Source organism: Oryza glaberrima, chromosome 2, assembly GCF_000147395.1.
Source record: "Oryza glaberrima chromosome 2, OglaRS2, whole genome shotgun sequence".
In the NCBI taxonomy this organism is placed as follows: Eukaryota; Viridiplantae; Streptophyta; class Magnoliopsida; order Poales; family Poaceae; genus Oryza; species Oryza glaberrima.
The window spans coordinates 31,329,173-31,542,358 of NC_068327.1; the positions used below are offsets into that span (position 1 = coordinate 31,329,173).

General features: G+C 44.0%; 26 protein-coding genes, 1 long non-coding RNA gene, 1 other non-coding gene and 2 pseudogenes across 39 annotated transcripts; 10 read left to right on the forward strand and 20 right to left on the reverse strand.

Moving 5' to 3' along the window:
* Positions 1–3,130: 3,130 nt before the first annotated feature.
* Positions 3,131–8,508, reverse strand: LOC127763460 (uncharacterized). Of its 4 annotated transcripts, none has more exons than XM_052288169.1 (10): positions 8,173–8,508; positions 7,982–8,055; positions 6,696–6,837; positions 6,260–6,547; positions 6,028–6,181; positions 5,013–5,957; positions 4,652–4,890; positions 4,498–4,571; positions 4,120–4,209; positions 3,131–3,530 (listed from the first exon to the last, which is right to left on the reverse strand). In XM_052288169.1, the coding sequence occupies exons 1-10, from the start codon at positions 8,191–8,193 to the stop codon at positions 3,527–3,529; spliced, it is 2,031 nt and encodes a 676-aa protein (XP_052144129.1). In that variant the 5' UTR covers positions 8,194–8,508; the 3' UTR covers positions 3,131–3,526. The 4 variants fall into 4 exon arrangements, with proteins under 4 accessions (XP_052144129.1, XP_052144126.1, XP_052144127.1 ...); XM_052288166.1 differs by having other exon boundaries at positions 3,131–3,582; XM_052288167.1 differs by having other exon boundaries at positions 4,098–4,209.
* A 3,705-nt stretch (positions 8,509–12,213) lies between these two features.
* On the forward strand, positions 12,214–19,354 carry LOC127761853 (putative transcription elongation factor SPT5 homolog 1; annotated as a pseudogene).
* Positions 19,355–25,329: 5,975 nt separating this feature from the next.
* Positions 25,330–28,291, forward strand: LOC127761869 (uncharacterized). 4 transcript variants are annotated; one of them, XM_052286201.1, is made up of 8 exons: positions 25,330–25,521; positions 25,979–26,081; positions 26,311–26,390; positions 26,504–26,833; positions 27,009–27,121; positions 27,247–27,289; positions 27,354–27,431; positions 27,714–28,291. In XM_052286201.1, exons 1-8 carry the CDS (start codon positions 25,435–25,437, stop codon positions 27,723–27,725), a joined length of 846 nt encoding a protein of 281 aa, XP_052142161.1. In that variant the 5' UTR covers positions 25,330–25,434; the 3' UTR covers positions 27,726–28,291. The 4 variants fall into 4 exon arrangements, with proteins under 4 accessions (XP_052142161.1, XP_052142163.1, XP_052142164.1 ...); XM_052286203.1 differs by having other exon boundaries at positions 27,363–27,431; XM_052286204.1 differs by having other exon boundaries at positions 27,048–27,121.
* A 97-nt stretch (positions 28,292–28,388) lies between these two features.
* LOC127761809 (uncharacterized) lies at positions 28,389–28,745 on the reverse strand. Its single transcript, XM_052286140.1, has one exon. It carries the CDS (start codon positions 28,743–28,745, stop codon positions 28,389–28,391), a length of 357 nt encoding a protein of 118 aa, XP_052142100.1.
* A 1,236-nt stretch (positions 28,746–29,981) lies between these two features.
* On the forward strand, positions 29,982–38,583 carry LOC127762391 (uncharacterized). Its single transcript, XM_052286891.1, has 11 exons — positions 29,982–30,575; positions 31,215–31,626; positions 31,839–32,174; positions 32,313–32,925; positions 33,020–33,188; positions 33,755–34,112; positions 34,589–34,699; positions 35,557–35,911; positions 36,612–36,834; positions 37,187–37,408; positions 37,978–38,583. Exons 1-11 carry the CDS (start codon positions 30,034–30,036, stop codon positions 38,129–38,131), a joined length of 3,495 nt encoding a protein of 1,164 aa, XP_052142851.1. The 5' UTR covers positions 29,982–30,033; the 3' UTR covers positions 38,132–38,583.
* A 619-nt stretch (positions 38,584–39,202) lies between these two features.
* On the reverse strand, positions 39,203–42,274 carry LOC127762392 (uncharacterized). Of its 2 annotated transcripts, none has more exons than XM_052286894.1 (5): positions 42,015–42,274; positions 41,672–41,844; positions 41,079–41,169; positions 40,433–40,822; positions 39,203–39,811 (listed from the first exon to the last, which is right to left on the reverse strand). In XM_052286894.1, exons 1-5 carry the CDS (start codon positions 42,184–42,186, stop codon positions 39,540–39,542), a joined length of 1,098 nt encoding a protein of 365 aa, XP_052142854.1. In that variant the 5' UTR covers positions 42,187–42,274; the 3' UTR covers positions 39,203–39,539. The 2 variants fall into 2 exon arrangements, with proteins under 2 accessions (XP_052142854.1, XP_052142853.1); XM_052286893.1 differs by having other exon boundaries at positions 39,204–39,811; positions 41,672–41,847; positions 42,015–42,273.
* A 27,618-nt stretch (positions 42,275–69,892) lies between these two features.
* LOC127761153 (universal stress protein PHOS32) lies at positions 69,893–71,135 on the forward strand. The gene is made up of 4 exons (XM_052285395.1): positions 69,893–70,178; positions 70,307–70,416; positions 70,577–70,695; positions 70,783–71,135. The coding sequence occupies exons 1-4, from the start codon at positions 70,001–70,003 to the stop codon at positions 70,871–70,873; spliced, it is 498 nt and encodes a 165-aa protein (XP_052141355.1). The 5' UTR covers positions 69,893–70,000; the 3' UTR covers positions 70,874–71,135.
* On the reverse strand, positions 70,432–74,792 carry LOC127761152 (putative D-cysteine desulfhydrase 1, mitochondrial). 2 transcript variants are annotated; one of them, XM_052285394.1, is made up of 11 exons: positions 74,526–74,792; positions 74,313–74,378; positions 73,921–74,115; positions 73,699–73,809; positions 73,215–73,306; positions 72,579–72,668; positions 72,390–72,447; positions 72,207–72,320; positions 71,866–71,963; positions 71,474–71,664; positions 70,432–70,457 (listed from the first exon to the last, which is right to left on the reverse strand). In XM_052285394.1, the coding sequence occupies exons 1-11, from the start codon at positions 74,775–74,777 to the stop codon at positions 70,447–70,449; spliced, it is 1,278 nt and encodes a 425-aa protein (XP_052141354.1). In that variant the 5' UTR covers positions 74,778–74,792; the 3' UTR covers positions 70,432–70,446. The 2 variants fall into 2 exon arrangements, with proteins under 2 accessions (XP_052141354.1, XP_052141353.1); XM_052285393.1 differs by lacking the exon at positions 70,432–70,457 and having other exon boundaries at positions 71,300–71,664.
* Positions 74,793–74,898: 106 nt separating this feature from the next.
* LOC127761151 (probable cyclic nucleotide-gated ion channel 20, chloroplastic) lies at positions 74,899–86,130 on the forward strand. 2 transcript variants are annotated; one of them, XM_052285392.1, is made up of 14 exons: positions 74,899–75,083; positions 76,018–76,081; positions 76,500–76,943; positions 77,580–77,765; positions 78,124–78,222; positions 78,795–78,932; positions 80,151–80,318; positions 82,782–83,045; positions 83,199–83,344; positions 83,535–83,612; positions 84,519–84,648; positions 84,813–85,059; positions 85,147–85,309; positions 85,639–86,130. In XM_052285392.1, the coding sequence occupies exons 3-14, from the start codon at positions 76,509–76,511 to the stop codon at positions 85,811–85,813; spliced, it is 2,229 nt and encodes a 742-aa protein (XP_052141352.1). In that variant the 5' UTR covers positions 74,899–75,083; positions 76,018–76,081; positions 76,500–76,508; the 3' UTR covers positions 85,814–86,130. The 2 variants fall into 2 exon arrangements, with proteins under 2 accessions (XP_052141352.1, XP_052141351.1); XM_052285391.1 differs by having other exon boundaries at positions 74,900–75,083; positions 80,061–80,318; positions 85,639–86,118.
* A 3,572-nt stretch (positions 86,131–89,702) lies between these two features.
* On the reverse strand, positions 89,703–90,511 carry LOC127763673 (uncharacterized). The gene has a single exon (XM_052288448.1). It carries the CDS (start codon positions 90,405–90,407, stop codon positions 89,814–89,816), a length of 594 nt encoding a protein of 197 aa, XP_052144408.1. The 5' UTR covers positions 90,408–90,511; the 3' UTR covers positions 89,703–89,813.
* A 1,443-nt stretch (positions 90,512–91,954) lies between these two features.
* LOC127761916 (uncharacterized) lies at positions 91,955–94,477 on the reverse strand. Its single transcript, XM_052286247.1, has 3 exons — positions 93,953–94,477; positions 93,693–93,769; positions 91,955–93,041 (listed from the first exon to the last, which is right to left on the reverse strand). Exons 1-3 carry the CDS (start codon positions 94,352–94,354, stop codon positions 92,618–92,620), a joined length of 903 nt encoding a protein of 300 aa, XP_052142207.1. The 5' UTR covers positions 94,355–94,477; the 3' UTR covers positions 91,955–92,617.
* A 2,230-nt stretch (positions 94,478–96,707) lies between these two features.
* Positions 96,708–100,154, reverse strand: LOC127761782 (protein trichome birefringence-like 1). The gene is made up of 5 exons (XM_052286110.1): positions 98,698–100,154; positions 98,411–98,603; positions 98,122–98,315; positions 97,859–98,017; positions 96,708–97,749 (listed from the first exon to the last, which is right to left on the reverse strand). Exons 1-5 carry the CDS (start codon positions 99,909–99,911, stop codon positions 97,407–97,409), a joined length of 2,103 nt encoding a protein of 700 aa, XP_052142070.1. The 5' UTR covers positions 99,912–100,154; the 3' UTR covers positions 96,708–97,406.
* Positions 100,155–104,881: 4,727 nt separating this feature from the next.
* On the forward strand, positions 104,882–106,746 carry LOC127761467 (uncharacterized). Of its 3 annotated transcripts, none has more exons than XR_008015251.1 (6): positions 104,882–104,937; positions 105,033–105,125; positions 105,215–105,283; positions 105,367–105,430; positions 105,791–105,833; positions 106,564–106,746. It is a non-coding gene; the product is annotated as an uncharacterized LOC127761467 (long non-coding RNA). The 3 variants fall into 3 exon arrangements; XR_008015252.1 differs by having other exon boundaries at positions 104,887–104,937; positions 105,046–105,125; XR_008015253.1 differs by having other exon boundaries at positions 104,909–104,937; positions 105,041–105,125.
* A 5,925-nt stretch (positions 106,747–112,671) lies between these two features.
* Positions 112,672–114,675, forward strand: LOC127761437 (thioredoxin-like 3-1, chloroplastic). The gene is made up of 5 exons (XM_052285729.1): positions 112,672–113,175; positions 113,804–113,875; positions 114,031–114,097; positions 114,228–114,245; positions 114,401–114,675. Exons 1-5 carry the CDS (start codon positions 112,850–112,852, stop codon positions 114,497–114,499), a joined length of 582 nt encoding a protein of 193 aa, XP_052141689.1. The 5' UTR covers positions 112,672–112,849; the 3' UTR covers positions 114,500–114,675.
* A 129-nt stretch (positions 114,676–114,804) lies between these two features.
* On the reverse strand, positions 114,805–115,435 carry LOC127761438 (uncharacterized). The gene has a single exon (XM_052285730.1). The coding sequence runs from the start codon at positions 115,329–115,331 to the stop codon at positions 115,026–115,028; it is 306 nt and encodes a 101-aa protein (XP_052141690.1). The 5' UTR covers positions 115,332–115,435; the 3' UTR covers positions 114,805–115,025.
* A 1,540-nt stretch (positions 115,436–116,975) lies between these two features.
* On the reverse strand, positions 116,976–121,254 carry LOC127762751 (heat shock 70 kDa protein, mitochondrial-like). Its single transcript, XM_052287233.1, has 6 exons — positions 121,123–121,254; positions 119,789–119,862; positions 119,627–119,705; positions 118,970–119,539; positions 118,237–118,857; positions 116,976–117,890 (listed from the first exon to the last, which is right to left on the reverse strand). The coding sequence occupies exons 1-6, from the start codon at positions 121,183–121,185 to the stop codon at positions 117,258–117,260; spliced, it is 2,040 nt and encodes a 679-aa protein (XP_052143193.1). The 5' UTR covers positions 121,186–121,254; the 3' UTR covers positions 116,976–117,257.
* Positions 121,255–122,644: 1,390 nt separating this feature from the next.
* Positions 122,645–122,732, forward strand: TRNAS-GCU (transfer RNA serine (anticodon GCU)). The gene has a single exon. It is a non-coding gene; the product is annotated as a tRNA-Ser (tRNA).
* An 876-nt stretch (positions 122,733–123,608) lies between these two features.
* Positions 123,609–125,781, reverse strand: LOC127763605 (DNA-3-methyladenine glycosylase). Its single transcript, XM_052288367.1, has 6 exons — positions 125,404–125,781; positions 125,240–125,311; positions 125,011–125,134; positions 124,279–124,349; positions 124,131–124,188; positions 123,609–124,050 (listed from the first exon to the last, which is right to left on the reverse strand). The coding sequence occupies exons 1-6, from the start codon at positions 125,773–125,775 to the stop codon at positions 123,887–123,889; spliced, it is 861 nt and encodes a 286-aa protein (XP_052144327.1). The 5' UTR covers positions 125,776–125,781; the 3' UTR covers positions 123,609–123,886.
* A 7,534-nt stretch (positions 125,782–133,315) lies between these two features.
* Positions 133,316–135,962, reverse strand: LOC127761716 (uncharacterized). Its single transcript, XM_052286045.1, has one exon. It carries the CDS (start codon positions 135,803–135,805, stop codon positions 133,679–133,681), a length of 2,127 nt encoding a protein of 708 aa, XP_052142005.1. The 5' UTR covers positions 135,806–135,962; the 3' UTR covers positions 133,316–133,678.
* Positions 135,963–136,037: 75 nt separating this feature from the next.
* LOC127762659 (uncharacterized) lies at positions 136,038–136,833 on the reverse strand. The gene is made up of 2 exons (XM_052287131.1): positions 136,387–136,833; positions 136,038–136,274 (listed from the first exon to the last, which is right to left on the reverse strand). The coding sequence occupies exons 1-2, from the start codon at positions 136,831–136,833 to the stop codon at positions 136,038–136,040; spliced, it is 684 nt and encodes a 227-aa protein (XP_052143091.1).
* A 2,067-nt stretch (positions 136,834–138,900) lies between these two features.
* LOC127761717 (uncharacterized) lies at positions 138,901–139,714 on the forward strand. The gene has a single exon (XM_052286046.1). The coding sequence runs from the start codon at positions 138,946–138,948 to the stop codon at positions 139,363–139,365; it is 420 nt and encodes a 139-aa protein (XP_052142006.1). The 5' UTR covers positions 138,901–138,945; the 3' UTR covers positions 139,366–139,714.
* Positions 139,715–140,001: 287 nt separating this feature from the next.
* LOC127762042 (uncharacterized) lies at positions 140,002–141,119 on the reverse strand. The gene is made up of 2 exons (XM_052286392.1): positions 141,042–141,119; positions 140,002–140,358 (listed from the first exon to the last, which is right to left on the reverse strand). Exons 1-2 carry the CDS (start codon positions 141,117–141,119, stop codon positions 140,002–140,004), a joined length of 435 nt encoding a protein of 144 aa, XP_052142352.1.
* A 9,711-nt stretch (positions 141,120–150,830) lies between these two features.
* On the forward strand, positions 150,831–153,193 carry LOC127763391 (metal tolerance protein 3). The gene is made up of 7 exons (XM_052288078.1): positions 150,831–151,050; positions 151,169–151,356; positions 151,486–151,684; positions 151,780–151,958; positions 152,115–152,265; positions 152,522–152,655; positions 152,794–153,193. Exons 1-7 carry the CDS (start codon positions 150,846–150,848, stop codon positions 152,971–152,973), a joined length of 1,236 nt encoding a protein of 411 aa, XP_052144038.1. The 5' UTR covers positions 150,831–150,845; the 3' UTR covers positions 152,974–153,193.
* A 231-nt stretch (positions 153,194–153,424) lies between these two features.
* Positions 153,425–157,408, reverse strand: LOC127763392 (replication factor C subunit 3). The gene is made up of 9 exons (XM_052288079.1): positions 157,128–157,408; positions 156,161–156,377; positions 155,682–155,761; positions 155,430–155,589; positions 155,160–155,241; positions 154,614–154,743; positions 154,434–154,497; positions 154,272–154,340; positions 153,425–153,639 (listed from the first exon to the last, which is right to left on the reverse strand). Exons 1-9 carry the CDS (start codon positions 157,309–157,311, stop codon positions 153,540–153,542), a joined length of 1,086 nt encoding a protein of 361 aa, XP_052144039.1. The 5' UTR covers positions 157,312–157,408; the 3' UTR covers positions 153,425–153,539.
* An 897-nt stretch (positions 157,409–158,305) lies between these two features.
* On the reverse strand, positions 158,306–159,354 carry LOC127763823 (uncharacterized). The gene has a single exon (XM_052288619.1). It carries the CDS (start codon positions 159,158–159,160, stop codon positions 158,693–158,695), a length of 468 nt encoding a protein of 155 aa, XP_052144579.1. The 5' UTR covers positions 159,161–159,354; the 3' UTR covers positions 158,306–158,692.
* A 943-nt stretch (positions 159,355–160,297) lies between these two features.
* Positions 160,298–169,571, reverse strand: LOC127762451 (kinesin-like protein KIN-7D, chloroplastic). Its single transcript, XM_052286973.1, has 23 exons — positions 169,202–169,571; positions 169,002–169,099; positions 167,807–167,896; positions 167,467–167,519; positions 166,934–166,999; positions 166,789–166,842; positions 166,642–166,701; positions 166,268–166,346; positions 166,013–166,080; positions 165,782–165,844; positions 165,595–165,699; positions 165,197–165,301; positions 164,983–165,090; positions 164,735–164,881; positions 164,307–164,489; positions 163,937–164,089; positions 163,527–163,748; positions 162,894–163,034; positions 162,684–162,809; positions 162,546–162,596; positions 161,839–161,886; positions 161,533–161,736; positions 160,298–160,977 (listed from the first exon to the last, which is right to left on the reverse strand). Exons 1-23 carry the CDS (start codon positions 169,480–169,482, stop codon positions 160,459–160,461), a joined length of 3,024 nt encoding a protein of 1,007 aa, XP_052142933.1. The 5' UTR covers positions 169,483–169,571; the 3' UTR covers positions 160,298–160,458.
* A 9,269-nt stretch (positions 169,572–178,840) lies between these two features.
* On the reverse strand, positions 178,841–180,571 carry LOC127761696 (zinc finger protein 8-like). Its single transcript, XM_052286021.1, has one exon. It carries the CDS (start codon positions 180,157–180,159, stop codon positions 179,329–179,331), a length of 831 nt encoding a protein of 276 aa, XP_052141981.1. The 5' UTR covers positions 180,160–180,571; the 3' UTR covers positions 178,841–179,328.
* A 13,582-nt stretch (positions 180,572–194,153) lies between these two features.
* LOC127764606 (uncharacterized) lies at positions 194,154–194,778 on the reverse strand (annotated as a pseudogene).
* Positions 194,779–195,921: 1,143 nt separating this feature from the next.
* Positions 195,922–196,674, reverse strand: LOC127764627 (putative defensin-like protein 154). The gene is made up of 2 exons (XM_052289530.1): positions 196,462–196,674; positions 195,922–196,304 (listed from the first exon to the last, which is right to left on the reverse strand). The coding sequence occupies exons 1-2, from the start codon at positions 196,544–196,546 to the stop codon at positions 196,102–196,104; spliced, it is 288 nt and encodes a 95-aa protein (XP_052145490.1). The 5' UTR covers positions 196,547–196,674; the 3' UTR covers positions 195,922–196,101.
* Positions 196,675–206,318: 9,644 nt separating this feature from the next.
* Positions 206,319–210,524, reverse strand: LOC127763595 (nuclear transcription factor Y subunit A-4-like). Its single transcript, XM_052288344.1, has 5 exons — positions 210,319–210,524; positions 208,106–208,212; positions 207,936–208,004; positions 207,140–207,313; positions 206,319–207,006 (listed from the first exon to the last, which is right to left on the reverse strand). The coding sequence occupies exons 1-5, from the start codon at positions 210,359–210,361 to the stop codon at positions 206,587–206,589; spliced, it is 813 nt and encodes a 270-aa protein (XP_052144304.1). The 5' UTR covers positions 210,362–210,524; the 3' UTR covers positions 206,319–206,586.
* Positions 210,525–213,186: the final 2,662 nt, after the last annotated feature.

Consider the following 213,186-nt stretch of genomic DNA (forward strand, 5'->3'; position numbering starts at 1 on the left):
GGAAGCAGCATGTCCTCGCTAGGTCCAAACTACAGTGTTTGCCCCAGCTCACATTGCAGCAGAAGACGAGAAGACCAGTAATAACAGTAGTCAGTAGATGTGCTGCGGCACAGCTATTGTTGAGCTCGACACGATTAGGAAAATTCCTCAGGGTGTGTACTCACGGTCTTCTCCGTGATCGTCGTAGATCGGTCAGTACATCTGTCACGCATGGTGTCGTCGACTCGTCGTTCTTGCTCGCTCAGCTGTTCCACACTTCACATGTAGCGTTCTCCCCTAGATAGCCAGCCAGTTTCAGGCAAACAACCAATTCGATCGTGCAGGCACAGTTGCAGATGAAGTGGACGTGGTGGTGAACAGAGGAGAGCAGATCGAGCGAGCGAGCGATCAAGTGGTAAACGGATAGAAATCCAGCAGGAAAACGCATCAGGGCCCGCGCGGCGAGAAATGATGGGGGAAGACTGGTGGTAAAGGGGACGTACATCCCAGCTGTGCAACGGGGGGGAAAGCGGCCTATGCTGCGTCCGGCTTGTCCTCCACCGGGGCGCGCCATGTGCGCCGTAACGCCCGTTGCTCCCCGGCCGCGGCGCGCGGCGTCCACCGCTCGTCTCCACCCGTCTCACTGCCTCACCCTCTCGTCGGTGGCCACAGTAGTAAACACACAGGCTTGACTCACTGGCTGCCAAAGTGCCAATGCTCCCGAATGTGGCCCAAGAGACAGAGGATTAATTAATTATTTGCCACTTTTACGGATGATGATAAATAATCTACCCCTAGACCCACATGTCATAGACACATAAGGGCTCATATGTTATAGACAGTAAGTAACAAATAATTAATTGCCACATCTTAAACGTGGCCCAATGCTAAATGTCCTAGAGACAGAGGCCTGGTTTAGTTATCAACCTTTTCTTCAAACTCTTTATTTTTTTCTCATATCAAAACTTTCCTACACACATAAACTTCTAACTTTTTCATCACATTATTTCAATTTCAATCAAACTTCTAATTTTACGTAAACTGAACACACCCAGATAAGACAGGATTTTTCTGCTTCCGATACCTGACATAAGAGATCGTGCCATCGCGATAATGCAAAGGAGAGGAGAGGCAGTAGTAGGCCTTTGGATCTGCACTAGTACCATTTTCAGGTTAGTTTTTTTATTTTTTGTCAAGAATTTTCAGGTTAGTTGTGTTCATGTTCCCTACTAGCAGCTTCGTTCTCGCTTCGACCATGTGGCAAGGGTGGCACTGCAATCTTCTCTCCTATAATAGCAGTAGTAGATTCCAGACCGGCAGAAGCTTGCATTCAAAGCAGGCTGATTAATCTGGTTCAGATAGAGAATTATCGCTCCTGCGCATGCATGGGATCCTGCATCATTGCACGAAGGTTTTTATCATTAGCATTAATATTTTTCTCTCTGCCTCTTGAGAACCACTGAGTGGCCATTGCTGCAGACGAGAGTAGCATGGTGATCTGATGAACTCCCACGCTATGATCAGTGTCAGCCATGTGGATCTTGGAGCATCATGCATCCGAGTCCCAGAGGCATTTCTGTCGGTGTGGCTGGGGAATTCACTCATCGCACGAAAGATTAGGCCGGGAAGGGCAGAATGATGAACATGCTTGGCTACCCTACGTCACTGGACGTCATCCCTGGACCACCATGAACCGGTTCATGATTGGGGCTTGGATTTGTACTGCACCTGCAGCTCGGGCAGCAGTAGACACTAGACAGTAGTGCGGCGACAACAGCCAAAGGCCAAGACTGGGAAACCACAGAGTGCGCTCATGTGAACCAAACGTTTATTTTCACACTGATTGCAGTGAGCCAGTGAGCTATAGCTCACTCATGGACCATTCATATCACGTACTCCTAAAAAAAAGACAAACCCTGATTTTCGTGCTCAACATTTGACCGTCCGTCTTATTTAAAAAATTATGAAAAAAATTAAAAAGATAAGTCACGCATAAAATATTAATCATGTTTTATCATCTAACAACAATGAAAATACGAACTATAAAAAATTTTATATAAGACAAACAGTCAATGTTAGACATGGAAACCTAGTGTTTGTCTTTTTTTTTTTTTTTTGGACGAGGGAGTAATCTCTGAGCTGCCTACTTTAGATCACCGCGCTTCAAAAGAGTCAATAGATTCAGACGGAAGAGGACATCAAATACATCCGATATGATACTATTGATACTGCTGCTGATTCAGTGCCCACCTTCAGAGTTCAGAACAATTTCACGGCCACAAATGGCAGTAACGTTTATTTCAAGTTAAAACTGAAGTTTGGTTAAAATTAGAATGATGTACTGGAAAAGTTAGAAATTTGTGTATATAGAAAAGTTTTAATGTGATGGAAAAGTTGAAAGTTGGAAGAAAAAATTTGGAACTAAACTCGGCCTTAGTATTATCCGTCTTAGGCCGAGTTTAGTTCCAAACTATTTCTTCAAACTTCTAACTTTTCCATCACATTAAAACTTTCCTACATATATAAACTTTTAACTTTTTCATCACATCGTTTTAATTTTAACCAAATTGCTGATTTTGGCGTAAACTAAACACACCCACAGTGGTGACACTGGTTCTGCAATTTGTTTTCCTTATCTTCTTTTTTTGCTCCATTTCACCGTTCGGCTAGGATGGGGAATCAAGCCTGGATCTTGCACTATTGCACACATGGACCGGTTCACCAACCCCACGTGCCGTTGGTGACACGGCAGGGTGAATTGCATGCTACTAGTATGCTACACCACCTCCATGTGCAGCAGCAGGAAATGACAACGGCGAAGAATAGATGAGATCTGATGAAAGAGAGGTGAATATAAAAAGGTGACCCTGGCTGAAGAATTCGGTTTTAAAACGTCTTGCTACATCAGATTATTCTCTCCCTTCCAACTGATGAGGATTGATCTAAGTTTGGAATGATAAAACTGGAGGACCCAACAAACACATATGAGGACCCACCAAACGTATATATGCTGAATTTACTGTGTAGAGGCCCATTAGTATTGACTTTCGATTCCTTTGTGATGCTGGATGGGAAACCGATTATCAACGATGTTTTTAAAATGTGAAACTGAGTACCACACACAGTTAAGACAAAAGATTGAACAACCGTGTTATGGAAATTGATGCTTAGCTATTTAGCTAATACTCGGATGTAATTACAAAATTGTTGTTCAGAGGAACATTTCGGGAGGATATGCACAAACCTACTAGGCTGCTATACAAGCCATTAGAATGAACAAACAACAGATTCTGCGTATGTACAATTGCGGCGTTTTGTTTCACTACTTGCCCGATGGTACAGATAGGATACATGATTAAAGCTATGTGATGAAACATTCGGTATAAACCTGTACATGACTCTTCCAATTCCAAGCAAGTTGTTTTGAAGGTCTGTCCAGTCGACCGGGTATGCTTCTGTGTTAGTAAATGTTTCCTGTTCACACTTTTTTCAGCTTACGACTGGCTATCTCTATTTATCCCGCGCATAGGCTCCCTGAATGAGGTTGTTACCTGGCAAGTCAAGTTGCCAGGCCCACTGTTATCTCGTGTGAGTTTTCCTTTGCTACAGAAGTACATACACCAGACATGTTTATGTAAGGAGTTGAAACTATAATATAGACAAGTTAGTTGAAACTATAATATAGAAAAGTTAGTTTTGAACTGTTACTTCATGTTGGACTCTCTGTAGAATATATGTGGAATGCAAAAGATGATATAAGCATGATTTTGATAATCCAAGTTACAGCAGTTCGTGCAGTGAAAAGAAAAGCAGCCATATTCACAGTTATCACCACTTGTGGGTTAAAATGCATTCATAGTTTCATACTTGATTCTGTAGACATTTCGTAGTTCAACATAGCTTAACATCTAGGAAAAACAACCAAGATTGTAAAGACTACTTTGCACTTTTTTAGTGGGAAAAGCATAGGCACAAACAGCAATGAGGCATAACTCAGATTGTCATAACAGACTGTTATATGAACTAGTGATTTCAATTCCAAGGGTCAATTTTACCCCTAAACTTCATGAAAAAAAATCATGATAGACTGTAACTTTTTTAAAAAAGTAAGGACTTACAGGATGATTTTGACTAGAATACCTCCGTGTGCCTTCACAAGAGGTGGTATGCTGTGCACCAGTTAAAACACGAGATAGGCGTCGGAGAAATACTTGAATGTGGTTGTAAATGCTGCAGCATGAAGTAGTAGTTAACACACACCACACATGAAGTGATAATGTAAACTTTGAAACACTATATAATCCTGTTATTTATTTTGAACCACTCGACCATGTTACTAAATCACTACCAGAGTACCAGTGAAGTTCACAACAGAATGACATGTTAGATGAGGCATTAATCAGGTAAAATTCTAATTCGACAGTCAATACGAGATGTTTTCTGTATACACCTGATTTCATATTTAATGTTCATGTGACCTTGAAAATACTACCACATACGGATGAGAAGGAAGGTTACCTAAGCCGATGCCTGTTGCATGTTGAAAAGAAGGCAACAAAACCATACAGAATGCTTCGAATCGCACGGAAAATCTGAAAAAGAAAGTCAAAGTAAGTTCCATATATCCTAATTCCTAATATAATTACTGGCCGCATCAACATATTTTTGTTACCTGGTACAGAAGATCTTTCCATAGTGACCCCCAGATGGTAGTTTCAGATGCAAGTCCGGTCGATCCGGATGCAGAACCAACTTGATATAAGGAACTCAATGTAGACCAGGTCTCCCTCAGAACTCCAACAATGTCCACAAAAGAGTCTGCCACAAAACTTGCTATCGCAACAACAAGCCGGAAAGGTGCAGCTAGAATTTCTCCAAGAAGCCAAACGAAAGGGTACAGGACTGAATTTGCTGAAGTTAATACAAAAGAGAAAGATATCAGAATCAACACAAAAAATTTATCATAGTGAGGTCAATACAAATTGAAGAGCAGAGTAGCAGTCATATCGTCTCAGAGGTTGCAGAAAACATACCAATGTTAAGCACAACACTGAAGACCAGCCAAAAAGGCCATATAATCATCTGCATTGTACTGATAACTACACTGCATGAAGTCTCCATCGCCAACATGATAACTGAGCTCAGATGTCCTACTGTTTCAGCACAAAGGTTCCATAGCGGCAGGGTAAATTCAAGAACCTCCAAAATTGGTCCCATGATTGGCTTTGTCAAAACACTTAGAGCAGATTTAGTAGCAGTTACAATCTTAAGAGACCATGTAAAAGCCTGCTGGAAGTTATGTAGAAAAAGCATGGTTCCAAGATACTTCAGTCGTGAAATCATTTCCCACGTCTCTATCCAGTCAAAGAAAGGGCCAAACAATCTTGATGCAGTTGCCTTCAACATGGGGACATTCTTGTAGAGGTCATAAAATCCTATGAGAACAGTAACTATTGACATCAAGACATACAATGCCCTGGCAAGAGGACACATCCATGGGCGATATGTCTTGCAGAACACTGGATATGACTGGAGAAAAATGACCCATGAAGGAAGGCCATACTCTAGCAATGTTAACAGCCTCACATCAGAAAGTATTACTTCTTTTAGTCTGAAAGGGAGATCGTGGTCATCGAACCGGAATAAGATCAACACATCCTTATATGTGCTAGGCTCGAGCAGAGTCTTGCCACAATCATCATCACTGCAGCACGAGGAAGATGGAGATGATGAATGTGTTGGTGAGGTCACAACTTCAGAATATGATTCTTCAGACATATTATTTCCAGCATCAGATCTTATTATCTTTCTTCTCTTGTAAGGTCCAGAGCAAGGAGGTGGTGTGTATGAGGAGCTTGTAAAACTTGACGACTCTCTCATGCATTGACTAGGTCCAGAATCGTCATCATCACTCTGTACATTCTCACTGTCCCCTTCAGGTGTTGAGAAATAATTCTGAGCGTCATAAAACACATTTCCTGTACAGCAAGCATATAAGTGGTCTGCACATGCAGCAGAGAAGAATGGAGAGCACATTCATGCCTTTACCTTTAGGAGAGATGCTGTTCAAATAATCCTGTAGGAGCTGGCATTCAGAGTAATTTCCAGAAAACCATGAAGTGATTAATGATGAAGCTTGGTTGACACTCTCAAATTCCCATCTCTTCATTGTTTTAGCTTCCACTGCCATAGAAGTATCAGTCTACAACAACATAAAAACAAAATAAGCATGTACCATCCATTAATAGCTATGAATATCATGTTCAGTCTAAAACAATACCTGAAGTTCATTGAAATAGTTCATGCCGCGCACATCAGCCCAGTCTACCTCAAAAATTATAAAGCCATATAAGGTTCGGTGCAGTTCCTTGTTCAGCAGGCGAGAATCCTTCAGCCTATTCACATGAAGCTTTTTATTCCGCATGGCATCATCAATTAAGGTATACCATCTGGATGATGGATTCCACAAATGAGAACCATGTCTAGGATCTTTAGAGAATACAAGTTTCTTCCCAGTTTCATCTCCCTTTCTCCTAGTTCTAGTGTTTGCAAAAGGTGAAAGTCTTGACTGGAGCAAAAAATGACAAGAAGTCAACAAGTAAGACGAGCCAGAATCGATGTAACAAGGGCAATACATGAAAGTGTAAGCAATGAACAAATATTCATAAGTACTCGTTTGTGTGCTTACAAGTGGCTCGTAAAACAGTAAAGCATACCTTTGTGACCATCAATTGCCACAGGTGAGCAGGTTTTGTGTCCTGGTCTTGCAGCCATGGCCGGTTATCAAGCAATATGAGAAACTTCTTCGTATGAGGGCACAAAAATATAGTAAGTTCAGCAAGATATGATTGTAAATCCCTGCATATAATAATTATATCAGACTAACTAACTGTAATATAGATGAAAATCCAAATTTACATTGCACTTTAAGATCATGAGGTTAGTAAATGCAAGCAAAACTGTGAGGAGTAAAACAAAACTTGCAGTTTGCAAGAATTCTTAACACAATTGCCCACCTCAGAAATTAAGATAATTGCAATACAACTTAAGGTCATACGACTTTGCACAACAAATGCAGTCCAATGGATGTACAGAAAAAGGATAAAATAACCACCACATTGTTCACTGTTTGATATCATATGATCCAGGTGGACAATAGCAGATCAAAATAAAATTAATCAGGAACACAGTATTTAACATTTTCTTTCCTCCAGTGTACGGACGGAGTCATGTATTGCAGCCTACTGAATCTAGAAGTAAAGTAAAGCCACAATTCCAGATTTCCAGTCGATAAGGTATGATGAATGTGCACAAAACACAAAATTATCAACCTACGATAGGCAACTAAACCTAGGAATAAAACCTAGATTGTTTTGCAAACAACAACGTGATGGTATAGTAAGTTTGTTTTATCATCTCTGCATGAATATGTAGGGAGAAATGACAAACCCTGAATTATTGAACCGTTCCAGTATAGTATCGATCCTGTGCCTTTACACTGGAAACATCTACTACCTTAAATTGGAAAGATTTCCAAGAACAGCTTTCCTTTCTACTCCTACTAACTTTAGTCATATCTCTCATCAAGATATACAGTATTCTGTAACAAAATAAATGCTACTAGAATGAAGCAATACAAGACAATTCAGCTACCCACTCCCACAAGTGAGCTTTCCTGTCTTTTTCTCATAAACAGTATGCTGGAACTTCCTCCACCAAGTAACACAAACGAATAAACGACTGTTGTAGTTTTGATCAATTTCCACTGCCCTTTGGGAAACAAGCGTAACTAACTTCAACCGTGTTCATCGAAGTTATCCAGTTAACTTTCGCGTAACTTCTCGTTTTTTTCACTTATATCACAACGGGACTACATTGCATTGTGGACCACACAAATCAGCACCCAAATTATACGAGACTGGAACATTCCACCAAAAGCAATGAAAAGAACGTTTCCACCGCGAGATCAAAACAGAGCCCCCGCACACAGAAGGAGACTTACCCGATTTGCAAGCTCGTAAGGGGGAAGAAATGCCGCTTCCCGCTGCTCTCCATCACGCCGACTCCACCACCTCCCTGAACCACATACGCGAAAACACGCAAAAAATTCCACATCAAACGGGAGATCAGAGGCCACCACAAAATCCAGGCAAAGGCGCAGGCAAAAATTTGCAGAGGTATCTCGTCGAATACCTGCGCAGAGGTCAGAGGCATCCCATGGTGATGCCTATCCGCATGCCAAGGTGGCCAGAGTTAATGGCCACCCCCGGTGGGGTAAATACGCCGCCTACCTCCCCCTCTCCACCACCACGCGGCGCCCAATCACCAATGGCTCCTCCTCAAATACCACCACCACGAGCCTCCCCCCCCCCCCACCCCGCCTCGCGCTGCTCCGGCGAGAGGCGCGGCTAGCTCTCCGCCGCTCCGCCGCCGGTGACGCGGCGTGGTGGTGGAGGCGGCGACCGGATCGCGGCGGGGCCCCGCGCCACAAGCCAACCAACCATCCGAACGGCCGGTACGGGGGCTTTGCTTCCGAGGTGAGATGAGACGGTTCGGATATTTATATCCCGATGACATGTGGAGCCCGAGCACGAGCAGGGCCCACCTGTCAGCGTGCCCGGATTTGTTCTCCGGAGGCGGGTGCGGTCGGCGTGGGGGTGACGTTGATGGCGCGGACTTTCACGAAAACCGGGGGGTAGCTGACAGGTGGGCCCGGAGATTGTGTGCTCCCACAAGCCAGCGTGCCGCGTCATCCGCTTCGGGCATTTCTGGTTTCCCCGCGTCGAAGCAAAGAGGAGACAAATACTACGTGCCGGCCTACCCGACGCCACTGGTATGCAAGTGACGTGTGGGGCCCACTAAGATTGGACCCATATGTCGGTGAGATCTGCAGCATCCGACGTGGAGTAAGGCGAGTGACCCATATACGTAATTATCGAAATCCAGAGTGGGGCACGCAGGGGATCAACTGCGGCTGTTCGGTCACGCGGCGATGGTGTGCGACCGATGATATGGTGACACGTGGACCGTGCTGCAATGATGCCGTTTACTGCAGCGATGACGTGTGGTGTTTCGTGTTCGGACAGGTGCACGGAGGGCTCTAGGTTCTAGGCGCCACATGCAAAGGAGGAACGGCGTCCGCGTGACGCCTCGAGCACCGTGTAACGGGTTTATTGCATGTGAAATTATTGGCCTGTACGCCCAGATTGATCATAGATAATCAATGATCGTGGCCTCCTGGAGAAAACAAGCTGGAGCTACTCCGTTCAGACAAGATCCAAGGAACTAACCGTGGAAACATGAACGGTCTAATTAAAAGTACTCCCTTTGTTTCACAATGTAAGTTATTCTAGCATTTTTCTTATATTGATGTTAATAAATCTAAACATATATATCTATCTAGATTCATTAACATTATTATGAATGTGGAAAATGTTAGAATGACTTACATTATGAAACGAAGAAAGTAGTTTAGAGCAAGTTTAATAGTATAGTCCACTACTAACTCCAATTCATCTATAATCAATCTAATAGCCAATTCATATAATAGTTGCTTTCTATACTATTAATATATGGTCCCACATGTCATATATACATTGTGTCTTGGAGTCCGTGCTGTAGCTGGCTACACATATGTAGCACGCTGCTCTTCTCTCTCATCGTTTATCTCATTAAAATATGTTTATAGCTGGCTAATATCCTGCTATTGTACCTGCTCTTATGGGAAAAATATAATTTTGTATGAACCAAATCTAAAAAACAGACCATGATAAAAAGAAAAGGATTTGATTTATCTCCTCGATTATCATAAAAGTATTATCTATCCCCTTAAACTAGAGTATCGGAAATTTGGCAATCCCCGAGCTATTAAATCAACACGAACCAAAACCGTACCCCTTCCCATGCGTAAAAAAAGTGGTAGTTTTAATATTACGTTGCAAACATATGACATCAATTTCATTACATGGCAACCTAATCACGCATTTTATTAGTTTTCTTACCCTCTTATCTATCTTTCTTACTCGCTCGATCAAATCTAGGGCCGTCGCTGTCTACGACCTCCTTCCCTGTTGTCCTCTTTCTGTTTCCTGCCACCACCTTGGCCTTTCCACTTACTTTTTTCGATCAATGAAAGAAAGGTAATTCGAGCGACGAGAGGGCCAAAAGGGAGAAAGGGAAAACCTCCTAATGTTGTTTGAAGGAGGGGAGCAACAAAGAACAACACGACCTTGTGGAGGACCACGTTCCGAGCTGGCTAGGAGGGAATGAAGGGGAAGCCCATCTACCATTTATGGGGATGGGAGTGACAGAGGATGCATAGTGGCGCAAATTAGTGGAGGACGGTGGCGGACATGCTTGTCTAGGAGGGGATGAAAGGGAAGTTCGTTGGTGCTATTTTAAAGGAGGGGAGGGCGAGTGAGAGGATGACTCGTAAGCTCAGGCGGGCAAGCTCATATGGGAGGACACCGACAGCTCAAGCTCAAGGAGATCAAATCGCGTCCGCTCACCTATGCATCAAGTATGTTAACCTTCTCATTCACCGAATCAAGTGCTTCAATGCCAACCTCACCATCCCATCCATAAGACACATCCCCTCCATCATTGTACGGGGACCCAATGAGGTGAAACTCGAGCGGGTGGTATAGATCTAGAGGGCAAAACATTGAACCGTCCTCACACCACAACTTCACATGCTATTATCAAGGTCCCTCCATGGCTTCATGCTACCAAGGAGGGAGGCTGGAGCGTTGAGAACTAGGGCATTGCCTAGGAAAGTAGGTTGGGGCGTCGAGAACTAGGACATCACCAAGGAGGGGTTGGTGCGTCATGGAAGGAAAAGAATAACGAGATAGGCTGGTAGGTAGGCATAATGAGCTGATATTTTTGTTGCCATGATTCATCCAGATTTAATAGTTCGGGGTTTAAAATATTTAAGAGGGTAAATCATACTTGTAGGGGTAAACAAAAATGCCCTAAAATCAACAATGAAATCAAGCTTTAACATTCTATGAAATTTGGCAATAATCGATATATTAATGCTTATAATTCATCAACACATTAGTACGTTGACTTGTCTGGTTGTAGTATGTAAATTGAACTGCATATTTCATATTTTCGTTCCGTATTGGACCTTAGGATGGTCATGATCGATGTACCAACGTTGCCGTGATAAAATTATCTATCAACCAATTAATGTATTGGGTCTTTTTGTCAACTCACCATATTGTAGTTCATATAATAACAACTATATATATAAATTGCTCACCGGGTGTATTGACGTGTTGTGCACCAGATAGCTGACTAGCTGTGCGCCTGCTTCCGTTGTTTGTTCGAAAGGCATATCCGGCGTGCCGCTTGCGACAGCATCTTCCATCTCCACATCGGCAACGACCAGACGATGGGTTTGCTTTGGAATCGCCATCGCGTTGCAGCATGCAGGCCACATGGGCCAAGGCTCGAAGCCCAATCACATCTTTTCGTTCTTTACTTTCCGAGAAGGCCCAAAATAATTTTAGCCCGTTGCGGTCTTTACTCTTTACGCATCTGTTCTCGTGCGATCGTGCCCAATCCCTCGATACTGTCCACCCAGAATATGTCAATTTGACTTCTCTAAGATCTTGCTCGTGATTAAATAGCCTCCCTCAACCTAAAACTGCATATAACATCTCCCTCATTTTTAAAACTAGTGTAAATCGACTTATTCAATGGTTTGGAAAACGATTTCTGCCGATGTGGCTGGTTGACCCTAGGGCTCTGCAGTTGCGTCGCCACCAACGGGGCGTGTAACATCGATTACTTATGGTCTCCTTGGCGGGATATGTGCTGCCGACCTCAGGAGATAGATGGAAAGGAGAGGAGAGAGGAAAATAAAGAGAGGAGAGTGGCTGATAGGTGGGTTTAACCAGCTGATTCAGCGAGTCAACTATAATTAACATATCACGTCTACAGGAACCACTTCCTAAATCATCGAAAGAGTTTGATTTGTATCGGTTTTTCAAGATGGGGAAGACATTATATTCAGTTTTGCTGTTGAGAGGCGATTCAATCAAGAAGAGAGATAAAGAGAGTCATAATAGACTTATTCCTCCCCCGTTTTGCGCACCGACTTCGGCCCGGCCCAACCCAGCCAGCACCTCTGCCCTCCTCGAGCCTACGGCTACGAGGCGGTTGCTCGCCGCCCCAATAAATACCCCCCGCCTCCCCTTCCGAGTTCCGAGCAATCGATCGAAACGCTCCCCCCTCACTCTCGCACAGCATCACACACGCGGAGTCCGCGCAGGGAGACCACGCGCGACTAGGCGCTCGACTCTCGGCGGTTGCTCCGCGGCATCGCGCACCCACGCCGCCACGACTCGCGAGAGTAGGGTGCGGAACCCTAGCCTCCGCAATGTCGCGCGGCAGCCGCGAGGAGGAGGATGAAGAGGAGGTGTACGACTCGGAGGAAGAGGAGGAGGAGGGGGAGGTGGAGGAGAGGGGCGGAAAGCGGTCACGCGGGGGCGGCGGCGGCGGGAAGTGGTCCGGCGTAGAGAGCTTCATCGACGACGCGGCCAGTGAGGATGAGGATGAGGATGAGGAGGAGGAGGAGGAGGAGGAGGAGGAGGAGGAGGATGACGACGAGGACTACGTGGGTGGCGGCGGCGGCCGTGCCCGCAAGAGGAAGAGGGCGTCCATCCTGATCGACGATATGGCTCAGGTCGACGATGAAGAGGAGGAGGAGGAGGATGGCGAGTTCGAGGACGGTGAGTGCTTCCTGGTGGTCTCACTGGTGTTTGAACTGTGAATCCGTGATAGAATCGTTAGATTGATTTCCCAAATCCGAAATTACGAAGCACAGCGAAATCAGCAATTTCGTTTCGGTTTCTGCTAGCTGAGTCATTGGACGTAGAATTTGTGTTTGTTAATTAAGCGCTAAGTTGAGCGAACCAACAATTTCAATGCTAGTTCCTTCCCGGTTACCCTGGATAATCAACTCTGTTCGAAATGGTCCAGGTGTAGATTCATTAAATTTGGTGGTCAATTTCGTATTGATTCCATGTTGTTGCAGTTCTATGGTTGTTTGTGGTGGTTTAGTCTCATCTAATGGCAATAAGAATCGAGATTTCTGTTTAGCGATATGTGAAAACTTCAGTTGGAGGCAAAAGTTTATATTCATTCCGGGATTTTTGTCATAAATTGGGCAGATTTGCTAGGACAAAAGTAGTTCCGTCAAACTAACTCGACACCAATTAGGCCTTCACCAACCAAGAAGTTAACTGGGCGAGTGGGCGTAGTTCATTCAATCATCTCTGTTTAAAGCCACGTTGCCTTGAATGGCAGGACTCTGCGACATGCCAATATGATGGACTGAATTTGCTGCTACTACCTATTATCAATGTTCAAAGTTGTCTGAATACGCTGATGGCCTGATGACTGTTCTATGTTATTGTGATAGATCTGTTAAAAAATCTTCGTTTCAAATGTGAAACCTAATTGGAAGATGCTCCTACTCTTTGTTTCGAATGCGGCACAGGGAAGATGCTCCAATTAATTCATAAACTAACTAAGCTGTTTACTTGTGCTGACTACTAACATGTGTTACCTTCCTTTTGGTATTATCAGATTCACATTGTCAAAATATATCTTGTGTTGAATTATATAATATCCAAAAGCAAGTTCAAGTGTTTTAATGCTGTCAGCTATGGTCCTTCATGTTTTGGTAGGCTTTATTGATGATACTCGAGCTGACGACCCTGACCAAGATGTGGGAAGAAGCTCTAGACGGCATCCATCTTCTATGCTGGATGAAGAGGAGGACGTGGATGCACTTGTGAAGCTAATACACGACAGGTATATAATTCCGTCATCACATTTTGTGGATGATGACGATGGTGTGACTGAGGTTGAACAGCAAGCTCTTCTGCCATCGGTGAAGGATCCAAAGCTTTGGATGGTGAAATGTGCGGTATGTTGCAGGTTCTATCGAATAATGTTCTGCTCCACAATTTGTTTTCTGTATAATTTGATGCTCACTGATATCCAATTATGATTTTCAGATTGGGCATGAACGGGAGACAGCCATTTGTTTGATGCAGAAGTCCATTGATACGCCAGATCTCCAGATTAAATCTGTTCTTGCATTAGATCACCTGAAGAATTACATTTATGTGGAAGCATATAAAGAAGCCCATGTCAAAGAGGTACGGTGCTTGACCTGACATTGTAATATTCCTGCTATGTGATGGGAACTAAAATTTATTACAGGCTTGCAAAGGTGTGCGCAATATCTTCGCTTCAAGAAAAGTAACTCTGGTGCCTATAAGAGAGATGGCTGATGTACTCTCTGTTCAGAGCAAGTCTACTGATATTTCAATTAACACATGGGTCCGAATGAAGCTTGGTGCATATAAAGGGGATCTTGCCAAGGTATGGCCATCACCACGGCAGTACAGTTTCTTCATGCTAACATTTTCTGCTACTATTTGATTTTATGACCTCCATCAGGTTGTTGACGTTGATGATGTGCATCAAAAGGTTACTGTGAAACTCATTCCAAGAATAGATTTACAAGCCTTGGCAAACAAATTTGTAAGTTGTTACTTGGTATAAATTGCCACGTTTTATGTTCACCTTTCAGCCTAACATGCCCTGTTATATTTGTGGTGATGCATCTGCTGTTAATACATTACCTTTTTAGGTTGTTGCTGCCATCATTTGGTATGATGTTAGGATTTCCTATCTGATGTGATTCACTGAATGCCAGATGTATTAATTTATAGTGGAACAAGTGACCATTTGAGTAAATTGAAAATTAAAAATCTGTACGTAGTCCGTGGTCATCTGCATGCTATTATCCTTTGCCAGTGCCGATGGGCTAGCATGATCAGTATTTCCCATTTTCAGGATGGACTTAAGGTTGTGAAGGAGAAGAAATCATTTGTTCCACCACCAAAGTTATTTAGCGCCAATGAGGCAAGGTACTTTTTCCTCCGTTTGTAATCAGTATGTATTCATATATATTTGTATTGCTGCAATCTGCTAACTCGACTGTAAATAGGGAGATGAACATTCGTGTTGACCGGAGGAGGAATAGAGACTCTGGGGAATACTATGAAATGGTTGATGGTTTAAAATTCAAAGATGGTTTCTTGCACAAAACGTTTTCAATAAAGTCAATAAGCGCACACAATATTCAGCCATCATTTGGTGAACTGGAGAAATTCAGGGAACCTGATAATGACATAAATGAGGATGCGGCCAGCTTGTCCACCCTATTTACAAATAGGAAAAAAGGGCACTTCATGAAAGGTGATTCTGTTATTGTTATTAAAGGTGATCTTAAGAACTTAGAGGGCTATGTTGAGAAAGCAGAGGATGCCACTGTTCATATCCGACCAAAATTACCTGGTCTTCTGGTAATTACTTGCAAAAGGAATTTTCATGTCATTTTCAATGTAGCCATTACGAATTTATACATCTCTTTGTGTACCTGCAGGACACACTTGTCTTCAATGAGGGGGATCTCTGCAAATGTTTCAATCCTGGAGACCATGTAAAAGTGGTGTCTGGTGTTCAAGAAGGTGCAACGGGCTTGGTAGTTAAAGTTGAAGGCCATGTTTTGATCATTTTGTCGGACACAACTAAAGAGCATGTGAGGGAATTTTCATGGACATAAGTATAAGAAACTATTTGGATAAACTTCCATTATGCTTTTGACTTTCTGATGTGTTTATATGATTACAGATCCGTGTGTTCGCTGATCATGTTGTGGAGAGTTCTGAGGTAACCACTGGGCTTACCAGAATTGGTGATTATGAATTGCACGATCTTGTACTTCTTGGGTAAGCTCAGAATTTCTAATGAGCCATTGTTGTTGCTTACAACATTGAACGGCTATGTAATAACAATGTTCCTCCCATTCAATTTTCAGAAACTTATCTTTTGGTGTTATTATAAAGGTGGAAAAAGAAGCACTTCAGGCAAGAAAATTTGTATAGAACATTTCACGTATGCCTAATGATCTTTTGTTCCCATATTTTTTGTGTACTAACCCCCAAAATGCATTTAGATTCTCAAGGGAGAGCCTGACAAACCTGAACTAGTTCTTGTGAAACTCAGAGAAATAAAAAGCAAGATTTTTCGGCGAACATCTGCAAAAGATCGGTCCAGTAATATCGTGTCAACAAAGAATGTCGTTAGGGTCATTGAAGGAGCTTGTAAAGTGTGTACAGTTTATTTTATTTGTTTTTAGCTTTTCATATTATATTCTGTTTTAGTTTTTTTTCTGTCAGAATATATGTTTATTACATTATCCCATTATACTATATGTCTAATACACTTTGTCACAACAGGGAAAGCAAGGATCTGTGGAACATATACACAGAGGAGTACTTTTTATTTATGATCGTCACCACCTTGAACATTCAGGCTTTATCTGTGCAAGAGCACAATCATGCCTCCTTGTTGGGGTAGCCGCCGCGGAAATGTATGTTTGAAGCTATTTACCTCTGTTGGTTGTCTTAGAAGATTTTCCTAACCATTTTGCTTCTCTGATACAGGGTATGGGTACAGTTGATCCACGATTTGGTGCTTTTAGATCTTCAGCAAGGATTTTGCAATCTCCAGGAAGGCTCCCCCCTAAAGCACCTCATACTAATTGTATGAATATTATCTGCACAGCTCCTTGTTTTTTTTTATTTAGGCTGCATTGCTCTGCTAAATGCAATAGCAATACCAATTCATAATTGTCCTTCCTATCTAATGCAGATGGCAGACGGTTTGGAGGCAGAGATCATGGTGGCAAAGGGCATGATACCCTGGTGAATAGATGTATCAAGATTAAATCTGGCCCCTACAAAGGATATCGTGGTCGTGTTAAAGAAATGACGGGAGCACTTGTACGCGTGGAGCTTGATTCACTTATGAAGGTTGTTGCAGGTGAATCTTTGTTGTCATTTGTTCTATTTTTGGTGGGAACTTTGCGCGCATTTGTATTAAGAAGGGAAGCAAAAACCAATAAAAGGAGATCAACGAGTACACCTCTGCATGCAGCAATCGCTGCGGACACACTACAACTTTCATTCCTGAATTGCATTCCTTCCAAATCCCCACTATTTCTTCTGATTTTTAAAACTATCTTGCTTCAAATATGTAGTTAAGAGAGAAGATATTGCTGACACAGCTACTGTTGCAACTCCATTCGGGTAAATTTCTTCCTCCTTGTCCGTATATTTGGAAAGCTGTTTGATTTCATTTAATGACTACTTGTATCAACAGTGAATCTCGTAATTCATGGGGCAACGAAACACCTGTGCACCCATCTAGAACGCCACTGCGTCCTTTTCAGACTCCATTGCGGGACCCTGGAGGTGTGTCCATCTTACATGCATTATGGTTATTATAAAAATTAAGACAGCTAAGATCACTTATTTGTTCCTTCCGTTTACAAATATGTAGTTTTGGACATAACCGAAGCAACTTTGACTGCTAAATATCAGAATATGTTTACTAAGAAGTAACAAAAATGTTGTATTATGATCCCAATGTAGCTATTTTGGGTCCTAAGAGACTGGGAGGTTTATCTATAATGTCATAAATGTAAAGTGGAGAGAAGTACTAATTCCATGGCACTACTTTGTAGTTTTGTTTTCTTTATGTCATCTACTCAATATGTAAAAAATTAATGCGGATAGACTTTGCTACTTAGTACTTGAGTACTCAGATGGTGATGGAAGATTTATATGGAGGCTAGTGCATCTGTACTGTTTAGCAGCATAATCAATGGCTATCATTTCTCTACTGTTTAATCAACTTAAACTATATGAGTAGTCACCTCTTTGTATCTTGATTGGTGTTGTTTTTTGGAGGGAGCCTTTCCTCTCCTGAATGCTTATCAGGAAGCACTTCGAAATGGGTGTGATAGATGTAATTCAGATGAACGATGTAAAATTTGACTGGCGTTGTGTCGTTGGCCAAACGAAAATATTATGCAGTTCATGCTATAAATGGTATTTACTTTCTCTCTCTCTCTTGCACACACACATATTAACAAGGTGTTCGTCTTTTACAGCAACACCAGTTCCTAATGGAATGCGAACTCCTATGCCTAGTCGAGCATGGGCACCAATGAGTCCACCAAGGTTTGTATGCTGACATTATGTGCAATTTAGTTTTATAATGAAAATGAATTATGTTGTGCAAGCGAGCTAATTCTAGTATAAGTTTATTTTATATAGATTTGTTGTTGACTAATTCAATTATTACAGGAATAGCTGGGAAGATGCTGTCACTTGGGAAAGCAGCCCAACTTACCAAGTTCGTCATGCACTCATGCTATTTCTTGACTGCTCTTTATTTTCTGTAGATTAGCTTTGGGTTGGCAATCAATGGTAAGTTTTTGAGCCTCTACATTTCACTTTTGCAGCCAGGAACTCCAGTTCCCCAGCCACACGAAGCCCCCACCCCTGGGTCAGGATGGGCTGTTACACCTGGAGTTAGTTTCGGTGATGCCTCCGGAAAAAATCCAAGCTCATATGCAACTCCAACACCTAGTGGGCAACCAATGACCCCAAATCCTGCATCATATCTCCCGAGCACACCTGGTGTTCAGCCCATGACTCTGGGTTATATTGAAATGGATATAATGTCTCCTGCCATAGGTAATATTTTTATCCTTCGAATTCGTTGCTTCTCCAGCAAAATGCATTCTACAGTCAATCTGGATGGTGATCGAAACTATCTAGAGCTCTGGATGCACTTATTTGGGTACTAATTCCCAAACTGCTTTCAGGTGAGGAGGGCGGTAGGAACTGGCTTTTACCAGATGTTTTGGTCAATGTGCTCAGGGAAGGTTATGATACCACCTGCGGTGTGGTTAAGGAAGTCCTCCCGGTGCGTACTATTTTTACATCTACAAGATGACCCCCCTAATTCTTCTTTCACTTTCCTACACTGACACATCCTTGAATTTAAACTCTAGGATGGATCTTGCCGCGTCGCACTTGGGTCGTCAGGCAGCGGGGATGAAATAACTGCTTTTCCAAACGAGTTTGAGGTTGTCAAGCCTAAGAAGAACGACAAGCTAAAGATAATGTCTGGGTCTTGGCGTGGACTCACGGGGAAATTGCTGGGAGTCGACGGATCTGATGGCATTGTGAAGGTGGATGGTCTAGAGACGACGGATCAGACGAAAATTCTAGACACGGCGATTTTGGGCAAGCTAGCAGCCTGAGGCAGGCCGATCCTACAAGCCAGACAAATTCTTGTTCATATCTTAGTGTAGCGAGTAGTCAGAGGTGTACATGTATTTTAAGGTGTGTCCTATTTGTCCCTGGATATTGATACCAGGATACGCTCTCGTCTCAAATGACAAATGATACTGAACAAGTTGCGAATGCCAGCTGCATCGTTGACAATTGATGTTGTCTGCCCTTGGCCATCAGGTCGTCGATACATAGATTGCTGTACCAGTCATTACTCTAGAAAGAAACGGAAGAACTTTTTGCAAAGAGATTTCACATAAATTGAGAAGATGACATCAAGACTCAATAGCGACCAAACAAAAGTACAATAGGCTGTATTTTATAATACTAAGTATCCAAGTCATTACCGAGAGATGCAACACTAATTTATGCTTTCAGAAAATCTACTACACGGTGTCCTGTCACAACGGGATAAACTGGATAAGATCTCTGCCTTATCTCCTTCCCTTCCCCTCCACAAACTCACTCACTCTCTCTCTCTGGATAAGGCCGAGAAGGCTGAGAAGAAGCCAGCCAGGAGGAAGGGATCGTCGTCGTCGTCTTCGGCGGCCGAGGAGGACGACGACGGCACGGCGTCGGTGAGGTCAGGGGGCGTCGGGGGTGATCTCGCCGCACTTGACGCCGTCCTCCGCCCGCTGCGGCGCCGCCTCCGCGCGCACGCTCCCCGTCACTGCCGGCGCCGGGGCTGCTGCCCTCCTCCCTCGCGCTCCTAGCCAAGGTCTCCATCGCCTGCTTCTCGTGAGCCACTTGTGCCGCCGTCCTTGCCCGCTGCTCCTGCCGCCTCCTTGCCAGTGAGCGCAGGTGGATCCTCCGCTGCCACTGTAGAAGCAGAAGAAGCCGGCGGTCCCGGTGCCTCGGCTGCCGCAACGCCGGCGACAACCTGCTCTGGAACCTCTACCTCCTCTTCTTCGCCATCAACTTGAAGATGAAGTTGGTGCAGCGCGTGTTCTTGGAGATGGTCACCGTTGACTTTCGGCCGGACCTCACCACCTTCAGCGTCTGCGCCACAGCCTTCTCCATCAGGCATCAGTCGTCGTGATACCTCAGTATTAGGCCTGGTATCCACAAGTATCAGGCCTGGTACAAGATTACTCAGTGTCAAGCGCTCTTCGTCGATGTCGTCGCTATCCTCCTCTCATCAGTGTTATGTGCAGGTACGTTATGACTGATACCTAGGTATCAAGCTTGGTACCAAGTACTAGGGGTATGGTACCTCGAGGGTATCATGCCTGGTACCTAAGTACCATCCAGTAGGGGTATGGTACCTCGAGGGTATCATGCCTGGTACCTAAGTACCATCCAGTATCCATGGGTACCATGTGCATGGTATCAGGTACCAGATACCTATAATTATCAAGTACCACATGGTACCTGATACCTATTGTACCTGATACCTCGAGGGTATCATGCATGGTACCTAGGTACCATCCATGGGTATCTGTTAACAGTGAAATTTGGTAAGCCCAGAGTAGTCATCGGCTTAAAGTCAGCATCGGCTTCGAAGTCCTGAGATTAGCCGATGAGAGTTGTCAAGTCGTCAGTTGTCGGATTCTTGCTATATTCGGTTAAGTAAATTGATCTACTAAAGGAAGCTTATCCAGAAGAGACCGAGTTCAAAGAGAATGCGGCATGGCAAGTTATCTATTAATTAGGAATAGTTTGTTAGTTTCCTTTTATCTTTAGGAAAGTGTGTTTAGTGTCCTACAAGGACTTTATCTTTTCCTTTTATCTTTAGGAAAGTTTCTTTCTTGTCCGACAAGGACTTGTATCAACCCATGGGTATAAATATGTACACCCGGGGTCTATGTAATCTATCTTCACGATCAATACAATTCGGCGCATCGCCACCCTTTTTACTTCTACTTTTGTTTTACGTTCCGGCGGAACTTGGCACCCGACGCGGGGCTACATCGTCTTCGATCTCCGGCGAAGGGATAAGTCTAATGTTCCGCCGGTCCAGGCAATTGTATCGTCTACGTCGGCGTCGTTCAAGGCTGCATCAGTACATTCGACCTCTTGGATTGCTCTGGTTTGGATGATATATTTGCCTACCTATTTATCATATGTCTCTGTTAATCTAGTCTTAGCATATCAATTTAGCTCTATCGGCTGCTTCTCGTTTTAGGGTTTCTGCCGGTATCGGCTAAATCGCGTTGCTAGATTAGATTAGCTTAGACATCTACTACCCTGAAAACTCGGTCAACGGCTTGATTGTCTAGATATTATGTTTCTTTTTATACTTAGTGCTACATCAGTTAAGTTTGATCTATTAAGTTGTGCTTAGAACCATAATCTCTAGCCTGCTTTTGATTGCCACTAAGGGTTTCATCGGGGTTTCAGCCGGTGAGTTATCTGGACGTTGCATCGGCTCATAAGGATTGCATATACATATAAGTTGGATTTAGCCGATGATAACATAGGTTTCACTGTTTAATCTAATCTTGTGGATGACATCGGACCTCCAGCCGATGTGTGCTTTAACCTTCGGATCGATGCTTATTTATCATATCATTATCTGCCGATTGGTTTATACTGGACTATATTATTGTTATATTTTATTATCAACAGCCGATTGCCTTTATATCATCATCTACATTGGACATATAGCCGATTGCTTACACCCTATCGCTATCGGCTGGTATCGGCATCGGCTATTATCGGCTATCGGCTGGAACTATTCCATCGGCTTGTCAGCCGATCGACTGTTTTGATCTACTATTTGCATATCTTGTCAGTTGCAGGATCAAACTGACTAGCACGCTCGCATCTAATCAAGATTTGGACCTGCACAGGTGCTAAGCAAATCTCTCAGGCCGATGTGTTCAATTTTCTCGTCAACAGTACCATATGCATGGTATCAGGTACCAGATGCCTAGTACCTAGGTACCATCCATGGGTACCATGTGCATGGCATCAGGTACTAGATACCTATAGTTATCAAGTACCACCTGGCACCTGATACCTATTGTACCTGGTACCACAGGTACCAGGTCAAAGGTGGGGGAAGGGGGAGCACGCCGTCGCCGCCTGGCTGACCGGTGGCCACACGTTCGTTGCCTCCTCTTCTGTTCTCCCTTCCTCAGTTCCTCTCCTCAACGTTTCTCTTCTCCTTCTATTGTTGTTGCTGTCGGTGGGGGCAAAGAGGAGGATTTAGCGGGGGAGTTGTCTGCTGCTCCCGCTGCTTAGGGGCGACGACGCTGACGAGGAGGTGTGTGCTTCTCCAGCTGCAAAGGCAACACGACGCCGGCAAGGGAAGCGCGCGATATCAGGAAGAGCCAGCTAGGTATCGTGCCTCTTCACGTGGACAACAGGGACACGGGACGCCATTTTTTTATTTTGTCGTGTGTTTTAATTATCCCGTGACATCACTTTTCCACGGTATCCCGTGGGCTAGCTGCCCTCTTATGCTTTACTCCTTCCGTTTCAAATTCTAGGTGGAGTAGTAGTACTTAGTCCAAAGAAACGAACATAACTGTTTGACCACTGGGCACTTCTCAGCTCGACGTGATGGGACTAGTTCATCAAGGACTCGAACTCGTTATATCCACAGTTAAATCTGCGGGACTTGCACGGAATTGACTGTGCCTTCGGGTCAATAATCTTGATCGCCTACAGTGTAATCCGACAATATCTATCCTATACTATTGTTCAGGTTGGAAAAGCAGCAGCAGCCGCTAGCTTGGTGTGTCAAGGCGGCTGTCAACAGGCAAGCTCGAGCGAGCTCGCCTGTCTAGGCTTGAGCTCGATACAAGCTCGAGCCGAGTCTATAAAATGTTCGACCTTTCAAACAAGCTTGGTTCAAGCTCATCAATTAGAACAATATATATTTTAAAGGATAATCTTTTTAAAAATAATTAATTTATGATCTATCGTAGAAGAGGAAAAAGAATAAAATAAATATATGATGCCAATACAAGGTATATAAATAACATATTTGATCTATAAATTTATTAAATAACAATAAAAAAATCTAGAAGCTAAAGCTCGGCTCGATAAAGCTCGTGAACTTTAAGACAGGCTTTAGCTCAGTTCGTTAGGAGCTTGAGCCGAGCTCGAATTGAGCTTAGGACGAGTCAAGCTCGAGCAGCTCATAAGCTTTGAGCTTTTTTTTTTTTTTTTTTTTTTTGACAGTCCTACGTCAATCCCGTGCCATGATTCCCATGAACAGCGCCAGGTACCCGACGAGCCAAATCACAAGCGCCAGGAACAGGCGCGGCAATGACGACACCGGCTCGGCGTACGCGCCAATGATGGCCGTCGCTCCAAGCAGCATGAACTGGAACGCGTAGACCCGCTGCATCGGCGGCCTGCGGCGGGCGCGTTCCGTCCTTGGTCCTGGCGCCTCCTTGGCGACACCGCCCGCGTCGTTCGGAGCCATGGGATTAGGACGGATCAATGCACCACGAGTCCACGACGGCCGACGCCGCCGTGGGATGTGTGAGTAATCTGAGTGAGCGCCGCGAGACGAGGTGTTTTCTTTCCGAATATGGCTTCTGTTCTGGGCACGAACTCTGATTACCTTATTTATATCTGTCGGCCGGTATGGCAGTTCGGGTGTGTGTGCCCGTACATTTCGTGCGATGGATATTGGCTGCTGTTTGTCTGCATCCTAGCCCTTGGGCACCTGCACCTGCAGCTTCGGCGCAGCTTCCTTCGCGGGATCACGGCGTCCGCCCGTTGCTTTCACGAGCGAACAGGTGACAGTGACCTGACCTGGCTGGCTTCAATCCGAGGTGTCTCCACGTCTGTACATGCACACATGGCGCATGAGCATTCGTCACCTGCTCATGATTTCTCGCGGCAAAAGACATGGGGGTGGCTTCAGTCAAGATGCAGGGTCATTAGATCAGGTCGTGACCGGCTAATCATTCTGAAACTTGTTACCATTAGTCGGTGGCGCCGAAATTTCCCTGTAATCTCGTTCATTTCTCGTTCGCTGGTTTCGGCCTAACAAGACAAACCAGCGGTTGGTGGAGCCCAAGGGTTTGGGAATTCTGCTGTACGTCACTCGAGAACAAATATTCATTGCCGACCCATTTAAACGACTCAAATTTGAGTATTCTTACAGATTAGACAGAAACAAATAAAGATAGTGTTATTTTTTGTCTGCCTGTTCCTATTCTAGAACTTTGACCCTTGTATGAATAGCCGTACTTTATTTAGTTTTATCATAAGAAAACAAAATGCTACCAGCCCATCAATTAAAATATATGTTTGGCTTCTTTGGAGCGAAGGAAAAGTAGAGGAATTTTGGAGGACTAAAATTCAACAGAAAAATTTCCCACATGGTCCTTTGGAGAATTGGAGTAAATGAATGGCTTCTCCGAAATCATTTGATTATTTCATATGAATTTTGGAGAAAAACTCTTTGAATTATAGAAATGAAAAAAAATGGAGGAATAGGAAAAATACTTGATTCAGATAATAATACAAGTATAAAACATAGGATTGCAAAACATAGAATGATCATTTGATTGGACCATATAGATTTGAGAAAAGATAAAGATACAAAGGAAACTTTCCATGAGATTCTACCTCATGTTAATTTTCGTCCAGAACTTGCATGGAATGAGACATTCCATAGGAATTTCATAGAATTCTATAGAAATTAAATCCTTCAAAATTGATATGATTTTCCTTTGAATTAAGGGGGCCTAAGTCCACTTGCTTTTCTATAATGTTACCAGACAACACTTTTTGCAAAAACCTCGTGGATTTAGTCCCTTTGAGTTCCTCTGAATTTAGGATTATGGCACGGCATCCTAATCCTGAGATTTTCATGCATCCCAGGGTTTACATTACCGGTTGACCACTAAATTTCGAGCCTCATCGGTATCACGGTTTTCGATAAATTTCAATCGGTTATCGATAAATTTCGACTGAATTTTGACCAAATCTACTGTTTAACCTTTGAAATTTCAATCGAAACTTAATTCCGAGTCATGTCGAAACGTCGAAATATCATGGAATTTGACTTGTTTTTGTCGAAAATGTGAACCCTATTCTCAAGTTCTCAACCAATCTGGAATCGGCCCAACCCACCTAAAACAATCCCTCTCCGAGTTGGGCCAAAAGTTAGCAAACCCATCTGTAGAGCACGGCGCCCCTTTCTTCCCCAGGGATCACCCCCTCCATCCGGCGGCCGGGCGACGGTGCGAGAGAGTAGAGAGAGAGACCCGAGCGAGAGTCCGACACGGGGCCAGCAAGCGCTGGGATAATGGCGACGGCGGAGAAAAAGAGGCCTCGGAGCAGCAGCGGCGGCGGCGGCGGCGGCGGCGTGGAGAAGAGGCCGAGCAGGAAGCAGGTCTTTATATTTCTCTCCTCTCCTCTTGTTGATGGGGCCAGTATCGATAGCTCGTTCGTTTCACCCTACCCGTAGTCGATTACTCATGGCTGATACGATTTGTTTTATATTCCGCGAAACCGAATAGCTGATAAGATTTTGTGTATTTTTTTAGTAGATGGTGTTTGGCACTTGGTTATGCCAGAGTTCAATTAGCGCGCACTTCAAACCCTACAAGTGTGTCGAATTCCTTTATTTTCATAAACTGCGAAAGCTGCAGTGTCAACTTTATTAGACCCATGTGTTCTTCTGTTGAATACGTATGTTGCAACCTCTAGATTTTTGTCAAAAGTTCTTTTTTTAAACTTATTTGGTGGGTGGTTTGTCACTCCTGTCACCGAGGTAGCATTTGAGGAGTAATAGCGGAGATGTATCTAATATCAGGGTCTCATTCAGATAATCTTCTGCCTTTGCCTAGATATTGGGGAGAAAGAAGGCTGTTGAAGAACTTATCAGGAAAGCTGTAGCCGTGAAGGATCATCTAGCGCAATTTCCTGATTTTCATAAGTATCAGAGAAATGGTAACCTACATTGTCTGTTGGTGAACAAAATTCACTACCTTAGGACTAGTAATGTTCCATCATGATGTAGAAACTACTAATATTCCCAGCGAAAGGAAAAAAAACTCCTAATGTCAAATTTACCTCTATAATTCCAACACTAGGCCCTAACAAGTCCTATTCAGTACAATGCAATTTTCTTATATGTGTGTTGTGGGCATTATATCAATCTCACCTTTTTTATGCTTAGGTCTTTTGGTCTACTTGGAGTCTGGACATGGAAATCAACTTCCATTATCAACAAGGAAGTACATCCAAAATCTTCTCAAGGTCACATATATTCCTCTTTCATTTTGCTCTTAGTGCTGCTGGATATTTTGCATATCTTCCTTTTACAGTTTCCCCATAAATATTGAATGTAATGCTAGAAAGCAATAATATAGGTTAACATGGAGGGACAATATGGGCCAGAATGGCCTTCAGAAGAGAAAATTAAGCGCCGGGAAATGGTTGCCCCAGAAGCACGATATATCTTTGTCCGGCAATCTTCAAATGCCATTACCACCCAAAATATTATGAAGCAAGATTCCGGGCTAGAATTTACACATGAAGCATGTAATGAAGATCGCTTGATTGGTTTTGTACACTACAGATTTGTTTTGGAAGAAGATGTTCCTGTTGTTTATGTCTATGAGTTACAGATGGTGCCTTCTGCACAGGGGAAGGGGCTGGGAAAATTTCTAATGGAATTGATTGAACTTATAGCTTGTAAGGTAATGTGACTTGTTTAACAATTACTGATGATTTACTAAAATGACCTGCTCAATTTTGTGTGTACATATTTCCAGAAATATTATGCGTACTTATATTCTGCTATGATACCTGTTATTCCTTCATCTGTCTTATCATGTACATTTTTTAGCATAAAATTGCTATCTGAAATCTCAGCATGAAGGATCAGCTGATTTTGATGGCGTGTACATGCAGAGCCAAATGGGAGCAGTGATGCTAACTGTTCAGAAAGCTAACAACCTTGCTATGGCTTTCTACAAGAAGTTGAGGTGAAGTGCTAGGCTTGAATATTTCCTCCACAGTTTATTTATGCTAAATTTATACCTTATCGTTGGTTTGTTAATATTGCGGTGACTGCTGGTTGAAACATTTCAATGTAACTCTTATCCTGCAGATATGTAATATCCAGTACTTCGCCATCACGAGTAGATCCACTGGTATTGTTTTGCCTATAAACTATAGTTTTTATTGATTAAGATGTTCATATCGTGATCCTTCCAGTGTCTACAGATTGGGCTTGAAAAAAACTATGAGATTTTGTGCAAGGCATGTGAATCTGAAGCTAAGTCCAAATTAGAGGTATGCAGCATGTTGTTCAGTGTTGCATAAATTTACTGCTACCTTCTTGCAACTTCTAAGATGGTTGAGTCTGATGAATAGAAAAAATATTCGCCAGACAGGCATATTAATCATTCACTAAATTCTTTATGAGTTGGCTGTGTTGATCCTTTTTCTTAGTAACAAATCTTCTTTGTTTAGTATTGGCTATATGCCAATTACTCACTAATGCATAATGTGGTGAATTTGCATTAATATGATGTAAAAGAAGTCCTTGATATGTATTTTTGTTAATATTTGCAGGAAGGCAACTGAAAACTCCCTGCGCAATGACCAATCTTGTTAAAATGTGATGTGATGATGGATGTTGTTCTCCACTACAGTTTTGACACCTTACAGGGTACAGCACTACAGCTCATGCTTGAGCGGCCGCATATCGTCAGGACACCATGTTATCGCAATGCATTCAGATGTATTGCACATTTGCACTGTTCTTGTCTGAATGAAGCTGATCCTGCTAATCCATCCTGGGAAACAAACACGATTGGCTGGCCCATATTCTTTCCTTGCAAAACGCAAATGTACATCTGCACGATGGAGAGCATATGAAGGTTGCATGTCGTAGGCTTGAGACGACAGTTATGCAACTTTTTGTAAACTATGGATGGAGATTCACAAATAGACTTGAATAAATGTGTACTCCTTATCTTGGTTTGGTCTTTTATTTTGTTGGTGTGTTTAATTTCATTTTGAACTGCACTCTTTGTTAGAGTGATACTTTGTAATAATTGGCTGTAGCTCTGATGAGCAAAGGCCGGAATGTTTCATTCCATTATCTAAAAAAAACATCTGCACGTTTCTCAATTTTACTTGGAGGAAACATGCTGTTGCTGTATGGTCGTCAATATTACTTCAGGTAGGATGGCAGATGGCAAATTCGCAGGCACGCATAGATACGACCCCGAGAGCTCAAGCCGCTCAAGGCGCGTTGTCGCGCTTCTTCCGCGGGGCTCTCTTCCCCCTTGTGACGATGATCGCGTCGCCGCTCCAGGTCTCCACCTCCTCCTCCGGCTCCGGCTGCGGCTCCTCCTCTTTTGCACATCCGCGCCTGAGCAGGAGACGCTTGCGCGGCGGCAGGTGGTGCTCGTCCCCGACGCCGGCGTCGGCGCGGTGCTCCGTGCGGCGCAGCCCGCAGCTCGCGCATATGCGCCGCCTCATCTTGATGGGATACTTGCGCTGTTTCTCCGTGAACGCGCCGTCCTCCTCGCCACCGGCGAACGTCGTGCACACAGGGGTCAAAGGAAGCGAGAGCGACCTGTTGCTCGTGCTCAACATCGTCCCGCTCCACTGTAGATTAATCTAAGTTCGATGTGGATCGTATTGCCTCTCGATCCATGTTTTTGTAGGTCTAAAAGAGCTCGGGTTTTTCTGGGATGAAGAATGCTTGAGCATGCATGGGGCGGCACAGCACCATGGGAACCGTCTTATGATTGTTGCGTGTGAATCAAAGCATGAGTTTGCCCTGTGTGCGGGCGTTTTGCTTTCGTTTCCTGACGATGAAGACAAACCATATGTCTCGGTTCCTCGTGCGAGAAACGAGAGCCACATCGTTCGGGTTCTCCGGTTGCTGCCCATTGGTGCCGTGCGTCCGTGCGTGCGCCTTTCGTGTTTTTAACATCTCGCAATGGACAGTGCCAGAACGCAGCAACAGAAAGTAAGCGTGGGACGAGGATCAAGTTAAACCAGACGTTAAAACCGTCGTCCGAGCCACCTTTAAATCTTGCTTATACTAGTTTTAAAAGTTGAGTAACGCATGCTTATACTTATTTTAAAAGTTGAGCAATATCTAGTACTTCCTCCGCCCCAAAAAAAGCCAACCTAAAAGGTTGGTTTTTTTTTAGATAGAGGGAGTACCGATTAAGGAAACGATTTAAACCCAACCTCAACCGAAAACCATCATCCGAACCGTCTTGAGATATTGTTTTCACTGATTTTAGGAGTTGAGGGACGCGTCATACAGTCATATCTGATACTCCCTCCGTCCCATAATATAACAACCTAGGACCGGATAAAATATTTCATAGTACAATGAATCTAGACATAAGGCCTGTCCAGATTCGTTGTACTATGAAATGTCACATCCTATACTAGATTGCTATATTATGGGACGGAGGGAGTAGAGGTTTAGGGCCTGTTTATTTTGATGCCATTTTCAACCTTACCAAATTTTGATAAAGTTGCCAAAAATATGGCTACGTTTAGTTTCCTGCTAAATTTTGGTAACTATATAAGAAATCCTGCCAAAATTTTGGCAAGTTACCAAAATTTTGGCATAGTTGCCAAGGTAAAGTTTTTTTAGCATCAAAGTGAATAGGCCCTTAGACATGAATTTTAGATTTGGCGACAAATTAAGGGATCTGAAGTGAACTTATGCCCCCAATTATCTGTCGATCTCTCACACTCATGGAGGCCCAATAAACTTATGGGCTGAATTTAGTTAGCCCAACAAGCCAGAGTCCATTATCACCGTGGGCCCGACCTCGTCAGTAGCCAGAAGCCCGGTGAACCTTCCCTCTCTTCGTCCCCCTCGGCTCTCTCTCCTCCCCCTCGGCTCGCAACCGCCATGGAGCCATCGCCGGAGATTCCGCCGCCGCCACCCGCCTTCGCCGCCGGCGGAGAAGGCGATCCGCATGCTCACACCACAGCCGCCGCCCGCTCCTCCTCCTCCTCCTCTCTATTTCCTCTCTTCCCCCTCTCGGCGCCCGAGGAATCCTCCGCCCCCGCGGCGGGGTCCCAGTGGCTCTCAAACCCTAGCTTCTCCTTCGACGCCTCCTCCCTCAACATCCCCGCCACTGCCTCCTCATCCGTACCGCCGCCGCTAAGCGCCTCGTCGGACGAAGAGGAGGCGCCACGGCCCGCACCTGCTAAGTATGACCTGCTGCCCTACTCGCCGTCGCCTCCGGCCTCCGACGAGGAGAGGAGGGACAGACGGAAGGATAGGAAGAGGAGGAAGCGGAGGCGGGAGAAGGAGCGGTACAATAGCGCGGAAGCCTCGCGAAAGCCGGGGGTTCGCGCTTGGGCTGGGTCGGAGACGAAGTTGGCTAAGGATTACTACTTCGACGCCAAGGGCGACCAGGATAACTTGGCGTTTGGATCGATATACAGGTCAGGTTTTTGCATATGAAATGTGTAGCAAAGCTGAACTTGCATTGTCATCTGAAGTTAATAATCAGGCATACGCACTGGGTTTGTTCCATTTTTGCGGTATCAGGTTCCATTTGAAAACCATGGGCGTTTATGTTAATTGCGCAATTCCATGAAGGTGTGCTAGACTAGCTACTAAAGTGGCATGTTAGATGTTGTGCAGGCTTGCTTCTGTTTAGGGCATCATCAGAATTCTCAGTATCAAGTTTGTTTTCCTAGATTCATAGCTACTTGTTTAAACATATTTGTTGTGATCTCTGAGGGAAATAAATAAAAGCCTCTGGGCTAATTGAGTTGCAAGAAACTGTTAGGCAAATTTACTGAACTCGAAGCTCATTAATGTTTAGTCCCCTTTGAAGTTAAGTGGGCTGATTTGATTTCGTCTTGAGAAAAGCGAGATCTGATTTAAATAGAATGAATCAGCTTACATCATGCTTCGGCCAGAATATTAATGCTTAGTGTGATTTTGTGACTTTCCATTTTTTTTTCCTTGGTTCATGAGTTGATTCTTTATTTTTCTGCTTTCTTCATTTTTGTTTAGTTTGACTGTAGATGTATTTTTCATTTTACTGAAATTTGACACACAAGAAAATTATGCAGAATGGATATTGCACGCTACAAGTCTCAAAACATGCCAGAGGCACGTGGTCTAAAACGGCTTTTGTTTCATAACTTGGGTGTCTCGGTACATATGGGTCATGAGTCAGATTTAGATGGACTGGATAGCAAAGCAAGAGCTGGAGGTCGCTACTACTCGGCGAAATATGCAGTTGTAGAAAGAAATAAGGGTTTCAAACACCTAAAAGTATTGAAAAAGGATAACTCTGCAATTCTCCCAGAAGATTTTATCCCCCTAGGGATACCATCTCTTCCTGAAAATAACACTACTGGGGAACAGGAACTTGAAGAATCTTGGGAAGATGAAATACTTCGGAGGACACGAGAATTCAACAAGATGTCTCGGGAGTTCCCTCACAATGAGAAAATTTGGTTGGACTTTGCCCGATTCCAGGTATTACCAATTTGTCTGATGTTATAATATTTCTATTGTGAAACAGTGCATAGTGTGATCCACATTGTTGTTACTTTTATGGGATATCATTAGTAGTTACATAGAGAGTTCTAAGATATCAACCTTATTAATATAATGTTTCTTCATTCAACCTTTTCCTTGTCCGCTCTTTATAAATCCACTGAAGAAATTTTCTCTGCTACTTTTTACAGGATAAAGTTGCCAGTACTCAACCTCAGAAAGCAGCCCGTTTGCAAACAACTGAAAGAAAAATTAGTATATTGGAAAAAGCTGTAGAGCTTAATCCAGATAATGAAGAATTATTGCTTTGTCTTCTGAAGGCATATGGTGAGAGGGATAGCACCCAGAATCTCCTGGATAAATGGGAGCAGATACTCATGAAACACCCGGATAGTTGTAAGTTATGGAAACAGTATCTACTTCTGTGTCAAGGGGAATTCTCCAGATTCAAAGTATCTGACCTACGGAAGTCTTACGCTTATGCAGCACAGGCTTTATCTGCAGCTTGTACTAAGCTATGTAGGCAGGTTCAACTTCAGTGTTTCTTTGTATATAGTTCAGCTTATCTGCTCCCCCTCCCCTTTTTCTATCCCTCTCTCGGCATGTATGCACTGTTAGCGAGTTAAAATTTTCTGATGTTTATTCTTTCTTTCTTTTTTTCACAGGATACACAATATGATCGTCTCGAACCTAAGTATTCTTCCTTAATTCATCTTGAACTCGGTCTAGTGGATATATTTGTGAATTTGTGTCGGTTCGAATGGCATACTGGACATCGGGAATTAGCAACTGCACTATTTCAGGCTCAAATAGAATTTAGTTTATTCTCCCCTCCCCTTCATCTGACCACAAGCAGTAAGCAAAGACTCTTTGAGCACTTCTGGAACAATGGTGGTGCTAGAATCGGAGAAGATGGGGCTCTTGGATGGTCCAGATGGTTGGCAAAAGATGAGGAGAGTAGACAAAATATAGATATACAAGAAAATACCCAAGAAACTGAAAGGGGTGGTTGGAGTGGTTGGTTTGATCCTTCTCTAAGGACTAATAGTGAAACAAGCAAAGTGGAACCATCGACATCTGATGGAAATGATGCAGAAAATCCAGATGATGAGGACCCATCTGCACAAGAAGATGTTGAATCTTTGCTGAAAAAGCTTGGGATTGATGGAGATGCTGATTACAATAGTGAAGTTAAAGATCCAAAAACGTGGAATAGATGGTCATTTATGGAGTTATCAAGGGATAATGAACAATGGATGCCTCTTCATGAAAAACTTGGTACGTTATTTTCTCCTTGTGTTTGTAGATTGACAAATCACATTGTTTTTTTAGCTAACCCAGTACTTACACTGGATGCCATTTTCATGGACAGGATCACTTTATTCTGATGATGCTCCAACTGGAGAAGACAATGATCAGCTTTCCAGAGTAATTTTGTTTGAGGATATAACTGAGTTCCTGTTCTCTCTATCTTCTGAAGAGGCTCGCTTTTCTTTGATATGCCAATTCATTGATTTCTATGGTGGAAAAATTTCTAGATGGTAATTTCATCTACTTCTTTTCAGATAAGCTGTTGTCATTCGCGCAAAGTCTACTAGCACTTGTACAATAAAAATGGCATTTCGACCTCAGTGAAACAGCAAATATTATTGCTCATTTTTTAAAGATGTGAACATATTCCTTAAGATCATCACTATATGGGCCTTTGAAAGAACATACTAATGATAGCTGTAACTGTATAATGAGGTGTATGATTCAACATGGCAAGTGCATCTTAATTTTAGACTTGTGCTGATCATGTTGATAGTTTTACTTGAATCCAGAAATTAAGGAAAATAGATGGTAATGGTATTACTGCCCAGGAGTTTATAGTCCTTGCAAGCAAACATTTGGACATGTAGGATGAAAACAGAGACGATGGCAGTGAGATGTGAAATGTGTTATATCAGCCTTGTCCTCATTTTATGTGCCTTAAAAATCTGTATTAATTATGAGCAGTTCATTGGGTTGCACTATGAATAAGTTGTTACTTTTCACAATTTGTTTCTTGCCATTTTCATATTGTCGTGTACCAATGAGTTAACTACAGGATATTCTTACATTCCAGGACATCCACCAACAGTTCAAGTTGGATTGATAGGATTTTGAGCCTAGAGATGATTACAGATGACATTCAGGAAGATCTTAGTACGGTGTCTAACCTTATAGACAAGAACCAAACTTCAGTTCATAATAAAATGGTGTCATTGTTAGGAACTATGCATGAATTTTCTCAAAGGCCTGGCACTGCGAAATTTCTGAAAAATGCAATATTGCTTTTCCTTGATGTATTCCCTCGTAATCATATCCTGGAGGAAGCTGTTCTTGTTACCCCCCAAATTCATACAGCTCAAGAAAAATCTCTGGCTACTCCAGCCACCGCATCCCGGGCTTTGGCCAAAAATCTATTGAAGAAAGACAGACAGGTATGCCTTGTTCCGTATTTTTGGCATCACTTGGCTGAGTAGCATAACAGGTGAAAACTAGGTCGTTAGTTGTGCAATGAGCACACAGAAACCGGTAGTTTTTTCATGTGTTTTAAGCTAGCTAGTTGTGCATTTTATGTTTTCTTGAATACGTGCATTGTATTTAATCTGCGTCTCTTGGTAGACTGGATGCATCATGCAGTTTGGGAACCAAAATCAAACTGAGTTCTTCAGAGATTGAGACATGTCTCTTCAATTCAATAACATCCATTTCATTTAACTAGCTCAAAGTATTTCAACGTTCATCTTATTTTGGATCTTGCTTTTCCAACAGTTCCATGTGTGCATTTTTTTAATATTTATATACCTGCACTACATGTATCAGTAAATATTCTTAACAGTGATACTTGGAGCACGACGCTCTTTTCTTTTGAAATAAGAAAAAAAAACTGAACCATGTCACCTTTTTCGGGTAGGACCTTTTGCTTTGTGGAATATATGGACGAATTGAGGCTATGAATGGGGACTTTGTCAAAGCAAGGCATATATTCGACTTGGCACTATCAACTTCTCAAGGAGCTTCAGAGGTAAAACCATAAAGTAAATGAATCAGTATGTTCAGATCCAAAAATACAATCAATGTTGTCATTATGTCTTTGTAATGTGCCAATGCTGCTAGAAATATAGATCAGTATGTCAAATGGGTCTCACTCACTACCTCCCTTCCAAATTCCAATATAGATGTAGTTCTGTATATTGCAATGGTTCTCTGACACACACTGCTAGCAATTATACCCTTCTTTTACATTATACATTGATAAGCATTATAAAATGTACTGCCTGGAATTAGTTACTGTGAGAAACAATAACATGATATCTATTAGTGCTTAAGGTTTGAAAAGTTTTTTTTGAAAGTGTTGAAAGTTTGACTGCGCACCTCCTATGGCAAGTAGGGAACCTCTATTTTGGAATAGAGGTACTCACTCGTTTTCACAATATTATTTTCAATTCCACCATGGACACAAACCAATGGTCACCAACTTAGATCACATGCTATAACTACTCAACCTATTCGCAATATTATGTTAGGGGTAGCTACATTGTGACACTTGGTTTTCTCAATAGACAATCATTTTGATGTGGCCTGTTGCAAGAAAATTGGCTAACATATTTTTGCCATTCAGGTTTCTCACATTGTTCTAGCAGCAATCTCGTGGTTGAGTTAGAATAGGTTTCAAGCAACTTTATGAAAGCATATACTACGTAGTTAATTGTCTTGAGCAGTTTATGTTATTGGAAAGGAAACACCACATCGGTACTTGGTCAGCTATGTCAAACATAGTTTTATTGATTTCAGGGCTCTATTCCCAGCACAACAATGTGCCTTATATAGTCTTCTATTCTAGCACATTTATTTATGCTCGCTTCTGCTTTCGTTGGGCAGGATCTCAGGAAGAAGGTTCCTATTCTTTATTTTTGGTATGCTGAGATGGAGCTAGCAATATATGCTTCAAGAAACAATTCTGACTCTGTGGATCGTGCAATCCACATTCTGTCCTGCTTAGGGGACAAGGCGAAGTATGCTTCTTTTGATGGGTCTATATCACGACCTCAGGTGTTAAAGGCTCGTCAAGGATTTAAAGAGCAGATTAGAAGCTTGCGATCTTCATTTGCAAGTGATGGTATGAAAGAAGAGTCTGTTGCTCTAATCTGCTCAGCATCTTTGTTTGAGAGTATGACATCTGGTTTTGCTTCTGGTCTTGAAGTTATAGAAGAGACCTTTTATATGACACCTTCAGGTATTTCATCCTTCAGCACCTTTTTCTTGATAATCTGAATGATAATTACTCATGCCTTTACTTTTAGCTCATGTGTATGTTTATTTATCTATAAGCGGGGCGAGTTGACTTTTGTACAAATTGTAGCCATTGTTTGTCCTCCCATACTTTTTTCTCAAGTACTAGTGATAGTCTGATAGATACTGATGATAAAAGCAACCACATGCTAAGCCATTACATTTTCTGTTCCTTTAATTGTTATATATTGGCTATCTACCATCTGCTAACTATTGAATTATAACCTGTCTTTAGGGCTCTGTTAGACGTATTTTTTAGTTTGACATTTGAAATTGTTTTCATGTATCTTGCTAAACTCTTAGATATTTTACAATCTTCAATAAACATACCTATTTTCTGACTGGAAGTGACAAGCTCCTTTCTAGTACTCCCAAGGCTGCTCAGGTGTCAACTACAGCTTTTGATACCAAGATTTTGCATGAAGTATCAAGCTTATTTGGATCACAAGTCTCCACCCATAGTCCAAATTAACTAGCATTTCACTGTAGATCTTACATTTATTTTATTTCTGCAGTGCTTGATAGTTCATGATTTTATTTATCCTTTTCATTTACTTTGCTTTTCTATGTCTGTAAATATGTATTATTATTCTCATCTGTCAAATTCGCAATCTATTAAGCATACTCTTATCATGATTTTTCAGAGAACAACCATAGCTTAGAATTCGAAGAATTGTGGATGCACTACATCAAGCAGCTTCAGAAAAATCTTAATCAGTTGAGTCTCTCAAGGGTTTGGCCAAAAATATCGCAAGGAATACAAACATATCCGTACAACCCAAAATCATATGCAGCCATGTTAACTCTAGGTTGCCTTTACAGTGTTTCCAATAATCTACGTCTCACACTCGACAAATTTAATCAAAGGTAAGTTCTCTTCCCTACAAAATCCATAACGCACTGCTTTTATTACATGCTATGGTGTTCTTCTCTGACAAAAATATGGAATATATTGTGTAATAAGGTAGAAATGTAATTGATCCTGCTAATGATTCTCTTGGTCTCCTTTAGCAATACATTTTTTTGTGATGCTTTTCACAGTATATAGAGATACATTTGTAACCTGCGAACTTCCTGACACAGTAAACAGTATATATCAAGTATTTTTTTTTCCTTTAAGTAGCCAGTTTGGGTGCATGCACTCTTCTAAAAATATCTTCTGAAGTGCGAATGGTGTTGCATTGCATATTTACTGCTCTTTGTCTTTTGATTTTATCAGGGATCCTTCCATAATTGGCTTGCTCTTTGCTTTGTCCTTTGAATTGTGCAAAGCTGGATCAGACAATAGAATACACAATCTGTTTGAGAGAGCTCTGACTGATGATAAGTTACAGAAATCCGTTCTGTTGTGGCGCTGTTATCTAGCTTATGAGGCAGAGATAGCTTGCAATGCTTCTGCAGCTCGGCGTGTGTTCTTCAGAGCTATACATGCCTGTCCATGGTATGGTACTGAAATATGTTGTCGCAATTTGATGTTTCTCTGGTTATACTTACATGATTGCTTATTCTATCATCCATCTATATCCAGCTATTTTTATGTAGCCAATTTGGAACAAAGATCATTTATATGTTTTTTGTTACATTTGTATCTTATACTTACACTATATTACTAGAGTACAGAAGAGATCTCATCAGAGGATAATGGGCACCTGAACTTTGTTGTGCTATTGCCCTTACAGATAGCTAAATGTACAATAGAGTATAAAGTTTAAATAACCACACTTTTTTGGAAGAAAGTGCTTTGACAGTAAATTGGTGTTCTTGCAAATATGGTTGCTCTATGAACTTGTTACTTGGAACTCGGAACTTGTAGCTTCTGCCTTTTCTTTTTTATTTTTTTATCAAAAAGTTCCATCTTTAATTGTGGGTTTGGGAAACACAAGTTCTATTTTCATGTTATTTTAGCTGCTATTGTTTTCTAATATTAAACATTTAAACTGTAACTTGAGTGATGGCCAAACTAATGACAATTGGAACTTGGCACTCATAACAAGACATCCCACTTTGCAGGTCTAAACGATTATGGCTTGATGGATTTGAAAAACTGAGTTCAATTTTGACACTGAAAGAGTTGTCAGATCTCCAAGAAGTAATGCGTGACAAGGAATTGCACATTCGAACTGACATTTATGAGATACTCCTGCAAGATGAAACAGATACGTGATGCAGCTATCCCTGTTTTTGTCCATAATTCGAGATCTCCATATTATCTCAAGGTTCCATCTTGCAACTGAAGATCGGTTGCATGTGATCTTTTAACTCATAATTGTTGGACTCTCAAGATCGGTTGCTCAGGAACCTTTATGTCGCATGGAATGTGATCTGGACACGATGTACATCCAAAGCATCTTTAGATTGGCAATCTCGTGACATATTAATGTGATTTATTTTCTGTTCCTGGAGACATATGTTCGGCTTGTGTCTGGTCACTCCAATCCTTGTATTTGGTTGGCTCATGCTTCTTGGAAGGGCACAACTGCAGGAAGAGGTCAATATGAAGTAATGATGGAGGAAAGCATAGAGCGGCAGCATAAAGTTGAAATTGTCTTGCCAAAATGGAACATCAAAAGCTGGCAGAGAATCGAGTTGATAAATAAAAAATTACTGCGTCTTCAGGCAAGTGATGCTGTATTTTACAGCAAATATGTTTTTTTAGTTTCTTCGTCATTTTCTTACTGCACTTGCTCATGGTACTCCTTGTGAAAGCAGGTTGGGGGTATTTATGCAGTACCCTAGCGTCAATCAAAAGCCTGGAGTATGTCTTCATTTGTCATCTTTCTGCGATTAAACGATGCTTGTCCTTTTTAAAACGGAAAGAAGGAAAGCTTAGTTCTGAACATAATATACTAATATTGTGGTATATATGTGTACAATGCTTGAAGTGACACATTTTTTTTTGAAAAAAAAAAGAAACTACCGTAAAAGTATGACTCAGTAATTACAAAAGAGGGTTGCTAGATGAGGGGTGCATACTACCTCTTGTTAGCTGAGTCTGCTGCAGCAAATGATGTTAGTAGGTATAGTTGTATACCGTGTTCTCGTAGGATACTGTTTACTCTTTATTTGTTATGCTCCGCTCCTGTGATGCCTGCGTCCTATACTCCTAGCCAAACGCCCACGCGATACGGCGATGGTGGAGAGAGGCCGATAGGCTATAGCGCTTTCGAGTATTCTTGTATTCGACGGTCCATTTGCAGTTACACGTAGCAGGTTTATTGATTGTTATGCGCTGATACTCGCTAGTTCATTGCCGATCTTCCTCATGAGAATCCGGGATAAGGGACTTCCTACGCAGGCACCTAAAGGCTGTGCCAATATACATCTTGGTTTATGCTTGGCATGATAAGAGGGTTGAATTGAATACAGTACTGAGGCCCCGACAAGGTAACGATACAATGCAGTCTTCCATATGTACCATACCTTGATGCATCCTGGTGAATTTGAACCCTCCTCACCCACAGGATGTGGCTATGTATTTACAAGGGTGGGTAAACTAACTCCCCAATTATTATCCTAACTTCCTGACCAAGACATTTGTCCGTTCAGTTCTCCATATAATTGGTTCCTTCACTTCACCCTCTCGTTCTGATGATGGTTATGGTGCCCTTTCCTGCCGTCCTGATCCTTGTCAGGCTAACAACTGCTTTGCCGGACAGGCCTAGTCCATGAGCGTACACAGCAGGGCTGCACGCGAACTGGCCGACTGGGTGCCGGACCGGCCTGGCTGGCCGCTTCAGGATCCTCTGGTTGACGTCGTTCAGCGTCGCCGCGCCGCCGCCTTCTAACCCCAGCGGCTTGACAACTGCAAACGGGTACAGCACGCCCGTGTCCCTCTTCTCCTTCCCTGTGAATGAATGACCAAGAAATTTCTTTTACACTTCTATAAACATCAACAAATGCAATTCTTATTATTAAGGGGGGTTGAACAGTAACAACATGACTATTTACTTCGTCTGTCCCAAAATACTTGTCATTCTAGATAGTTTAGTAGGGACTAAGGTTTTAGAAAAAAGACTATAATACCCACATTAAATGGTATATATGGTTAGGAGTGGAGTAGTAGTTTAGGGGTAGAAAAGGAAGAAATTTGAATATAAAGGAATGGATGTAACAACTAGTACTTTGTAGTGATAAATATATTAGGACAAATTTTGAATCCTAGAAAGACAACTATTATGGGATAGATGTAGCATTTTACTTAAAAACCCTCTTCATTTATAGAAGCTATACTATGAAGGAGTAAATAACAACTGAGGGGGGCAATCAATAGATGCGGCCTGCCATGCATCCATGCATGCATATGAAACTGTTTAACAAGGCAAATACGTTCGAAACCACATCTGCAAGACTGCAAGCACTGATGCTCCCCGCCCCAATCCCTGCCACCGCCTCAGTTGCCACACATGCGCGGCGAGTGATAATTGCCCACCGGTCACCCACCCACCCCCACCCCACCTCACCTCACCTGTCAGCGACGAGGAGCGACGAGGCGACGACGCGGAGGCGGCACGAGAGGACGGCGATGGCTGCTGCTGCTGTTTGCCCACGAAGACGTGCTCCTCGCAGGAGTAATTGCCGCGGCGCCCTGGCCGCCCTGCCGCTGCCGCTGCGTGGTCCGCGCCTGCTGCACTAGTTGCCTTTTGCAGCTGCAGTTGCTGCGCAGCGCCTTGCCCGGTGGTGGTGCGAGAGGTGGCGGGCGAGGAGTTGTGGTTGTGGAGGATGGGATCAGCTGCCTCTCCTCCTCCTCCTCCCTGCGCCGCTGGCACCTGCACTGCTGATGTTGCTGCTGCTGCTGCTGCTGCGCTGATCGGGCCCCTCTGCTCCTGCTCCCAACCCGATGCGTTGTCCTCATCTCCTGCCCAATAAACAGGGTCCTAAGTTGTTTTAATGCAACTACTTTGACACTAAGATCAGATGTACTAAGTTCGCTGATAATTGACTGTGATGAGAAGCCGACAGCTATTTTGTCTCTAGCTGTTGTTGCTTAGCCTGAAGAAATTCAGCCATGCAGTGATGAGGAAGAACTCGATCGGAGATATGATTAATCTGGTGTTTAGATGTGGTAGTAAAAGCTGTCCGATTGAAAAGGACGTGTCGATATTCATAATCACCTGAGACAAAACTGCCGCTCTCCGGGATCATGATATTCAAATCATGCATGAGACCCCCCTCGCCGCCGCTGCTGCTGGAATCCCAGAAGCTCTGTGTGTGGCAAGAGCAAGCAACAAAACAACAGCAGCTACGAGTTAGCTAGAGCAAAAGGCGAGGAAGAAGACAATCAGGCACAGCTTGCTTTCTGCGAGGAGACACGACGACGCTGCACTGCTCTTTTGTACGTAAGTATATGTTACTGCATATATGCGACATTGCGACAATGGAGTTGTGCCTTTCCACTTTGCTGTGATCTCTGTTATGTTCTTAGCACTTTCGTTCTACTCGAGATTAATTACTACTGCTACTTGGAAGTTTTACAGGCAACAAAAAAGTTTCAGTGATCTCATGATCTTTCATCTTTTTTAAAAAAGCTCCAGTAATAAGTAACCACTACTAAAGAATGAATATATTGTCTAGGCGCCGAGCTAGCTACCCACTATAGCTACCTGAAAACGCAACAAGTTCTTGCATCAATGAATCTACGATGAACCATGCATCATATATCTTCGATGACGGGTACATTGTCCATGAATGTGTTGATGGCATTTACCTGAAGAAGGCAGTGCAGGTCCTCGTTCGCCGCCGCCGCCGCTGGCCGTCGAGGCGGCGCCGCCGCCTCCGCCATCCTCTGCCGCTTATTGCAACGGTCGCTCCAGTGCGCGACGGCGTCTTGCAGGTAGCCACTGGACGCCTCCGACGACGACGACTCCGGCGACTCCAAACCTACTACACACACCAACGAACCTAAGCTCAACGACACTATCTCACTAGTTCACTACACAAACATGCCCTAGCTAGCTAGCTTGCAAGCAAAAGAGGAAAGCAAGCGTATGCATGAGTCTACGTATATACTGTGTGTGAGGTGGTAGCTAGTAGCAGTGGGTGTATCTTACGCATGGCCGGAAGAAAGGCGCCATGAATGCCATCTTGGGCGGCGTCTCCTCCTCCTCCTCCAAGTGTGTGCAGCTGTAGCTGATCCCAATCCCAATCCAGCTGAGGAGGAGGAGGAGGAGGCAGCACGAAGTGGTCGTCGACGTAGTAGGAGTGGTAGTTGTCTAGGGCCATGGCCTTACTCTCCTTTGCCCTGTTACGTCCTTTCGTGTGTGTTTATGTGTGTGAGAGAGCTAGCTATTATGGCTGTGCAGCTGAATGCTGATGAGGCTGGGGCTTAAATAGGAGGCAACTTTCGTGGCAACAAAAGCTGTGTCGAATTGGGCGGATGGGAATGGACGGAATTGATCAATAGGAGGAGCCAGGCAGCCAGCAACCGGTCAATGGGAAAAGAACGAATAAACAAGAGCAAAAGAGCAAAGGGGAAAAAGTTGCGGTTGCTGGATGGATAGCTCCATGCATCTAGGCCTTTCTCGTGATTCGTTATGTTTGATTGCCCTCTCCCCCTTTCTATCATCATCGGAGAATGTTGCCAGCAGTGCATTCAATACATTGTGAAATTGATCAACAGTGTCCATCCATATACTCGCCGAGATACAAAAGATCTAAAATAGATAGATATGGATAGTACATTAGTACTTAAAAGCAATGTAGACAGTTTGTTAATAATGTGGTCTAGTTTAGTTTGTGTGACATGTATACAACCTTAGAACAAAAAATATTATACGTACTATTTTTTTTAATTAAACTCTTACTAATATTGATGTGCTATGTCATATATCTAGATTTCTTATAACTGTCATCTAGTTAATTCAAAAGATTTGGATCAATGTTTATAAGAGCTCTGTTAAAAAAAGTTTAAGTACGTGTAACATTGCTCTTTTAGGGCTAATTAGCTAAAACATGAATTTTTACGGAATTTTCACGTGACTTAACTCAATTATCCTACAAAAATCTGGTAAAATCATTTAATCCAAAAGGAGGAGGCTTTCTATATGTTATATTCATGATCATAAGCTAGTTCTATGTATTCACAAAACATTTCACGCCAATGCCATCACATTCAATATTTGACATTTGCAGTAGAGGAATTAATGCCATCAAGTGTGACCGAGGGGTGGTAAAGTAAAATTGTTGGGTGGGGAGAGTAAAAAGGAGTTGCAAGTACTACGTGACTGTTGATGTTTTTGTTCGTATCGCTGCTGCACCAGACGGGGACAGCACCAGTAGCTTTAGCATTCTTTCATGAAAATCTTTGGACGAGGCCAAGAAAATGTGTTTGCTATATTTCTCCTTTTTACTGTACCATAAGTTTTGAGCTTCTGCCATTACTGCCATCCTTGGACAACTGCGAGCTTATCATAGCTCTGTGTACTTGTTACAGAAACTCCTTTGCCCAACCCAAGTGTGGGGCTTCACATATCACCAATAATGACCAAAAGGGTCCACACAACAATATCACTATTTAAGATACTACCAGTACTTAAAAGCTACTAGTAGTATTGGATGATGTGAAACATCGAATTTCAGAGGATGATATGAAATGTCAATAATTAATATGAAATTTACCATGCATGCATGGTTGGTAAACCTAAAGAAACAGACAGAGAAAATATATATGTGGTGTGATCATTGACAGATTAATCTGCTGGTGTGGTTTGTTCATCAATCGTCTATATGCACAACGGCACAAGGAAATGACCAATTAAAGAATGTAACTAATCTGAAGTTCTGAACCAGCTAATGAAGCAAAGAAACGTACATATTGATCAATAAAAGGCATGGTCCAAAAGGGAGATCAATCAGGCCTGGAACAGAAATGAGTTCCCCAAAGGGGGTCAAGAAAGGGTACGAGTACTTAGCCCTGACATGAATCCATAAGCTGATTCGACTTTTGGTGTAAACCCATGAGTTAATTTTACAGAGAAACTATCGACTTGGAAGTGGAAGTGGCCTCTTTTGCAGGTGCGTGCTCTGCTACTTCTCTTCTTTACTTGCTCTCTCACTCACTCTTTCTGCTAATGGTCAATGCAAAAGCAAATGAATTAATGCTAGCTTCCAACAGTTTTACTACTCCATCATGCTCACTCACCAATGGTTAAGCCATTCCTCTGAAGAAGAAAATAAAAATGGTTAAGCCAATTGGACCATATCTACTTGCCTGTGTGCTTACTGCAACTATGGCTAGCTCGACTGCCGTGTCTCTACCCAAAGCTGCACGTCCATCTTGAGAAAAACGTAGCCTTGTTTTTTTTTTCTCTGTACTTTTGCTAGGGTGTGTTTAGTTCACGTTAAAATTGAAAGTTTGGTTGAAATTGAAATGATGTGTGTAGGAAAGTTTGTATGTGATGAAAAAGTTGAAAGTTTGAAGAAAAAGTTTAAAACTAAACAAGGCCCTAATATAGTTTGATTTGCATATTTAACCGTGGCCTTTACCTACTCGGTTAATGATTGGGTGACAAACATTCATGCTTGCAGGGCTTGGAGCTAGTAGAGTGCATGCATGCCGTACGTCCTACTATCGTGTAGAAGGGACTCAGTAGCGCGGCTAGGAAAGATTTTTATTGCGCCCTGTGCTAATTGCTTGATGATCTATGTAGTGCATTCTGCGGCTCTGCCTAAACGTGTTAATTTGCTTGGTTGGTGACGCATTTACCATGTCTAATTTGATAGCTACAATCAGAAAAAGATTACCACTATAGTTTATTTGGTGGTCACTAGTCACAAATCCCGACTCAAAAGGATGCCGGCGAAATTGAAGCAACAATGATACTGTACTACGTACACTGAACAAGTTAATTAAGAATTGCCTTAGTACTACAAGAGTAGGAACAGATGATATGGCCTAGGACACCAATAGATTAGAGCTGCTAATTTTTTTTTTACCGCTTTGCCGAGTTGTCTGTTGTAGGGTAGAATCTTGTACTAAGATGTAATTATTGGCGACTATCACCTCCCAAAGCTTTTCTGTCCTGGATCGGAAACTGTACGCGCGAGACTTTGTGATTATGCAGCGCAAGGCGCCTGTTGCTAGCTGCGACTGCGAGAGTGGCAAAACTGGCGAAGCATGTGCGAGACACCCACACCAAATCAGCCGAAAGAAACAGTGCGCCTAACGACCTAAGCGGAGCCTCTGCCTCTAGTTTTCACCATCTCCACTGACCAGTGCTATCAGGTACAGTACTAGGTAATTTAGACACATGGATTATCCTACTAGCTACTGATCACTAGTCTTGTCCACTGTGGTACAATGATGAACTTGCTTGGTGTCTTGTGACAGCTATTTCAATTCCTCTCTCCTCTTCGATCTAGGAGTATATGCATGTTGTTCAGAGCTGCGGCTAATCCGATCCTCCACTAAAATTTACATCCCTTCGAGTAGTAGTTATATACTGCCTTGATTCGAAGAGATGGAACGAATTGAAGGTTTGAACCTCATTGGCATGTTTCACATTCCCCGCTGATATAAAACAATGTAATCGGTAAGGACATTGTTCTGTCCACAGCCATAGTTTATCACGTCGAATGTCGACATGTCAATGTTTGTTAGGCAAGCATTTAGATTGATACAGTTGTGGCAAACCACTTAATTGTTTGAGCTAAACTTCACTTGTGATCAACGATTTATTGGTCCCAGTTTATATAATTTGCCACACCTTTAACAAATTAGCTATAAAACTACTTCTTAAAACACAATTTAAAATGCCATAATCCGGTAAATACTTTGTTCCAAATGGCCCTAGGCCTTTGTTCTTTTATTTTTCAGATTATTGAAAATGAATTATCTGCCCCATACTTTAAAAGATATTTTTTTCTTAAAAAACACTTTTCCCTACTATATTGTTTAGACCATTTTGTTTTAAATTATTTGTTAAGTTTATTTTTATATATTAATTATTTTTATAATGAAGGCCATGTTTAGTTCGTGTGCCAAAATTTTTTTGAAGTACACGGATACACATTTAAAGTATTAACCATAGACTAATAACAAAACAAATTACAGATTCCACTTGTAAACTGCGAGACGAATTTATTAAGCCTAATTAATTCATCATTAGTAAATGTTTACTATAGCATCATATTGTCAAATCATGACGTAATTAGGCTCAAAAGATTCGTCTCGCAATTTACCTGCAAACTGTGTAATTGGTTTTTCCATCCATATTTAATGCTTCATGTATGTGTCTAAATATTTAATGGGATGGAAAAGTTAAAAGTTTAAAGTAACTAAACACTGTCTAAATAGATAATCCTCTAAATCTAACATGACCCTAACTTATTTGTATGAAAATCGCTAGCTAAGGAGTATCAGAGCCGAGCATGTGCAGTGGCAAAATTGAATGGTGGGCAAACACATGTACTAAGATTGTCAGCTAGTCAGTTATTGCATGGCAACCCCAAGTCAACTGTTGCGAATCTTGAACCATCTGCAAGGATTTAAAACGGCCACCTACCCATAACCAAAGCAGCTCGTGATGATTTGTTGCTGTTCTTCACCATTGATATCCTTTACAAACACAACTGGCCCAGCAGCTCAGCTATATATGCAGCCTCCACATTCCACAGTTGCACACATCCGAGCGAGGACACCGGCTGGCGATCGAGCATATATATGCATGCACTTGATTCTTTACAACGACTCGCGTACTTACCAGTACCATCCTTTTTATTACTGAATTTTGCTCAACAATCGGCGCCCGTTTTGGTTACGTCTCAGGATCTGTTTCCAGCTGCACATGGGTAAACTGCTTCAATCTGCGGCGCCACATTATTGAAGCCATTGGTGAATTGGTGAGGTGAAATGCGCGAAATTTCACGAGCGGCCGGTCGATCTCTTGGTGAGGTGAAAGCGGTGAAAATCTGAAATCTCGCGTCAGATTTGTTCACTGGAGCTGGTGGTGATGACAACGTACTGCAAACGTCTGAACCTGCAATTTAACGTTTATGACGGCCCTGCCTGAGTGGCTGACACGACGATGAAAAATGAATTTAATCATGCATGCATGGCTTGCATGTACGTACGTACTACGTACGTAGCAAATCTGTATTAACATGCATGCATTCATGGAAGCCAATAAAGGATCGATCGATAAGAAAACATCGAGGGCCAGGGATGCTACGTGAAGGCCCGACCGTTGTTTGTTGTAGCGATTAATTCGAACTTAGAAGTGTGGACATGGGGCCGAGACAAGATCAGAAGCCGAGTTAATGATTACACAAAGGCTTTGAATTACATTTTTGTTATTTTACTTACAATGGTGTCGACGGGTGATACCCGTAGATCGGATATAAAAGGTATTGGAGTACGTTGGTACAAGGATCTACGTAGTACGACATCAAGCAAACAAAAAACAAGAATTATACTGGTTCAGGCCCCTTGATAGGTAATAGCCCTAATCCAGTTGATGTGGGATTATATGGTAGAAAACATAGGTTACAAAGAGAACAAGGGAACTTGTCGGATCCGGCGAGATTGTAGTCGAGTTGATTCGACTAGCTCTCGGTGACTTGGCTCCTCGTAAGCTCCGGCTTCATAGGCTATGGAGGTTGTGTTGGCTCTGAGATTCGATGCCTAAACCCTCCCCGGGGGGCTCCTTTTATATCGCAGATCTGGAGGTCTCCACATAGAACTCGGAGGTATCAGACCCTATACGATATGCCAACGACCCAGTTCTGCCCGAGTAGGATTCTTCCCATCTATAGATTCCGTGAAAGGTTTCCTTAGAATATACAGGAAATGTCCGCATGCGCGTGGGTATGCTATATCGATATGTAACGTATATCGAAGGGTAAAGGGTATGCCTAACCCGTAACCCTGACAAATGGATTTTTAGGTTTCTATCTTTCAACTTTCGTTCGTAGGATTTTTGTATCAAAATTCATGTTCATGTATATCAAGCTTACATATATACTTTGTTACATAGCATTTATATCCAGTTAGCATATATTTATACTCAGTTACAGTGCACCAAAATTAGATCTTACACTATTTTTTTCTAGATTTACGATTATTTATTTTTGTTATTTCATTTAAAATGGGATATATCATTGGTTAAACTTTTTGCAAGATAGTCCCTTGAAAAAATTCTGCAAGATTTAAAGTTATAAATCCATTAAAAGATCAATAGATATCCCTTTAATTATATTATTGAGCTGATGGTTATCGTGAATTATATATTTATTGCAGGGTAAATTAAATATTATGAAAAGTAACTTACCAAAGAACTTAAAATAAGTGGTCTAAATAATACTACAGTAGAAGATTTTTTTTTTGAGAAAACATTTTTTTTTCAAATCGTGAAGCAAGTAACCAGTTTTAATAATTTTATGAATGAGGCCTTGTTTAGTTCCCAAAACAAAAACTTTTCACCCATCACATCGAAGATGTTTGGACACATGCATGGAGTATTAAATGTGGAAAAAAATCAATTACACAGTTTGCGTGTAAATTGCGAGACGAATATTTTAAGTATAATTGCGCCATGATTTGGTAATGTGGTGCTACAGTAAATATTTGCCAATGACGGATTAATTAGGCTTAATAAATTCATCTCACTGTTTCCTAGCGGAATCTGTAGTTTGTTTTGTTATTATACTACGTTTAATACTTCAAATGTGTGTCCGTATATCCGATGTGATAACCAAACCTAAAATTTTTCCCCAAGTGGTTGTGTTTGGATGTAGGGACTAAACTTTAGTCTTTGTCACATCGGATGTTTGACACTAATTTAGAGTATTAAACATAGACTAATAATAAAAATAATTGCATAAATGAGAGCTAATTCACGAGACGAATTCTTTAGGTCTAGTTAATCCATAATTAGCAAATGTTTACTGTAGCATCACATGGACTAATCATGTATTAATTAGGCTCAATAGATTCGTCTTGCGAATTAGTCCAAGGTTTATGGAATAGGTTTTATAATTAATCTATGTTTTATACTCTAAATTAGTGTTCAAACATCCCATGTGATAGAGACTTATAAAAAATTTAGTCCCCTGAGCTGAAAAGAACGGAGCCGAAGTATCCAAGCTGATCAACTTTGGACTGGACCCGAGATCTCCTCTCTGACACGGCGTGCCAACTTCTTTTGGTAAAGAGTTGGGGGATGGAAATGACGAGTGTATGATCCCTAGAAATTCTTGGCGAAGACTAAAGTTGGGAAAAGCGGCCGGCTTCATGAGGAAGTCACCACCCCCCGGCCCGCTGCGATGGGCCCCGAAAGCCTCTTTTGGATCCGGACTCCGGAGACGTTGTGTGCTCCGCTTGCCGCGCCGCGAATCCGCGATCTCCATCCCCGGCAAGGCGAACGTACGTGTGCACGATCGGGTCGCTCGCGCCACACATCTCGCCGTGCAACGCACGGCGGCAGTCACCCCGGCACGGTTTGGGCTTGTGCCGTTGTACGCGCGCGCCCCGCGCGCGGAGGAAAGATTCAGCCCAACGCACCAACCAGGCAACCAACTCGGCTCGGTGGCGCCGAACAGCCGAACTGCGGGGGCTCGTGCAGTCCGCCCGATCGAAACGCGGCCGCGATGCGATCCGTTATTCCGTGGTGCTGTGCCGAGACGAGAGGGACGGTATTTTCACGTGGGCTCGTGCCATAGATATCAACACGCGCGGTTGGGCTTTACGCTGCGTTTCGCGCGCGGTTTGGCCGGGCCGTCTCGCTTAGCCGCGATGCATGCAGAGCTTCCGCCTCCGAGACGAGGAACGGAGGAAGGGGTGGCTCGCGTCGCAGTTTACCATCAACAAATAACGCAAACGTTAAAGAACAGGGTGTGCCAGGTAAAACGTGTGTGAATTGCAGTTGCAGGGTAAACGTGCTATATGTATTGCCAAAAAAAAAAGAAATAGTACGAATTATCCCTTGAACTATTAAGGCCGATCGAATTATCCTCTTAAACTCATATACAAGATATTTTACACCCTCGATTATTCATACCGGACGAATTACCCCATAACACTGTTTTGAGCTGTTTTGACTGGGAGTTTGCACACGTGGCATCAACGTATCAATCCAGTCAGCAATAATAATAATAAATTTGTGGGGTCCACCTATCATCTATTTCTTCTCTCTCTTAATCTTTCCTCTCCCCCGTCTCTTTCCCATTCTCTTCAGCTCGGGGTAGGCGTCGGCTGGACGGAGGAAGCGGGAGAGGTGGGGCTCGAGATGGGGGTGGCAGACTGGCATAGGCGGGAGAGGCGTTGCTCGGGATAGGGGTGGCAGAGGCGGCTGGAGGCAGGGCCCGGGATGGGGTGGTGGCCGGTGGCGGAGGCAGGAGAAGCGTCGCTCGGGATAAGGGTGGCGGAGGCGGCTCGAGGCGGGGTCCGGGATGGGGACGACGACTGGTGGCAGAGGCATGCAACTGGAGGCGGGACTCGGGAAGGGGGCTTGTCGGCTGACGATGGAGACGTTTGGAGGCTCGGTTCGACCCCCTCTCTTCAGCGTTTGGAATGGCGGCGATGGCTGGTGGCGGAGGCGGTGTTCGGGATGAGAGCGGCGGCTGGGTCGAGGCTAGGAATGGGGGCGGCAGCCAGTGGCGGAGGTGAGGGAGGAGAGGTGGTAGATCCTGTCGCCGCCGTATCTTTTGCCCGCCTCTCCTGCCGCTGCCACTACCACCCGCCTCTTCCACTTAGGGTGCTGCGATGTGGGGGAGGGGGTGGGTGGCTTCGAGTTCGCTGTGGAGGCGGCGAGGTCAACAGCGAACTCCACGACCTGAGCACCGCTGCCACTACTGACCCCGTCTTGTCACGCCGAGCAACGCTTGGCGCGAGTAAGAAGAGGAGAGAGAGGACATCCACCACTAGCCATGCAGGCGTGCTCCGCTCGCCTCCGCACCGCCGCCGCAGGGTGCTAAAAGCAATGTCCTCCCAGCGATGCCGCTGCCTCTAGGCTCCAGGCCTCCAGCGCCCTCCTCGGCGTACCCTTCCGCTAACCGTAGCGCGCTCTCCCCGCGACGCCGCCGCTAGCCGGCCGTCCCTAGCTTTCTCCCACCTTTGCTGTCGGCCGCTCAAGCGAGCGAGCGAGAGAGAGAGAGAGAGAGAGAGAGAGAGAGAGAAGGGGGATTGGGACTTGGGAGAGATTTGGTCGAGGGAGGGAGATGACAAGTGGGTCCAGGGAGTTTTTTTAATTTTCTTTGCTGACTGGATTGCCACGTTGGCGCCACGTGTGCAAACTCAAGTCAAAAACCGCTCAGAACAGTGCTCATGGGGGTTATTTGTCGGGTTTGCATAGTTGGGGGTGGAGGATGTCTGGTTTTTGTTGTTCAAGGGGTAATTCGATCGACTGTGATAGTTCGCGGCCGTGTGGGGGGGGGGGGGGTAATTCGTACTTTTTTAAAGAAAAAATGAAAATGCTATTTGGATTACACGCGCATGTATGTAGTAGGCCGTTACTAATAAAGCCTTAATTATAGCTTTCGTTTCGGCTCCGGCTTAGTTTCTGTTTCTGTTTTACCATTTTTTTTTTGTTATAAAAATGGTAAAGGAAATGGTTTAGGTTATTTTACGACTTTTTTTTTTCAAACAGAACATATATGTATATGTTCTTTTTAAGAGAGTGGAGGTAAATACTCACTACATTTCAACATATAATATTTTTAGGTTGTTTAGCAAGTACTAAGGTTAATTAGTTCTCTTAAGTTACTTCAGTTTTCTATTTTAAAAATTTGAATGGATTAGATTCTCTTTGAAGTCATTGGCTCTGGATTTATGGAAGTGATGTGAATCGTGGGAATCAATGTAGAAATCCTCATATTGTGGTATAAAATTTAAATAATAGAAATATATATATTTTAGAACAGAGGAAGTAATACATTAGTAATTCTTCTATCACTCACATTCCTTGCAAACACATAGCCATTATTTACAAAAGAATAAAAGATGATCGATGGACAACCCTACATGGCACGTTACATGTATGAAAGAACTAGCACACAATATCATACTACTCCACAACATTACAGATCAAATAAAGGACCACGACCTGATGGACTATCTGGACTGCCACCACGCCGGCCTTGTTGCGGCACTACATATCGATATGACATAAAACAAGAACAAAAACATCGACATTTCTACCCAACATAATTTATATATACTATCAGACATAAGCATCATCATTTCGACCCAACATAATGTGTATATGGATTCTCTACTGTACATGTACATGTAGTAGTAATCACTAAACATTAGGACCTAGGTCCACATGCTCGTGACTATAGCTACCACTGCATGAGCACTATTGTAGATAATCCCCGTCAATCCCGATCGTGTACTAACCCGTGCAGACTGCAGAAAGCTATGTCGCGCCGCGGCACCCTGCGCCGATCTCAATCTTTTGTCTTGGGTGGTGAAAAACAGCTGCAGATTGCTCTGAGCATGCTCTTCTTCACTCTGTTGGGATGACGCTGCATCGTCGGCTACTGTTAGAAGAGCTCTGATACCGATTACTGAATATGATGAACCCAAAACTAAACTGGAAATTAATTAATGCTTCAGATGGCCAAAGAAACTAAGCGAGAGAACAAGAGTTGGATGATTGATGCCTCCAGGCAGCATCTCCAATGTCGTCCTCTTTATAGGCCTCGCTAGTGTAACACGACCAGAAGCTTTCCAAACATGATGTATATAAACTAGGAAAAGTACATGAAGAACCATGCATAGAAAATTAACTTCAGTGACAATAATATATGTAGAATAGGTCGCACCAACCATCACTCCCCGGTGGTGGAAAGGATAAAATTGGATTAATATTTTAAAATTCCAAATATCGATTTTATATATTAAAATAACTTTACAAAGTCTAATAGTTTTATAATATTAGGATAATATGATAGTATTTTCTGAGACAAATTTACATATATTATTTCTCTTATTTTTAAACTAAATATTTGAAAATTTTGTTGATGATCGAAATTTTAGAAATTTGACATAATCTTGTCTTAACGCTAAGGCTCTCGTTTGAAACGTATGACCGAAAAACGCAAGAATCGAAATTTCATGTTTTTCAATTCAATCCTATAAGAAAATGCACCACAAGAAAAATTGATCCAAATAAAAGTTTTCTAAGAAATATTATCTTTTTACTTATTTTTCTATGGAATTGACCATGTCTTTTAGTTATTTTCCTATGAAATTGATCATAGGAATGAAATTCTATATATGGTAGGGAATAATTGGCTTCAATCCAAACAAGCTTTATACTTGTGACCGGGACTGAGAGCTTGAAGCGAGGGAAGCGAATGGAGGAGCATGTTAGTGTGATGAGCACTTCAATAATTAATAGTACTCTAATTACTTATCTTAATTAATTTGGAGGAATGCCGGGGTCCGGCTAGCTGCATTATATTCCTTAATTTATTGTCTTCCATGGTATGGTATGTAACACGTCGTCGAATATGTTGTGTGAGTACACTTTAGGAGTATTTCGCAAAAGAACACTTTGTGATATAAATACGCATAAACTAAACTAGGACCTGGCGGTGAATATATACTCCTGCTCCTACGTACTCGGATTGGTTGACTTAAGCACCGTTTACTTTTGAACACTGTAAGGTGGCTAGTTTAAAATAGACAAAATTAGTTCTAGAGCATCGAAAGTTGTCGATTTTGGTTTTATAGCATCAAAAGTTCACGGCTCATTTTGATAGCACCTGAAGTTACCTCCGTTACTTCTGTTTAGCATTCCATCCAAACTCCAGTTAGTTTTCTTTTCTTATTATTATTTTTCAACAAAAAATTAGATCAAACACCAATGGTGGCCCTCTTCCACTTCCTTCTCATCTCGAAACAGCAGTCATACAGGAGCTCAGGCCGGTCAGCCATGGTGCGAACACAGTATGCTGGCTCCACGAGCTCGTCATGTAATACGTGAGCCCTCACGAGCTCATCCGCAAGCCGCTGTGTTCATCCGCGCTTGCTAGGTGTGATCTATCCACGTTCTAGCTTTGCCCGGACAGCGCAATCGTCGATCGATCTCGTCTGCCGCGCCGCCATGGCCATGCTAGAGCTTGTTCAAATCTTGCGTGCTCAACCAGGTCCATTTCCTCCGCGGCCGTGCCGCTTCCGAGTTCGTCCGCGTGCACTGCCCTCGGTCTCCCCTAGATGTGTCATCCTCAAGCTCATCCAATCCATGAACGCCCGAAGTGTCATTGTCCAGCTCGTCACCGGCATTGTCGGGTCCGCACGGAAGCAAAGCCCTCCAGATTATTGTCGGCGCCCTTGAGCTCTCTCCGACATGCTGCCCTCGATCGAGCTCATCCATCGGCCCTCAAATTCGCCCCGAAGCACCACCCTCGCGCTCGTTGCGGGCTCGCCTGAGTGCCGACCCGCTCCTCCTTGCCCTGGATCCGTTGTCTACCGACCCAAGAGCCGCCGCCTCTAGCATGCCAGAACCAGCTGCCACCATCCAAGGCTCCAACTCGCTCAGCGCTATACTGTCATGGTCGAGCTCGCCTGATGCCTTGAAGAGTGGTCAACCATAGGAGGGAGAGCGCAGGAGGAAGAAGATAGAGGTAGGATGGGGTGAGCCGACGAAACTGCTGACGGAATGCTAAAAATAGTAACGGATGTAGTTTTCAGTGCTATTAGAGTATTTTTACGGTCCAACAGCCTGGGTAGTTACCAAATCTACACCATTCATTTAACTTGATCGGATGGCCGAGACAGATTCAGTATCGGACAGTACCACCGATCGATTCCATGTGGTACCACCGCCTGAAGGGCATTTTCGTAATTTCGCATAGCCTCAGTTCAGATCAGATCGGCTCAGCCAGCCGCCTGCCCGTTCTCCATCCCAGGTTCTGAGCTTTTTTTGCAGCGGCATCAACGGCGTCAGCCTACAGGATTTGGGGCGACGACGAGCTACAGGATTTGGGTCGGTGGTAGGCTGCGGGATCCGAGTCAACGGAGTGCACGAAGTCGACAGTGGCGGTGATGGGTAGTAGGATGCGAAGCGGCAGCGGGCTGCAGGATCCGTCTGAGGGTGTGCGCGAGGCCGGCGTCGATGGCGGATGGGGGAACCTAGCTGGCGTCGACGGGCTGGCAGGGATCTGGCCGCCGGCCTCTGTGGTGCGCGGCGGCCGGCGGGGCCAGCGTCGAGGGCGACGGCGGCCTGAATGTTAAGTCGACCTGACAATGTTTCCAATCATGCCCACGGTAATTGAACGGTTGGATTTCATTTGGTACCTGGAGGTACCATCTGCTGGACCGTAACAAATCTCGTGCTATTAAAGTGAACCATAAACTTTTAATGCTATAGAATTAAAATCGAGAACTTTCGATGTCATAGAACCAATTTTGCCTTTAAAATATCATATTCCTTTTTACTCAACTGTATAGTCATTTACTTAACCGTATCATCTTGATATAATTGTCCATGTCAATATAAGCTTTACTACGAAAAGAACGTGAAAAAACACAAGAAAATTTTAGCGAATAATTAACGAGTCATGTACCCTCGATTCACGCGACGAAATTGAGGAAACTTGGTTTGCAAGTAGCTAGTACATGCGCAATCGCCAAAAGGCGCAACCTGGACCAGGTCATTGTTTCAGTTAAATGCACTTGAACTTGGCATAGGGTGTGTTTAGTTCACGCTAGAATTAGAAGTTTGGTTAAAATTGGAACGATGTGATGAAAAAGTTGAAAGTTTATGTGTGTAGAAAAATTTTGATGTGATGAAAAAGTTAGAAATTTAAAGAAAAAGTTTGAAACTAAACAAGGCCTTAACCAGTTTCTACTATGGTCGGCATGCATGCAACAAAACACGACGCTGCAAATAATACGCGTAAACTGGGATTCTGACTAGCTATGGAGTATGGGCAGTCTTAATTTAGAAGAAAAATAAAACAAAGGAAGGCAAGCCAAGTTCGTTCCCTTCACAAGCGCACCTAGCTTGGGACGGTTAAAGGTAGCAACTCGCTTGGAACGGTTCAACTATTTTTGCTGCAAACTAGTACTGCAATGATAGATGGCAATGATTAAGGTAATAAGATGCTTCAGAACGCACAGGCGCAGATGCTCCGTATTAGTTGGAAAAAAATTTATTTCGAGGTGTTACATGGGATATACGGACATATATTTGAAGTATTAAACGTTGTCTAATAACAAAACAAATTATAGATTCCGCCAGAAAACTGCGGGACGAATTTATTAAGCCTAGTTAATTCGTCATTAGCAAATATTTACTGTAGCGCCACATTGTTAAATCATGACACAATTAGGCTTAAAAGATTCGTCTTGCAATTTAACGCAAACTGTGTAATTAGTTTTTATTTTTATTTACATTTAGGCCTCGTTTAGTTACCAACTTTTTCTTCAAACTTCCAACTTTTTTATCACATCAAAACTTTCCTACACACATAAATTTCCAACTTTTTTCTTCAAACTTCTAATTTTAGCGTGGAACTAAACACAGTTAATACTCCACGCATGTGTCCACACATTTAATGTGATGGGTGAAAAGTTTTTGTTTTGTGAACTAAATATGGCCATATACTAGTAGAGTTCAAAGTCATGAAATAAATCAATTAATACTATCTTCTTACCTACTCCCTCTATCCCACAAAAAACGAATCTAGGACTGGACGTGGCATATTTTAGTATAACTCTGGACAGAGGTATGTCTGGATTCATAGTACTAGATTGATTTTTAATATAACAGAGGGATTAGACTTACAAATGAATCAAAAAGTTTTATAGTTTCAATTCCCTTAACATACCCACCCACAAATACTACTTTCCTCACCACTAAAATTATCTTGGGATGCAAGAGTTTAATTTATTTTAGGATGGAGGAACTGCATATTAAAGCACCACTAAAATTACCTTAGGCTACGAGAGTTTAATTTATTTCAGGACAAACTAAATATTAAAAACAAGAAAATATATTGCGAGGACTATTATACTGTAACATTTTTACTACAGTATATAACCAGAGCTACCGAAGTTTGATCGAACAACGATGAGTTGCTCATACTATAGCCTTCGCTTCATCAGCCTAGAGTAGGGCGGAGTTCAAGCAAGTTCATCTGCCTAGACTCAAGCTTAATTAAAGCTCAAGCCGAGCCTACGAAATCTTTAAGCTAACAGACAGTCTTAGTTCGAGCCATATATATATTTGATTTGTAAGTCTTAGTTAACAGACAGTCTTAGTTCGAGCCTACTGAACTTTGATTGGTAAGTAGAACTATATATATTTCAAGTATAATCTTTAACTAATTTTTAGTTCACCACGTTGAGCGGAGCGAGCCGAGGGGCGCCCAAATGATCATATGCTCGCCGGGGCTGCACACAGGGGCGGAGCTAGAGTACATTAGGGGGGTGCCCAGGAACCCGGTTAAGAAAATTTTTTAAGCTATAACTAATCTATTTTCACCATATATGTATCCCCTCAATACAAACTTAGACACCACACGCATCAGCTTAAACTTAATCTAAAGTAAAATTAAGCAAGTAGCATCATCCCCTATTTTGTGCGTGCTTGCTGCACGACGATTTCTATTCCCCCGTAACCGTAAGGCACAATCGCTCTCGGTCGGTGCAACTGTGCAAGTCCGCAAGATTCGGCCGCCCCGCCCCGCCGCGCAACGCAACGCAAATCGGCACGGTTGCCGCGGTGCGCGCAGCGCGCGGCTGGTTCGCAACCAAGACGCCAACCGCGTCGCGGATTCGCGGGCGCGGAACAATGGCGCGCGTGCATCCGTGCTAGTGACCAAGTCTCGCCGTCTCAGCCCACCCGCGAGGATCCATGGTTGGGCTGTGCCGAGCGGGCCGTTTTTCTTTCTCACGCGGGCTCGTCTTAGCGATACCGCCACCCTCGCTGTTTGTGCTTTCGTCTCCAAGCCGTGTAGGTATATAACAACTTAAATGAGGAGAATATATATATATATATATATATATATATATATATATATATATATGAGTATTTGGATTACATGCGTTCAAATGAATGTAACTAAGACCAAATTATACATAGACAGACATGACTCATCCACACTGACCAACACCAGCGTACCTAATTTACAACACTAACATTAGTTTCACAAGCACGGAAAGAACAAACCCATACTTAATTAGGGAACCAGTGACATATACCAAACGTACTCCTTATCGTGTTGAGCGGCCCAGATTCAGCTACGTGCTTTACGCCCGTGTATGGATCATCATAATTCATAACTATGCTTCCGCAGGAGCACCGCAGAAGCAGAGTAATCTGAGGATGCTCTTCAGGGCTCCGCCGCGCTTTGGCGCCGGCTTGCTTCGCCGATTCGTCGTGTCGTCGCCGCCGCCGCCGCGTCCGTTCTCCATCAGCAGCTAACAAGGAACAACTTCTACGAACTAACACGGGTGCTCTCTGTCAAGAGGAGTATTGGAACTGTAACTCTGCAAGCAACAACCGCTGCCAATAAGCAGAGCCCTGAATGCGTGGAGTATAAATAGATAGCACGGTCGCTTTCTGTCCGTACCCCTGAGAGCTTATACTCCAAAATGGAGGGACATTTCAGGCCTATTTCGGGGGTAAAAACCAGGGAAATTCGCACTAGTGTAAAGTGTGACTCGGATGCAGCCGTATCGAACGGACGGACGGTTCTTTTTTTGGGAAGGAAATGCACTTCCATTTTCATCTCTCAATGAACATTTGTTTTTTCACCACAATCACAACGGCTAAATCCACAAAAGGCGGCGCACTATCGATCTTGCGTGTGTTGGCTGATTGTCGCGCGGAGAAAAATAGGGCCACGATTCGCTAGCGACATTGACGAGATTGTACGACGTTCTGCATGTAGGATGCGTCTAATTTCGTCGTCCCAGGAAGCGCGTGTATGTTTAGGGTGGGTTTAGTTCACGCTAAAATTAAAAGTTTGGTTAAAATTAGAACGATGTTATGTAAAAGTTAAAAATTTGTATGTGTAGAAAAGTTTTGATGTGATGAAAAAGTTGAAAGTTGAAGCAAAAGTTAAGAACTAAACCAGAACTTAGCAGAGTTTCACGTCTCATGTTGGAATCTTCGAAAATCCAACGCATCTACGAGCCTTCGACGTAATTTACATGGAATATATATGTATGTGCCTTTGCGGCCGACAGGGTTTGCCCCCACCAAATCTTAGCTTGGGCGGTTGTTTTTGTCTCTTCAGGTAAGCGTACTGCGTACGTCGTCCAAGGCTTCAGGGTCAGCGTCACCTCATCATTTCTCATCAGCTCGATCACGACCAGATCACCAGGTACGTGTATGGAAATGTTTCTTCTTGGATGCAAAGCCGGCCGGCCATGACGCCGAAAGTACAGTAGCTTGCAAGTGTTTTTCTTGATTGACTGAAACTGAATCATACTGCATGTACACCCTGAAATTAACAGCTCTGCTGAAAGTTTAAGAACAGACTCTACCACGGTCATCTTGCATGCAATGGAATATTTTTGTATTTCGTGTGATGTTTATTGTCCTGTTTAGTTGATCACGTTGTTTCGCGTTAACAAGTTTCCAACCTTGCAAAAAAATAGAGCAATAATTTCCGCCTCCACCCACCCACCCCTAACCCCACCCCGAAAGATAGAACATAGTATGTTTCCTAAGCAATACAAGTTATTTAAAAACTATCCCTATTACAATAGTTAAGACAAATATATGCTCTAATCATTAATCTATAAAAGTTTTTTTTTAATTATCATTCCTTCCTTTCCTCACCCTTATGCAGCAAAAATTACTTTTTATCATGTATTCCGTACAAGCTAAGGGTTGATGTAAAATTTAACATCAGCGTTTCTCTCTCCTCTCCTCTTTCTCTCTTACATGTCAGTAAATTTGCTTGCAACTAAAAGCTACTTCCTCCGTTTTAGGTTATAAGATGTTTTAACTTTGGTTAAAGTCAAATTGTTTTAAGTTTGACCAAGTTTATAGAAAAAATATAGTAATATTTTCAACCCAAGACAAATTTATTATGAAAATATATTCAATTATTGATTTGATGAAACTAATTTAGTATTTAAATATTACTATATTTATCTATAAACTTAGTTAAACTTGAAATAGTTTGACTTTGACCAAAGTCAAAACATCTTATAACCTGAAACGGAGGGAGTATTAATTGCACACGCTCTTCTACCATTTACATTATTACATCTTCGACTAATTAGAGGTATGATGGTAAAGGGAGAGATCTTAGATAATTTCTTTTTAATTGGTGATTATGGTGGAGGTCACAAGATGATCGCCAAGAATAATAGGGAAACTTTTAGTGCAGGAGTCATCTTGGTAACATGGATGGTTTAGAAGGAACACATCCATGGATTCTTCTTTTTCTTTTCTTTTGTTTCAGCTTGTTTGAAACTTTGATTGTTTGGAATTGGCTGGAGCCCAAGCTCGGGTAGGCAGACCCTAACCAAGGAAAATATGTAGTAAAAAACTGAAAACTGTTATTGGATGTAAAACTGCATGCTTGAAATTTGTCCATGTCACCAATTGTAAAAATTCTACTCTCAGTTTCAATCATGAAATCATGAGTAAAAATTTTACTCGGACTCTCGGTGACGTGGATAAATCTCATGCATCCATTTTTACATCCAACAATAATTTTTAGATTTCCATCGTATATATGGTTTATACTATATTTTCCCTATAACCACCTATAAGCATTGACTCGGTCATAGTAATAGTATACAGACATATTCAGGGGACAGTGGAGCGAGTTGCGAGTATAGTGAAAACGTTCAGAAACAAGCTGGTAATTCTTTATCACTCAAGACTCATACAAAACACACAACCACACATACGTATGGAACAATACAATCGACGTAAACAACTATAACCTACAAGAGTACAAATCAAATCAATGGAAAACTACCTGATGGACTGGGACGCACGGCCACTACACCGGCCTCTTATTACCTCTCATGTACACAGAACAATTCTGAACAAGATGAATAACAGTACAGATCGATGTACATGAAGCCATGATCTCATCTCAACCTTTCGTCTTTGGTGGAGAAAAGCAGCCGCACAGTACGCTCAGTATGCTCTTCTTCACCCCGTTGTGGTCAGGCATCCTCGATTACTCTGAAAAGAGCTCGCCCTCTGCTGCTACTGAACCTGAACTTAACTGGAATAACACTTCAGATGAACAATGCTAGCTTAGCTCAGCGAGAGATCAAAGAGAGCTCGATGTCTCTGGATGTTTGGTGCCTCCAACAAGCCACCCATTTCGTCCTTTTATAGTGCTGCGGGTAAGACGATCAGGGAAGCTTACCGAGCACATACTAGGAAAAGTACATGAAGAACCATGGAGAACTTCAGTGATGACAATGTAGAACAGGTCGGCCTAGCTAGCAAGTGACAGTTGAAGTTGGGCTTGGATTTTTCACTTTGTGCAACAACTTGGTTTCATTTTGTATAATTAACTCTGTTTTCTTAGAATGTTCTGTGAAAATGGTACGTTTAATTCTCCTAGCTTAGCCTGTGTTCCGTACTTTTCACCGTGTAGAATATTGCCTTGTTCCCCAAGAACCGTACCGGCGAACGACTTGTAACGTACTTATGATGAATTGATCACGGTCAAGACGTCAAGTTAATCCTTGAGAGTGTCTATCAGTGTGAGCACTTTGAATATTGTTATATTAGCTGCACACATAGTACCTTAATTTGTTGCATCCCATGGTATGTATGCTAGTACGCAACAAGCAACAAGTGGTCGAATACGGTGTGACACCGTGACAACCCCGTGAAACTATGACTTGGTTTCTGCATGAGTAATTGTGAACAGCACTAGCAAGCTTTACTCGGATTGTTTGACTGAATCATGTACAGTTCACTTTTGAACGACTCTTCTCGATCTCATGCTAGCTGAGGGTGACCAGTTGATATGAGAACTTCTACTACAGTAAATTGTAAGTTTGCACTAGTAGATGTGTTCGGATACCCCTTTTTCCCAGCTCATCTCCATCGTTTTTCGTCGCACGTTTTTCAAACTGTTAAACGATGTATTTTTTAAAAAAAGTTTTTATATGGAAGTTGCTTAAAAAAATTAAATTAATCCATTTTTTTAAAAAAATAGTAAATACTTAATTAATCACGTGCTAATAGACCACTCTGTTTTCCGTGCCGGAGAGCAAACACACCGTAGTTATCAAGCGTTACTAGGAAAACAACATGAGAAAAAACCACATGAAAATTCAGCGAATAACGAGTCCTGTACGTTCACCCTCGAGTAACACGACGAAGGAAGCTTGGTCCGCACGAAGCAGGAAAAGTACATACGGAATCAGCAAAAGATGCAGCCTGGACCAGGTCATTGGTTATAGTTAACACGTACTCCTACACTTTGAACTCCCGCTTAACTAGTTTGCACTTGACATGGAGTGTTCACTGAAATATACTATAATTTTCTAGTCAAGTAGTACTAGTTTTTAAAGAACAAAAGGTTGCTTATATTTCAAGCTTCATGTAGTAGCTAGTAGCTCGTTTTATGTGTATATTGTGCTTGAGTAAAATTGACTTAGGTTGTGTTCAGTTCCACACCAAAATTAAAAGTTTAAAAAAATTAGAACAATTTAACGGAAAAGTTGGAAGTTTGTTTGTGTAGAAAAGTTCGATGTGACGGAAAAGTTGAAAGTTTGAAGAAAAAAAAGTTAAAACCTAAACAGGGCCTTACAAATTGTCTTTGATACGATACATCGATGGTCGATTTGGTTCCTGCGTGACAGCAACTTAAACAGTTGTTAGGGCTGTAGGATGTAAATTCAAATGCCCAAATTTCAACAGGACACCGTTAGGGCTGTAGCAAGACTACTGTAGCATTTAATCTGGACCTTCAACGGAAAAATTGGATGACTGGATTGCGTGCAATCACTAACGTGCAGTTATAGTTGGGACTGCACGTCAGCAGATGTTCCCAATCCATCGAGTGTGGGTGTATGACCTGACCTGAAACTGACCTGTCAGCAGGTTTGATGCGTTCACCGGTCGGCATGTATGCAGCAACACGGTAGTGCAAAAAGAGTACGCGTAAACCTGGATTTCTTTCGGTCTCAAAAAAGCCCAAATGCGACCTTAAAAAAGAAGGCCAAATCAGCCAAGCTCGATCCCTTGACTGAAGCATGGACGACCGTTTACCTTGGTTAGCTTGGAACGGTTCAATAATTGCTGCTGCTGCTGCTGCTAAATATGGCAAATGATTTACTCTTAAAAATTACTGCAGATGATTAAAGCAATCAGATGCTTACTGCAAATGATTAAAACAATAAGATGCTTCAGAAGTTCACGCATGTTAACTTGCGTTTCGAACGTCAGGCGTGCGATGTGCAAGCGTACAATCGTGAGATGTGGAGTAGTAGCGATGCAGTAGTACCATGGAAGAAAAAGAGTAAACAGAGTATGGGTCGGAACTCAGAAAGGGGTGCTTGAAAACGGGAATGCTACGCACCGGAATTCCATCCGGACGGGATCCCTTTTATCCCCTTGCTTATTCAAAGAGCAGCGATACCAGACCATGCACGTCCTGAGCAGCAGCAGCAGCCTCTGCAGGACACGGTGCCGCTCCGGGGCGCGCGCATGGCTGACATGGGCAGCGGCGCCCACGCCCGCACTGTCGACGCATTGCCCCGCGACCGTGAGCTCCTCGCCGGCGGCGCCGGCACCGGCGCAGGGGAGGAGGAGGACAACACGGACGCGGCAACAGATGAGGAAGTAGAACGCGAAGGTGTTGCCCTCGCCGCCGCCGTCGGCGCGGAGCACGACGAGCACGTACTTGGCTAGCTCGTCGAGGCGGGGGAGGACGCGGCCGCCGGCGACAAGCTCCGACGCGGCGTGGACGGTGGAGGATGCGGCCGTCTGCGACGAGCTCCGACGTGGGACATAGATGACGAAGGACGCGGCCGTCAGCGACGAGCTCCATCGTGGGACGTGGATGACGAAGGAAGCGTCCGCCGGTGATGAGCTCCGACGTGGCATGGACGGTGGAGGATGCGGCCGTCTGCGACGAGCTCCGGCGTGGGACATGGATGACGAAGGACGTGGCTGTCGGCGACGAGCTCCATCGTGGGACGTGGATGACGAAGGAAGCGGCTGCCGGTGATGAGCTCCGACGTGGCGTAGACAGTGGAGGATGCGGCCGTCGACGACGAGCTCCGGCATAGGGCGTGGATGACGGAGGACACGGCCGCCGGCGACAAGCTCTAACATGGCGTGGACGGTGGAGGATGTGGCTGCCGGCAACGAGCTCTAGAGTGGGATATGGACGGTTGGACCACCGGCGACGACGCTTTGGTGCCCGGCTCCTGATATCTGGTAGGTATCGTCTGATACCTCGCAAGTATCACCTTCTACGTGGTAAGAATCGCATGATATTTGATAGGTATCATCTGATACCTCATAAATATCACCTAATACGTGGTAGAATCGCATGATACCTGATAGGTATCACTTGATACCGGTTAGGTATCAGGATATGATACCTCGCAAGTATCACCCTCTATATGGTAAAAATCGCATGATACCTGATAGGTACCATCTGATACCTCACAAGTATCATCTGATACGTGGTAGAATCGCATGATACCTGATAGGTATCACCTGATACCGGTTAGGTATCAGGATCTGATACTTCGCAAGTATCACCCTCTATGTGGTAAAAACCGCATGATACCTGATAGGTACCATCTGATACCTCACAAGTATCATCTGATACGTGGTAGAATCGCATGATACCTGGTAGGTATCACCCGATACCGGTTAGGTATCAGGACCTGATACCTCACAAGTATCACCCTCTATGTGATAAGAATCGCATGATACATGATAGATATCATCTGATACCTCGCAAGTATCACCTGATACGTATGTAATAGAAACGCATGATATAGGTTATGTATCAAGACCTGATACCTAACCGGTATCATCCCGTTCGAAAACGGGATTCCGTTATATAGCAGCCCCCGCTTAAAAACTAACCCCTCTTAGGACAAAAACACATTGTTTGAATATATTTGAAGTCACAATATTTTTAACATATGAATTGCATGTATGAAAATCATATATTTTGATTTGTTGGATTTTTAGTTATCTTTTATGAAAAAAGCTTCAATTGAAGACTATATCGATGTTGAAATGATATTTTTTCCACCAAAAGTGAGTACTATTTAGGGGTCCTTGGAAGTAAATTTAGAGGTTTTATCTATTATATAATTAAAGGAATAGAAAAAGGAGCCTCCACGTTCGCTCTCATGGCCTAGAAATTCTCACATTAATCGGAGAAAAAGAAAAACAAAGTCGGTATAGAAATATAATTTAGAAATAGCTAAAATTCAGAATTAAAAAATAAGGAATATTAAAAGAGGAGACTAGAGTCCATATAGAAATACACTTTAGAAATAGTTGAAATTCGGAATTAAAAAATAAGAAATATTAGAAGAGGAGTATAGAGTCCATATAGAAATACAATTAGGAAATAATAGAAATTCGGAATTAAAAATAAAGAATATTAGAAGTAGAGTATAGAGTCCATATAGAAATATAATTAGGAAATAATAGAAATTATGAATTAAAAATAAGGAATATTAGAAGTAGAGTATAGAGTCCATATAGAAATACAAAATACAATTAAGAAAAAAATAGAAATTTGGAATTAAAAAATAAGAAATATTATAAGTAGAGTATAGAGTCCATATAGGAATTTAAAACTAACTAAAATTCGGAAAAAAAAGGAGCCTCCACGTTCGCTCTCATGACCTAGAAATTCTCACATTAATCGGAGAAAAGGATAAAGCATAGTACATATAGAAATACAATTTAGAAATAGCTGAAATTCGAAATTAAAAAATAAGGAATATTAAAAGAGGAGACTAGAGTCCATATAGAAATACAATTTAGAAATAGCTGAAATTCGGAATTAAAAAATAAGAAATATTAGAAGAGGAGACTAGAGTCCATATAGAAATACAATTTAGAAATAGTTGAAATTTGGAATTAAAAAATAAGGAATATTAGAAGAGGAGACTAGAGTCTATATAGAAATACAATTAGGAAATAACTGAAATTCGGAATTAAAAATAAGGAATATTAGAGGTAGAGTATAGAGTCCATATAGAAATACAATTAGGAAATAACCGAAATTCGGAATTAAAAATAAGAAATATTAGAAGTAGACTATAGAGTCCATATAGAAATACAATTAAGAAAAAAATAGAAATTTGGAATTAAAAAATAAGGAATATTAGAAGTAGAGTATAGAGTTCATATTGGAATTTAAAACCAACTAAAATTCGGAATAAAAAGGAGCCTCCACGTTCGCTCTCATGGCCTATAAATTCTCACATTAATCCGAGAAAAAAAAAGCAGAGTCCATATAAAAATACAATTTAGAAATAGCTGAAATTCAGAATTAAAAAATAAGGAATATTAGAAGAGGAGACTAGAGTAGTTATTACACATTAGTAGTTTTGAAAAGTTATTGCAAAATTTAAAATTATGTTGTCATTGTAATATATTTTAATAATATAATGAGAAAACATATATGCTATTATATGAGAGAAAATATAATGATGCTAGCCGCGCAATCTGCGCGGGCCACCATGCTAGGTTTTTTAAGATAAAGGAAACTTTCTTGATGGATGTTAAACAATTATACCAAAGTGATACAATTAATCTAAGATCACTCTTGGCACCAGCATAGTAGGTTGTCCACAACCTATAATTATTTTTTTAGAAAGAAGAACGACATGATAACAAATATCATGCCATAGTGAGCTACAACCACAAGCTTTATACTCTATACACGCATCACTTAGAAAACCTTAAAAACAACACCTCCAAAATAAAAATTGCATTGTCATTGCCATGATCCGATCAACAAAACCCAAATCATAGGTTTTCATACTAGAGACCAAATTCTTCGAATTCTAGACAATGCCTTCAACCAGCTAATGCCATATGTAGGGAGGAACCGATTTTCGATGAGCACAGCCTGACCGAAGTTCCACATTCATGTTGTCCTCTCATTTCTTGTTTTGTTTGAGAAATTATCTTATTCTTGTGAAAAATCTATAAAACTTCTACCTATATTAAGGGAAAAAAAAATTCATGCCTTACCAGTCTACCTACCAATTAGTACCAATTTGAGCAATACAGTAAATATATCGTCGGAGAGTAGATTTTGAACTCTCGAGTGAATGACCCATCGTTATTTACATGTCACTCAAATGGTTATGAAACTTTTTTAAGAAGATGTATTAACATGTGATATATTACTCCACAAACATACAAGTTAAATCAACTTTTACAAGTTGTAAAAAAACAAATTAAACTACAGATAATTAATGTATATTCATAGTCAAATTTATTTTTTCGTTACGATACGTAGAAGTTAAATTTGACTTTGTATGTTTGTGAAGTGATATATCACATATTAATATATTTTCTTAAATTTTTTCATAACCATTTGATTAACATACAAACAACGAGGGGACATCCCCTCAAGAGTTTAAAATAGTTTCCCCGTATTACCCAGTTTGGAGGAAACCAGAAATATTTTAGGCCATAGCCATGATACAAGGTGAAACAGTTTTATTTCAGAATCTGGTTACAAGAGACTTGAATTTCCTTTTACTACAACGGAACTAAATTCAACACGAATAAATCTACAGACAATTTAATGAAACAATCAATAACTTCCCGACACCTTGTAATCACATCAACCCCTGAGCCCAACGTCCATCAGCATGAGCAACTTTATTCTCCTTAATATCGTGTGTTGCAGTCTCAGTTAATCGCTCGTCTGAGGTGATGAGCAGCCGCAGAGGAGCTGCCAGATGCTCTTCTTGACGTTGTTACGCTTGGACTTCCCCATTCTTGCTCCAGGAATATCCGAGCTGCACAAGCTCTAATGCTCCAAATGAAATGCTCCTGTAAACAAAGGAACCAATTGAAAATCTCCTACAAAATTACGCGAAGATGAAAGAAATATACACAGCTAAATAGCAAAAAGGAACCAGCAGAGTAAAAATAGAATGCTATTGTAACCTCCAGTTAACTTCTTCGGGAATCAGGGGATGTCAAGCTTGGTGCATTTGGTGAATGAGAGAAGCTACTCCTATTTATAAGTGTTGCAAGACTCAACTGTACACTGCATACCTTGGCTTCCGAATATTGTCGGACTTTGCAAGTAAAAGTTCGCGAGAATCCACAAGAATATTCAATGAAGAAGGACTGAATGAGTCCAGAACTTGAATTCTGTCCACTTGCACAAACTTAATTCGGTGGTATTTGCCCGGGATTAGCTTATTCAACCCTTGTTTAATTGCACCTCACCTCTGCTTGTTAGAACGAGTCCTAGACGTCCCAAACTGCTTTAATCACTATATTAGATGCAAGCGATTAGAATGCGCGTAATTAATCGGATTAAGTGAATGGTTTGGAACTTCATCGATCTTTGCCATGTAAAAAGAAAAGCATTGCGTATTCCCTGGGTTGCTTCTACTGTTACATAAAGTGTGCTGTTCGTCGTCCTGTTGATTGAATCTTTCAGCTAAGAAGAATTCAGACACAGCCACGGGTTGCGAAATGGCCCGGATAGACTCTGATGATTTGATGGGCTGCGCGGGCCCAAAACCATGAAGGTCGCCATCCCTTGGGCCTAGTGGTAGGGCTTTGTCTCTCGCGGCCCAGCTCGTCGGTCGCTGTTGGTCTGCTACGCCACCGATCAAAGAAGTTCACAAGCACAGTTGATTTGCAGTAGCGTACTCTCGATAAAATAAACAAATCTATTACAGTATATGATATATCTTAATATTATAAATAAGATATAATATATCTTAATACTATAAATCTGTTCTATCAAATATTATGTTTTTGTTTATTTTAATATGAAGAAAAGTAGGAAACTAGGAATGTACGTAGGGGCTTTGCAACTGAAGTTGACCGAAGCATATGTGCATAATAATTTGTTGGGATTATTGTATTGAGAGGCATTGAGCGTTTCCATCCAGGGCCTATAGCTGTGAAGAAGAATAAAATTTGAGCATACGATTCCGCTCCCGTTTTGTAAACCGCCAACATGCCCATGGTTTTGGACCTTTTTTTGTGCCAACCTTGCAATCTTCAACTACAAATAAACTTGGATGGACCAGTTCTCAATACGAATGAACAAAACATAGTACTAGTAAATTACGGCCTGTTTAGTTCACTAACAAAAATTTTACACCCTATTATATTGAACGTTTGAACACCTGCATGAAGTATTAAATATAGAAAAAAAACTAATTACACAGATTGCGACTAATTTGCGAGACGAATCTTTTAAGCCTAATCGCACCATGATTTGATAATGTGGTGCTACAGTAAACATTTACTAATAATAGATTAATTAGGGTTAATAAATTCATCTCGCTGTTTACTGACGGATTCTGTAATTAGTTTTTTTATTAGTGCCTGAACACTACATGTGACACCCTATATAACACCCGATGTGACATGCTAAAACTTTACACCCCTCATCTAAACACCCCCTACAGCTGCTACGCAAGTGAAATATCTCTATGTTCTGGAACCGTACCTGTTTCCATGTCATTGGCCAGGAAAACAAGAAACTGCGTCAGAATTGAGACCTCGAAACATTATTGGCTCCTAATTAACGCAATTGACACTGGGCCACAGATCAAAGCCATACTTGTACTGAGCTTGGACGAAAATATTCTTCGTCTTTCCAGATGATTAAAGAGCCTTCTGGAGAGAGAAGCACCATCATGGCTGCCTATCTGGCGAACGGCCGATCGGCCATGTAAAGGAGAAAAGGCAGTTTGCACAAGGAATAAAGGCAACCTAGTCTACAAGTTCGCTATCAACAGGCGATATGTCACCCTATTTCTGTTGCTGTTCAACGACGTCCTTAAATAGGAGTACTTGTGCTACAAGCCTAACCCAGAGATAGCACCACAAATACCTCTCTTTTCTTTAGGTGTTTACTTCGACAGCTTCACCACCTTCGTTTACCCATTGCCATGGCGGCTGAGAAGCGAACCATTGGGCTCGGCATGGACTACTCGCCGTCGAGCAAGGCCGCGGCGAAGTGGGCGGTGGATAACCTGGTGAAGGCCGGCGACCGGATCATCCTCGTCCATGTCCTTCCCAAAGGAGCAGATGCCAGCCACAAGGAGCTCTGGAAGAGCACCGGCTCACGTATGTAGGGGCATTGCATTTTTTTTTCTTTTGCCTTTTCAGTTTCTTCTCTTGTTCAGCAAATTCTGGTTCAGAAAAGATTGACAGGTTTTGCATCTGATTTACCGTTGGTTTTTGACTTTGTGTAGCTTTGATTCCTCTGCTGGAGTTTATGGAGATGAACGTGCAGGCGAGGTATGGGATCAACCCCGATAAGGAGGTACTGGAGATCCTGCAAGCTGAATCCAAGTCCAAGCAGGTAATGATTCTGCATCCTTCTCTGAATTCTTCATGAATTACCTGTGATGGGACTGTAAAAACTAGAAGGGAAGGTTGATTCAAATGTAATCAAACTAAAAAGAAACATTGATCCAAATGTAATTCAAAGCAAAACACTGATTCCATATTGGCTGGATCAGGTTGAAGTACTGGCAAAAGTTTACTGGGGTGATGCAAGGGAGAAACTCTGTGAGGCAGTAGACGATCTCAAGGTGAATACCTTTGTTCTTGGTTGCAGGGGACTAGGACCCTTGAAAAGGTTAGCATTTAAACCTTTTTCATTCTTTGATCTAAACCTCTTCTCAGTTAAATTGCGTGTGAATCAATGGTTTTTACCTCAATGCAGGGCCCTACTTGGAAGTGTTAGCAACTATGTTGTCAACAATGCAACCTGCCCGGTTACTGTGGTGCGTGCACCAACCGGGTCAAATGCCTGATTCTATGCTACATGGGACTGCTGGAAATTGGAATGCTGGGCTTGTTTTGCTGTTCATCCATCTTTTAGCAGAGAACCTTCATCTGAATTGGTGCCATTGCAAGGATTGGTCTCTGGCTCCTGCACTTAGCTTTTCCATGCTATTGGAATGTTATTAAGTTGAATCTTCGGTGTATTTCCTTCTGTTACTTCCTATGTATAGTTCATTACTACTGTTTAATGGTGAATGTTAAAGATTGCCAATGGTGTGCTTGCTTTATGTATACGACAGGGGCCCTAAGAACAGTTTTTTGCTTAGGCAGGTCTTTGTAACAGAAATGGCATATCTGATTTTCTTTTTTATAAAATAAAACAATCTTACATAAGCAAAGATAATAGAAAAGGTGCCTGGCAGTACATCAAATGTATATAAACCTTTATTTCCAAATGGCAGAAATATATGCTTTATTCTTTAAATATAACAAACAGTGTTTTACATTAACCATCTGCTTTGAATTTTGTCGTACAAATTGAGGCGAATACTCTTTTTAGACAATGAGATGTCTGAAACCTCTAACAACAATGGAAGCAATTTTGGAGCATAGCAATCAGAACATCTTACCAGTTCCATCTTTGCGTGGAACAGATTCTTCAAGATCCATTCTGCGCCAACTCCCACTCAAAGATGATAACTCATCAACCTTATCATACAAACCAAGAAGACCACCTGTATGTACAAAAAGAATTTTTCGCCCTTCCCACTTAGCTGGATTAGCACCCATGTCTTTCAGCATTCCATATGCTGCCTTTCCACTGCAGAAATATGAAGCATATATCTTTAGGCAATGATATGGCCAGTCTATCATGAACTTGTGATGACCTTCAATATTAGTCTAACAGAACAAAACTTTTTATACTTTTCGACAAATGGCAAGTATACTGGTTGTAAAATTAGAGTTACATGCAAAAGGTGTTTCTTGGGATTAATGTTTCAACAAAAGGAATATATTGTACCTGTAGACTGGATCAAGGACAATGCCTGTTGCTGTAGCTATATCTTTAACAAACTTAAGCTCCTCAGCTGTGTTCATGGCATAACCTAAGCCCTTAGCCTGTGAAGCGGCAGTTGCAGGTAATCAAGTCAAATGTTCACAAAATTCTACCAATGCACATTAGCAGGAAATATCATCAATTAGAGTTGCACCATAAAATTGGAACAATGAAATGAATAAACTAGTTTCAGAACAATTATGTTATATACTGATACGCGCATAACAATGTCATAATTAGAGGATGTAAGTCCACTCTTCAATACCATTTAAATATCAAATATAGAACTTTAAAAATGTACTTACATTTTCAATGTTGACTAAATCATGTGAACGCAAATCAGAATGAAGTCCATCAATCAGGTCTTGAACATAGGAATGGAAATATCCAGGATCATCACAAACAGAGAAAGCATGGACCTATCCTAAAAATGGATAATTAGTCGAACAATTTCAGCAGGATAGAAAACAATCAAAGAAAGTGCATACTTTTGCCTTTAAGCTACTCAATTTTGATCCTAAAGCAAGACCAGCAATGGTTCCACCGCTGCATAAATTTAAAAATCATTCAAGTCATAAAGCAGCAATTGCTACTTTCAGGAACTAGGCATGACGCAATAACAAGTGAGTACATAAGTACCCCTTAAAAGTAAAGAATGGTGCGTATTGACAAAATACCTGCCACATGCAACAACAATGTCGTCAAACTGAACATCACCTGATATCTGAATTTGATGTTCAATCTCCCTTATTGCTTCTATATATCCCCTATCAAGAAACAAAACAAGTTCTGATTTCCAAAAAGAAAAAGGAAACAATACAAGTTACAAAGATAGGTCAAGTTTCAACAATCGGGTATCACTTTCACAAATTCTGAGACCTGTTTGAACTTTGAAGTGCAAACCTTCTCTTTACAGTAATCTTATATTCTATTCAATGTTGTTGATTAAATGTGGATAGAATACACTACATTTGTCCTTCAGCTATGCTCCGCTTGTTAGCCACCACACAAGATAGAACCGGATCTTCTAGTGTTGCATGAGATCCACTAGATTCAGAGCCTAGGGCCTTAGACAATTCCAACATTCCAGGTCCAACATAGTATATTGACCAATAGAAATTTGCCAAAAAAAAGTGATGCCCTAATGTTTATTCAAATACAAACTAATCTCTTCTTTTCTGATAGACTGATGGCAAACACCAATCCATGAATAATAATAGTCCCTGAGGAATATTCAAAGTATGCTATAAACGCACAAAGAAATTGAAAATGCAAAAATGGTTCAATAGTTAGGATTGAACAGAAAACAATACCAAGTTCCTAGAGAGTTTGATCCACCAACAGGAATAACATATGGTTTTCGGCCTTCTTCCAAAAGCTTCTTTTTCAGCAAGTCCGCTAAAGCCTGAACCAAATAAATCCATACTAGGCTTAGGGACTTTTAAGCAATATCAATATGAATAAAGAAGTTCTAACAAGAAAAAGATCACTCAGATATTTTAATAGGCAATGCCACTTTACCAGTTTATCTACATACATATTCAAAGAATAGGCAATATAATCATGATCTTTCCTCAGAATAGGGAAAAAATGACCATGCTAATTGTATGATGCAGACATATACTGCAGGACGCATTACTTGATTGGACCTTTAGCCCCTTTAATAACTACTTGAGTATGGATATCAAGTATCAGTATAACACCAAAATATAAAAAGTTCCTTTGCTACACATGGCCCGATGGAATTATGAAAATAATAATAAAAGCAAGAATAGCACATCATCGAAAAGAGCATACCACACTGCCAATTTTTCCATATTCTTCTTTTGAAACAAGATCAATATGCGCTCCCACCAATCTCTCAACAAGGAGATTCCCAACCAAACCAGGGTCCTTATCCACAAGAAGCTGAATGTGAACATGCCCCACCAAAACTAGGTTAGCCCAAATATGCTACCACACGATATCATATCAATTTAATGATTTAATAACCTCATAAGTCATAAGTACAAAGATCACCTTGGATGTGCGCAGTATCAGATAACAATCAAGATTTATATACTTTGCAGCCACTGCGGTGGCACGGCAGTGATTGCTCTGGATGCCACCTACAGTTATAACGCAGTCAGCACCCTGCGCGACGGCATCCGCCATCAGGAACTCGAGCTTCCGGACCTTGTTCCCGCTCAACTGCATGCCTGAGATGTCGTCTCGCTGCAATTTCCCCCAAACTCTCGTGTCAGAAGCCAAACTCCATAAACAAACTACTCTACCCTGAATCATATATCTATTCATTGATAGAGTAAATGGAACATATTCCCTGAATCATATCAATTCTTTTCTTCTTTCTTTTTTTGCGGGGCTGAATCATATCTATTCATTGATACAGCAAACTGTTGCTTATCTCTAACCTTGATCCACACCTCCGTGCCATTCGGCAAATTGGGCAGATTCCACTTGTGGATCGGCGTCGGGAACTGTTTCAATTAGAAATTAAACCGTGAGTTTCCCGGAATCGATCCTCCTAATCAATTCAAAACTACTTCGAATCGAATCCACCGATAAGAACAAGTGCGGCCGTTAGGATCAACGATCAAGCGGTGGACTTAGGGAAACAAACTCACATGGCCGAGCGAGAAGGTCTGCGAGGGGGCGGGGGACAGGTGCGAGGCCCAGGACGGCGGCGCGTACGGCCTCTTGGAGAGGAAGCTCCCGATCTTCCCGGCGGCGGAGGCGGCGGAAACTCCGGCCATCCACGCGGCGGCGGCGGCGGCGGCGAGGAGGGGAATGGGGAGAGAGTGGGGCAGCGAGCAGCGCGTCGGGGCAGCAGCTACAGTCCAAAACCCACCTGGTGCCTGGTGGGCCCCACGCGCCATCTACTGAGCAGCGGGCCCCACCTCACGTGCCCCGTGTCAGTGAGAGAAAAGGAGACGTCGTTTTGACTCTTTGCCCCCGTGTCCACTCGCTTTCTCTCCTCCTGGTCCTTGGCGTGGAAGCCACAAGAGGAAGGGATTAAAAATCAAAAAGAAAAGAAAAAGGAAAGGAGAAGTGGAAAAAAAAATAGTTCGCTATCTCGCTCCAGTGTCCAAATCGCGCACAAGTTCTGAAAGCGATTGTGGTTGGCCGCTGTTGATCGGTGCAATCTCCCGACGTCTCGAGGAGGAAGAAGAAGAACACGTCGGGTTAGTTCGATTTCTCTTCATTTTTTTGTTCATTTTTTTCTGCGCTTTTCCGCGGCGATGTGGTAGAGTGGGGGAGTAGGGGTTTGATGCTTCCAGAGGAGTCGGAGAGGCGATTTTTATGGGATTTTTTTTTGTTGGCGGCGGTGCGTGCCCTCGCGTTCAGCCAGGGTAGCCACCTCCCGCCGCCGTCTTTGTCTTCCCTGAGGTCGCCGCCTCGTTGCTTCGAGTCCTACTTTGATTTGGAAGCCGATGAGTTCGTGGTTTTCCTGGAAGTAATTGAATTGTTTTTTTTGTATGCGAATCTGGGTGTTAGATTTGGTGAAGTGCAATGTTTTGCTGGTGTTTGGTGATTTTGATGATAAGATAGATGATTCCACTGAAGCAATGGGGGTGTAGCAAATGAGTGGCGGCGGCGAGGATGAATGAACCAATGTTTTGCCCTTGATTAGATGACTCCACCGCCAACCTAGTGTAGCTTGCTCGCTGCAGCCAGGTGCCGCCATTGCTCAAGCTGCTTAAGGAGGGCACTGACGATGCCCTGGAGGCTACCACACGCCTGCCCTGGCTGCTTGGCTTCAATCTTCAAGGGTCAATCGAACCTCCATCAGAGGAGAACGGTAGATTCAGATTGAGGAAGAGCACACTATTTCAGTGGTATTTTGAGAGAACCAAAGGCTTTCTATTGGTATATATCACAATGTGCAAGTTCAAGTGATATATACCCCTTTTTATATTAAACTATTTATTAGTTATTTTCTCTCTTCGTTCATCTCATACATTGGAGTATTGGACACAACTAGTCTTAAAGTTGTTGCAGCTGTATTTGCTGTCTTCATTGGTTTGCACTTCTTAGTTCCAATTCAGCAGTCCGTATTCAGTAATGCTATAGGTTTCCCTTCTATAACAAGTGCAAAATGTCTTTATCTCATTTCAGGTTCTCTGTTCTTTGGGGGACTCCTACAGATGTAATTGGTTCTGTAAGTTGGGGACCTAATCAGGTGAACACTTGATTGTGATAGGCTTGTCACCATTGTTAGATATGCAGCAGGTTACTGACACAACAGGGGCTGATTTTGTTTGGCCAATCTACATGTGGATTCTCTACCGCAGAGTGTATTTTCATGCTGTATCATTCTAGTGGCCATTATAGGTTAATAACTTTATATTTCCATCTAAGGTGGTTGTTTCAAACACTGGCATTCAGTAATGTGTTTTTACATTCCTGAAAATGTTCTGAAAATTTTCGTTATTGTTATGCTGACATTGTGCTACAAATATAATTCCAACATGAGTATTGATATTGATTGGAGTCGTTACTCTCTGAAGATAGATAATGTTTTTTTATACAAAAGTATGCAAACTTTCTTGCTTGTGTCATTGAACTTGATTTTCTATTACAATGGATGTTGATTTCAGGGTTAAGAAATGTCTGACCAGGAGAGAGATGATATTCCTATGCTACTAAGAAATGTTGAGCTACCAACGTTTCCTCCTAGAAGTACATCAATGTGCATACCAGTTAGGGATGATGAATACGAAGAAGACACATTTGTACCCCATACTGGTCCTCTGTTTGTTCAGCCACCAACACAAACTGCAGCAGCGGGCATTCCATTTACAAATACACCAGATATGCCTCCTCGACCTCCACAAGGAAAACAAGTCAACAAGCCACATGCGATAATGCCAGAAGAAATTGGAGGAAACAGGTGGTCTTATAGTGGGAATGTTCCAAAGAATGAACATTTGATGATGTCTGGACCTTTGGGACAATGTGACGATCCTGATTGTGTCAACTGCCCTCCTGCTTGTAAAAACAAAAGGCATTTTCACAGAGGATCAAGTACATTGGACAGTAAGGTGGTCTTACTTCCCTCTTTTTGTAGGAATGAACAAAACATTAAAACTATATGATTTTATCTGAACCTGATAGTTGTGGCTGGATTGCGCAACATTTTTCTAGTAAAATAGCATAGTATTGATACATACTTCACAATCATCATAAGTGATCTGGATTCGAGAAGCCTAATACTTCTGAATTATAAAGTAGAGAACACAAGTCTAAAAGAAACATAAAAGATAAAAGGCAAAAAAAAAAAAAAACAGAGTATAGAATGCACCTCTACATAGATGAGAGGTAATATTAGTTGATATTTATCTTCTTCTTATATAAAAATCTCCTAGTAAGCAATCAACATTTGGCTACAGATAACTCAATTTTAAGCATCAAAATTTCTATTTCAATCTTCAATGGAAAATAACAGCCAATATTGCTGGAGGTAGCGCTGTAGCGGAAGTACCCCGCTATTGTTATTGCGGCTGCAATTGTGGCCATTGTGAATGCAATTTAGTACCTTGGTTCTTAGTTTTTTTTTTTTTGTCTAGTTAGATTTCTTCAACATAATGATCAAAGCACTTCTTAAGAGCGCTTAAAGTTACTGACTGTGGTATTGTTGTATTGAATAATCTAATCTGTTTTCTTTTGCTCTCTTGAAGTTCCATAATTTTCTTTGTGAGCATGGTGGTGGATGGAAGAAGGAAATTGAGCGTTTCCTTTCACGCATTCCAGTTATGAACCCACATGCAAAAGTTGTTCAGCAATGGAATCAGTTCTTTGTGATATCATGCCTGGTTGCCATATTCATTGACCCACTATTTTTCTTCCTATTATCAGTTCAAAAGGTAACTAGTTCACTTGAAGATGCTATTTCATATCCATCTGTCAAAAGCCTACAACTTTCTTGTACACTTCATTTGTTGTTGCACCTTGTTTGTGAGTTTGTGAGCTAATCTTGTGTAATTTTTCTTACTCCTGTTGCAGCATTCTATTCTCCTATCGGTTAACTGTTCTAAGTGTTGATATCTTGTGTAATGGATTGAAAGGGTCAAATAAGCCTAAAAGGGGAGGGGGGAAGGAATAGGCGATTAAAACTTTTAAGTAGATGCGGAAGCAGTGCTTTTTGGAAATTCCGAAAATCTCAGATACTCCGAAGATCAAAGCTGACCTGCACTTACTTTTGTTCCCTTTTTTTTTATGCAGGATAACAAGTGCATTGTGTTGAACTGGCATTTTGCTACAGCACTTGCAGTTGTGAGAAGCGTGACTGATGCTATTTATTTTCTACACATGCTTCTTCAGGTCAGTACATCATTGCTTTTGCTATTCTATAGAAGGTTCTATAATTCATGTTCCATGATAGGGTATGGTTCCACATTTTATAAAATTCTTTCATAAATAACATGGTCACTAAGGCATCAGATGGAAGGCAGTTTGATTATATTTTGGTTCTTTGGTATGCATATTAGGACAAGTATATTTGTTGAGTGATCAGTAGTTTTCTTCTAAAAATGCCAAATTAGATACTGGTTTTTTGTGAGTATAACTTGCACTTTTTATCTGTTGACAATATGTGAGAAAAGGCTCAGCCGCTCAGGTTCAATATTCTTGTGTCCTGGTATCATGTTTTAGTAACTAACAGTAATGCATTGTGTGATCTCCATGATCAAATAGTTGTGATATCTTTTTACCCTTTGTTTGTTAATTGTAATGGTTTGTCATGCTTTGACTCCATTCTGGTATCATGTTTTAGTTTGATTTATCATATCTTGTATTTTATTTTATTTTGCATCTATTTGTTCCTGTCCAGTTTTAACCCCAAGAAAACATATTATCAACTTTTGACCGTCTTATTTTTTGCATTTCTCTTTCAGTTCAGACTGGCTTATGTAGCTCCAGAATCGCGAGTAGTGGGAGCTGGAGATTTAGTAGACGAGCCAAAGAAAATTGCTGTCCATTATCTTCGTGGATATTTTTTACTCGACTTCTTCGTTGTGCTTCCACTCCCTCAGGTAACTTGTTTTATCCTTCTGAGTTGATGTGGCTAAATTTTGACATTAAGCTTCATTTTTCTTCTTTATCCCTGATGGATGACTTATTATCTAGGCTGAAGTTTTCCTTTATCATTCTATTTATATTTTTATATTGCTTTGGTACTCCTCTTCAAGTCGGTAGCAGAAGGCAAACTTGTTCTTAGGGTTATGATAATTATTTTTTAGGGTAGGTCAAACAAATAAAAGAGTTAGCTACTGGGAACGCACTATACATCCTGGAGAGTATGTTGGAGACCTGGCACAAGCAGCATAGGAGTTAGGAGGTCCCAGCTATCCATCCAGCTGTTGAAAATTGCTTTTCTTGTTTGCTTGGCTTATTACTTTGCATCTGCCATGGCTTTGTGGACCGGTGGCCACAGCTGAATGCTTGCGATTGGCAAGTGCTAGTGATCCATGTTCATCTTTTTCATGCACACAGCAAATTCATTGCCCTATGTAGCTAGTGTTATGGACCTATCATGAACAGATCAAGAGCATTTCTTTCAGTTCTCTTCACGTGCACAATAGACCACATTATCCTTTTAAGCTATAAACTTGTGATCTCCACTATTGATGTACTTTAAAATACATAAGCTTCATCTAAGGAGTATTGGTTCAAGTCCCCGTTGAAAATATATGCTATTGAACCTTTCAGGTTTATTTTGGTAGTTTCTTGTTGGTCTCAGAGTATTTGCCAATGTATTTAAGCCAACTAGAAATTGACAAGAAGTCAAAAAGAAGTTGCTGTTTAGCATTGAAAATACTATGGATCTTGGGCATGATAATGACTAATTGATTATTCCATACTTGTGACCTTAGCAGATTGAGGATGAGTCTCATGAAATTGATCATGCAGAGGAACACCTTAGCTAGGCTGGCAGTTCTTTGTTACTTTCTGTTCTGTTTGCCATCAATATTGTCAGTATGAGCATCATTTGATCTGATTGCACTGATGCCCTTTATCTATTTATTGCCCCAGTTGCTTATGTAAATCAGAATTGCATTTTTTTCTAACCCTATTAATAAAGGATATTCATCGAAACAATTTACACCTTTTTATATCTTATTGGCTAATACTTTTTTTTTGTCTTCTGTTCCTTGATAAAGGTGATGATATTGCTGGTCATCCCTAAATATGTTGGGTTATCAACTGCAAACTATGCTAAGAATTTATTGCGTATCACTGTTCTTCTTCAGTATGTTCCCCGCATCATCAGATTTGTACCATTGCTTGGTGGTCAGTCTGACTCATCTGCCAATGGATTCATATTCGAGTCAGCGTGGGCTAACTTTGTGATTAACCTTCTAATGTTTGTTTTGGCGGGACATGTTGTTGGTTCATGTTGGTACCTATTTGGATTGCAGGTTAGTTCAGCTTCTATTTCAGTTTTCTGCACAAAAATATTGTGTTTATTCATGTTGAACCAGTAGTTTTTCATCTGGGGAAATTGATAGTGTCACTTAAATGTTGAAATAGGGAAACCACTCAAATCAACCTTTGCATCCACTCAAATATTGAAACTTACCAGTATGCCCTCCCGTTGCCTTCTTATTTCTCCATTCTCCTTTACCCCCTCACAAAGAGCAGCAGTACGACTGTTCCCTCTCCCTCATCATTGTTGCCACCTGCTCAAGCTTCATCGTCATCACACACATTGCAATGGTTGACTTGTAGTGCTATCTCAACCTGCTCAAGCTTCATCGTCATCACTCGCCTGGATTTTTCACATTTTGGTCCTTTTGAAAAACTTATTTCGCAAATAGACCCCTGAAAAAACTTATCCCAGAAATGGTCCTTTTTGGGGCGTCAGAGTGGCTGGCGCCGTCATCCAACGGGACGGCGCCAGCCTCTCTGGCGCCGTCCTCCTGCCACCGTGGCACACGCGAACCGACGTGGCAGGAGCGCCCGAGGGAGTGGCCCACCCCTCACCTCCATTCCTATTTCTCTGTATGGAGTTGCAACGGTGTCATTTTTGTTTTATTTTTTCAGATGTTTTTTCACACTTAGGATCACGATACAACCAAATTTAAACTCGAACTACCACTTAGCTAAGTCTGAAAATAGCTAGCATACCACTTAGTCTACTTTGCACCTTCACTAAAATTAGACCATAACTCCTTTAGTAAAACCCTTTGATTAGCATGTTATACATAATGCACTCTATCACTATATGAAATTACTTAATCTAATTCAAAATATAACCACATGAAATGATAGCCATAAGTTAAACAGTACAGAGAGATGCAATTTTTTTATTTTTATTTCATTTTTTTGATATTCTTTTCACACTTAGGAGAACATAGGAACCAACCATATAAAAAATAAACTCAAACGGACAAAATGTGACTTGTAGAATTTTCCAAAACTCTACCGAAACGGACAAAATGTCATTTATTAAAATAGGCGTAATTTTCTCATACGGACTCGGAATCAGGCAAATAATATATCCACGGACATCTACAGAAAATGTTACATCCGATTCTCCCCCGCTTCGCCGGGTTCGGCGATATTAAAACCTCCAAATTCTGCTTGCAAGATTGTGTTTTCGAGGAGAGAAGTTTCTCGGTAGAGCTTTGGAAAATTCCACAGGCCACATATTTTGTCCGTTTGAGTTTATTTTTTATATGGTTGGTTCTTGTGAGTTCCTAAGTGTGAAAAAAATATCAAAAAAATAAAATAAAAATAAAAAGTTGCACATCTCTCTCCTCTGCACTAGTTCGGAGAGAGAGGAGAGGAGAGGAAAAATTCTACGGGTCACATATTACGTCCATTTGAGTTCATTTTTTCTATGGTGGGTTCTTATGTGTCCCTAAGCGTGAAAAAAAATATCAAAAAAATAAAAGAAAAATAAAAAATTTCGGGGGGGGGGGGGGGGGGGGGCCGCCAGCCACTCTGGCGCGCTCCCCCTAGCTACCTCAGCATCGCCCCGCCACGTCGGCAGGGGGACGGCGCCAGCCACTCTGGCGCCCCAAAAAGGACCATTTCTGGGATAAGTTTTTCCAAGGGTCTATTTGCGAAATAAGTTTTTCAAAAGGACCAAAATCTGAAAAATTCACCTCGCTACTGTTGTGGCCAGCCATGTCAGAGGTCTCAGAATTGGTTGCAGACTAGAGGGGTTTTATAACTCAATGGCTGATGGAGCCTGTCAGAGTCTAGGCCACCAGAGGTGGAGAGCAATTGTTTGGAAACTGTTGGAATTTTGGGATGAAGAGAAATGGTGATAGACAGTGGGGTAGGCATGCTTTTCTTTTCATATGGCTCGTAATCAGCAAAGAACAAGGAATTAAATTAAGAAATGCATTTTATGGATGCAACACTGACTCGAGTGGCATTTTACAAATTCCAACAAATTGAATGTCATATTATTAACTGTTTCCTTATATTTGGAGAACTATGCCATGACAATGTGTGCTTTATTATTGCTTTATTATTGATACGGAGAAAACATATCTTCTGTTTAATTTGTTGTTTTCATTTAGATTGCATTTTATTGTATACATGCTGATTTCCTTGTGTTTTTCGCCGGGCCGGCGTAAGATACGCGGCCGAAGTTTATTAAGATTGAGAAGAGGTTCAAACTAGTACAACAGATACAGCTGCCATGGAGGCTAAGAGCTGTACAACCTCTATTGTTACAACGATGCACATTTGATTTCCTTGTGTTAAAAGGGGTGATTGTAAATTGCTATATTCACCTGCTCCTTTTAAGTTGTTCACGACTCCTTTGGTATTTTTAATAGAGGACTTGATCATATCAAGCTACTCAGGAGATGTTAACTAAAGTAGAGGTTCATGATGTTATTATTCCTTTTATTTTCATTTGACAGAGGGTCAACCAATGCCTACGGAATGCTTGTTCTGCATCAAAAATTCCATCTTGTGATGGTTTTATAGATTGTGGACGTGGCATTAATATTGGGAAGCAGAATCAACTAAGCAGACAGCAGTGGTTTAATGATTCAGCCTCAACAGCTTGTTTCGACACTGGAGACAACGGTTTCCACTATGGGATTTATGAACAGGCTGTTTTGCTAACTACAGAGGACAATGCTGTTAAACGTTATATATATTCATTATTTTGGGGTTTCCAGGTATTTGACTTTTGTTCCTTATATTCTTGTACTTAAGTTGTGTCTCATTTGTTCCATTTGATGTATAAGGTTTCTATACGTGATTACAGCATCCATGCTAACACTGTACAATTTTGACTACCCTTTACTGATGTTATTTTGGTTTGACGTCAGCAAATAAGTACGCTAGCTGGTAATCTTGTCCCAAGTTATTTTGCATGGGAAGTCCTGTTTACTATGGCTATTATTGGTTTGGGGCTGTTGCTTTTCGCATTACTTATTGGGAACATGCAAAATTTTCTCCAAGCTCTTGGAAGACGGTACGTGGTTATACATGCAAAATTTGCTAGTGTTTATTGTGCAATATTGTCTACCTTACAATCCTGAGATGGACCTCTAATTGTTGTGTTAATACACATCAGGAATTGACACCTCTATATAGATATAAGCTGTACCAGCTAACAGAAAAAATATCTAGTCCTGATTCTCTCTTCTTCTTTTTTTGGATAGGAGACTAGAAATGCAACTTAGGAGGCGTGATGTTGAACAGTGGATGAGCCATAGACGCCTGCCAGAAGATTTAAGAAGGTTAATCTACATAACTTCTAAACAAAATTTTACTAATCTTTTCTTTAAAAAATAACATCATATATTCCTTAATCTTGTTGCAAATCGCAACCATTTATTAATTCAGACTATTAATATGTTGTTGTTTTTTTTGCTTTGTCTTACTTTTTATTGTTTATGTGGCTCCTATTATTCAGAAGAAGAAAAACGTGTACATATTCAACAGTTATCAGGCTGCTTTTCTTGATAAATCATCTTATAAGTGGAATCTCATGCAAGCTATGATCTGTGTTACAGATCTCATTTTGTTTTGTGGGTAAAACGAATGTATGATATATTTTGAGGAAACAGATTTAGTGGAAACATCATTTGTTTGATATTGAAAATTGTCAATTTAGTTACCAAGTTTCCATATGCAGAAGATGCACAACAGTCTCATGGCAATGTCAATGAGATACCTGAATTTTGGTTTGCTACATTCTTTTAGGATCATTATTTCGAACTAGTTTATTTGTGAGGAAATCAATTTTTAACTCGCCCAAAAGGGTGCAATTTTATCTTTTCTTTGACACCAAGGATTGATATTGAGTATTTGCCACTCTAAATGTGCAACTAACCAACAATCGCTACTCAGTGTATTCTGTCGTCTTTAAGAAAAATGAGTGTCAGTTTGTGAAATGTTCGAAATAGGCTTTTCCTCTTTGCATTCTCTTCTTCATCTCCACAATCTTAATCATACCAGAAGTTAAAGATTTGTTGGAGAGGGAGGGAATGGTAAATCTGGAGTATTCCTATAATGGGCAAAGAACACAAACTTCCCCAGGCAGAACATGAACTTTTACATTTGTTGGAGTTGGCAAGCAAATGATTTCCTCTTTATTTTTGGACTGGAAGATTGTAATACTTAATAGTTTTATGAATGTCCAGGAGGGTTAGACGCGCAGAAAGGTTCACCTGGGCAGCTACCCAAGGGGTGAATGAAGAGGAGCTTTTAAGTAATTTACCAGAAGATATTCAAAGGGACATACGCCGTCATTTCTTTAGATTTCTTAACAAGGTTTGTTTATATGAGGACTCTGACTGTTCTGGGAGAGCAAGCACTGCAACTAGTTACTCTATCACATTTTTACTTTCCATGCTCATGATGCATTTAAAATTTGAGGTTGCTGATGATTTACCCCTACAATTTTCAAGGAAATGCTGACTACAATTATTTTGTAGGTCCGATTATTCACATTGATGGATTGGCCTATCTTGGATGCTATATGTGACAAACTAAGACAAAACTTGTATATTAGCGGCAGTGACATCCTTTATCAAGGTGGTCCAGTTGAAAAAATGGTCTTCATAGTGAGGGGAAAGCTAGAAAGCATCAGTGCAGATGGAAGCAAAGCTCCGTTACATGAAGGTGATGTATGTGGAGAGGAGCTCCTGACATGGTACTTGGAACACTCTTCAGCTAACAGAGGTCTGCAGTTTTTGCATTTTGTGTTTTTATTGTTTTCTCTTTTCTGTGATTTATATTTGGTAAGTCTCCATATTTCTATTGTTTCAGATGGTGGGAGAATGAGATTCCATGGTATGCGTTTGGTTGCTATTCGTACTGTAAGATGTTTAACAAATGTTGAAGCTTTTGTACTAAGGGCAAGCGATCTCGAAGAAGTAACTTCACAATTTTCACGATTCTTGCGCAATCCACGAGTGCAGGGTGCAATCAGGTGGAGACTTTTTTCTTTAGTGTCACATGATCATATATGCTCACCAGAGTAATTCTCTGATTCAACTAGAATTGTGTAGGCTTATGAATGGTTTATCTGTTGATTTAAATTAATTTTACCATAAGTTAGTTGGGAAAAAACTGAGTTCATCATGCATCACAGTAATTGTTATTAGCTGGGATATTTGGGATAATTAGAAACTACTACGGTACTCTGCTCCATGCAGGTCATGCATTCAGTTGTGTCAGTTGCCGAATATCTATCTTCTATGATATGTATGACAATGTTCACTAAGGCTGGTGCGCTACTGTTGCAACTGCATCCAACAGGTATGAGTCACCCTACTGGAGAACCATTGCTGCAACGCGTATTCAAGTCGCATGGAGGTATCGGAATAGGCGATTGAAGCGAGCTGGGATGTCGAAGTTGAACGATCAATCTTATAATTCTGCATTGGAACGTGGCGCGCGTGAATGTGATGCTCGTCAGCATGGGCGGGTATGATTTGGATCGACAAGGTGCTAACGTTTGGTCACATTTTTATGCGCTAGAGCCCTGACATCCTTGTGGCTATCTTACTTGGCAGAATGTATTCTATGTGAGCTACATAATATTTTTTTTTTTGCCCCACAATTAGATCTGGTAGCTAGAGTACCAAACTGGAGGAACTACATCTCATGTATATAATGACGGCTAGTTTTTCACTAATAACTGTTTCATTCTTGGCCTGAAATCTTGCCTGCGTATCTGCTAAGCAATTGTGTTAGTTTGTTGGTTGCCTGCAACTGGATCAGGGCTCGGCAAGCTGTTGCGTTAAAGACGCTTGTCTCATGGATAAGCTCTCGTCGCGGCGGGGTGGGAGGCCGTCGGTTCGCCGTTCCCGTCGTCGGTGGAGCAGATTAACGGTACGATATGCCCTGCTGCATACTGATCGTAGGGTCATTTTTAGTTTTGCTTCCCTACCAAAATTGTGCATTTGCTTTTCTCTTTCTTTTTTTTTCACGCGTACGTTTGGCTTTTGAAACGACCTCAAACCGCTGTGTTCTAGGGTAAGGATTAGGAACCAATTAGTGCACGATTAATTAAGTATTAACTTAAAAAAACTTTAAAAATAAGTTAGTATGATTTTTTAAAACATTTTTTCTATAGAATGTTTATGTAAAAAATATATACCGTTTTAGCAGTTTGGGAAAGCTTGCCCGCGAAAAAGAAGAAGAGCCGAAGACAGCCTAAACTCATCCGAGCACAACCCTCTCAATAAAAAAAGGAAAAAGAAACAGTAAAAAGTGTGCAAGCAAACGGGCCGGGGACGGATGCTGCGGTTGGGCCTGCCTGGGAGCCCGAAGTTTCTTCTTCAACGACACCAGACGCCGGGGGTCCCGCTCACACTGTCGCTTGGCACGCCGCATCTCTTCCCTCCTCGCAATCACAAGCCGAGCGGGCGGGCGCGCGGCGGAGAAAAAAAGCCGCTGGCGCTGCAGCTACTCACGCGCAGCCAACAACTCCACCTTGCCGTGCATTGTACTCGTCCCAAGCAAACAGCCCGTGCTGCTCTATCAGCGCCTCCAAATTTCTGGTTCAGGATCGAGAGATCGCCCCGCCGAGCCTGGCGAACTTGAGGTACCCCTGGTGTCGCGGTGACCACACGCCGAACCGGTTGTAAACCATGATTCTGCACGCGTACATGGTGTCCCGTGTACATGTCCCGCTTCATCTCCAACACCCTTCTCCCTTTACGCAACGTGCCGCACGGGCGCGGGCACTGCCCAACGGGAGCTGAAGGGGCGGATCCAAAGTAGAAGGGCTGGTATCAGGTGACACCGATGACTTTCGACAAAACATATAGCGAAATTGTTTATCCATATGTTATAACACTATAATCTAAGCATAATTAGCATCCTATGATACCGATAGACACGTTATGACACCAACAAAACGACTATCTGAATCCACCACCGGAGCTTCCAGTACCTGTGTCGCCTCCATATATATGCTCACATTAAGGTGGTGTTTGAATCTACTTAAGATGAAGTGAACATAAATATTAATTGTTTCACGCAAAACGATGTGGTAATAACATATGATTAATTGAATTTTAATTATTATAAACTTAAAAAATGGATTAATTTCATGTTTTAGAACAACTTTCGTATAGAAAGTTTTCGCACGAAACGAACCGTTTAGCAGTTTAAAAAGTATATCACTTTTATCAAAAAGTTTATCTAGTTTTTATTGGAAAAAAGAACAGGGCCTTACAGTTAAGCTTGGTGTGGCCCTCGTGTATGTATATTCCCTCCATCCAAAATATAAGATACTTTGATTAATGTGATATATCCTAGTACATATTATATGTTGAAACAAATGGAGTATACGGGAACTAGGATAAAGTTTGTATTGGATCGGAGGTAGGAACGTTTTGGAAACGCTAACGTATTCGTATTCAACTATTCAAGTATATTCATGAATTGATGCATGCGCGGCAAACCCTTCATGTATAGTACTAGCTAAATACCCATACATTGCAAGGAGGTTGAATATATTCTTTTGTTCTTTTTCATAGCTTGGGAATGAATATTCTGCGTGCTTCACTGTTTAGTGGCATCGACATGTCAGCTGATAGTGGAAGTAAGTGATGACAGATTCATCAATTTCTAGTCCCCACATGTCAGTTGTGCGTGGTGACGAATTCACCCCTCACCACTACGACTAGAGTTTTAGAAGGAGTATAATATGCAACTGGTCGTATTCAGACGGTTGTATATACACAATGCCATGCCATGCCATTACGCAACGGGTCGCGCATGGTACATCTCTAACTAGCTCCCTCGCATACGGATTTTTCACTAGCTGCATATTTTCCCTTCTATTAATCTCGTAGCGACAGAGACTAGACTGGATGAACTAAATCAGATACTACCTTCTTTTCAAAATGTATGATACATTGACTTTGCATACAACGTTTAACCATTTGTCTCATTAAAAAATTTAATATAAGTATGTAAAAGTATAAGTTAAGATTATGTTTTATTTGATGCTAAAATAAGTTACAACAAAATAAATAATATTTATATATATTTTTAATTAGATGAATGGTCAAACGTTATATGAAAAATCAATAATATCATATATTTTGAAATAAAGGAGTACTGTATTTTCATGAACCACTGTTTCATTCTTGGCTTGAAGCATTGCCTGCATCCCTGCTCGCCTACATGCTGGTAGCTGTGCAAACTGGTGACCCTGCACCTCAGCACCTGGATCAGGTTAGAGACGCTTGTCCGTTGCTACACAAGTTACTCAGCTTATGAGATAACAGTGTATACCCTATGGCACGCTAGCACTAGTGCATTTTTTTTTTCTCAGCATTGCAGCTCTCAATTAACAACAAGGGTCATGATTCATGGACACCCGAAAAGCAACCAAAAACCCTACTAATTTTCACAAAAAGAACATCACTATCGAGTCACAACTCACTACAGCTCATCAACTGATGATACCACTAAACAGTTAGGCTGAGCAATCACAGATTCACAGTTTGCTGGATTGGAATACGTATGTAGTAACAATCTTTCTACTTGTCGCGGTGATCGTAGCCATGGCCGTCGCCGGCGGCGGCGGCGCGGAGCACGACGTGGCGAATGTTGTGTGCACGAACTCCTCCCAGCCGGGCCACGATCGATCCCTCCACCGCCGGATCGAAGCTCGCCGAGAACACGCCGTAGGACGCCGAGGAGGAGGCCGAAGAGCAGGAACGCCACCCAGAGCGGAGGCTGCAGGTCGAGTCCGGTCACCGCGGCCGCCGCGCGCAGCGCCGCCTCGCCGGCACCCGCGCCGCGCCGTCCACCGCCACAGCACCTCCTCCTCCGACTCGAGGAACGCGAGCTCCCCGTCGCGCTCCCGCCGCCCGACCCACGCCTCGTCGCTGATCGACGCGTCCGCCACCAGCAGCGTCCCGACCAGGAACGACGCGTGTCCGCGTCGATGAGTGCCCGCAGGAACTCGCCCTCACGCGTCGATGAGTGCCCGCAGGAACTCGCCCTCCTCGCCGCCGAACACGGTCGCCTCATCGGCGACGCCGGCGTCGACGAGGTTCTTGAATGATTAGGCGGGGGCTCACCGCTCACAAGTGCAGCACGCCACGGGTCACCAGACGTGCACGATCTTAATTAGGAGTACCATGTAAGTATGTTTGTCATGTTCTTCGGTCCAGTTGATTAACACTTAGAGTCGTGTGGTGATGTTAAGATAGTATCCGAAATGACCTATGGGAAAGAGGAATTTTACGAACATTTTAGAAACGAACTAACTCGTGTGAAGATTTTTGTAACGTTTCAGCGTTCCAAAGGAGCCCTCAGCTGCGAGTTGAATGTTCTTTTAGCATAAAACGGTCATGTACAACTACAATCTCTATTAATCTGAATATATATATCTGACTACAAGTCTTAAACCACTTTACTGAGTATTTCATGGTTTAATCGAACAAAGTGCTGTGAAATCGAGTTAATTAGTCAGTGTCTTCATCTTCTACTTCTTCCTCATCTTCGTCTTCCTCCTCCTCGTCCTCGTCGTCGTCCACTTCGTCGTCTATGGAGGAATGCTTGGCCATGGACAGTTCGCTCCAGTGGCTAGCGGCGAGCTCCCACCCCACCAGCGAGCCCCTCTCCGCGGCGTTCCACCTCGACGACAGGAACCCGTAGTGGAAACCGAGCAGCCCCACGGCGAACAGCACGGCGGAGCCCGCGGCGCCGGCCCAGGCCGGCGCCGCGTCGCTCGCCGCGCCGTCGAGCACCCTCAGGAACGCGGCCTCCGCCGCGACCGCCGCCGCGGGTGGCGCCAGCATCCGCCACATCATCCCGCGCCTCATGTCCTCCGACAGGTTGAGCCCGAGCCCGAGCCCGCCCGCCGCGCGCCATTCTTGGCGGTTCTTGGCGACGTCCCCCCTCGCCGCCGCCGCAGCGGTGGTGTCGATGACCTCGACGTTGCTGGAGCTTGCCGCCGCCGCCGGCCGGGCGGTGAACACGCCGGCGACGCGTCGCCGGCTCGGTTGGTGAAGCGGGCGTGTGGCGGCGCCTCGAGAAGGGAGGAGCAGCAACTCCATGGCCGCGGCAGGTGAGGTCCGGTGGTGCGAGTGAGTGAGTGAGACCGTACGTACGTTTGTGAAGACGAGAAATGAGTTATCCTATCCTAAAAGGGCCTTTCTGGGATAGCAATGTGGAGATATTTTTTTGCTTAGCTTTGCAGTGACCTAACCATGTGTCAGTTGGCTGTGGTCACTGGGTGAGCTTCACAGTCAGGCCTTCTTTGACTTTGAAACAAAATTGTGCCTATAAGAAAATTTCCTGTTTGGCTCTTTAAAACAGATATTTGAAGCTTTTGAAATCCTATAAAAGTCATTTGGAATGGCTCATGTAGACTTCTAGAGAAATTTTCTTTCAGTCTTTCTCTCTTATCTAACTCTATTTTTATTTGCATCGTCTGTCCATCTATTTAAAAGACCGTTTCTATGTTTCTTATGTGTTTTTTAGTATTTTATTGTGTATTATTCCTACTAAAATCCCTTATTTTACCATTTCTATGTTCCATAGGGGTCTCAATTTTATTTCATCAAGTTGAATTGTCATTTGAACAAGTAGTACACACTATATGATAGCTGGCAAGCTCAAAAAAAAATTAAATGAATGATTTACTGGATGTTGCCTCACAATCATAACAATCTAATGATGCTTTCCTGAAAATTTTGGAGTCAAGACAAATCTATCTCTACTACGTTTGCTATAAAATGTTACACTTTCAATCTCTAAATTAATGCTATATTTTTACTGTTCACTCCCAGACGAGCCCAGTCGACCCACCAGTGCCTGACCATATTGTCCTATCTAGGGATTGACCCTTGAAATCAACGGCACAGATAATTCCCCTGCAAAATCGAACGGATCAGAGTGCATTTCCTTCCATTAAGACATAATCACCGATTAATCACATGCATGAAGCTAAGATAATAAGGTAGGTTCCCCACACTCCAAGTCCATTCTGACACGGTTTTTTGTCCCAAGCAACGATCTCATGCACTCTCTCTGGCTAGTTGTTCCATTGCTGCCTCCAGCTAGAAGCCATGCAAGAAGAGGCAACTGGGCGATCGAGCTCTACTACAGTGGCTAGCTAGCTTCCCCTCCACATGCAGCTTTGAGATCTGCTAGCTCATCCGGATCTCCTCTACGTGCTACCATCCAAAAGCATCTAACAGACACATCATTTTTTTGCCCTGGCTAATTTTTTAAATTTTCTTTTTTCTTCTTCTTGATCTCCTGTGTTCTTTTTGTGCCTCTCGTGATCATGCACAAGCTGCCCTACACTGTGTCTGTGTGTGTGAGCGTTAATGTGAAGACGGTTTGTACGAATCCTATGCTATGGCGAGCGTGCTTTGATGAGCCTAGAAACATTGGTAGACTAGAGCATGTTGTTAGTTACTCCATCCCTCCCAAAATAAGTGCAGTCATGGTTTTTCGTGTCCAACTTTGACCGCTCGTTTTATTTGAAATTTTTTTTAAAAAAAACGTAAGTCACGAGTAAAGTACCATTTATGTTGTATCATCTCATAACAATAAAAATATTAATTATAAAAAAAAATTCAAATAAGACGGACAATCAAAGTTAGACGCGGAAACTTATGGCTGCACTTATTTTGGGACGGAGGTAGTAGTAGTAGTAGAAGAGGTTATGATCAATGTACTGTGAGTACTTAAGTGGCTAAGTGCTGCCTTGACACTGACATCCTTCCCCTGTCTGTCCCGGACAGGCAGCCTTGCGTCGCCTCAGGCTTTATCCGGAATGTTGCTTCCGCTTTCCAGGTGATAATTTTGACGCAAGTAATTGCTCGATCGATCCGTGTGGCTGTAGTACGTCCATGGATGTCGGATCGGAGACGATTGCACGACGCAAACTAAATGCATTCTGACTTCACGAATTTTTTTTGTGGCTTTTTTGCGTGTGGGTGATCGATGATAAGCAGTGAGATCAATGCGGTTGCATTGCACCCGGCGAGAGTGCACAACTGTTTTGCATGGTTTTGGATCCTGGGAATGCAAGGGGATCAATGGAATCTATCACGGGAAACTCTGGTCAAGAGCAGATCATCTGCAGTGTGATCTTCCAGTTCTTCCACGAAGACGCCATGGAATTTGCAATTCACAGAAAACGGAACATGGAATTCACATTCATGATTCACCACCACCACCACCTGATATGCACCACCATCACCATAGAACAAAAGAATCTTGCAGTTGAACCGATCGATCGATCCCGCGTCGTCTAGCATGGCCGCACGACCGGCGGCTCAGCCACCGCCGCCGCCGCCTTGGGCGCCGCGGCGACAGCGGCGGCGGCGGTGTTCTTCCTCGGCTCGGTGCGGCCGAGCTGGCCGGCGCCGCCGCGGCCGCCGGTGACGCTTCGCATCCGGCCCTTGCCGAGGTGGTGCTCGCAGAGGGAGTAGCCGACCAGCGTCGGCTGGCTGCAGCGCCACCCGCGCCCGTTCACGCGGCTGCAACGTGACCCCTCCATCAGCACCGCCGGGCCACGCCGCTTCTTGGCTCCGCCGCCGCCGCCGCCGTCGTTCTTGGTCTCTTCCTTCGCGTTCGCGGCCACTGGCATTGCCCGGACGACGCCGTTGACGAGACGCTCTCCTGTAGTACTCCTGATCGCCGGATCAGGCTTGCTGTAATGGCCATTCTCTAGGCTGCAAAATGCAAGAACATCATCGAGTCATCTGTCAACCATCTGACGAACAAGCAGCTACAGCAATGAATCCAACCCAATGCAATCAGAGATGCAGCAACTTATGATGCCAAACACAAGGGAATAGTTCACGACGCTCGCGACGCACATGGTCCATGTCTGCCGATCGATCAGCATGGCTTGCACGGTTGCACCAATGCGATCATGGAAGAGGACAAGCAAAAAACAGGCTGTAAGAGAGGCGATCACACAATCAGCCATAGAACAGCCATGGAAGTGGCCGATCGAAGATGCCAAGATCGAGGGTGCAAGAGCAGTAGTGCGCTGGATGGATTAGCAGTAAAGAAGCCAAGAACACTAGTAGCAGTAGTACATGCCTACATGAGCAGGGCCGTGTATTAAATTGGTTGGATTGATGTGTGTCATGTGTCAAGCTGGCATTACCCAGTATAAAACAGTAAAAACCAAGCCCAGAAGATAGAAAAAGTCCCTTGGATGCTTTCCCTTTCCATTTATTACTACCCCCCATTACCGCTACCACCACTACTACTGTCACTCACACCCACACAAATGACACAAATGACACAAGCTAGCATAGCAGAGGCACTTTCTTGTTTTGTTCCTGTTCCAGTTTCAGTTGTTCTTCACATACCTCCTGTGACCATCTGCTGCTCCCTGCTGTGCACCACCACGGGGCCTGATCTTGCTGCATTCCACAACCGCATTGTCCTGGCAAAATGGCATTAATCCAAGAACATGGGGGGGTTAGTTAGATAGATCTGGGCATCCGCCATAAACGGGTGTGGTGCAACCTATGATGATAGTAACTAGTAACAAGAATCATTCATAATGGCAAGTTTCTTGTTTTCTCTGTCGTTGGAGCAGATTGGGATCAAAGGGGGTAGTGTATACCTGCGGGAACAACGGCAATGCCGCGGCCGCGCGCATCGCCGCCGACGAGTCGTCGTCGGCAAGATCCGCATTTGGGTGCAAGTGCAACCGCTCCGACTTCTTCTCCTCCTCATCCACCTTGTCTACCGAGAGCCAGTAACGTCCATGGTTTCTTGGTGGAGGCTGGGGAGCAGTGGATGGATCTGAGGAGGGATGCAGGGAGGAGAGAGCCTGCAGGGACTGAGGCCGCCTCCTGATCCTCATGGATGGATGAGAGAGAAAGAGAGAGAGAGAGAGAGAGAGAGAGAGAGAGAGAGAGAGAGGGAGCAATGGAGATTTGGGGAGGGTGCAAATTAAAGGAGGGGGGCTTTGGGGTGTTGGTTCCTTGGTTTTGGTTGGCCTTTTATGCCTCATGGATGGCATTTATTTATGGGAACCAGTAAGCACAATAGGAGTAGATTGGTGGTGCAGTTTTTACACTGCATATTTGCGCATTGTTGCCTTGCTTGGCTTTTGGCCTTTTGGGTTTGGGTTGGTTTGGCTTTGGCCTAGTAGGAGATGAGATGAGATGGGTGCACATATCAAGACTCCAGAGGTGGATGGATGGATGGATGGATGGCGTGAGTGGTGGGATGGGTTTGTTTTTGCATGCAATACGCCATGTGCATTAGAACTGTTGTATAGGAGATGGGATGGAGAGGCAGGTGAGATTTGTCTAGTGGACAGTATTGCTATGCGTACAAATGAACAATACATGTGGGGGGGGGGAAAAGAAGGTAGGTGTACATTTCTAGATCTATGGTTTGTGGTTTTCAGTTGGCATGTCTTCGTTTGAGGTTCCAAATGGGGGAGGTAAAGACTGAAAGAAGACTTGTGTGTGAATTGGTGTCATGGATGTCTTACAAATAAATGTTTGCATAAAATGATTTTGTGCATGCGTTTTTTATATCCACATGGTTAGCCTTAACTCGTGTCCGTATTTACGTTTAATTATCTTTCTTAAATAACACTTTATCCTAGCACACTTATTATGATTATGAGGGTAACTCTAGTATTGGTTCGACATGTGTGGTCCATCCAAGCAAACAAATTTTCGGTTAGATCGTGGCAGCGTGAAAATTGATTTGTGGGACCCACATAAAGTCAATCTCAATCTTACCTACATTTGCCCTCCCTCTTGTGTGACCCGACAAAAAATATTTTTAATTGGTTACGGTCACTTCTCTTTTGAAGTCAATTTTTTTAATGATATACTATAGATTCTCATAATATGCGCGGTTTGAACTTTTGGTGCAAGGTTCAATTTCAGTCTTACATTGGAGTTACTTTGATGTGTATACACAGTTAGTATATTATTTTTTGAAAAGAAAATGTTCCATAATAGTCCAATAGCCATTAGGATTTAAGAGAAACCAAAACACGCAAAGAAAAGGATGGCAATAGCAACTTTTCTCTCTCTTTATTTTTTTACACTGATTTCTCTCTCTGTATAAAGGGATCGAAAACATCGTTTTCAATGGGATTTTTTTTACTATCTAATAGTTTGCTAATGTTATTTTCTTTTCTTTCCAGGTAGGCGGTTTATCGCCTAATCTTGTTAGAGGATCCTGGTGCATGAAGCGGGGTTGCCCATAATCGTGGAATTATCCATGATGTGGAATAAATGATACTCACCCCCCTCTCTGAAATACATGCTATTCAACACAACGGTCGAACTCCACTAACTTCTATTTTATGAGTTATTTGTGATACACAACAAAATTATGCTATCACGACCATACTCATTTCTATAGGAATAACATTCGTATATGATATTTCCAAATGTCTAACCTAAATATTGAATTCTTGTTTTTTTTTAAAAAAAGTCAAATATAACGATGTATTCATAATCAGAGCATATAGATCTAGACCACACACATCATGCACCAGAAAGTATAAACACACAGGCGTCTACGAGGCAGGTCGGCATGGCCTTCAGACATGGACCATCAGATGGTTCGGTTCTGTGAATCGATATGCAGCTGATGGGCAACCATCTGATGGGCATTTGGGACAGAATGCGCACATCTAGATCCTGGGCGCACGTCCTCTGTCGGCATGCATGTACAGGCTAGTACAGGCAGCACATAATGCTCCAAAAACCCAGCTAGCTAAATGGACTCACCAACAGCAGACTGCTAATTAATCAGACACCACGTCGATCACATGCTTGCAAGGTAGTACTAGCAGTATACCCATATATATAGTCCATACCAAACAAAAGCTTCAGTAAATTATCGGCATTAATTCATTGTCCAATCAGCCAGAAAAAGGTATGTTTCGTCCTCATGATCCATGTATAAACCCAAATAAAATGCGTATTTAATTTCATACCATCTATTTAAAGAGGCGAGAAATTAAACGATGCCATACGACAAGGGAAAGGACCAGCAAGAATGCCAGATGCATGGTCCATGCAAAATCAAGGTAAAACACCACTAGCAGACAATAGCCTGCTTTCTGATTTATGTCCCCAACCAAAGCGTAAACAACGTTTGTTACAGACTACAGTGTAGCAACTAGTACGTTCACATCAACTGCAAGCATTTTTCCCCCCAAAGGCGAAAAAAATTTCAGACGGCAAATGTTGTTTACGATAGCAACTTCTGAGGCTTCTACCTGAATTTGCAACTCGTCTAGTAGCAATGTGCAGAAGCGCATTCTGAAGCTTCTACCTGAATCTGTGACTCGTCTAGCAGCAATGTGCAGAAGCTCATATAGTCATATTGCTACAGCCTACAGGCCTAAATTGGAATATGAATTAATGATGAGCTGTTTAACAGGGGGTACTTCTCAATATTCAAGAGAGATAACAGCTGAGTTGAAACCAGAACAGAACCATGCAGCAAAATAGTACCTATGCAGGATCTCATCAAAGTTGAAACTGCTATCATATTCAGGTATAACAGCTGCCGTACTTGCATCTGACAGATTTAACCGAAACTTCAGTAGTACTGAAAAATCTGTTGTACAATCATATTACCTGACAAACTTACTTACAAAGAACTTAAGTACGAATATACACAGAACGAAACACCAATCATTCAGGATTCAAGAGATTGAGGTGTCAATACAACTATTTCTCTATACTTTAATATATCCAAGAAGAACTCAAATGATACTACATCACCATGCTAAGAATGTAAAAGGTAGTGGTCAGATAACAAAAAGGGCAGGGATTCTTGGAAGAGGATCCTATATATACCATCTCATGTATGCTATATTGCTGTTCTCTGTTTCTGATTAATTCTAGCTAGACATGAACTTTACATCATAAAATCCTATGAGCCTATACAGAATACGTGTTGGTCGTATATCGGCTGTCAGACTGTGACTAACTGACTACTTCTCTCTATGAAAGGATACCAAAATCCTTAACCTCACTCATACAAACAACAGCTCATGTACAGGAACAAGTAATTCAACACACTTGCCTTTATTGGTGCAACATTTGATGCTGTTTAACCATAATCTGTGCGTAGAGAAGCTCATTCCAGGAGTCGGGTACTCCAGGGAGGCACCAGTGGCTGCAGTCCTGATATATCTGAGGCGATTTCTTCTCCTCCTCAGTCAACTTCTGCTTGCGGTAGACAGAAGGGTGTGCCTCCTTCCTGTAGTCAGTCATCCTTGTGATATTCAGGTAAACAACAGGTGTTTTCATCCCACTGAGCACGTCCTCCAGGATGCTCATCTTCCGTGGGTATGGTGTGAGGAACTTCTCATTTGTTATTGGCTCGGTTTCCTTGTCGCAACTGCCTCCTGAATTCCATTGGCCCCCACTGCACAATCGAAACACACAATAAACATGATGTCAGCAGCTACTCCGATAACATGATATTGCGCATGATCAAACTAAACTTGCCAGAATTCAGAAAAGGTTTTGCCAACCTGAAATGGGATGATGAGTAGCCTCTGAAGAACACAGTTGTTTTCTTGGGATTTACACTGGAATCAACCCACTTGGCCCAGGTAATAAGAGCTTTCTGGAAGGCATCATCAACATTCAGCTCACTGTATACACGGTTACCCTCTTGGTAGTAATCTTTCCTGTGACAGGTTCAACATACTAACAGTAGTAAGCAACACTTGAAATGCAGAACGCATGGCATGCAGATCTTCAGCAAAATCAGAAAGCACCAATTCCAACTTACCCTAGAGAAGTTTTTTCATGAGTCCACCAGTGCCCGGTATTGAAGATGATGATATCCGCATCCTTGTACCTCGGGAAAGAGTTGCTGATCATGTCAAGCCTAAGAGTTTCCTTGGTTAAACCCTTCCTGACGGGGAACTCCCATTCCTGAACAAGGAAAGGGGAGCGGAAGAACTCCACGCTGCAGTTGTAGTCCTAGACAACAGGAAATTTGCAAATGAGCATTCATTCCTTATGCTGAAATTAGCGCAGATGCAAAGCATGAGACATGATTGAAATGCACAATATACCTGAAACAAGAAAGAATAGGAGCCCTCGGCTCTGAATTGTTGCCTGCCTGACACCTCAAAGACCTTTCTCTTGTCCTTGACAGAATTCCTCAAGATGCAAACCAGGGATTCCCACATGTTCCTGTTGAGCGAATCACCGACAAACACCAGCCTCTTCCCCCTCAGCCTCTCCAACATGTCACTGGGGTTCAATCTGTTATGAACATCATGGAACTGAATTTTCAGCTGTGTCACATGAAACACCAAGAACTGAATAAAACAGAGTTGCTCAAGTAGTCTCAACTCACCTTGGAATGCTGCATCCGCTGGGCTGCCACCGGAGCCTCTGGTAAGCATTATCAGGGCGGCCATTGAGCGGGCAGTTGAAGGACTCATCGATGTGAGGACATGATCCCTCGGGATAGAGAGGGTATGAGTCATCTCGGACCCAATTTCCATAGAACATATCGCAGCTCGCCATTGCTTCAATCCAATGGGTTTTCTTCTTCTTACCACCGGCATCGACAGCAGCCTCTGTGGTGTTACTAGCAATCCCCTGTGGTGTAGCATCCATTGTACTATTGCTTCCACCTGAAGCAGCAGCTCTGCTTCCACTCTTGTTCTGATCGTGTGCAGCCGGCGGATTTGGGACAGTCTGGTTCTTGCCTGGGGCTCCTCCTCTCTGAGGCGCAGCGCCATTGCCGTCCGTGGCCACTGCTGCATTCCCAGTCTTATTGATGGATGGAGCAGCAGTTCCATTGCTTGAATCTACGATCGCACTTGCACCACCTAGCTGGTGAGTAGACCCGGCAGCATTTCTTGCATTAGCTTTCACTGCGGTGACATCTCCAGATGAACTCGCGATCACGTCGGTGCCATTGATCCGATCAGGGGCACCATCTTTGGTCATCGTGCCGTTTCTGGCTGAACTGCGGCTTGGAACTGCAGCCTCGCCGGCGGAACCCGTGGTGGAGTTATTGGCTGCGGCACCGCCTCCCGCTTGATCATTGGGCGGTGGGTTGCTCTGCATCGCCGCGGTAGCGTTGCCGGATGGGGAGTTGCCGCTCGGAACACCTCCCGCATTGCTGCTTGATACTTCAACTCCTCTTCCCTGCTCACCGGCAACAACTGTACTGGAGCCATTGGTTCCCGCTTGCCCACCCGTCGCGGAGAACCCACCACCACCGCTCGATCCTCGCCGATTCGTCGCTGCTCCTCCAGGAGGCTCCGGGGAGGTGGAGTTGGCGGGGAACAGCGAGGAGAAGTAGCCCGAGACCTGCGCGCGGTAGGGCGACGCGGAGGCGAGGAGGCCGTCGAACCACGCTGCCGCCGGCGAGGAGGGCGATGGCGCCGGAAACGAGGGCGCGAAGGCGAGGAACGCCGCGAACGCGCCGAAGGCGAGCGCGAGGCCGTAGAGGCACAGCCTCGCCCGTCGCGCGCGGCCGACCAGCGCCCCGCCTCCGCCGCCGAGGTAGCCAACGTGATCGGCCACGCCGCTCTGCTTCCACGCGCCGCCCTTCATCTGATACTGCTCGCACTCGCGCGCGGCGGCCGCGGCGAGAGCTCCCGAGGGTTTCGATCGAAGCGGGAGAAGGAGTAGGCGGTGGCGGTGGCGATGGGGGAGGAGAGGAGGCGCTCCGCGGGTGGAGAGAGTGATCTGCGGCGGAGGATTTTGTAGGGGAGGAGACGGCGGCGGCGGCGGCGCGGCGCGCGGTGGCGGCGAGCGCGAGGTGGTGCGGCGGGTTGGGAGCGAAACTAACTTTCGCGATCTTTTTGGGTTTGGGGGGATTTAAATTCCGTCGCGTTTTTCGGGTTTAGTAGGAACGTGGACGACATGCGCTTGAGAATCGCTCGGGGAATTTGAATTTGGCTGCGCTGTCAACAGTCAATAGACGGCGAATCTAGAGGAGGATTATGGCAATTTTGTAAATAATCATCACTGCGATAATTCACATTGCTAGTATACGTATTTTAAAAGAATCTTACAAACAAATATCTCAACCATTAAATCTAATCAATTGCTGGTTATAAAAAAATTTTGTAAGGATTTCTTTTAGTTCGTGTATCATTTTCCTAAATAACCCCCGTGCAATTTAGGCTATGTGAAAAATTCTAGCTTAATTTTACAGGGAATTAAACAGCGGGATATCAAATTTCTGCTAAAAATGTTGGTTAAATAGGCTTTTAATGGAACTGGTTAGTTAAATAGTGTTCACTATATGGCAAATACCGTTGATATTTCGAGATATCCATACTTACTTAAAAAAATTAAAAATATTTAACAGGTCAGATTAATATGTGATATATCATATATCATTTCACAAACATGTAATATCAAATTCGACATTCATATATTATAAAAAAAAGGCAAATTAACTATGAATGTGCCAATCCATCTCTGGCCCCCTACAGTTTCATGGTTTTAGATGTTCTAGTCCTCCATTTGTTCTATTCATTATATTTTTTTTTTGGCTAAATTAACGTAAATGTATAATCCCTTATATTCATAGACAGAGGGAGAAACTACTACACGTATATTCACAATATTTTTTTACAACATATAATTTAACTTGCATATTTGTGAAATCATATATTGTAATATTCCTTACCAATTTTTTCATAATATGATTTTTTCATAACTTTTTAGAAGACATGTAAAGAATAAGTAGATATCTCTCCATGGGTTAAAATGGTTCCCACTACAGTGGCGTTGCAGGCTTGCGAGTTGCAATTTCAGTCAAACTAAAACTCAACAGACTTCTTCAAAGTTTAAATCATGGTTTCCTTACATAAATCATGGTGAAGTACAGCAAGCAGCACTATGTTTGCATGGTTGACTTCCTCAAAAGGGAAGAAAAGAAACAGAACCGAAGATAAGAGTGGTACGTTTGAATGCAGCATTATCGCGTGATCTGCCTCCACTTGGACAATCCGGGGACTGAAGTGCTATTTGACTGTTCATTGTTTGGCACCGCCACGTCATCTGCCGTAGTAGCACTAGTGCGACCCTGTCCGTACACACTTGTACATCATCTTCTTTGGCGGCCTAACTAGTAACCACCCAACTCAACCGGGTGCAACTCTGATCTGGGCCGTCCATGCCAAATCTGACGCATGGGACGTGATCTATTGAAATCAATTTTTTTGCCATACCAAAATGTTGGCGGCTTTAATAGTGTCAAACGACTGTTAGGTCTTGTTTGGTTTATTTGTGCCAAAACTAATTCAAATTCTATACCATCAAATTTGGTTATGCCAAAACTTGTTGGCACAAATTGGCTTCAAACCAAATAGGCTCTTTATGATCACCATGACTACAAACTGAAGAAGGTTTGAGCCATTCACAACAGGTGCAGGCGTGCAGCTTCAGAAATAAATCAGTTAGATTGGATCGTGTTGAATGCGCCGGTTAAATGTGAAACTCCAGGTGATCTGATCTGAAGTGATCTACTTGTGTTGTTTAATTAGCGTGCCTAATTCCAATGGGCTATTAGCTATGTAAGTGCAAAGGTTAGCCATGTCGATACATGTATCTGTGCACTTGGACCATCCGCACACGCCTGAAACCTATCAACAGATTGCCGATTTCTGATAGGAGAGGGACAAGTCTGCTACACTGCCTAACTTCCAAGATAAGATTCATAAAATAAAACCGACGATTGCATGCAGATCAAGTTGGATTCTTTTCAATTTTTAATAAGTTTGAAATTTTCATTGCTTCGCAAACCTGAAAGGCTGCAAGGTGCCAACTGCCAAGGTGTCCATTTTCAGGTGAGTGTCTACCCAATGACACTGGGGAACAGCCTAAGCTCCTTGACTGATCAGATGCCAACTCCATGATCCAGAGATTAATTAATTGATAATTATACTATTACAACACTGTAAAGAACGCTGCAAAGAAAGAAAGAAAAAGATTCCGGCAAAAAGTACACGGCCTGCGAAATAGTGAAGTCGAGCCTAACACCACGAGACGTGTAAGTGTGCAACTGAAGAAGTTGCATGATACATAGTCGCCCGAAAAAGAAGTGAAATGAACTATGACAAATATCGATATTTGGAGAGGGTTAGGTACTGGTTCACTCGCAGTTGTAGTAGGCTATCTCAAGAGGATTCGATCGTGTCAACAAGACATTTGCACGTCGCGTTGTAGCGTTGGTAACCAGCTACTTCAGAGGCAGTTTTTTTCCTCTCCCTTTTGACCAACTCCTTGTCATGCACTTGTGAACTGCCGTGCAGGTCACATGCCTGCGAAAAAGAGCTCCACTAGAGACTAAAGACTACAGAGGCTGGTCGCCACTCACCAATGCCTGTTTTTATGTGAAAGCAATGAGCATAAACCTTAAGATTTGGCAATGGAATTGCATGAAGAAGTCATTTGAATCATTCTTTCGGTGCATGGGGCCCAATCGTCATCTTCTTCCGTTTCTTTTGAGTGATCAGATTATTGTTCACCGTAGTATCATCATAAGCACCACGAACTAATCGATCATGGCCAATTGACGACGACGAGCAACATTACGCCGGGAGTTCCTTTCCAACCCAAAAAAAGCTTTTACGAATTTCGGCTTTTCGTAATGCCCATTTTTTTCCGAACGGTCAAACAGGTTACTTGGCGTTATATTAATAGAAGGAGATTAAGCTCATTGAGCTCTAGCATAAATCCTTGATGAGAATTGAGGCCGGCTTAAGTGGATCCCAGCATAGTAGACTAGTACTAGAACAGGAGGAGAAACAGTAACATTGGAAAGGGAAGATCCATGGAGTACGGGTTAAGCAAGGGTCCGTGCCTTTTTTATGGCTTTTAATTTCTGCTGCTGCTTACTGCGGGACCAATCAAAGGCGTAACAAGCATGCCGGTGAAAGCCACGCATCCTGCATCCTGCATGCAGCTATGCGAGGACGTCAGTTCGTACACAAAAGCAGCAGCAGCAACGGATTGAAAGTGTTCCGTCGTGTAAAGGAGTAAAGAAGCATGATTCGTACGTATACAGCAGTAGAGTACGTACCTGTACGATTAGATTAGATTACTGAAGCGTCGCAACTCGCAAGTGGTGTACGAGGATCTTGAATTCTTGATGAGATCTTTTAGTTTTAGGTGCGGCTACTCCTAACTCAACGGTGCAGAGTCATGGCTGTTCGGTTCGAGCATGGCTGGCTATCCAGCAGTTTAGGCAGCTTTGGCTGGGCGAAGTGTGTGATGTGTCGACCGATCGATGAACTGAGTTCGCATCATGTCAGCTGTCGATCGAGTGTCCATCTGCCATTGATGAACTGCAGCAAGGAGTTGAGTGAATGCGTGTCTAGATAGATGGTCATCAGGCCAGAAACATGTAAATTCGATGGTCAGGCCAGCAACATGTGAATTCTGAACACTGAATCTGAACTCCCATCCGTTTCAGAAAAATCAGAAGTACGCTTTCAGAAAAATCAGAACTACGCGACGTGAGGAACGCAGGCATTAATTCCTTTAGAGCCCATTGCCTACTTTTGGGCCTCCGGAACTAAGATTGGGCCGTCGGGGAGACTTGCGCCGCATGTGACGCAGCTCGAAGGAATAAGTCCATTTTCCCCATATCATTACATCAAGTTTAATTCGCATCCCTAGACCATAACACCAACCACAACTTACAAAACCGGGTTAAATTTTATCCTCCGATATTACATATAGCTGGTTTTTACTGGATTGGAAAGTGACCTAGTCCACTAGTGTTGACTAGGCGTTTAGCAAAAATAAAAATGAGTCCACATGTCGTTCACTCGCCTCCCCTCTTCTCTCTTTCCACCCTCTTTTCTCAATACCTCATATTAAACTATCCAAACACAGTAGGAATGGCGAAAGATTAGCGTGCCATGTCATCATTTTTTCCAAAAAAACACCCCGTTCTTCTGGTTAATCATGTTTGAGTTCCACCTACCCTAGCGCTGTTCGATTCTGTGTTGGGATCGATCCAGCCATCCACCTGGGCTACGGTGCCGGCTCTTCCATCACCATCAGATCGATGAGAGGACAACAGACGGTCAAGATCTTCCCAACATATCCCCACACAGCCAAAACCCTAGCAACACTCACGGCCCGCACGCATATGGCTCATCCGCCGCGGCGCCGCCACACTGCCGTAGCCCTCACGCACGTGGAGGGCGACACATCGGCACACACCGCCGGCTCTCCGCCTTGCACAACGGAGCGAGGGCGTGGTGTGCGTGCCCGCCGGCCGCCGCTAGCTCCCCACTTCACGCCCCTCTCTTTGCCTCGCCTTCTCTTCTTCCCACTCTTCTCGTGCCCTCGCCGGCTTTTCTCCTCCGTCGTCGTTGGCCCATCGATGGTAGTTCGTCCCCAATCAAGTGCCATTGTAGCAACGTCTATACAAAGCATCATCTCGACGGTCTGCGAGCTTGAGCTCGAGATGCGGTGTTTCCCCATCTCATGCGAATCATTTGGGCCTTGTGAATCTCAGCTCCCGAAGTGTCCAGGGTGAATGAGCGTATCCGTCTCCATCGTCAGCCTGCTGATACTCAGACAATGCTGATCTACCATCCCTCCTTTCAAGGTGAACACCTATGCCCACCTTCCTTTCCAGTCCCGTTTCTTCTACTTTATCCTCACTCTGTCATTCCCTATTTACATGAATATCATTTTGTTCAGTTTCGTAGTTCAGGTCAACATTCATGACTTCGACAAACAGTCTGCCACCTTCATCAGCTCAGCCACTGGGGCCATCACCATCTCCTACATCATGTAGCTACTGATCTGTACCATCTTTATCCATCATTAAAATTTGGCTACAGGAGGATCGATCTCTGAATATTTTCTAAACTTGGCTGCAGGAGGATATGCACAATGTGCTTTGTACAGAGGGATCGTGATCTAGGTGTTTGCAAAGAGCATGCGTGAGGGTAACATATGTTTTCATAACAAAAATATGTTGCAATTGTACATAAATAGTCATATCATTCAAATGAGACATTTCAAATCGCAGGCTATATACCATTAGAGGAGCTCTTACAGACAATGCACAGACAATATAGTATTTCAAGCATCAGGTAGGCTTTCAGTCACTTACGAATTAGCATTTTTCTTTGTGTGTTTTCTCTCAGTACCCACTTGGTTCTTCATGTAGATTCTAGACGATTTAGGTTTGGCACTAATAGAACTAGACTTTCAGTTAAATGGATGATTTATATGCAGGAAGATCCGATTTGCTTGATACCCTATTATCTGTGTACCATTTTCAGTACTTTTGTTGTACGACTGTTATACCTATCCTGACAATGTTATAGATCATTGGATCAAATGGACTAGATCCTTCTTTACACTTTTAATTCTCTTAGCTGGTAGATCATTGAATGGTTAATATGGTCAATTATAGGTTGTATGTTAACATGGTGTATATTTGTCTGCAGGATTTTTTTTCTTCCCTTTACCCATCTCATTCTCTGCGGTGAGGTATTGTTTTTTATTTCTATTTTACTCATCCAGGCCTTCTGCAATAACTATTTTGATGAAACAATTGTAGTTTCCACAATTATATTCAGCTCTTTGTCTTTTAAAACTGAATTACTAGCTGTGAGCTCAGAATAGCAAAGTATTTGCTGTCGAAAATAGAGATGATTTCCTACAGCCCACTAAGGAGTGATGGCAGGATAGATGTGGCTCTTATGTATTATGGTGATTCACCTTGAACTAAAAAAAAATATTTGTCTAGACAATTAATGCCTCCTATTTGCATCAATGAATAGTCAGTTTAAATGCATTGGGTATATTCGCCCAGTTCATTGTATTGCCAGTTGTTTCTGAATGTTACTTATTTAGTTTTTCGAAATATGTAGAGTAAATGACACCATAGTGAAAATTTTCCAATTCAACCATATGCTCATCCATTTTCTTCCCTTAAACATGGAAAACACTTTTACTGGCAGTTGCACTTCAAAGTTTTAGCGAGAAAAGTTATTTCAGTATCTCAACTTGGCCGTTCCTTTTCACCGTATAGTTGATAGCTTGATATTATAGAGAGATAACAGAACTCGCCAAAAGCGTTATAATTTTGATTGAATGCAAGATAACTGTAGTATACTTCCCTATGGGATTGTAAAATTCATCATTGCTTAATCTGTCAACCTTCAAATCATTGTCATCGGCAAGCATAGACTAATCTTCTTTTGTTTTACTGTTATAGGACTACTAGGGAGGGAGTTTCTGCGGTAATATATGCAACACCAAGCATATCCGATATACTTCCGTCAGTGCAGGAGAGTAGTTTAGAGGTTGCATAAGTGCATGTCATTGCTGGAGTGTACCAGTATAAAATGTGCTGAAATTATTTCGTAGCTAATAAAGTAAATTTACAACCTTTTGTTTATACGGGTTACTCTGGTAATTAGTAAGTCTCTCTGACGTGTTCCGGCTGTTATGCTTAATTCCATGTCCAGTTTGTAGTTCTGTTGGACCTTCAAGCAATTATATATTGGTTGTTCGGTGACATCTTCAACCGGCGCAGCGTAGCGCGCCACTATTTCTAGTTTCTCTGAAACACGATGCATTGAGCACACCGATAGAGAGCAGTGATCGGGAGGTGTGACTGATGCCGGCGTGGTGATCAGGAGGTGTGACTGACAAGGAAGTAGCTCAGGGTAAGGAGGTTCGGTGCGGCGCGTGGCCTGCTTAACGGCATACAAGGACAAACCTGAGCAAGAACAACCTATTGGAGCAAGGGCACCCTACTCGGAGCGGGGGCTGCCGAATCAGAGAAGCCATGGTTGTCATCCAGGCTGGGCCCTCCCTTCTCGCCTTCTCCCCCGAGCTACCAAGGAGCGACAAAGAGGTGTCGGGCCAGGTCGCCACCGCATACGTGATGCGGAGCGCATCTTGCTCATGGAGGAAGATCAGGAATTTGCGGGCAAGCCGGGCAGCGTGAAACAGCTTGATACGGAAACTAGGATATGGCGATGGCACCACTGCTTGAGCTTGAGTTCCGCCGCTACCATCGTAGCACCCCTTCCTCATCTCTGCCCTCCTCCGCCATCACTGATAGCCGCGACCCCATCCTTTCCAGCCCGCTCACCATCACCGTCGTCTTCTTGTGGATGGCAAGTGAGCTCGAGCTTGCTGGCTCCTTCTTCTCCTTCACCATCGTGGACTACTCGAACCCCCTCCGCCACCACCGTTGCCGCTTCCCGTGGATGGGCTGGCCAACCGCTGCCCCTCTCCCTGCTAATGAGCTCCTGAAAAAGAGAGGGGATATGTGAAGAGATGGGGAAGGGAGGGGATAGGTGAGGAGATCCGGAAGTTCACTTACATATAGGTTCCACATGTTTTCAAATTTTCTTTTTACTGATTAGGATGCCACGTTAGTCAAAACAGTCATTCATATTGTCCTACGACATGACTCGGGCAGCTTTTGTTAGGATGGGAGTGAATATTTTTAATATTGCGATATACTCCCTCCGTTTCAGATTATAAGACTTTCTAGCATTGTCCATATTCATATAGATATTAATGAATTTAGACACACATATATATCTAGTTTCTTTAACATATATATGAAGGTGGGTAATGCTAGAAAGTCTTATAATATGAAACGGAGGAAGTAGTGATACCAACTAAACTCGAAAAGATGAGGGGCGACAAGTAGACTTATTTCCGCTGGAATATGCTACCGGATGGTGCTAAGCCCATGCAGAGAAACTTGACCGAGTCGCACTAAAAAGGAATAAGTTCACTTCATGACCCTCAAAAGAGACCCGAATCTAATCCATAACCCTAAACCGCAAAACCGGATATCTTCACCCCCAAACTATTGAAACCGGTGCAATTTGACTCTCTTGGTGGTTTTGGATGGCGGTTTCGCTGACGTGGCGCTGACGTGGCAGTGTTGACCTAGTCTGTGTGCTGACGTGGCGCTGATGTGGCATTTCAATTAAAAACATATATGTGGGACCCATTTGTCATTCACACACACAAGATTGTGGGGCCCACTAACATGTAGTGGGCCCCACCTGTCATCTCTTCCCTTTCTTCTTCCTCTCGAACCTCCCCTCCTCCTCCCTTCTCTCTTTTTGTTCTACCTCTCCACTTCGGGCGTTTGCGGGAAGCGAGCGGCGGTGGGCGGGGTCTGAAGCGACGCGACCAGTGGGAGCTGAAGCGGCGGTGGCGGCGGCGTCGAGAGCTAGCTGGAGCGCCGGTGGCCGGAGCTAGCTGGAGCGGCAGCGGCGGCGGCGGTGGGCTGGAGCTGGCAGCGTGGGGCGTGGGCCGGATTGGTGGCGGTCGGCGAGAGCTGAAGCGGCGGCGAGCTAGAGCTACGCGAGAGAGGACGACAGCACCGACGCCGACGAGATCGAGCGGGGGGACGGTGGTCTATGGGCCGGCTACAGCTTCGGATCCATCCGCATCGCCGGGATCAGAGCTCTTCGTCGCCGTCTTCCAACACCTCCCCGCATCCATCCTCGCATCGCGCGGGATGTCGACGGCGGCGGCGGGCGCGGGACGTCGACGGCGGAGGCATCGAGCGGGTCGAGCGGCGGCTCCGGTGGCGTGCGGGCGAGCGCGAGTGCGGGAGGAGGCACCGGCGGCGGCAGGCGCGGGACGTTGACGGCGGAGGCATCGAGCGGGTCGAGCGGCAGGGCTCCGGCGGTGTGCGGGCGAGCACGAGTGCGGGAGGAGGCACCGGCAGTGACAACATGAGCTCGGCGGCTCTGCTTCTCCCCTCTCCCTTCCGGCCCTCACGCGCCACCGCCACCTCTCGTGTAACCCACCACCTCCGTTCCTCCCTCACCTGCTCTCCTCTCCTCTCCTCTCTCCACTTGGCAAGGCTGATGGCGAGGCTACCGCCGCCGCCGCCGTGTAGCGCCCGTTCCGTCGTGGCGCCTAGCGGGAAAACTATCTCTTAAAAACCCTAGTTGCGAAATTCGTTTCTTTGCTTGTTGTCTAGTGTCCGTGCCATCTCAGATCTCAAATCCCCGATCTATCGTCAAGTTCAATCCCGAATCCAAATCCTTCCCATATCAATCCCTTCGCAAAAGTCTATTTCGCCTCCCTAGGGTTCGATGGGCCGAATCCTTCTCGGCCCATCTCCCCCTCCTTCCCCGGGCTCTCTCTCTCTCTCTCTCTCTCTCCCTCTCCCCCGCTCTGCCCGAGCGCTGCACGCGCGTGCGCGCGAGCCGCGCCGAGCCGAGCCCTTCCTTCCGCATCCCGCTGCCGTTCCCGCCGACGCCGCCAAATCATCGCCGCGCACCGTTGCTTCCCGCGCGCGCGCGCCGTGGTGGCCGACCGGCCAGTCGTCGCCGCCGTCACCCTCTGCCGCGCCTGCCGCCCGTGTCGCCGCTCCGCTCCAAGCCACCTCCGCCGTCATCGCCGTCGTCATCGCCTCGGCCCCGCCACTCCCCGCGCGTGCCCCCAAGGGACGGAGGCAGAGCCCTCCGCTCCTGCTGCCGCGTCGCCTTCTCTCCCTCCTCCTTTTCCCGAAACGGCAAGGAGGCAAGCCCCCTTTTCCTCTCCTCCTTTTCCCCTTTTCTCTTCACCGCCGGCGTCATCCTCCTCTGTCGCCGTTTTGGCCGCGAGCGCCGAGCGCCCGCTCGCGCCTTGACCGCCCAAGGTCGGTTTCCAAACCGACATTGCCGCCCTTTAAAGCCCAGGTGCCCTCTCTCCCTTCTCCTCTCGTTTTGTCCCATCGTCTCCACTCCATTGTCGTCCCTCCATCTCTCTCGCCGACCGCCGCCGTCGCGTGTGCCGGAGGAGCCGGTGCGCGCTAGGACGCGGAAGGGGACTCCGGGCGCTCGTCTTCTTCCTCCTCCCCGGCCCGAGGCCGGAGAGATCGCTCCCGCGCCGTCGGTTCTCGTCACTGCGCCCCCCTTCCCCGCATGGTAGTGTCTTCCTCCGTTCTCCCTTCTCATTCCATCTCCTCCTCTTAGACTCGGATAGTAGCACGAGTAGCCTCCCCGTAGCTAGCTGGCGCCGCCCCGACCGTTGCCGCCGCCCGCTGTGTGCTCACCGCCGTGGCTGCCCGTGCTCCGTAGCACCCGCTCGTCGCCGGCCTCGCTCGGCGTAACTCCGCCCAATCCGACGCTAGCAACGGATTCCCATAGCCGCGTAGATGCTCTCACCACCGGGAATCGACCCCTCGTGACCTCGTCGCCGTTTCCCCCTTCCCTCGCCGCCGGTTACCGCCGCCGCAATCCGCCGCCGTCGAGCATTCCCCGGCGAATCCGAGCCGTTGGCTCGTCTCCTCTCGTCCCGTGCAACCTCCCGGAGTGCTCGCTTTCGCCTGTATCGCCGTGGTTCGCTCCGCCGCTCGCCGCCGTCGTCCGCCGTCCGTTTCGGCCGACGTCATCGTCTACCTCCTGCCGGCCCACGTGGCAGCCACGTAGGCGCCACGTCGGCGCCAGCTCGGCCAAGACCAGGTCGAGCCGACCCCAGTCAGCCGCTCCCTCCGACCCCGGTCAGCCGCTCCCTCCGGCCCCGCTCGCGCGCGCGGTCCACCGTGAGCCGTGAGGCTGCGCGTGGGCCCGCCGCATCCGCGTCCGCCGCGAACCACGCGCGTGCACCGCGTCTCCCTCCCAAAACCCTAGCACGTCCCGCGTGCGCCTCGCTCACGGTGAGCCGAGTCGCTGACAAGCGGGCCCCACTCGGGACCACGCGGGATGGACCCGGCCCACCGGCTCTCTCTCTCCACCCCCCTCGCGCGCGCGCCTTGGGCCGCCCTCTTGGGCCGGCCGGCCCATTAAGCTCGGCCGAGCCGCCCTATTCTCTCGGGCCGCGCCCTAGCCGCCCGAGGGAAGTCTAATTTCCGTCCTTCTTTCTTTTCTTTTCTTTTCTTTTTCAAAAAGGGTTTAAATAAATCCTTTTCCTTTAGATCAAAAATCCAATAATCTTAGAAATTCAATATCTTCCCAACCGTAAGTCCGATTGACTCCGTTCAACTTCCAAAATTCCTCAAATCTCGAGATCTATCTAATGGCATGCTTAGAGGTCAATAATAGGGCTTTATTTTCGCCGTTTGTTGAGTTGTCCCGTTTCGCGTGTAGTTTCGGAGCCCGAAGACCCGCTTTGCGAGGATTCCTAGCGTAGTTTTGTTTGACTACTGCCTTGTGAAATTTGCTGATGTGGTTTGGGAATGATGTTTGGAAAATCCGCGGCTGATGGGATCAGCCAGGCCCGGGTGGCCGTTTGAAAGCTGTTGGCCGGGTGCCAATCTTGATCAATTCAAAAGACTGATACATTGCACATACTCCGACCGGACGAGACGCACTGTCCCATCCGTGTCGTTTGAGAAGCACTCACTTAGTTGTTTCAAAAAGGAGTTCAAATAAAACGAATTGCAAAAAAAAACAACAGCCTTTCCTTGAAGCCTGCATTAAACACTTATTTCCCATGGCTTGCTGAGTACTCCCGTACTCACCCTTGCTCTATACAAATAATCTCCCCCCCAGTTGCTGAAGAAGATGAAGCGGATCCTGCTGACGAGGAGTTCTTCCAGGAGCAAGCCGGCTACGATGAGTTTTCGGGTTTCGGCCTAGTTCCCAAGTCGCGCCTGTGATGTTTGGTCAAGTCTTGGCTTTCGCTTCCCTTTTGTAATGCAGTTGTGAGCTCGGGATCTGTCCGCAGCCCAACATGACTGTACTCCTACTCTATAATAAAGAGACCGCTGTTGCTGTGATATTCTGTCTTCCTGTGATACCAGCACTGTTTCCTGGGACTGGTATCGATTAACAGATTAATTTGGAGCGTCACGGGCTAGTTCCGCCTGGGACTAGTTCGGGGCGTGACACGCCGCTGCCGCTGCTCTGGCCCACCCGCCGCCGCTCCAGCTCCAGCCGCCCATGCTCCCTCGCGGCCAGCCAAAGGGGAGAAAAGAGAAAGAGAAAGAAAGAGAGAAGGGAGGAGGAAGAAAGGGAGAAAGAGGATGACATGTGGGGCCCATATGTTAGTGGGCCCCACAATTTTTTATTTTGTGTGTGAATGACTAATGGGTCCCACGCATATTTTTTTTCTAATGCCACCTAAGCGCCACGTCAACGCCACGTGGAAAGAAGACCGAGTCAATACTGCCACGTCAGCGCCACGTCAGCGAAACCGTCATCCAAAACCACCAAGGGAGTCAAATTGCACCGGTTTCAATAGTTTGGGGGTGAAGATATCCGGTTTTACGGTTTAGGGTCATGAATTAGATTCGGGTCACTTTTGAGGGTCATGAAGTGAATTTATTCCCACTAAAAACTCTCGAGATATTTCCGCGATCCGGTAGGGCCCAGTCGCCCAGACGCCAACGCTTTTGTCCCTTCCTACCCCACCTCGCCGTCGCCGCGCGCTCCACCCCTCCTCTCCTCTCCTCTCCTCTCTACGCAAGCGCAGCAATACGGATAAGCTCAGGCTTCCCGCCGCCGCCACTGCCACGAACAGTTCGCTCACCGCCTCACCGGATCGCCGCCGCCGACCAACGCGCAGCGCGGGCGCCGCGTCCCCGAACAATGGCGCTCATAGCGCCGAGCCCCCGGGTGCTGCGCGCGCGCGAGGCGCCCGCCGCAGGCGCCCTGCAGCCACCCGCGGCTGCATGCTCGACCATCGCTGGCGGTGGTGGGGCGGCGGGGAGGCCGCTCGGGATGTGGAGCGGTGGCGGGGGCGGGGGCGGGGGGAAGGGGAGGAGGAGGGAGAGAGGGGATGGGATGTTGAGGGCGGAGGCCTACTTCTGGGACGTGTCGAAGCCGGTGGAGATGGAGGAGATCGACTCCATGGAGAAGCTCGACGACGCGCTCCGGTGGTCCGTCGAGAACAAGCAGCCCATCATCATCGACTGGTACGATCCGCTTTTGCCTTTCCCTGTTTCATTTTTCTGATTTACTACGTGAGCATCCCTGATTTTGCCAGCCCATGAATTCTCTCTGAATTCAGCAATTAGAACTGCGCTTGAGTGTTACAGAGTTCTTAGATTCGCTAGGAATCGACCTGGGATTCTGCGACCAATGTAGCATCGTGTTAGTTTCTGAAAGTTATCATTCTCTTCAGAAAGTTTCTGAAGATACCATGAAGTGAAAAAGTTTTGTTGGAATACCCCGTTTGTCAGGTTCAAATTGCAACGGGAGTGTCACAAGTTTAACTAAAAGACATGTGATTCCTTTCGAATTGAAGCTTTTTGTTAAAAATTTGTATCGGTGGAAGTTCCATGATGAATGTTGATTTCGAAATGGGTGACTGGCTGGAATGGCCCACTTGGCCCACTTAGTCTTAAGAAATGTGCTAAAATAATTCATTTGGACCCACCTGAACGACTTGTGATTGTTCCATGGACTTGTGAGGAGTGTGATCAATAATTGAGATGTTGTTGAGATGAATGTCTATTTTCTTTATCAGAATGCTGGTCTTCAACCATTCCCTAAAGAAATGCTTCCGCAGATGCTGAGGTTCTCTTAAATTGTTCTTGCCAGGATGGCTAGTTGGTGTCGGAAATGCATATATCTGAAGCCCAGACTGGAGAAGATAGCAGGAGAATTTCCAGGGTTGGTTTAAATTTCATCAAATGTTTGTATGTAGGGCTGACACAATTGACAATATGAATTCAATCAAGTTATAGAGGACAGCCTTGCGGGGTATGGACTGTGAGTGTCCCATTGCTTCACTCGAATTAAAATGGTATTTCTCATTTCTTTTGTAGAGTCAGGTTCTACTTTGTCGATGTCAACAAAGTTCCACAGACTGTGGTGAAAAGAGGGAATATAACTGTGAGTCAGCAAATTTTGAGCTTGTCTTTTTTTTTCTGTATTAACTGTTGATTCAGAGTGACTCCAATACTTATCTTATTCATTCTCAATTTCTGTCTTTCCACGTGTTTGGATGCACTTCTATCTTCAGAAAATGCCCACTATCCAGGTAACTCCACACTTCCTTCACAGTTCATTGTCCATATACCAAAATTTGTAAATATCTCTCATTCTGCTTAATATAACACCAGCAATTGCTGGCTTTGGTTTCAAAAAAAAAAAAAAAAACCAAAATTTGATCTTAGAGTTCTCGTTCATGTTCAGTTATGGAAGGATGGAGAATGGGCAGCGGAAGTGATAGGAGGCCATAAAGCATGGCTTGTGATGGATGAGGTTAGGGAAATGATCCAGAAGCACAAGTGACTAACTACCTAAATCAAGCAATTGATATATACTGTAAATAGAGATTTGAGATGATCTCTTCAGATATTAAGTTGTAACGAGATCAATAATTAAAGCAATATTCTGTAATATATTGACGTGCAATTCTTTTGTGCGTTCGCGAAAAAAAATAAAGCAATATTCCAGCTCCTACTAGTGCAAACTCTCAATCCAATACTTCGTACTGTATAGTATAATACTCCTGTATTAGCATGTACATAAGAACTTCAGATTTACGCCATCTGAATAGTATACTTCCAATTTACAGATTGAGGAAAGCAGACAAATTGTAAAGAATCAAATAATCCACCATTCAGTATTAACTTAATTCAATCCACATATCTACAAGATCCACTCTAATAATCTGCCTCTTTCAGAGCCCAGTTCCCAAATTTTCCATTTCCATTAATCACAAACCAAACCAACCCATGATAATTCAGGTTTCTTCAGAGTAACCAAACTAGCACCTAGCTGGCCAGAGCCCAGAAGCTAGCACTAACCGCTTCAATTAATCCTCGCGGCGGCTAGCCCAGCGGCGCGACAAGGTCGGCGACGGCGAGGACGACGGCGACGGCGAGGGCTCGTCGGTGCCGACGGGGACGTCGGAGAGCGGCGCGAGGAAGCGCCTGACGCTCATGGACCGCATCGACCGGAAGCTCATGGACGACCTCAGCTTGCCGTCCTTGGAGAAGACGCTCGACGAGCTGCGGAGGATGAGGTAGACCAGCGCCTGCACCAGCACGAACACGGCAACCTTCGTCACCGCGTCGCGGATCTCCGGCGAGATCATCAAGCTCGTCGCCTCGCCGTCCATGGCGAACAGAAGGATCAAAGCTTGTGTGTTTACGTGTATGCGCGTTTGAGCCGTGTGGGAGAGATCGATCAAAGCTTGTGTGTTTGGTCATCTCGGTCTCCGCTTTGCTCGCTTTATATAGACTCGAGCCGGACTGCATGTTGTTTCGGATTTTCTTGGTCGTGTACGCAAGCGGTGAAGTGTAGTTTTTTTGTTTTTGTTTTTTGTTTTTCTTGGTGGGGGATAGCTTCGTTCATTTGATTGGTTGGATTTGCTTTGCAAGGAAGGAGGTGGCGAGCTGCCTGCGAGCCTGAAACTGTGGAAAATTTGTGTGTCTGCGATTTGGTCGATTTTTTTTATTGTCGCGTTTAGTTTGTCTGATGCGGCGTCGTTTATGCTTTGGTGTTTGATTATTGGGCTTGATGACATCGGTTGTGTCTGGAGATGCGGCTGCTAAGAGTGCTTGGATGGCTTGGATAAGTTGTCATCTGAAGAAAGGGGAAGCAAAGGTGACATGCACGCTGACATGGCGTCCTGAATCTAGATAATGACCTATCGCGTCTACTTGTTTTAAAGTAATCACTTTCTTGGGATCAAAGCAGTGGTTTACTGGTTTATAATATACAGACGTAATTACCAAATTAGATCGAGCACGTTTCGTTTGCTGCAAGCCTTGGTCGATTAACCAATCCTGGAGACACAGATAAGATGAACACGTAGTAGCACTTGTGTTTGACCCTGTCACTGTACCTAATTTTCGCCGCGGAAGATCCCACCCAGAATATTTTGGAACAAACATCAACCGCTGAAATTGACCCAAATCATCCAGAAAACAACAGTTGGAAGAGAAAAGTGATGAACTTTTGGTCGAGGCGTTTCATACTTTCATCTAATCAAAATTTATCTTCTCTTCTAGATGCATACTTGGACTGTCCAGAATGCAACCGAATTCCAAGCCAGATGTCACAATCTTCTAGCCGTTTTACCTTTTTTTTTTTCGCCAGAAACTTCTCTGGACTCGGCATTCCATGTGCCAATTCGATTGGGTTCGATTTCTCAGGAGGAAATAGCAGGAGGAACCGAGGAACGTGCATGCATATAATTCATTTAATTTCATTCCTGCCGAATTATCATCACCGGCATGAAGTCCGGCACCGACCAGTAGCCAGTTGACAGCTTAATTAGAATCAGAGACAGCTAGCTCAGGAGTTCCAGCTAGCTTTGAACCTTGACTCGGTTTGCAATGGCGAGGTTAGCCAGGCAAATGTGCGATGGCCGGAGTGGGTCAAGGCCTCTCTCAATAATGGTCAGCCAGCCTCGGCGCAGCTTGACTTGTGGGAAGAGATGCGCTAGATGCTATAAACGCTTGAGCCGTGCACACGTGCAGAACGTTTGTGTCCGGTGTTTACATACACGGTGCCGGTGCCCATGTTAACAATCAGCAAGGTTCTACACTTCTACCGTAGAAGAATAACTAAAGAAATCAGTATTATGCATTGCATGAGATAAAGAGAGTTCATGAAACAGAGCAAAATAATATTTACTAGTAGGCGTGCAAAACGGAACCGTGATTACCAAAAATGACTTGTTTTAGAGTCGAGATCCTCGACTTGTAGTCCAAAACAGCACCAGGCTCAGCACAAGCAAGCAAGCGGAAGCCAGAGAAGCAGCATCACTTCCATGCAGGATTCATTGTACTCATGAGTGAACAGGGTGAAAAAAAATATCACAATATCACGTCCAGTTTGCGCGATGTATCGCAAGCAAAAGGAGCCAATGCAGCAACCAAGTCATGCATTACAACCCAACTAGACAGGCCTACGAGCTTAGGTGTGTTTTCGTATGACAAAACTTATTACAACGCGCAAGGTCCTAGTATCCCGGTCTCTTCCAAAAAACTACTAGCTGCTATCTCTAAAAGCAGGGCAACTGTTAGCACATGCGGTTTCACTTCTTGACCTCCTCGTACTCAGCCTCTGGAGCCTGCTCGCCTCCGCCCTGAGATCCTCCTGTCTCTGAACCGCCTGCGCCACCACCACCACCAGACATATGCTGCCCAATCTTTGAAACAGCCTTGTTGGCCGCTTCGATATTGGCCTTGATCTTCTCGATGTCATCTGAGGTCATCACAGAGCGGAGATCGGCGATTGCTGTCTCAATCTCAGTGGCAACCTCTGCAGGAATCTTGTCCCTGTACTCTCCCAGACTTTTCTCAACGCTGTAAATGGTAGTGTCAGCGTTGTTTCTGATGTCAATGAGGGCTTTCCGCTCCTGATCCTTCTGAGAGTGAAGCTCAGCCTCCTGGACCATCTTCTGAATCTCAGCTTCTGAAAGGCCACCGGAGGATCGGATGGTGATTTGCTGCTCCTTCCCGGTAGACTTGTCTTTTGCAGAGACCGTCACAATTCCATTGGCATCGATGTCAAATGTGACCTCGATCTGTGGCATACCTCTCGGCGCTGGTGGAATGCCAACAAGATCAAACTCACCAAGAAGCTTGTTGTCTGTCGCCATCTCACGCTCACCTTGCAAGACACGAATGCCCACTTGTGTCTGGTTGTCAGCAGCAGTGGAGAACACCTGCAGAATGCATGGAGTAAATTAAGGAGGTCAAACATATGAAATGGAAACCCCTTGAAAAAGGTGGCAAGCAATCTATCACTACAGATAGAAGAACAAGGTCCTGGCAGATAAAATCAAACAGCAAGGTCAAGAATAAGTACGTAGCTAAAAAGCAGGAAGTTAGTATATCATGTAATGCATGATATAAGAGTATTCATGGATCAATCACAAAATAATCCATGATAAAGAACAGAGCAACACTATGTAATCTACTACTATACCACAATATGAAAATACAAACAAAATTTAATCACGTGACAATGAACTAGATGCTAGGTCATTAACCATTGGGATGCTTGCTAACCTGACTTTTCTTCGTGGGGATTGTAGTGTTACGGTTAATCAGTCTGGTGAAGATACCACCAAGAGTCTCGATACCAAGTGAAAGGGGGGTCACATCAAGGAGAAGCAGCTCCTTTACATCTCCACGGAGAATACCACCCTGTATGGCTGCACCCATGGCTACAGCTTCATCTGGGTTGACCCCTTTGCTTGGGGACTTGCCAAAAATCTCTGAAACAATTTCCTGCACTTTTGGAACTCTTGTCATTCCACCAACAAGAAGGACCTCATCAACCTCCTTGGTAGTTATACCAGCATCCTTCAAGCAATTCTTGCATGGCTCTCTGGTCCTCTCAATGAGGCTATTCACCAAAGATTCAAACTTTGATCTTGTAAGTGTAATGTTCAAATGTTTAGCTCCAGAAGCATCAGCTGTGATGAATGGAAGGTTAATCTCGGTCTGGGCAGTCGATGAGAGTTCAATTTTAGCCTTCTCAGCAGCTTCACGTAACCTCTGCAGAGCCAGCCTGTCCTTTGCCAGATCAATAGCTTCACTCCTCTTGAATTCACTCACCAAGAACTCCAAAAGAGTGTTATCAAAGTCTTCTCCTCCCAGAAAAGTGTCACCATTTGTTGCTTTGACCTGACAAGAAGATAATCAGTGAATCAGCAGGAAAAAGGAATATTATGTAACTACATTTTCTTTGTACATAAAGTTACTAGTTAGCATCAGTGTGTAGTTCATAAATACTGACCTCGAACACCCCATTGGAGATTTCAAGAATTGAGACATCAAAGGTACCTCCTCCCAGGTCAAACACAGCTATCAAACCCTCCTTGTTGTTTGTTCCATAAGACAGAGCAGCAGCAGTTGGTTCATTGATGATCCTCTGGACATCAAGTCCAGCAATGCGACCAGCATCCTTGGTTGCCTGACGCTGAGCATCATTAAAATAAGCTGGAACTGTAATCACGGCCTTTGAAACAGTTTTACCAAGGTAAGATTCAGCAGTCTCCTTCATCTTGGTCAAAACAAATGCACCAATCTGACTTGGTGAGTACTGCTTGCCATCTGTTGTTTCCACCCAAGCATCACCATTTGGAGCCTTCACAATTTTGTATGGTACCATTTTCATCTCTTTCTGTGTTTGTGGATCCTCAAAGCGTCTCCCAATCAGACGTTTTGTGCCAAAGAAAGTGTTTTGTGGGTTGGTCACTGCTTGACGCTTGGCTGGAGTTCCAACAAGTCGCTCTCCCTTCTGATTAAAGGCCACAACTGATGGTGTTGTCCTGGTGCCTTCTGAATTCTCTATCACTTTGGGGTTCTGCAATCATTAACTTGTTAAATCAAATAAACTGACAAGCAAAGCTGGAAGTGAAGCGATGAACGAAGAATCTACAGGATCACCCACCTTTCCCTCCATAACAGAAACACAAGAATTAGTTGTTCCCAAATCAATTCCAATAACCTCGTTTCCAGTTGGTTTTACACTGGGCAAAAAAACCATGAAGATGTTAGAGCATGCTGCATACATATTAGCTAGATTGTGTGTAAACTGAGATTAGACCATTACCTGAAAGCTCTTGCAAAACTACCCCATCGTGAACAAATATTCGCAGAATATGCCGATTGAGCATTGGCGGTCAACTGAAAGGTGTACAAGTTTCATAAATATCGAGAAGGTAAAATGTAAAATGCTAAACATAGCTTAAGATTGAATCTGCAATCCTTCGTATAGTCTATGTGTACAGATCTAGAGTAATCTTGAAACAAGAAGGGGAATTATTAATCTAGGTGACACTGGGAGTGTAAAACAAAATAGTACTCTTGAAACAGCAAGAGAAAATAAAACTACTTGTATGCATGAGCAAGACAAAAGAGGCAGACCTATATGTTTCAGTTTCAGGGTTAACTTAACCCAGGTCCCAGAGTGGTTCAGGTTTATCACTGAAAGATATTACAGGCCATCCTTTTTTGGGGCCATCCCTTTTTGGGGAGAAGACCCACCAAACACAATGTGTAAACACAATATGTTGACAGAGATAAGAAACCGCATGTTGAACAAACTAAATTGACAGGATAGAAGATGATATAGAAATACTAACACAGAGCTCCACGTAGGTTCGGATAGAAGATGAAATAGAAATACTAACACAGAGCTCCACGTAGGTTCGGTTCAATTCATACTACGGAAACAAACAGAACGCTATCTGGCCAAGTGGCCATAAGCTTTAGACAAACAAAGCTCCAGTTCTCCCATTAGTGTATTGGCATGATTGCATGAAGCTCCAACTGAATCGTAGTACTTACAAAAGTGTCTTATGTAAGTATGCAAGAAGTGCAGCAATCACACCCGGACACTCAGGACGTTACAATCTTGTGCCTCCTAGCTTAAGGAACATGAAGAGAGGCGATCCCCTTCTTGACGAATGACCAAGAAAATCAACTACCTTACCCCACCCTCCCATCGTCCTCTACTCACCATGCTAAATTATACACGATCTAACATTTCAAAAGGAGAATGGCACACAGATCCAATCCATACCACCGGCAGTAAGGAAAAAAAATCATAATTTGAATTTGCACCTAGATAACATATCCCTCATCTAATCTAAAACAACATAGCGAAAAGGTCAACCAGTATGACATATCAGATAGGTAGCTGCAAGCCAGCAAGAGATAGCAAGACGTCAACAGCTAGTAGAGGAATCCACCGTGAAAAAAAGTAACCACAGCCACATGAGAACCCAACCAAGGACACTAATCAGCCACCCATGGCTCGATCCGGGCAGATCCAAGCAAAAGAAACCGCAGTCGAGGACCAAATCGCGCTATCACAGATCGCCGCATCAAATCAAACGCGCGAGGGAGGCAGATTAGGGAACGGGAGGCGGAGAGGGGGCGTACCGTTCCGAGGGGCGAGGCGAGGTCTCGCCGGCGGGCGGCTCGGAGAAGCAGCGACGCCGCCATGGCCGGACGGGGAGGGAGGGGAGGGGGGGGGAGGCGAGGAGGGGTTTAGGGTTTTGGTTTTGGCGTGTGGAGGCGTGAACTTATTGGGGATTGGGGGAACTTTGGGGAGAGGCGTGGCTTGCGGAGGAGGGGGGGGATTGGTTGTTGGGCTGCTGCCTGCTGGGATGGATGTATGGCTGGGCGGTGGGGCGCCACGTCGTCGCGGCTTGCGGGTGGTGCGGATGCGGGTGGCCGTGTGTGTGTGTGGAACCTTCTCGAATCGCATGGGATAGCGTGGCCTGCGCACGAATGGGCCGGCCTGGTAGGGGGTGGATCGGTTGGGATAAGTCCATCTATCGTTCCTTATCTGTACGTCGAGTCTTTACTTGTAATCCTTAAACCACAATATCGAAAATCTTTACCCTTCATTTTAATAAAACTTTTCAAATCATGTTTTATGGCAGTATATGGATGGTTTGGCTGTTGTGACATCCTAGTCAACAAAGCAGCAGCACAAGCTCAACGGTTGAGACTAGGAGGAGGCAAACGCTGATGGGGGAATCGGACACCAGCCTGCCGATCTAGCGCGGAGAGCACCTCGGAGGGGGGTGCTACTGCGCGCGTACGCGCCAGCTAGAGCGCGGCCCCCCGCCCCGTTTATTTTTTCATGTTCGCATTTTTTTCCCGATTTTGACGTTCTCTTTTTTTTCGCCGTTTCTTTCCGATTTTTTTTTCAATCACCTCTTTACAAATGTAGAATTGAAAGTTTTTAATTTTGAGTTGAAAGATTTCAAATCTTGACCTGAAAGTTTTCAAATCTGTGTTGAAAGTTTTAATTATGGGTTGAAAATTTTCAAATCTAGGTTGAAAGTTTTTCAAATTTGAAATGAAAAGTTGGAAGTTTTTGAATTAGAGTTGAAAGTCTTAATTTAGAATATAGTCTTAAATTATATTTGGAAAGTCAAATAAAACAACCGAACGCTAATACAGAGGGGAAAAAATCTAAACTAATCACGATACTAATCACGTTTCCTAGTACAACCTAATTACCTAAACTAGCGCTAATCACAACGTTAATTATTTTTTAATTCTGATTTTAACCCTATGCGTAACGACGCGTGGTCTTCCCAGGCGAAAAAAAGCAAAAAAAAAAAAGGAAACGATGGACTGTCGTGTGAGGGTTTGGGCCGCGTGCAAGGGATGGGCCAGAAACACGCGCAACATAAGCTTACGCGTGCGTACGCGCGAATTAGGAAAACCGCTCGTTGGATCTCTTCTCTAGGCAAGGATCCTATCGAGCTCGCAACGGCGGCGGCCAACCTCGCTAGTCTCCATGTCTGTCTTGTACCTCTGCGCCCAGAGCATGGCTAACGATGAGAGCAACGAAACGAGGCATACGATCCAGGAACGCAGCACGGATTTTTTGCAATCGTTATTTCTTGCCTCTGTCATATCACGGAAACCTTTCGATTTGGAACGGGGAGAGATGGCTGAGTGGACTAAAGCGGCGGATTGCTAATCCGTTGTACAATTTTTTTGTACCGAGGGTTCGAATCCCTCTCTTTCCGCCCCACCGCCTCCTTAGACGTGAATGCGGAGAGGAAGAGGACGAGGGGTGAAGGCATGGAAGGCCAAGAAGGTGTAGTAGAGGAACGCATGTCCTTGCAAGTGCCATCGAGGCAGGCCTCCCACAGCACAGTGTGGCAGGCGAGTAGGTCCTCCTTGAGCCACTTCAAGATATGCTAAGCGGCGTCGAAAACGCCAAGGTACACGGCGCCCTTGGTCGCGCGGTCCCTCCCTGCATTCCCCCCCCCCCCCCCTCCATTTCACTGAACCTGAACACCAGGAGCGTTCCCATGGCAGAGTTGTTCAGGCCGGAGCGACACCCCTTGCATGATGATAACGATTGAAACTTGAGGTCTAGCCCAGAGAGGGCCTAGAGGGCATGTTCTCCCCATCGTTGGCATGCTCTGTTGACCTCGCGTGCGTGATTGAGGAAAAAGAGTAGAGAAAGAAGTGGGAGCTGATACGTGGGCTCAACATATTTTTTTCTTCTCACTTACATGTGAGCTCCGTATGTTATTTCTTAAAAAAATTCTTTTTATCAACTAGAATGCCACATCAGCGGAACCAGTTGTCTGTACTGCCCTGGACCTGTCTTGGACGGTTCTGGCAATACAAGAAGATTTATAATATCGATTTTTGGGATGCCAATTAAACTCAACGTGAAGATGAGGGACAGCTGGACTTATTCCGCTTTGGTTTTTTGCTGGCCTTATGCTTTGGCCCAGCTCAGCCCGAGAAGGCACCTAGAACGCTAGACGTCTGGTTGTTCCCCTATAAGCCGCTGGATCAAGATGGACGATCCAGATTGAGGCTTGAAAGCAGGCAATTCTCGATATGCACACTAGGCTCTCTAATGTTTCATTACTATACTTGCACAATGGACTGCTGATTTTGCCTTTTCTTTTTGGCCGGACAATGTGGCCTACCAAAGCAAAAGTCATGTACACAGGTGGATTTGACTTCATAGTTGCATCTCTATCCGACACTGCCGTGTCGATGAAACTAAGAGTTTCTGAACATCAAACATGGCGCACTATAATGTGGACAAGCAGCAGCTACCCTTCACCTCTAGCAAAAGACAAAAACATCAAACATCCATTTACTTTGGTACTAAGCTCCAGCCTCCAAGGCCTCCAGCAGTCCAGCCTCCAAGCCCTCACCTTGGTCTGAGAGTGTTTTTGGGGGCACTAATCCATGGCGTCCCTGCGACGGCGAACCTCCATGGTGCAGCAACATGCTCCGGCGATGCGTATTCGATGCCTACACGGGGGCCAACCAAAATGTTCTCCGGTTCTGGCCCGTCTAGTACCTCCAACCCACCTAAGACATGTAATGTCAGGCGAAAACATGTTGATACGATCTGGCAGTTTTGAACGATGTTGGAGATCACTGAATCATACCAGGTGTGTACAGAGGATGGTTGGACCAGTCAGTGGAAAGCCCCAGAGCTTGACCAACCTGAATAACACATTCAGAGACAGTTATAATTCAGTTGTGTGGGAACAGTGATGATGCAGAATACAAAACTTGGTATTGAAAGGCATAAACCTTTCCTGGTCCAGTGAGTAGAAGTGGCTTATCAGTCTGCTGGCCTCGACGCTGCTGAATAGTTGCCAGCCCTACAGTATTTTGCAAGACAATGAGAAAAGATGCCATCAAGCTCAAACTAGATGTTACACAATAGAATTTACAGGAGGAACAGACATTTGGCAGTAACTAGTAACCTGACTGGGTTTTTCTTACATGACCAAATGCAGATGATTTATATAAGCTCTATGGTCTAAGCATATAGTTGCTTTTGTAAAATTGGAACTCCAGTAGTCCAAACAAAGAAACAGATTTTACTTTCTGAAGTTAGGAGGGACAGACGGAAGAAAAACAATTGCCGAAACATGTGAGGAAAGATTATCGCATATCCTCTTCCTCTTGCTCACACAGCAACCTCCTCGTAAACTTCCCTTGTGTTCTTTAAGTAAAACATATTCTCTAATGCATACTTCATATCACATTAAGTCTGAAGTGAAACATACATTTCAGAAGTGAAAATTATTGCGATTACAGTATATATCTTCCGATCTAAACTAAACAAGCACCAAACGAAACTGCAGCCGAGGTTTATAAACTGTAAGTCACCCAAATAACTTGGTCATGTTCACTTGTTGTTACTTCAGGAAAAAAGCTGATCAGATCATACATGATACTCCATAATGCTCAAAATACTTGAGAGAAATCAGAAATGCATACTGCTCAAAATACTTGAGAGAAATCGGAAATGCATACCACTAACGGGAGCACATGACCGAATCAGAACAGCAGCTCCAACTCCCTCCTTGTCAGCGACGACATTGAGCATCATGTGCAGTCCATAGCACAGGTAAACATACGCATGCCCTCCTGATCCAAACTACACCGGATGAAGGAAAACTTCAGCCCACATTGAAGTTCAAGAGACTCCCCCCAAATTTGCTAAGCTTATCGAAGAATTTAAGGCAAGAAGCATCGGCCTTACCACAGGAGCAGTCCTCGCCGTGATGCCGAACCGGCCGTGGCACGCGGAGTCATTTGGCCTGTAAGCCTCCACCTGGAGGAACACGCAGGAACAAATCCACAGTAATCGCACTTGGCCGCAGTGATTACTGATTAGTAGGAGTGGTAAGGTGAAAGAACAAGCACCTCGGTGATGCGGAGGACGACTTCGTCGCGGCGCAGCAGCTTGCCGAGGAGGCGTGGGGCGAGGTCAAGCGCGTCCACCTCGAAGAAATCGCGCGGCAATGCGGGCCCAAACGGCGACTGCAACGACACCGCCGTACACGCCGGGTGCGGTGGTTTCCCCGCGGCGATGGTCTCTCCGGCGGCGACGCGGCGGGTACGGGGCTGCCGCTTCTTCCTGTGGGGGGATCGCTTGAAGCGTGGGGGCGTGGGCGCCCCGGAGGTGGTGGTGGTGGTCATCGGAGATGGCCGGCTCCCTCCGGCTACCGGCGGCGGCGGTGGCGTGGGGGTGTGTGCGTGGGGATGGACGGTGCAGATGGAAGGAAGGGATTTCATCGATGGATTGGCAATACACTAGAGTACTACTGAACTCACCGGCCCACGCGATTAGTATTTACAAAAAAAAAAAAGTCAACGATTAGACTATGGCTGTGTTCGGATTCATATTATGGGAACTAATCACTTCCGCACGGAAAACGGAACGATTCATTAGCACGTGATTAATTAAGTATTATCAAAAACAGATTAATTGATTTTTTAAGCAACTTTCGTATAGAAATTTTTTTAAAAAAACGTATTGTTTAGCAGTTTGAAAAGCGTGCGCGCGGAAAACGCCGAACACATCCATATGTGTTTTTTTAAAAAAACAAATGGTTGACAGTTTGGAAATAAACATTACACTTCACCATTTTATTGTACTCTATCTGTCCTAAAATATAAGAATCTAGAATTGGATAGGATATTTCCTAATACTACGAATCTAGACAGGCCTTATCTGATCCTATGTTTTTATATTTTGGGGCTGATCAGGTATTGTATTTGAGTTCATATTTATTAGAGGCATCCATATCGGTTGCATATGTAAGGTTTACATTTTTAAAGGGTACGTCAAGAAAAAAGCATTCGAGATTAGTCTCTAACAAAAGTTAGAATGGTCACCCTTTTTTTTTCCATTGCTGATCTCTACCGATTAGGCATGAATAATGTATCACGGTGACAAGTGACCATGGTAATCTATGTGGGAGAATCTACATCATAAAATATGGTGAAACCTTGGAATCTCAGAGAGATACGTAGGGATGTCACTAGGGTTATTGCACTGTCATGCACACCTCTATAAGCATCTATCTTTCTTCCTCCTTCGTTTAGGTTAGAAAAAAAATATGTTAGTAGAAAAACGTATTGACTTATGTTAGCCATTTATGTCTGATACCCATGAGTTGTCACGTGTGATGTGGCTATTTCGCAGTTAGCAAGAAAAACATTGAAGAATATAGATGTTGGATAATGTTTGACTATCAAAGGGGATACCATTGCCTTTACAATAAACTAGCAATACCAGTGCTAAATGAGACATCTATATGTTGTTGACCCAATAAAATTTCTACTAGAGTTAGATTACTTGATGAAATTTGAAACTACTTTACCACTCGTAACAAATAATTAAATATTTCTTTGAACTTTGATGGTCTAACAAATAATCCCTAGCTAATACTACCTCCGTCAAAAAAAAAGTGCAGTTATGGTTTCCCGTGTCCAACGTTTGGCCGTCCGTATTACTTGAAAAAAATATGGTCAATATTTTTATTGTTATTAGATGTTAAAACATGAATAATATTTTATATGTGACTATTTTTTTAAAAAAAAACCAAATAAAATAGACGGTCACAACTGTAATTATATTGGGTCGGAGTTAGTATTTGCCACCATCTTCATTGGCTCCGAGATCGCCATCCAATAATTTGGTGGAGACAATTGAACAACTCGTACGGATGCTCCATCGATTTCTGTGTACCCTGTATAGCGAGTGATAGTGCCTCCATCCATCCACAGGTGACCGTCCGTTCCTAGCCTCGGCCCGTAGAGTGTCGACTTGGTGGACAGCACAAACTCGGTGTCAATAATGGTCTTGGGTGATGGCCCTTGACCTCCATCTCCATGGCGAGTGGTCGTCGTCGTAGGAGGACTCAGCAGGTTCAGGTTCTCGTTGGACACAATCACATGCCTCGGCCGCATCCACAACGGCATTGATATTGTGCAGAGCCCGATGTTTAGCTCCACCATTGCTCTTGCCGCGCTAGCTTCTGCGTCATATGTTGGCCCTATGGTTCCTTCGCTTGATGGGGGTGATGGATATAGAGCGACCTAATTGATTCGAGCGATAGTTAGCATAGTTAGTGTCTGTTCATAAGCAATTCATTATTTAGATAAAAATATCATTCTCATAATTTACTTGTTTAATGTGGTAGGTGTTAACACTCTTCTCTACAAAACATAGCGAAACTAATCTTTTATATTTTAGAACGGAGTTTTTCTTCTTAAAAATATATATGGGAGTTTAATTCTTTTTTATTTACAGAACTTTTAGAGAGATTCATATATATATATATATATATACACACACAAAAATAAATTAATACATACCTCGATAACTTCGGGTTTGATGAAACATATTGGGAGAGCGAGGTGGAGAGGCGGAACCGCAAAGTAGAGCCCGTGTTTTGCCTCTTCCTGCCTGTGGACCGCGATCGCGACGCTGTCTTCGTCCCTGAAGACAATCACCGTGTTGTCTAGTATCACGCACAAGGTGATCGCCTCGATGGCGCCGAACGCCACCATGTCCGCCTGCAGGTCATCGAGTTTCTGGAAAATAAAATCGAGACCTTGGGCCAGAACGCATCGACGATGGAGGCTGTGCATATCCCCACCCTCGGAGATCAGCTGGCTCGTGATGGGTACCAAGAGATCTCGCGCCAGTGTTGCCCTCTCGACGATGTCACCGTGCAGATCGCGTAGGTTTCCCAAAGAGAACATGATTGTTACTATTTGGCTTGGAATTTTCGAGGCTGGAGCTGAATTATACGTATGAATTTTGGGCGAATACGAATATCTCTCGCTAGCCTAGACGCAATAATACGGCGGCTGAAGTACGATTGAGATTTGAGAGAGGCTCTGATGAATATATAAGATTTTGTGGCCGAATACGAATACCTCTCGGCCTGTCGCTGGCCTAGTCGATGGTAGCAGTCGGGCTGGGCCCGCTCAGGAAGAGGAAAACGAGTCAGAATCAGACACGGGGTTGGGGGCTCCATTTAGCCCACGTGAAATTGTTTGGCCCATGCTGGCGAACATAATTGGGCCTCGGGCTCGGGCTGCTCGCACGTGCAGCGCGCGTGCGCTGCGGAGTGCTTCGTCGTGCCATCTCGCATCGCACCCCAGACCAGACCATGGCGGCGGCGGCGCTCTGCTCCGCCTCCCCGGCCATCTCCACGGCGGCAGCTCTCGGCGACGGCGTGGCCACGCTCCGCCTCGCGGTCCTACTGCGCCTTCGCCTCTCCACCGCGGGCTGTGGGCTGTGGCTGCGGTGGGGACCCCATCCTGGCAGGCGCGTCGGCGGCTTCCACGACTACGGAGGAAGAGGGATCAGGTGTTAGAGATGATGATCCCGACGGCTTCCTCCGCTCCGAGAAGTTCAGGCTTAAAAATCGGCTTTAGGTGAAAGGAGCCCGTGAATTTGCACAGTAGAGATGTTTGTACACTCTCCCACACTGATGTATGTACATTTTTTGCTGGACTAGTGCTGTGTGTTTGCCTATTTACTCTGATACGGTGCATAAGTGCATCCGTCTACAATAAGATAATACTATCCTTTTAGATGATTACGTGCCCTATAAGTGTCCAGTTACCCCCCTCGATGGCAGGAAGGGAAGATAAAAACACAACAGAGTTTGAATGTGCTGAGCATTTCAAATAGAATGAAATGACAGGTTGCTAGAAGCTTAGAAGTGAAAATATATATCACTGTATGTCTGTATCAGGCATATGGTTTCTGCTAGTAATCTTCTAGCATTGAAAAATCAAATCTGTTTAGTGCTCAATGGTAGCTCTTGGACGAGATGATCTTAGCTGTTCAAGCACAATGAAATCTACAATGTTAATTGCTAAATGAACTAGTAGTAGACACCGTATATTCTGAATGACGGCATTGAGAGATTAAAACTATTTACTGCTACTGTTGTCCTTAGACAAAACACTTTATGAACTGCAATATAACCTCAAGTACTATGGTTGAATATGATAAAGTTGGTCTTAAATTGTGCTAGTAATAAATTACACATACATTCGAGTCTCTATTGTTTTTCAAGTTTAGCTCTGGTTACCTGTTTCAGGTAAACGTTGAGCATAAAAGATTCGATTTTGTTTCTGTTCCAGGATCGAGAGTGCGGTATCTGAAGAGTCACATGATGACCGCACAGAGAATGAACATATTATACATGACCATGAACACCGTAATCACCATCATCATCATGAGTTCATGACCATGAACACAAACATGGTAAGTATAAATGTTGAGACATGATCATAATCACTGTCATGATCCTCACCAATTATCATTTTGAGAACTCCTGCTAAACTGAAAAGTAGTCGACGACAACTACTGAAGACAGGCTAACCTTAGTAGCAATATATCCATGCCTGAACTGTGTAGGCATTCTTATCTGTTTATATATATATATTTTTTTTGGGAATACGCAAGGAGCGCATTTTTTCTATTAAGAGAAATAAAAGTTATTTACAAGGATAAAAGGAAAACAAGCAGGGGACCGATACAGGACGCTATGGAAAACTATAGGAATATCTCGCGCTAAATTTGGCTACCACGACCTTGTAAAGGCCAAACAGCGGGGATCCCGTGATTAGCCGACTTCCAAAGCATGGCCTCCTCCGCCATTGCTTTCGCCACTTTGGTCCAAGACCTTTGTTGTTGATTGAAGATTCGGTTGTTCCGTTCCTTCCAAATTGTCCAAGCCACCAGTGTCACGATAGTGTCGAAGCCTCGACGATGCCGGTCCCCAATCTTCATTCGGCTCTCACAGAGCCAATTGTGGAAGGATGGCTCGTTGACAGGTAAGCAGTTCGGACTCTTTATTGCCTGAAGCGTCCACCACCATAATTGTCTCGATTCAGGGCATGCTATCAAGATGTGATCAATGCTTTCCTCCTGCTGATCGCAAAGAACACAGCGATCCGGGTGTGGCAACCCCCGACTGCGCAGACGGTCAGCGGTCCAGCATCTGTTCATTGCGACCAACCACAAGAAGAAGCGGCATCGAGGCGGAGCGAGTGACTTCCAAATTGGGGTGGAAAGGAAGGCGACACGACCAAAAAACAAGGCCTTATAGGCCGATTTTGAGCTGTATTGGCCCGAACTCTCCCATTTCCAGATGATTGAATCAGGAGTAGTAGGATCAAGATCCACCATTTGGACAAGCGACCAAAGCTTTAGATATTCTAGAATAGGTTGGATCCCAAGTGCTCCTCGGATGTCTTTGATCCATTGGCGACCTGTTAGTGCCTCAGCCACTGTTCGATGCCGGCGCACGCGTGGTGGAATTTTATCATAGATGTTCGGAGCAAAGGACCGAATGCAACCCTCTTGCAACCAGCTATCTTCCCAGAAGAGGATAGTTTGTCCGTCTCTTAATTGACAGACGGTAGAGGCTGCAACGAAGTTCCTTTCCTTTTGCGACCCCGGAATGGCTAGCCCCTGCCAAGGTTTGCTTGAGGAGGTCCGTTGCAACCATGTCCACCTGGAACGAAGAGCTATACCCATAAGCTCCAGATTCGGTACACCCAAACCGCCGTAGTTTTTAGGGGCGCAAACTCTGGGCCAAGCGACCCTGCAACACCCTCCATTAGCTTGCGCTTTGCCTGCCCAAAGGAACCCGCGACGGATCTTGTCGATGCCCTTGATCACCCACTTGGGTGCATCAATCGCAACCAGCAGATAAATCGGGATAGCGCTGAGAACAGCGTTAACCATGGTAACACGACCAATTGAAGACATTTGGTTGGACTTCCAAGTGGGGAGGCGGCGAGCTACCTTATCAACGAGAGGCTGCAGATCCTCCTTCTTTAGACGGAAGATGGTAAGGGGCAAGCCTAGGTACTTGCAGGGGAAGGACGCCATGGGACAGGGAAGTTCTGGTTGTATCATGGCAAGAAGCTCTTCCGTGCACTGAATCGGCAAAGCCGAGCATTTTGCAAAATTCGTCCGGAGTCCAGATGTCTCACCGAAAATGTTCAGGATCTCAGAGGCGACCTTGATTTCCTCAATCACTGGTTGGATGAAAACGACCGCATCATCGGCGTAAAGAGAAATTCGGTGGGGTATTCCCAGCCCTTGCAACAGCCCTTCATTTTCTGCCTTTTGGAAAAGCAAGCTCAGAAAGTCCATCGCAAGGATGAAGATCATTGGGGAGATCGGGTCACCTTGACGAACTCCCCGGCGGTGCTGTATAACTTCCCCCTGACTGCCATTAATTAATACACGTGTTGTTGCAGTCCTATAGAGCATGGCGACCCACGCACGCCACCGATTTCCAAAACCTTTATGCTCCAAGGCTTCGAGGATGAATTGCCAGGAGATGGAGTCAAAAGCCTGAGCTATATCAAGCTTAAGAAGCAAGGTCGGCTGCTTTCTTTGGTGGAGCTTCTTGGCAGACTGTCGAACCAACATGAAATTATCGTGAATGCATCTCTTCTTGATGAATGCGCTTTGGTTCGGTGCGACCAGAGAGTCTAGCAGTGGAGCAAGGCGCCGTGAAAGAATTTTGGTGAATAGCTTGGTAAAGCTATGGAGGAGGCTGATGGGACGGAACTCCCGCAACTTGCGCGCGTCTTGTGTTTTGGGGAGAAGTGTGAGAAGGGCCCTGTTCACCTTGCCCAAACTGGAGCCATCCATGTGGTGGAGTTGTAGCAGGGCTTCCAACACATCATGCCGTATAATCTGCCAGCATGTGTGATAAAATTGCCCAGTGAATCCATCCGGGCCCGGCGCCTTGTCCCGTGGCATGTCCTTGATTGCAGCCCACACCTCCTCTTCAGTGAACGGAGCCTCAAGGTGGAGCAGCGAGTTACCCTTTTGTTCCAGGAAATCCATATCTAGAGAGAAAGATCTCTGGTGAGTTGAGCCTAGTAGGTCCGAGAAGTAATCATATGCCAATTCATCCTTCTCGTCCGGCGAGGTTGCGACCACATCATTGTGTTCCAGCTGTTGGATAAAGTTGCGGCGTCGCCGGGCGGCGGCTTGTTGATGAAAGAATCGCGTATTAGCGTCCCCTTCTTGCAGCCAGGTGATGCGCGACCGCTGCCGGGCCATCGTTCGTTCCAACGACGCAAGAGCGAGGTACTTTAGTTTGAGGTTTCTGTGGAGAAATCTTTCTTGAAAGGATAAGGTGCGAGATTCCTCTGCCTTGTCAAAGCGGCCCAGAAGCTCCCTTGCCATTTCCATTTGAAGCTTCACATTCCCTACTTTTTTGTCGCTCCAGCTGCGAAGCTTCTGGGCAGTTTTCTTGAGCTTGCGATCAAGGCGGGCAATGGGGTCTACTGTGGGGCAAGGCGCCGACCAAGCTTCACGCACCACCTCTTCAAAGCCATCTAGTTTACACCAGAAACTCTCAAACCGAAAACGACCTCCTCGAGAGTGCACATGATAGGTGGAGAGAAGAAGAGGGCAATGATCGGAAACCGTGGAGGGCAAGGCTTTAAGGAAACATTGGGGGAATTGTTCCTCCCAATCCGACGTGTAGAACACTCTGTCGAGTCGTTCAAGCGTCGGGTTGGTCCAACCATTAGACCAGGTGAACGAGCGACCATTGAGGTGTAGTTCGTGGAGAGCTAAGTCGTTGATTGCTCGGCGAAAGCGACCCATCATTCGTCTGTTTAGATTAGCATTGTTCTTGTCTTGATCTTGGTAGATCAAATTGAAATCGCCAGCCACGACCCACGGACCCGAATGAGTACTTCTAATGTCACGCAACTCCTGAAGGAAACGCAGCTTGTCACCCTCAGGTTGTGGACCATAGACGACCGTTATCCATTGTGAGCTCCCATCTATGAAGCGAAGCCGAGCAGTTAGGGAGAAATCTCCTAGCGAAAGACTATCACAAGAAGCGACCGATTGATCCCACGCTAGTAGGATACCCCCCTAGTATCAACAGCCGGCAAGTAAAAGAAGTCCGATAGATTAGTGCTTAGGAATTGTGCAGCCAATGTTACAGGGACATCATCAAGCTTAGTTTCTTGGAGACAAATGACCGAACAACGAGCATCAGCTACTACCGACCGAACGGCGTCCCGGTGTGTGCGGTCGTTCAAACCACGCACATTCCAGACGAGGAAGTTGAAGTTGTAGCTCGTCATGGGACCACCTTGTTGCGACCCCGCGACCCAGCGCTCAAGCCACTTCCACAGCTAGCGCCGCCACGACTTCAGCCTGTGGCAGACTGATGTCGAAGAGGTCCACTAACGCCTGGAGATGGTCTGTACTTAGCTCATTGTCGAAGATCTCAGTATATTGCTGCAAGGCGACCTGGTTCTGCTGCTGCGAAGGAGCATCTTCCTCCACACCAAGCCTCTTCGACAGCACGACCTGGCAATGCGACATTGTTGGTGCCCCATAGTTAGCTTGCGCAGCCTGTCTCGCGCTCCGGCGAGGAGTGAAGGGTACCGCAGTCGGCGGCGCCGGCGTCGGCGGTAGCGGAAGCAGCGCTGCCGATAGCTCTTTCTTGGCCCTTCTTGAGAAGGTGATCAAAGGCCGCGGGGAGCCCAGCCTCGGCGACCCTGGAAGGGAGAGCGCAGCGCCCGGCCTTGGCGATCCTGGGAAGAGCGCAGCATCAGGCGGCGTCTCGATCTCCTGTTCGTGAACACTGCCATGAAGGGCTGGGCCCCCATCAAGAGGCTGGAGGCCCAGAGGATTGACGACCGAGGCAGGGTCCACGACCAGAGGAGTCTGGGCCTCACTCTGGTAGGCTGTGTCAGCTAACTGGTTAACCGAGCATACGGGCTCTAGCTGTGGCGGACAGCTCTGGCCCAGGTGCCCGGGATCTTGTCCAGCAGCAAGCGCTGTAGTGGGCCTTGTTGGGCTGCTCTCCTCCAACACCAGGCCGGCCCGGTCCGTTGCTGGATCAGCAGTGCATCCTCCACACGAGTAGGGCCCCACCCTGTCTTCTGCCGCCTCCACTACCAAGTCACTGGCGATCGGCGTAGGCCCCACTTTTCTTGCTGCTTCCTCCAACATTGGATCGTGAGCGCCGTCTTGGACCACGCGCTCCAACTGCCAGCACAGTACGACGGAATCATCTCGAACAGGGCTCGGTGGCTGGCGCTGGGCCATAGAGCCGTTCGGAGATAGGTGTTGGAGCAGAGGCCCCATGGAGGAGGACGCCGAATCTTCTTCGATGACTGGGTCGACGGATGGGACAAGCTCACTGTCCCTCTGGCCCATCGCTTTGTCAGGGGATGGGGCAGCAGAGGAAGCAGTGGGTACGACCAGGACCAGCTCAGGAGAATTTTGTCTTCTACGCGGCTGCCATCTGCAAAGGCTGCGCACGGGGCTGAGCAACACTTTTGCTTTTGTGGAAGTTGTCGCCTTGCGCCGTCGCAACTTCGGCGCTCGGCGAGGACGTCGCCGCCGCCCCATGGCCGGCGGTCTCGCCGGTGCCGTCGACGAGCGCGAGAGGAGGCGCCCCTGCCTGCCCTCAAGACGCTCCAGGCCAGCAGAGACTCGAAGGCCTGCCGCCTGACGACCACCGTCTCGTCTGCGCTCCTGCGCCGACGGAGGCGACGGCGGCGGGGAGCCATCTCGGCAACCTCTCATGGTGCGGAAGAAGTGTCGACGAGGCGGCCCTCCATCGGAGTCCGAGTCCGGCCTTGGCAACCCCCCATGACCTGAATCATCGCTCGACGGCGCGAATGACAGGTACGGCTCCGGCGGAGTTGCGTTATCCTCCACGGCCGTGAGGTGGATGAACACCGTATAGTCGAGGTAGCGCTCGCCGGTGCCTTGCGGGGAGACGACCAGCCCCTCGTCCTCCACTATACGCAGGATCTTCTCCTTAGGGATGGCGGAGGGGTCGAAGGTCCAAGCATGAAGCTTGAACACTGCCATGTCGCCGGCGGTGACCGAGACGGGGTCGCACGACGAGATGCGGCAAGAGGTCCCCAGGATGGCGGCTGCCGTCGCCTCGCCCCAGGCATGCCCTGGGATCCCCTCAAGGTGGAGGCGGACGCGGAAGAGCATCGAGCTGGCCTCCGCATGGAGATGACGCGACCAAGGAGCGACCAGAATCCGAAAACCTCCCAACCGGATGGAACGCCGGTGAGCGACCCGCCGGCAATCCTCGAAGGACCGGAAGTGGAGGAGGAAGTTTTCCGGGTAGAAGGGGCGTACCGAGAAGCTGTCCGGCGCCAGATCCAGCTCCGTGCACAGCGCTTCATGTACCTGGGCGACCGGAGGAGGCGCGGCGGAGCCGACGACCGCCGCCACGAGAGCCCGCTGCAGCAGCGCCTCGCGCTCCCGCATGGCCGCGGAGAAGGGGATGACGCAGATTTCCCGGCTCACCCGTCGGTCTGGTTCACCCGGGATGACGCGGTCGTAGTCTTCAGGAGGATTCGGCCGCACCGGAGACAGGGAGGCGTCGCCAGGCAGGGACCGCGGCGACGACGGCGATGGCGACGCCGACGGGGAGGAGTAGGGGACGGGGGGGGGGGGGGGTCCGTGGAGGGGCTGCGAGGTGGCGTAGGGCCCCGGAACCCTACCGGCGTGGGCGGACTGGCCGGCGCCAGGATGCGCCTCCGCTGAGCTGGGGGAGAGGTGCTGACGACCGGCGAACGACGGCGTTGGGGCTGACGAAGGCCATCAGCGCAGCCGTGGCCACCCGCAGCCGGCGAGCGGCCGCCACAAGGATGAGGCCGCAGGCGACGCTCCCTGCATTCCTCCAGCCGGTGGCCCGCCTTGCCACAGCCGAAGCAGGACGGGGGCGCCCTGCAGTCTGCGCGGACATGGCCGCGCTCCAGACAGTTGAAGCAGACCCCATTGAGATCCCGCGGGACCGGACGGCGCGGTGGAGACGGAGACTTCTTGGGCTTCCTGCGGCGAACGACCTCCCAGCCGTCGTCGTCGGCGTTGGCGGCCCTCCGCGGGAGCGACCTAGGCGGTGGCGGATGCGCCTGTCGTGACGACTGGCCCTGCTCCAGGTTGCGAAACCGGGATGCAGGTGCGACCACAACAGAGAGGAGGCCCTTGCCCTTTCCTGGAGGCGCAATGCGGTTAGGCGGAGGAGGCACGGCCTCCGTCGGCCGGACGACCACCGACCTGAGGCCTCCGCCCTCGGCAGCCCGCTGAGGCGGCCTAGCCACAGCTGCGGCCGCCGCAGCAGGCCGCACTGCGGCCGCCCAGGCACGGGGCTGCGGTCGAGCAGGTGGTGAAGCGACCGGGGAAGGTTGCGAGTCGACGACAACCTCCGGCGAGCGGTTGACCGGCAGCGACCCCGAGTCCACGGATTCCTCGCTGGAGACGGAGGACGCCCGGCAGCCACGACCCGAAGACATGTCCGAGAGAACCCGCCTGTTATCTGTTTATATGAATCATTAGTTCATTACTGCTTGAAGCTTGATGCTACTTTTCTATTACCATGTGAATAGTCCAAAAATAATGATTGTTCATTTTCTGATACACATCATATGGTAACACCCTTTTCCTTATGGTAATATTATACTACCTTAGTAGCAATATAACTGGCTTTCTGTTCCACAATCACATAATGTACTACATTAACACCTAAAATCTCACATCAAGGAGCATGATGGCATGTACGATGTTTGCGCACACTGCACACTCACACACAATCTTAGATCCATATGGTCCCTTCGTCCAGTACCTATTCTTTTAGGAGTTAGCTCATGGAAACATTTCATAATTACCGGGAGGCTGGGAGTTGAGCCATCTGCATTGTATTATTTCACTCAATTTCAGAAAGCATAATATGATGACTATCTTAAGTCATGGCAATGCTTTCCATATCTTAAGTGAAAATATATTAATATCATTCGGAAGTTTTTGAACTGTTTATACCATTGTCTGCTGTTGTAAAATTTTAAATATGCTAGCCCCCCATGATATGAAGAACAGGTAAACTCATTGTTTTTCTTTTCCTTATAGATCATCATGCACACGAGCATACCCATGATCCTGGTGTTTCTTCTGTAAGCATTGTTTACAAAGGGGAGATGGATCTTGAAAAGGTTGATTCTAAATTTATCTGTCATGCTCTATTTAGTCATTATTGCTACATGAAATTTTACATCTAAATACTATCACCCATTTAATTGCCCCACACATGATGGGGTTGTGGATATTGAAATAAGTGGATAACAATTTTACATGCTCTCACATAAGCTGGCATGTGGTTGGGAAACCTACTGCTAGAATGTCTTTCAGGTTTATGTTAAACTTAGCCTGTAGTTTTACATAGTTCACTATTGATTCTTCCATCGTAGTCTCTTACTGGGACATTTACACAATGAACCAATTACTCTATATGTGTTCTTATGTAAGAAATGTCTATGTTCCTTGGGCAGGGATACTCTATATGTGTTCTTATGTAAGAAATGTCTGTGTTCCTTGGGCAGGGAGTGCACATCATTTTCCGGGGAAGAATATTGTGGGAACCAAATGAGCCATGCATCAACAAGATTGTATTCATAGTCAATAATCTCAAATGGGGAAGAACTGGAGAAACGGCTTCAAAGATTGCCTACTCTACTGAAGGAATAAGCGAGAAACGGGACTCCAACAGGTGGTGTATACTTCAATCCAACCAATCAACCACATGAAAGTGCAGCAGCCTAAAGCAACTAATATAAGGAGGAGGTGATCAGTCTAATGTTTTCATGTACACAGCCTGAAAGCAAGAAGAATGCATGAATGGGCTGGCTATCCGCTGAGGTCAAGGAGATGGTCCGTAGAGGCTCCGGAGCCGGGCCAACTTATCTACAATGACAGCTGCAATGAAGTCATGAGTGTAGGCGGCGTATGGCACCCGTCTGCAGTCGGTGAACCCCAAGCTGTACCAGTCCTCAGCCGGCCTCCGTCCCAGCCTTGCTGCCCCATGCCAAGACTTGAACACGGCCACTGCGACCCCCTTCAGACGGGCGTGGACTAGATCATCCATCGCACCAAAGGTGGTGGACAGCCGAGCCTCCAGATCTGCGCGGTCCGTGTACATTGGGATACCTGAGAGGATCAAGGACCTGTCCGGGAAGCTGCTGCTCCAGACGGTAGCAGGGTTCGCGAGAGCACACAGCGCGATGAGCTTGTGCACGATCCGTCTGGCCTCGACCACCCTGTTCACATGGTATCCTGGTCCTGGAGACATCAACTCGTCGGATAGCCAGTTCTTGGCTTGGCAGTAGGCCACGGGACCCGCCCAGTCCCTCGTGCTGAAGCTGAGCTGCTGCGGCGGCTGCTGCGGCGGCGGCGTCAGGAACCGGGAAACGTGCAGCCATGTCATCATCAGACAGTGAGGAGAAAGCCCCCATCTCATCTCATCATCATCATCATCACCCCATCTCATCCCAGGAGCGTGCAGCCATGTCTCGGGAGGCTCCTGCAGCAGAAGCTCGACATCCTCCGGACTCCCGAGCACGACCACCACGACACCCATGGCCCTGTGGATCACGACGGCCTCCACCTGGTGCCTCAGCTCCACCCGGTGCTCCAGCCAGTCGGCGATCTGGGCCGCGTCACACTGCCACCGCTCTGTGCCCAGCCCTCTCAGCAGAATCACCCGGCTCCTGTACTCTTCCTGCTGCGCCGCCGCCGCCTGCGTGATCACGTACGGCGGAAGCAGGAGACGGAGCAAGGACGACGTGCCACCCTCGTCCGGGAGCAGCAGCGAGGAGGAGTCCAGCATCCGGAGGCCCGTCCTGACGAGCAACCGCGGCGCCCTCCTGGCAACCAACTCCGTGGCGTCCGCGTCGTCGTACACGAGCACGCCGGCGTCCCCGCCCCTCCACGCCACCACGGCGCACGCGTACTCGGCCCCGGCGAGGTGGTCTCTCGCCGCGCGGCAAAGACCGTAGGCTCCTCCACCACCACCATCGGACGTGCCAGCGACGCGGACGACGAAGACGCACCTCAGGTGGAGATCCGCGTCCTCGTCGTCCAGCAGGTACCGAGGCGGCACGAGCGACCGGAGGAGCCCAGGCTCGGGCTCAGCAGTGGTCCTCCGCCTCTCCGCCTCATCGTCCAGTGCGTCCAAGATGTATCCGCGCGGGTCGCCGCGTCCGCTCGCCTGCACAAATCCACATTCACATTGTCACGGAGTACTAGCTAGTAGTAGTAGTAGTAGTAGTAGTAATTAGTTCACAAAATGCAACTAGCCTGGCAACATCATCTCGGCTAATTGAGTTGTTTACTGACTCATTTCTTGTGTAATAGAAAGCGCAGAATCATGCCTTGAATCCTATTAAAAAGAAAGATTCAAACAACGCAAAGCATTGTCCTATCGAGTTTTGGTGATTTTGCTCTTAGCGGACAGGATGCATTGGGTAACCGATTTCGTCCAAACCTTCAATAAAAGGCTAGAATTCTAGGAGAGAGCTCATCTGCTCATGTATCATTCTCCAAATACACGTGAACCAGAAGCACTGAGCAGAAAACATTATCGCACAGACAGCAGGAAACAAACTCGCATAGACAGAGCGGGATGCAGAGATTCAGAGAAAACAAACTCGCACAGACACAGCAGAAAACAAACACAAACTCACCGCCGGAATGCAGGCGACGTAGAAGCCCGGGCGAGGCGTCAGGTTCATCGCGCTCGCGCTGTCTGCGGCATCCGCGAACACCACCAGCCCGACGCGGTAGCCCGTCGAGCTGTCTCGAACTAAGACCGCGGCTTCCACAGCCAGGACGGAGAAGCTCTCTCGCAGGTCCCGGGGGCTTGTGCTGGGCGCCACGCCGTCCACGAGAACCGATCTCTCCAGGAAGTCTGGGTCATCAAGAACCCCGGGAGCAACACAGTAAAGATCAGAGATAAGGCGATTCATCTGCCTAAATGCTGTGTTGCTCGCCTGCACCAAACAAGGGACAGCATCCGATCCATGTCAAATCAAGCACAAGACTGAATGGAAGAAGAAGAAGAACACGACAGGTGTAGGGGAGGACGGGAAGCCATGAATTCGGGGCAAAATCAAGAATCCAGCGGCAAGAGAAGCAAAATGGCGCCGAATTCAGAGAAGACTCGGCGTTCACGCGAAAGAAACGAGAAAATGCGAATCATCAAGAAATCTGAGACCATGAATTCAAGAAACGGGAAAAGAAAAATCAGGAAGCGGAGGCGAGGGGACAGAATCGAACAGCAAAAGAAGCGACGAATTCAAGAAACGGGAAAATAAAAATCAAGAAGCGGAGGCGAGGAGACCGAATCGAGCAGCAACAGAATGGACCATGATTCCCTTCTAGAAACGGGAAATGAAAAATCAAGAAGTGGAGGCAAGGAAACAGAATCGAGCAGCAACAGAAGGGACCATGATTCCCTTCAAGAAACGGGTAAAGAAAAAAAAATCAAGAAGCGGAGGAGAGGCGACAGAATCGAGCAGCAAGATCAACTGCAAGACAAGTAGCAAATGGTGGTTGCCGAATTCAGAGAAGACGCCGCCGATCACGCGAAACAAGAAAGGGGAACGAACAGAACAAATCAGAGACCACGAAATCGTCGAAGAACACGAGCAAACAGCAAACAACCCTTCCTTACCTCTCTTGCCAGCCATAGCCTGGCGAGGCTGGGGTGGCGAACCGGGATGATACCAGCGGGAGGAAGAGGAGCGGCCATTTCCGCCGATCGGTGCGGGTCAGAGGAGAGGATGATCGGGGGATGGAGGGAGCTCTGCTCTGCTCGTTTGGTTTCTTGGAGGGAGAAAACGCAGGCAGGTGCAGGGAGAAGACCGCGCTCAATGCTGGTTTGGGAGGAGACGTGATTTTGTTTCAGCTCACCTCCGCGAAGGCGGTGGATGGAATTGGAATTGGGCTTTGGAAGATTTGGCCCATTTTTGTGTGGCCCGTTATTCTAAGGGGACGATCAGTTATTAGGCCGAAAGAACGAGGAATTTTAAGCAGAATAAGTTCACCAGCCGTCTCTCAACTTTACATCGAGGTTGTTTCACATCCCTTAGAGCAAGTATAATTGTGAGGTATTGTAGGACCGAGATGTCGACTAGAGGGGGGTGAATAGGCGATTTAAAAACTAAATGACACCTAATCAAAACTAACCTAAGTTGCTAGACTCGGTGAGGGTTAAGTCTAACTAAGCAACTAAGTTATGTTTTGCAAACCTAGGGTGATAGTGGCTCAATTAATTCTCTAGAAAAGTAAATCACACTCCTATGTCAATGTTTTGCAATCCTAGGGTGATATGATATCAAGAATGTCTCTAGGAATGTAAATTTCACAAATGTAAATGCGACAATCAAATGAGACAAGGAGACAAGAGATTTTTCACCGAGGTTCGGAAACTCGCCGGTTTCCTACTCCCCGTTGAGGCGAGCCCAACTCCACCGCTCAACCACGAAGCCACCGCACGCCCCCTTCGTCAAGGGGTGGGCAAGGCGGGAGCCGGCCCACGGAGAGGACTACCCAAACCTCGATCACTCGGGGTAGTTCTTCCTTCACTCCGAAGGTGGTGAACTCCAAACCACTCACAACCGGCGCCGGGCCTCCTCCACAATCTTCTCGGAGAGGTCACCGGGCAACTTCTCCACAAGCCGTCTAGGAGGCGGCAACCTCCAAGAGTAACAAGTAATGACCTGGCATGGAAATGATCAATCAAGTGCCGCACTAGCTCTACAAATGGAAGTAATGCACTTGACTCTTGGCTAGAACAATCTCAATCACTACAATGGATGAACACTAAGCTCAAAGGTGTGTGAGAGAGGTGCAAGGGGTGTATGCAATTGAATTGGGTGCCAAGAGAGCCCCCTTACTGCTGGAGGAGAGTATTTATACTCCCACCAACCAAAACTAGCCGTTGGGGGCGAAATCCCCCAACTCTGTGTACTGCCGGTCTGACCGGAGGTATGTGGCCGGTCAGACCGTGCTACTCTGCAACGGCTAGAAAACTAGCCGTTGTAGCCCTGTCAGAGGGCCCCATCGGCCTGGCCGGTCAGAGCGACATGGGGTGGCCGGTCAGACCGGCCTCGGCTCGGTCAGACAGCCCTCAGCTCGGTCTGACCGAATACGGCTCCGTCGGCTCTGTATCGGCCACCCCGAGCACCACCATACCGGCCTCCAGGGGGCCGGTCTGATTGCACAAGTGCCGTCGGTCAGACCGACCTTGTGCGCCGGTCAGACCGCCCGCTTGGGGCCGGTCAGACCGCCACAAGGTGGCCGGTCTGACCGCCCCTGGTCAGGGCGAAAACCAGTGAATGCAAGGTGTTGTGTGTGTTGTGTGAAATGTGAGCACAAGTCTAAATGCATAATGACCTAATGAGGCAATTAAAATCATCTCTTTGCTAGGTCATTACTCCTCTTAATAGTACGACGAAATTAAAAATAAACTAGCAAATTTGATCGCCCTACACCTCGATCAATTCAAAACTAAAGCACTTGTTTTACCGTTTTCTTTCCCTTTGCTTTGCGCCGTCAATTTTAATCCATCGATAATCATCCATGCGCACATCTGACGTGGATCTAACTTAAAATATATAGCTCAAAGACAACGGTTAGTCCACAATTAGTGCTTGTCATTAATTACCAAAATTAACAACGGGGGCCTAGATACTTCAGCTATAAACCTTCTATAAGCTTATGTGGAGGAGAGATATAACAAAAAATTAAGGGTGTTGGCTCTCATGCAAGAGCTAGCTTAACACAAGCTCCAAGGTAAATACAATTAATGTATAAGTGAGAGATAGAGAGAGGAGAAGAAAATTATAGCCAACCTTATAGCTAATCTATTATATGTGTTGGCTTTAAGATTGGCTAATAGTAAGAAGTGAGCTCTATTATTATCCTTGCTCTTATCTCCAATAAAAAATCTTCACCTCTAAACTATAAAAAACCGTGGAATTTGGGTCCCTTAGCAGTATGGATATCCGGTTTCGCTGAGGTGGCATCCTAGTCAGGAAAAAAAAAAGACCCACATGTAAGTGAGAAGGAAAAGAAAATGTGAGGTCTGCATAAGAAAGTTACTTAAAAAAAATCACATTACTCCATCTATCTATTATATTATTAAGACAGCTCGAAAAGAAGCCACCACGTTCGCTGTGGAAGCTAGAAATTCCCACATTAATCGAAGAAAAAGAAAAGAAGAGTCCAAGTAGAAATACAAACTAAAAAATAACTAAAATTCGGAATTAAAAATAAGCAATACTGAAATAGGAGTCCATATAAGAACCCAATACGAGATTAATTAAAACCTTTGGCAATTCTAGATTTTAACTGTTTATAGTAGGAAAAGATAAGTCTATAGATCTGTACTGTGTACGTTACATACTAGGAGTCTTTGTCCTTTTCTATTTCTTTGGCGGTGTACACAGTACACATATAATCTAATTCAATTACAAACCTATACGGAGAAGAGTTGTGCTGCCAAATAAACAAAGCTTGCACTGCTGCACCTATATATTCTCTAGATTTCAAGCAGCAACGATTGGGCTAGAACGGCAGAACCCAATGATAGCGGGAGCCGACCATAGTAAAAAGACATGATATTTACATAGACATTACAACAAATAGATCAATACTTGCAACCGGCAATGCATCAAACACCAAAAGTTTCTTTGATGTTTATGAAAGTACAAATGATATCGACATATTGTAATTAGTGTATATTTTTCACAGGAGATGAGTTAGTGCAAGCCGCTATAAACTGACCGTCAGATTAAACGTTTAGATTATAGTGGATTCACAATTTAACGTTCATAATTTAACGGTTGAGATATAACACCTATATATAAATATAGGAATTAGAGTTGTAGTGCTAATACAGGAGTACAAAGCGCGCTGCTCGATGGAATAATCGAGATCCAATTCCAAAACTGTTATCTAAACCTATTTGATTCCAGTGGAAAAAAAAGCAAAACAGGAACTAGGTAGGCAGAAAGTCGTGTATATACGTGTGTATATGTAAGTATTATTTTTTCAGTATAATCACTTCAAAACTATTTAGAACATACTTTGATATATTTGTTGCCAGTAAAAATGAAGCGACTGCCTCTTTATCTATTCGATCCTTTTTAATCACCAAATATACAACCAGCAATTCAGATGATTTATAAGTAACTAAATTTGAAATAATAATAATAATAATAAAGACTATGAAAAGAAAAACCATCTACAACACAACATGTGATTAATTAAAATTTAAAAAAATTATGAAATTAGAAAAATAAAAACAAAAGTTTAAGAAAGAATACGATTTATGAATAACAAAAGTTCAAAATAAAAAAAAGAAATATTAAAAGAACAACCCGTAACACAACAATGGTAAATAACAATAAAGAGGGAGGGATAACGGGTGAGCCGTAAATAAATAAATAGGGTGTAGCGGTTGATGGGACATTTTAAAACAATAAAAATATAAATGACGATTAGATTCAATTTTAAAAATCTCAATGACGATTAAGAGAAACAACAGCGGGCAAGCCGTCAAGGAGCACAGTCATGACGTTTGACTGGACTTCTAAAAAGAAAAAAAAACAACGATAATCATAATATCATATTTGACTTTTTAAATTCCAATGACAACTAAGAGGAGACATCGGGTGGATTGTAGAACAGTACAATGACGACATTTGATGTAACTTCTAAAAATATAAATATGTCAATCGACAAGACAATGAACTAAAAAACTATAAGATCTAAATATGAAAGTTTCAAAGAGGATGAATAAAAGTTGTGACAGGTCGGGCAATCAAATAAATGAGTGGTAAAAAAGTAAGGGGTGACGACTTATTGACTTTTAAAAACTAACCCGATGATAATAAGATTCAATCTTTTAAGATCGGCTAGATGGCTATTTAACAAATTTAAATAAAACCATGCTTAAAAATATATAATTCTGGATGGGTGCTAGCCGCGCAACAAATAAAGGGGTGACAAAGGAGTAAGGCTAGCAACAGGTGTGACTTTTAAAAATTATAAAATTATAAACCCGGGGATGATAATGTTCGATCTTTGAAAGTCCTAAAACAACGAAATAGATATTTAATAAATTTTAAGTAGAATCATGTGAAAAATTAGATAATTTTGTGGGTGCTAGCCACGCAATTGCGCGGACCACCCAGCTAGTTTGTTTTAAAAAAGCTAATTTTTAATTAATCATACGCTAATGAGTTGCTCCGTTTTTTATGCGCGAGGATGAGTTCCCAACACCAAACAACTCGAACTCTACGTTAGTGACCATCATATTGATTTGTGGAAGTGCTAGAAGAACAGGGGTCATGACTAAATACACTGCTCAAAATACTACACAGGCACAATAGTTTGAAAATCAACCATCCTAACCAGGAAAATTGGAGTATTTAACAACAAGAAGTTTCAGAAAAGATTAGCAAACTGTTAGCAGAATATAACTGATGGCCACCAGCATAACATTACTGCTAATATATTATGCACATATGCTTCCTTCAAAAATATTATGCACAACACAAAAGTAGTTGCAGACTTGCAGTAAATGCAAAGTTCACTAGCTCAATTGAAGCATATTTCTCCCCGGGAAAACAACCAAACTGCAAGGGCCATCTAACAAACACAGGGAGGATACACCATCATCGAATTCAAATGTACATATCTCGTGGCAGAATAAGCCCACTTAAGAGCCTCATTGGTCAGCCTAATAAACCAAAGCAAAAGCTAAAATTTAAAATTTCGAACTTGATTTTAGAGTTAATTTTAAGATATTTTTAATGTAACTTTGATTTTAAGTTGCTACGAACAAATACATAAAAACTTTACCTATAAATTAATTTGTATTCCCTAGTAAACTGTTTTGGTTTATTAGAAAATATGGGTAACCGATGAGGCTCTAAGTTTCCGAAATTTCACCCGAAATTTCCGTTGACCCTTAACAATTACAAGAAGACAGACATGTAATACTGCCACACAGATCTTCGTAAGATCGTAAGAGACATAACTTTGCAGCGGAAATAATACGGGGTGATTTGAATCCTTGCGGCGGATCAGCACATGGATTCCGCCCCAAACTTCATCGTGTCCGCCCAGAACTTGGCCTCCTGCGCGCGGGTAAAACCCCACTAATCACCTGGATCCAGCGTGTTAGGGTTTCGAGGGCACGGAACAAATCGCGCCAAGAGAGAGAAGAAGAACAAGCGGCGGGTAGATCTCCTTCTTCACGACGCTGCCGCTCGCCATTGTCACCTGCTGCTGCGAAGCTCTCTTTCTCTCTCTCCTCTCTTCGGCCTCACTTCCTCTTTCTTCTTTCTTTTGGGCTTGACTCGTTTTCCTCTTCCTGGGCTGGCTCGGCCCGGTCTGACTGCTACCATGGACTTGGCCAGCGAGAGGCCGAGACATATTCGTATTCGGTCACAAAATCTTATATACTCAGCACCCTCTCTCAAATCAATCACAGCCGAGCCGCCGGATTATTGCGGCCAAAAATCATACGTGCAATTCAGTTCCAGTCTCAAGAATTCCAAAGATATATCATCAAGTCGATCACCAGCCATGGTCCCTCTAGAAAACCTACGCGACATCATCGAGAGGGCGACCCTGGCGCGAGATCTCATGGTACCCATCGCAAGCCAACTGATCTCCGAGGACAGGGACAGGTACAACGACCTCCATCGACATTGTGTCCTAGCCCAGGATTTCACGAACTTCCTCCAGAAGCTCAACAAGGTGAGCGCGCTCGACCAGGTGCGCACGGACATGGTGACGTTCGGTGCCATTGAAGCTATAGCCTTGTGCGAGAGGCCGAGCAACGCCTTGATTGTCTTTAGGGATGAAGACAGTGTAGCTATCACGGTCCATAGGCAGGAAGAGGTCGAAAATGGGCTCTATTTCGCGGTCCCGCCTCTCCACCTTGCCCTCCCATCCTGTTTCATCGAATCCAAAATTATCAAGGTACGTATTAGTTTGATCGATGTATGTATGCATGTATGTATGTTTCAATCTAATCTCTCCAAAAGTTTTAAAAAATAAACTAGTAAAGAATTCAGACTCTAATAACTTTTAAAAATATATGTTCTAAAATATAAGAGATTATCTGTTGTCCTATGTCAAACTATCCTAAGTTTAGTTTAATTAAGTTTTGTAAAGTAGAGTAATAACATCAAATAAATTATAAGAAATATATTTCATAATGATGCTTATTTGGTATCATAACACGTAAACATTCTTATTTCTTCTTTTTTTTCTATAACGAGGTAAGAAAATCTAAGGACGCATGGCACTAATGGCACTGTGCAATTTTATCTCTATTTTATGTAGAGAAAAAGAAGTTAGCTAGCAGGGACAAGTAATTCGATCTCTAGTACTAACAATGATTTTTTATCTAAACCATGCATAAATTGTTTATGAACAAAAAATTGTTATGCTATCACTAGAATCAATTAGGTCGCTCTGTATCCATCAGATCCGTCAAGTGAAGGAACCACGAGGCCAGCATATGATGCAGAAGCTAGCGCAGCAAGGGCAATGGTGGAGCTAAACATTGGAGTCTGCAGAATATCAATACCGTTGTGGATGCGGCCGAGGCATGTGATTGTGCCCAACCAGAACCTGAATTACCCGAGTCCTACGACAACGGCGACGACCACTCATCATGGTCATGGAGACAAAAGGTCACCATGGAACACCATTTTTCACACCAGTTTTACGCTGTCTACCGTGTCAGAACTCTACGGACCAAGGCTAGGAGCGGACGGTCACCTGTGGATGGATGGAGCCAGTTTCACTAGCTACTTAAAGGGCTCAGAAATCAACAAAGTATCCGTACGAGTTGTTCAACTGGCTCCACCAAATTACTGGATAGCGCTCTCGGAGCCGATGAAATGGCAACTAGCTAGGGATTGTTAACTTGTTAGACCATCAAAGTTCAAAGAGATTTTTGATTCTTTGTTAATAAGTGGAAAGGTGGAATCTAATTTCAAAGAATAAGCTAACTCTTGTAGAAATCTTACTGTATCAACAACATGTTATATCTTTCCATAACATATAAATAATCATTTACTGTAAATTAAGGGCATGTTCAAATTGTAACCAAAATAAACCTTACCAAATTTTGGCATTGTCAAAATTTTGGCAATTTTACAATATTGCCAAGTTTTGGCATGATTTCTTATTTATTTACTAGAGTTTGGTAAGAAACTAAATGGATGCATATATTTAGCAACTTTACCAAAAAAAAATGGTATGGTTTGAAATGACATTAATCTGAACAAGCCCTAAGATAATAATGTTCCCTTTGACATCACTACCTAGGCTGTGTTTGATTCTACTGGTTGGGAACTCCTTACTTCTGCACAGAAAACAGAGCAGTTCATTAGCGTGTGATTAATTAAGTATATTAGTTTTTTTTTCAAAAATGGATCAATATGATTTTTTAAGCAACTTTCGTATATAAACTTTTTGCAAAAAAAACATATCGTTTAGCAGTTTGAAAGTATGCGCGCGGAAAAAGAGGGAAGTGAGTTAGGAACCATGGGTATCGAACTCAGCCTAGTGTTACATCTACATCACTACTCCCTCCGTAAAAAAAAACGAATCTAACACTGGATGTGACATATTCTAATACAATGAATTTGGACAGAATTATGTCCAGATTCGTAATACTAGGATGTGTCATAGCCAGTACTAGGTTGGGGCCTCATCGGATGGAGGTATGGACTAAGGCTTGCCAAAGCCCATTGAATTGCTTATTGGGCTGAGGACTTTAAGCCGAATTGCTTATTGGGCTGAAGACTTTAGGCCTCATTAAGCCAAATAAGCCAATCAATGACTTTTCTTTAACTTAAGAAGAAAAGGCAACTTTGGCTTATCAGTCAAAGCTCTAGGCTAACCGATATATACTATATCAAAGATTAACCATATAATATCCAATATATATAATATATTTTTTCATGTTTTCCTTACTAACTGCCAAATACTGCAACAGTTAGACACATCATACATGACTACTCGTGTACTCAGGGATAAATGGCTAACATAATTTATGTTTTCTTACTAATATATTTTTCTAACCTAAATGAAGGAAGAAAAACAAATAGAACAGTGGTGAGCAGGGTATTGCAACTAGGGACATATAACGTGGAAACCATCGAATAATTGAAAACCCGTAAAAACCGAATCTACAAATTTGTGTAAATTCATAGAAAAAATTGCTACTACCTCTATCCTAAAATAATTCAAACTAGATAAAATGTGACATATTTATTTATCCGGATACATTGTTGTAGAATAGATCATATTACTAGGGCCCTATTTAAATTCCAACTTTTTTCTTCAAACTTTCAACTTTTTCCATCACATCGAACTTTCCTACACACACAAACTTCTAACTTTTCCATCACATCGTTTCAATTTCTTCAAACTTTTAATTTTAGCATGGAATTAAACACAACCTAGAAATAGATATATGCATGGATAGATTACTAGAAATAGAAATACATATATACCTTCCTTGTTGGTATGAATGTATTTCATGCATATATTTATTTCTAATAATCTTTTTACGAACTAGAAAGGTAGCCCTCACACGTGCGTGGGTTACCTTATTTAATGTGCGTGAAATTTTATTACGAATATCTATGGGTGGATGACTTTGTATTAAAATATTCTTTTACTATATTTAAACTAAAACTAAACATATTTTAATGTGCTCTGAACATTTTCTAGTTATAACCTTACAATACATATATAAATTCTAAACTAAAATTACTTGAAACCGTGCAGTGTTACAAATAAGTAAAATGCCCTAACTAAAGCTTCGCCCCCATGCTGCAGGCCTGTTTGACACAGCTCCAACTCCAGCTCCAGCTCCAGCTCCACCCTTCGTGGAGCTGAAGCTCAGCCAAATAGTGTCAGCTTCATCTAAAATAGGAGCGGAGCTGGGTGGAGCTCTCTCACAAAATGAACTGTAGTTGTGGAGCTGGGTTTAGATAGCTCCACAACTCTACCATAGACCTAACTTCTAAAGCTAAATTTAGGAGTTAGAGTTGTACCAAACAGTATATCAACGCGCGAGGAACTGTCATTAGGACATGCCGTCGAGCTGTCTCTTTGAGATGGCACCGGAGCAAGGAGACACTGAGGAAGCTTTTGTGAGTTGCTAATATTATAAACAGAAAATGGCATACCTCCTGAACTTTCTAGAAACATAGCTGGTAAATGTTAGTAAAAGAAACATCACTGTAATAAAATAGAATCCAGAAACTCCCCAGATCTCACTACTGAATGGTATAAAAATCAAACTCAAAATTCCAAAAAAATTCTCAAAAAGTGGAGGCGACCAGTTCATCCTCCGCTCGCTGCACATCCGACCCGCTCAAGTGCCCCCCCCCCCCCCCCCCCCCCCCCCCCGCGTCGCCGACGGCCGACGTCGATGGACGGCGACGACCGGCGGACCCCGCTGCTGGGCGGCGAGGGCGGCAGCACCCGCCCGCCGTCGCTGCGGCGCCGCGACTCGGCGCGCTCGCTGCGGAGCACCTTCCTGTCGCGGCTGCCCGACAAGGTGCGCGGCGGCGGCAGCGACCCCGAGCGCCCCGCCGCCGACGTCGACCTCACCCGCGCCAAAGGCCTCTCCCAAGGTAGTACCTGATTTCCTCGCTAAGCTCGCGCTTAATCCATGGAGGAAAGTCGCAAAGCTTTGTTCTACACTTCTACTTAGTGAATAGTAGTAGTGATTGCTTCTTCCCTTGTGAGTAGGTGAAAAGGAGTACTATGAGAAGCAGCTGGCTACACTGAAAATCTTCGAGGAGGTGGAGGCGCTGTGCATGCCCGGCGAATTCGAGTCGGATGCCGAGGTGCTCGAGCTCGAGGACAAGGAGCAGAAGCAGAGCGAGTCCGCCATGAAGATATCAAACTACGCCAATATCATCCTCTTGGTTTTCAAGGTGAATTGATTTTGATTTCTCGCATCAGGGTAGCAGAGTCAAGAGTCAGAGTGACAATTGATCGTTGGGACACGGATGCGAAAGGTTGAGAAGCACAGTTTGAATGATCCGTTTGGTTGGCATATGCAGGTTTATGCCACGATCAAGACGGGCTCCATGGCGATTGCTGCATCCACGCTTGATTCCTTGCTGGATTTCTTGGCTGGGGGTATCCTTTATTTCACACATCTTACAATGAAGAGTGTGAACATTTACAAGTATCCGATCGGGAAATTGCGTGTTCAGCCTGTTGGGATCATCGTCTTCGCGGCCATCATGGCCACTCTAGGTGTGAGATCCACCTCCATTAGGAGACTGATATTAGTCAACTGCAATTTGCACGCTAGAAGTTTAGAGTTATGAATATCTTTGCATTCTTTTTAGGTTTCCAAGTCTTGATCCAAGCTATTGAACAACTGGTGGAGAACAAGGCGGGAGAGAAGATGACACCGGAGCAGTTGATATGGTTGTACTCGATCATGCTTTCAGCAACTGTGGTGAAACTTGCCCTCTACATATACTGCAGAAGCTCAGGGAATAGCATTGTCCAGGCATATGCAAAGGTATACCTGCCTTGACTATATAATAATCAATTTTGAAGCAATTGCAGAAGAGCGTCACTTGATTTATTCGAACGCAAGAGTGAAACTATGAATTGCCTTATTGAACCGGTGAAAAACTTTGCTGCTCTAAAATTCAGTTGCCTTTGTGCCGCTCAGGACCATTACTTCGATGTCGTAACCAATGTTGTTGGTTTAGTGGCTGCTGTGCTTGGAGATAAGTTCTTCTGGTGGATTGACCCAGTAGGGGCTGTGCTACTTGCTGTGTATACCATTGTGAATTGGTCTGGAACTGTATACGAGAATGCAGGTTTGCCCTCTAGATTTCTTAATACTTCGTTCTCCCCTTTTTCTAAACCAGCTCTTTTCGTTTTTTTTTAACCAAGTGAGATTTTTTCATTAGCAAAAGAGTGAAACTGAAACGACTCATAAAAGAATGTGAACCACTTAACAAGGAAAATGATGTTTAGAGTTTAATGGCAGATTGCTCGGCCTCAATTGCACCAGTTGTCAATAGTTTTGGCACCACAAATCTTGACAGTTTGTGGTTGTAAATCTTTATGCAGTTACACTGGTGGGTCAGTGTGCCCCTTCAGATATGCTGCAGAAACTGACATACCTCGCCATGAAGCACGATCCACGTGTGAGGCGGGTTGACACGGTTCGAGCTTACAGCTTTGGAGCTCTCTACTTTGTCGAGGTCAGCCATTGCAGTTATTCAGAATTACAGATTCTGCACCAATAAGTTTGTTTTTTTTTTTAATTTTTCGTGCCACTCCATATCTTCCTCATGCTAGCCAATACAACTTATGATATTTCTGATAATCTGAATACACAGGTTGACATCGAGCTATCTGAGGATATGCGCTTGGGTGAGGCGCACTCCATTGGTGAATCGCTGCAGGACAAGATCGAGAAGCTTCCAGAAGTTGAGCGTGCTTTTGTTCATGTGGATTTTGAGAGCACTCATAAGCCGGAGCACAGGGTTCGGAGCAGATTGCCCTCTACTGAGCCTTGAGCCCTTGACAGCTCCAGTTTTACCCTTGTGCAGTGTACTGAAATTCTGGTACTGTAGTACAGTCTTCCACTGGTTTGGTTTGTCGCTGAGGCAGCAGAAGGCTTATGGTTACACGTACACGGTGACGGTAGGTCGGTAGCTGGCTTTTGGGTAGAGGAATCTGTATGTCTGAGTGAAATAATACTGGATTCGCCATTTGGTGCGTTTCCTTTTTTGTTTCCTTTTGGCTGGCCTGCTTCCTTGCTTCGTAACTTGACCAAAAAGTTCTGGCCGTCGCAAAGAGCTGGAACTGTGAATACATTTTCTACTGCATAAAACGTTAAACGCATCATGCATCACCTACACGGTTACACCTGATAGAATTCGGTTACAGTTCAATTACAAGGCACTCCCGAGTCCCAGAAGCTAGCACGTCGAGCAGACAGACCCTACAGATAAAAATTCTCCTCGCCATGCTTTTAAGCTTTACGCTAACCACATGCTTATAATAATAACGAGCATTGCCGCGTCATTTCCAGATTGAAGTGGCAGCGAAGGGCAACAAAATGATCATCACCTTGCTGAAATTAGTGGGCAGCAGCAACCATAGCCGTGCGAGCACCCGTGAAAGTTGATATCAGCGCCCCCAGCTGTAACTTGTCATTGCAAGCAAAGCTTAGCCGGTACCTGCACACAGAGACGCCATGAACAACGTTTGCCATCTTAAGGGAAAAGGCCATAAATGGTTATACTACCTACCTTTCCAAGAAGACTAAAGGCTAAAAATATTTGGAATATTTCATAATATTAATCAGTTATTATACTTCCATAAGTATTCCAGATAGCCAAAGGTCAACTTTAGGTAATTGCATCATGAAAGCAACCCAAAGACTCATTTTCCCCCCAAATGCAAACATTCCACAAGGCACAAATAAGCAATTCCAACATGTGAGGTTTGCTTAACAACTATTGCTTTGCAGTATGCAACCATTTAACTGTAATGACTAAATTGTGAAACACATACAATAAAGTATGTTAGCTGGTTTAAATTATTTATTATTATTTTTCTTACGTAAGATACTCCATACTAGTTATTTGATGTGGATGACACAAATGACTATCTTGAAGCATATAATATGAATAAATCAGCAAAATGTTCCGTCAAAGTTTTGAAAAAAAAGGGTACTGAGTAGAAAATCAGCCAAAAATCACAAATGATTTATGATCAAATAAAATATTATATGCAAGTTCTAGGTGAACTAAGCAAGGCACACTAAATTTGACAAGTAATCAACTTTACAGCTGAAAACAGGACGTACTCGATATCAGCCAGATCATTAATCAGCTTTATGCGTACATCAGATGGCATCTGTATTTTGAACACAAACCTGCAAGAAATTTCTTTTGCGTATTAGGAGAAGGTTTTAGAGGATTTGAGGAATAAGAAGGTTTAGAGATATAGGGCATGAAAGAGGGCATACATAGTGACCTCCCGTATGATATCAACCAAGGCCAGTCCTTTTCTCATCTTCATATCAGATATACCTGAAGCAGATAGGACAGTGTTTTCACAAGACTGACAGCAAAGAACAAATTGCACAATTCATGTTTAAACCATGAATTGTAATTGTTAGGAGTATGACTTTGATAATTAAGAATACATTTGAAGCTGGTTGAAAATGATTCATTCAGCAACCAGTATGCTATCTGTTCAATGTCTTTCGGCATGGGGTTTCCTGTGCAAAGGTACACAGCTTCCTCTGTTATTTGCTTAGATGCCATGTGTGTTGACTGCACATAAAAGGTAAAGCAAATCAGTGTAAAACATATATATATATATATATATATATATATATATATATATATATATATATATATATCAGTTCATTGTACAAAAACAATTAGTATAACAAAACAGGTTTTAATGGTTTGGTTGAATAATTTACAGGCATCTCACAAGTAAATGATGTGATATCATTGCCAATATGGCATGGATTAGCTAAATCTAGCATCACATGTTCTTGTTATGAAGTGAGGGATAAGTATGGTTCATCCAGATCTATCTTAACAGGCAAAATTTTCTTGTCTATTCCAACACAACCCCCATGCACATGGGCCTTTATGTTTTTCATAAACTAAATATAATGATTAATGGTTAAAAAAAAAGTAGGTAAAGAATGCTCAGCAAACGCTTATTCACACATAACCTGCAATATGTTCAAAGCCTTCCTCATATCACCATTACTTAACCGCACAAGGGCTGTCAAACCACCGTCATCTACATCAAGCCTGCAAGAACACAAAGATGTGGCAACAAAAATTTAGACTACCACATTAAGATAGTGACACAATGATATTATTTCAAAACAAAACCAACTGAATTCTCAAGTCTCAACAGTCAACATGAGCAAGAAACTTGACAAGAGAAACATATCGAAAGTTCTAGTATAATCTGCAAAGGAGCATTAAGTGCTTACCCCTCGGATTGTATTATATGTTTAAGACGTTCCCTAACATGAGTGCCATCAAGGGGTGCAAATCTAAACCTGGTGCACCTTGATTGCAGTGCTGGAATGATTTTGTTCACATGGTTGCATATCAGCGCAAACCTTGTGCTCCTTGTATGCTTCTCAATGACTGTAAGATGGTGGAGATTAGAAGATGTAGCTGAAAGAAAAACACAGCAATATTGTGGTAACACAATGAGAAACTCTGAACAACAGACCAACCTCTTCGCAATGCAAACTGTGCATCCTTGGTCATGGCATCTGCTTCATCCAATAGAACCATCTTAACAGATTGCTTTGCTCTACGCAAGATAAATATCAGATATATGAAAAAATTGAATTAAATTGTATACCAGATCTTTAGTAATGCAAATTATGCAATACCAGTAGCTCCAATAAAGCATAAGAAAACAAGCATAAAAAAGATCCATGAGACAATATGCAACCTCCATGGGACTATTGGCTCACAAGATGACTGCATAATGCATGCTAATTACAACAAAGTATGACCACTCATACACAAACAACAGGAACACTCTCTCAACATGCATTTCCAAACCCACGATAGATCGTGTATAGGTAGGTCTAGGACCAACAAAGATCAAATCTGGTATATGATAAAACACGTTCCCCCTTATTAGAAAGAAAATACTACTCAAATATCTTCCCAAAATAATAACATCAAAAAATGTAAAGCATACCCGAAAGAGAGACTGCGGGCACTTGCGAAGTCTTGGATTTGCTGCCTTACAACATCAATACCACGCTCATCTGATGCATTGAGTTCAAGAATCATGTTGCCATACTGTGACCCATACAACTTCCTTGCAACGGCCAGTATTGTCGATGTTTTCCCAGTGCCCGGAGGCCCATAAAGCAACAAATGTGGAAGCCTGTTCTCATTTGTAAGCCTATCAACTATAATATAATGAAATGACACAAAATCATCAGATTAGCTTAATGGTCTAAATCAGAAATTAATAAATAGGTCGAAACAGAAAAAAAATCGCTATTTACTTCTAATAATGTGTCAAAACTCAACAACCCAAAATATGTGACAGCTTACAATAAGCTAAATTTGGGAGAGAGAGAGAGAGAGAGAGAGAGAAATATCAGCAGGTCATTATATCAGATACTAAAACACCTCACTACCTAAATGGCTAAATATAATACAGTCACACAAAACAAGCAGAAAACCCAATTGCATGACTCAAATGACCCCAGGCTCCTAACAGGATGCAACATAGAGGAACAACTAAGACAAATATGGTGAAAACTAACCATCACAATTCATGGCACCAAGTTAACAACAGATCACAAGCTGGAGCTCACTAGCATGAATTGCCAAACCCCCTGAAAGACCAAATCAACCGCCAAATCCTAAATGTGGAGCTGGAGGGGAGACATGAGTGTAGAACCACAAAATCCCCATCATGACACTAGCAAATAGATAGTGATTATTCACAAAAACAAAATAGCGATACTACCTACAGAAATCCCGTGGGCTCGCACCACCTCGCCAATAAAGGCAAAACAACCCCCAAATCAGTAACCCAATCGAGTCGCTCCGCTCCTAAAACCCTAAAACGCCGAGCGGCAGCCACCGACTACGCAGTAGCTCAATCATCGGCGCAGGCGAAACCAAAGGGGGGAGCGGCGGAAGCTTACTGGTGTCGACGATGTCGCGGTGGGCGGCGACATCGCCGAGGGATTGGGGGCGGTACTTCTCGACCCAGGGCGCGGCCCTACCGCCGGGAGTGGAGGAGAGAGGCGCCTTGCCCTTGGCGGCCGCCCCCGGCGGCGGCGCGGCGGCGTCGATGTCCATCGGAGTGGCGGCGGTGGCTCCCGCCATGGCGTAGCGCAGAGAGAGGCGGAAACCCTAGAGCTGGAGGAGGGAATGGGGGGAATGGTTGGCGCCAATTCGAAACCCCTCTCGCGGCCTCGCCTTGGCGAGGGGAAGAAATGGAAGATGGTCAACGTGGTCAGCGATGCGGAGGAGGGTTGTTATCTGGGCCGATTATGGGCCCAGCCCATTTAGCCGCTGCAACTGGGCCTTCGAGAGTAGAATTAGGGGAAGAGGTTAATTAAATTTCCAATCACCATATGTGAATTCGAATTGTCTTATTCAAAAACATGTGAGTTCAAATTTGAAGTGAGTATAGTCAGTTTAGTTCAACCGTTTTTAAATTAGCGAAAATTGGCTATTATAACTCATGATTAATGCAGTGCACAAGCTGAACAGCCACGCTAGAAGCCTTATCTGAACCCATGGTAAAAGACGTGAACAGCCACGATAGGGGAAGCTGAAAGTGCAGATGTGTGAAGAATAATCTGTATTCTTTTTCATCTTTTCTGCTTTTCGGCAACATGTATATATACGGGAGTAGACGGCCGCTGCCCCGCACCGTCATTAGCGCAGAAAGCAGCTTTAGCCGTCCATCAACAGCCGAAAGAAGAGAGAGACGGTGCCAGGTTCTGAACGGAAAGTCAAGAACGAGATTCCATCTTTTCTGTCCTTTATTAATCTTTTCCATGCTATTTCCCATGTTTGATTAATTAACATACTGATAACAAACGGCACATTTCTGTCGGTATTGAGGTGTTTGTTTATCAAATATTCTGGTTTGGTATCGGATCTTCAGTCCTTTTCTAAAGAAGTGTACCGCACTACTTGGCCACTGTTGCCAACATGATTTACATGCCAGGCTTGTGCTCACTGATAATTAATTAAGGAGAAAATGCTCTAAAAACGTTTAGCAAACTGATCTGGGTACAGTCAACGCAGTTAGTTACCAAACTGGTCGAAAGTTGCGATTTGTTCGTCTGAGAAAAAATAATATCGACTTGATTTTGAACTGTTCTTTATTTATAGCACACAATAGTGTGTCAGTGTCACAGTATGCTGCTGCCATTACATTTACATCCAAGATTAATTGATACTGTAGTTATTAATGCCTAATAGCTCAAGACACCAGAGTCCATACAGTCCGGGCTCCAATGATCATGCAGCAAAAATATCCCCTACCTATCATTTTCCATTTTTCCTCTTCTCCAGCGGTGAAGCCAGTGATGAGTAGAAGTAACAGAGTAACTATACTAAAATGGAGCATACATGGCTCGGCTAGGTTTCATCCGTGGAATGAACCGATTCAAAGTTTTGAACCTGCACCTGCTAATCGATCGATCGATTGATGATCTTTGCAAATTTCATTGCTCTCGTCGGTGATCTCGGCTCACCGGCGGCGGTTGACGAGCGGGAACCACCAATCTTGGAAGCAAGACTGGTAGGAGATGAGCAGCAGCACGAGCGCCAACGCCAGCGCGACGCCCCACGGCGAGGAGCCGTCGCGGCGCTGGTCGTACCAGCCGCCGCCGCCGCCGCTGTGCTCCCCTACCAGCGGCGCCATGAGCAGCGACGAGAGCCCCGACCGCCGCCCGCCGCCGCCCGCGGCCGCCGCCCAGTACTGCATCGCGAGCAGGAGCAGCAGCGGGGACAGGACGACGACGACCCGGACCTGGTCGAACAGGCTCTCCACCGCGGACTCGCACCGCGAGTAGAGCGAGGCGGCGCCGAGCAGCGACGCGGTGGCGAGGAAGATGAAGAGGTGGAACGACGTCCCCGCCCCGTCCGCCGCCTGCCGCGCGTCGTAGCGGTAGGACGACGGCGCGCCACGGTCGTCGTAGTAGCCAAGGCTCGCCATGTCTACAAGGCTACACCTCCTGCTGCGCTGCTGTTCTTGCCGGCGCTGGACGAAACTCTGAAGCTGCAAGGGAGAAGACGAGATGGCTGCTGGTTTATATTGGCGGGAGAGAAAGGAATAACAACACTTGCGAGAGAGAGAGAGAGAGAGAGTTGAGCCGCGCTTTACTTGGCGGGAGGGGGATTCCGCGATTCCTTCACGAGGGAGGTGAGGTGAAACGCGAGAGCGGACGAACCGCGCGGCGACGCGTGTGCCGCCGCCGAGGCGTCGACCAGTCAGCTTGGGCTTGGAAAGCGTCGCGCCTCTATTGTCCTACTACTACGAGAGCAGGTACAATATCAGCTTATAAGTAAGCTACAAACATATTTTAAAGAGATAAAAAAAATAGCAGAGCAATGGACTACAGATCTATAGCTAGCTGCGCACGAACTCTAAGACGTAATGTGTGTATGGCAGGTGGGACCAGATACTAATAGTATAGAAAGCGACTATTATATGAATTCAATATTACATTGGCTATAGATGATTTGGAGCTAGTAGTGAACTATAGTCACTATACTATTAAACTTACTCTGAACGGATGTGCCTTTTTGTTTTGGAGGCACTTGGCGAGTTGGCGAAAAGGATCTTTTGCGATGAGGCGATGACCATGCCACAATGGCATAGACGGTGAGGGCAATGGCTGGCAAGTTGGAAAGCTTTTGGAGAACGGTGCGGGTGACTGGGTTGAGTATGGTGATGAGGCCTTTGTTGCCTACGGGTTACACTGTCACTTGCACACTTAACTGTGAAAAAGAACCCAATGGTCCAGTCATATAATCAGCGTTAAAGAACACAAGAGCACATATAAAAAAATTTTATCTAAAAATTTATTTTTATTTTTGGTTTATTAGGGAAAAAGCCAAACGATTTGAGCCTGAAAGAGAAGTAGTCTCCTATCTACACCCAAGCAACAAAGTGAAGCTTTGCTCAAGGATTAGTACAGCGCTGCCTATGAACTACATATTCACAAACCGATGTTCTCCCCAAGTGCAGGATGGGCAGAGCCAATACATGTTAGTAGATATATTTGGTAGGGGCACCAGTGACAGGAGAATCCAAAAACCCATTGCAGCAATTATGGAAGCTCTCAGCACATCAGCCCAACAAGACCTCACAACTTTGATCAACCGGCGAATATACAAGATGGGAACTAATTCACACTGCAACAGGAAACCTGGTATAAATCTCTTATCTTACATACAGACGTACCCAAGCCAGTCGCACTACTAATAATTAATTAGCCTAGAGTTATGATGTTACGAGCCAATATATTTGGTGTCAAAATCCTCAAGATCATGGCCTTGAGACTTTTTCAGTTTTGCCACTAGAACCCACATGTTTGCAAGTTCACTTTCCAAGAAGGCTTCCTTTTGCTTCGACTCCTCAATTCTCCTTTGGAGTTCTGCTTCCTTTTGTTCCTTCTCCATAAGCACAGCTTCTAATGCCTTTTCTCTCTCGTAGCCTGCGTTGTTGTCTCTTCTTGGAGCTGGCTCATGTCGTCTACTGATGCTATCCCTCCTAGTACCTCTCAGTCCACTGTTGGCTCTACGCGGGGTTGGACTTCTCACCGATGCCAACTCAGAAGCAAGCTTCTCGTTTTGGTTCATGAGCTTGGTGACTTCTTCCGACAACGCTTTCAATTCAACTCCCGCAGCCGAAGCCAAGCCTTTCGCGTACGTGCTTTCCTCTAGTAGCTTCTGGTTGCGAGTCTCTAGTTGAGCTTTTACTTCAATCAGCTCACACACCTTCTGCTTCAGCTCATCAATCTCAACTGACTGAAGGACACCCCCCAAAAGAAGTAAGTTAAATGTGCAAACCAACCAAGTCATAGAGAGGCAGCACCATAATGAAGAGCAAGATTGCTTAGAACCTCAAATGGTACAAGCAGAGATCATTTTGAGTCATATGGTGTAAAAATAAGAAGCTTCAATAAATGTTTTTGAAATCTACAGTATGCAAAGATTATGAGATAGTGCTTGCGTGAAAGTGCATGATTAATGATTTGGGATAACTGCCTATTGGAACAGATCAGTTTAAACTGAAAATCTGATCCTCGCTCCATAACACAGGGTCAACTGGCCAAGATAAACTTTTTGATCATACTAAAACAATGTTTTCTTCGATGTCTGTGTTGCTGTGGGGAAATAGAAGTGTGCATAGTTGTGAGGGATACAGTAACAATTTGGTGTTAATAAGCTATTATATGGCAAGCAGACATAGATTAACTGAGGAACTTAAATTTTGAAGGAGGTTCTAAGTGGTCTAGGTTCTGATCTGTTGGCCCAGTTATGATATGAAAGGAAGGCAAAAGAAAGAAGATAGAATTAAACCTGTGGTTCTTTTGGCGACGTTTCACCAGGGACCTCTCTAGGAACTGATAGTTCTTGATCAGCATGATTATCAGTTTCATGGTTAATTCCTGCATTCTTCTGCATCATAATGCTATTTGACAGTGAATCCTTAGCTTGAAGAGCTTGGTAAAGTTGCTCTTTCAGGTGAGCAACCTCCTCTTGTAATTCCATGCATTCAGTTGTCTGGCAACAAAAGAAATTCAGAGAAGCAATACGAACTGATTTCAGTTATCCACCATTCAACTTTCAGCAAAAAAAACAAATTGATTTTCTAGCACATCTAACCTTTTCATTAAGTTGGTCTTGTATTACTCTGTTATCTGCTGCCTTCACCTGCAATAAAAAAAGGGGAAAATGAAGCTTCACAGACTAAACTTGTTGTGCGCATTCACATGATAGAAACAAATGCGCTGTTCTGTTCATAACAAACCACACAAAGCTGTATCTAATTATGCACATGTATAGCGAAGGGACAAGACCAATCCTGATCTGAATTTAAACCATCCTAAGTTCGTGAGGGGAGTAACAATTTGTTTGATCACCATATGTTCCATGACAATAGAGTAATATTGCACAACAAAGGGAATACTATGGATGAACAAACTATTACATACAATTAGAATATTATACAGTCAATAAAACTAATTGAAAGTTGTATATTATCTAGCATAGCACAATAATCTGCTACCAAAAATTGGTGTGCTAGACTCAGTTGCAATAACTTTGGAAGGAATCAAGGAACTAGTTTTAAAAATTGGGTATTGGCTGATAAAAGGTTTGCGGCGATGACTCCTGTTGCATGCAACGTAGTGGTGATAATTGAGCTTGAAACTTGATAATACTGGCTGTGCATCATAAATACCTCATAGGAAGTTTACAGTTGATAAAATTCATATATATAAGTTTCTCTTCTCTTTTTGGTTCATGACTTTTTAATAAACCCTTGTACAATACACATGAAAGACTGCAAAGTGCACAAACTTTTTCAGTACCTCGAGATCAAAGGATTTCTCGTTGAGTTGCTCAAGCAGTTCAGCATAAGACTGAAAAACCAATAATAAAACCATCAAATTGTTTAATAGAATACTTGGAACAAAACAACATGAACCGAAGCGAATGCAGGATGTTACCGGAGTAAGTTCTAACTTGTCAGCCATCCCTTGATTATTTGAGATGGAATGAGGTATCTGCCTTTCTAAAGACGCTATCTGATGCTTCTTTCCCTTAATTTCATCATTAACCTTCTTCATTTCCATCTTCATATGTAAAGAAGATAGAGTTTCAAGGTGAAAAGCTTTTAGCAACATACGAAACTGAATATCAGGTAAGGTATAGAGTACCTGAATCTTCTCATTATTTGGGCTCCTTCCAGCTTCCTCGGTAAGGCGCTTTAGGACACTTGTATGAAGTGCAACCTCCCCTGACAAAATCTTCAATTGCTCTCTCAGTAAGTCAACGTGATCTATTGTTTTTCTGCTGGCCTGTCAACATATCACGCATCAAAATATGCCAAAAAGAAGTCCATAGTAAGACATCATGCTGTTTATATTACATCACTAGGATTTGCAACTATATTAATCTTCTACCTGTGTCTATAAAGAAGTCCACACTAGTAAATATTTGAGCGGTTTAGTTGTCTTGGTAATGCTAAAAATGCATCATGTACCCCACACCATGTGCCATCCATGTATAGCACTTCAAATTTTAAATTATGCTCTTAGTTAATACACGTTAGCCAACAAAATATACTACAACAAACAAACTTCAGCTGTTGGCTATGAGTTCAAAAATAACACATTATAAACCAGTATGCCAATCATGACTCATTAGTCGATCAAAGATTGTTTAAAAGTGGATTGCTGGTTTAAAACTTTAACTAAGTCATCCTTTTCTGCTTTAGATGTATTTGTTTAGCTGATATTTCACATCCGACAAATTTTGGCTTTTAATTACCAACAATGCATGTTACCTACCAGAGGTGTTTCTTCTCCATGAAGGCTGTCAGTAGCGAATTCCCCATGGCCAATGCTAAAGAGATCAACCGATGCACTCTCACCAACCAAAGAATTTGATATTCTTGGTTCGGAAGGAAAATTAACACTCTCCCCAATAGGTGTTGAAGGAGCAGTTGATTTAGTCAAACTGGACTTGTCACCTTCTGAACTTGTCAGAATAGAAGCTCCACCTTCACGTTTCTGGACAATAGAACCATGGGAAAATGTTCGTGTGAATCAATTATTATTTCAATTTTAAAATCAGGATTGGTGCACATGAGTTCATCTATATTGTAACAATTCATGACGATTGCACTTGCATCTATGTAAAAGATAAATCAAAAGAATTGAATAAATGGACTATTAAGAATTGCCCAATTTAACTATACCCGAAGTTTAAACCAATTAAGAATTCCTTTCCGATTCTTTTTCTCCTCCTTCGAATCTTCAAGTGTCATGCCAAGTCCTTCAACAGGAGAAAGTAATTCATTGCTTTCATTATCCAACACGATATCACGTCTTTTGTAAGGTAGGTACGCAAGCTGCAATTTGAACAAGCAAACTTTATCATACAGGAAGTTACCCATACTAACTATAATGAGGAAAAAAATAAAGTAGTAACTCAAATTTTCTGCAAACACACTAAAACAGAGTCTGCCGATTTATTGCCAAAAGTATCTCAGTAACAAAAGCAATTATCGAAAAAACAAAAGCAAACTAAGGTCAAAGTGTAACATGTGTTTGACATCATAACCATACCTCCTCTTCCCCAAAAGAATGTCTTCTTCTTGGTCCAGGATGTGGAGAAAATCTAGAAGTTTGTGTCGCCTTAGTGGAGACCAAGATAAGCTTTGTGAGACGCTGTATCCTTGCAAGCAAAGCAGCTTTAGCTTCCTCCTCTTGTTCGAGCCTAGACTGCAGCTTGACGTTACCATCTTCTAGCTTTTCATATGATAAACAAACTCCAGTTAGAATGATACATTCATACACCAGCAAAGTGAACATGCAACATTATATAACTTGTAAGTATAATATTATTAATCTACAGCACAGTTCAAGCAGACAGGAGTAGCTGAAGACAAATCTGTAAACAACTCAGTTAATAGCATAGCAGATCTCGCATACATACAGTTAAGCATAATGTGAGCAGCAAAGGGGCAATTGCTATAAGACAATAAATATTCCACCTTTTGTTTCCAAAGGATGATATTATCTTCTCCGGCATCCTTCACTGGAGTGCCAGTAATAATACCCATTTTCAGCTGTTCTAGTTCTTCCTTTAATCTGCGAATCTCATTCTGGTATTTCTTTATTAAAGATTTTTCATCTATAATCTGCCCAACATAAAGAAAGATTCAGGAGAATATGTCAGAAATACTTCATATGATATTTGGCACAAAAATAATGGTTAAGAATTCCTGCTAACATAACCTACTTTGTTTTGTGATGCTTGGACCTCAATGCGTTTTGCACGGTGGGCAAATTTCAGTGTATTATGAGTCTCTTCTGAGTTGCTCGATGCTGGAGTCACTGTACAGATCAGCTGCAAAGTATAATAGAATGAAGTTGTCAGACATCCAAATCACATTGAATATTAAAAAAAATACATTAGCTTTAACCACCATCCCAACTGATAATGAGCAACTTACTGAAACACGTCCTTGACCACTCAAGGATGACTGAAGTAGACGTGTTAGTTTTGAATCACGAAATGGAATATGTGTAGCTTTTCCGTCAGTAAGTTTCGATATCACCTGGAATACAAAAGGGAAAAAAGCTTCTTAACTTCCAACCTATGATGATAACCTCTATAACAGATTTCATGGATCATGACTTGCGGCATTATTTTATATGTAAATTGAATTCATTTAACTGGATAATAAATGCAAACATATCAACAGAAAGTCAAGCAGTGCAACAGAACACATTGGAACTTGGAACATATTATGTCGAATGAATAGCAAAACAGATACAACCACCCATTATGCCAGGATGCAAAGATCTTCTGATGTACAGCCAATGACTGGACAGTAATCATGAGACTTACAGTTCCAAGTGTTAGCAAGCTTTTATTGATATAAGATCCTTCTTTCCGGCGTACTCCAGTAGTTTCTGCCCTTGAGCTCTCGGAACCTGCCAGATCGATGAGGTTCTGCAAATGAGTGAGACAACTAAATAATCAATACATGATTTTGGCAGTATGGTCAAGAGATAACTGAAAACCTAAAACCCACCAGTTGTGAGAAGGTAACTGCCTCGCCTTCATTAGACTCACCACAAGGGCTGCTCTCTACAGTCTGTCAGATAACAAAACGAAATGAAAAGGGAGAAGGACATATCCTGATATCTAATGTTCTTCCACTAGTGAGAAGTATATTTTGCATGCAATTTATAATCTTGCAATACAGCAGTGCAAAGGAAATATCAATGTTTCGAAGTTATATAAAGATATCTAAAAGGATTACCAGTGTGAAAATTGTATGACTTCTGCTACTAAGTAGATTGAAGTTAGTGGATCCAACATGTCTATGCTCTGCAAAGGAAATATGAAGGATCTCCATTAGTGAAAGAAAACTTTAAACCATGATCATTTTTATTACTCACAATCCTGATAGGTTGCTTCTGCAAATAACTAAATGTTAATCATGCTAAAAATGAATGGCACAGCTGGAATAGTGAACAAGTTGAAAGATTCTAAAAGATGGTAATCACAAGAAGACCTTCTCCAGCAGCAATGAGGGATAGGGCATGTGCAGGAGATAATACTACTTCTTCTTTGATACCCTCAACAAATGTTCCCTGAAAAAGTAAATGTAGATGAACTATCAGTCAACTGTATAAAAATGATGCTTTAAATTCATTCAAAATTCTATAAAGTTTAAGAATGAACTTCAAAGCATGCTACTATATGGGGTATGAAGTATCAAGAGATACATTTCCCACACAGGGGAACAAATGAACAATGCATGGCACCATTGTCTCTAATGACTAAGCACATGCATGACAATGTTTACACTTAACTTTACACTGTTTTTTTACTCTACACATTTGAAGAACAAGACATAGCCATATTAAGTGAAAATGCACATGTTACCTGAGGATCCTCTCTAATTCGTAAGTTCTGTCCAGCTGGATTGAGCAGATCATTGACAACCTAGATTCAACGAACCCTTAATTAGAGCAGCACAAAACATGAATATGTGAACGATGCAATGATACAAATATGATTGCAATGACAAACCTCATTGTAAATTTCCAAGTATGATACACGGAGAAGAAACTCGCGATTTGGTGTCTACAATGGTCAGACAGTGACATAAGTGTACAGTGCATAATTGCAAGTTAGTTTATTTGTATATACATGATGGGTCCATGTTTAAAATTACCTCTTGTATAATGCTAAATGCGTCTTTGACAGCCAAAGGTATGATCCCTGGGGATCTTTGATCTCCCTGGCCCAAAAGAACATGTGCATCAAGATATAGATGAACATTTGAAATATAAAGGAACCAACCTATATTGCACAATATAAGCCTAGCCACATATAAAAACGAAAAGTAAACTTCAACATGAGTAAATTGCAAATAATATGCTGCAGATGGGAAATGGAAGCTGCCTATCTCTGTGAATGGTAACCACAGTACATTTAAAAAATTACATGGTGATAATATCATATTATCAGTAGCATTTAACATGTGACATTTTGATTCCCTGTCTTATTTGCTGGACTTGGGACTTAGAGAGGGTCAGATAAGGCTGAGTTTTTATTAGAAAAGAGGAACACATAACCAACAAGCAGTTATAATAACTTGACTGCTTCGTTTTTTTTTTCCTGGATGCACAATATGGTTATACTCTGAAGCCAGTAAAATCTATGATTAAAAGATTAATAGAAACATGAAGCTGTAAGTGTTCTCACATGCATTGTGTGAGTCTTCCCGCTGCTTGTAACACCATATGCAAATATTGTACCTGTGGCAATAAAAAACAGAAACATTTATACATCAATCTTTGCTTGAAACAAAAAAAAAAAAGAATCCACCACCACATTCTATCAATGAATGGTGTGCAACAATAAATAGCTTATGAACCAAACCGCATATATCTGTATCGCTATAATGTTTAGAAGATATCTCATAGCCATAGTATCATGGCATTCTGTAAATACAACCCAAGCCTTTCTTTTCTTGAAAAGTTAGCTTGAAACAGTAAACAAGCTGTTATCATGGCCCTATATAAGGATAGTAAAGATCAATTACCATTTACTCCCTCCATGGCACCGCTGACAACATGTTGAGCAGCAACATCATATACCTGACGGGTTGTAGTAGTTGGTGCAAAAACCCGATCTGAACAGCATACTATATTAGTCTCTGATCAAGTAAATTTGAAGGGGGATAAAACAATATACTGATAGCCTTAGAATAGCCCCTTAAATAATATTCTCTCTTTTCATGAGATGGCATACATACTCGCTTGACTAGCTCATTTTATAGAAGAATATATTGTTTTTCATTCATAGGCTAGTATATGGAAACAAGGTATGCAGAAACTCTTTTATTCCAAACAACAATTTTGGTGCCTTAACCAGAAAATGTCAACAACTGATTCCCAAAAATGGAGAGTATTGTGCAAAGTTATATATGTTAAAGTAAACTATTGAAGTCCTTCACGCATCTGTACATGTGTCGATTCACATTTTTATAAGAAAAATTATGAATAAGACTCCGTTCCATTAACATGACATACTGCCAGTGCAAAACCTCTTATAATTAGCACAACTCTAGCAAGTCCAACAGTGATGAGCCATTGAAGTACAAACTCAATATTCGTTTGTACATGAATAGAACAAGTTATATTACCATGTTAACACTTGTTTTTACAAATAGCCTGTATGGAGCCACAGAATACAAATCAGCGTACAGATTATGTGTTAGTACAGGAACAGCAGGTCTGCAAACATAATTTACTCCCAAGTGTCCCAGTACACCAGTTGGCAAAACTACTATATTGAAATGAGAAATAAATATAAATTGATGAAGTGATATTGAGAATCCCAACAAGTAAACCGAACACTGAGCAGAATTGAGCATAATCTTTTAGGCCTTTCTTTCTATTGCACTGCTAAGAACAGCTGTAGGTCCAAGTCGCAATACAGATTTGAGAAGCATTTCCGGGACACTAATTTGAGTGATACAATCAAACTGGCACGAGATAATTTCAGGCATCCAAGGTACCCACAAAAAAACAAGGAAGTATCACGTTCACAGAACTCCTTCTAGAATCTAGATATAGGCTAGAGGACTCACACCAATCTCACCTAATACTCCAGCCTTATGAGAACAGCGATCGTTTGGACAGAACTCAACTAAATTCGCATATGCCAAACGAGGTGATGATCAGAATTCAGCCAGCAGAGCGCCAATGTCAATGCCACCAAAAGCAGGCACGTACCGTAAGCATAAGCAACGCTGGGATTCTGCTCGCTCCTCACGACCGTGTCGCCGTCCGCATACCATGCCACCTCCTCCCCTTGCCGAATCTCGCGGGGGCTTCACAAGCGAAAACCAAAACTCAAATCAAACTGCATTCCCCCAAAATCCAAGCGCGACCAAACGAAACGCCACCACCACCATAAGCAAAGCGAGACGAACCTCAGCGGCCGGAAACGGACGGTGACGGTGACATTCTCCTTGGGCGCCGGGTCCTCGTCAAGCCCGGCGAACAGCGGCGACGCGGGCCCGTCGAGCGAGAGCTCCGGCGTGAGCCGCGACGAGGACGTGGTGGTGGTCGTCGTCGACGTCGGCGACCCCGACTGCGGTATCGGCAGTTGCTGCTGCTGCTGCTGCTGCGGCTGCGGCGAACTCCTCACCACCGCCACCGCCGCCGCCGCCGAAGACGCCCTCCGCTGCCGCGAAGCCGGCCGCGTCGCCATTGCCTCCACAGCCCGAGATCTAGCAGCACGCGGCGGCACCACCACCACCACCCGCCATTGGATCCAATCCAAGTATCCACCAAGCTAATCGCCCCCCCCCCCCCCCCCCCCCCCCCCCCCGCCGCTTTATGCGGGATTTTTCCTAGGGCTCCCCTTTTCCCTTTCCGTCTGGCTCACTCCCCCCCTTCACTCGTGGGTGGCGGCTTTCGGATGGCTTTCGCACTCACGCCTTTTTGCTTCCGTCGGAAGCGATACGGGAGGAAGAGGAGGAGGAGGAGGACGCGGACGCCGCTGCAAAATGTAGAAGAAAAGAAATCCTCCCTCTCTCCCCCTCTCTCTCTCTCTCTTCTCTCCAACTGGCTCTTTTGGTGGGTTTATTACGCCACGGGAGGGAGCAGGACGGGGTGGGTGGGTGGGGAAGAGGAGGCTGACAGGTGGGGAGGGCGCTGATGGGTCCACATGTAGGTGAGTAGATGTTGACTCGTCGGAGTCACTGGGGTAGGGGTTTCCGTGGATTTTGATTGGTTGTGGGCGTTGGGGTGGTACGGAACGGAAGGAGAGGCCTCTCTCTTCTCTTCCAACTGTTGCGTAGGGGGAGGCGACGGTTTACTCCGGTTTGATGATGATCATCTAGCGAGATTGCTGTTTTTCGAGTCAGTGGTCTCATTAAGAAAACGTACTAGTACGACTGTACGAGTGGCAAGTTTATCATGGTAGAGTAGTAGTAGACTAGTAGTTTGATGAATCAAATAATGTAGTACTACCAAAAATATGGTAGTACTATCATAAGCCTTGTTTTGTAAAATTTCATAGGAATTTAATCTGGCCCTGCTCGGCTGTCATGTTGGCAGCTGTGACAGGCCCATTACCTGTTTCACCCCAAAATTAAGACGTGTGATGCGAACGTTAATTCTTCACTTTAAATGCACAATGGCGATGGTTGTTTCTGTAAGTCGCTGTTAGTAGATCGCACTGTTATGGTGGTGGTTGCGGTTGTGCTGGACGAGTGGACTCCTGGACCAGTAACATCATTCTCCCTCACAGCCAATCGATACTCCTTTTGCGCCCATTTCTAGTTGGTGCAATAATCTCCATATATGGGAACCTAATACATATGCTCCTCTCTTAATGCGTCACTTACACTGTGGCACACCGAAAATAACACCTCTTGTCCCGTATCCAGGCACCACGCGCCGATCCCATCTCCTGTACCCATCAGCGTTGTCTTTGTCGCGCGCGTACGTAGCTAGCGTAGTAGCTACGGCCTACGGCCTGGGCGCGTCGCGCACCAGCGCGAGCGGGCGCGGGCAGACAGGACGAACGTATCACGGCGCGCGCTCCCGGTTGGATGGATCCCGCCGATCGAGCGACAACAGTGCCAGGCGCGCCGCGCGCCCGCGCGTCCCGTCCCCCCATCATCCGTGTGCCCGCGCGGCCGGTCGTTTTCCAACAGCGCGGCGCTAGCTCGGCCGCATCCCCCGGCGCCCGGTCCTCGCCATCACACGCCCGCGTCGGGGCACGGGACCGCGCGCCAAGCGCCAAACGCGCGTGCTCCGAGGGCGTTTGCAAATGCAAATATGCAACAACGCCCGTGAGCCGCCGTGTGGCCGGCGAGTGCTCGGCGCTCGCCACCACCATGGCACCATAGGCGGACGACCTTCCCGGGCGTCACAGACGGAGCACGGGCAAGAGACAAACCCGACCTTCCCAGGTGGCTCGATCGTCTCACAGACGGAACACGGGAAGCGACAAGTCGACAACCCGGGGCGCCACTGTTTGGGATACAAATTATATGATGCTGCAGCTCGCAGCTCTCTGCAGGTGCGTGCTGCTACTGTGCTCGGTCCTCTGGTGCCGGATTTCTTTCGAGAGAAAATGCCGTGGAAATGGAATAGTTTCCGTCACTTCGGTCAGCTGAGTTGCACACTCGCACCACATGCGTTCGCCCAGTTTGTTTTGACTACTGGACAATGGACATGGCGATTTGGCGAGACCGTCAGTAGTGGCCGACGTATAGCAGTACTAGTAGACGAGACGCACATGGCTCAACGTGACAAAGGCAACGAGTGCTAGCTGCTTGTTGCACTGGTTCAGTAAGAAAAACGAAGTCAAATATGATTTGAAGTGTATTAAACTCCTCCGTGTAAGCTCGTAGTCTAATGGACTATCCCATCATGGAAATGAGTGGACATGGTGCCCTTGGACGTACGCAGTAGCTTGGATGGTATAGAGTACTACGGTATGATTATGTCCTGCACTTAGCATAGATTCGATTCGCAGGTGGAGCAATTAGCATCCTACTATAAGATGATTGTCAGGATTCTATTGTCATCATTAGGGCTCATGCTCTGCTCCATTTCTTTTACAGCTAGGAGATGCTCTGCAACCTTGGACTGACTAGTGTTTTTTCCTGAATGTCCTAAATTGCAGGCAATTGAAAAAGAAATTTCTTGTCAGGGATCAGAATTCAGAAGTACTCCATCCGATTATCTAACTTGTTTCAGGGAAAAACAAACTTAGAAGCATGAACTAGCAGAACCTGCCATCGTCACACTATCTGTATTTTAGTAGGAGGACCGCTCAGGCTACTCCTACTTCACAAGTCTTTTGCAGCACATCTCCAGAAGATGCAGTCATCCAATGAGACATACGCCTGAAATAGTAGCCCATGCACCAAACAAAAATCTGCGTGATTGAGACACTTAATCGCGTGCAACGACGAGAAAGAAACCGATTAAAAATACTGAGTAGCTGGGCTGGTGACTCATCTGCCTTTGTTTACTGGCATAATGCCATTCCGCTCCAAGGCAGGCAGGGTCCTACCAGACTATCAACCATCGAGATTAAGATAATCGATTCCTTGCACCTTACAGAATAATAATTGTCCGGTCGCATGCCTGCTCTCCCAGAATAATACACCACTAACATTACGAATCATTAGCCATGGAAAAGCTCTCAGACAAGACAAAAAGACCCAATCCATACCGTATAAATTATAATCATATTCCAGTGATCAATTCATCCACTGCAAGCACTATTCAGTCTTCACACAAACAAAAGGAAACGAAAACGATAACTCCGGAGACGTCGAAGCGAGGGGTGAATTGACTGTTGTTGCCTTATCAGGTGTGTGTATAGTGTATACTCCTGTGAGAGGAAGCGTGACTTGTGCGTGCCGCCGACAGGAGCCCAGTGCCCTCCCTCGTTTGCTTGCAACCACGGCGGGTCTGACGAGCTGATGGGCACGCGAGACCCATCGAGAACGTGACGGCAACAACAACAGCAACAACCAACTATTTAAGCCAGGCTGTTGCTGTCGAGCGCGACTTGCGTTGCATCGCGGGCAGCATCCATGCTCTCTCTGCCACGACAACGCGACGGCGAAAGCTGCACTGGATCTCTCTCTCCAACATGCGACAGATCGCCGCAAGGGCGTACAACGTGCGAAGGCACGGCAGCGAACGGAAGTGCGACGAAAGCGAAAAGGGGCCTCACGGGCCAAGGGGCCGAAACGCGCGACACCGGTGTGGATTTGGAGCAATGGCCCAGTATGCGTTGGCGACTCCGGAGCTCCAAACTTGGGCCGAGTTGCTAGGCCTGGAGAGCCCAAGATGAACTGGAGGAGGAGGAATGCAACGTTGTGGGCTTGGTAGGCCATGAAGTGGATACCGTTCTTTCTCACCGGGCAATCAATCTATAACGTGGGCTTGTTGCGTCTAAAAATTGTGAAAGTCTGGTGTGTCGATAGTAGATCGATGGTTACCTCTCGATAATTCCCTATGATGGAACATTTATATTTCTATTTATAAATTCAGTCTATAACTGCGAATGCGAATTCGTAGACTTATCTTGGAAAAATACTATCCTGACATTGCAAGTCCGTTGGACTTTGCACATATATCCATCACAAGGGAGAAAGAAGAGACTGGTTTCTCTGGGCATAATTAGCGAGATGACCAAGGTGGCGGTGAAAAGGGCAACAGGCAAGCCTAGTAGAAAAAAAAACGGACAGACGGTTAAAACCAAAAAACCAGAATCAGCATCCTTGACGGTTTAGTTCGCTCACAAGACCGTCCCTGTAATTGATCCAGAGTGAAATGGTTGAATGGTCTAGCTTTTCATACTATGATGGCAAGGTAGTGGTGGTGCTACCGTGGCCATCAACGGATGCAGAAATTTGATACATCGGTATTATAATATGTTGATTGTGCTTAAACCGTGGTGTTATCTTCTACAAAATAAGTATTTTAGTAGTAGGTTTGCCAAAAATCGTGGGCGTCACTTGACCATAACCATTACACTGCAGATCCACCCCTGGCATTGAGGGTCAAAGGAGGTAGTGGGTAAGGTTGAAGATGGAGGCTTAAAATCTGAAGTGGTTAGTCAGTGGAGCTGTTGAAAACAAGGAAGAAGGCGAGGCGGGGGCATGCCGTTGCCGCTCGGAGGAGAGGCGGTTGGGTTAGGGGGAGGGGAGTAGGGCACTAGGGCAGGTCCCACCAATGGTGACGGTTGAGTAGAACTGTAGAGGGGGATGGTATGAGTGTTGCAATCTAGGATAAGGAGTGGCTAACATACCTCAAAAGGAAGGAGAGGAGATCGAGAATAAGTTTTCATATTAATGTAGCAGCACGAATCTTTTGATGCGATGAACCGTCCAAAATAATTAAAATGACAAAAAATTATGGGTATTTTCATGTGACAAAAGCTAAACACCCAAGTAGAATAACATATAGGACTACATATTTGTGATTTACTTTGTACACGTTTTGTGTACACGCATGTGTTTGTTTGGGTGGGGGTGGTATATTTTTGTCGTTAGGTAGGAGTACTTGTGAGTGGTGAGCTGATGATGCTATATGCAGTGTCCCTGTGTCAGCATGAGTGGACCACGCAGCTGTCACGAACATAGGAGTATGAGACTGAGATGCAGCAAAACCTTTTCTAGCATTACATGGTGAGCAACCAGTAAACCCAGCTTTTCTTTCTACTAGTGGAGATGTTACCACGCAGCGATGCACCCCGAAGGAGCAATGTTGAAGCTATAGGTTCGTTGTTTGCCCCTGCGCCGCTCTGAGCACTGTGTATGGCGCAGTGAATCATCACCGCTCTGCCCTAGCTCAGAATTGTTTCTCGTGTCAGATTGATTGTACTTGTACAGTTATAATCTCGTCCCTTTCCTGGCAACACCAAGTACAGCCAACACTGCTGGTCAATAGATTCTCCTATTGTCGTCGTTCATTCATAAAAACAACGAAGTCCTAAGACCTAGCTAGGCTACAACCTCTGATTATATATGGCTCTATCATATGAGATGCATATCCAAATGCACCTAACTTCAATAATGATGATCAGGCCTTTATATAGTATATTTATGCGGCTAAATTCGTCTGTCGCTTTTCGCATCAGCAAGTAATTAACAGTTCACAGAGATATATCGATCGCGTTGAAACACTAGTAATCTCTCCGTCCCAAAAAAAAAACAAATCCTGTTTTCCATGTCCAACGTTTGATCGTCCGTCTTATTTGAAAAAAATATGAAAAATAATTAAAAAGACAAGTCACACATAAAATATTAATCATGTTTTATCATCTAACAACAATAAAAATACGAATTATAAAAAAATTTCATATAAGACGGATAGTTAAAGTTGGACATAGAAACCCAGGGTTTGCCTTTTCTTTGGGACGGAGGGAGTATCTTGCTAGAAAAAGTTCATGCATGTTGACGTCGAAAGATTGAGAGATCAGCGGGTAGAATCTTTCAGTCACCGTACTGTGACAGATTCATGATCTAAAATGATGCATGCACGATGCATGATGCAGGTCTGGGGATAATATTACGACCATATACTACTTCATACTGTTAGTATATATGAGTAGTGCATTTCAATTAACAGTATGAAGTTAAAATTCCCCGGAGAAGCCAATCATTTTCTGCTTAACGACGTCCCACCCTATGCAAACATACAATTCATATCTTGATGGGCAGTACTGCAGTGGGTACCCATGATTTTCACCTTAAAAACCGTGCCAATCACAGCATGCATGCAAATGGAGACCAGATCATTCATTAGGGCGGATGCATATGCATGCATCTCGTGTCAGATCGGTAGGTCGATCGATCCATATGCATCGATCGATCTGCTGCAGCCAGTAAGTATATATAGCCTGCCCCCACCGCATTGCATCATCCAGTCGGAGTACGTAGGCAGCAGCAGCCGATCTGTCTCCGATTGGCGCCGGCCGGCCGCCTGCCCGCCTCGGCCCGGCCCATGTCTGCTGCCTTGGTGTCGGAAGCAGAGCTTCGCTCGCGTCGTCGTCGTCGTCAGCTAGCAACTGATCAACAGTTGCGCTAGCTGCAACGTACGACGAGCGCGATGAGATGAGCAAACTCGCCGTACGTTACAGCTAGCGTCTCGTACTGCTCCGGCCAGCGCGCGGCCGGCCGGCTGCCCGGATCGGAGTACCACCAACTCTCGCCCACTCGCATTCCGATGCGGTTAAGGCTGCACATGCTAGCGCGCGCGCCCGGTACGTATAGTAGTACAGTACGTGCTTACAAACAGCGGCAAGAACGAAGAGCAAAGAAATCTGAGAAAGATCAATGCGTCGTCGTCGTGGTGGTGCAGGGGAAGCACATGGATTGAATCAGTATATAGCCTTAGCTGCTGAGGCGAAGACGCGAGGTGAGATCGTGATCAGATCGGTGATGAGTGGGCGGCAGTAGCTGAACTACTGGCCGATCTGCGCATCTACATGGCTTCGCTCTGCTGGGCACAAGTACAGCTGCATGCTGCATGCGCGCGTCTTCTCTGGGCGCTGGTCCTGCATTCATGCATGCCCGGCAACCACTGCATGCGACGCGGTGGTGGTGGTGGTGGTACTGACTACTGGCTGCTGCTGTTGCCTCCTGCTGGAGCTGGACGCATATGTCATATGTGCATGCAGTACTACCACCGCTGCAGAGCAAACCAATTGGCATGATTCAGTGCCCCCTATTTAGATCTGTGGAGAGTCTCTTGATGCTGTGTGTAGTAGTACTGATCATCGCTGCATGCACCTTGCTGGCCAGCAGTGACCTGTAGCTTTCTATAGCTTCGGTGTGTGTATGATCCTATATATCGTGCGTCATGACATAGCAGTATATAGAAATAGTTAGCTGCATCTGGCAGCAGCATCAGCTTGATAGCTAGTATGCGGTGCGCGCAGGCCTATCGCCGATCTCATTGTTTGTCTCTGTCCTTGGCCTGCTTTCTTGCTTGCCTCTCCTCTCCCCCTCAAAATTGCATATTGTGCTTTTCTGTACATGGGACATCCATGCATAGAGCGCAGATCAGTTCTCTCTGCTCTTCTTTATTTGTAATGGAATGATAATTGAGGTGTTTTTCGCCGGAGAAATTAATCATCAATTCCGCATGCATGTTCCAGTTTCTGTCCCTAAGACCAAACTTTATTGCCAAACCAGTGACTTTGTATCTGAATGTTGTCTGTCCTGATGCGTTTTAATTATCTATGGCTATAGTATACACATCTGAAAGAACAAAATGGTTGCATAATAAGTAGTTGAGAGCATGCATGAATTGACGGAGATGATCGACTTCGGCTTTTTTTGCAGCATCTCTTTGAGCTTTGCTGGCTAGCTCAGTACCGGATTCCGGCACAGCATGCATGCAGCCGTGCATATTGGAGTAAAAGCATACTATAGGAGTAAAATTAATAACGATCGAAGCACTGCAGACTATGTCAGGCTGCTGTGCCACCAAATGACGACAAGAACGTCGACCGAAATTGAATTTCGTAAAGTACGGGGGCCGTACGATGATCGATGTGCAATGCAATGCAATGATCTATTAGCTGTTCTGAAAATTCATGACGTGTGGCCGGTGGTTACATATGTACTTGATGAGATTAATTCAGGCTATTTAATCAAACTATGTACACGTACACCACGAGGAAATCCGTGGTTTTGTGATCTCAGTTACGTACGCGTATAGATGGTCAGTAGATCCAGTAAATGTTTGTACTGTACTGTGTGTTCCTAGGCTATTAGCCCAGAATGTTTATGTATGACAGGCTGCATTTTCTCCCGATGTATTGATTAGACTTAGAAGTAGTACTAGCTAATGGAATTAGCAGCTGGTCGTACGTACATGTGTAAGTACATCTCATGTCTCGATTTATATGGCGCTGAATGATTATCATCTATAGTAGTTCATATTTCTTCATGACATTTGAGACCCAGAACTTTTTTTATACTAGAAAAATGATGAGCTAATCACACAGTAGCGCATTCCATTTTTTATTTTACGGGTCCAATTTTCTGTCTCGGACCCTGTGAATACTCTTTATTGATTCTTTTTCCTCCTCTATCAATATAAAGTGGTAAAGCTTTTGCTTTTCCTTAAAAAAATTATTGTTCACTAATATGATGCTAGCTACTATACTTTTGTCCCATTAATTCGATCATCGCGCAGGGGTATAAACAAACGGAAAGTTATCCTCCGGGATTGTCTATTAGGGTTTAGCTAGGTAGAAAAATCAGACTGACTAAAATTCTATGGAGAGGTGGGTCAATACCGTAACGTAACTAGTCGCCAATCTATATATTGCACAGACTATTATATATACTGATACTACAAATAATAAAATTCTAAAGTTATGCTAAACATGTTGATTACCTTTTTGAATTATTGTAGCTACTTATATTAAAAGAACAAGTCACATATCAGTTTCAACTTACTAATTAATTTAATTTTGAACTTTAGTTAGAATATATTAACTTAATAAAATAATAAAATAGAGATTGCAATCTAGGTACCATATCACATATATTAATTACAAATTTTTAGATTATTAAATTAGAGCCATGCTATTTTCAATTGCACGATTTATTAAACATGTACTATGCATGGTCACGATAATTAATACGATGCATCAAATCAATGGCCAGAGTTTATGGTTAATATGAGAGCTTTCTTGAATTATCCAGTTAGTCCATGAGACCATAGGGAAATCATTACTAGCTAGTTAAAACAAATCATATGTGTGCTATGAAATTCTTTTCTATGTGCGCTTTTAATTTATGAAAATCAATTAATACACCCTCATGTCCGTACAATATTAATTGCACGAGGAACAATTGTATTTTGCATTTTAATTTCTTGTTATATATCAGCAGCCTTTTCCTTCACGTGCCAATCTGCCATCAGTAAATTATTATATTACTGATCATCTATAAGAGGAAGGCCAGAAAGTACATGAAATACACCTGGCTTTGGCAGATGGAGCACATGCTCAAAAGAGCCATCTCTGAACAAAGCAATTCAGATGGACGTATAATTGGGCCATGGGGTGGAGGAAAAGAAAGGTCATGTACACTATATACATACGGGCCCATGTACGACAGTGTTGGATCCACACATTTTCAATCTACTGCTGCGTGCTGGAACCGTTCTTCCACACACATGCATACATTTCTGTGGGTAAATTAATTATTCCTGTTTATTCAAGCAAATTAATTAATTTAATTTCCTGTTTATTCAAGCAAATTAATTAATGGAATAGTTTTTTCTTCTGTGTTTTCTTTGACTTTTCAAGCCAATATTGATATCCATAACAAGTGCATCTTTTGCCGTTTTGGAATTGATTTTTTTTTAACTGATCTTTGCAATTCGAAGGATTTTCTTTTTCTTTGCCTGGTAAAAATAAAGTGGCAACACAAGCTAGGTAGCTAGCTAAACTTGGATCCGGACAAGGCAAAAAGAGTAGATTATTTAAGCTATGAGAATTAACATACCCTTTCTTGCGACTGCTAATCCACAAGAAGAAAACCTAATTAGACATGGATTACAAATGGAGGTCCAAGCTGACACCCTCCTTCTGCCCCAATTCACACCTACCTAGCATCTCCGGCGACGTCGACGAGCACGACGACAACGAAGGCGACGAGGACAGCAAGCTCATCGGCACCATCTCGTCCTTGCATGCCACCTCCCCCGCCGCCGGCGTGCCCGCCACCGTAGTAGCCAGCTTGTCAGCGCCCTGCCTGCCGGCCGTGCTGCCGAAATTCTCCGTCGGCGGCGGCACGCTCCACAGCCCGGCCTGCACGGGGCTACCGTTGATGGGCTGCGCCATGGAGCCTGGCCCGGCGAAGGCGCCCGGGGCGGCGCTCGTCCACATCGGGTAGTGCGCCGGCGGTGGCGGCGGCGGCGGGTGGTGGTCGAAGCGGCCGCCGATGTGGTGGTGGTAGTTGAAGAGGCCGTACATGTGCCCCGGCATGTAGCGGTGCATGGCGAGGGAGGCCTGGAGGTGAGCTCGCTTGGCGTGCTGCCGCTCCCTCTTGTGCGCGTTCTGGTGGCCGCCCAGCGCCTGCGACGTCGGGAAGTTGCGGCAGCAGTAGTGGCACTCGAACTTGCGCTCCGCCGCCGCCGTCGCGGCGCCGCCGTTCTTGGTGCCGCCGTCGCCGCCGTTGCTGCCCTCTGACGTGACCGTGCTGCCGTTGGCCGCGTCGGGGGAGCCTGCACCGGCCTCCGTGGGCCGCAGCTGCAGGTCGTTGGAGAACTCGCAGCCGAACAGCCGGATTGTGTCCCGCGCCTGCTGCTGCGGCGGCGGCGCCGGCCGGATGAACGGCAGCTGCGAGAACGAGTCGACGCTGCGCATGTCCTCCGGCTTCGCCATGGCCGTCTAACCAACCAACCAAGCTATCTGCTTCTACGTGAACCAAAACCAAGAATTAACCACCCAACTCGGGGCAATTCTTGCTAGCTGCTGCTATATCTTGCGTCTCCGCGCTGAAGAAATTGGCTACGAGTTGGTGTGGTTTTAAGGGGATATGGGAGTTGTAAGCTGGGGCGGAGGAGAGGGGGACGAAGAGGGGGACCATGCAAGAAGTAAGAGCAGAGGGGGACTACCAAGCTTAAAGCTCCCCCCTCTCTCATCACCAAGTACAAATGCAGCTGCAGTGGCAGTTGCAGTTGCTGCTTGTGCCCTCCCTGCCTAGCTAAGCTACTGCTAGTGCAAGCTATCGCCTCATCAGTCTCACACAAAATGACACAAAACATTAACCCCGGCCCATTTCTTTCTCGGCAAATATGGGACTAGTACATATACGTACTCACACAAGTGCAGCTATAGCTACCGAGCTATAGCTAGACTGGTTAGGTATAGCTAGCTACAGAGAGAAATTAAAATCTGGTAGTGTTTATTTTCTTTCAAACTTCTAAAAATTGTGACACATCATATGCTTAACACATGTATGGAGCATTAATATGGACAAAAAAAACCAATTGCGCACTTTACATGTAAATTGCGAGACGAATCTTTTGAGCTTAATTACGCGATGATTTGACAATGTGATGCTACAGTAAAATTTGCTAATGATGGATTAATTAGGCTTAATAAATTTATCTCGTAGTTTACATACGGAATTTATAATTTATTTTATTATTAGTCTATGTTTAATATTTTAAATGTATGTCCGTATACTTTAAATTTAGCACACGAACTAAACACGGTCTCTGATGATTTTTTTTTTTTTTGCCCTGTCCAGCTTTCATGCATCTGTAGCTATCAGTGGGCATCAAGTGGGGGGAGATGGGTAGTGTGACTCCGTCTATCCGTCGCTCTCTCCCTCCCCTCTGCTGCCTCTGGGATTGGCTGTAGCCGGGGGTTCTTTATGGGAGGTTGGCTTCTTTACAACATGAGAGACCGCAGGTGGTCCTCCTGGGGACGGCGACGTGCTCGATCGCATTCTGCTTGCTTGCTTGCTTGCTTGCAATATTGCTCTCTCCCTCCCTGTTCATGCTGCTGCTCCTGCTGCTGCAGCTGCATGATTACTGCATGCCGGCCGGCCGGTAGTGCAGCAGTCATGCATGCATCGTTTGCATGCGAGTTTTTATCTCTTTATAGCTTTGCGCGGTGGTACTGCTGCTACCATCGTTTGTAGATCGATCGATCGATGTTCTATGGATGGCATGGCATGGCAGCAAGCTGCTTCAATTCGTTCGTTTCTCTCCGTTTCTCCGCCTGTCGATCGATATGGTGGTATCTTTTTGACAACGCGGTTATAATAATCGTGGGCGCGCGTACGTACGTGTTCGATCGATGGCGCGCGCTGCGTCGATAGCTGGGATCCACATGCATGCTTGATTGCTGGATCGAAAGCTAGCTAATTGAGATAGCCAGCTGAGTGCTGCAGTTTTGAGATCATGTCGATCTCTACATATACTCCATAGCTGCTACAGTAGCTTTTTTTCCCCCTCCTCTCTTTTTCTGCAGGCTTTTGTAGACCTTTTCTTTTTACGGAATTCCATGCATGCATTCAGCGATTTTTCGCCTGCTTGTTGTAGTAGTGATATGGAAAAAGGGTAATTTCATTGGAGTTGTTTCAGAGAGATACTACGTGAAAAGTTGTCAATGTCAGTAACTCACTCTCCTCCAGGACGTCTGGTTTCATATGGCTTCTGAATTAATGACCCCTATCTACCACAAATGGAATTGGCCGTAGTTGAGACTTGAGAGATATACTACTGTCGTTGTTGTCCATCTAGCTAGCTAGCTGTTCGAGTAGAAAACCAAACATCTCCTACACAGGTAGTATAGATCAGTCGATCCAGTCTCTCCAACTTGTGATGAACATTAATGCTCGATAGGACAAGAAAACATTTTCAAGCCTCATGGGCGCGTAAGGCCGTAGAGTGACCGTGTGCCAACCGCGATGCTATTTGAACTTGTGTTATCTCTTTAAGAGGTACTCGTCTGGATAAGTACATCGCCAACATCGAAACAGTGCACGCATGTGTCTCTCGACAAGTACATAATGATGACACCAATGAAATCTCCATCTTAATTTCATCTGTGGTACAGACATCGCATATGCATGTCTTTTTTTTTCTTTTTTTAATTTCTTCATGTCCATGAATTAAGATTGTTTGTGTTACAATATTTCTACTGCCTAAATTAACGGCGGCTCCCAGGATAGAGGGACACATGGAAAAGCTGAGTGAAAACACAAGCTCGACTGGGACTCATGATCTCAGTAACATTTTCTGACACTTACGTGTATGACAGATATCAATATCGACCAGAACGAGCTCATCCTAATCACAATGACCACTCAGAGATCCACGTTTATTTCAAGTTGAGAAATCGTTCCAAATGATCAAAATTCCTTACTACGATTTGGACAGTTTTTCACTGGTTTAATTAACCTGGCGCAAAAACGAAGAATAATCAAGGAAGGACCACCGTGTAGCTGTCAGTAGTATGAGAGCCATCTATCTGAAACCACGAAAATGGGAACGCTCAGAGAAAATAGGAGTAGAAACAAAGCGTTGATGCGACACGCAAAAGTAGCAACATTTATGTACATCGACGTGCATCTGGTCATCAGTACTCATATGCCCTGCCTGTTGCTGCCTTGCCTTTCTTTTTTTTTCTTCTCTGCCCCTGTACTGGTACATGTCGTCGTACGAGTTAGCTAGCGGGCAACAGTTGTAGCCACAGCTTCGCCGACGGCGACTCCGAACCCCTGCAGGTGCAGGTGGGTGCACGCCGCTTTCACGGCGACGTCGCGGCCGCGCGCTCGCCACTCGACCTGCCGGTCGCGCCAGATCTCGCAGGCGTCGCCAAATATTCTCGACATGGACTTCCATTTGTGTGTTGTAGTAGTATCATCGATCCATCGATCGATCGTCTCACGCGTTTTTCACCTTTTGCCCCCTCTCCTTGTCCAAATTGACACCGTGTTTAGTTCCAAACGTTTTCTTCAAACTTCCAACTTTTCTATCGCATCAAAATTTTCTTACGCACACAAACTTTCAATTTTTCCATCATATCGTTCTAATTTCAACAAAAACTTTTAATTTTAATGTGAACTAAACACACCGTGAATAAGCTTCTTCTTCTCCTTCTCATCAGGTTGCAGTAATTTATTGGCAGATCCAACTCCCCCGATCCATCCACCACACAGTTTTCCTCGTAAATGCCGTGGCCGTACGATAGATATATTGATGGTAGGCTCGAGCTAGCCGTCGATAAGACACAAACGCTTGTCAGGCTGGAAAGGATTTGGCAGGGAAAAGGTACGGGTACTTGGTGCAAATAATTCCGTGCCGGTTAGGCTGCTGTTATTACCGTGGGCAAGTTTCTCACCCACGCACACACCGATCAACCAATGGATCCGTACACTTTTGCACGCGTGAGCCGTGTGGAAAAGTCGACTCGCAGCGGGCAGAGACGACGGTGCGGCCGCGGCGGCGGTAGCATCAGCAACGTGATGGTCGTCGTAACTGCCGGAAAAGGACGCCGCTTGCATGTTATTTTCGGTAGGAAGCGATCGAGATCAGCGCGAGACGAGAGCTAGCTAGCTGCAATTCTGCGGCTCTGCCCAACCCAACCATGCGAATTGCAGTGCATCATCACCGATCGCTCGCTCGCTGTCTCTCTCGCTCTCCTTTTCGCTTTCGCTGCTTCCAACGAGGGGCAAAGCACGCATATGGATGTGCAGGTACGGAGACGACTAGTATGCATGCTGGTATACGTGCTTTTCACCGCGCTAGCTAGCTAACTCTAGTTGCAGGACATGACAGCCTTACCACTGCTAGTTGTCGCTTTGATTTTTTTTAATGTTTAATCATTCGTTTTATTTGTAAAATTAGTGCAAATATGAAAAAAAATGTCACTTAAAGTACTTTTAATAATAAAGCAAGTCACAAATAAAATAAATAATAATTTCAAATTTTTTTAATAAGACGAATGATCAAATTTTACAAATAAAAACTAAAAGCAACAAGTAATATGGGACGTAGGTATTACTCTCTTCACATTTTGTTTTGGATTTTTGGTGGGAGGCTAGTTGGTTGGAGAACTATCTCATATCAGGTACTACATACCAAGGATATGGATATTCATCTCTCGAGATGATATCCCTCATTACTTACATGTCACCTAAATAGTTATAAAGAATATGAAAACACGATAACATAGATTAATATGAAAAGGTTAAATTTCACTTTTACAAGTTACAATAAAAAGAAAAAATAAAAATAGTAATAGTAATTTACATTCGCAGCTATATTTGTTATAACTTATAGAAGTTGAATTTTAACCTGTATGTTTGTGGAGTGATACATTTCATGTTAATCTATATCTTAGCATTTTGTTTCAATTTTTTTTATGACTATTTAGATGATATGTACAAAACGAATGAATATCCTCTCAAGGGATTAATAAATTTTCCCCCATAATGCTTCATATGCTGCCTCTAAAAATGTCACATTGGATAGAGTGATGAGGTGAAGGACAGAAGTGAGGAGAGAGATTATGAGCTACTTCTAAATTAAGAGGTAACCTCCACACAAACTTAAAAAAAGATATGTGAGTATTAGATAGATTGACATTTGTGTGCTGGAAGTGACATATTGTATATGTTGTCTTTTAGTTTATTAATGAATAATATGGATAAAATTAAAGGTGGCATTTACGTCTATCATAGTATTTGCTCTTGTAGTTGCCGCGGAGTCCGGCAAATAACTGTCATAACTTTTTCTTTTCTTTTCTATATATGGCTGGGTGCTTAATTGTACATAGTTACTAAGTATATATAGTTAGCTTAATTATCATGCCCGGTTTATGTATCGGTATGTCTCTGAATTGGTCTCGTGTAAAAGATTTGCCGTTTGATGGAATTTCAGAAGTTGCCGTACAAGACCGGTACTACTAGTGTTGGACATGTCAACTGAAAGTCGTTTGGCCCAACTGAGAAAGTCGAAACTGGCTCTAAACAGACTAGATACCTTAAGAAAGCAAAAGAAGGAACAGCATACTGACCTAATTAAAAGCTTTCTGTGTCACTCTATGGTTCAATTCCCGCGTTTTGGGTTACTTGTGCACAACAAAAGTACTAGATCCTGGAGCACAAAAATCCAAGCTGCAACCGAGGGAGGCTCAATCTACAGAGTATATATTCCTGATTATCTAACCGGCCTGTCATAGTATTTTCAGGCTGAACTCTTGTTGCTTGGGTCATGTGTTGCTTGCTGTTGATTAATGAGGGTGCTCTGCTTTTTTGAGCACTTGTCTGCATCACATCATATGCCAAAGTCTCTCCACTTAAAGTAAGCTAGAGACGGTACTCCAAAACAATCATCAAATTCCAGCTCTATTGATGGAGCTCCCTGTCCCCTTTAGCTTTTGGATGAGACTTTGGATGCTGCCGCTTGGGACCAAACATGCAGCTAGCCACAGCCCAATTAAACCTTGAACGCAGTAATCAGGATGTGTCCTTTTCCTTCTTTTCGTGTGCCATCAATCCCATTGCCTCATAGATCTACATGGGGGCATCAACAAGCATCAGAAATATAATACATTTTCTTAGTGAAAAGGCAAACCGAAAGAAGATCAGAATCCCTGAAGAAACCGACATGCACCATGCAGATAGTACTAAACTGGAGCACGAATTAACACGTTGCCACTACAAGATAATCGTTGTGGATTCACCAGTTTATTCCAGATAAATTAACACTGTTACTCTGATAGATACTCCTCCTATCTCTCACCTGTCTCTACCATATATATATACGTGGTCATGAGGTGATCACTAATAGTACTACTATATATAGTTGACGGCAAATTTTTTTGGCACAGAAGATCTGAAGATGCACACATATGCTGACAACAGCAGGGGCAGTGTCAAGCTGTTAATGCAGATAGGGAAGGAGGTAGGCTTTGCCAAAGGCTTTTTGGTGGTGTTCTTCTCAAAGCATAAATATGGGTCTGATCTTGCTGTCGGGAAGGAGATCTCCAATCCTCCAAACCTAGGACCACACCTACTATATGGCGCAGCTAGTCATCGGCTCACCTCCTCTCATCACCCTTCAGGCTCAGATCAATCTGCATGCACAAACAAGCAAGATTCAACTAGAAAGAGCAATAGTAGCTGGTGGGTGTGGAGTGGACTCGTACCGCTCACATGACCCATGGGTGTGAGCAAGAGCTGGAGATATTTAATTAGTCTGCTTTGATTGGTTGGGAAGAGCCATAGAAGCCACAACGGTGGGGGTAGAAAGTTGCTTTCAATAACTGTCCACAACTGGTTGGAGTACCCTTGTCGTTGTTGAAATTGCACCCCTAAGACTGGGATTAGTTTCTAACTTTTTCTTCAAACTTCTAACTTTTTTATCACATCAAAACTTTCCTATATACATAAACTTTCAATTTTAGCGTAGAACTAAATACACTCTAATTATGTCTAAGGGGAGGCAGGAATGTCCCAATAACAAGATGAAACACTGTGTGATTTTACGCTGTTTGGTCACTTAAACATCGATCTGATCTCTTTTTTTCCAACAGGCCGCTAGAAATTGAATTAATTGGATGATCTGAAAGCTCTGTTTATCTGAAAATTACTGTATCAGAGCATGCAGAATATATATATATATATACAACGAAGAACTAGTATAATTAATTAAGTTGTTTTCGGGGGAGCATATATGTTTCTGTTCCGGAGAAGACTCGATCGAGTTGTCATCGCCGTAACCAATCACGTCTTATCCCTTAATGCCAGCATGTACGTACGGAAAACATAGTAGGATCAGAGTAGTTGCTACTCCAGCTAGCTCATGTAAATTCTCTCCCGGCCGGGCACGTTCGAGACAAGATAGTACACCCACCCCACAGTTCATACCCAATTCAAACTCGCATCTGTCGAGCTATAGCTTAGCTAGCTACCTGCTTCACAACTCAGGAGTTCAACATCATCATCGTTAGCTCCCTTGAATGAATCCCCGTGACCCGGAGAACGTGTCGTCGTCCGACCGTTTCAGCGCGCACGTCGATCGATCCAACGACAAAAGACGCTGCGGCCGGCGGTGGAGCCAGCGCGCTAGCTAGCTGCACGTGCTGGAGTTACGTACGTACGCGCGCGGCACTGCACCGCGGTCGACGACGTCGTACCCGCTCCATCCGTGCATGCACGAGTTGCGCCCCCTCCCCCCCTACTACCCCTGCTCCGGCTGGTAGGGGACACCCCTCACATCAACCCGCGCGCCGCAGCAAATCCATCCATCCATCCATGCAAACGTTAGGTTCACCGGCCGGCTCGTTTCGCTACAGATGCGCGGATTGCGCCACCACCGCGAGCGCCTGATCGCTCTCGCGTGTCCCGCGAGATGTTGGGCTTGTGACTCTCGCGTGAGATGCAGGTGCGAGCCGTGGAGTACGTGGGATTTGCGTGTGAGACGCCGTAAATTCACCCGACCCACCAGCAGTCCAGGCGTCCAGCACGTTGGATAGGGTGGGGGATGCTTTGCTTATTAAGGGAAGAACATATGAGCAGTAGTACTGGGCGGGCGCGCTTGCTAATTAATTGGTTTTTGCGCTTGCTCGTGCTCGCATGTGGCCGCGAACTACCGTGAATTAATGTGTTTGGAATTTCGACGTGATCGTCGCGAGTCGTTATTCAAAATGGAGGAGTACTGCGTACTAGTACCAGTGTGTAACTGTAGTGTGTTCGGTTAGGTTCCTGTACGTGGAACCAGCTCCAGCAACTGGTGACCTAAGCTTTTCTCTAGTTTCTTTGTACATGTTGCTATTTGCACGGCTGCCTGCAGTTATACTACCAAGCACTTTAGGTACGGTACGTGCATTGTAGATGTCACTTGTTTGTTACTGCTTCGTGGAGAAGTGATACCGATTTCCCAGGAGTTAAAACTTAGCAAATCTTGTACAAAAAAGTGCTCTCGTTTGAAAAGAAAAAGGTCCATCAAAATAGCATATACTAGATGCCATATATACGATTTTCTATCAATCAGAAAGATATTAGAAAAACGTAAAACTATGTACAGTTACAGGCTACAACAATCTGAATGTCTATGTAAAAAAAGGTGAAACAACCTTTCTAATCTACTTTCACAGGTCACAACGAATACGAAATAACCATTGCTCGGACAGGGAGTACAGTACATCAGCATCCCCATTCACCGGTCTCGAAAGCTATCTCTACGCAATTTATGAGAACGACAGCGCGCACAGATCAAAGTTTGTACACCCCGTCCTTGATTTCAGTACACAAAGGCCCGGAATTCAATTCCTTTGCCGGAATCCGTAGGTGGTAGGAAAAGCCGTGCATGGCCGGGACCCCGGCTTGTAGTACTCGTACACAGTAGTCGTACTCTACATCAGTAGTAGATCAGGCCGTTTTGCTGAACATGCCCATGACGCCCATTCAATGATACACTGGCTGTAGAGGAGTAGCTTTTTTTTTTTTTCCATCTCAAACGACATGCACAGCACTCTGAGCATCATTTAAACGTGGTCCCAAATGTAAGCGCTACCCTCTGCATGCATGCCCGATTCATTCGTCACTTGCTTCATCTGTTTCATTGCATCATGCATGGCACACAAAAGGCAACGACACATGCATAACAAGCACAAAAAGACGCAAACGAAGAGAGGATAGGGTCCAAGTGCTTTGCACTAGGGTCTTCTATATAATTTTAGAACCGAATGTAGGAGAAAGATTTTCATCATCTAACTATCTAAGGGATATCTCCTCATTTTTTTCATATTATTTATATAGTTAAAAAAATAAAACAAGATATATCAATATGAGATATATCACTCTACATGTCAAACTCAAATTTTACAAGTTGTAAAAAAACTTATATTAAAGTTTGAGGCGCATTTTATTATTAAAGTTTTATTTTGGATCAATCTTAAACCAATCTCTTTTTACTTTGGACTGAATAATTTTGTCCTTTTTTTTTGATTCACCAACTCTTCAATATAAAAACAAAGCCTATCAAAGATATGACCAGTGTATAGATGGGGAAGTTTATTGGTGTGCTAGAGCCGATTTACTTGAGGTTTGTGTGTATGGAACAAGTTGTTTGTGGTGGTCCAAACTGTGATAAAATTATTTGGTTTAAAGTGAAACTTTAGTAGTAAAATAATCTCAGTTCAGTTTTAAGTTTTTGAATTAAAACTAAAGACGTGTCCATTGTACTGCGGATAACACATGAAAAAATAGTTCATAATTTCCAATGACAGGTTTTATATAATAAGAGTTTTGAATATATACTATCTATGACCATTATAAGGCAACCCACCTAATCAGTGGATATGTCCCACGAAAAAATAGTTCACAGTTTCCAACCCACGATCGAGTGAGCAATGGATTTTTTTTTGCGGGAGAGAGTGGGAAGTGGATTTGGTTGAATAGGTGGGGCTAGAAGAGTATTTTCATATTTTGTTAGTCAATTATCTGTTTTCTTTACCTCACTTAATTTGGGACCACCGAACGGACATCCAATCTAGGGGTAAATGGATTATTCAGTTCAGAAAAGTGAGGGCAAATCGCAAAGTCTGAAAAGTAAGGGTAAAATCACAATTGCACTAAAAAAACATGAGTAAGAACACAATTGTCTCTTCCTTAATTAGAGGAGGTATAATAGCATACTACAAGTCAGCTATAAACACATATCCAGAAGAAAAAAAAATAGAGAGATATGACTAGCGGGCTACAGATTTGTAGTCACCTGCAGCACAGACTCTATGACGTAATGTGTGTATGACAGGTGGGACCAACTATTAATAGCGTAGTTATTTATATGTAACTATTGTATGAATTGACTATTAAATTGATTATAGATGATTTGAAATTGGTAGTTGGCTATACTATTAAACTTTAAAATTGCTCTTAATCTCAAATGAAATTTATGACGCGCGAAGTTGCACTCCGTTCTTTATTCAGTGTCTGCCTTGTACATGTTCCTGCTCCATGTTTGTAGGATCTAAAAATCAAACTGCCTGATTAAATTCTGCATCTGACGTTGTAAGATGGGAAATGTTTACACACAGTTAAAATACAGACAACGTACATGGATGCTATATATGCTACGACACACCAATTCACCACTATGCATGCAAGCAACAGCATCGTCCCTTGTCCTAGCTTATCTGGAAAAATTAATTCAATAAGAACTTCGTAGCCCGAGTCCCGATCGATCGACTACTATCGCACAGCGCACAATATTTGCCAGTGCCGGCATGAGAGCGACACCTTAGCTAATGCATATGCAAGCTTCCTCTTCCGAGAACATGGCCCTGGTCCAACAATAATGTGAAAGTACTGCATCTGTTGATGCATGGTTAGGTGCTTGATGTGGCTTGTGTCTTGGCGTAATCCTGAGTTTAGTTGCCTTCATTAACGCCAAAAAATCTACTCGATCGATCTCACTGATTGGATACCATCCCCCTGCATGATGCACGGACAGTCGGCGGAGGTCACTGCTGTTGAGATGGTTCTAGCCCAACCACACCACCCATGGGGACAACATCTCATATCGATCTAATCAGATCATTACCACTTCGTCATTGGTCACACCCACACACATATATTCCCCTGTAGCCGACGTTGATATGACAGTCTAGGAACATACAAACCCTGATCCTTTCATCACCAGTACTAACCAGCTGGTGTACCCTCTCTCGTCACGTTCCCACTTTTCCCAAAGATGGGAGAGAATTGAGAAAAGAGAGAAAAGAAAGGAAAAGAACAACTAGCTTGATCTGTCAATCAGATGGATCTATCAAACCTTTTTTCTTAAAGAGAGCACGAATTTAGGACGCAAACCATGTATATTTCAGTCTTGTCTTTCTTGGATCTGCAGCTCGCAGCCGTCGCCGTCGTCGCGTTTGCATGATCGAGCCGTGGTACGCGGTGCCGCGCATGTGTGGCGCTTCGCGGGCCTCTCGGACTACACCGCGCGCGCGGCCGGGGGCGTACGTCGTCGTCGTCGATGGCGAGTAAACGTCAGAGAGAGATACGAAAAACGAACGCACGCTGCTCTCGTCGGTTTCACCGTCTCGTTGGCTCGTCGTGAGGCATACGTTGCGTTGTTGTTTTTTATTTTCCCCGGCTTGAAAGGCACAGCGCTTGCAGAGGGGGAGGCGAGCTAGGGAGTCGATCGGGCCGGCCGGGCGTACGACTCCGAAGAGTCGCATTTGCGTTTTGGGGCAACGTCGCTGTGCGGTTGAGTCCACACAAGTGGGGGGGGAGGCAAAAGGTGAGGAATAATGAGAGATCGCTGTCCCGGGAAGGCAAATCACATCAGGATTGCAGCAGCTGAGGGCAACCAGAATGGAGCCTTTCAGGGCTTAAGCTCAAAGTTTTTTTCCTTCTTTCTCAGATATATGCATGCATGTGTGCCTGTTTGTGGCAAAGCCTGTGTCGGGTCTGTGCTGTTCACACCACTGGCTGGCTGAATCTTCAGGAGAAAAAAAAATAAAAAAGGTGCACATCTTGTGTTACTTTTATCTCGCAACAACTTGATGATAATTCTGCTCTGATTTGATTCGGGCCTAACTCGCCAGACACGCTGGCCCACCTGTCAGTGATCTAGCACGTGGTTTGCAGCTGCAACGCGTAGGACACAATAACACAAATCCCTCTCTCTGACTGCCCCCAAACATGCCATTAGAGCACCTCGCTGGAATTCAGAGCTAGTAGGATATGGTTGTTGGTGATGCCTGTCAGCGATCGAGCTTAATTAGTCCAACGCTGGCACACCACTGCTTCCTGAATGGAGCAGCGAAGTACTCCAAGAAGCATCACGAGGGAGTAGGGACGGCCGGGGTTTTGGCAACTGGGCATGCACCCCAGTTTCCCGGGCGCGACAGGCAACGGCCGTACGCACAGCGAAGCCTGCTGCTGCAAGGCCGATCTAGCTACTCACTACACAACTGACCGTGGCCAATGGATCCATCGTTAATGCCGAATTAGATGTCGGTTCTTTGTCCTGCCGTGGACGATTGCACCGTACGTTCCCTGTGCTTCTGCTGTTTTTAACCTTTGCCGAGTTGTAAAAAAAATCCGTGGTTTGTACACGTGTCGTGAACTGCAACTGAGAAAGAACACAAACAAAGGCCCAAGCCAATGAAGCAAGGCCCACTTGATGCAAGCCCATATTAGCCCACATCCTGAAGCCCAATCATAACCACTGCCTAAAAAAAGCTCAAACCTATCCGTATCAGTATCATGATTCATGAGTACTTCTCTAAGAAAAATCAGTATCATGAGTATGGTATTGATTGTCAATATTTTTGGGGCCATAACTCAAGAAACATAACTGAACTTTTGCACCATCATTATATCATGCTAAGAAAAGAATTTGCTGATACACCATCATCGTCACATCGATCGCTGCCATGTCCATGGAAGCAAATGAGTACACATATCATTTCTACATCACAAATATAGCCCAGCTAGTTCTTTGATCCAGTCGCGGTTGGTGCCGAGGCAGACGGACAGTACTCGCAGTCACAACCAACTGGACCGAAGCAGGTGCCGGTGCCCTTGTACATCCTGGAGCAGTCCGCGTTGCATTTGGCGGCGCTGCATGCCTTGCCCGGATTCAGGATAACTGAACTACGGTTCGGGGTTAAGGCAGATATGTCTGCAGATCTCGCCACCATCACTGCAGATACAAGCGATAGATTTCTTGCTTAGGAGTTGCGTGATCTATGTTTGCGAAATCAACGGCGAGAGAAGGTGCTTAATTACCTGATGATAGAGACATGAGGGCAATGGCGACCAGCAGCAACTGAACAGTCCTCATCCTTTGTTTGGTGTTGGTGTCGAAAGCTAGAATTGGAAGACTGATGAGTGATTTTTTCGCGAACGCACTGATGAGTGATGAGATGAGATGCGTTGTTGATCTATATGGCAAATGCCATGATTTTATAGTGGATCCATGGGGATGCTCTATTTTTGGAATCACTTCCAAGAAAGACAACAGATTAATATGGATTACATTACAATCAATAGGCTTATATATGAATTATAATGCTTCTAAATACAAATCATCTATTTTTGGTAGCTTTGATGGCTGTGATTATATACTACTAATTCCCAACAATGGATAGGGTTATCCGGTTCATATATGTGTCTTGCATTAATTTTTGCCCATACCTCAACGAGGCTAGTACCGGAGAGACTACATGCAAGAACCTTCAAAAGGCCTAACTTGTCATAGGCATAGGATGGCAGAATACAATTCAGACCATGCCTTGTCCAGAGTCGGGCCAAGCTGGTTAACTCATGCTGGAGTCGTCCGGCTTTGGAATCTTGAGAAAGATGTCGGTCCTGTTTGGACTTTGGAGCTGGTTAACTATGGATAATCGTGGGAGCTATAATTTTAGAAGAAACTGTAGCTGTTAAAAGCTACAGGGAATGCCACTGCTTCTGCTGAAAGAAAGTGGCAAGAGTGAAGTATCCTAATTTCCCACCGGTTACTTGGGCATTCGTCACTGGAAAATGCCATGCGCCAATTCACTATTCCCTCCATTCCAAAATATAAGTCACAATCACCCTTAATTCAAAGACCAAGAAATAATTATTATCATCTTGTAGTTTGGAACATTCTAATAAATATAATGCATGCATCCAATAGGATTAGATAACATGTGAGTGGAGGATTTAAAATAGTAATAATTTAATGGAGAAGATGTCATAATTAATTGCATGCATGCATTATATTATGGAACATCTAAGAAAAGTGGTTGTGCCTTATATTATAGAATGGAGGGAGTATAGTTTCTAATGTGCTAAAAAGACAACTCAAACCATTATTTTTATATAACCTTGAGCCACCTTAGCAAGGATTTAAGGTTAAACAAATTTTTTTGCTGAATCAAAAGTGTGCACCTTCACAAAATATATTTTGCAATATATACTGCAGAGCAAGATACCGCAATACGAGGATCACAAATGGATTAATTCCATGCTACTGCTTGATCTCCGCTTTGCCACCTACGATCTCAAATCTCAAATTACGTTTTTGTACATCTCCATGCGCCTGAGCTCAGATTCAACCCAACTCTTCTTGAAGCCCTCCTCAATTCTCACCAAAGTTGCGTGGAGGCTCTCGGGCATGGTGGCGAGCTATTCTCACCAAAGTTGCGTGGAGGCTCTCGGGCATGGTGGCGAGCTGCTCATCGGTGAAGCGATCGAGGAACCGGTATCGGTCCGGCATCTCGGTAATCTGCCTGACACGCTAAAAGGGCTGAGGCACGAGGGGCATCCTGTCGCCATAGCCCCTCGCCGCCACAGCGGCCTCATGGCGCTGGCGCACCACGGCGCCGTCGCTCGTCACTGTGGCCTCCACCTTGAGTCGCTTGTTCGCGCACGCCGTCGCTCGTCACTGTATCCTCCCCCTTGGGGCGCTTGTTCACGCTCACGCACGCCTCCTCCTCCTCCTCGAGGAGGCTTATCCACGGATCTGGGGTCATCCACGCCATCGCTCTCTATTGGAACTTGGAAGGCGAAACCTATTAGTACCAGATTTAATTGCGAAAGCAATCTGTAGATTTGGGTGAAAGGGGAACGGAGGACACGGACATATAAAGGCCGGCCCAACCCAACCTCTATCGGGTCGGATTCTGTCTCGCAGGCTGAGCTCGGAACAGCGGCCATCAATGATTAGGCCGGCCGCAGGCCGATGATAATTTTGACAGCCCTAACCTAATATCCTTTATGCACGGCCATGCTCACTGTTCATGTGCTTGACTAATTTTGACAGCCTTCCTCGGGAGAATTAATTCTGCTTCACTCTACGTAATTTTAATTTGAGCAATTTTACGGTTATTTAGTAGGTACCATGATGTACCATTTTTTCTATTGTAAATTTGGTAGCTCTGGTTACTTAGGTACTATGAGGTAGTATGATTAGTATGATGTACCAAAATTTACACTAGATTTTTAGTACCTCATAGTATCTCCTCAAAAACCATAGAATTGCTCTTTTAATTTAGGTTACATAGTTACATCATTGATAAAATAGGAATTAAGATTGCAACGAAGATGCGGCATACCAACGTGGCATTTTCATTGGTTTTTTTTATTAAAAAACACAGTACAAACATAAGGCTGGATTGGATCGGTATATCTAAGGTTGACAAAGTCACCATGAATACATCGTCTACCACTGAAAAATAATTAGATATAAATGCGAGCATTGAATTGGATCGGTATATTTTGAGATTGACGAAGTCTACATAAACGTCTCGTCTACCACTGATAAAATAATTAGCCATAAATGCAAGGGTGAATTGATTCTATCACAAGCAACCTAATCAGTTGAACTAAGTTCACTTTGCACATTTTCGTTGAATCTAGAGACTAATATTGAGCTATATGATAAATTTTGAAGATTTTTTTATAATATAAAATGTTAGGAACTAAATTGAGGACCATATTAACTAAATTCACTCTAAAAGAAAATCTGCAAAAACAAAGCAACTGAACTCTCTCGTGGCCAACGCTGTAATGAAGCACATGAGAGCCCCCCCCCCCCCCCCCCCCCCACACCAAAAAAAAAACAGAGAGAGGTTCACACAGCGTTCTATTTAGCGCTGCTGAAAATAGGGCAATCCCATATAAATAGTCTCTTTATTTAATCATCAACATCTCTCCAGGCATCACAAAATTTAACAATCGCACGCGTCACACTGTATGTAAAATTTAAGCCTGATCGACGCGTGAGTGATGATCGGCCCCTGTGCACACAGTACTGCACATCGTCGTCGATCGACCACCGATCGATCGGCCGGCCGGCCGGGTTATTAGTTGCTCGCCGGCGCCGGGGAAGCGCAGGTGTAGACGCACTTGCACTGCGTGCCGATGCACTGGCCCACGCCGCCTTTGTACTGCCGCGGGCAATTGGTCGCGCACTCGCCGCTGTCGCACGACGGGGCGCCCGGGTTCAACACCGCCGAGCAGGTGTCCTGGAAGTACTTGGGCCCCGCTATCTTGGCCGCCATCACGCCTGCCATTTCGTTCAATTTTTTTGAATTTTGAAGCAATTTCGTTCAAGGTTCAAACCAAGCTGATCACAAGCCAGAGAGAGAGAGAGAGAGAGAGAGAGAGAGAGAGAGAGAGAGAGAGAGATGGAGATAGTAGTAGCTCCGAGTGTTGTGTACTACCTGATGAAGATGATGCGACGAGGACCATGGCCAGGAGGAGGAGCAGTGCTGCGTGGAAGGCCTTCATCTCAGACTCTGACGCCATTGGCTTTTTTTTTTCCTTGTGACTTCTGCTACTGCTACCGGTGCTTAGCTGCAGCTTTGTTTCTTTTAGGTGTACCGAATGGGAGTGTGGCGTTTATAGTGTTGTTGTTCGTATTATTTTTGGAATCACTTACTACAGTAAGTTGTATGGATATGGATAACGGGAACGGGTTTAATTTCAGGAGTAATTGGCATTGATACTGCTATATTCGTTTGTGCTGATCTTTAGGATTATATAGTGGCCTTGTATTAAGGGTTGTACCAAATTGGTACCTAATCAATAGTACCAATTAAAGGTGATATTTCGGTGCATTTTAATTTGTCAATTTTCACGAGAAAAAAAAAAGCGCATATGCTCCGTATGGCATGGAAAATGTTTAGATGGGTCATAGTCAATCCAAAGCATATGTTAAAGATGTTATAGCCCATAATGCAAGTAGCCAGAGCCCAACAGTCATAGAGAGGTAATTTCTAGCCTTACCAAATAACGAAGTGAGATTAGGGCGAGAGGTCAATCTTGTACTACGTACTGATTGGAACGAGGGGACCGCAACACCAAGCTCAAGCCATGAGCTCCTAGACACGCTGCCCCAACCCGCACCCTCATCTCGCAGCTGCGCCATGCTCCGGGGTGTTGCGTCCTTTCTTGTAGAAGAGTCATGTCTCCTTGCATAAGGACACAAGGCGTTGCTTGTTTGGCCTGATTCCTACATGGAGTGCCGGGGTACGTGACACGATGGAGCATTGGCCATGGACTAATTCACCAAATGGATAATAATAACGGAATTGCTACACTTCAGTCAACAGAAAACCGACCTCTAAATCTTGCAAATTTTGGTTCACTGGATGTGTTTCGCAATTCGTGCTCCAGCTGCTTCTTCTCCAACTCCGACGAACTCCTTTTCTTCTCCGGTGCCGGCGACAACCCAAACTCCGGCGAAGAATTAGGGTCCTGGGGTGGGGTGAGGTGGGGTGGGGTGGGGTGGGAAGGGTGGGAGGGGGAGGGGGAAGAAGGAGGAGTTCACCGGGCTTAAAGGGATGGCCGGGGGAGGCGGCAGCCGGGCGGTGGGCGGCGAGGCACCGGCAGCGGCGCCGGATTCGCTGGGCTGGAGGACGGCGGTGGGCCGGCGTTGGTGGCGGGGGCATCTTGCCGCTGACAGCTCGAGGAGGAAGGAGGGGGGAGGAGGAGGGGAAGGACGAGGGGGAGGAGGCTGGCCGAGGGGCCTCGCCGGCGCCGTTGACGCCCTTCGGCCAGCCGGCGAGGCGGGCAGCGGCGCTGTGGGGCGGTGGCGGCGGGGGATCGCGCGCGAGGGACAGGAGTAGCGGTGGCGGCGCGATCTGGATGGGGGAGGAGGAGAGGAGTTAGGGTTAAGGGGTCTGCACGAATCTTGAAGCATATCCAATGATCCAAAATTTGAAAGATAGGAGGTGGGATTTTCTGTCAACATATGTGTAGATGCACTCTTATAAAAGACAATAAACATCACCTGATCTATGATTCCTTCAAAAAAAAAAAAAACTTACTTGAATGTAACAGTCGACACTTGACACCACTATCATAAACTTGCTTCATTGAGCAGTTGGCTCAAATGACGTTCTGATGTTGATAGGCATGTGATTGTTTCATTCTCAATTAAGTTGAATCAAATAGGCCCTTTTTCCCTTTTTGAGTCAAACATTCTTAGAAAAACCTTCCGCATGCTTTAATATCTTGTTGGCTAAGTCAAGCTTCTAATGAGACATGCATACAATTGTATTACTTTGTTTTTTTAATATAAGACATAGTTGTCATTCACATGCTCCATGGCTCTTGGATTGTCACGGAGTCGTCCTAGAGCTCGGGTGAGAAGGAGTGGGTAACTCACCCACCACGGTGGCGACGAGTTTCCCCTGACAGCGGTGGAGGTGACCTTGGACGATAAAACTCCAGCAGAGAACCTAGGTTTTATAGTTTTAGGGTTAGAAGGTGGTGCCATGGTGGAGCAGGGTAGGGGTTTTGGAGGGTGGCTTTAGAGGGATGGATGGGGTGGTGGAAACATCTTAGTGGGTGCAGAGACAGGTAGGTGACTTGGGTGCTGCTTGAGCCGTGAGGATGGAAAGTGACGGTTGGCGGAGGGGATGGATTTAGTGGCGCTAGCCGTCGGAGATGAGAAAGGACCAGGACATTGTTGGAATGGGAGAAAAAAAATCAAACAAGAGAGGGGTAGAAGGGAGGAGTTGAATTGCATGCTTGGAAGGGGCATGCCAGAGCCATTGGCGGCTTCCGGTGCCGACAAGGCTGAGCGGTGGCGCACTGGGATGGGTAGTCAGCAGTGCAGGGTGGGGATGTAGTGAAATCGTATTGTGAAATCCCTTCTTTTTTGTGCACGAGAAATTCCGAATCATCGAATAAGTTGTTATTTTTCTTGGTTGGTGTGATTATGTCATCTTTTCATGTACCTTTGTTTATTTCTGTCGTGTTTGAGTTTCAAGCCAAAAACTTTGTAATAAGTGGATTTAGCTTTAGTTGAAGCAAAGATCAAGTTTAATATTAATTATTAAAAAAAGGTATGTTACTATGAAAATATAATTATTGTAGCCAATACTTAGGAGGTCAAATGGCCTTCCACTTGAGGGGTGAAACGACTAGCTTTCCCATGCAAACCGATGTATACCATGAGAACGGGAACCCTTTCTTTCATTTATTTGTTCATCAAACGCCTCTCCGAGCATAACAACACTGACAACGCGCGGGTCACCCTGTACTAAAACACAGGAGTAAATATATTAATCCTGATTCAACCTCTGTAAGCTAAGTACGTGACACGCGCCGCCGTGCTTTCCCATCGTCGACCAACCGGTTAGTTTCTCGCCGTCGCCGGTGGCGGCGGCGGCGGCAGGAAGGCGCAGGAGTAGTCGCACTTGCACTTGTTGCCGACGCACTGGCCAATGCCGCCCCTGTACTGCCGCTGGCAGTTCGCCACGCACAAGCCGCTGTCGCACGTCGGGTATTCCCGGTTGATCACCTCCGTGCAGGTTTCCAGCTGCGCCGTCACGCCACCTGCCATTTCGTTCAACCCAACCATGCAGCTGATCACAAGCTAGCCTCGATCACCAAAAAAAACCAGAGATGGATACAAGCTAGCGCCAAGTATTGCGTACCTGGTGGTGATGATGATGAAGCGACGAGGACGATGGCCAGGATGAGCAGTGCTGCGTGGATGGCCTTCATCTCTGACGCTGTTGATTTTTTTTTTCACTTGTGCTGATCGATGCTACTGCTAACGGTGCTAGCTTTGTTTGGTGGTTATAGTGTTGTTTGCAGTTTTATTTTTGGAATCACTTACTCAAATAGGATATGGATAGCAGGAATTAATCGCGGTGTAATCCCAGGAGTAATTAGCATTGATATGGTATATTCGTTTGCGCTGATCTTTATAAAGGGTTGTATAGTAGTATCAATTAATGGTGATGTATCGGTGCTTATCGTCAATTTTCACAAGGAATGGAAAGCGCACGTACCGCGTGACATGGAGAACGTTTGGAATATAAATCATCGAAGAGATAAGTAGTAGGAGTAAAGGCTGCGCTCGTTCTGCCTGTCAACCGAAATTTGCGGTGGCAGTCAAAAACAAGATAAGTCACTCATGTATGATTAATCCGATATTAATTGTTATAAACTTTAAAAATAAATTTGTTTTTTATAAAAACTTTTATATAAAGACTTTTGCACGAAATACACTATTTTGTGGTTGTTAACGACCAAATTTGGTAATATCAGCATCGGAGGTGAAGATGGGATAGAAGCGGAACCGGAGATAAGGATTGTTGCGGGACCAGAGTAAGAATCGGCTGGAGTCCAGATCGGCTACGACTAGAATCGGCTAAATCTGAATCAGACTGGGTTAGGTGATATAGCCGATTCCAGCAATATGACTCGTATCCAACATTGGGTTTGAGTTGATATGCTTCAAGATGATTGCCGCACGTGCATAGAGTCCTGAAAAGGCAATTGTATCTATTAATTAGGATGTTTTATGTAATTTCTTTAGAGATATCCTTAGGGCAAAAGTCTGCCGCAAAGACTTATGGTATCTTAGAGTTTGTTAGAGATAATAGTCGTGTCCGATATGGACATATCTTGTAATTCTCGGGTATAAATAGACCCCGAGCCCTATGTAAAAAAGACACACACGTTCAATACAATTTCGGCGCATCGCCACCTTTTTGCTTTAGTTTTATTTTGACGAGTTCTTGCTTTCGGGTTGAGCTGCATCGGTTTCGATCTTCAACAAGAGGTAAAACTTGTTATGACGGCTTGTGTTCTCGGGATTAGTGCTTCCATCTTTATGATACTCTAATCTTGTTTACGTAATTCGTCGAGTTATCATATATCGTACATAATCTCTGGCAATATCGCTATCTAACCTACAATCGGCTAACATCTGTTAGTAGAGGGCAGCCGATTAGGTTAGATTTTGATGTTGATTTAGATTATATAAGATATCTACCACTCTATGAAACTTCCAGCGGCTTGATTGTCTAGATATTGTTCTTCTTTTCATACTTAATGCTGCATCAGTTGAGTTTGATCTATTAAGTCGTGTTTAGAATATCAATCTCTAGCCTGCCTTCTGGTTGCCGATTAGGGTAGTATCGGAGTTTCAACCGATCTTATTTGATTTAACTATATTCGCTCTATATGCTTCAGTGATATGTTAAATCCGCCCTTTATGTCAAAGATCTTATTGCATTTAAGTATATTAAGCTTTCATTTGATATATTATACTTGTTTTAATATCCTGATATAGAGTAGTATCGTAGTATTAGCCGATACATGCTAGATCTATATGATCGGCTATGCTATAAACATATATAGTCCTGTTATTAATATATATTTCGATCCAGGTGATTTATACTGTCTCGGCATGGCGACCGATCTATTCCAATCACTTGATTTAAATATATATCGATATAAGAACTATATATTGGTAATATCTACAGCCAATCGAGTAGGTTTAGTTCTTTATTATCTATTTATAGTCCGCGATCGATTCACATATGACATCGGCTCAAAGATAAATGATATGTCATCGGCACTTAGCCGATCGGCTATCATTTATAGATTTAACCGCGATTTCTTTGTTTCTATTTCTTGTTGATTGCAGGATCAGATCAACTGGCACGCTAACACACCCGAAGGCGAGCTTTGGACCTGCACTGGAGTTAAGCAGATGTCCCAGGCCTCGTGTTTTACGTCAACAGTGGTTTGGGAAATGTGTTTACGAAGAACAAGTAAGCTACCGTATCTAAGGGTGTGTTCGGTAGTATGGGATGGGAAGTAATCCCTCCCGCACGAAAAACGGAGTGGCTCATTAACACGTGATTAATTAAGTATTAGCTAATTTATTTTTTAAAAATGAATCAGTATGAATTTTTTTAAACAGCTTTCATATAGAATTTTTTTTAAAAAATACACCGTTTAACAGTTTGAAAAGCGTGCGCGTGGAAAAAGTGGTGAGTGGGTTCCCAACTCGTTTCGGCGAACACAGCCTAATTAAGTACCGTTTAGAATACAACTTAAGTAAGTGACACGCGTACATTTTAGTAGCTTCCATTTTTTATATATATTGCCCCCCAACACTACTGCACGCACAGACCGGAGTCCTAAGGGAATGACAGTCCAACCGAAAACCACCTTATCCCATTGGACGGCTCAGGCCAAACCGCCATAGCATATGGATCCGGATCGTTTACAGTCTGTTCGTGTGAATGGCAGTGAATTAATGCCATGAACAGTGATGCTTTACTATAACTATAGGGTCGAAAATACTGTAGCGCATGACTTGATCCTTCCGTTCTCCATCGGACGGTTTACAGTATCCCTAATACGCAGTACTACTCATCCTCTGCGTTAGTACCCCTCTAATGCAGAAGATATATGAATTCCATAGCATGGCCCAGGTGCCTGTGCAGGTTCATTGCTGCGTGGAAAGATTGGTAAGATTAAACACGAACAACTTAAATTAAAAACAGTCCATCTGAATGGAGCGGTAACTCTTTGAAAGAAAGAAATTATTCTTATTCATCAATCATTATATATATATACAGGCAAAACAAAGCAACCAGTAGCATCATATAGTTCTTCAAAACCTGATCACATCACATGTCTATGTGAGACGATCAGAAGAAGAAGAAGACACGAAGTTCTAACAAGCAAAGCTTGATGTGCAGTAGCACATGGACATGTATAAACGTCATTTCCATATCATATCAGTTCGCTGGGAGGCGGGGGCGACGCCTTGGGCGGATTAAAGCCGCAGCCAAAGGCGCAACTGCATGTGTTCTCGTCGAGGCAGGTGCCTATGCCGTCCGAGTACGAGCGAATGCATTCCGAGAAGCACCGTTGGCACGGCACTTTCAGTATCTTCCGCCCAATGCACTCGTCCGTATTCACGCCACCTGCACAAATGGAGGATCAAGCGGCTCTCGCTCAGGGCTCTGCCCAACAATTTCCAATAACTTTTTTTTTGCGATGAACAATTCTGAGAAAAAAACTATATACAGAGAAAAACATACACACGTGTGTGTATACTTGGTGTAGAGATGATCAAATTAAAGCGTCTTAAAAAATAGTACTACCTCCGTTTTTAAAAGGGACTTTACTTTGTTAGATGAATATGGATAAATATTCGGGGAATAAATTCTTTTTTAGACGCAGGTAACATATATGTACGAGACTACCTGAATCTGAAGGTGTTGCTTCCGCCGCAAGAACGACAGCAAGAGCAAAGAGCAGTGCCAGTAGTTGGCTAGTCTTCATCTCCAGCAAACGTTGGCCGAGCGTTGGATCAGTAGTTGCTATCCTGAATTTTGCTTGTGTCTGATGGTGCTCTACCTCCGGTAGTACTATATACAGTGTGTGTGTAATGGAGGTGTTTTATACTGATGTTGTGTTTACCATATCGGAATGTTATTATTTTTCATGGGATAAGATATACCATCAGTACTTTGATTCTAATAAAGATCTAAAACATATGTTTATGCCAAAATAAGGCATTCTATTTTACACCTTATTTATTTTTGGACATAAGGCGCGTGCTACCTCTTAATTTATGATTAGGATATCACTTTGTGATACTTCACGGAAATCTTACCTCGTCATATTTCCACTTCATCTAACCTTACATCGAAATTCATATTGAGTTAACGGATATCGTCAACACAAGACAACGGTATTGCTGAAACCGAACTTTAACTTGAGTCTTGGACCTTGTAATAGTTAAGCCTCATCTCAAGTGTGAACCTTTCTCCACCTCCACGACCAGAGCTCGTCCCTAGCTCTATTTTCCTCTAAAATTATTGGGCTTTATTTACCAAGTGTCATTTATCTTGTCTCTGATACTCAATCATTTAGTCCGCGATTACAAATTTAGAGGCTCCAATACTTGGTGTGTTGATTTGCAAGGTCAATTAAGTCTATCACTTCGATCACAACTATTTTAAGAAGCATGTGGTGATTAGTTAGCTGGTGATAATACAAAAAGATGAGCTTCCCAACTTTTACCTTCTAGTTTATTTTCTGAATTTTATAATACATACTCTCATAATCTGAATAAAATCTTGGACTGTTGAGAGAATTAGAGATTCTGAAAGAAGCCACACCTATTATAAGACAACCCCAAATAGGGCCCATATACTAGTATATCTGCCATCAAGATCAAGGATATTCCAATGGAGGAAGAATGGTGATGTGGTATGCATCTTTAAATCCATAGAAGATGGTCATTGTTATATATGTTTCTTACACTCAATAACTTATCATGCTCAAGGATTTTATAAAGAGAAATTTTATGGTACTTGAAAAAGTACTTCGAGGCATCTAAATTTTACACTAAATTTTATGTGCCTCGAGGTAACAAATTTTATACTAGAAAATATGGCAACTCCGGTACTTTTTTAAGGATGAAAAAATTACCCTTTTATAAAACTAAGGTCCGCACATCAAGTATGTTCCTTAGGTTACTTTTGAATTTATACATACCGTCATTTTTACTTTTTCTGTAATATCTTACAAGTTTACGAATTTTAAAATTTTAATAAGTTTGTTTTTGTTTCTCAAGTATTGCCTGTGTAACATCATTTAATTTGATGAATTTAAGGTAATCTAGTTAATCTTTTTTTTTTTCGCGTCAATCGCTTTTCATGGTCTGTCTGATCCTTTTTCTTTTTCTTTGAAAACTCAGTCCGATCCATTCATCTTCGGTGTTAGGCTGAAGAAAATGACAATCCTACCACTACCAAGTTTAATTGCAGGACATGGTGGTTTGTCCACGAAACCACACGATCGATTGTTCCTTTCATGTGCGTGTCCAGATCATAACTTTAAACCTTTCATGCTACTTCAGAGTTCAAAACCCTCTTTCAAATAAACTTCAGAGTTCATCAGAATCCTCTCTCAGTGACAAAAAAAAAAATCAGAGTTCAGAAGCAGTAAGAACAGAAAATGAAAACTTCAGCGTTCGATCTCCCATTCCTGGCTGGATTCATGCGGCTACGGCTTGCAGCAGTAGGAGCACCTGCACCCTTGCTGAGGGAAGCACTGACCTTCGCCTACGCCCTTGTACGCCGCGGCGCAGTCCGCGTATCACTTGGACGGCTCGCACGCGCCCCTGTAGATGAACGCGGTGTAGGTGTACTCCGGCGTGCACTTGGCCAGTTGGCCGCGAATCCTACACAAACATTGCAGATCACAAGGTCATTGCGCAGAAGAAATTACTACTACTACACTTCATTGCAAAATGCAAACTGCAGCGAGATAGAGAGGAGTGTTCCTATGTTACATTGTTACCTGAGGATGACATTGACACCAGAAGGACAGAGGCGAGGAGCAGCGCTAATACGTGGCTGTTCTTCATCTCTGATTTTACCGAGAATGATGAATCAAGAAAAAGAGGAATGTTTCATTTTACATAATGTTTTTTTTGACCGGAATTTTTTTTTGACGATTTTACATAATGTTGGTTTTCTTTTATAGCGTGTGTGCTGTGCTTATTGATTTTTGGAATGGGTTTAACTCGTGTGATTTTTCATTCATGGAATTTAATCGCCTTTATTTCTAGGATTGACACCGAATAACTTGCAATTAGACAGCGATATTTTCTTCATGCGCATGCAGGCAGCAAGCCAGTTGTGGTCTTGTGGAATACACCAAACGTACTTTCCTGTCTCAAAATATAGCTCTTTTTTTGGAGCCTCTTCGGATCGAGGGATTTTTATAGGATTTTCAAAGAAATACTGTAGGTAGGAAATATTTTGTTTCCTGTTGTTCGGTTCACACGAATTGACCCAAAGAAAAATCGGAGGAAAAAATTCCTTTCCTGTGGAATCAATAGGGAAACAAAAGAAAATTTGCATTCACTCCTACCTTATTTTTTTATTTTCCTATGTTTTTCCTATGTCTATCCGAACACATGTTTACCAATCATATCTACAAAATTCCCGTGTTTTTCAATCCTCTATTTTACACATACATTCCTATCATATTACTATGATTTCCCTATTCCTATATTTTTTACAATCCTGTGATCCGAGTAAGCCCTTAGAATTTAAATTTGTCCCAAATAACTACTCCCTCCATCATACAGTACAGTATAGTAAGCTGAAATTAGTTGGAACACCACCTAGTACAACATATACATGTCCTACATTTGCAATATGTTAATTTTGACACAAAATTTTCCGGTTTCCATCCTACCCTTTGTGATTCACAAAAATGAGGGGCATTTCAGACCTTGTCCTAATGCACATTGCACAACACTACTGTAAAGTTTTGCAACACATTGTATAACCAACAGACAAAGAGTTTATTCAAACAGGGACAACTTCATCACACCAATACATGGATATTACACATCACAATTAAGCCCAGACTTATGGGCTGCAAAAGCACAGCACTATGAAGCGTCTCTGAAGTCCTAAACAAGCCATGAAACTTAAGCCAAGGATGAATTGCCTAAGGAGGGACCAGACCACACCATATATGATGATGATTTGCAAGTCTCATCTCATAGCAGGAACCCTCTGCTGTGACCCGTTATGCATGCTGCCGACGCCACCTTGTGCGCTTGCCTGGACAAAATGGCCGGAGAAGCTACTGAGATGGTGGCCATGGCGGTCGAAGAAGGCGTCGTCTTTCTGTGCCGCAGAAGTTACAGTGAAGGTGGAAGCAGAAGCTGCAGCTCTCTTGATGTTAGCTTGTGAATCCATTGCTTTGAACGGAAATGGAGTTTGATCTCCGATTGCGCCACCACCTAGCCGTAGATGGACTGAACCTGAAGAATTTTGGCTGTCTGTGGTGGTCTTGGTGGAGGTAGTGTGAGACTGTTGCTGCAGCTGGAGCTGCTTGGTATTCAGGAATCGCCCACCAGTGCCCCTAGCCCTCTTCATTGCATGGCGATGCCGAGATTCGTGAAGGTAAGGCTGCACATGGAGATTGTTTACAATATTAAGCCAAGCAGAGTGGTTAACAATATTAAAAGGTTAATGCAAGATGCACAAGGAGATGGCAATGGAAGGTAAAAACATCAATGGATCAGTTGGCAGTGGCAAGAACCTTTCGGGTTTTGACGAGCTTATTCTGGGCCTCTAACTTAGCACGCAGTTGTCTTCTGCGAAGAATTCCATGATATTGTTTGGGATTGACATATATGGGCCCATCATCTGCTATCTCCAGGGAGGGCAAGGGAACTCTTGGCGATGTGCCTCCTCCCACAATTTGAGGATGGAACTGTTTTAAGTACAACTGATTAGGCAAGACCCATGAAAATATAGATAAAAATAAGCTGGATGCCCCAAGAGATGTGTGCGCACATGGTTTGCATAACTACTACATGTTCTCCCTGAATAATATTGATCTAGTGAATAAACTCACGTATATCTAGTACTAGTTCTTAAGAATTATGAACTGCATGTGACTGCATTACTCAAATAGACATTAGTTATGTCTTCTCACTAGTTTAATTTAATGCATCAACCTACACCATTTACAGGTGAGGTTGGCAAAACCTAAAATAATGCTCAAAGGTAATCTTTTTGTGCTATATAAAGAGCTTCAGACATACTACCCTGTTGAGGTTATTGATGACTCAATCCATTTTTATGCAAAACCAGGCAGTTTCTTTACAACAAATGGGAAAAGTGACATATTTTAAGCCTCTAGACTAAATCAAATCAGGCTGGACTGTTCATAGATAAATAATGGGATCTCCTAAGCAGGACCTGGATGCATGAATTATACCCTTATAATTACATATGTTGATAAAAAAATGTTACTACTAGTTTGTTAGCTTCCTCTGCAAAAGTTTGAAGACCTTGAGAGAATTGAGAGAGAACTTGTTAGAAGAACGTACCACCGAGCGTGAACTGTAGGATGGCCAAACTCCTGAACCAGAATCGTTGTATGGGTATGAAATGCAAGCCTGTGAAATATACAGAAAATAATCAGATGCACGGTTACTTATAAAGAATAGGATGAGCTGACTTTGCCAGATCTAATGTTGGCTCCATTAGCATATCTTACCATTGGCTGGCCGTAATCAATGTTTTGACTTGGCACTACAGAATGATTATTATCAAAAGTCAACGTTGACCTCATAGGACCATCAACAGTTCTCCTGAAGGAGTCACCTGGTGACAGCAGGAAAATGTAGTGTAGGTTGATAAATTACAAAAGGAATCATGAGGAAACACAGGAAGTATCCTGGCATTATCCAAACCAGATAAACAACAAAAGAGAATAACATCCTCAGAAAGTTTAGATTCAGTACTTGTGTAGAATTTAGCAGCCTCGTCGTTTCGCTTATACTTATTATAAGTGAAACGGTTTATTAGTGATTAAAAAATAACTTATGGGTAAAACTTTTATATATGTGTTCTTAGTGATATAAAGGCAAATGCTGTAAAATAAACTAGTATGATGAAAATATACCAAAATCAACTCGAAAATTAAGTTTTCAATTCAAATTATTGCTTATGCTTATAAGCTTAAGGTATCACTCATGTGTAGCAAGCAATGTTTTAAATTTACCTCCACAAATTTATGTCAATATCTTGTCCCTTCTACCTAGTTTTTCAGGAATACATATTTAGTTGCTTCTTGAAGATACTACTATCTGTTTAGTGAATCAGCCAGGACAGGACATGAATCTTGCGTTTACCAACAAGCTTCTTATTTACTACGTTTAGTCAAACAAAACAAAATAAAATTTTCTACTTTCTGAAATGGCCCGACTGCTAGGTACTACAAGTGTTGATGTTGTCCAATTTAAGAAGCACACATGGATACATATTTGTGCATGTTTCAGTGTGGAAATTTGCACATGTGCTTCACCAGGGCTTGAATGTGGTACATTCTGAGTTTAGTGAGTGCTTTGGACTCTCAAAAAGGTCAAGAAAATTCTACTCCCTCCATCCCAAAATATCGCAACCTAGGACTAGTCGCTAAATTTTGGGACGGAGAGAATAGTTAAAATGATCGGTTTCAAAAAAAGAATAGTTAAAATGAATGGTCTAACACAAAAATGTTTGAGGGCAGCATTGTTTCTTTGTAACTAGAGGTTGTACTTATGCTAACATTGAAGAAGATGCTTGCCAAAGAAATAATATTCCTCCAATCTTTCTAATTGATGTCTTAATTGAAACTAATAAACTCATCTAATATGCTAGATAATAAATGCACGTGCCACAAAATGAACTGTTTGTTCAATGTGCCAACTGCCAAGTTCATAATGTCTATCTTGGTGTTTTCCTCGAGTAAGCCTCAGATATGACCCAAGTTTAGCTAATTGGCAGAGCTAAAACACACAAGATTTCATTGATCTGTCATTTTAATTCTTAAAAGTCGGAAAAATACAGTTCCTTTGTCCCATATTTAGCTATGTTTTGTAGACAAAGATCAACAAACCAAAAACTTCCTTCAGAAAAAAAAAAGCAAGACTGTCATGTACTGTATATGAATAGCACTGGGAAAATACAACCGATGCAAAATATACCAAATAAATCCATACAACACAACCTAAAGATACAACAAATATAAAGAGTATTAACCAGCAGGAAATTATCTATAGGAACACACAGAATAGGTGGACTGAATTTCTATAGTCCGAGTATATCATCACTTCATCAGTCATCAACACATCACTCGTCCTCAAATATGGTCGAGAGAAAGGCAGCACTAGAAATGTGCCCACATCAAGTGATAAACACAAGCTTATATGATGATGATATATGATCTAAATTCCCAAGAACATGCATGACAACAACTGCTGCCATCGAGTCTGACACTGAGACTTGAGAGATCCTCCCTAGAGCCCCAAAGACATCCAATAGTAGCCTTACAAGCCACACACGACTAGTCAACAATCTCCATACTCAATCAATCTTTGTGCCAAAACGACATGCATCCAGTCAAATCCACAAACACTAAGCGTAATAAGCCTCGGCATCAAGAATATGCTCCATTACAATCCTATAAAAGAATCGTTCTTTGACTACGAAAAGTCAAGCATGACAAACTACCCAGGAGATGGGAGATCAAGAACACGCACACAAACAAACATATGCTCCAAGAAACCAAGATTACCCAGTGGTCTCAGCACTTGCACAAGATCAGCAAACAAACATATGCTCCAAGAAACCAAGATTACCCAGTGGTCTCAGCACTTGCACAAGATCAGGGGTATAGCTACTGCTACATCGTCTAGGAAGGGAGAAGAGAAAGGTTTGGATTATGACCTTTGGAGGCGTAGGAATAAGAAGATGATGAGGGGAGAAGCATGGCTACCACGCGCCTCCTCCCTCGGTGCCTCCGCCGCGCGAAGAAGCTGCTGCTGCTCGCTGCGCCTGCAGCCTCCTCGGCTCCTCCCCGCCGTCGCTTCCGCTGCTGCCCCCCTCGACTGCATCATTCCAACTGGGGGATGTTCTTTAATCCTCCTCCTTGTTCCAAGCGACGCCTACAAAACCATTCTTTATTGCAATTTTGTATGCCTACATCTGGAGCACCGATTATATAACTGCAAGGTGGGGACCATATAGGAGAGAAAACTGAGAAAAAGGAGAAATATAATTTGGTTTTACCAATAGCAAATTTCCCATAGGTTAATCTTGTATGAGCTGGTTTTTTTGGTTGGTTTTAATTAAGGAGGGGGACCAATTCGTACCTAGAATCTCGATCTATCAATCAAATACATATTGCTGTTCTAGAGGTGCTGTCGATAAAGAGCTAGCATTATCATGACCGAGGGTGGTTCGGTGTGTTGCTGTAACAAATGATTGTTTTGTTCCGAAGAAAGTATCAGACAAACGAATAATGGCGCAACTTGATATGCATGACTGTAGGAGTGACTATCTTTTTATAGTTAAGTTTACTTTTCTCCTAAACTATAGTATTTATAATACACTTTACTAACATAACATGTGAACATGGTTATGACAACAAATGATAACAGCACTAGAAAAAAAGAAAAACCTTCCGTTCACTATCATCTTGACAAATCTACAAGATAATATATAGTTGATGGAAACTTAAAACGTCATATCTTATCTCACGCCTACTTATCATACTCCTATGGACATCATTATCGTTGTCATTCCAGCCCTTAAAAAACCAGCCTGACCTTTCCCAGAACAAAACCAAAACAATAAGACGCAGATTGGTCCATGTACCCATATAGCAAAAACTTATGGTTGCCATGTCACCTCAGGGTAATTAACAATGGAGGAAACACGGTTTTTGGCCAAAATCTTCCAGTTGGCAGCGTCAGGGTATGGCCCACCCTGAGGTCACATGCTCACCGTTGGTTCGGTGTGTGTGGGGAGCAACGGCATCCAATGCGGCTGGTAAGTGTAGGTTGGTTGGGTGCACGTCCGGGGTTGCTATCTATGGCAGGAGTAGTAGCAAAATTAGTTAAAGAAAGTGAAAGAAATTATTCTCTGGACACGCACTGAGGCTCCCACAGGCTTGGCACCTTCTCTTCCTAAGTTTAAGGTATAGTTGACTGATTTAAGGTATAGTTTTATGTCTATCATTGCATGGTGGCTGACTGTGATGAAAACAGGACTAAAGTTTAGGTAGGCTGCTGCCATTATCAAAACACAGGAAATGTTAATTCTCCTAGAAAGAATTTTAAAAACTATTTTGAAAAGGTTCGGTTCCTACAAAAATCAGAAAATGTTCCCTGTATTTAAATGGGGGTTTGAATAGTTGCATATACTACTAGTATTATGCATGATGGGTTGAACATAACAATTGAGTACATGTACGACTGCCACTGCAAAATACAATCGGACCCCAACCAAGTTACCAGCATAAGAGAACAGAAACTACTTAAAAATTGTACGTAAAATCATGAACACCTGCTTTCCGACTCCACAAGTCTCAATTCCTGGAAATAAAGCAGCCAGCATTTCGATTGTTCCGTACTGCATGCATTTTTCAGGTTCTTCAACTTGCATTCCTGCGACCACAAACTAGGAAGGGTCAAACGTAGGCACAAGTACTCACACCATTATAGTTGTAGATCACCCCATAACAAGAATCTTGTACATTCCAAATCACCAATAGCCTACTACTAGTGTGCCCAAGATTTAAGCATCTTTTGAAGCGTCAGGCTCACTGCATGCTTACAGCAAGAGGAGAGTTAACCAAGCAGCCATAGGAAGTTAGAAACCAGAGAAGAGTCTTTACATGATCATTCTTCGCTGCCCATTGGGCACAACTTGATCCCTCTCCTCGTAATGGAAAAGAGAGACCAAATGGTTCAATATAAAACGCCAAATTGGGCGATTCCTGGACCGACACGGAAGGCAAGAAAAGGGAAACTGCATGCTGGAGTATCATACTATCCACTTCCAGGGTTCCATGCGTGCTGGGCTTCCCCAAAGTAGAATTATTCTCCCCAGCACTAGTTGCTATTTCTACTAAAGGTTTTCGTTGCTTTGTTAGACTGTTAGGTCTCATGATACAGCTTAATTATGTCTACCTAAGCTCCCTTGATCTAAGAGATGTTTGCAAAGTACATCAGTGATTCAGTAGCTCAGCAGATATAATAGTAGTGCTAGTACAGGTTTGTCTCACAAAAGAACAGAACAAGCCCAACAAATGGAGTGGTATTAGTACAGACTCTACAGAAAAGCAAGAACCGTAGAAATGTCAAACAATAGGGGGATACTAAGCAGCAACGAATAAAGTAACACCCATCAGGCAACAAAACTTAACTAGGTATGGTAGTACTATTGAAGTGTCAAGATTCTTCTCAGCAGAGAATCTGAGTTTACAACTTTGCACCTGTAGCGCCCGTCCCGTCGTGGCGTCTAGTGGGAAAACTATCTCTTAAAAATCCTAAATGCGAAAATTGTTTCTTTGTTTGTTATCCAGTGTCCGTGCCATTCCAGATCTCAAATCCCCAATCCATCGTCGAATCCAAACCCTAACCTCAATCTGTCCCGAATCAAATCTTCTCGAAAAAGTCTATTTTGCCTCCCTCGAGTTCGTGGGCCGATCTCTTCTCCCCGGCCATTTCCTCTCAGCCCATCTCTCCTCTCCCCTCCATCCTTGCCCGCACGTGCGAGGCACGTGCGCCGCTCGGGCGCTGAGCAAGAGAG

What these genes read in the sequence shown, in the direction of transcription:
- LOC127763460 (XM_052288166.1), bottom strand. Translation starts at nt 8,193, where the DNA reads ATGCCTCTGACCTCTGCGCAG. An exon ending in GGCAATTGATGGTCACAAAG is followed by an intron (nt 6,548 to 6,695) that starts GTATGCTTTACT and finishes TTTTTGCTCCAG; the next exon opens with TCAAGACTTTCACCTTTTGC. An exon ending in CAGTGTTGTGCTTAACATTG is followed by an intron (nt 4,891 to 5,012) that starts GTATGTTTTCTG and finishes TATTAACTTCAG; the next exon opens with CAAATTCAGTCCTGTACCCT.
- LOC127761869 (XM_052286201.1), top strand. Translation starts at nt 25,435, where the DNA reads ATGGCGACGGCGGAGAAAAAGAGGCCTCGGAGCAGCAGCGGCGGCGGC. An exon ending in ACATCCAAAATCTTCTCAAG is followed by an intron (nt 26,391 to 26,503) that starts GTCACATATATT and finishes GCAATAATATAG; the next exon opens with GTTAACATGGAGGGACAATA. An exon ending in GCTTTCTACAAGAAGTTGAG is followed by an intron (nt 27,122 to 27,246) that starts GTGAAGTGCTAG and finishes CTTATCCTGCAG; the next exon opens with ATATGTAATATCCAGTACTT.
- LOC127761809 (XM_052286140.1), bottom strand. Translation starts at nt 28,745, where the DNA reads ATGTTGAGCACGAGCAACAGGTCGCTCTCGCTTCCTTTGACCCCTGTG.
- LOC127762391 (XM_052286891.1), top strand. Translation starts at nt 30,034, where the DNA reads ATGGAGCCATCGCCGGAGATTCCGCCGCCGCCACCCGCCTTCGCCGCC. An exon ending in CTTTTATATGACACCTTCAG is followed by an intron (nt 35,912 to 36,611) that starts GTATTTCATCCT and finishes ATGATTTTTCAG; the next exon opens with AGAACAACCATAGCTTAGAA. An exon ending in CTCGACAAATTTAATCAAAG is followed by an intron (nt 36,835 to 37,186) that starts GTAAGTTCTCTT and finishes TGATTTTATCAG; the next exon opens with GGATCCTTCCATAATTGGCT.
- LOC127762392 (XM_052286893.1), bottom strand. Translation starts at nt 42,186, where the DNA reads ATGGCCCTAGACAACTACCACTCCTACTACGTCGACGACCACTTCGTG. An exon ending in GAGCGGCAGTTTTGTCTCAG is followed by an intron (nt 40,823 to 41,078) that starts GTGATTATGAAT and finishes TTTATTGGGCAG; the next exon opens with GAGATGAGGACAACGCATCG. An exon ending in TCGCTCCTCGTCGCTGACAG is followed by an intron (nt 39,812 to 40,432) that starts GTGAGGTGAGGT and finishes ATTCATTCACAG; the next exon opens with GGAAGGAGAAGAGGGACACG.
- LOC127761153 (XM_052285395.1), top strand. Translation starts at nt 70,001, where the DNA reads ATGGCGGCTGAGAAGCGAACCATTGGGCTCGGCATGGACTACTCGCCG. An exon ending in CTGGAAGAGCACCGGCTCAC is followed by an intron (nt 70,179 to 70,306) that starts GTATGTAGGGGC and finishes GACTTTGTGTAG; the next exon opens with CTTTGATTCCTCTGCTGGAG. An exon ending in GGACTAGGACCCTTGAAAAG is followed by an intron (nt 70,696 to 70,782) that starts GTTAGCATTTAA and finishes ACCTCAATGCAG; the next exon opens with GGCCCTACTTGGAAGTGTTA.
- LOC127761152 (XM_052285393.1), bottom strand. Translation starts at nt 74,777, where the DNA reads ATGGCGCGTGGGGCCCACCAGGCACCAGGTGGGTTTTGGACTGTAGCT. An exon ending in TGAGTAGCTTAAAGGCAAAA is followed by an intron (nt 72,321 to 72,389) that starts GTATGCACTTTC and finishes TTTTTAGGATAG; the next exon opens with GTCCATGCTTTCTCTGTTTG. An exon ending in ATTTAGTCAACATTGAAAAT is followed by an intron (nt 71,964 to 72,206) that starts GTAAGTACATTT and finishes GCCGCTTCACAG; the next exon opens with GCTAAGGGCTTAGGTTATGC.
- LOC127761151 (XM_052285391.1), top strand. Translation starts at nt 76,509, where the DNA reads ATGTCTGACCAGGAGAGAGATGATATTCCTATGCTACTAAGAAATGTT. An exon ending in ACACTCTTCAGCTAACAGAG is followed by an intron (nt 85,060 to 85,146) that starts GTCTGCAGTTTT and finishes CTATTGTTTCAG; the next exon opens with ATGGTGGGAGAATGAGATTC. An exon ending in CGAGTGCAGGGTGCAATCAG is followed by an intron (nt 85,310 to 85,638) that starts GTGGAGACTTTT and finishes TGCATCCAACAG; the next exon opens with GTATGAGTCACCCTACTGGA.
- LOC127763673 (XM_052288448.1), bottom strand. Translation starts at nt 90,407, where the DNA reads ATGGAGTTGCTGCTCCTCCCTTCTCGAGGCGCCGCCACACGCCCGCTT.
- LOC127761916 (XM_052286247.1), bottom strand. Translation starts at nt 94,354, where the DNA reads ATGCCATCCATGAGGCATAAAAGGCCAACCAAAACCAAGGAACCAACA. An exon ending in CATTGCCGTTGTTCCCGCAG is followed by an intron (nt 93,770 to 93,952) that starts GTATACACTACC and finishes CCATTTTGCCAG; the next exon opens with GACAATGCGGTTGTGGAATG. An exon ending in GCAGCAGATGGTCACAGGAG is followed by an intron (nt 93,042 to 93,692) that starts GTATGTGAAGAA and finishes TGCATTTTGCAG; the next exon opens with CCTAGAGAATGGCCATTACA.
- LOC127761782 (XM_052286110.1), bottom strand. Translation starts at nt 99,911, where the DNA reads ATGAAGGGCGGCGCGTGGAAGCAGAGCGGCGTGGCCGATCACGTTGGC. An exon ending in AGCGGATGCAGCATTCCAAG is followed by an intron (nt 98,604 to 98,697) that starts GTGAGTTGAGAC and finishes TGTTCATAACAG; the next exon opens with ATTGAACCCCAGTGACATGT. An exon ending in TACTCATCATCCCATTTCAG is followed by an intron (nt 97,750 to 97,858) that starts GTTGGCAAAACC and finishes TCGATTGTGCAG; the next exon opens with TGGGGGCCAATGGAATTCAG.
- LOC127761437 (XM_052285729.1), top strand. Translation starts at nt 112,850, where the DNA reads ATGGCGCTCATAGCGCCGAGCCCCCGGGTGCTGCGCGCGCGCGAGGCG. An exon ending in CAGCCCATCATCATCGACTG is followed by an intron (nt 113,176 to 113,803) that starts GTACGATCCGCT and finishes TGTTCTTGCCAG; the next exon opens with GATGGCTAGTTGGTGTCGGA. An exon ending in ATAGCAGGAGAATTTCCAGG is followed by an intron (nt 113,876 to 114,030) that starts GTTGGTTTAAAT and finishes TTTCTTTTGTAG; the next exon opens with AGTCAGGTTCTACTTTGTCG.
- LOC127761438 (XM_052285730.1), bottom strand. Translation starts at nt 115,331, where the DNA reads ATGGACGGCGAGGCGACGAGCTTGATGATCTCGCCGGAGATCCGCGAC.
- LOC127762751 (XM_052287233.1), bottom strand. Translation starts at nt 121,185, where the DNA reads ATGGCGGCGTCGCTGCTTCTCCGAGCCGCCCGCCGGCGAGACCTCGCC. An exon ending in AGTTTTGCAAGAGCTTTCAG is followed by an intron (nt 119,706 to 119,788) that starts GTAATGGTCTAA and finishes TTTTTTGCCCAG; the next exon opens with TGTAAAACCAACTGGAAACG. An exon ending in TCCCCACGAAGAAAAGTCAG is followed by an intron (nt 117,891 to 118,236) that starts GTTAGCAAGCAT and finishes TGCATTCTGCAG; the next exon opens with GTGTTCTCCACTGCTGCTGA.
- LOC127763605 (XM_052288367.1), bottom strand. Translation starts at nt 125,775, where the DNA reads ATGAAATCCCTTCCTTCCATCTGCACCGTCCATCCCCACGCACACACC. An exon ending in CGGCGAGGACTGCTCCTGTG is followed by an intron (nt 125,135 to 125,239) that starts GTAAGGCCGATG and finishes CATCCGGTGTAG; the next exon opens with TTTGGATCAGGAGGGCATGC. An exon ending in CCATCCTCTGTACACACCTG is followed by an intron (nt 124,051 to 124,130) that starts GTATGATTCAGT and finishes TACATGTCTTAG; the next exon opens with GTGGGTTGGAGGTACTAGAC.
- LOC127761716 (XM_052286045.1), bottom strand. Translation starts at nt 135,805, where the DNA reads ATGCGGGAGCGCGAGGCGCTGCTGCAGCGGGCTCTCGTGGCGGCGGTC.
- LOC127762659 (XM_052287131.1), bottom strand. Translation starts at nt 136,833, where the DNA reads ATGTCTTCGGGTCGTGGCTGCCGGGCGTCCTCCGTCTCCAGCGAGGAA. An exon ending in CCGACGACGACGGCTGGGAG is followed by an intron (nt 136,275 to 136,386) that starts GTCGTTCGCCGC and finishes ATGTCCGCGCAG; the next exon opens with ACTGCAGGGCGCCCCCGTCC.
- LOC127761717 (XM_052286046.1), top strand. Translation starts at nt 138,946, where the DNA reads ATGGCCCTGTGGATCACGACGGCCTCCACCTGGTGCCTCAGCTCCACC.
- LOC127762042 (XM_052286392.1), bottom strand. Translation starts at nt 141,119, where the DNA reads ATGGCCGCTCCTCTTCCTCCCGCTGGTATCATCCCGGTTCGCCACCCC. An exon ending in GGCTATGGCTGGCAAGAGAG is followed by an intron (nt 140,359 to 141,041) that starts GTAAGGAAGGGT and finishes TGTTTGGTGCAG; the next exon opens with GCGAGCAACACAGCATTTAG.
- LOC127763391 (XM_052288078.1), top strand. Translation starts at nt 150,846, where the DNA reads ATGGACGGCGACGACCGGCGGACCCCGCTGCTGGGCGGCGAGGGCGGC. An exon ending in CGCCAAAGGCCTCTCCCAAG is followed by an intron (nt 151,051 to 151,168) that starts GTAGTACCTGAT and finishes CCTTGTGAGTAG; the next exon opens with GTGAAAAGGAGTACTATGAG. An exon ending in TTGTCCAGGCATATGCAAAG is followed by an intron (nt 151,959 to 152,114) that starts GTATACCTGCCT and finishes TGTGCCGCTCAG; the next exon opens with GACCATTACTTCGATGTCGT.
- LOC127763392 (XM_052288079.1), bottom strand. Translation starts at nt 157,311, where the DNA reads ATGGCGGGAGCCACCGCCGCCACTCCGATGGACATCGACGCCGCCGCG. An exon ending in GCCCGCAGTCTCTCTTTCGG is followed by an intron (nt 155,762 to 156,160) that starts GTATGCTTTACA and finishes TATCTTGCGTAG; the next exon opens with AGCAAAGCAATCTGTTAAGA. An exon ending in ATCATACGGGAGGTCACTAT is followed by an intron (nt 154,341 to 154,433) that starts GTATGCCCTCTT and finishes AATTTCTTGCAG; the next exon opens with GTTTGTGTTCAAAATACAGA.
- LOC127763823 (XM_052288619.1), bottom strand. Translation starts at nt 159,160, where the DNA reads ATGGCGAGCCTTGGCTACTACGACGACCGTGGCGCGCCGTCGTCCTAC.
- LOC127762451 (XM_052286973.1), bottom strand. Translation starts at nt 169,482, where the DNA reads ATGGCGACGCGGCCGGCTTCGCGGCAGCGGAGGGCGTCTTCGGCGGCG. An exon ending in TGCCATGGAGGGAGTAAATG is followed by an intron (nt 167,520 to 167,806) that starts GTAATTGATCTT and finishes TTATTGCCACAG; the next exon opens with GTACAATATTTGCATATGGT. An exon ending in GTCATACAATTTTCACACTG is followed by an intron (nt 165,845 to 166,012) that starts GTAATCCTTTTA and finishes GTTATCTGACAG; the next exon opens with ACTGTAGAGAGCAGCCCTTG.
- LOC127761696 (XM_052286021.1), bottom strand. Translation starts at nt 180,159, where the DNA reads ATGGCGAAGCCGGAGGACATGCGCAGCGTCGACTCGTTCTCGCAGCTG.
- LOC127764627 (XM_052289530.1), bottom strand. Translation starts at nt 196,546, where the DNA reads ATGGCGTCAGAGTCTGAGATGAAGGCCTTCCACGCAGCACTGCTCCTC. An exon ending in CGTCGCATCATCTTCATCAG is followed by an intron (nt 196,305 to 196,461) that starts GTAGTACACAAC and finishes ACGAAATGGCAG; the next exon opens with GCGTGATGGCGGCCAAGATA.
- LOC127763595 (XM_052288344.1), bottom strand. Translation starts at nt 210,361, where the DNA reads ATGCTTCTCCCCTCATCATCTTCTTATTCCTACGCCTCCAAAG. An exon ending in TTATTCCTACGCCTCCAAAG is followed by an intron (nt 208,213 to 210,318) that starts GTCATAATCCAA and finishes TGCTGTCACCAG; the next exon opens with GTGACTCCTTCAGGAGAACT. An exon ending in TTGATTACGGCCAGCCAATG is followed by an intron (nt 208,005 to 208,105) that starts GTAAGATATGCT and finishes TATATTTCACAG; the next exon opens with GCTTGCATTTCATACCCATA.